Genomic DNA, 274232 nt, shown 5'->3' with positions numbered 1-274232 from the left:
ATCCATTTCTCTTCTGTCACTGTTGCATTGTTTGTTTCCAGAGCCTTGGTCTATGTAGAAATGGGAGAGATGATGCAAGCTTGAGGGAATACCTTAAATCTCTCTGGTGAGAATCTCTCCCTGCCTTAATCTCCCATCTCTGACCATGTGAGCTGTGTACATTAGTAATGCCCAGGGACTTGTACAGAGAGGGTGTGCATTTGCTGCATAGGAAGTTTCAGCTACCCTCAAAAGCTAGAAGGTTCTTGATATTTTTGGACACAAACTGAACATACAATCAGCATTTATGGAGCTGTGTGTTAAAAAACATTCATCTTGAATCTTTCAGAAAAATTAGTACCAAGTTATCCCTGGTGACATGAAAAGCATGTTGATGTTTTTGGGACCAAAAACCCAACGTCGGTTCGGAGCATCTTTATGGTCACTTGTCAAAGGGAAATCATACATGGATTGACTGAACCTTCCTTGGTTACTTCAGGTGAGTGATATCAAAACATTACATTGATTTTAAAAAAAGCTGCTTTGTGTACCTAATTATGAATTTCAAAGGAATAGTTCCAACCTAGAATGGGAAATATGTATCGCAGGAAGGAATTTAATGTTGAAAATCTAATGGTCAGAACATATAGTGGTCAGCTCTGCCAAGTGAACGTTACTGTACTTGGAGCTAAAAGAGTGTTTTGAGATGGCATTTGATGAACTCTCAGGCTGTCACTAGTCAGTATATCCTGTCAAATGGTTATATTTCTTATGCTACTCCACTTTTAGTCTATAAATTGACAAAAAGGTAATTAATGAGTAATCTATGCACTGCTTAACATACAGTCTTAAAATACAGCCCGTGCCTTTAGATGGGGTAATATTTGGGATGTAACGTCACGTTAGTTGATCAAATACGGTAAAAAGATTGTCCCACTTTTTTCCCCCATTTCTGTTACACACAACCATGCACCACATATAGTTTACCAGAAGGTGGCACCGTTTATCATCAGTAAGAATATATTATTAGCTAAAACGTATAAAATTAAAACTACAATCAGCTAAAACTGGATTTCAGGACAATGCTTCAGAGCGGTTCCTTACCTGATTGTTTTTTTCCACTTCCAATAGAGAAAATAGACAGACCTGATTTGCCATGATGAATGGCAATTATCAGGGGTGACACATTAGCAATGACCGGAATCTACATTTTGATGTGACATAACACTGAAAAAATTGCCGTAGGCTCATCTGGGAGTAGGCTGTGAGACAGAAAGTGAATTAGAATGCCCTTTAGTATTGTATGGGCTATAATCGTATGACAGAATTTACACTGCCTACTGAGTATATCTGTATGAGAGTTTCACATACGCTATCCATCCTGCCTGACGGTTCCTTGAATGATTTAAGACTGATATTAGTAGTACTGGTGGACCTTTTGACAGCATTTAAAAGACAACTGCACAACTTTTGTGCAAGGAACGGAAATCAGTCCTCTTCAGCTCGAACAGTTGATGAGCTCCACACACTGATTCACAACAGGTTACACACACACACACACACACACACACAGAGTTATGGAATCACAACTAAACAAATGCCTTAATGCAACACAATTACACTTCTTGCTTGGTCGTCTTTTTATATTAAGGCGTCAGATCGGGCCGTTGCGTATTTGATTCAGCACAGTGATTCACCACAATAGGTACACAGAATGTTTTTATTTGTAAAATGTTCATATGCTGATGAGGTTCCATGCGGAAATGTCAGTGCTAAGTGCCGATAGCCACATCCCCTAAACATGACTCGGCTGTGCAACCTGCTTTCGTGACTTTCAGATGTGTCCGAATCCACAGCGGATCGGAAAAATTGAAGTTCACTGGGCGAAAGGTGAAATTATAGTGTGCGCATCTTCTCCCAGATCAAATATTTTTAGTACAAATTTGTCCCCTGTTGTAACATAGTTTACTATACACTTACTCTTGAGAACTGTTCATCACTGTTCTCTATTTTTCTCAAGCTGATGTGTATTTGCAAATATGATGATGTCACTAAGTCGACACTTTTTCCTCAAGCGATAGTCATGGCGGAGCAACAATTCCTCAAGTTTCTGTGGTGAGTACACGACTTGATCCTTACGCAAAATGTTTCTCAGTTGACCAGGCATTCCTCATGGAACGAATGGATTTGTTTAAGTATGGGATCAGTTTAGGTAGTAGCGAAAGTAATTCAGGTCTACAAAATGCAAACCGTTTTACGATATTGTAGATTAAGGTACGCGTTTTCTGAAATTTACAGGGTTCAGGTAGTACCAAAAATTTGAGGGTGTTAACTAATTATACCTACCAGCCTTTGTAAACATGGCTAAGACATTTCAGAACGTTTCACTTCTACATTACACAGCGCGTCACACTAGTGCATACAGCCACACTGAGCAACTGTAGTGGAAGTCAAGGTCTGGTCATTTTAAAACGAAGCAGCTCTTTGTTTCTATAATACCTCATCAATACCGTAAATGATCAAGCATATGATTGTATTAATGGGTAACCATGGAATACTATCGACGAGACAGAATAGTTTCAGAAGTGTCGAGTTAAATAAAGGCTACAATGGCGATACCTCAAGTGTGCACTAATCAGGTAAAACAAACTGAAGAAACTGTTTAAATTAATGTGTGCTACCGTGTTTAAGGTAGAGGTGTCATCAACGTTTCTTTGAAGTTTACCGTCAAAAGCAAATGAGAAGCATTTTGTTTTTAGACCGTTGGAGTGGGAGAGAAGGATGCGTTCATTACATATATGGCAGGGGTGAGTCAGAACTATTCTGAAGCTCCAATTGTTATGATTTTTTTCCTCGATGAAGTGAAACAAATGCCTGATATTCACTTGTCAGCTTTATTTCAAAGACTAAGAATGTCCTTTGTCTCTGTCTAAAGTAGCCGTTTCCACAATTTGGGTTAGCCTACAAGTGCTGTAAAAAGCAGACATGTTACGTCTCTTTAGGAGAGAAAGTCATATCCGTATAACGCCAACATCCTTGAGGCAAGTCTGTGCCGAACGGACACGCAGCTTAATCTATAATTTGATGACCCTAAACAAAGATGGTAAAATGCATGGTCTGGTGTATGTGCGTGGGGTCAGAGAAAGAGAGTGAGAGAGAGAGAGAGAGAGAGAGAGAGAGAGAGAAGTATGGTGTGTGGATGGGTATAGGATGCAGACAGGTAAGTACATATGACATTACTGGTAAACTCTTGCATTAGTTAGTTAATATCGGAGATTTTGACAGCTGCAAGTGAGAACAGCTTTTATCCCGATCTAGGCAAGAAGTGCCTGTACCAAAGTAAGTATGGTATAAACATATTGTGTTGCTTTTGTTGATATTTATAAATTTATTTGTCAGTCATTTGAAATGCTTGTTTTCATTTGTTGAATGATTTTGATTTGGGTATTTATATTGAATTCTGGCACAGACAAAATTGTTTCATATGCCTGATAGCAGTTCTTTATTGGCAGGCAGTTCGTGATGTTTTCAGGATTTGTTGTTCGGATGAATGCTTTTACACAATGTGTAACGGACAGGGTTTTTTCATGTCTGCTGCATTTGCCCTTACGTCTTCAACAAGAGCATTCAGTTACTGTTCTTTTGTACAGAGTGCTTGTTGACAGTGATGTCATCACTGTTAACCAAATTAAGGTTTGTAGTTAGCATACCTTGATTTGGTGTGCTTATTCCTTTTGTAGTTAAAAAAAAGTGCACAAAAAATGTGAGGCCAATTATTCAAGTAAACATTTTGAACAAGATAAAATTGCTTGGCTTCCTAGTTATGTTTATAGGTTTAGTCATGTGTTGAAATGCTCTGTATTGGTAAGTGAATGTGTTTATGAGAGCAGACAGGTGGTAATGTTTATTTCAAAATCTTTCCCTGTTTAATCATGTGTTGTCAGTGAAAGTATTCTGTTGTTTCATTTCATTTCTTAGGTGTTTGCATAAGCTTTTTTAAAAATTTGAATCTGAGTTTGGATTGAAGCCTATGGAGTTTCCAGAGGCAGAACATTTTCATGAAATGTAGTTGACAATCAATGCAAAACTCTTTCAGTTTTCCCCTGTGGCTTTCTTAGAGCTGGAGGTGTTTGCTATAAACAGTACAAATTCGAGAAAACATTAGTGGATTTTGTGTTTGGCCTTTTGAGTCCTGTTCATGTAGACTGATTTTTATACACAGTTTGTTCATGTAGTTTGATACACATAGACAGCTTGTCCTGTCCAATAAGTTGCTGAGCGGGTCTGGAATCTGGAAACAGAAGCTTATTATGAGTTAGACTGAACCTGTGAAATTGGTGTTTAGTGCTAGGGTGCCCTTATTGATAAAGCTTTGTGAATTGGAACATTTTGTCCAGTCTGAACGCACTGTATTTAAGACCATCAGTCTGTTTCATGAGAAAAGCCTAATGGATTTCTATGTACTTCATATCAGTTATGGAGGACCTTAAGAAAAAGCAGTCTGCAATTTTTGAGGTCTTCTTACTTTTCTCCTGGCTCCCTCAGTCAGATCCACAATATAAACAAGACTATGTTGTGTCGGCCATTTATTTTAGACTTGCCGCTGGCTTAAATATTTATTTTGCAGCACGAGTTGAGGGAAAAGAAACACTGCACTTGTGCATTTAGATCTGTCTTGTAGTCGTTCAGTTTGTTTGTCTAGAATGTTCTTTCTAAGTTCAGATTGGCATACAAACATACTTGGCACACAGGGTGCTAAGCTGACTGATGTTACTGAGATGAAAAATGCTTGTTTGCTGTCATGTGTTTTGTGTCCTGATTCACTTATTCATATGATGTGACAATGTTCAGTGGCCAATTCAGTCCAAGTTATATGCTTTCTGAAGACAGGTAGTCATAGGCCATCTTAAGTATAATACTGCTTATAATTTTGTAATATGTTTTTTGCTCTTTGAATGTTGAGGGCTTTTGTTTGTCAGTGAAATAGAATGATTTGATTGTTTTATAGTATATAAATCAAATGAAGAGAGGACTTCAGCTGAATTTTCTTAATGAACTGTATTTGTTTTAATGATGCAATTTATCACTTGACAGTATCAAGGTTTTTTTTTTTTTTTGGATATGTGTAATTTTTGACTTCGTATTAGACACTGTTTATCAAGAAGTTTCATAGAAATTTATCATCACTTGTTTTTAAATCATACATGAATCATCATTAATCATAATTTAATGGTTTGTTGAGCCATGCCTTTTTATACTTAAAAGACTTCTACCTTTTCCTTTGCCAAAAGTGCTGTAACCTTATGAAACTGTGTCACCGTGTTCTTTTTATCTGCCTCTTGTTGTTGACAGTAGTTTGGGCTGGTGGTGAAAATGAAAAGATTAGTCCTTTACCAAAAGACCTTTGAATAATTCAGAGTTAATGTGGATGTGGTGTCTGAGAAGCGATTGTGACTTTGATGGAAGTATAGAAAGATAACCAGTGCAATTTCTTCTCCTTCTTTTTTTTTTTTTTTTTTTTTGCAGCTGGTAAGCGCTCAGACCGGCCTAACAAGTTCTCGTCTTTAGAACTGTGCCGCTCCAACTGTGTGTAGAGTGTAATTTTTATAAGACTATTGAGTATTTAAGACAACTTATTCCTCATGGATAGCTTTTCATGGTACCGAATCTACTGAATATTCACTGCAACCAAAAAGATTAAGTAGCTAATGCATTTTATGTAAGTAGTTGCGATACTTTTGACATCCATTGCAACAGTGTTTGCATAACCAGCCTTAGACATGGTGCTGTTCTCTGGCACATTTTGTGTATGTGTGTGGTCAAGCTCATGACTTGCAGATCAGTTGATTTGGGCAAAACATGGTGATCTTTCTTTCTTTCTTTCTTTCTTTCTTTCTTTCTTTCTTTCTTTCTTTCTGTCTGTCTGTCTTTGCAAAATGATATAGAACAAAGCAAAAGCAAATGAATACCTGTCAGGTATAATCAGTTACAAAGTTCATACCCTCTTTTAAATATTTGTATTCATTTAGAAATATGGAAAATGCATGGAGCCTGGAGTAAAATGCAGTCAGAGAACTGAAGCAAAGAGGCCTCTCTACAGCAGCTATGCTATGCCAACCATCTTATCTTTTTATCAATTTCTCTCATCTAAAATGTTCTCTAAATGGCAAGTGCTTGATGACTGAGTACTTTCCCACTGCATGCTTTCATGCCAATGCCCTTGTGATATGATGTTAAACAGCATTCACACGTCGGTAAAGAAGAAGTAAAGTCTCTTAAAACTTTTAGCTATAGATTGGCAAGTCTACAGTCATCTTGAGTTATGCGTTCTGCAACAGTGAGACAAATCAACAATATTTCTGAATGCAGTCAGTGTCCCTGGTAAACAGCATTAGATCTTTTTTTTCTATGGTCTCAGTTTATATCATTGGTCCAGCAGACATGTATGTGTTCTGAAGTGAGAATGAATTGGAGTTGATCTCATTCAGTTTTCATATAGACTCTAGAAACATAGATGTTTTTAGAGTGGCATCATTTTGAAAATGTTATAGCTCTCAGGAGAATTTCTCATTCATTTCTGAGAAAGGCTGACATTTGCGCTGTACTTTACATTGCAGTATGCCTGTCAGTGAATATTTTATTTGGTTGTGAGGGCCAGTTTTTCCACTGCCATTATGTGCTGCTTGAATTTTTAAAGGAAAGGTCTAATGTCCTGTTTATGCGCAACTGTAACACTCAGCCAGTCATCCATTTGACCCCTTAACGTTTTGCAAAGACCTACATCATTAGTGATGGAGCTTTTTTTTCTCTCAGAGCGATAGGTTTCGAGGTCAAAAAAGCTAAGCTAGCTGCTTTTTGCACATTTGTATCATTTTAATCATCTGTCTTATGGACACTGACAGAACAAATCGTTAACCACACGAGAAGACTCAGCAAAAGATTTCAGTAGGAGTTTTTTTCCCCCCTTTATCAGCACTCCATCATCTGTATTGTGAAAACAGTGTTTCTGTTTGCCGTAGGGTAGTATAGGTATCAGTGGACTCTGTGTGTCTCTGAGCGAGACTGGACTCAAATTTAACAGCCTTCATATATATCTCTCCTCAGAAGAGACAGGAGAGAGAGTTCACGAAGGGTTCAGCCTCATGTTAATGAACTTGAGCATTCTGAGAGCAGGGAAAGACAGGCTTGGCTCTCTGCCAAAGACCTTACTGCACTACCTGAGCTCTTAGCACAAAACCTCATCTGTTATAACCACCTCACTCTACTGCCGAATGATTCGCTGCAAACCATTCTGTTTAAATTCTTGCAAACACCTGGTCTGCTGCGTTACCTTATTCATTCTTTACAGTTCGAATAGCATTCACTTTTTGTTTCTACATAACCAGAATCTGCCATTCAAAGATGCTGACAGATAAGGTTCCTGGCAATACTGATTATGTAGAAAATATTTGTGCATTGTGTATGTGAAATATGTTGGGACCTTCACCATATATGCATGCATTTGTCTCATTCCTTCACCACCCAATATTTAATACCCATATGGAGGAGGTGTGACATCCATTTTATGGCTCTTCAGCTGTCAAGTGCAAAGGTGATGACTACATTTTGGCTGGCTCGAGGAATTCCACCTTTGTGCCATTTCTTGGGACATTATGCCATCAGAAGTTTCTTGATGTAAAATTTGGGGTAAATGATGTGAAGTAGATGTGAAGGATCAGGAACCATGTTTCTGGACCTAAGAGTCTTGAGAAGGTGACTGAAACCTCTTAGCAGGTGTCAGATTCCTTCTCCTTTAAGTCTGTGCTTTTGTGAAGACTCTGCTCTTTCTTCCAACTTAATAGAGGAAAGAAATAAGAAAAGTGCCTTCACAAAATCAACTGTGAAATGTAGGTTATATCTAAGTCCTGAATTTATTATCAAACGTAGGTCCGTGTCTGAAAACTCGTTAAAACAACATGCATCTGGAGTAACTGCTGGTGTTTCTTATCTTCCTGTTAGATTATTGTAGATTTTTTAGATTCTTTGCCCAATGGAGCACTTTCAAGGGGCCTGGAAGACCCTCAACAATGGGTTTGGATTAAAAGACTCTGTGTTTGACAACTCCTGCATGTCCCCCACCATCATCAAAGGGTTTCCATACCAGAGGCGCGCTTCGGATGATGGCAAAATCCCAGACTCTTCCAAAACTAGCAGCACAATCCGAGTTTACCTACCCAACAAACAACGCACAGTTGTAAGTCCCTAAATGACCTGTTACGCCTTTTGAGAGCGTTTCTCATGAGTATTTGGAATGCTGGAGCATATGAATCGCAATAAAATTAGTTTTTGTCAATGCTTTGTGTGTTCTAATACTTTAATATGTGTGCTGCAGTTTCCACAATGGTGCTGATATAAAAGGGAATGATTGTGATTGAGATAGTGAAAGAACTGTTTCGGCAGGTGAATGTGCGACCAGGCCTCACCCTGCACAACTGCCTCATTAAAGCACTCAAGGTTCGAGGACTTCAGCCAGAATGCTGTGCTGTCTTCAGGCTAAACCCAGATCAGAGGAGGTGAGTTTTTTTTTTTTGTTTGTTTTGTTTTGTTTTGGGTTTTTTTTGCATGTAATGGTAAGTTCCAAATACATAGCAAAGTTTGCATATGCAATACACGGTCGTGGTATGACAGTAATGTGACAGACTTGCTTTCTTACAGTGTAGATTATACAGTGTAGATTAGAAATCATTAAATGTATTCCTAATACGTTGAAAAACTGAGCTGATAACTTTAAAGCCATCATAGATGACCTATAAATTCTGAATGAAGTTGCTAAAGAAGTTATTGTTATAAAACATACGCTTGAGCGCTAATCAAATAAGAAATGAACAATGCTTTGTTCCTGCTGCAGTAGAAAGTCCCGTGTGGACTGGAACACAGACTCAACCTCACTGATAGGGGAGGAGCTGCTTGTGGAAGTTTTAGACCATGTTCCCCTGACCACCCACAATTTTGTAAGTTCTCCACTCAGTGATAAGTTGTTTCATTAACAGTCTGACAAACTTTAGCTTTTCTTCCATGATTCTCAGACTTAAACTTTTTGTGGTAAAGCATTAACTATAAAAAAAAATGAAGTCCTTGTTGAATACATTGTCATTTGAAATGCATTCACTGACTCCTAACAGGTTAGAAAAACCTTTCTGAAGTTGGCATTCTGTGATATATGTCAGAAGTTTCTTTTAAATGGCTTCCGATGTCAGACGTGTGGCTACAAATTCCATGAGCATTGTAGCACCAAAGTCCCCACCATGTGTGTGGACTGGAGCAACATTCGACAGCTCTTGTAAGTCCTACAAATTCATTCTGCATTACAAAACTTAAATGTAGACATCATTTACATAGCAAACTGACCAACTGACATTTTCTAACACTCAATGAGCGAGAACAACACTGGGTCATGACAGTGTTATTTTTGGGTGACACCTTTATCTTATATTTAATTATCATTTAACACTTCAGCTACACTGCAGTAACCAGGACAAAGCAAATAAACAGAGGGTATATTTTCTTAGAGTTGCCTCATAATGCAACTTCCTTAAAATTTCCTTTTATGTGTAATAACTTGTGAGTGATGTTTTTTGTACTCAAGCAAACTTACACAGTTTGCTTTGACTGGAGGATGTTGCTAAGATATAATTAGGGCTCTAATCCTGTTCCTACCTATTCCCACATCACTGGTTTGACGATGCCAAAAGTGCACAGGGAGAGTTTTGCATACAGGTCTTATTGAGCCCTTTATAGCCTATGCTTTGTAGATAACCATCAATGAAAATGAGCTCAGGCATTGTACAATGGCCCATTCTTCTCAAGCGTGTGTCAGTTACTTTTATTCCACGTTGCACAGGACATGTTGTCTAAATCTGTGAACTATATGTGATGTTTCATATGCCAGTTTAGTCAGAGACTCCAAGCATTGACAACATGTTTTGCTGGAAAATGCTAGAAGCTTTTGTTATAACAGGCGGCATAAGAATAATCCTCTATGTGTGTAACATACTGACGTGTGTGTGTGTGTGTGTGTCTGTCTTTTCCAGGCTGTTCCCCAGTCCTGGTGAAAGTGGCTCTCTCTCTCTCCCTCCACTCACGTCACGGCGGATGCGAGATTCTCTGTCCAAATTCCCTGCTAGGTGACTCACTGCACTGCTCCGTTTACAGTGGCTGCTACTCTGTTTTCACCTGTCATCATTAGCCGAGTACTTTCCACTTTGCACATGGAAATCCTCTTGAAAATGGATATCCTCTTGGTACACAGGTTCTTGTACAGTGAAGCAGGTTGCATCTATCACTTAAGATGATGTTGATATGTTAAGATACACTTTCATCCCTGAAATGTTTTAAATTAGCATTGCTTGCTTGATGTCACTTGTGTAGTATTAGATGGGCAGTTTTAGAGAGCATTTTCCACAAGATGGTGGAAGAGTAGTCGAAGTGCATATAATAAAAATGTCCTGCTCCTGTTGGTACACACACACACACACACACACACACACAAAAAGTTGCTTGGTCACCATGAAATGGCTTTTCAAGAGTAAAAGCATGGTGGGGTGAGTAACCACAAAATTCTTTTTACTTCCTCTTTTTGGGGCTTTTCATGTGTCTGATCAGCAGTTGTCCGTGGCAACAGTGTGACCATGACGACGGTGTAGTCAGTCATAAGGGTGTCCTCGAGGAATGTTGTGTAGCAGAGAGATGTAGTATTTCTCAGGGCTTGCTCTTCTGAAATGGCAGTGGCTTGTCAAAAGTTAAAAGTCATTGGGTGGGTTGCCTAACATAACACGACCTGACCATTGCAGTTGTACATCCAGTCTTGCATATTAAAACCACGAATCTATTGCTTGTCATTATTGACAGTCTGGTATGTGGTAATGTGTTTCATAAAGTTTGAGGTTAGGTTTACGATACCACTGAGGTAGTATAGTATTGAAACATTAAAATGCTTTCTCATCTTTGCTCAGTTTTGCATTTTACTTCCCCAGTGCTCATCACAGACACTCCACACCTCATGTCTTCAACTACATTGCACCACTCCCACCCTCAGAGGGCGCACTCTCTCAGCGTCAACGCTCAACATCCACTCCCAATGTTCACATGGTCAGTACCGCTGGACCCGTGGACAGCAGTACAATTGAGGTAATACACCTACCCCAGCTCCGTCACCCTGCCAGGGAGCTGACTTAGCTGAAAATAGCCACTAGCATGAAAGAAATACGATATTTACTCTGCTCAGATAATCAAGAGTGGCATTCCGCTCTGCCCTGTATCCTCTTCATTGCTGTGTGTATGATATCTTTGTTTGTTGTAGGGTTTTTTTTTTCCCACCCTTTCTGTGTTGTTATCTCTTTGGGCTGATTTCTTTTCATGATTGGTTTATATTGTCATCTTACACTACTTAATTTTTAGACTCCTTAGATCTTTCCTTAACTGTGTTTAATGGCTTTGATCAGTGCCGTCATTATGCACGCTTCCAGAAAGAAATTGTGGCTATGTACCTGGATACCAGATGCTTTTTTTTGTTTTTCTGTAGTGAGGTCACATACAGGCCCAGTTGTGTAGCTCTGTGCTGAATACCGTAATCTGGTCTACCTTTGTAACTTTGCCAGCGAGTGGACAAAACCTGTATGATGTTCTTTATAATAGCATTGGTTTTTTTTTTGGGTTTTTTTTTATATGCAGTCTTGCTTTTGAGACATTGCCTTCCATTGTACATATTACTCTTAAAGCTTTAAATTTCTTGTTTAGGTCTCTAATGACTGAAAGATTGTTTGTGTGTGTCTGCTTTTTTCAACAGGAAGCTTTAAGAAGTCACGAATCTGGTGAGAAATTCTTTTACAATCATGTATTACCATTTTTTTTACAGTAACTTACCATCTCTGAGCATTGAAGTAGAAAATACGCCATCCTATCATCTCTCTTCATCTCCCTCCTTCTTTTTCTCCCCCCACACAGGGAGCCCTCCGAACGTAAGCCCTACTGGATGGTCCCAGTCTAAAACTCCAGCTCCGGTCCACAGGGAGAAAGCCCCTTCATCAAGTTCTCAGGATAAAAACAGAATAGTGAGTCTCACCATTGGATATATTCATTTTAGTTGAAGCAAAGTTTATAAAGTCTCCAACCTCATGCCCCCCCCCCCACCCAGTATAAACCCAATTTCTTATCTCATATAATGTACAGAAATCTGTTTCTTGTAGATTTGTAAACAGAAGTGATCTGATCTGATGTAAATGGTCTTTGATTAGCTTTTAACGAGTTAAATGTGCTTTTAACCACATTTCAGCCCACATCAGTTCCCTTCTGTTGTGTACATCCATGCTACATCAGTACTACAAAGCTTTTTTTTGTAGTACGTAGATTTAAATATGTTTTAATGACCTGTTGACCAGTTCATAATGACCTGCTCTTTCCAGCGCCCAAGAGAAAAGAGAGATTCCAGTTACTACTGGGAGATTGAAGCCAGTGAAGTGGTTCTCCAGTCCAGGATTGGCTCGGGTTCTTTTGGGACGGTTTACAAAGGGAAGTGGCATGGTATGTAGGAGAAGAGCTGCCTGTGTTTTTCAGTCAGTGACCTGAGAGATGTGTCACCTCTGCACTGTGCAGGGGAAATTTGTGAATACGAACCTCTCATCATCACATGATTGTTTTAGTCAGTACCTCTTTTTTTAACATCACATTTAAGTGACGTAAGTGTCTTGATTTGTGATTGTGATACTGTCTTAGGTGACGTGGCGGTGAAGATTTTGAAGGTTACAAATCCTACACCAGAGCAGTTTCAGGCCTTTCGCAATGAAGTAGCAGTTCTCAGGTAACTGATTAAAGAGAACAATAATGATGTTCAGGGAAGCAGCAATAAACAAGAAACAAGCTCACAGACTCAGAAGTTAGATTTTTGTAATTCGTATACTTAAATACATAGTTTAAGCCCCTTGTCAATCCATATTCCACCTTTTCATATAGTTACACTATTTAAACATTTTTCTTGGCCTGTCTCTCTTTCTCGGTACCACAGGAAGACGAGACATGTCAACATCCTGTTGTTTATGGGCTATATGACGAAGGATAACTTGGCGATCGTGACTCAATGGTGTGAAGGAAGCAGCCTGTACAAGCACTTACATGTGCAGGAGACCAACCTGCAGATGTTCCAGTTGATTGACATCGCCAGGCAAACAGCTCAGGGCATGGAGTGAGTCCATGTGAAGGGAGGGCTTAATGTGTATGAGCTGGTAACCTTTGCACATTAGATATCAATCTAAATCCCTGATAGGACAGTTTCCAGAATTTCTCAGTGAGTAAATGAATGCCATGTTCAGCGTGGCGATGAGATCAAAATAACATGACAGCACTATTGAAGATCACATCACAATGCGCTCACAATGCGCTCTGTGCCACGTATCTGTGCCTCTCACATGAAAGATTCCAGGATAGAGGGCATGTTATTTTCTCCGAAACAAACTGAAATAAGGAGGACAAACGACATAGGCTAACAAGAAAAAGATGGTATTGTTCGCAAGAATAAAGATGGACAGTAAATCGCTTAGTATAGGCATGGGATAGATTGTATAGTCTTCTACAGGTCTTCAGTCTTCTTCAAATAAAATGTTTAGTTTGAACAGTTCCTCTACAACATTGCTTAAGTTGTATTTCAATTAGTCTCCACAGCGTTGCTTCAAACCTCTTCCAATGAATGTAGGGCAAAATGAGGGAGGTTTTTAATCATCCAGGGGTAAAACTGAAATATGTTAAATGCATTTTAAACCCCAGCTGGTAAGAGGCTGTATTTCGTGTTGAATAATGCAGGTCAGAATTGGGGATTATGAGAATGTTCAGACAATCTTCTGTCTTCTCGGTGCTCCAGTTTTAGGCACGACGTGTTTACAACAACGGATCACATAGTGTGTTGTTTATCTTCTCATCTGGTCCGTTCAAGTATTTATAGACATGTTCTGGAGTTTTTGGGACAACAGACCACGAAGGGACAAAAATAAGGGTATTTATTGTAAACAGAGTGGTTTTGTTGGTTAAGTGTTAGAAGTGAATGACAAGGGTGAGAAGCCAGATTTATGGACAAACTGTGAGAAGACTGATTAGTAGAGTGATTCTGAGTAATCTAATGTTTCTCTGTTTGTTTCCTTTCTCCTTCTTCCAGTTATCTGCACGCAAAGAATATCATCCACCGGGATATGAAGTCAAACAGTGTCCTTTTTTTCAGAAAAAGTTGATCTTTTTTTGACTTGAATATGGGATTTATTTAATCGTCTTTTGTCCTGGTTACATCACACTCTGTTGAATAGAATTTAGGCTTAAATTAGTGGTGGTAAAGATTTTGTTGAAGAAATTGTAGTCCTAAATTAGTGGCTAGAAATGTTTGCTGTGGTAATTACAGGAGTTAATGTAATTATGGATCAAAGTCTAGCAAATTTTACTTCATCTTCTCCTTCTCCTTGTTATTTAGAGATTTACGTGGTTATTTGGAGATTTTCTATAGCTACTGGTTAGAACAGAGTCATCATTACTTTCGTTTTTCTAGTCCACTGTTTCTAATCCTGGTCTTAAAGGACACCATAACCTGCACTAAGTTTCAAGAGCTGGATTAGTTGAATCACATGTTCTAGTGCAGGGTAAGGGGCATCTGAGGACCGCAGTGAGAAACACTCTCCCAGTAGTGCTCCTGTGCTTGTAGTGCTAAGCCAGGAGGATTAGAACAAAGTCATTTTTAAGTTTCCCACCAGCCTTACGTGACATTCTCACATTTTCTGCTGGGATGGTTGGATTGTTTTCGGAACATACAGAAATATATAGCTGACAAAGGGCTGTGCGGCTCTCCAAAAACAGCCTTGATGTTCTCTCATGACTTCTAGACAGTTATGAATTACTATGTGCAATTTAAATTGCCCTGTTTCTGTCCATCATTGACTGTGATACTCTCATCTGTTTAAGACAGCCACTCCACTAGTTCTCAATGCATCAGTGTGGATCTGTGTTTAAACTACATGTCCATGCTGGGTAGTCCATTAAATTTGCATTGAAAATTACAGTAAAAAATTTGCTTTGCCTTTTCACTTTTCCTTTTTTAGACAGTTATAAATGTGGTTTGAATATCATCGTGTCACCGGTGGCTCTATTCATTAGTCTCTTTCTATAGTTTGTGATTAGGAGCCGTCAGCGCTTCCCAGGTATAGATAACATGTGTAGTATATTAAGCTCTGCCAGTCTTTGTTTGCCTTAACTCATGTGTAGACATCTTCCTACATGAGGGTTTGACGGTGAAGATTGGAGACTTTGGTTTGGCTACAGTGAAGTCTCGTTGGAGTGGCTCTCACCAGGTGGAGCAGCCCTCTGGGTCCATTTTGTGGATGGTAAGTCTGAGAAATGGTTTCAGCAAGAGAAAAAAAAAACAAGTCTGCTTTAAGATAAGCTTAGACATAAATACTATGTCTCTTTATTTTTATTAAGTAGTTTGATGTGTAAAATATATTTTAGTACATGTATAGTGGAAAGTCAATCTTCATAAATGTTTTTGGCAGCAAACTAATGACACCAATAGACTCTTATACATAGATATGTATGTTATGTATATAATATGGTATATATGTATATCTAAGTCTGTGTATGTATATTGAGTACATGTATGCCTTCCTCTATGTTTTCCCCGCCTGCAGGCTCCCGAGGTTATCCGAATGCAAGACAACAATCCATACAGTTTCCAGTCAGATGTGTACTCTTATGGCATTGTCCTTTATGAGCTAATGACCGGAGAACTGCCTTACTCCATGGTTGCCAATAGAGATCAGGTTGGTTTGAAAACTATATGCCTGTAACAGAGCTGCTTGTTGTCTAATTTGGTGCTTTTTGTTGTTCTGCCAAACCAATCCCATCCCAGATCATAGGAAATGTTCTTGAACTACAAATCATTTTGAATATTTCTTTTGTTGCTGTTGTTGTTTTCTTGTTTCCTTTTTTCATATACTTTCAGTAATGAACATGGCTGCTCTATTCTAAAATATGTACAGTTTTGCCTCAAAGTGACTATATTTAGCAATAATTAGGATGTACTGTACTCCTCAAGATTAAGATAGATACAGTGTTAAAACCAGCATTCAGTGGAAGACCAAAACATAAATCTTCAGGATTCAGAGAAAATTACAACATGAACAAAATGGTCGCTCTGATTGCTATTTGTAATATGTTTTTTTTTTTTTTTTTTTATCAAACAAAGACTCAGAGGTATGTGAGCCTTGACACAGGCTTTTGTTTACCGCGTACTCTGGTTGTTGCTTTTGATGCCCATGCCAGTGGTGTACGGTAGACTAAAAGGTTCGTTGCTCGTTCTCGCTCGCTCTCTTTCTCTTTCTGGAAGAGTAATCTAGCTGGCACTGTGCCCATGCTGGTGTGGCTAGGCGGTTACCCTGGAGCTTGGCTTCTAAATTTAGGCCTCCGAGGCTGAAGACTCGTTTTGTAACCACAGGAGAGGGTTCTGTGGGCTGCAACCCTATGTGTTTGTTTGCTGCTGAGAGACTCGGGTGCACATTCCTTTTCGGAGTATACAACTTTATGGCCAAGTTTTTCACGAGTCCCAGCCAAGGAATAAAGCCAGCATTTGGAAAGAGTGTTGATTTCTCTCTTACCTAACCAGTGACAGACAATACCGACTGGTCAATTATAGTATCACTCTTCTAGTAGCTCTTATGTGTATTGTTTAATTGTTACTTGAATCAGTGGTACAGACTTTATCTATGAAGGGTTGGACAATTCTGCTACATTCCAACTGGCTGTTCTTGTTAAAATATGTCAGTATTAACGTGGACCTATATACTACAAACTGCAGTTAGTAAAATGTCTTTGTTTGTGCAAATGTCCTGTAAAATAAGTGCATTCAGCCACTTATTTCTAGTAGGATGTACTGGAGTGAATCAACGAGAATGTCCTCTACTTGACTACAAATATATATCCACAAAAATGTTTTTCTACGCACTCGATGATGGTTTCATGTCATTTTGCATTTAAAAACATGCATTAACATTACTTTCATTCCACTGATATCCATGATTTGATAGAATCTTGGCGTCTATGCCTGGAAACTCATTGGAATTTGCATTCAAGACATACTACAAGCACAAGACAATACTGGTACTGAAATCACAGACAATCAGCACTTTCCTCTGACTTTTCACTTCTTTTTTTTTTTTAGTCATTGACAATTAGTCATGTGATTTAAACATCAGCGTGTCACTGATAGTTCCCTCTGTCACTCTTCTCATAGATCATCTTCATGGTAGGTAGAGGATACCTTTCTCCAGATCTCAGCAAACTGTACAAGAGCTGTCCCAAAGCCATGAAAAGACTTGTTGCCGATTGCATCAAGAAGTCCAAGGACGACAGGCCGCTGTTTCCACAGGTAAACATTCTAATCTTCTCTGCCGTATGGCTTCTGGTCACTGAAGTCATAGCCTTCTATGTAAGAACAATGGCCTGTTCTTGCTGTAAGAGCTTGCCGAACTTTGATAAAGAAAAAAAAAAAAAACGATTCCTATCAGTGTTTTTATGCTTTCAAGAGTTCTGTTCTCAGATTGCCAAACTGTGAAGTGTACTCTACTGGTTCAGTGCTTTGGAATGCCAACAATTAGTTAAAGCTAAAACTGGCTGGGCACTAGGCCGGCTTCTTGGATTTGTATCACCTGGGACTTAAAACCCTTCTAGGAGCATATTTTCCAAATAGTTTGCATGAATCAGAAATGACTAATAGTCACCTGAGATGGTTGTGTATTATTGTAACTCACTGGGGTTTTTTTTGTTTTTTTTTCAAATACTGCGCGTTTTGGTCGACAGATTCTCTCCTCCATAGAGCTCCTTCAACACTCCCTGCCCAAAATCAACCGCAGTGCCTCTGAACCTTCGCTTCACAGAGTCACTCACACTGAGGATATCAATATCTGCGCCCTCACCTCCACCAGACTGCCTGTGTTTTAGTAGCTCTGGCTGTAATGAGTGCCCAAAGGTCTCAGGATGATCACAAATTTTAGCTTGAGCTTAATCTGAATATCATAATTGTCTGAAGGCAGTAATGGAGACCTACGTACCAGGACCCATCAAAATTCTGAATGTGTGTTTCTAAGCCCATTCTGTCTTTAATTTTTAAATTTTTTTTGTATTAATTTTGAAAATTTCATGGGTATGAAGAAGCAGCAACACTGAGAACAGGATGGTTGACAGTCTGTCCTCCACACTGACTGGTGTAAGGACCTGTCATGATTAGTCTCTTCAAATAGTTTGAATGCTTAACATGTAGGCCTGCTACAGGGGATTTTTATTACTTCATTGGAAAGTCCAGAAATGTTAGAACTGTGAGGATTTGTTGAATTTGTGCAAGTGAAGCAGGTAGTATATTTAGTAACCCCCTGAGGGTGAAGCTGTAAGGTAGACTAGACTGGAGAATAAATGTCCAAGCCAGGGAACAGACAACCTCCTGGGTCAGAATGAGGCAGGTCAGCATGGATTCATTTCTTTACAAATGGAAGGCCAATCTGGAAGAATGAAGCAGAATGCAGTAAAACAATATCAGTATCAAAAACTTCAATGTTTTGTTTTTTTTTTCCAATTGTTGAAGACTTCTCAGTTTGCTTTTCTGTTTTTAATAAAATGTCATTGAAAAAATATCAAGTCTCTCTCTGAGAGTTTAGGAAATGTAGCAAGTTGTATATTTGCCTTAAGTGCCAACGTACAAGATGGCCATTTTTATTTTAAAGGTGTAGATGTACAGTTCTAATTGAAGAAATGCGTTTCTTAATGCACATCTCTTTGAGCAAGGTAAAAATTCTCCCTCTTCAGCACATGGTATTTGTTCATGGTTTCGCTTTATAGGACCACATTATAATGATTTATCTGTTTAAAGCTGTACCTATTATATCGAGAGTAGAGAATTTACATGGAGGGTTTTTTTTGACCTTGGGCGACATGGTTAGGGATTTTTATCTTTTTTTTTTTTTTGCTTAATTTTCGCTCATCATCAAGGAATAACAAGTGTAAACTTGAGAGATTGTTTATTCATTGTATTTTAATAAATTTAAGTTAAATGCACAAATTTAATCACTTGAAATTCATTTGATACTTACGTGTTCTCTCATTTTTGTAGGCGTTTTGTTTTTCAAATATGCAAAACAACCATTGTGCTGACACTGTAAGCTGGTATAAGGTTTATATGGTTTATATATATTTTAGTTCATGAAATGTCCCTGTTTTTTGCTTTCAGCTACATTTTAGCTCTTTACCACTTGCCTCTTCTGAAGAGGCAGTTGACAAACTGCTGAAGCCCTAGCTTACACTCTAACAATGGTTATGCACATTATGTCCATTCTAACCATAACACTTTCGGACATTTTTAGATCCTTCCGTCCAAGTTAATATTCAAATTTTGGTTTATTTGGATAGAACGCTTGAAAAACATTGGTGAGTATGTTTCCCTGGAATCTGTGCAGTGTGAATGATGTTGCCTGATGTCCCAAATGTGTGCCCTCCCCCATGTTTGTGTGTAAAATCATAAATCAGTTTTAAGTGATAAAACTTACGTTTATCACAACATTTACAAGCAAATGTTATCACTCAAACACCAAACTCATTACTATTTTATTACAGTCGTCCAGTGTCACTCGACAACAAGGTTCATTTAACAGAGTTATAATATGACCCATATTCTGTCCTCCATAGCAACAAGTACCTTAATAGTCTTATGTGAAAATGAGATGGGATAATAAAGTTGACTACTATCCTATTGGTTGCTTAGAATAACAGACTTGTATTCTAAACACTTTTTTTTTTTATACTAACCAGTTCATATACAAGGAATGAATAGTTACAACAAAAATGTAACTTTCCTGCCCCCCCCCCCCTTAATGCTGTAATGTTGCACGTTTCATGGAAATTGTAGATAAATTTGTGACTGTTAAACTGCTCTAAGTGCAACGTTTACAGTTGTTGTTTTTTTTTAAATATACATTTTTTTTCTTATTTTCACATCTCGTATGAGTGCATTCAGAGTGTCAGAGCGTTTATCAGTCTCTTGCTCTCTCCATGATGCATGTCTTATCAATATTTAAAAAATCTGGCAAAATTATCTAATAAGCATCAGTAAAATATAGCAGCCTTCACAAACAGAACTGTTAGAGGTATGTCTCATACCTTTGTATTCTTCTATACATAGGATTACTATCAATCTTTCCACAAAAAATGTACCACACATTAAAAAATATCTTTTAAAAAGCCTTCAGCAACCACCATGAAAAGCTTACCAAGGGGTACACTTTTATTGCCCGGTTTATGAAATGTATGCAGTTACTAAAGATATGACATGGTTGTTTTCGCAGTCTGGACAGGTGTGTGTGTGTGTGTGTGTGTGTGTGTGAGGGAGAGAGAGACAGAAACGGCATGGTGAGAGATCAGGGCAGTGCAGGGCTGCTCTCGTCTCCGGCCCCTGATAGCTGCATGAACAGTTCCCCCAGTTCACTGACTTCGTCGTCGTGATGAGGCACCCCGCGATGCTCTCGCTCCTCGATGAAATCCCACAGCCGCACGGAGTTCAAGTACTAAAAAGCCAAAGGAAATACCACTGTTATTCCCCCAGAAAACAATTCAAGAACGCTGATTTAAGTAAACTGGTCAATCCCATCCATGATTAGGCTTAAGAACAGAACGGTAACTCCTAACTGACCCTAATGGACATGTACTACAGCCCCTTTTCACTATTTCATTGTCTAATAATATCTCAGTTTAAGTCTCTTTAGGAACCATGAAAGTTCTGACCAACCCTCTGTGCTGCATACTGAAGTTTTAGAAGGACACTTCTCAAATCAGAAAAGCGATGGAAAGATGAAGGGTGTTGACATTACCCGAACGCTCCCCTCCGAGCTGAGCTGCTTGCGGGGCTTGTCTGGTTCCGCCCGGCTCCCGTCTGGGTAGGCATGCATGTAGAAGCACTTTCCTCCAAACGGGCATGTTCCCCTGCCCTGGTCAAAGTACTTACAAGGCTTCTTACTGCAAAAAGAAAGAGTAAAAGAAAACACGTCAAAAGGACTGGAAAACAGATTCAGATGATTAGAAGAGAATTGAAAATCGTGAAAATCATTTAAAATGATATTTCTTATTAGACCCTACGTGAGAGGTACATGGAAGTCTTTTTTGGAACCCTGGATCTGTAGTTTGGAGTTTCCATAAATGTTTATAGGACACTTTGTGGCTTGGCAACATGCACATTGTTTGGATCTGGATAACGTGCAAGGGGAAATGCTTACATTTTAGGGCACAAGAAGTTCAAGATGGATATTTGTTATTTGAAAACATTTAAGCAACAGCCTACTGTAAGTGATAATCGGAGTGATATCCCTAAACAACGTCTACTGACATTAAAAAATCGGTCTCTCTGGCAGAGAAGCAGGAAACTAGAACGTCATGGAAGCTCTTAGTAGGTCAGCTGGATCAATAATAGTCTTTTGGAGGTGGTGCGGCATGGAGGCTGAGTTTTTACTCTTATAAAGAGGGTCTGTGCTGTTGACCTTTGGGTTTCTATTTTTGTGACGTCCCACTGTGTAGCCCTGATCTGCACACCCTTTACAAACTCCAAACGACACAATGGTTGAAAATGAATTTATAAACCAAGGTTAAAGAGTGTGAGGGGGGGGGGGCTTTTGAACATGACTGAAGCATCTGAAAAGAAATGTGTTATCATATCTCTGTGTTAATCCCTGGATCATAATAACTGGTTATATATTGTAACTCATTCTAAATGTGTATAAATCTTAAGGTTAACAAAACTCTGAGGCAGATATTTGAGGGAGTGACGTCTGCTTTTGAGGACTTCTCACGTGGTAACCAGTCATGCTCTGACCTGACTCCAGACTTGAACTCCTCGATGAGACGATTCTTCTCTTCCTGGTCCTCCACCCAGTACACACTGGGGATGACAAACTCAGATACCACTCTGCATTCAGGACAAGACCTATACAAAACACAGGCCAGGGGTTAATAGGACACAAAGTATTTAAAGGAGCTCAGGCATGTCCTTTGAAGCTGTACACAGTGCATTTTATAAAAATATTAACACTTTTCTATGGTGAGATGAAACATTTCTGAAAATAGCTTAAAAGCACTATATTTAAGACACATTGTGTGTTCTTGTCTTTGGCAAGCATTCTGATTGTATAGCGTATTTAAAGGGAGTGTGATGGTACTCCTGTGGTTACTCTGAATGATTTGGATTGTTTCATTACTTATAAGGGCTCTCCCTTTATGTTGTAATGTTCCAAACAGAGAAACAATAACTTAATGAAACTGTGTATTGTGCTGCCCCCTGGTGGTAACTACAGTTTACTGCAAAACTTCAGTAAACTACCAACAGAAATATTTCCTCACTATGCAAGTCAGGTCCTCAAACATAATCGCATACGATCAAACTCCATTTAAACCAGGCTCATTGTCTTCACCAAAGCAGAACATGCCACTCACTTGATAATCTTGTTCTCAAACTGTTTGGCACAACGCCACTGGCGGATGCAGCTGAGGCAGTACGTGTGGCAGCAGCTGGACAGGATGCCGAAACGTCGCTCTGAGGGCACAGCTTTCTCATACACCACCTCCATACAGATACTACAAACCTTGTCCTGACTGTGCTGCGCTGCAAAGGCCTTTTCCATGTCCATCTCAAAAGCCATCATGCATTTCTGTGCAAGCGAACAGACAAACAAACAAACAAACAAGACGTAGCATTAGAGCTGCCAATTTGTTTTACAACACCCAGAACATCTTGTTCCATACAGAACTGACAAGGAGTAGGACAAATTGTTAAACAAGACAGATACTCCTACTATAAAACACTGAGCCAAGACAGATAGCAGATCATAATTACAGCTCTCAGAGAGAGGAGCAAAACCAGTTGCCCAGGTACCTTTTCATGTGCGCGCCTCTGCTCTGGGTCATGCGGATGTAAGACCTGCAGTCGGCAGATGTCACACGTGTCGCCGTGGAGATAGGGGCAGGTACTGCCGTAATGGCACTGGCCTGCGGCGGCGTAAGGGCAGAGCTGGGGCTGAGACACATCGGGAAAAGAGCTGGCCGAGGCGGAACATTCCAGACCGGCGCGAATGGCGTCCAGGTAAGTGTGAGGCTTCGCATGGAGACCATCATCCCTGTAATCCCAACCGTCTACTCCCTCTGTGCTCTCTCCTCTGTAAGGCATGCCTCTGCTTTCACAGCTTAGAGCTGTAAAACAACAGCATGGACACAGGGGGAGAGCATTAAGATGTACAGCAATTTCAGTTACATTTTTAGTGTGTACTTGAAGACAGCATGTGTCATTTCTGAAGCACTGCATTCAGTGCTGACTGATTTAGAAACAAAGTCTTAACACACACATACAGTCACATATACATATATGATGGTGTAGACACATTTTTGTCTTTTTCACCATCTTAAGCACATTCATCCCCAGTATTTAGGCCCACCTCTGTCTCTTAGCACCAGGGGTTTCTTGCCGTGTCTGCCTGTGCCTACAGGTGGTCCAGGCCCTGGGATAGGGGCTGCGGCACTACTGCCTCTGTTTGTGTGGTCAGCCGGTGGGCCCCCTCCACGGCCACCAGGTTTGATGTGGTCATATCTATTTTTTTTTTTAAAGACAAAAAAAAAGCTTTCCTAAATATGCAGACAACAATATACATCCTCATACATGGTGTTCACAAATTGCTGCCTGTCTTCAGCTGATCAGCAAGGATTTAGCCATCAGCTTAAACAATTATGGTGCTATGAAAACATAATGGCAAAACTTTGGAAACATGGACCAAGAACGTCCATGGCGGCGTTTATAGTGAGGGTTTCCATTCCTATACTTACCTACACCTTTCTCCGTATGCACACACGCCCCTTTGGTAGAATTTACATATAGTTGAAGGTTTGCTGGTTGCCAAATCATGGGAAAACATACATCTGCTCCCTTCTCGACAGACGCCATGAAGAAAATACCTGTATCGAAACCAAACGATACATGTTCAAACATTTGTATTGACAGCTTGTATAAAAATCAGTAAGGGTACTACAGCCAATCATTATGATAGTCAGATACCTGCGAAACACAAAACTGCGAACAGGTTAATGCACATCACATCAACTGCACCCAGGCGACATCCTATATGGTTCTGGTCACTACAATTACAATCGTGCGATGTGCGCAACTCCGCCATTGTATAAACAGACAGCATGGGAGTGTTGCTAACTGACACATGCAAACGTCAACTGCCCGACTAGCACTGGGTTGGCTAACTACATCTAAGACTGCACCATTTTGATTCACGTCAAAGTCATGATGGCTTAAAGCCTGATCTATAAGAACTTTCACACAGCACACTGCAGCACTCACTCCATTCGTGTCACACTTATTGAGTTAGTCGTTTTACCTGCAGGTGACTTGCTTAGTGCTCATTTTCACTCCATTCGCGCAATTCTTAATAGTGTTCCTGTTTTTATGTCTGGGTGCAACATTAAACTACCTCCCACTAACTTGCGGCTTCGGTAATCTAATGGTTCCGCACAATCAACCTGGTCTCACTTGCTCCACACCCTTGCTCTATATGTTTTACAAAATCATCAGCTAGTATGATAAACGAGTCCATTAATATTATTCCAGCATTAATATACCGCAATACGTTGGTACATCTGTAGAGCACTGTGTCATATCACAATTTGCTATTTGAAAATATTTTACTGAACGGGAAATAGCCCCGCCCCCTCTACCGACTGCTCACCTGTGCTTTCAAATGGATAGAACTGTGATCAGGTATAGCCATTGTCTAAGGGAAATATATTGTTTTTCTGAAGATAACAACGTGTCGGGGTCATTTTATGGAGAGGCATATGGTAACAAAGATACCAAGAGAAAAACGTGTCCCATTTGTTCCGGGCCCTTAAAGTTCAGTTTACTTGACGCACCTCGTATTGTCCCTTGTCCATTTTCTAATGGACATAGAGTTCCGTGTGCATTTATTATAGGTTCGGTACATGGCCCATTATTTCTGGGGTAAGTGAAATTTCTAACGCGTGGTATCAAAGAATTGTTTGATCGTTTTTAATTGTTGTGTTCGGTTCATAAAGGATCTCGATTACTTTTTTATTAAGGATAGGTTACGTTTGAAATGATCCGACGTTGTTTTTATTTTTCCCTAGAGAATGGAGCGACACAGAACTGCATGTTGGAATTTCAAATTCAGAAGGTAGGCCTGTCCTTGTTAACAGCATGTCACTCTTGGTCGTTCCGCAGGGGAGCTAGACACTTAAACTGAAACGCTGAAACTCCGTGCATCATTACATTTCCTTACATGTACGTTATCATCCCATTTCCCATCTGTACATTCTGCACAATTCGTATGGGGAATCACAGAGTCTAAATGATCTTTTATGTAGGCCTGGTCTATAACTATACACTGTCGGGGATAAGGACAGAGGAGCAAGGGTGGGAGCAGTGTATTTGCATACGGTTGGTGCCACCTTGCAGAGAGGACTTAACAGAAGTATGGGATAAAGAGCTTCAGCAGTTTTCGTCGCTTCCAATGTGGGACCCTGACCGGTACATAAATAATATTGTGTGCATCTCAAACAACAAGAGACAGTGTTTTATTTTGTGTCTAGTATTGCATAACAACATACAGACATATTATTTGGAATCTAATGCTTCAACACAAATAATCACGATCTTATGTTGTATGTGCAGGTTTAATGAGGAGAGGGAGTTTGGCTCGTGTTGCTACGGCTTTGCCTTGACATTCATAAACCATATGCGATCACTGGAACAGAAGGCCTCACTAAGCAGAGATGATTTCACAAGGATGTATGTTTTACCACATATGAAGACCGCTTCAAAGTACCTCAGAGTCTACCAAAACATTTTACAACACGGGTTTCACATCGCTGGCACATAAAATTTTCTTTTTCAAAGTTCTCTGAAGGCCAATTTAACTTCAGAAAAATATTAAGACATAGTAAGAGTGGGGTTTTTTTGTCGAGAAAATACCTGAGTATCCAAACAGCTGTTGACACTCCTTCTTGTTGTCACACAGTTAGTACTTTTATTACTGGTTTATAAAAATTCCTTACAGATACTTTGATGGGTGAAGTGTGTTCATGTATACATTCATTATGTTTCAGCAGTGTTAAAACAATGTGATGATTTTATTGATGGTAGATAAGACAAGTGCATACTTAGTCCCTTGGCCTAGGCTGAAATAAAGGACAGTTTCCTCATGCATAACAACAGGTGTGTGGGTGTTGACCTTGTCTATAGTAACACGTGAATGTGATACAGTTGCACTGTGCTCCTTTTCAAAAGGCACAGAATTGCGTTTCAAACTCCTGTCACACAAGCCTGTTACCATATGTCTTCTCCCATGTCACTGCACTCACAGGTTTTAAGTTAAGGCTCATTTGGGATCTAATGAGGATGCTCTCTGGGGTTACAGATGTTTTATCAAGTAACTGAAAATGAACAGGATTTTCCATCTTGGAAATTCATTCCTTAAGAAAGATGGGCATTTACAGAGTGTAGTGTCAAAGAAAAAAAATGTTATTTATGAAATGGGATGAAGTGCTGATACATGAAAATGCAAGTGTAAACAGCCAAATGTATTTTACATGAGAGCCATGGCCATAATATGACTGAATCCTACATAAGTACATTACCAGAGTGAATGACAGTAGAATAAAGCAATCCACTCTACTTTTGTTGATCGTGTCTACGATGAAGACTCTTACTTATTACACTGTACATTTCAATTTTCATAATCAATTTTGATTTTCTTCCAGGAAAAAAAAAGTTTATCAAGCTTCTGAGGACAAATAAAATTAACCCAGTTTCTTAACCCAAGACAGCATGATTTTACTTGCACATGGGCATTAATAAATAGAAGCGGGGTGCAAACAGACACTACTGTTCCCCAGGTATAGGGTTGGGTGCAACCTGAGAGGCCAATGGTTACAAATAACCAGTTAACGTCACACTGCTGAAATGTTACTGTTACCCTCCATTGGTGTGTGAGCCAGTATGAAGCAGCAGGTCAGCAGAGGAAGAGGTAGCCTTTTTATCCATGTGCGGTTTCGATGGATAAAAGTGTGGTAAAATTCAGCCACTGTAAGAAGGACATCTTTTGTTTTTTTGTGCCTGAACAATGCCCTGAATGTGGTGTAAGCTTCAGTGGCAGACGGCTTGAGGAAGCTCCCGTCAGCATCCCCAATCCGTTCTCCAATGGGCACAAGTCACCATGTGCCTTTCTGGTGGCTCCTACAGAAGAAAACATCTTAAGGTGAGACTGTTTATATCAAACAAGCCACCCGGCTTTAGTAACTTACCACACCAGTCTAGGGGAGAAGGGTTACATCTGAGACTTTTTATTGACATGGTTCATATTGATCAACTTGTTACTTTTGGCAGAGAATTCGACGGTGGTGTTGATCTACACACTGGAATTACCAACACAAACGGTATGAATACCATCTCAACCTGCTTCCCAATATTTGAAATGAGGAAATGGAGAAACATCTGATAGTAAGGTCAAATAGTTTGATTTTCTAGGGAATTTAAGTTATGAGGCAGATCGGATACAACTGTTCACAACTGTCTTGGTTCATCACATCCAGGGGTTGTCTATAATTATACAAAAACTGGTGTACGAAAAGACCATCAGGGCTGGGAACATTGCATCAGCATACCTTTGGTTCAACCAGACATGTTTAACCTCATCAACCAGTGGGATCAATATCTAGAAAAATTCTCCTCTGCCCAAATGTGGGACCCACTCTGGCAAAGGTACATCTTTTTATGTGAGACAGAACTTCTGGTATTTGGACATGTCTGAAAACTTCCATAATTTTGTCTCTTCACTGAAAGCTTACATGCTTGGTTTGCTTTCTGCCTGTCCTGGAAGTCACTTTGGATAAAAGTGTCTGCTAAATGAATAAATGTACATATAAATGAAAGGGGGGGGGGGGGGGGGGGGGGGGGGACTTTGTTAAGTCCCAGAAACTTTGATTTCATGTTATCTTTCATGCTTAACCTAAACATGATAAATTGTTCTTGGTCTTCTCTTTCAGTTTTAATGAAGAGACTCATAACTGCTACAGCTACACTCTAATGTTCATAAACTGTGTTTTGGCCACGCAGTCCAAACGGGCCCTAAGCAAGGACGAGTTTACGCAGACTTTCGTACTGCCGAGGGTAAAACGGGCGTCTAAATACAGCATGCTTTGTCGGGAGATTTCCCAGAATCACTTCTACACCGTGGACAGTCCTCAGAGTGACACACGGGAGAGTCACAGTGAGGAGGATGAGGTCAGGACTGTGGCTGAAAGCTGAGGCACAGTGAGGAAGATGAGGTCAGGACTGTGGCTGAAACTGGAGGCTCATGGTAACAATGTTATACAGCACAGGAATTCTCCAGATCATAACCTTCCACTGCTGGTTGGCCTTTAAACACTGAAGTTCCAGTAGTTACCGAATACAGGGTTTAACTTACAGCAAAATGATTTTTACATACAGTTCATTATCTTAATTTATGTTGTATTTAAAAATGCTCCTGCATATTTTAATACAAATTATCCCCATAAGCTCCATCGATAACGTTTTAACCCAGATCGCTAACATACTTGTAGACTTGTTGTGCTGATAATATATTGTCATCAAATAACGTGCATACCATGTTGTTTGAAATGCTTATTCTCTATGCGTAAACTCAGTTTAATGTTGTGCTAAATTTTCTTCGAAATAAAACCTCAGTCAATTAAGTGGATCTTCTGCCAGTTTATACTTTGAACAGAGCTGAGAAATAGTCTGGGCCATGTCAGTTTATGGTGTTTGTGCGAGACCACAGGAGTCAGGCTCTCAAAAGGATTGTTTTTCCCCCTCACACAAAGAGACAGACAATACACACAGATCAGTGTTTTCACAGTGACACAACTGCATGGGGCCCCACTGATCTGCTTTAACTGAGTGTCACTGCATCTAATGATCATTGACTATAATTTCACTCACCGTATACCCTCCAAGTCATCCGAATGCATTTTTTTTTTCTTTTATTAAACTTGAAAAAAAAAGCAATTTACAAGAGTTACTTGAAAATTCAAAAAATGTTACTTTGGGAAATGCAAATATTTCCTTAGATTTCATCCTGTTCAGAACGCTCCCTTGAGGATATCCATCTGCTCATGATAAGTTCCTGAAACAACACCCAAAAAACCCCAAAACAAAACAGACAAACAAGCGTAAGTAATATAGAGCGAGGACGGTATTACACAATTCACTCTATGCAATAAGTCAGGACATGTTCAGACATGTCCAAGTCCAACCTGAACTTTGATCCTCTTCAGGCACTCAGGAGAGGACATGGCCTCTGTGGTCATATCTGATGGCACAATCACATAACACAGCATCAGCTCCTGTTTAGGGGAAAAAAAAATAAACAAGAAAATTCTGCATACATCAAAAACTTACGTTACATTCTAAACACGCCAAATGACTGCATTTCTGTTCTTAATAAATCTTCAGTTGCTAAAATCAGTGGGACTGTCTTAGGTAGATCTGTACAAAAATGTATTCTCATAACACAGTAATAGTGTTCTATGACAAGGATGACTCCGTGACTGCAAGGAGCCATGCCAGTAAAAGGGTGAGTGAAGAATCTGATCCATGGTGATGCAGGAGTCATACCTTTGACACATTACCAGTGATTCTGCAAAGTGCAGCGAGCGATCGCCAGCTAAAAGGCCGCAGCAGAGCTCCACGCAAAGAGTCATCCACACGCTCCACCACCACTGAATAACTGTGTGAGAGAGGAGAAGCCCACATGAGCCTCGTTAGCAGGTACAGCATGTTTCAGCTTTAATGGTATTAACAACAACTGAATTGAAAGTGTGCATTATAAAAAAAACAAAACAAAACAAAAAATCTAACAACAAACCTTGCGTGATAAAATGGTGGTCCCTTGCGGTACAGAACTGGAGGAAAAATTCAGATCATTAAAGGAAATCTCAAGTCTTCTGTAAACAAATCACCAGACTGTAATTTCAAACGGCCCACAGCACGAGAGTCATGTGTCAGACAAAAGGATGCCAACAGGCAAAGATTTCAATCACGTTCTCTTGGAGGGTAAACGCCAAGAGTCAGTTTCATTGCCTTGATGAAGCCAACGGATAAACAAGCACGGAGATTAAGGAAAGCAATGCTTAGTCTGTCTGAATTATTCACTTGCCACCCTCGTGTGTTACTTACACCTCTTGGAAAATCTCTCTCATTGATTAAACTCTGGTAAGACATCAAGAAACTGAGACACCCATTGCCCAGACAAGGTCATAAACTCTCTTTGTGAGAGCCATAAGAAGCACAACTTTGTCCCGTGTACTTCAAGGATAGCCGTGAAAACAATGAACCACAAATGAAACACGAATCTACAATATTTTGGCCGTGTCGGACAGAGCCAAATTGGAAAATGTTTAACTTTGATAAGTATGTGTAATGGTAACAGTTGAGGGGGAAAAAAACCAATAACAAACAATATGTTCAAAGATCCTCACTGAAGTCAGTCCCATATTTTATTCCAGACTTTGGCACCCATCCTTTACTGCGGAAGTAGTGGTACACCACGTAGGTACTCTCAAAGTTAGCCTGCACTGAGCAAAAAAGTTTCCACACTTCAGAAATAAACAACGGCTCCTGAGGGAGAAAACAAAAACGCCAACAACATTAATCAACAAAAAATGAAACACTTTCTAAATAAATGAATCAATTTGATTCTAATTTACATTATATGCTGTGATAAGACAGAGTCTTACCCCACTGTGGTGAATTGACAAGCATCCTAGAGCATACACCAAGAAGAAAGCCTGCAATATACAAAAAAAAAGCAGTTAGGTTGATTAAGAGGACATGAGAATGTAATCCTCTGAGATTATATGTTATGATCCACATTCCCTTGGTTCTCTAGAGATCTCAAACAGAGTTTGTTTCAGGTTTTCTATGAGTCACGTTGCATCAAGTTCAAAATGCCAAGGGCTGTCAAAGGAAAAGAAAACCCATTCACTTTTAATTTATAACAAGAGTCTTTCACAGGGAGATCCAGAAGTACTGTGAGGATGCTGAACATGAGGCAAAAACCCCCCCAAAAAAACAAAACAAAAAAACAACCGCCCATCCATCTGAAAAGCAATGTCTAACCCCTTAATTATCCCCTTGGGCAAGTGTTCTTGAAAGTTAACAGGTTTTAATCATATTCATGAGCAGGAAAATAAATGTCAGCATGTTTGTCCTAAAGGGAGGTCTGTCTTTGTGAAAACTCGTGAGGAGAGAAGGCACAAAAGGACTGCATCTCACCACTCTCACAGCCCTAACCACTGTTATTACTGGCTCAGCGCACACTGCTAGGCCTCACTCAATCCAGCTGTGACAACAAATACTTAATTGAAATATTTTATTTTTCTAACAACTCCAACTACACAATGAAAATGAAGGACCATAGGCCAGTACCGGGGCTTAGGATGACCATTATGAACTGCACAGTTTGGAGCTGAACTGGGGATGAAGCAGAGTCATGCTGAGTTCATGTCTGACTCTGAAAGACACCTGAGTGACAATATTTTTTAGGGGTTTTTTTTTTTGGCCAATTTCTGCACACACTTAGAATCTCACTGGACCAGCTGAACAGCCTGAGCACCAAAAGGACTTGCCAATTTTGTCAGCGAATTACTAACATGCATGACATCTTCATTATCTTACCAAATAGTGATGGAACCTAGAACTGAGACTGAAAGACAGTGTTTCAGAGAAAGCAGAAAACTTACTTCTTCTAAACTCAGCTGTAGGTATTCCAGCATTCTAAAGGGGTTGATTCTGCAAACCAGGTGTCCCATTCTGTCAGTCTTAAACATGAAAGTGAATAGCGGTTATTTTTTTTTAATCGACCGACAACAACTTACACTAAGTGATCTGTAATTTGTAACTATAAAACATTAAGAACTGGACAAACTTTAGAAGGATTAAACTTGATCTTGGGATAAACTTCATTGTGAATGGAAATTCTCCATTTAAAATGCAGTTTTGTCCAAGACAATGCTTCATCGCTCTCCAGGAAATTAACCAAAATTATCCTGGAAGCCTATTTCAACAACTTTGAATCAGAAAGTCACCAGCAACTGTCACAAATTCCACCATGCAATATGTGGCTATGCATATGGTACTGACCATTCTCTCATATAAAGCAGTAAATATACACACACCCACACGTACACACACACACACACGTACACGTACACACACACACACACACACACACACACACACAGGGAGGGAGGGAGGGATCCAAACTCTGCCAACAGTCTGTTCTTGCTGAAGAGGATTACATTTCTTTAGTTTTGAACAATGCGCATTGTTCTCTCTATATTTACATTAGTGAAGTTGTTCTGTTCTGACTCTCCATTGTCCTCCTCGCCATACTCCTCAACCAGGACGTACTCATGACCCACTGATTGGTCACGTTCCTCTGGTCCAGTCTTTTTTGGCATGACAGTTATCATTTGAGATTCATCAAGTCGACAACCACAGTGAAGTATCCAATCATCGTGCCTTTTGCATTTAACCTTGCCCAGGGCACTCTCATCCACCTTCTCAGGTTCCTGGGGATAAAGCTCAGCTAGAGGATCATAGCGTGGATCTCCCTGTCGCCGAACTTCTTCAGCCTTAACGCAGTCAATGTCCAGTCCCCCATCACTGCCATCTCGGTCTCCATACTCATCATCCATAGACTGGTCGAGGCATAAGCCATCCGACGCTGAGCCCCGAGGTGATCTCAACCTTTGTTTTTGGTGAGAGTTGACTTGGTCTTCGTCATGTTCCTCCTCGTCCTCCATAGCGGTGTCAAAATCCAGTTCGACTGGATGAGTGAGGTTCTGAAGCGCATGATCCACCGCCTCCTTCTCCAGTCCCTGGGCTAGGAGCGCAGAGCGGGCCCAGCTCACGTGCTCCTGATACCTTTCAAATAGAAAATTACAGACAAGGTGTACTTGATAATAAAAGCAAACACATTAATGAGTCACAATGATTGGAAAGACAATCAGCTACTACAAGGGTTAACAAGGCTTTCTGTCAAGGCAGTAGCTACAAATCTAAAAGTAACTGAAAGTGGTTGTATCACACGTTTGGAATCAGTTGAGTTATATGGGGACAATGCCTCTGGTCTTTCTCAGTAGGTTTAAATAAATTGTAAAGAAAATTTTAAAACGACACTGCTGATTTACCATAATGAGAGTGTGAATGCCACAACTTACTTTGACAATGGAATCACAGGTAAGTACTGCCCACCAATTTCTGCAAAAAGGCACAGAGGACATATAAAATGGGTAATACTGCAACTATTCTATGTTAACTGTGAACCAAGCATCTGTAAGATGATTGGCAGTGCAGGCAACATTACAATTTTATGAATGTTCTGAGTGTCAAAAACACATGGCGTACTTTCCCATCTCTCAGAGATACTGTGGTTTGGTCTGCTTCTTGATAAAACTCCTTTGCCAAAGTATCCCTGCAGGACTCAAGAACACGTTTTCATTAGGAATAATACAGTGCATTTCAATGCAAAGTTGATAGGGGGAAAAACAGGATACCATCTCACCTTTCCATATAGAGCTTGTATGTCGTAGGGGTCTCTGACTATAACATATTGGTTAACAAGCTCTGCTTTGAAAACAGGTCTGCCCTGATGCAAAGAGGTCTGCTCTTTTAGGAATGGAACAGGAAGCGGTGCCTCATATGATTCATAAATTTTTGCCCGACGTTTAGGAGCCTGAAACACGGCCTCAGCCATAGCCAATGGCTGAGCGAATGCTAAAATATGAGTTCAACAAAATGCACCCGTTTGAGCTTTGAAGGTAAGCATAACTGCTCAATTATAGATGCAAAGTACATCAAGCCGACATTACACTTGTAAGTAAGCTTGTCAGCACATTTATGTGCAAATTCTGACACAAAAGTCTTGGTAAGTGAAGGTAGCGATTGAGTCGTACTTTCACGAACATTTCAAGACAATACTTTAACTAAAACATTAAACTATCAGTGATCTACATACAACGGAGTCTTCAAGCGGGGACACCCATGCCGTGTTCAGTGCTGATGATGGAGTAACACTGAATACAACACGTGTATATACTCAGACTTGCGTATGTGGTTCCTGGCATGTGTTAGCGAGCATCGACAGTAAAATGATTTTGCCTCCGTGACATGAAAGGATTGACAATAAAAAACGTTTCTTGTTTTGTTCAGTAAGAACAACAAATGACAAATGGATATATAAATGGAGAAGTTATTTGAGGTAGGAGATTTAGAAAAAAAAAAAAAAAAGCTACATTTCTGGGGAAAAAATCTGAATACGTCAAATAACAACCTAGTTGCAAAATATCTGATTGAAGTTTTAACTTTTTGGCAACAATTTTATTTATTTATTTATTTATTTAAATATATTTTTGAAAGGGTATCGTGCATTTCTGTTTTTAGGAGTTCGTTGTGACCAGTAGAGGGTAGTATTGAACAGTGTTCACAACAAGCTGTTCAAATCTTAAAAACCTTTCTACCCACTCTCTTGCATTCAGGGGCACCTATCGATAGGTAGATCTACTATACAGACATCCGAAGCAGCATATATTTTTACTGATATCTATCTATCTATCTATCTATCTATCTATCTATCTATCTATCTATCTATCTATCTATCTATCTATCTATCTATCTATCTATCAGTACATACGTACACGTGTAAATATACACTATTTCATATGTACCCACACACACACACACACACACACACAAAGACACACACAAAGACGCACACATTTATGTATGTATATGTAGCTGATACTGTATACATATCATTTTTTTTGTTTTGTTTTATTTATATATATACACACACATTTTAGTTATATTTTTATCATTTAAGGTGAGTCTCGCACCACACTATTTGTAGGAGGTCGGTTAAAGTTTACAAAACCCCCAGTCTGGTGATGTCTGTCTGTTCAATGACCTGATACTTCATTGGTTGTATTTGAAAGGAGTTCTTATTAGGATTCAAAGACTGGATTCGACTCGTAAGTGAAAACTTTACTGAGAATGTTATGTGGGCGGAGAGCTCACTGGCTAGGATTGTTAGACGGGCTTACACAACAAGTATTCAAGTTGATGGTTTACTCAACACTTTCTGAGAAAACGTGTCTGTCTCTTTGTGAGAAACCTCGTGGGCCACTCCCTCTGCAATATTTATTTATTTAATTTGTGTGAGGAGGGAACATGCAAAATTACCCTCCTAGCCCATGAGTGAACTCCTCTTGCTGAATGTTTCACGTTAATCCCTTCTCTGTTTGAGGGCAGCACACACTGTTCTGTGAAGAGATCGTAATGACTGCATATAACTGGAAGTCTGAACACAAAGGTCTCAGTTGTGTAGAAGGATATCTTGTATAAGGATAGCAGTCGTCTAATTTTAAGGACCATTGACCACAAATCGAAGACACGTTCAGTTTGTACTTGCCAGTTAATAAGTTTCACAAATTCTTTGAAACATTTTAACTATATTTTCATGTGTTTATTCTTGTTGGTTCATTGTGTGCAGAGACGAATGAATTTAAACTTATGTTCCATGAAGCCAATAGCCCCACACATTCAATCTTAAGCACTATAACTCGTAACAGTAAAGTGTCTACAAAACCACCGGTAGGCCTACGTCCGCTATTATCGAAATGTGATATACAGAAATGTAAAAGGCAAAGTAACAAGACTTACTAATCCTTGTGTGCTGAAATTTGTGAGGTTTTCATTGGAATAAATATTATTGTAATGTGCCTTGTTTCTGTCATAAATCGTTATTCATTTGCGCCCAACCCTCAAAAAAATCCTTGTAAAAACATTTAGCAAAGACAGTGTAACAACACAAATGGGAGGAAAACAAACATCATACGATGTTTAGAAGGGCATCTTCACAGCAGGTGTGTCACATCAAATGCTAGTCCCACACAGTACCCACATTCCTATGCAGTCTTTAAACACAGAAAACAGATTCTTTAAAAACTCTTTTTGAGAGTACAAGAACACTCAAAAAAAAAATACAATTCCCTTAACCAATGCTATCTTTGGCTGTATTCCTTCAAGGGAGTTTAAAAGCAGGAAAATGGGTGTTTTTTTTTTTTTAAATTATTTGGCAAGGTCTATGAAGAGTCTTGGCAAGAGTAAGTCATCAGAGACTTGGTAGTAACAAAGTAAGGATATGCTGACACAGCATAAAACACATTTAATCATAATCATCAAAATAGGCAGGAGGGCCTTTTTTTCCAGAGTATCCACCTGCCAACTCTTTAGCATTGCTTTTTTGGTGTCAATCCAGTCTATTTTTTTTTTTATTCCACCACTGGAGACTAGGCTGGGCTCTTACTCTTGCCCACAAGGTTTGAAAGTTGATGAAATGCTTCCATTTACACAACTGAATGTAATACCCAGAGCAAAGACTCAAAAAGTAAAGCGTACATTAACGATCTGATCGTTAACAGAAAAAACAAGGATGTAGGGACTTTTTGTAGTAGTGTAATAATTCTAATAATTTCATAATCATTTTCTAACATATTACCATCATGATTATTTGTTCAGGGTCACGAAGAATCAACAGAGGGAATGTTTCCAAAATGTCATGCCACCCATGAAGTAATTGTTTAAAAAAAGGGCACCAAAAAAAAAGAACATCGGTATCGAGAATGGCGAATGATCATGTGATCATGTGGGCAAGAATAGTTTGTAATCTTAAAGGACACAAAAAAGGCATATCGCTTTATCCAATAACTCATCCTCCCCCCCCGCCCATGTTTCATCATGAGACTGTGTGAAATCCTGTTCAGTTGAAATGCCAAATATCATCCAGTGTCCGTTTTGCAGCTGTAAATCGTATTTTCGACCATAAGATATTTATTTGCTGTTTAGCTCAGTGGAGTTTGGATTTTGCAATCACAGCAGGGTGTGTTTGGAGAGACACGTTATAAAGGGTATGATGTAATGACTGTGAAATAGCTTTGCGTGTGATAGGATTGCATGATCCTTACCAGCACTGTTTTCAGGAGGAAGCCATTAAAAAAAAAAAAAAAAAAGATAAATTCTACTCACGCACAAGAAAAAGGTATCTAATTTCAAAACCCATGTGACTTGGACACTTTCATGAGTGAATGATGCAGCATGTTCTTGATATGATTTTTACTGAAGTTAAAAGGTGTCATTACTGGACACATGATGTGAATTTGATATACTGACGATATTACAGTATGGTGAGTTTAACATTAGATGTAAAACATTTAAGACACACACATTTTTTGAAAATATTTATTTACAAGTTAAAACATCATTTCCTTCTAAACAAGGGTGGTCCTTTGAAAAATACCATTTAAATTCGCTGTCTGTTTCTATCTAGAGCCGCAAAAAAAAAGGAAAAAAAAAAGGAAAAAAAAAAAAAGGAAAAGCAAATTTAAGATTAGTGGTTAAAGCTGATGTATAATTTAAAATATGACATGTAGGGCTCATCTAAAAAGCGTCTTTGAGGAGGCAAACTTCTATTTACATACAAAGCCAAAAAAAGTGATTTAAGTAAGGCACTGTCATGAAAATTACATTATGTTTGCTTATTCATTTTAGCAGAATGTAAGACTTTCAGAATGTGGACTGGGAAAAAGACAAGTTAATGTTCAACAGCTGCATGTGCGCATTAAGCTGTATTTGTGGACAGTTTCATTATATGCAGTAAAAATGTATTCACAGTGGTGCTGTTCCCCTTTCAGCAGGATCCTGAAAAAAAGCCAACTCAGTCTTAGAAATAGACAAGGGAAACAGTTGTAATAGTCTAACAGGTAACTCTCTCCTTTTTTTCATCTGAGTGGTTTTCATTCACTTGATGATGAGAAAAGAACACAGTTACAGCAGTAACTAGAAACATAATCACTACTGTTTGGGTTCACAATCTTAAACTACAATTCAGTACAAGTCTCTCATAATCTCTTGCAGTAAAGGATGTAGGCACATGTCAATCTCTGTTTGTTTCAGCAGCTGGATGCTTTGTACGTGGTCGGAAACAAGTTGCCGTAGATCCGTCATCTTCTGCAGGACTTTGGCAAACAGCTGTGGGGAATCTGGGTGGTTCATCTTTAACTGCAGTTCCAATGAACGGAGAAGAGTCTCTTGAATGTCCTCAACAGGCTTCACATTCAGTAGACCTGGGCGATCTGCAGGAACCAAGGTAACAGAACCAATCAACTCAACAGACTTCACTAATGTTTTGGCTAGATATGTAATACAACAGAGGGAGTGTAATTCAGTTTGGACAGTCATTAATCATGACACTGGCTTCTTTTAATCAAATGAAACACACTTGTGTAGATACTCATCAACCACAAATATGTGATTTTTATAGATATGAATACACCCCAGAGTTAAAACTTTGAGACACAAATGCTTCATCCAGTCATCTGTACTTGTGGATGCTGAGGCAAACTGCTTGATTTTTCTTCCAATTTTTTTCGTCTTTTCACAATTAAGCTTTCCAGTGTGGTTAATTGTTCACATCTTTGTGTAAATGGAACATTGAATCATCGAAGTTCAAGGTCAGGACGTTATTAAATAGTCACAAAACTCTGACCAATAAATCTCTCTCTGTGATAACTGTATTCGAGCTCCTGGATGAGTCTAAGTAACATTGTGGTATGTAAGAGAACACCATAATGATAAAGACAGATCAATGTTCAGAATCCCCTAAACAAACCAGATTACGCTGGTTAAATACAATGCCAAACTCCATGTGAGTTCATATCACCTGAGTGTGATATGAGCTATAAGCTTATGACTCATATGCTTGTGGTTGGCTAAAAAGTACTTGAATTAGATGTCATCTATGTTTTGACCCTGCTTGCCTTAAAGGCTGAATAAAAATGAGATATGCTCTTTTGGCTGATATGGCTTAGGTCTATGAGGATAGCTGTCGTAATACTCAGTGACAGGAAAGACGACATTTTTGATAGCTACACCTCATAGTCAAGTGATGAGTGAATTGAAGCCTTATACAGGGCACTCATAAAAATGTATGAAACTTATTATGGGTTGGAACGGTAATTACACATGTTATATGGTCTATACAACAATCAAATAAATTTTCAGTTCTAATAAAAGCAATGAACGATTTTTTGCTAATAGCCAGTCACTTATAGTATTCTTTTGGTTGTAACCATGCAAATATTACAATTTGTTCTAGTAGAGGATTTACTAAGAACACCAATGCTGCTAACTAATTTATTTTTGTAGAAAAACTCAACGGCTTCCTAATTGTGAGCAATCTGCAAAGGATGTAATCAGCAATAGTCATAAACTATCTCAAATTTTCTTACAAATTTGAAGTCTCAAACAAATTGCAGTACTTGACTTTCCCTCTGAATGGTATCATTGCATGTGACATTTTGAATTAGATCAGGGTAGGCTCTACAGAACACAGATTCTGCATGGATTCTCTCATAATTTGTCTTATTGCTCTAAAAATATTGGGCCGAGTGGGCATAGGCTGTATGCCATTTGTAGAGGGATGAGGGAGGATGCTATCCCCCTTGATAGCAAAATGGCCAAAATGCGTCCCCCTTGTTAACCTGCCATCTCCTACATACTCTACAGAGTAGTGTCAGTGACCATTGGGCCATCTGCCCTGTTAAAAAATAACAAATTGCCTGCTGGGCATAGGCCTATTTATAGTTAAACATGCAAATTCATCTCTTTGCCTGACACCTACTACCTTTTCACACCTTCCACCTCTTGTCTGTGGTTGCCACCCACAACAGCCTACACTCCCACTGGAAAGTCCGAAAGCACATACTGGTTCAGAAGCCACAGAAAATCCACACCCCAAGTAGGTTGCCAACTTACGGGCAGCAAACCACCAACAAAACTAGCAAATCCAGCGCGTATTGTACTAACTATTTTTAACAGGTGGACACTGAGACTAACAATGGGTGGAGACTAACAAAGGGTATGCTGTCTATATTTGAACTGAGAAATAAATTATTGTGGGAACAGTGCATTCTCAATCATGAAATTACTCAATTTCACATATCTCCAGTGTATGTCAATCAAATGAGATCATCTATCAAGAGCTGTTTGTTTAACTTCCTTGTCACCAGCACAAAGCCATAAAAAGAAAGATTCAGGTAATCAAATGGATGATGTAATTTTGAATAGTGAGGCAGTCTATGACAATGTGACTATATATGGTCATTGTGTGTGTCACGTGAAAAGACACCATTACCAACCTCCACTGAGAATAATAACGGACAGGAAGAGTGCCATGTCGCTGTCATCCAACTCCAACAAGTTGAACTTGATGGAGAACTCAAACTTGGGCTCCATCATCTCGCCAAAAGGCTTTCGAAAGCTCTTGAGGAACTCGCGTGTCATGAAGATCTGGCCGTATGAGATGAGCGTGCCATCTTTGTTCATAAGCGCCGCCATCATAATGAACAGCACCTCGATCATGGCATACTTCAACAGCGTCACTTGGTCGTTCAGGTCTAAGTTCACAAAGCCCGGGATGCTTTTGGCAAACTCTGTGACCTCACTGACAGCCTCTGCAGAGCGGAACTGGCAGCTGTGTAAGAAACGCAGTTCGGCCTCGTCAGGTGGCGGGTGTAAAGCACCCATCACTGGCCTGTGCTCCTGCGTCGGGATCTGCCGACAGTTGACGAACTGTTCCCCTTCCATCAAAGACCTCATGTCGTGTATGACGAAAGGCTGCGGAAAAGCAAACAAACAGGTCACTCCAGTAACTCCTTTTTTCTCATTGGAAAAAGGTTTGTTACCCCTGAGTAATGTATAGTTTTAGAAAATGATGACACTCTCTGTAAATTATTGTACAAGTTGTTTCATTTAAATTTGATCAAGCTACCTCAGTTGATGATTTGGTACAGTCGAAGACACTGCATTTCTACAGATGTACTTAGTTGACATAATTACTGGCAAGTCCCTTTGTTTCCTCTCAAGTAAATCTATTACGTTAATGACCTCAAAAACGAGGTTCAGTGGTATTTTTAGAATTGTGTCTCATAGATGACCTCGAAAAGGAAGCGGCAGGGCCTTACAGCTCCTGATATTATCAATAAAGGTTGTGATATGAAAGACTTTCTAGAACGCCAAAATAATCTTCAGAGCGTTTTTTAGTGGGCAAAAACATTTCATCTTGACATAATCAGTGATTTGGTCATTCACCTTCAAGAAGTCTTACAGCTGCAGTGGGATACGCATACAACACAGTTTGGTAAACTGGTGAAAACAGAGCTGAAGCAGATGAGAACCAGAATATTCTGGGGGAGGATTTGTTTGATCAAAATGAAGCTTTGCATTCCAGTGGAGACATAAAATTTGTTAGTGTGTACTCTGACATAAAACAGAAAACATGTTCACTGACAGTCTTAAGTCCCAAGGTGATCAACATCAATCTTGTTTGTGTCAACTGTGCTTAAGATCCTGCATGTCAGACAGTAAATAAATGAATAAATGCTCTGTTGTTTGTTTGTTGTTCTGTTCGGCAAAGGTTGAATGAATTTATCTTGGAACATTAATCAATTCAAATCAAATAAAGTGATGAATATAGTTTCACTCAACTCGACAAAGATTGGTCCAACTGTAAAATTAGAATTCTGCTCCCTGCAACTTCACAAATATTTCTGCATGCTGGACACAACCAGATGTTCAGTATCATTTAGTTCATATCTTTGGCTGTGTTAGTCAAAACAAGTCGAAAAAAGGGATGTTTAGCAGCCTTGGTCATATCTTTTGCCAGAAGGGCACAATATTTTATCCATTATTGGCTGGATGTTAAAACACACAGTTTGCTACTGAGAAAGTTCAGCATCCATCATTACAGATGGTTACAGTGAGCCCAGGCCATGCAAAGTGTAATTGCTGGTATGTTGCTAATAGCCAGTCGTTGTACTGTTATGACTTTAACCCCTCAAAAATTATAACAAGGTTTATCGTACTAACAGCTGTCAACCCACAGGAAAATCGTTTCTTCTTTTCCAGCCATATAAATTCTGAGCATTAGAGCGCATGGTTAAATGAATTTTCGGGTAATATTTTGTCACGTTAAACGCTACTGGATACCTGTCTCTGAGTACAAACTGACAGGAATAAAACGAAATAGAAAATCTTTTTCATGAAACTGTCACCTTGTGTCAACAATCAAGAAATGGTTGCTTGATACAAACACAACCCCATAAAAGTCCATAAAAGGTAATCAAATGATAAGGTAAGGATGACTAGTAACATAGTCTTTGATAATGTGACAGCCAAGAACCCAAAACGAGAAACCCAGTTTACTACATAAACACATTTATAAACGTACATGTTGGTCAGACTGAGCTATCTGTAGAATTCGATAGTTTGTAAGCTAACACATTGTGTGTTTCCTCTAATGGATCCATTAAAAATAACATTATGGCTCATGCAAAGCACATAGGTACATGGCTTATACATGCATAAATCATTCAGAGCATACTGGTAGCAAAGGCTCTGACACCAATACATTGGTCAAAGCCAAACATGTAGTCAAAATATCTGTGAAAATGACATATTGTTGGGCTCAAATACGTCACATTGTATACGTATTTCTGGCAGGTGTTGGAAACCTGAATTTCTACCTTCTATGCATGCTTCTATGCACCTGCATTCTACGAATTTTCAGCCTCTATGCATGCTAAAAACCTGCTGTTCCACAGTGTTTTCAATTCAGCGTTTTCTATTTCAAGACTTGCAGTGCACAAGATACTACTATCCGCATGGTGTATCTTTCCCACGACCCTTGAAAACTGTCACAAACTGCATTTTACACTAAATAACAGCAAATTCGCTTTCAAGATTTTTTTTTCTGCCCAAGGAATATTATATGAACAATGCACAGAACAAAACACACTTACACCACCTATTCATGAATACCTATTCATCTGTCAAATTGAAGCTATTGACATTATCACCTTCCCTTTTCAAAGCTAATGCTATGGCAAGCTTGCATTTCAGATAAATGAAAAGTTTTAGATGATACAGCATAGAACCATGCTCAGAGAGGTGTAGATCCTGAATCAAAAATGTTGTAGCAAATGCTTTTGCATAGCATAGATTTCAATACAATGCTGATGATGCCACAAACCCTCAATTTCCTGTCTGTGAGACAGGGGTTTAAATGTTGGTACAAAAATAAAGTAGGTCTGCAGTAGATAATTATATTCTGTGAGGTTTGACCAGGTAAATGCCTTCACTGAGGAGTACATCATTCAGTATTTCTCCCTCAAGAACTGACTGCATTGGCTTAAGCGGAGTTCTTCGTTTAATATTTCGACAAACAGCAGCAACAACAACAACAACAACGACAACAGCAAAAAACATTTTATCCAGGGGTTATAACATTTGCTCCTGTGATTAATGTTAGAAACTGTTTTAGTATTTCTGCTTACTGCATTGTCGCTGTTTTTCCCTGAGAGGATGGCCCTGGCCTTGGCTTTGGTCAGAGGGAAAGACTTGAGATAGGACTCGTACAGATGCTTGGCCAGCGCCCTTAAGTCGGCCGACTCTGGGTGCATGTGGTCCATGTCAGAGGAGAACTCAGCCAATAGCTTCTCCTTCTCTGCCTGAGGCATGCGGCCAAAGCGAATGGCTGGGAAAAAGCAAACAGACAAACATGAGAAACCCCCAAACCCTGACTCCAGGCATATCAACAGCAATGAAAAAAAAAAAAAAAAAGGTTAGCTTTTGCTCAGTGGGGAAGAGTGTGTGGGTTGTAAAACTAAACCGCCTAACACACAGTCTGTTGGCATATGGTTAGGCTTAAGAACATTTCAGAACATTTATAAATGGTAACATTTATAAATGACCAAACCTGTTGCAAAACTGTGATTTATGTAGAGCTTTCTGAAAGCATAAGCACAAAAAACCCTACAGAAAACAGAATGAATGAGCTCTGATTCATTCTGTACTTAAACACATAAAGTTCTTCAATGGTTTATTCAGATGTCCTTGACCTTCATAGAAGATATTAAGGCCGATATAGTGGATTATATTATGTTATCACACAGTGTCACAAGAGGACTCATTCACTTGTTAACATGTTAAGATTGTTCAACCAGTAAAACGAACAGAGCATTACAAGCTGTGTCGTCACACAGTTACGAAACTCACAAATTATGGTGAATGTGGGCCCGCTGATGTGTTCAGAGGGAATAAAAAATAGGTCATCTTTGGTCATTAAAACCACAAAGCCCATGGGCACACAGAGTTGACTGTGTCAACCTGCAATCATTAATGAAACACTGGCAGAAATCAATGACACTACAAAGTGGAGTAGTAGTAGTAGTAGTAGTAGTAGTAGTAGTTATAGTAGTAGTAAGAGGGTCTTCTTGTTGTTTCTTTTTTTTGTTTTTGTTTTTTGTGTTGATAAAGGGAAGATATAATTACAGTTGGAACATCAGAAAGCTTAATTACTCTGCTTCTTTTAAATGCTTACCTCAGATGAACAACGTATGGATTTTTCCATATGAAATTAGTTAGGCGAGGGAGTTTTCTTAAATGTGGAAATTGGATAAGTAAAAAACTCCACTCCGTCTTAAACTGGTGAGTCTGATCAACATGTCCAATGGGAGCAAGTTAGCGTCATCCCACACATATGCCCAAACATGTTTTAAAACCGTGATTAATGTAGACTGCACTTAACCATCACACCTTTTGTAAACCTGCACATGCCTGTCAACTCTATTCTACTGTATATCTTTGGCCTGGAGCCAGGAACTGTGACACAGCAGTTTTGCTGGTGGTTTAGTCCGTGCCTTCATGAATCATTGATAAAAGAGAAAGCCATCTAAACTCAGATGAGATTTCGCAAACCACTACAATGTGCATGAATAGAGAGAGAGAGAGAGAGAGAGAGAGAGAGAGAGGGAGGGAGGGAGGGAGATAGAGAGAGAGAGGGAGAGGGAGAGGGAGAGAGTTAGAGAGAGAACAAGCAGAGGGGAGCAGGGAAAACAAAGCAAACCAATAGGAACCTGAGCAGCAGATAACGATAAACTTGACTGACCCTGCGGTGGTGAGAACAACGCCTGCACCCTGCAGTACAGCGCTCAGAGGCTTTTTTAAAGTGGTGAAATCTAAGAGCCTCAACAGGTGCATTCGGTTGAAGCTTAAAGACAAAATTACTATACCGTTTTTCTATCAAACCAGTGCTCAGTTTTCCCACACTTCTTTTCAGCAAGTTTCCAATATCCAACATAGCGAGAAGGTAAAAATGTTTTAGATTTTATTTAATCCTTTTTTTACTGAAAATTTGAATAAACTACTAATACTATGTCGTGGATTATTTGAAAACTAACAGTAGCATAAAAATACAACTTTTCCAACAAACCATATAAACTCTTCCGGGATGTTTGAAATAAGAACTCAATGGGTTTTTTTTTTTTTTTTGCAACAAAACTTTAAAACTACTCTACACATTGAGGTTTTGATTCGATAGGAAGTACCACGAACAGGATGTCTGAATCCGGCCTTGAGGCAGACCTGTGAAGGAAGGTGTCAGGGTGCGAATGGAGTGTTTCTCAGCTCTCTGGTGAGACACACATGCACACACACACACACACACACACACACACACACACACATACTCGAGTGCTATGCACGTTTTGAAAGTGCAGTGCCACATATGGTGCAGCATGAGACCACAGAAAGGAAACAACAAAGCAAAATGGGCCGACTCAACTACGTTTCAAAGGTGGAGAGCTACCAAGGGTGTCTGTCTTGAGCGGTTCATACAGAAAGCACTTCTCTGAAACCTTGGGCCCTTCTCAGGAACGGAAGGCTTTAATTTGAGAAACGTGGGGTGTATGGGGACAATGGCAACCGAGTCTCACCGTTGTGCGACATGCCAACCATAAGGCATTTTTGGAAGCGGCAGTATTGGCACTTGTTGCGGCTCTTCTTGTGAATGCGGCAGTGCAAGTCACAGTGGTCATACACCAACTTCAAACGTATGGTTCGGCGGAAGAATCCCTGCGGTCAAAAGGATAAAAAGTCACCACTACATCCTCGTTTATTAAGCTGGTGCAATATTGAAATACATTTATGATTTGATTGCATCTGAAGACAAGATAACAGGACATGTCATAAAGTATCTCAGATTGTATACAGAAAATGATACATACATGTGTTAAGATAATCTGATTTGTTTAGGTAAAGTAAACTTTGTTCTCGTGTACTAGCAATAGCATTTCTTTACATGTTGTGTATGTAGGTAATTTTCTTTGAAGGCTGGTATATTTCGACTCATATTTGTATGTGTCCTAACTGCTAAAGATCACAGTGAGACGTGCCTCATATCTGCGTGCACTTCCAGTTGTTGTGTATATAAACTGCACAGTTTCTTTCTCAACTTTGATTGCAACGCTTTAAAAGTCGACCAGAGAGTCATTATTCACTTACTGATAACTTCGAGTATCTTTTTCAGAGGTCACAGCTTTATCTCTGTAATGCACCATTAGAACATAACTGTCTTGTCTAAACTGAACTTTGGGTAAAGCAGGGGGCTTAATATTCCCACTGTTAACACAGAGTGCTGTTAAATACATACCTAAGACAAGTCCTATGAAGGAGCACTACTTTTAAACATGTCAACAGAGCCCAAAAACAATCCAGTAACCAAGTCTAAAATACGCAATCTAATCTTTACAACTTTTAACTAGAAACTTACCTGGACTTAATTATTTGTACAAATGCATATCTGCAAGCACTACTGATCAGCCATAGTTTGACCCTATAGCACAGGATACCCACAGGATGTACCATACCCACAGGAGATAAAGACAGTCTTAACTAATATCTCATTTGATCTTATGATTAGGAAATATTGCGATTTAGTACTTCCAATAAGGAACAGATTAAACTTAGGTCACAGGAACGATTGTTGCATTGTATTTTTGGTCGCCGTCATAATTTCATAGGGTCATAAAGCCTTTAAAGCTGAATGTTCTAGAATGATGGAATGTGTTTCCTGACTAAAATGTCCATATAAAACAATGAAGAATTTTCCCCCCTGTATTTTCCGGGTCTCCTCAGGATTCTAATTTTAATTTGTTGTAATAGATTAGGCTATTCATAGAAATAGGAAGTTGGGGCGACGGAGGCTCCACCCAAAATCTGTTTTGTATCTCAAAACAATAAAATGTATTAACCTTGCTGGCTGACCTCAATACTGGAGGCATTCTTTGTGTTGCTAATAGATGCAAGCCAGGAACAATGTATACCCCAATATAAACTCTTACAGGTACCATAGTCAGTGTTTGTTGGGATGAGGTACAGCATGAATGAATTAAGAAATAAGTTTATCATTGTGCTTTTTTTTTTTTTTTTCCAAGCTGTCTTTTCAAAAACGCCTACGCAGATGTAGATGTACCATGTCTGAGTGGGATGGAAATACACCTGAGATGTCTGGGTCGCCCACACAAATGATTATTTTTATTCAAACACCTCTTCATCATCTTCTGCCCGTACACATTTCTGCCCAGAGAGTGGAAACTTGCCGCGAGTTTGTGGTTAACGTGACAGACATTGAGGGTGAAGGAACATCAGACATGGACAGTCAACTTTTGACCTTATCTACATATCTGTTAGTAAATTCAAACCACAGCTGAGTTTATCAGGCTGACGGGAAAAAAAAGTCTTTGAAGGTTTGGCAAGAAATGTGGCATGTTTTTAATGGTTCAGCATCGAACGATACGCCACAACAAAAGCTCTAAATGAGACTGAAGCAAATTATCAAGACTTCACATCACGATTCACTGGTTTCTGCTATATGCGGTTGATGAGTAGGGGTTTTGACTTTTGGAATGAAATTACCTTTATATTCTCTGCTGATATGCAATTAGTTCAGATACTTATCTATTTTAGCTGCGCTTCGACTAAAATCAGTATTTGTTGTTTGTTCCATTGATTTAGATCAGCATCTTTTCATTTAGTGAATTACTAATTTCAGATCTTCATGAAATCAGAAACGTGCAGGATAGATATAGAGAGCATGACTGTGCTTGATAGTGAAATGGGCATATGCTTTAAATGTTCCTTACCTTGCAGCCTTCACAAGCATGAACACCATAATGAAAGCCAGAGGCCTTGTCCCCACATACACGACACTCAATATTTAACACAGAGGTGGATGCGTCCTCATGCAGTTTGGAATACTGCAGGCTGCCCTCTGCATACTGGGGAGGAGATTCTGGTTCAAGTTTTATTGAACCTGAATAAAACAGAGAGAATGACTTAGGGATCCTGACAGTGAAGGAAAGAGCACCAGTTACCACCGCCACCCCCCCCCCCCCATTTTATTTATTTTTTTAGATTCTACATGTCTCGTGTTAATGGTGTCACAAACGGGGTGATACATTTTCAGGCAAACACGGCAGAAACAAACACATTTTCATTTCTGCCTGTGAACTACCATTTTTAGAAGAAAGGTGAACAGACAGGGCATACTTTGGCTTTCTTGTGCTCTGTAGCTGTACATGTGTGACAGATCCATGTCCGTCAGTTCACCCTGGGGTGGGCTTGGGTCATAATCTTGGCCAGAGATGCTTGTGTAGTCCAGGGTGGTGAACGGTTTCATGTCCAGCGAGTGCGAGCTGTCATCGAGTTCCGTCAGTTCCAACGCACTCAGGCCGAATCCCATGGGCCAGGAAAACGTCTGTGTGTCCACCATATCTGCCAAGAAGACACCCAGTCTTAGAAAAGGGCTGAAGGCATCATTGTGTTGTAATCTTAATGATGGGTCTGGACTGACTGTAACTTGACCTCACGATGAATTCTTACACTGTTGTGTTTTCAGATCTCCTGTTATGTTAGTCATTTCATGCTTGATTTTTTTTTTTTTTTTTAAATTGCTCATCGCCGTCCGCATGAGTAAAAGGAAAATTAGCTACAGAGTCGCACAGTCACAGTGTAACAGAAACTTGTTTGTAATTATTGACAAGAACGTCATGCCACTTGTCCAAACAACCAAACACAAATAACTAAACTAAGGCTCTTCCATTTAGCCTAATGAAACAAGCGTTAAGCTAAGAACAATAGCAAGGATGCTAACAATCAATCAAACACCTTACTAACTACATTAAACAAAGTACAATCACAAACAATCACAGTGTCAATTGTAACAGAGAATCGCAGGCTACAGAGTGCTACAAAACCTTAGATTTGTAGAACAGATGACTATTCTCACTGCAGATTACCTCAGTTGTCATAAACGTCTGGACAGGAGCCAGTTTCATGGCACAAGAAAATTCAGAGTTACTGACACTAATCCAGTGGCTCAAAGACAAGTGTTGACTTCCTATTTCATAGTGTGATTACCCAATGAAAATACAACAAGGCACAAGAGTGGGTCTGGGCCTCACAGACAGTCCAAAAGGTCAGAAAGTCTCAAATTAGAATCTACTCTTATGCAAGGACTTAGGGGCAGCACTTTGCAGTAAATCATTTGCGTGGAGTAGCCTATCGTGAAACTGTTAACACATTCTCTTTCGGTCTATGTAAGTTTATGTACAGTGCGTTATGAAGAGATTATTAACTGAATGAAGAATTAAGTTTCAGTGTTGCAAGCTGATTTTTTTTTTTTTAAGATCACGTAAAAAAGACATTTGTGTTCCACTCATGGTCAGTCTGCCAAAATGTGAACTTTACCTAGCTCAAATAAGTATAGATTCCACTCTAATCCACAGACATTTTGAGCAAGAGTGCATAATTAAACAGACGTCTGTATGGGCTAACCCAGTCAAGGACAAAAATGTGTGCCTACAGTTGTGCTGATGCCTTTTAGTCATAAACAAATACAGTGAAAAGAAGGACACTTTAAATATAGTCTACAACTCCACAGTGCAACTGAAACAGAGATCAGATTTTGGTTGATGATAAACTGAGCTGTAACTTGTTTGACCAATCAAAGAACTAACAAATTCTGATTGCTCTGGGCCTGTCTCTATTGATCCTTGGCACTGAGTAGGGTTTTATATAATCAAGGCCACATGGGTAAAGTTGCCCTTCATGATCTTCCATCAAGAATTGTGTATTTTTCACCATTAATGTGATGATAAACTCTTCCTAGAAACAATTCCAAATTTTACAATGTATTATTAATAATTCTTATATAGGAGATTGTACTGTATATACATGTATATTGTTGTATACATTCTTAATAAACAGTTTTGTGTGATGCTGTGATTGTCTTCTTGAGGCAAATACCTGTGGTATGTCACCCAATACTGATATGGGTTTACAAATCTACACAAAGGGGGTGAACACAGATTATGTAAAAGAGCACAGGTGCGGAAGTAAATCCAAATGGTGCATCCAAAATATTCCAAAAATAGCTGAATAGTTGAAATGGTTCCCAATGGCTTTCCTAAAATACCAATACGTTGCAAACATCCTCTGTTCAATGACTTATTTTTTCCCTTTTTACCTGAATGGAATGTGAGCAAATGAATGGAATCTACTTAAAATTGCAGACATGGCCAACTGTTTAAGGGCAGGGGGCAGTGGAGGCAATATTGTATTGAGATTTCTGGAAGCCATGGGCAGTGGCCTATTCATAGAAAAGACACAAATTTCCGTCTCGTGGATGTCCCTTTTGCAATGTGGTAAACATCTTGCAGGATGACTTTTGCTCTGGTTGGCAAGGGATATTTGTAGCTAGTGGACTAAAACTTGATGGTTAGTAAGACTACCTCCCTAAACTCCTCAGCTTTCTTTAGTGGTTGAATTCCAGTCCCATGACCTTTTGTCTCAAACCACAGGCCTATGCTGAAAAACACGGTCGGATATTTAAGGTATTGGTCCTTTAAAGCATGGTTACTATGTAAAACTTGGACCCGTTGATTGAAATGATGTGTTCGAATTAATTTGACTAGACCTCATTAGAATCTTTTCTCAAATGAAACCTTTAGTGCAGTAAAATCTTTTTGGCTTCAGGCTCTAATCTCTTCTAAACCATAGCTGAATGACACAACTGAATCATGCCTCTTCTCCTGTGTTTCTTATAACACGCTATCATCTCAGTCTTTTGTACAGTTGTGTGATTTGTACAATGGGGGAAAAAGCAGTCAAGTAGCATCTTTTCCCCGGAGAGAGGCTATTGTCCCCTTTTGTTATGATTTGTAGTCTTTAAGGATACGATATTAAAAAACAGTACCAGTTTTTGCTCAGTAAATCATCAAATTTTCAATTAGCAGTCATATAAAGGCCAGATTCTAATAACTACTATACATTCATAAAATACTGTAAAAAATACTCTTTCTTCAAACTCTTGTTTCAAAAACAGTTCTTTGTCCAACTGTTCGACAATTCCTCTGTCGACAGACAAGACTTGCTGATATTGCACTAAACACGTTCGAATCCCTAAAGGTACATGAGGATATGTTAAGGAATGTCCAAATATACCAAAACCATTTCACATTTTACTGCAGCACAATGCGTCTCTGACAATATGACGTACAAAGTCATCACGGCAAAACATGACAAATGATCGAAGTGAATGCGTTGGATATTAACAAAAGACAACAAAAAAACCCATGTGTACCAACCATTATTATACGGTTTTAACATTGTGTTCCTCTGTCATGCCTCAGCTTGTTTTTAACTTGGAAACAAGGACTGGTTACTGTAGCTGTCCTACAATATTCTAAAAGGTTACATTTTAAATGAAAATTGAGTATGTTATGTCTTCCTTTTCTACACTGCTTTCACTTTTTAATCATAGAGACGGACCATCACCCTTTTTCCAGATGTCAAAACTTTGGTCTACATTTGTTGAGATCATCACTCATAACGTTGTATGTCATAATCTCCAGGATATTTGATAAAGTAGGAAATCCTGTGGAGTCTTGTTTTCATTTGGTCTTTTGTTTAGTTTTAGTGTGGCGTTTACAGCACATTAGTGAGATTATTGTTTTTCGTTTCACTGGTGTAAGCCTCGTTCCTGTTCATGTGAGAGACAAAAGAGAGAGCATGTGATGTGAAATTCTTTCCACAGGGACAGTCTTGCAATAAGAACACAATGTTTTCCATTAATATTTCCTAATAGAACCAAACAAATGCCAAAGGCACAAGATATCAAATGTCAGAAAGCTCTCTGACAGAAAAAAAGTAAAGATAAATCTATAATGAAACCTCAAATGATGCCCTCCCCCTCAAAATTTGTTGACATATTATGGAGAAATGAGAAAAAGGTCCTCCCCAATTATTCTTTTACGGTAATATTGTGAACTCTGTTCACAATAATGCCGACCTTATTAAAAAGTGTTACTGTAATCTACAGCCAAAGTTGTGACAAACCGCTTTTCAAGTGGTAACAAGTACGACAATGAAATGCCCAACAACGAAAACACAGCTATAAACCTGTATCAACTTACCAGCCTATTTATATTCTGCAGTGTCCATCATAGGGTTGTATTAGAACATTTGAGAGAGTGCTAATGCTGTACACTGGAAATATGGAGCACCCATCTCTTGATCAACGTCTCTGAGTTCAGAGAACACGAGACAAACCTGTCTGACTACATTCAGTAGCGCCATAATGTTCATCACAGATTGACAGTCTGACAAGACCACAAGAAGTCAAAACCTTTTCCTTAAAGAATTCTATCTAAAACAAAATTCCTTTTTTTTTTTTGTGGTGTCTACAACAACAACTACTCCAGTCAGGGTTTTGTTTTTTTTTTTGAAAGTGAAACAAATACTTTCAATCTTCATCTGCTTCTGTTACAGGGCATGCTTCTGTTACAGGTCATACTTTTCAATAAAATATTTGTTCCTAAACATGTGATTTGTAGTATAAATCTCCAAACTGTGTTGCATATAGACTCATTCGTTTAAATCAGACAGAATATTAAACTCCAGGTGTAAGGCATAATGGCAGAATATAAAAGAGAGGAAGACACTGCCAGCCAACGTGATCCATCACTGAGAGCCTTTGTAAAACTCTTGACAAAATACAACAAAACAGGTGAAAGACAGCAGTCAGCCAACCTGGCTCAGACATGGCATGTTCTCGGAAGACTGTAAAGAAGAACTCTCTAGAGTATCTGAAGTACGATCTTGCTAACGCTCAAAAAAATCATATAATCTTATGTCTGGACACATTTTTTTCTTCCATCTGAATTTTTTTTTTTTTTTACCCTCAAGGTAAACTGCCACTTAAAGGAAAAGATATAGATTGGGACAATCACCTGACGCAATACTTTCACCATTAGAAACAAGGAGGGGGAGCTCCCCGTGGTGACCTCAAAGCGCTGTCTGAGAGCACACTGTGTGGAGAGAGCTGTGTGACTTCCTGAACTCAGCAGCATTGTGATTGCCAGAAAACAGCACTCTCTGCCTGTGCCAATGTCAGCCGTGCACCCTCTTGCTCTGAGTCGGAGCCAGACAGTAAAACCGTCTCAGCGCCCACTCGACTAGTACTGAGTTTGCTAAGCACGGCTCTCTCTCAATACTGAAAAGCCTCACGTTCTGGGGGTTTCTGACCACATTTCAGGGTAGGTTGACATGGATCGTTCTACCAAGCCACAAACCGGAGTGAACTCTGATTTGTTTTAATTTTTTTTTTTTTTTTTTTTTACTGGGAAATGCTGAGGGAACATATTCCCTCCCTCAAGAAAAAAAAATCATTTTGCTAAGGATGCTCCCTCAGTAAAATGTAGCCTATACATCATCTAATGCCAAAATATATTGGGTTGACTCGGATCATAAATGCCATTTTTGACTGAAATTAGACAAAACCATAGTTGAAAAAAAAAAAATAACAAAGAATGAAGACACTGTTCATGACAAATGACACTGTTCATTTAGTGGGCACCAGTAACTAGGACATAACATCAATTCAGGTCACGTGACGATTTAAGAAACTTCAAAACACTATAATGTAGACTCATTTACACTTATTTAGACTTCTGTCGGTTGGAAAACTACCTCTGTGAACAGCCTGCTGGGAGCATCAGTGGTAATGGGATTTCACAGGGGTAATAACCGTATTCATTGGGTTAGGCTGGATTGAACTTTTAACAAGAGGAAGATGGCAAGTGTGCAGTTTTTGGTAAAGGTTATTAATAATTTAAAAAAAAAAGGAACAGGGAGACTTGCTTTTTTTTTCTTAGTATGGACACTGCATGGCCTCAGCAAAAGTGCAGACAGCTAACTATCATGTGGTCCTTCTGCGAGGTGTTAGACTAGCCAGATGATTTCCTGTTGCTTCACTCTCACTCGAAGGCATACTGGTTCCACTTCTCTTCAGAGAAAACTGACTGATAACTGCACTTCTTCCTCAGATTCATTTAATAGCATTTGCCTGTGTTAAAATTAGGCTCCTCTACAGCGCAACTTAAATATTCATTTTGAGTTCCTGTTATTTGCACTTTGACTACTAGAGTTACTGTCAGTGTTGACTGACCATAGTAAACTGCCCTCTTGACCCGCACACATGTAAATGTATTTTTTGTACTATTGTGAGATAAACCAAATTGGATCTAACTGTTTACATGTCCTAAAAGGCTGAAATTTGAATTTGCTCTTACACAAGTACTTTTCTTTTGCCCTTATATGGCTTTCAACAATCACTTTTCTCTCTAGGACTAAAAACTCTAAGTGTTCTCTTAGAGCAGCAAAATGCATCCAAACATAGAATTAAGAGCTAGAACACAATCCCAAACATGAACGCAGTCTCACATATTTATCAATGCCCATACGCATTTTTTTTGTATTCAAGACCCTCTTGATTTCGCACCTTAGGCCCTAACCACTTATCTTTTTATCTGAAGTTAAGAGTGAAACATCATGTACTTTAATATGGGCGGATGTTGCGGCTAATTTTTTTTGTACCAATATACTCCTGAGGGACGTTTTAAGACAGATTGGACCCACGACAAATAACATGCTTCTGGCAAGTGTCACGCATTCTAAGGTCTTTATTGTGCGGCTCCTTGGGAATTTGAGCTTGTACCATATCTAAGGACATGAACTTTTCCCCAATTTCTTTTAATAGGAATGAGTTAACAGTTGATGAATCCCGCGAGGCTTTGTTGCGCTTCCTCGACGGATAAGGTAGGGTGTTTCAGGCTGCGAAACCCTCCGCAGTTCAGCGTGCCAGAGGATGGGGGCCTTCCCCTATTCCTTGACATGAACAGGAAAAAGGTGGGAGTCACAACACGCTAAAAACATGTTGATGTTGTCATACCGCTAGCAGCTACCCTTTCCATAAAAAAGTTATTCCTTAATTAAACCGACTAAGTGCTTGTCTTAGCCATTCTAAGTAAAAATGTTCTGATTACATTTGACATCTGGGGTGTGTTTAAAGAACTAAATCCTCCCTCTAATTCTTCATTAATATTTACTGACTGATAAGTACAGCATATCAAGCTAAGCCCCCAACGCGGTAGTTGTGCACGACAACACTTACGGTACAAATTCAAGAGGTACTTCATTTAAATATGTCGTGGATATTTAAACGAAGTACCTGTACCTGGTAGACTGTTTTCGGAAATCTCATTTGAAACTAAAAATGTGTGTCCTATGTGTAAGATATCTATGAGAAAATGAGAAAGACTAATTACTCACTTCATGACCATATATGCCCGCTGTGTGTGAAACAGTCTCTTGTGTGCTGCTGTATTTAGGCCTGAATAACCACATGAAGTACATAGACCAATGTGATAGTTTCACCAGTTTAACTCAGAGAGAACTTCATCTTCTTTTAAACCTAAGAGCTGACTTCTACTTTAAGAGTTGTAGCTGAAATATTTAGTGACATTTAAGACAGATTTGATGGGAAAGTATTTTGATGAGAAATGAAGAAAAATGTATTTACACGCTACATACCATTGTCCCCATGATCACAACTGCCACTGTTGGGCTCCTCATTCTGCTGTGTTAATGTTGCGTGAGCTATCATTCCGTAGTACCATAAACATTTTTACAAAAGTTTTTCCATGTGTTACTAGTTATTGACTTTAACACTAATTTTTGTTTTGAGGACATGAATCTCATTGGCTGTGATGGCTATGTTAGCGAATTGTCTGAAAATGACACACTTGACTGTCAACTGTCGGATTAAGGCATTTGTTTACGAGGCACATTTCATTCTGTGGGACAGGCTGCCGTCTATAACCACTCTACATACACTGCTTACTTACGAGGGAGTCAATGAGACAAAGAGAACAGGCCTACGTTTATCATTTCTTTTTGGTTTGACAGAAAAACACGCCAGAATAATATTGTTTGACACTAGTTGTTTTCAGCAACTACATTTCTTTTTCACTCTAAACAAATATGGCAAAACATAACAAGATCTTGCATTAAGAATAGTTCAGGCCAAAAAACAAAAAATGCAAAGTAAAGAGAACTCCCACTCTCTGTCACATACACACACATACACAAACACACACACTCACAAAGGCAGTAAGACAGTAGAAATGTATAGTATATATGAGTGCGTGTGTGTGTGTATAGACACAAACACACACACGCATGCACACACACACACACACACACACAAACAAACAAAGGGAAGAAGATGCCACAAAGGGAATAAGACTGTACTAATCTGAAAGACAAAACAAGTTTACACAAACCAGACAGAACAGCAAAGCAAATTCTCTAAAGGGCACACGTAAAACAAACCAAAACTTGTGAATCAAAGTATAGACTTAAACAAAACTCTATATGTACTCACGTGGAGGGACACATTTCTACATACATAAAATGTAGCCAAACTGCAGAATTATAAAGACAAACTAGACAAACACGACTCACACTATGGGCCCACGTAAGCAAACACATGTTAGTCTCTACTTTACCCCCCCTCAACACATACACAACTGCATGTGCTCTTACTTTATATGTGCCGTTGGCGTTTCACAGCATTTGTGTGCTCACGTTCATACATTAACTCTCCACAAATATTCCCTTTTCAATCTGAAGCAATGGTGAGAGGCCTTAATACTTTTCAAAGCAAGGGGTCAGTGGGTTGAATGAATCAGTAAGACGGGTTTGCAAGAACTCCCAGTTGGAAAATTTGACAGACCGTGTAGCTGTACAACGAGAAATATAAACGGGGCTTTGCTCACATCCCCGCACCTTTATTACAACAGAGCAAAGTCTATTGTGCTGAAGCAATTATATAACAGGGCAGACTATCTGATCCAACTTGAAACACTCTGATTTGACTTGCACTCACAGGCCAACAACATTAGTGTCATGACTGACAAGGTTTAATAAGGAGTTGAGTTTTGACGTTATATTCTAATGACCTGTTATTGCATTTAAAATGAAATGATCAGGGTCTTAAGTTGATTTCAAGATTTCAGATCATTTTGATGTCACTGTAATATAATATTAAAGATTACCGAGCTAAGCTACCAATTTCAGCCCAATCAGAAATAATGCGTCTTCTCTCTTTTTATGTTTGCCAGCTTGGCATTTCGTGTGACAACACAAGTAAGACTTGGAAAATCACAGCAATGAGTCTCATTTCAAAAAATCTGATTTTGACCTCTGATCTATCGAGAAAACTCAGTTCAACCCACACATAAACTGAACTACTTCTACGATAGCTCATTTCACAATCCACGCAAAACAGAAGACATGTCAGCTAAAAGACACTTAGTAATGTCCCTACATAACCTGAACATATTAATCAGCTCGGCTGATATGTGAGCTATGTCAATATAGAGTGACTTTGCCCTTACACATATAATACTAGTACAACCCTATTATATCACACACCAGAGTTGATAGGAGAACACAAAAGGAGGAAAAAAAATTAAGAGATATCAGAGATTTCATTTTTTCTCTGGGCCAGATAATATATGGTTATATTGTGGAACTACACAGTTATTACAACTGGAAAGTCATTAACTGCATCAATTTAACAAAGGTGTTATATGCCTGAAACGTCATGGAGAACTTCATGCATGTGATTTGATGCAGCCACAGTTGGGCAAGAGGCTGTTGTAATGATAAAGGAAAACTGCATTCATAACAAATACATACAGCACCCTCGTACAATAGCTTCTGAACAAATGGACATCTAAGTCGTGAGACGTTTTCTTTAGTATGATGAGCTGTTTTCATTGACCACTGCAATAGAGCGAAGGCAGTTTATATCAATTTAAATGAAAATAACAACCTATAATAGTCATTTAGAAGTTCAAAACCACATCAAGTTTAAAATCACGTTAATGTGTAACACTGCGAGGTTAAGATAACTTCACAGATTTGTTTATGACTGTACAAATTACGGATATACTTATGACATGTCTCACTTGTAGCAAAGAAAACCTTTGAAAGAGGCTTAGAAGAGACAATGGTTTGTCACCTAAGGTTTGCCGGTTTAACGCGTTCACTGATTTAGAACAGCAAGCATTTAATGCAAAAAACACATATGAATGAAATGTTATACAGAATTCCAACGAGGCAGTCTATGCACATTAATTGTTTTCTGGATGTTTTTATTTCAACATCGGAACCTAATCGCATGCAAAATGATGCCTCAGAATTCAAAGACAGAAACGTCAGATTGCGTTTCATATTTCCCTCAAATGTGAAATCGTTAAAAGTATGACAACAATTAGCGATGCGATGGTATTTTAGACTCTAGGTTACAATCCTGAAAGTTATTACATTTGCTTAATTTTAAACAGATTACAACAGAAAATCAAACTTTCAACGAGTCGCCAGTGTAATACGCCTTATCTGTATATACTTGTCAGCTCTTCGTAGACTCGCCAAAAAAGAAAAAAAAAAAAGTGGTCCACCGTAGGTTGTAAGGATTTAATGGTGTACAATTGTACTGGCTATGCTACACGAAAACTTTCACAAATTAGATTCAAGGGGCACTTACCTGTCGTAATATGTGGATTTTGATCCTTGAAATTGCTGCAGAGCATGTAGTCTGCGCTTAAAGTGATAAAGACGTGAATTTGAACTGCGAGGACTGATTTCAAGCTCTAAACCAGTTGTCGTCTTGTGTAGAGGTGTCTACTCTCATGCATCACATAACATACAAATTTATCTCCTCGACTCACAAGAGTAGAACCTAGAGATTAACTGACCTGTATTGGTCTGTAGAGCGTGGTCAGTTGCGTAGACGCTTCCTTTTCCGAAGCAAACTCTGAAGTTTTCCTCTATCCCCTCCTCTCCTTCCCTTAAATAGGCCTATAACTTAGAGATCAGGCAATCTATTAATCGTTATCGATTACGCAGCACCTTAGTAGTGATTCCGGTTGTCCGTGTGACATGCAGTACACGAAGTGGCAATCAATTCCAAAGCCAAGTTGAGATGCTCAACTCAAGGCGTAATTCGCGTTCGCGTAGTTCTCCTCCCATTGGAACACCTTTGGGCATCACATGGATCAATGCGGAAGTCTATTATAGGTTACTCCAAAACTTTAATTGTACAAATGGCACAGTGTAACGGACGCTTTTGGCGGTCATAACATTTTAATTAGACGTAAAGAATTTTTTCCTAACACATATCTCATCAACGATTGTGGTAGGTTGTGGTACGTTACTACCCTATCACTGTGAATGATCTGATAAATTACGTTCAGAGGATATTAAACTTTGGAGACTATCCAGCGCAAAAGAGTAGGAACACTGGTAAGTGCATTAGTTATAACAGTCTGTAAATCGAATAATTCCCCAAACATGCTTCGTCTTTCACACTTTATTATTCTCCCCCATGTCTATATACAAACCTCAGAAACATTCAATTTACACGATACCAAAAAGTGTAGATGTAACTATTTTTAAACACTGGTTTGAATTTGAAATCGACTCTACTGTAAAGGAAACCTTGGAATAGAAAAGCCATAGGCACTTTTTATCACCCAGGTCTATCCACCGCTATTTCAGAGTTCACGTAGTTTAGTCTTCTTGGGTGTCAAGGCCCTGCGCCTTCAGGATGTTTTTTTCCTCGATTGTAAGCTAAACAAAGGCGTTAAGTTGAAAGAGGGGAAGGGAAAGACTGTAGTCCTACCCTTCTGTTGTCTTATTGAATGAAAGTAGCCTACTTTATAGACAAGGATATGATATCGAAGAAACACATTCCCCTGAGAATCGAGCCATAAGGACCTTAGTTAATATAATGTTTATGATTTTAATCCACCTACAAGATTTCACATCATGTGATGAACTTGGCGTGGGAGTAACATGCAAACCAACCACCGAAGAGAATAGTCACTTGATCGGAGGCATGGAGGCGTTTGAGAACATTATAAAAATGAATAATTCTAGATACATTGCATGCATGAAAACGAATAACTTTCAAGATAATTGCTGTTTTTTTGTGACGATGCTTCACTACGACAATGTAAGTAATAGTGAGAGAGAACAATTAGGAGAACTGTCATACTGAAATACGGCTACTTATTTTGTCACCGGCCAACTCTAATTGAACAAAGCATGCCAACAGTCGTTTCCTCGCTTTTTTGATCCTATCTAGTACATCAAGAACATTTGTGCCATTTCTGTCTTATTTATACCTTGTACTGCACATTTGCATATTGCCTCAGTGTTTCTCATGCTCTTGAGATGTCAGTTGATGTCAGGCAGACCTATAGCCCTGTTGTGGTATCTTTGATGTGCCGTTACACATATAGTTAAAAAACACTAGCCACAAACTTTGAGGACTTTTCTCACACTCAAAATGATTATGATTAAAAATCGTTGGAGAAAATATTTTTTGATTACAGAAAATGAAATGGCTTATGCTCCATGTTTACACTTGAGAATAATGTCCCGTAAGTAACATAATTTAGGTTAGGACTTGCATGGACGGGATGTAAACCAAAACAAACAGACTTCTGTGCCGTACTGATGTGTGGGCCTGGCTGAAGTAGTCAGCTTGAGTCAGTTCCCATAACGAATCCCTTGTGTCCTCTCAAATCCCCCTATTTCAGTTTTAACAACTGATCTCGGGGTTGCTTTTCCTCCAAAGCAAAACTAATAAATATCACATTTGTGTCATTAACGATTATATATCTTTGTTTCGATATAGTGGAAGACAGAGCAAACACAAGGTACGGAATCAGCCTCGGACACATTGTTTGATTTTAAACAAAGTTCACACTGATACCTTATCTGATCCCCTTCCCTGTGATTCACCATAGAAGAGGCTGCTAGAGGAGAGAGTGTGGTGACAATTCTGCTTGTGATTGGTGTTTCTTTCTTTCTTTCTTTCTTTCTATTTTTTCCCCCTTTTTTGTGGGTTTTGTGGATTTAGTACGAAATCAAATAGTGCCACCTGCTGGCAAGAAGTGTTTGCCTTACCCACCTGGAATAACAGAAATACGTGCTGATGTTGCACAATACAATGGCTGAGTGCCAAAAGTGCACTGAAGTATAGCATAGTTTCGGTTATATAAATAACAAAGCACCAAGCTTAGGCCGCTGTTCTGTATCTGTCAGATCAGATACCACTCCTTTAAACGTGTTTCTTCACATATGTTAAATGTGAATACATGTATATCGTAATGTGGGGTTACAAATACATGTATAGCTGCATTTACTGTTAATGAGTCCACCGGCTGACTAAACAACAGCAACAACAACATATAACAACATATACATTGCTGGCAAATTAGTGGAATGACGCGCCACATATTTATTGACACAAGTACAGAAAAAACAACTGTCACTGGATCATGCAAAGCAGTACTGTGTACAGAGAAAACACAACATGAACAATATGGAGCCAGAGATAAAACGAAAATATAAATTATACTCCTGAGATGTTTCACATACAGTACAATACAATATGTAAGGATACTACTATAAACATGGCACTCATGGATAACATGACATACTGATAAGTGCTGCGGAACCCAAGCCACATTATGGGATATGAGGCATTCTGATGAAATGCCATAACTGCATTCAAATTGACCAGTCCAAGCATTGAGTACTGCAGAATTCTTAGGAAGAAAAGTGCTTGAATTAAGGTCACATAGAGGTATTGTTGAACTGATGTCTCATCGGCTAATAATAACAACAGACTAACATCTACTTCTGATATACATATGGTGCATGAGATCAAACAAGGGAAACCAACCACGGATAATTGTCTTTTTGAGGGGGAAAAACACACTGTCACGATAAGGCTACAACACCAAGGGGAGAACGGACAGCTCAGCTCACATCACCTGTCTGATTCCAGCGGCTGAAGCTGGCCGTCCTGTCAGAACCATGCATTAGAATCTGAACAATGCCCTCCTTTCAACATAGCGTTTCAGACCAGTGCAAACCACATACGCAGACACCGACACCTCGTCAGGACAGTCACTGCACATCACACTCCATTTGCTTATTGACATTCAGACATAAAGAGCAGAGTAGGGAGGATGGTATAATGTATACAGCTGCAGAGGGTTAACCTCAGATAGAGATACACTGATTTCAGTAAAGTCATCGACGGCCACCCTTTTGGCCCATAGACCAGCCACTAGTCAGAGAACAGGCTAGCGAAAGACTTCCTCAAGTTTCGAATAGTTTCTGCCTTGGCCTCGTCCTCGTTGCTAGAGCGGAATGTCTCACCAAAGGCATTGAAGGCATTGGTCAGGGACTGGGATTTACTGTAAAACAATCACATGAGAGAAAATAAGAGGCTTATTCATTGCAACTTGATCATTTTTATTGATGGCCAGTCAAATCTTTTTTAGACACTGCCAACTGTAGTATTTCTTGAAAAAAATCAATAACATCATTACCAGAAACATCAAAAAATATCAATATCATAACCTTAATAAGCCAAAGTATGAGAAAAGCGCTTACTTTAGAAGTGGATGGGTTGACTTCTGTTGAGGTGGAGGCTGTTCTTCAGGGGGAGGTTGGGCAGGAGCAGGGGCAGGAGCAGGGGCAGGAGCAGGGGCAGGAGCAGGAGCTGGGGCAGGAGCAGGGGCTTTAGTGGGAGCTGGGGCTGGAGAAGGGGCTGAAGGTGCTGCTTCTGCAGGGGCTGTGGTCTGAGCTGGAACCTCAGTTTGCGGTGGGGCATCTTTGAGTATGGGCTTAGGCTGCAGAGGAGGCTTAGCAGGGGACTGGGGCTGTGCTGAGCCTGAATCAGCCTGTGCTTGACCCTGCACTGGGGCCTGACCTGTGGCCTCAGGCTGGACCTTCGGATGCATCTTAGCCAGAGGAGGGGTCTGGGGCTTTGGTTGGAGCTGCGGTTTGGAGTTTCGGCGAACTGGAGGCACAGGTTTAGGGGGAAGTGGCTTGGCAGGTTGCGGTTTTGGGGGCAGTTCCATTGGTTTTCCTGGTGTAGGCACAGCTGTCGCCTGAACCTGGGGCTTGGGTTGCTGTGTGGTGGGAGCAGGAGCTGCCTTAGGCACAGGGGAGGGAGCTGCCTTGGGCACCGGTTCCGGGGCAGGTGCACTGGGGGCTGGTTCTGAAGGAGGTTCTGGAGTCTTATTTTGCGATTCTTGGGGTTGCACTGGGGCCCCTAGGTTTAGTACAAAAGAAACTCATCACATTACAACATTTTCACATTGCAAGGATAAAACTGATAAAAAACAAGCAACATTTTAAATCCAGCACCAGTTCAAATGTTTTATTTTCTCAGGTAACAGACAAACAAGCTTCCCCCCAAGTCTAACCAAAGTAACCATGGGTATCAGATTGAAGGTCAGAGCTTTGAGGTAAAGACACAACAATCATGTTCACAGTAGGAAGCTGGTCAAGATGTGAGAAACTTCCTGGGATATCCAGGAGAGGGAGCACAAGAATGAAGGGGGAGAGAAGTGAATAATGCTTAGTAGTTCATAAGAAACAAAATCAAGAATACATCACTTACACATACTGGAGTATATGTATGAAGGTTTTGCTGGGAAACACACATGCACACACAAGAAAATTATGATTTTGATTTAGTTTACTTAAGAACATAAAGTTCCCAATAACTGATATGGGCGTGGGACCCAGTATGATTGTAATCATGATGAGAAATACTGATATGCATTGTTACAACAGCAGTCATATAAACAGATTGCAAACTGTTCTATAGCTTTCAAAAAACAAAGAGGAAAGAGCGTATGTGAGTTATTAACATTTCATTGTGAGTGATCAAATATTTTGGTTGTTTTGTGTGTGATATTACTGTTGTGTGATACGTATTGTGCTATTGCACTATCCATGATCATTCAGTTACTTTTAACGTTTTTCATATGCCATGGCTGCAAACTGATTACAGATCATATTCAATATCTGTTATCAAAATGGTGAAATCTTTCATATCAAACTTTGGCCCATTCCAATATATACAACCACCACACAATGCATGTTGGAGCAAAGGTATTAAAACTGAAAGGGGGTGGGAGTGTGACTCAGTAACACAGAACATATAAGTCTTGCAAAGGGGAGTTTTATTACTTTGGACATGGGGGGGGGGGGTAAATTAGATATACCAGGAGAGAACTTGAAGTATATCCCAAAACATTTTTGTTCAGTGCAAGTACTGGATTTAAAGAAGCATGAGCATGAACAAAGCCTTAATCACAGAGAAATGAGCCACGGACCATAAACAGTGTTTTTTCTGTAATTTTGTGAGAAGCTGAGGGACAGGTTTAAAAGCCATTTGGGCTGTCTTGACAGGTTCTATTGTTGGTAAAGACTTTGCTCATGTCAAGAAAGATTCAAGGTGAGGAAGAGAAAAGTGGGTTCATGTATCTCCTCTCCAAGTTCTCATCATTAATATGATTCCATAATTAATTGAACCTGGGGTGCTTGTCTTCATACTCTCCAAAAATGTTGATCATAGAACACATTGACATAACTGGTTTGTCAAAATCCACAAAATCAAAAAAGTTCTCTTGTAAAAATTCTCTATTCTTTGGTGAGATATCATGCAAGCTATCTTCACATGTAAATATATTTACTATCATTTAACATGCATCATGAGAACAAAACCACAAATCACAGGCCAAATATCTGTAGAGATATGAGCATTTCTACTGTTTTTCACTACTGATTTCTCTGTAAATCATCAAGACATACACAATTATAACATACTCGAAGACATCTCTGTTTTGTAACAAATGAAGCATCTAAAAATACACTGTTGAGATAATACAACTCGATCACAATTGATCCCTGTACTCTTTGTCAGTCAGTTTTCTTGTGTGTTTTGAACCAGGACACGCTTATCAATCAGAAAATGTAACAACAAAACATGTTCTATGAGCTACTATTGCATCGTGTAATGTCACTAACAAGTTTAGTTTTACCATATTACTTTCATGTATTATCATTATTTGCATATAAGAGTATTTATAAATCTTTGTAAGGAAAAACTATGTTGATTTTAAATCCTCTGGAAATACAGATAAATTCTATTGCATTTCTTCATTATTGTGATAATAGGCATAGAATGCAGCTGTCAAACAGCCACTGCAGAATGTAACAAATAGCTGTTTTTATATGATGCAATTAGAGAAGTGTCCAAGTTCCTCTCATAAGGATCACAATGTGTGCCTGCCTCACTCTCTCAAGTTATAGTATAAAATTAACTATGCAATAAAATCTGTGGAAAAGATTACTTAGAAAGGTTAAGAAGATTGGTAAGAAAGGTTAAAAAAATGGGTAAATTTTTGAACGATAAAGGGCCAGCTGAAATCAATTTTCCATTTAAACAATTTTATAACAAAACTTAAGCCTGTTGAAGTGATGAAATCAGATAACTCACTAGTATTTTCAGATTAATCTACATTTAGAACTAACTGTTGCTGCATTGGGCCCCTGTATTCTACACAAATGCAATGGGTGACATCTCCTTCTCTGATGATTGTTTGATAGATAAGGACAAAATTAATTAAATTTAATTTTGTGCTGTATCGTTTCTTACGCTGTAAGGCAATGGCTAATTGTGGTTTTAAAATTTAGAAAGGTGAGAAAAACACAAGGCTAAAAATATGGAACTTATGCAGTAAATTCTTTGATCTGCATTGGCTAGTTTTGAGCTTCCAATGTGCATCACAATAAAGCATCTTAATAAAATATTCATCTCTATAAAACTTTATCATTTTCTTGGACTATTTGGAATTTTGAAGTTTTGGATCAACTACACAAGTTATGGTTGTATTTCAGGACTTTGAAGTACAACTTTAAAGTATACTTCAGAAGTTTTAGGTTTCTAAAATACCGAAAGTTGGTAATATCAAAATAAAATAATAATAATAAAAATAATTTAAATTAATTCAAAAATTAAAAAAAAAAAATCATAACTGACCAAAACAAACAAACAAACAAAAAGACAAATAAAAATATGCTTGAGAAAGAGACTAAGAAAAATTTTTAAGAAAATGAGGGGCAATGTTCAGACAACAATTTTCATCTCAATTCTAAAAACCAGAAGAACTTTGTGTAAACAGCATCTTAATCCCCTAGAGTCTAGAGTTTGCGTGCTCATCAGTAGTGCAAACTAACTTCACCCTTCTGCAAACAAACATAACTGGGTTACAACCACCTTCAAAAATATTAATGCTTCTGAAAGCAAACTAACAGCACTAACAATGCAGAAAAAACAACATCTCAGTACATTGAACTGACACCGAGTATACATTCCACGTATGTCTTACATGTAAACACTTCAAATACAGTCTTGTCAAATACAATTCTTTGCCTGTCTGTATTACTCATGCAAAAATATCCATATAGAGATCTCCATATAAAAAATATGACACATACGTGTGCACACGCCCACACTTACATCCAAACAAAAGCAAACAAACAATTAAGCAGGGTGCTATTAAACCATAATTTGCCAAACAGAAATCAAACTAGGCATTATTTAAAATGGAGAACCGGAACAAAAGAACACAAACAAGTCTAAAATTCTTCACACTTCAGATTAACCACAAAGGACACAGTAGCACTGAACTTGGCATAGGCACACTTTGTTTTTTCTTTGCTTTTTTTGTTACACTGACAGCATTAGCCCTGAAAATCACAAGATGTGCAAAGAAACCAAGGCAATCATAACCACAAACACAGCAAGAAACAAGTGAACAATACAGTAGGATACTGCATAGTAAAAAACAAACACAGTCAAGGCCAACCTCCAAAAGACAGCTGAGCAGCACAAGCTAGATCTCTCACCACCTTATTCTGAAGTGCCATGCATGACAGACAACTCAGCTTTCTGTATATCAGAATCATTTTTTTTCCAGCCTTGCTGTGGATGATTCACTTTGCCTGGACTTGCTTGGGTCCTACAGCAATACCATTGCAGTCGAGAATGTACTGTAAACAACCTTGTGGGGGAGGACGCTGGCCTGGGATCTTGTTGGGGTCAGTTGGGCCCTCCTTTGCTGTGGTGCTCTGTTTCAAAAAAAAAAAGAAAAGAAAGTTGACACAATTTACGCTAATATCAGGAATATCAGGAGCTAGTTTAATTGTGGGGCTAAAGTTGAAAATTCAATGATCACACATAAAAATGGGCTTCCTCAAAATCTGTTCTAGGTGATCGGAGTTCTGCTGGTTTTCATTGCAATCAACACACTGTGGTCTAAGGTTGATGAATGCACAGACTTATTCCCAGTTGACAATCAGTCTCTAATTTTGAGTTTCCAGTAAAAATCAGCAGGGGTCCAGGACCAGATCTGAGGTTGCACATGATGTTACATATATAGAGTTAAAATAGTTTTAGACTCAGCTGCCTGCAGTAAAGACCAATGCATGGACCAAAGAAAGGTCAGATAAGTTCAGAACTAAACAGATCAGTGCCTGTCATCCCTTAATATAAATCCTTGGAAAGGATTGACCAGGATTTAGTGTAATGGCTTTTGCATACCACTAAGAACCAGTGTTCAGTTTTGAGCTTACTAGAATATGCATAGATGTTCTACAGCAGGTGGCGCTTAAGCCAAACACATTTTAGGAATACATCCATCAGCAATCCTGAATGCAGCTGTTTAATACAGAGATCCAAAGCATCCAGTCAATTGATATCTCTCTTTATGCCTAGAATTAGGGCTGTATTACAGAAACCCAATACTAAGAATTGTTGTTTTTAATAAATTCTAAGTGACACGTTCTAATGTACCTGTGGTGGCTGGACAGTGGTAGGTGGTCTTTGAGGGGAACGAGCAGGTGCCTGAGACACAGCCTGATTCATTTTGGCCAAAACTATTTCAGCAATGAGCTGTCTGTCCTCAGCCTGGTGTTCTCCAATCAGCTGCATGGATGAACCCACCACCTGGGGGAATGAGCAATAGGACATTGTTGACACTCATACATTACAAGCTGGATTAAAATTCATTGCAATATAAAGGGAAAAACAGGAAAAATAAGTTGTGCTCATTGCTACTACTTGCACCTATTTCAATGAAATTTTCCATGAAAATAACTCATGAACATTTAACAAATGAATGGCAAATAGCTTGCAGAAACAGTTTTTAACTTCACAAACAATATGGATATGGCTCCAAATTGGTGATCAAGTGTGATTCAGTAACATTCAGAATGCAACTTTGATATTTCGCGTTTCTCAGTCATACTGTTTTATAATGAAGCACATAAACTTCAGCAATATTGCACCATTGGTTGTCCTCCATTCATATATGCTCTCATCCATGCATGACCTATGCATTTATCCTGACCCTGTTAAGACTGGAATCAGAGTATGACCTATTTTGTAGGGGAGAGGATCAAACCCTATGGCTTGTGTATGCAGGGTATTAAAAGAAACACTGGACTGCATTTTTTCAGAGAGCAAGTGAAAGAGGACAACAAACATGAAGTAATTTTTTACGCACCAAAAGCTTTCACTGTCAGTCAACTATATTTACTGGTATAAAGAGTTCAGGTCCTCAGCTAAGCTATCTGACTTAATATACAACATTACAGACAAAGAAAATGGTGAAATTTTGTGAAAATTGTGAACTATCACTTGGATGCTCTGTCTTTTTTGACCGTGTACAAAGCTCTCTGCTACAAATTACTGGTGCAGAAACTGGTTCTTAGCTTCCCATGGACAGCTTGTTGTCTGCAGTTCTTTTAATCCCTCATCATACCAATTCTGCCTGGACAAAATTACAACCCTTACTCCATCTAGCTCCATTTTCTAAGCGACTCTGCTGCAGCTGGCTCTGAAGTTTTGGGCACTCTAAATATACTGTCCAGCGGTTTCTACACATGAAATGTCCCACACAAAAGGAGTAAGAAAGTAGAATCATGACAACCTGATATCAAGTGCCATTGTCTATATTAATCAGATTAATCTACTACAGGAATTGAATGTACTACACAATTATGAGCAAAAAAATGGACTGACCCTCTGACCCCCTGATATCTATATATAACCACAACTACTGAGCTAAATCAAGTACAACAACGACGTCTTTGAAGAATCATTTTAATAAAAGGAAACACACAAAGACCGATGCTTCCTTTAGAGTAATGAACCAAAACAGTTTTGCAGTACATGTCCTGGAGTTTTCTTTCAGTCCGTGGCTGCATTGCTGCCTGTGTGTAGTACAAACATGAGGGAACAAGGTTTCCATGGCAACCTGTGCTAGTCATATCATTTCATGGCAGGCTGTCATGAGGAAGCAATATTTCCATGGCAACATGCTTTTAGGAGGGAATACGCAAATTTTCCCTATGTTAATCCATCAACAGACAAATAGAGTGAATTTGATGTGGAGTGGTCATGTGCAAAGAACATTACCACAAATCTATAAGATACACAGTTGGCAATCTGTCTGTCTGACTTTAGATGCTTACAGGGTTTTAATGCCTCCTCATAGTGGCATCTCAAGGGATAGAGAAGGATAGGAAAAATCATGGCCACATCCTTCAGCGTATTGGGAAATGAAGCATCACATGTGTGAAATCCTCTCACTGTCCGACTTCTACTACAGTTTCCTGTATGGCTTATACTCTTGTGGAGGTCTAAGTTATAGCTTTCCAAAGACCTACTACTTAAATAATCTCCATGGGGATAAAATCATTAGAATAACAACAAATCCATAATCTCACTGAAATGTGTTTTTTTTCTTCAGCATCATTACAAATTCATTGAGGCCATTGTTCTGTCTTTGTGGAAAGCAGCAATAAGGACATGAAGCTATCAAGTGCAGGGTCCATTTTAGAAGGGAAAGCTCAGAGCCTTGAGAGTGGAGTCAAAGTATGAGGAAGACATGTGGCTTAAATTTGAATCACTGTCCTTATGTATGTAAATCAAATTTGTCTATCTTTGGGAAACAAGCAAAGAGATTCCCAAAGTACAAAAACAGATAGTACTTTTCCCAACTTGAAACATTGGACAGGAGATAATGTACAGACATGTGAGACTGGGAGTTAAGTTGTATCAAATATCAGTCAGGATTTTTCCCTATATGATACATGGATTGCATATGGTCACATGGCCTGCAAAAAATTCGCAAATTTGCACAAATATGAAAACGCACATTTCTTTTGCTAACAGCACTCAGAACTAAGGAAACTGTATTTTTTTAGGAGATTGTATAATTTAGGACATAGAAGACCAATGCACACACTAACAAGTCAAATAAATTAAATATATACAGTAGAAAAGTCCTGAATATGTATTTGATCAACCAGTGGTTTCCATTTCCATGACAACATGTTTTTAATCTTCGAGTACCCAGAGTACCTTACATTTATTGTGGCATTTGAAAAGAGTCAGATTTCCCAAATATGATCAAATGCCTTAGTAATAAGGTTTTCTGTTTTTGGAAAACATAAAAAAAACACACCCCTCTTCAGTCTGCACATTTGGAACAGCACCTCATGCTTAATCATCGTGGTCAACACCCTTAATTTTGCCATGTTCCCAGTATGCATGATCTCAGTCTTTTCAAATGCTCATGCTAATCTGAGACATTCTGTTTGTTGAGGAATGAAACATTGCCTCATTAAAACTTTAAGAATAACAACCAAGACAACTGAGATTAGCCTATGTTACACCGATGAGAAAATTAGATAGAGAGAGAGAATGTGAGAATAGAAAACAGACCTGTTTGTAGATAAAGATATCTACATATCTTTTTCCCTTTCATTTTTATTTATGCCTACCTTGGTCCATCCCATGTACTTCATTTAGACCAACTGAAAGATAACTTAAATTACCTATTTGATAAATATATTTATTCAAACAAAGTAAACTAGACTTCAAAGAGATAACTTTGAATGAAAGAATGAAAAAAAAAAAAAAATTGTATGGATGGCCACCTGTTTGCTTGTGCCTCAGCCCCAAACAAGCAATCCAGATTCTTATTCAGATCATACAAGTATTGAAGTACTTCTGAATATTTCATTTGCTTCTATGGTGATTTAAATTCAGCCCAGAACAGTCCTGCAGCAGTGTGGTTGTCCAAGAAGAGGGCTACTTACTTTGTAAATGAGAGAATTGCTAGAAATGCCTTTTAATACTAAAAATTGTCAGTCAAACACACACCACACACACACACACACACACACACACACATACGTATGTGTGTATTTATGTGTGTGTGTATATATATATATATATATATATGCTGACTGATAAATTGTATTTTCGTTGTCATCGCGATATGAACATGCGCGGTGAAAAAAATTGCAAAAGACTGCCTGAAAGGCGATTAATAAGAAAAATCATTTTGCACCATGCATTCACATTTGGCATGCGAACATTTGGAGCCCTGGATACATGGGCCATGCATACACTCCATGTGGCTAATCAGATGAATCCCCAGCTTGCTGTCAGCTACCCGCACATTAACTGGTGTCAATTTGGTGGCGACTGCGAGGTTAAGTAGTACGATGGCTGAGGAAGGAGAGAAAAGCGAAGAAAAGGTGGCTAAGGAAGACCTTGTGGTGAAATAGAACAGCACTTCTGCTATTTGGAATCATTTTGGTTTCAGGAGATACTACATGTTACACACACAGGTAGTGTGTAAAACATGCCGAACAATTTGTTCAATAAAGGCATGTTTGAAATTAGGAGTATTAGGGTCACACTGAGGGGGAAAAAATTCTGAGATTTCCAGAATAAGTTCGTAATATTCGTTCGTAATTGAGAATAAAGTCATAATATTACGAGAATAAAGTCGTAATTAAATGAGAATAAAGTCATAATATTTTAAGAAAAAGTCGTAATATTATGAGAATAAAGTTGTAATTTTACAAGAAAAAACATATTACTAGAATAAAAACGTAAAATTTCTAGAAAAAAAGCATAAGTTTTAAGAAAATATATTACCACCAGCAACCAACAAAACGCGCGAGAGGACAGTCAATGGCAATCTTTTCAAAGTCCTGATACTCATGATAGTGTGGTTCTGACATGCCAAAAGATTAAGTATTTTGTTATTTGTGAAACTTATACTAAAATATTACTTCACAAGATGCCCCACGTTCCTCATTTTAAGGCAGGCAACAGACTGTTCTTCTGATATTTCCCCTCTAAGACAAGAGGAAGCCTAAAATTATGACTTTTTTCATAATTTTCTTCCCTCAGTGTGGCCCTAATACTCCATCATACAAAATAATTTATTTAATTTCTTTATTTAGTGGGCATAGGCTATTCCGTGTTTGGGGTCTATGTTAGCAGCGTACCTATTAAAGCAGGAAGACATAGGAACTGTATAGCTAATATGCACACTTCAGTATCTGTTTATTCATTGCCAGTTATATTGTCATTGCAGTACTGAACAATGTTATCGCACATCGCTGGATGTTTATTTGCTTTAATTTCTAACTTTACCAGCGTTTATTGAACGCTCAGTGATAATAAGAGACCTGCGTTTATTTCACCTAAAGCCCTCAGACTTCTGCAAGTTATTGGTAGCTGAACTGACCAGGAAAATTCACCACCTTTTTTCCCCAAGTAGCCTACTTAACAAACATTATACAGCGCTCTTCGGTAGCACCTGAAACAGGAATCACTAATAAAGTAAGTTCAACATTGTCCTTGCAACCTATAATGGGAGAGCACAGTCTAAATACACTGTAAACCAAAACATTCAAATAACTTAATTCTATTAAACTGTGTAAACTTGAAATGTCCTTAAAAATTCTACTGACTTAAAAATGTTGAGGTGTTATAACACATGATCCAGTTTTGAGTTATGTAAACTAAAAACTTTAATTAATTTCAAATCACTTTTGGTTTATGTAATATGAAGTGCAAATTACTGAGTCACTATAACTTAAAATTGTGGAATTCCATTGTCGACATCAGCGCTGCAGTGCATTATGGGGCACCTCCGCTTGCACTGGACCTAGCGAACTTTCTACAGCAATTAAGAAGAGTTTTTAAAAAAGAAGGTAGTCACTACAGTCGTCGTTACAACTACTTTGCATTTGGTGCGGTGCTTTGCTGACAAGGCAATGGTGCGATGTTACCATCTGTGAGATAATGACTGAACGCCTCGAAGTCAAAATGTCACCTAAATATTAAGATGTTGTTCCGTGACGATCTTAAACCAGCATTGAAAAACAAGTACGTTCTTGTAGGATTCTAGGTGTACAGTTTGAAGCACCTTTATATCTTAAAAATATTTATAAAGTAACTTTGTAATGTAATGCGTCCAAGAGGAAAATTTAGGTTTGGTTAACTCAAAAAGTTCAATTAACAAGAATCTATGAGTCACACGAAAATACTTTTAAGTTGTATCTAACATGATAAGTTTAAGTTGTCCTAGCATGAAGAATTAGTTTATTATACCAAAACTCATAATGAGGTGCAATTTAGTACTTAGCACTTAGCACTTAGCACTCTCAACTTATATTTGTTTACTAACTTTTTAGGGTAATGAGTTACCCCAAAATTTTCAAGTTGATTGAACTTATTTGGGTTTACAGTGTAGCAGTATCACAGTGAATTCAGGCTAACATGATCCGAAAGAAAGTTTGTTTTAATCGTTTATGTTTAATCTAATTCGTGAACAGATGAACACGCATAAAGCAAACTGAATTTACTAAAACAACCTAACATTGTTTCTTTTTTTTTTTTTTAACCCATGTGCATTCCTTTTCATAGCCTGGAGAAACAAGGGCTACCTTTTCAAAATCAGTCTTGTTTAGTTTTTAGCCACAAAAATAAATATGACTACTGTAAACATTTTAATCCACTGCTCTTTCGTTTTATAGTCACGAAAAATAAACACCGGCACAATTTTCCTCTGCGTTTATTTGAGGCAGATGTTTATTTCACTGAAAGGGTTGCGTGATTAAGCCTGTGCTTATTTTAGACTCGGCTATTGTTTGAAGTTTTTCGGTGTATACCATCTCAGCTTTGGTCTGACATCCCTCTCACTCACAGCATTGAACGTAAAGCTTCAGTTCACCTTGGCCATTAAAGGGAAGGCAAAATGCCGAACACATGGTGACGGAACCATTTAAATGAAGTAGTTACAGGGGAGAGATGGTCAAGACGAACTGCTTGTAACAGAACGATAGATTCCTTGAAAATGAATGCCTATAATTAAACCGAAAGACACGTGTTACAGCGCTATGCCGTTCATCTCAGCCCAGAATGGAGAAATATGTGGCTGAGTCCTTCCAGAGTCATGCTCAACCCAGCCCCCCGTAGGCCGACTAATCGAATATTCGCTGCTGATTACTACCAAAGCTTCGGAGCCCAAAAATGGTGTTCAGGACAGCCCTAACATATACATTTCTGATTGTTAGAGCTAAGGAACTAATGATAAAGGTAATTAAAGAATCTAGATACTCAAAGAACGCAGTTGTAAACATGCCCACTTTGTAGTACCAGATCATTGGTTTCATCAACCAGCGTTTTAAACCATTTCTTTGAATTACAGTCTCATTTTCTAGGCCTACTGATTGGGATTCATCTCACCTCGGTAATGTAGTCTTTCCCATCCTTGCCGTTAATGGCTTTAACTGCACAGATATCAAGACCACCAAAGATTTCAGAGCAGGTGTCTACCCATAATTTATACCTGTGGGAGGAAAGAGAAAAGGAGATTTTTATTCTAAAATGCAACTAAAAAGAGATTCACCCCAACAAAACAATGAACAACTACTAAGTAACTTTCTGGAGAAAACTTTGTGAGACAGGGTCAAAGATGTGTCGATAGCACTGAGATGTTCCACCTGAGCAGATTGTATTACTAATTGGTCTGATCCTTCACTGGATAATAAGTTGTACAGAAATCTGGGCTGCTAGACAATAATTACTGCCTGTGGATTCCAGACAGCTTGGTATTTTTGCCTCTTGGCAATAGATGTAAGACCGGGATATTTCCTTAATTATGCAACTCTGCTGCTGTCTGAGACCCCTCTCACCATTCGTGGAGGAAGTGGGAATGATCTGTTGAGGGAGGAATTTTCAGTCATACAGAAGAACAAAAAGTGAACATGACTGAGGTTTTGAAAATGTGCCGCGTGAATAGCAGAGTTGCTGGACTCACCTACGCAGTGTGTTTATTTTTTCCACTCACACAAAGCTAACTGCTCGGAAGATACTCACTTGTCTGTCATTGCCACTTGCTCCAGCATGGCAGAGCCTGTGTTTGTCTTCCAGTTCCCAGAAATGGACGTCCTCCTGAAGGTTTCACACAAACAATTCAGAAAACCTACTAACTGTTACCACCTTTATTAAGGTATAATATATAACAGATTATATTGTAACAATTGTATATTGCCAGTAGTAAACTATATGCAGTATAGTGGGATACAGTAAAGCAGTTAGTTTTATTGAGTTGAAGAGCAGTACTTTTTATCGAGCAGAATAGTACTATCATTACAATAGTACAATAGCAAAACTCATATTGGGCTATTATGCCATAAAATATTAAGAGCTGGTGTTGTTTTGGGTGATTTATTGTGGTTAAGTAAAATTTGGGATGGGAAATCTCAAAATCTTAAAAAATAAAGAAAAATTGTAAAAGTGGTTCAAATATACAGTGATATGTAACATGATTCTTTTGGAATACCAAGTTACCCAGTAACTGCTACATTTTCTATGGCATAGTACTTAAACGCTGTGAGCATGAAACTGAATAAAAAATTATATGACCAAAATACCCGAAATTTCACTATGGTACTTCAGACATGGTACTAGACAGTCTACCAGACAATCTTGGCCAGAAAAAAAAACAAAAAAACAAAACAACAACAAAAAAATGTCAGATGATTGACCATCAAGTCAGTTTGTTATGCTATAAGAGATCTTAAGGCACATGTAAACACATATACTTACATGTATGCTTTGTAATCACTACCAATTTTTTGGACTCTGATATCATACTTGGCATCAATAAAGGGTTCTGTGGTGGTGTAAGTCTGGGTGATAGCAACAACACTGGCGATGTCTTGAAAATCACTGTGATTCTCAACTTTCACCTGTAAGCAAAGGAAAAGCATCAGTAATGACAAAACAGGGTCACATAACTGAAGCGTAACTGTTTTGCTGAAGAAACTCCATGTGAAATCTTTATAAATTTATATTCATTTCCCCTACAGTGTTACATTGTGGGTGAAATTAACAGAACAAAGCCTTGGCAGTTAATATAAATAGTTAGTGGACAGTTCAGGTTGTGAATTTCAGTTATAAATTCTCCAGTCTTAATGATTTCAACATGTTGTCAAAAGTTTTCATAACCTCCTGTTGACATTTATGTCTTACCTTTCCCATACCAGAATGGGCATGTCCAATTTTAACAACCACTGGGAATGTGGGCATGGAAATCTGAAAGTCAGATTTAAGGCACAGTTATTCATCATTCACCATGTCTTTCACAAAACTAACAAACTAACAAACAATGAAGGGAAACAACCATTGTAATTTGTATGTTTATCTTATGTGTTTGTGCAGTTCCAAACCTATTAACATGATAGAACATGCTTACTGACTCACTGATTACCAAACACTTGCTCATGTTGTAGTTTTGAGACCTTCTTAATAAACATGCTGTCAGCCTGTGGTCATGTGATTACACAAGTCTTTCAGAAAGACAAATTAGGAAGTAAACACCAGTTTGAACTCTGTGAGATTGAAGGTGTCTCAGTTTTACTGGAAAGTGACACATAAACTGGAAATATCTTACTTCTTAAATGTTCACTTAATTTTTCACCAGTTAAAGCTTTCCGTGAGATTTTAGTCAACTGGCATAAAAAAGAAGGTACAAAGGACATTTTGATTAACACCCTTGACCCACACCCTCTCTGCCTTTAACCAACTCATGTACTTATGTTTGTTTTTGTGTTATATATTGACATTCTAGGACTGAACCAGGATCTAGATAAAAAGACACAGATATCTGCATATCTACATATTGTTTAATTCAAAACAACATTCTTCTTATCCTTTGCTTTTCTGAAACATTGCCAGACACCCTTTTGCAGAGATATAACATGGAGTAGACATAATCCAGCCAATCATGCCAAGAAGCTCATACCAGGATGTAACCACATAATGCCATAATGCTTAGTTTTCTGTCACACACACTCACACACGCATACGCACACCCACACAGTAAATATGTTCTTTTACAGAGGTTTGGATTTCTCCTCTGCTCTGACAGTTATATTACAGCCTTCACTCAACATGATAAAATGTGAAATGTAAGGACCAAAACTAGACTGCTGAAAAATGGTATATTAACCTAACCACAAGAGGTTGCTATTAAATCCATCTTCAGAGGGAGACAACTGGCACACTTGTGCCAATTAACAACATAATTTACAGCTTTATAAAAGACTGGGGCCCTTTGGTCTAGAATTCAGATTGGTGGCCAAATGTGTGATTTAGTACGTATTCTGAGCGTTGAACGGTGTGTGTAAAGCTAAGAACAAACATTTTGAACAGGTGTGTAGCTTGCAGCTGTTTGTTTTCACATCCTGTGTGGCTAAGAGGAAAAAGGATATGGGTTGCATCGAACATGGCAATTGAAGAAGTAAAAGAATGATGCACAGGAAGAGAGAAGATGCTAGTCACGATTTTTTAACTGAATGGTCCACTTTAAGATGTAAAGATGGTAAAAAGCGCTTCAGCCAGGGTAACTAGTAAGTGTACTCTAAAAGGATGCAGAGGCATTTGCATTCAAACAATGCATTTCAGGAAAAATGTTTGACTTATGTAACAGTAGCTGAATGCTGAGCATTCCAATTTCCAAACTAAGCAAAGCTCAAGGAGGCAGTTAAAAAGTAATTTACATGATTGGAGATTTAAATGGCAGCATCTGTCTCCTTTCTGTATTGAATGACATTTTTCTTGATCCAATGTGTAAGTAATGGCAGTATGGAACTGTACATAAATCTCTCATTACACATGAATTCTCCACAGGGGGTTGTTCTTTCTGTTTTAGGGGCGGTCCCTCCCACGGTCAAAGATGAGCTCTACATAAGAGGTTCCCTCTCTTTCACCCTCTCAGGCTTCAGAGAGAGCGTGAAAGAGAGAGAGAGGGAGAAAGAGAGAGACAGTTAGAGAGAGAGAAACAGAGAGAGAGTGAGTGAGACAGAGAGAGAGAGAGAGAAAGTGAGAGACAGAGAGAGAGAGGGCAAAAGAGGCTTTGCATAAGACCCAGACAGTGAGGTAACGGGTGTCAGAGTGTCTTTTTTTATTATCATTTATTTATTTTTCTCTTGCTGTCAGTATTTTTTTTTTTTTTTTTTCGTGCCTGGCCATCTTTTCACCCACTAGTCGCACCGCCGCACTACTTTTCAACAAGACACTAACAAGAAGTGAAGGACAGACTTGTGACCATGGGCGTCCTGCTGCCAGGCTGTGTGGAGCTGGGGCTAGTGCTGCTCCTTGCCCTGGGGATGGAGGCTCCCGCTGAGGGCTGCAGCTGCATGCCTGCACACCCCCAGCAGCACTTCTGCAACTCCGAGATAGGTATGTGACTTCGTGAACTTTCACGTTCATTATAAGATTTTCATTTGTGTTAACTTTACATGCTTTATGGATGAAAAAATGGTTTTGGGGGGGGGGGCATAACTTAAATCAGGTTCAACTTGTTCTTATGATTCCATGGTGTTAACACATCTTTAAGTAAGTAAGTAAGTGCTAGAAATATTCAAACTGGTAAACTCTGGATTTGTACAGTTTTGTGCCAGTACAAGAGTAGAGGCTTTTAACAGTTAGAGTCACAGAGAGTGAATATTTTAGTGAATAGGTCATACAGCATGTCTGAAATGACACGAACATTTTGAAAAGATAACTAGCTGTGTATTATTAAGTTCACATTAGCACCAAAGACTCCCAAATAAGGTTGTAGAAAAATGTATACATTTCTGTTCACTCTGGACAGAGCTAACAGTATGGAGATTTGTATGCATACAATTGTATAAGTGTGGGAGTGAGGGAAAGGAATCTTGTTCTGCAGTTTATTCTTTTAGTGACTGATAAAATCCTCTCACTATCCCCATAGCACACTGTTGTTGTGTGACCTTATGCCTGCACCCCAGTATGGGGTCTATCACACATATTACACAGATTCATTACACTAATGGGCACTACATCATATTGGACTGAATGATCTTTGGTACTGACACAATCCAAAGACAAAATTATATGGGTGAAGAGATGAGGCTAAGATAATGTTTTACACTGTATAGGAAATCTAGGTCAAAAAAAAAAAAAAAGTTACCATCGTTCATTTTAGTGAGCACTCAAAATATTATGCTTTGATACTAGTTTTTTTGTTTGTTTGTTTTTTGCTTTAAAGAACGTAATATTTTCCACATCTCATTTAATCTGCAAAAAAAAAAAAAAAAAAAAGAAAAAGATTTTGGCTTAAACTGATTTCCTGTAGAAATGCTATAGAGTGAGATCATTTAAAAGCACTTCCCCCCCCCTACCTTTTCCCACCATAGTGCAACTAAGTAAATCTTTGGGAATAAAACATTGCCTTGGTTTCTCTGTTCAGATCAAAACATCTTTGAAAACAATGAAAAACTTTCCTGCCTGGACCCTTTCTTGTCCTCTCTGTCTCTCTTTCTGCCAAGATAAACAGTTCAGTTTGACTCGGGGTCCGCAGAAACATATTGAACAGCTCTGTGATCCATCACATGGAGCAGGGTGCTGTGTGCATATTAAAGTAACAGACAAGAGTATCTGATTCACATACTTTGCTTTAAAAAGAAAAGGAAACATTCTCACGAGGATGGTTTGTGCATTATCCATTGACATTATTAACTGATAAGTGATAGATTTGCACAGAAAACAAAAGTCTCTCTCATCACATTACTGAGTGTGTAGCCAGGTATTACTCATCTGCCATATAAATGTTGTTTATAGCTCAGTAAAACTACCACGTAGCACTATACTTGCCACATCTGTTCTCTTTTCTTGTATATTTTCATCCAATGCAAGGGGACTTGGATTTTTTTTCAACGGTTTTATTTTCTCACTTGTCACAACAATACAGTCATAACTTTTGTCTACGCATTTTTCATTTGGCTGTTTTTTTTTCTGTTTTGTTTTGTTTTTAACAAGACTCAAGCAGAATGCTTTTATAGTGCTGTTAAGTCATAAAACTCACCTCAGTAGATAACAAGGCCAACAGCATATTCAGTACGCAAGAATTAAATATGATAGACGGTGTACACTCTTAAACTAATGCTAAAACTTCTGTTTTCTGTACTTTAGAGAGTATATTCAGTATATCCAATACCACTGATAGGGGGGTTTTCAGCTGTTTTTACATTAATAAAAGCACCAGCATAATGACAAAAACTTTAAACAAACAAAAAGTCTAAATTTAACTCCTGACAATGGCTTGCCAATTAAGAAGTGGTTTGGGAGATTAAGTTGTAATTTGGGTCAATGTTTTTGGGACAGTTTTATAAAGTGTGTCATACATATTAGACATAATTATAGACACATAATCAGCACATATAAGCCTCTCCGTGGGCCTATTATTCTCTTTACATGTACTGCCAAGTCCTCTTAGCATTTCAAGAGGGCAAAGCTTACACATTTCTTTAACTATTAGGCCCAAAACACAAATGCCCAAGTGCTGGAGAAAGTCCAGCCTGCCTAACCTAGCTACGTACTGCACAAGCTTAAAAAGTAACATCAAATTAATATGCTATGTCAAGACAGAGTTAGTGTACTAACTTATGGCTTTTAAAGACACAGACAAGATAACTTTGGTAACCTGAAACATGAATATGCAGTGGAAGAAGTTCAAAATCCTTTTTGAACACAAAAATTCCTGATATAGATTTAATAATAATAAGCCAGCACCTTTTTTAGATCTTTATATTTGATTGCTTGAAACTATGAGACATAGACAAACTGTGTCTCTTACTGGAATTCCTGAACCTTCGGAGGAGACTGGTTGTCTCTTCTGCTCTGACCAAATATCACAGCATGAAATTAAGGAATGATCTCCAAACAGAGACATACAGTCTGTTTACAGTATTTATGTAATATGTTAAATACCATCCTACAGTGTGCTAGACTCTATGCCAGACTCTTGGGACATCTGAATTTGAAGCAGAAAGAAGGAAACATACTGCTGATCCACGTCTTTCTGACTGCAGCACCAAACAGAAAATCTTACATTTTACAAGCACAAATGGGAAGCTTCTTGTCTTAATCCAGGTCTCCATTTTCAAATTAATATACTACTATCTGAACTGAGCTCTATGTAAATGGTGCACTCTTTAGTGCACTGAAGAAGAAATGTGCTGTGCACCAAAGGCACATTTGCTGTAATCTAATAAAGATTTTGTTTTGGAAGAGAGTATCCTGTGACATTAGCTCAAAAAACTCATTAAATGAAACCGCAGTGTGGGCCCTCAGAAGCTTGTCAACACCCAAAATGAATACGTCAGTAACAGATGGCTCTGCTACACACTATAAACTTAAGGCTTTACTTTGTCTTGGTTATTGTCAAGACTGACTGGAACTGAGTGTTCAGCTATTACTGCTTTATAGGCAGACAAGATGTCCACTAACTTTGGATTAACAAGCACTCTACTAACGTCCACACAGTTTCTATCCTTGTGTTATCTGACAATACAAATTGTCAGATTATGACAGCTGTGACAATATTCATTGTTTAAACTGCGGACTAATTAAGATGTGGAATGTACTAGAACTTATTAGCTATTCATAAAGCCTTGGCTAAATTAGACTGTTCAGAAGGTAAAAGAAATTGCAAATATTTGCTACACATCAAAAACTTAAGTCTCTTTACTTCATACTTTCCCTAGATGTTAATTTCAAAATAACATTGTCTAAAAAGTTTGTCTTTGGCTAAGAAACTCAAAAGTGGTCTTTTTAATTAGCAATGTTCTGCTTTTTCTCTCATACATGATTTTGATAATGTCTCAGACAGAATTTCTTCCTTCTCTTGATGAAGGTGTGAGCATCAGGCCAAAGGAGTCAGGGTTCCATAAACTGGGGATATGCCACGGTGTTCACAGAGGGTAGACTGTCTAGCTGGATTAGCATTCCAATCTCCCCTGCTCAACAATGAAGCATGGAATGACAGATATGTGCTTGTAATTGTAGACAGATTCCCTCAGCATTCACTGAACTTTAACAACAGCCAAAAGGTCTCTAAACAACCTCCCCAGTGTAACCATATTCAACAAACACTGTCAGCATCATGACTTTCTGTTCTGTTTTATGGCTTTTTTTTTCTCTGTAGAAATTTAATTTATTCACCAGTGGGCTGACCACTCTTTAGTGTCTTGACAGAGAATAGGGTGAGGTATTTGCAATGCAAAACATGCACTGAATGATATCCTAGAAAAAGGCACATCTTTGCTCTTAATTTGACTTTAAATGTGATTGTGTCTTATGGAAAACATGTCACAATCAAAAGGCTTTTTCTCCCTCTCTTCAAAATGTGTTCCCCACTAAATATGGCTGAGGGAATACGGTAGAGAGTATTTATATGACCTGCAGCAGCTCATGCATATTAAACATGCCCAGGCACCATGCCTGACAGAGTCTGTTTGTGTGTGAGTGTGTGTGTGTGTTTGTGTTTGTTTGTGTGGCTATATGCGAACGCTCGGGGACCAAAACGCCATTCTTATTGGTGTAGTCACAACATCATAATTTTTAAAAATAAAACCACTTGACAGCGATGTTGGAAGAATACTAAAGACAAATGTTTAAAGCTCCTAGAGGAGAAAATGTACTGATAATAAGATGCAGATAAGTCTACAGTAAAATCTTTGTAGGTAGAAAAGCTTGTGAATTCTTATCTATTTCAATTACATGTGAAAGCTATTTATGTTTCGTTATGATAGAAGATGGTTGGTCAAGAGGGGTGAATTGTTTCAAATGCGTCGAATAATTCCTTTAGTGAAAACTGATTTTTTTTTTTTTTTTTAATTAGTGATCAGGGCAAAGGTTACTGGGGAGAAGATCATATCTCCAAGCAACAACTCTTCACCCTACACAAAGATAATCCAATACGAAATCAAACTAATCAAGGTAAGCTGATTTAACAGGTCAGTCTACATAGCGTGTTTGAGAATTCCCCCTAATTTCATCAAGAAACATGATTCAATATTTTGCTTCCCCTTGTCTTTATGTATTGGATTTTAGGTTAAGATGGACTGTTTTACAAGAGTGATTAACTTATGACAGAGAATGCCTTAGGCGGTATTCGATGACACATTGAAGTCCATAAGTACCGTTTCTAAGTCTACATAGAACACAGAGTGTTCTCTGTGCTACAGATTGACTCTTGATGAACACATTGTCATAAAATCTAATATTAGAGAACTGTATGAGCCAAAAATGGAAAATTGAATTACAAGGCAGAAACTCTGACTGCACTGCTCATTGTGTCAAGAACATTTCACCAGTTTGGACTGATAAGACATAGCACAGCTTTGAGAGCCAGGCTTAGACTTTAGGGCCAAATTATGATGCAAAATGTATAGCTCAACAGCCAAGTAGTTTTTCTTCATGACTAAAAGTCCGAATTATATCCTCCCTAATGAAACCAGTTTGCTCAAACAATCAGATTGTGTGTCCAGGAAGCTGGAAAAATGATTTCATAATTAGATTTCATTAGGGGTTATCCGTTTTTGATTGAGAAAGGTTGTGGCTGTACAATGTTCATGAAAATGATACTGTACTAGCCACAAGTCTCTTACTGTCCACATCATGCTGTCTTTAAAACACAAGAGACATGTGGCACATGTACCACTTATAAAACTTAATGTTGGTTTAAATGTTTTCTTTCACATTCAATACACAGATGTTCAAAGGCTTTGACAAGGTGAAGGATATTCAGTATGTCTACACATCAGTCTATTCCTCCTTGTGTGGGGTCAAGCTGGATGCCACTAATAAGGTCCAATATCTGCTATCAGGTACATTATGGTCTGAAGAAACTGGTTTTAAGGGCTCTGAACATAAGCGGCCATTTTACCAACAGTTTAACTTGGCATAAGTACAGACATTTCAAATTTTGCCAGCCTGTGATGTAAAAAGATGTTGGCATTATACCAGGCTTTATGTACGTCAGCAGAAACTCCCAGTACACTCTTATCAGCACTCACATATCAAACACAGAGACTGATTCATCTACTCTTTTTCCCATATAAGAACATGTTAATGCCCTGACTAAGTTTTACATTGAATTTGCTTTGGTTAGCAAGTACATAAAGTCATACTGAGCTGGCCTACGTATTGATGTACCTATTCTAATTTGTTCTAGAAATCAATTGTAATAATTATATCTGATGATAATTGTTACTGCTTTTTAAAATTAAGTAAAATCTTTGCATGAGTTCTACTTGTCTTTTGTTCAAGGTAATATGTGGAGTGATGGGAAGGTGTCTATTGGACTGTGTGATTTCATTGAGCCCTGGGACAACCTGTCCCTGTCACAGAAGAAAAACCTCAATTACAGATACCAGATGGGCTGTGACTGTAGAGTAAGCCTTTAAGCTTCATCTTTAAACTTTACACTAGGATGTCAATTTTGGCCATTTTGCTTTACTACATCATAACGAAGAAAACATTTACCCTGCTATGCAAATGTGAGCATCAAAACTGATTCAAATACATGCCGTGCCAGCCTCATATTATTTATGTTCATGTAATCGAAAGCTAAATAACTGAAAAAAAACCCCAAAAAATCATCTGAGTTCAACAGCATAACTTCAGTTTATCTCGTTGTTGGTTTAAAACCGTAATGCACACTGACTGGTCCCTGTTCCCTCAGATCGCTACATGTTATTCAGTTCCCTGCTCCACCACGACTGATAACGAGTGCCTCTGGACCGACTGGCTGATAGACAACAGCCTGAGTGGGGAACAGGCACGCCAGTACGCATGCATCAAGCGCACTGATGGCTCCTGCAGCTGGTACCGTGGAGGTCCAGCTCCAGACAAGGACTTCATGGACATGTCTGATCCCTGAGGACTGTTGACTGGAGAACGCCTGAAGTGCAGTGAAAGACAGTTCAGGCCATGCTACCAGACTCTGTTTGCCCTGTTTTGAACTTGCGGCTCAATGTGTGTCCTTGACTATGGGTGATCGTATGATTGATGCGAAAAGTGGTAGGTGGACATTGCTTAGCATAGTTCACCCCAAGGCAAATTGTTTAGGAATGGCTTGAGTTTCATATTGTTGCTCTTTTATATATATGAATATTATGATTTTGAAACAAAGTAGTACATCAGGGCATAAGAATTCTTTATCTACTTTTGAAATATACCCTGTAAAACTTTACAATGTAGTTTCTAGCTATTGTTATTGTTGTTTTGGCTATTGTCAAAAGCGTAATATCTTTTGGTTACAGATATTCCAATTGCTTTATGAAAGGGCCTACACACTGACAAAATAATTTGGAATTAAAAGAGATATTGTGGAAATTAGTTTCAAAGCAAAATAAACATATATTCTGTACATCTGAATCTTATAAGTGAACCTAGAAATGAAACAGGTTTTTTTCATTTTTTTAAAAATAAAAAACAAGTCTTAGTGTTCTATAAATATGTATGCATACTTATAAATATGTAAAGTCATTTGTCATTTTGCTTTCATTTCTGTTTTTGATTGAGAATGTATATACTTGTATTGCTATTAACATTTCAAAAGTTGACATTAGTTTAGAGGTACCCACAGTGTGTACTTGATGGCTCCCTGATTACTGGATTTTCGTGGCATTGCCATGTGGCCATGTTCTATCGTGATATGTTTTTTTTTCCTTGTGCCAAAAATCTAATACTTCATTTTGCTTTAACATAAGAGCCAGTAGAATGTTTCTGAGTATTGTGTAGCAAATTATTTTATACAAGACAAAATATTTGTATTGTATTTATGTTTATTTTGCTTTTAGTATACGGTTTTCTATTTTACTGTACCAAAAATATTATGTATATATATATATATATATATAAATATATATAAAATGATTAAAGCATCTATGCCTCATAACTGCCATGCTTACCAGTCTGTCGTATTGATATAATTTAAGATTCAGTGAATCCAGCAGTTTAGTAGGACAGGTCTGAGGTCACATGGCCTCTCTGTTTTAAAAGATAAAGATTTCACTGAAAATGACTGATTAGCTTTCACATTGAAGTTTGACGATGGACTTTCTGATATTAGCAGCATGATTTAATCCAATCTAGAACTTGTATCTCATTGTAGAAACTGGAAAATGTATTTAAATCACAAAAATTAAACATAACAACATTCAGTGTTGTTTGTGAATGCAATGAGTGATTGGTTTGAATAAATATTGCATGACCAGCCCAAATGTTATCAAACACCAAAAAGAGCATATTATCTCAGCTGCCAATCACTGAGAGAGTCCTCTGAGGTACAAATGCGTGAAAATCTTAATTTTTCTGCGTAGATCTCACAGCAATCCATTTCAACCATTTTTCATCTTTTGAAAGAAAGAGGTGAGAGTCTGCACATTGATCAAATAGAGTGGAATTGCAAGAGGTGTCAAGTGTGTGCTGGAACTGAGACTTGGGACAAATCCTTCCAACTGTCAGCATAGCAAATTCTGAAATATTGCTAAATTGAGGCAGGGCAGAAGAACACATAAAGCCCCGTGTCCTACTAGAAAAAGTCAAAAATTACATAAACGTTTTATTTTATAACTTAAAAGGTTTAATTATTCGATCAGGTACTAAACTTAACGCTGTGAAAGGTTTCAAACCAGATGAATTTGTTGCCGTTATTTGTTGCCGTTATACCATGATCAATGACTTAACCATTTTCCTGCGCTGTCTATTTTTTGTATCAACAGTCAAGAGATGGACCTGATTCTTCCAAAACAAGAGGCCATAATCACATAAAACAACAGTACATGTTAGGCATAAGCTTGGACAACACTAGCTTTAACTGCACATCAGTAATAAGCACCATGAGGAAAGGATAGCTTTTTCAAGCTGTTGTCAGACCCAAGGAACATATAGTAGTCATGCAGTGAAGTGAGTGAAATAAATGAATCTGAATTCTTACCATGTCCTTGTAGTTTGGGTAGAACGTCTGCTGGATGAGAGGGAATTTTTCAGGCCCCAGTTTCTTATAGGCATTTATTAGCTGAGCAAACTGTAGAGAAAATCAAATCATATGAGATCATTACTGGCATACTGCTACACCCCCCCCCCTCCCCCACCTGTAACCAGTTCCAAAATATGATAAGGTGTTATATGAAACAAATTTAGTGGTACTGCCTGCTAACATCACTAATGTACACCACAAGTGTATAAATATAATCTGTGCTGAACTCCTTTATCTTGTACCACAAAAGTATAATTGTTAGTGAAGAGCAGACTAGGCAAACATGGCAATAGAACAAACTTAGGTTAAATGTGATTTACTTTTGGGAAATCATTATTATCTGGCTGGAAAGAAACACCAGTTTCCGATGAAGATGTTAAGGTTAGTGACAGGGTGTGGTCTGTTGGCATGGTAGCTCAAGAATATTTTTCTTTTTTCTATTCAACAAACTAACGAAGATGGTACCATGTTATCTGTAACTACACACAGCCTTTCAGCCTGGCCACGCATGGGTTTTGCTATGAACCTAACTGTTATCATTGAGTGCTATGCAATCTGGGTAGTCTCACCGCCCATGGTTTGTCACAGAGATTGTAGATGGACTCCAGAGAGTTGACACTGGGGATTCCTGCATACTGAAGACCTATGATCATATTGCGGAAATCCTCATTCTGCGCCATGCTGAAGGCATGCTGTCGAATCAGGACGAAGTCAGGCTTGAATGACCTGTGCAAGGATACATACGTTTAGTTATTCATGTGTACTTCACTTGTATCTAATTGCATATCTATATATGTAAAATTAAGGACTCTAGGCATGTTTTATATCCCCTGGGTGTTTTATATCCCTGGGTGTAACTTAAGAAACCACATACAATGTATTTCCATGCATCACATAGAGGGTGGAAAAGACATGTTCAAAACATTTTCGTGTAAGTAGCTAGAGAGAATCCTAAAGTGGAGAGAGAGTGAGAGAGGAAGAGAGAGAAGGAGAGAGAGAGTGAGAGAGAGAGAGAGCAAGCGAAGGCTTCTCAGGTCACTGAAAGAGTGATGGTGATACGAGGCGGCTCCTGTTGGTTCTTCTTTTGTCTGAGTGTATGTGTGCAAGTGTAAACACTGGCACAGTTTGATTAACACCAAGTCTGTGTGTGCACAGAATATAAATGACGTTTAATAAGAAGCTAAAGTAAGGGGAACATTGTTTATGAAAAGCTATGTGTTTTTTTGTATCTGTGCAATGCTTTTATCACTGTTCTATAATTCAGATTTGGTTTAAAGGATCTCTTATGTATAAAAGTATCATGTAGTTTTATAAATGTAAGATGAGGCTTTTCGTCTGTGATGCTAATTGCCTTTTACAGTATAGAAGGGAAGTCTTTTCTAGTACTTGTTACCAGGATACGTGACCCCTGAATGAACTAAGGTTTCTATTCATAAGGCTGATCGGAGCATTTAGATTCCGCACGGATACCATATAACAGCAAAGGTATGAGTGCGTGTGTGCACACACACACACACACACACACACACACACACACACACACACACACACACACACACACACACACATTATCATGTCTGAACAGGTGATAAAAAATGCCATGCTTACATACTTTTAATATTACATCAAACCCAAATGCCAACCTCTGTCTATGTAAAAAAGATAATTTTAGGGTATCTTCAGGGAACAAATTTAGTTAAAGGGTACCTCTCAGATTCACACAGTGTCTGAATTCCATTATTTAACAACCACAAAGCCTTTCCAGCACAATGGTTTTGTTCTGGCTTCCTAGTTATGGTTTTATGGGACTGGATTTTTCCACTGATTTCACAGGAGATCTAAAGCACCTTTTGTGAAAGAAAAAATTTCCGAATGAAAGCCAATTCTGTTACGTAATAACACACACAGACACCCAAAAGAAAAATCAACTACCACCTGAGACTAGCTATGGCTTATGCTTTTGAGTCTCTACATGAGTTTATGTATTAATAACATGTATCTGTAATTTTATTCCCTGTGGAAGAAACAGATTCTCACTTCGCCTGCCTCGGTTTGTAAAATCTAACCTTAGCTGTATAATATATCCAGCACTAGATGAATTGTAAAAGATTATGTGTTGTAATGCAGACAGATAATAGCAGGTTGTTCAAACTAATAATGGCCTTTTTCTAACAGTTTAAATTCTAATTGAATTTATATTTTAAGACGAGCACTTTGTATCCAGCCTATAGTTTATTGTGTTGAGAACAAATCTTCTTTTTAAGGGATGACCTCAGAAAACAAGTGGGAAGGTGCTGGTGGTGATCCTCTGCAATACCATGGAAGCTTCTGGAAACTTAGGTTCTGATTATTGTTTCACTTACCGCACTACTTTAGTTCCATTTCTGATCACTTGCATGTCCACATTGCAGGTTCCATTAACATGTGCAACAAGGTTGACCTCTGAGAATTCAGCCTGTAATCAAATCAGCCAATTAGATCAAATCATGGAGAGAACCAGTGGTGAAAATTAGTGTTAATTCAACTGTATTCATTTGTATTTTATATGACAAACTACTTCAAACTTATAGACAGACTCCCAAATGATTCAAAAGTACAAGGAACAAGAGGACAACACTACAAACCAACATAAACAAATTGAAATGTAATCTAGCTGAGCTGGAGTCTACTGTTTTTCATCTTAGAAGGAAATTACTGTGTGTAGTGTCACCATGTGGAGGGTATTTTATGGCATATATAAATCAAATAGAGATGTCAGTCATAACATAAATCAGGGGGTGTCCAAACAAACTCAGTATATGAAATTCAGTGCTCAACAAAGTACAAACAAGAGAAATTTGTTGTTGATTTTAGGTTTTGGCACATGTTGCCATACAATGCAGAGGTGTTCTTACAGTCCCTCTCCTCTGGTGCTTACGTCATCTGAACTACACCAGCTAATGCATTAACTAGCTAACATGGCTAGACTAATTAGCCAGAGCATTACGCTAACTCTGACGACAACTGATCTACAATTACAATTTACAATTTGGTATTTGGCAGACGCTTTTAGCCAAAGCGACTTGCAATAAGTTGATTTGCTAACAACTCATCAGAAAAAGCTATGTATATCATCAGATGCAACCACTCCTTCTAAAACCATTCTGATCCGGAACAACCTCATTTCCTTGGTCTGACCACTCTTGATAAATGGTCACATTTGTGGGGTTGTGACAGTAAAGCTCATGTTGAAGCCGGCTGCGTAAAGGGCAAAACTGAAGTCATATCAGCTATCATTACTCATTAAAGGCTGCCTGAAGGGAAAAAAAAATAAAAGAATGTACACGCTATCAAAGAGAAATGGTACTCCCAACAGTGCAGACCTTTCATTGAAAAACAAGTAATCTCTCTGTTGCTGGGTTTCAAGGGATAACAAAACTTCATTTCAGTAACAAATATTTGTTCTATAATTGATTAATGGGTAAATTTCACCTCAGACAACAAAGAATAGATTATTTTTACATAACTTCCTGATTAATATTTTGACATTTAAAACTTTATTTAAATATTTCAGGAAGCACCTTACATAGAATCAATAATCCCTTATGGCAGTGTTTCTAAAACTATGGGCCGCAGACAGCGCCAAGGAAACTGCCAGGTCCCCGCCCCCTTGACTGAGCTTCCTGCTTTGAAAATAGTAACATTTTATTCAAGATTCTAGAATGTTAAGGGTTCCCACCACGAGAACTTGCTTAACGTTCTAGAATCTTGAATAAAATGTTACTACTTTCACCTGACGAGTGACAGAAGCACCAAGCATAATTTGACTGGTGCAGAAGCAGGGCTCTGCGGACCGGCAGTTTCCTCGTCCCATAATTTGAGATACGCTGTCTTATAGAATCCTAATGATTTTAAAATGGACTACAACGAATATGGCAAAGGTCAATGCAATATAAAAACAGATGTGAAACAACACAGACTGAAAAAAAGCAATAACTGTAAACTGTGTTTATTTTTTAAGAATACTGAAGCGCTGTTAGGTAATAATTAGATTAGAGTAGCATATGTAGGCTTTATATTACAAAGGAAAAATAGCTGTCAGTGTTTTTTTTTTTTATCACTCCCAAGTCCAATTAGTCAGAGTAATTTAGACTGTCTACAGACACTGTAATGACTGTGAATCCCACACAGAAGTGTCATTAAGAGTGTCATTGACTGAACGTTACACCCCTAAAACGTGTTTTTTTTTTGACAACATTTTACGGTAGAACTTCACAGACGTGTGCTTTTATTGCCACTAGCTCTATAACATGTTATTCTTTTGAGGAAATAAAAACCGTTTAAATATCTGGTTTTCCAGTAAAAATGTTGCAAAACATGGGTGACTGAACCAATTTGTCATTTATGATTAAGGTCTATGCAATAATGACAAAATCTTTGCAACAGTTTTCCTCAGTGTTCAACAGTATGACTGTACTTTTTAGTGTTGAATGGACTGTACTCATAATCCCCTGTTATTTTCCATCCTACACAGTAACTCTTGTGACTAAAACACAGACATGCAATTTGAGGCAAATTTCAGGAGAATACAGAAATCAATTCCATTTGACATCACTCTGTGGGTTTTAGATAATTATTATGTTGGCCTAAAGCAGCCTATGCCCAATCATTGTGGGGTAGCCATCCATGAAGGCAAAACATCCACGGTTTTGAGCAGCTGTGATGGTAAATTTTATGGTCATAATGAATAATTTGGTACATTTTTTTTTCACCGACTTGTTCCTTATTTGCACAGACCATTCTTTCTCTCGTGGTCATCGGTCATAATGTAGCTGATCCTTTCCTTTTCGTACATATTTTCTTTGTGTGCTGCATCACACGTGAATGTCTCTTACGTGATGTAATACTGCTGCATAGAAATGCTGACAGATGAGTCGGAACACTGGTCAAATGTTGATGCAGTGAATGAAGAGTGGGCAGAGCGTCTCAGACACAGTGGGGCGCCTGAAGAGTGGGTGTGCTGTAATGAGAGACAAAGCAACGCTCCCAGGGATGGAAGGGTCACACCAGAGGGGCGGGGGATGGGAAGGGAGGGCTTTAGGTGGGGGGAAGGGGAGGGGATGGGGGAGGGGGAGGGGGGCAGGTGGTCTCTACAAAAACACCACACAGCCCATCTGAAGCTGCGTTCCATGCTGGGCCAAACATGTGATGCTTTGTAAGCACATTAAACCGATGAAATCTGTTTCTACTTCAGGCAGAGCTGGGAAGAGACAGCGTAAGGGTGACTGTCAAACTCGGAAGGGGAAAACAACCATGTAGACATAATTTTGGGTTCAGTTCCCAAGCTACTGCGTTTAGAGAATGATGAATCATCTCTCTCTGGATCCTTTTGGATAATCTTTCCTCTCTGTTCCATTCAACTGTACACTGCATACTGCACACAGAATACATTTGAAAGATATGTGGATATGTCTCAAGTTTGGTAATTAAAATGACTGCGACTTAAGAGAATGCAGGAAACTTTGGTCACTGTTACTTGGTCTCAAGGGTATTTTTGTTTTTTTTTTCCAAGACTTGCTCCCCTGATTCATCACCTCCCCCAGGCCAATGCTTCCAACTTTATCCCCCTGAGAAGTTTATTACATGTAGCTGTCTTCAGCTGGCGGGGACAGTTCACTTAAGTTCACTATATTATTGCACTAGAGGGGACAGATCTGCAAACCAATTCTCTTTTGGTTATTTTGGCATCTCCGATATTTTCCAACTGTGCCCATTTAGAAGTCTAAAACACACACTGAAGATACTTCAATCTAATTTCCATTCTATAACAGAATATACATCATGAAATGCTGACATTTGGTAGACTATCTTGTAAATGCCATGTGTAATGCATAGCTTGTCTTTAACATATTTCCCTGTGACCTTGAATAATATCTGAACTAAGATGAAATGTGAAAACAATAAGAATAGTAATAAGAGCTTCCCCTAACTCAGGCCTGGTCTCAGTGAGAAGGGTGCAGTCAAAGGCCAAAATGTCAGTTGTTAACTGTAGAAAATACCATTTTTGAAAGAATTAGTAGTGAAATGGCTGCTTAGTCAGTAAACAAATGAATTCTAAACAACCCAAGCCATTACAATACGAGCATTCCATCAAATTAGCATTTTGAAAAATAATATTTTTAAGACACTAATAGCACTGCTCTTATGTGGATGTCATTGCACAGGTTGGGGGTGTACAGTTTGATACAAAAACGTTTCAGCATCAGTGGATACTGCTGGAATGAGGATCAGAATAAGACGGGGCTGTGACATCGTTCTCCGAGATCTGAATGTTTTTATGGCATCTAATGTGCATGTGCACCTCAGTTTCAAATCAGCAGGTTCAATTAGGCATATACGCAAACAGCTGATGCATTTTGGCGTGAGATTTGCATTCTTCCTCTTCTTCACCTTCCTCATATTTATGTGACCTGACTAGCTAGACCTGAAAAATTGGGAATCTCTGACTATTTACTCACAGAAAACCAATCTAGTCTGATATATTTAGCTTGAAGTAGCAAGTGAGCTGTCTGCCCCCTACAGGCAGTACAAAGGCAGTATACAGCAAACCCAACAACCTTTGACACATGAAATTAAAACAGAACAAAACTAAACCAAATGAGGCAAATGTGGGCTAACCCTTTGAGGACCAACTATTTAAATGGTCCAAACACTGTTGTTAAGTGACTAGTGGAATCTCATGGCAGAGGCACAGCATACAGCCATGGAAAAAATCACTATTTTCACAGTTTTAATGAAGCAGGCAATATCACATAAATGGTTGGTTTATAATAAATTAGTGAATTACAGGCGTGCAGATGGTATAAATTTAACCTGGACGTTAGGGATGCCCAGTGGGGGAGCTTGAAGACACATGGCACTTTCATGATATTTTGCTAAAATGTTTAACCCATCTAATTCTCAGCCATACTCATCACGCAAGAGCATAGGCCTACAATGAGGAGAGGACATCATCATATAATCTCTCTGTGCCGAGACACTGGAGAGAAAACAGACTGAAGAAAATAGATTGAACTTCGAGGTAACACAGTACATGTAACATCCCATGATAGCATTTTTTCTTTTGATCGTACAAGCATTCAGTGGCTATCTGTCAATTTGTCCTGATACATATGTTACAACTGTCTAAATGGCACTATTAATGATACTGTTTATGATAAGTGGGGTCACTGTGTGGATATTTTGTTTTCAAAATAGCACACCACAAGTTTTAATGACGCCTCCTACCTAGAGTGAACACACGAAATAGCGCACATCAAATTAAGAAGAAGAAGAAGTGCTTTATTTGTCATGCACACACTGTGCAGTGAAATGGAGCCTCTGCATTTCACCCAATCATAACACCAGTGAGCACACACACACACACACACAATGAGCTAGAACTAAAAATGGACCCTCTGCATTTAACCCATCCTAACACCGGTGAGCACACACAGACACATTATGAGCACACACACACACACTATGAGCTAGGCGCAGTGGGCAGCTGCTGCCCGGGGACCAACTCCAGGTCTTTTTGCCAGTGCCTTGGTCAAAGTCACTGACAGGAGTACTAATCCTAGCATACATGTCTTTTTGGTGGGAGGAAACCAGAGCACCTAGAGGAAACCCACACAAACACTGGAGAACATGCAAACTCCACACAGAGAGGACCTGGGACAGCTGGGATTCAAACCCAGGGCCTTCTTGCTGTGAGGCAACAGTGCTAACCACTGAACACCATGAAGCCCCACATCATGTTTTCTGACTGTAGCTTTGATAGAATGACTTCATTCAACATATTTCAGGTACATTTCTATTCATTCTGGTTTTTAAGAATCTCTGAATTGAGCCCTGAGTTCTCTGACAATTTGAGTTAAGCCACATACAATAAGACGGTACACAGAACAAAATCTTTGTTCCCTTTTAAATGAAAAAAAAAAAGTTTTCAGAGAATTATTTTACCTGCTCGACTTTGATGTCATAATCTCCTTGGAGCTTCTTTCCACGGAACACTTTGGCCCTAAACAACAGAGAAAAGAGACAGATTCACTTAAAAAAAAGAAAGAAAAAGGTGTATTTTAGTGTCAGTTAAAAAGCTCCATATTAACTTTACCAGAATGTGTGACTGAGCTAATAAACTGAGTGACTGAGTATTCACAGGCCAACGTTTCCTTCTTTTTCTTGGACACAAACCACAGAACACAGGACAGTCTTTCCAGTGAAAGCAAACTCAGTGGCAGAGTAGGAAACACCAGATTGACTTCATCAGTGTTGCACTGTGTTTTGGCAGTGGCTAATGAACTGTTTCGAGTTTTCTGATGACTGGGGTTCAAAGCTCCGCAGGACTGCAACCAAAGCTCTCTTAGTCTGCCCTTCATTGAAAACTGAAGCCCAATTCTCCAATTTGAGAATATCTGTTCTGGCTCTTCTTCGTGCTATTATTACACCAGATCACAGATACCATTTTTGTGCATATATTTAGCATTCAAAAGTCAGAAAAAATGAAAGGTTCTATATTGTGGGTATCTATGGTAAATCTCTATAGTAAGTCTCACAGTGGATTCAGGGCTTGGGTATCTGCTGAAATGTACATTCTCTGGAGAGTAATGTTACATCACGGAGCAGATAGAAATGATCAGCTTATTTTAGATGCAGGGCATAACGTTGTTATGTTATGCCTGTGCTATGCTGCCATCTAATGGAAATATTTTGGCATAATTTCTACAGTAACATTTCCAAAAAAAAATTCCATTTATTCATAGTATAACTGGGCAAATTCCAGCATTCAGCTGTTGAAATATTCATTGCTTAGAACCTTGAAATGGTAATTTAGCCTAAGAGATCAAATATTGAAAGCTGTTCTGAGAATCACAGACGTCCAACTACAGGTCTAAAGCGGTGAGATTTGTCGACATAACTTGGCACCAGCGACACACTTGTGGATTGTAAAAGTGTGTAATGATACTCGATCGAGTCTACAAGATATCACTATAATCCGAAACTTAAATAATTGACTACATTTATACTGCTCTTTTGTGAGATCAAAACACTTCACATGCACGAGAGACGACCTCATTCTATACTCCTGGGTAAAACAGCCAAGGATAATGTAACAGTACAGTGCATGTCTTGGTATATTCTCCACGGGGATGTTATTAGTATGAAGAATGTAGTTTGAAGTTCATTAATGATGTCTCATACATATCACATATATCATTATATATACTGGTGATCAGAATAAGCAAAATTATTCATGAGAGTCTCTTTGTAGGGATAGAAATCTTCACACCATCTTGTCTGTCCCACAACAAAAGAGAAATGAATGCCGCCTTCTGCTCTCAACAACTCCTCTTATCTGTGTAGGCAGATATTCACTATCTGTCTGCCGACCAATCAGATCTTGCACAGCCCTGGTGAGCTGCCAGCAGTGAGGTGTATCGTAGCATAGCATCTGCCAAACAGTCAGCTATAAAACATTGTAACACATGGCATGATATACCACAGAGATGACCTCATTAACGTATAGGATGGCAATTTGAGGCTAACATTTGAGCCATTACATAACAGAGGCATTTGGTTCATCAGGATTCAGCCAGCTGTAGAGGAGGAGGCTACATTAGCAAGCCCGCGCTAAGTAAAACCCACACACAACAAGTACACACAGAGCAAACACACACACACACACACACACACACACACACACACAGTGCAGCCTAACAAGGGCCTCTGTCCAATATCATTGGAAAGTCTCATTAAGGCCTGTGCTGACAAGCCCAGTCAGGTTTTGAGTTCAGTTCAGCACGGCTAGGCCACTGCAGCCTTCAGCACTCAGCCTCCTGACTCTTTGTTGGTTCAACCTTTTAGACACACATGCCCATTATAGTAGTATGTCAGGAACCTACCAGATTCTCAATCAAACACTTGAATTTTTAATTTTGTTTTGTATTGTCCATCCAGTAAATAAATAAATAAATAAATAAATAATATAATGATGTCAAGTGCCCTCAGACTTAGATAGATGAACCAAACTGTAATATGTATGTTGATGGCTCTTTACGCAAACAACAAATTTGAGACATGACTTCACAATGAAACTCTAGCTTTGAATGTTCAGCAATTAACTGCAATTAACTGATAATAGTTTTCTATGGTGGTCAGATGGCACTAGCGCTTTTAAGAGACAAGGACAATGAAGCTCCGCAGATATTGCTTATATGAAAAGCTAATCTTTTCCATTCCATTACCATCTGGTAACGTTCTAGCAGTTGCTGCGAGTGTCATATCTGCAATGATGTCATTATTAGCTAAAATGGATAGGACTAGATTTAGCAAGTGTGTAGGGCAATCAGTCACTGCCTTGTGCAGATGACAAAGTACTTTATACGTATGCATACCTTTACTTGCCAGGATACAGGATACTGGAAATATAATTGTCAGCCATACGTTGTTCTGTCACTCATGTTATGGTCTAATGGTTTACGGTTGCACTCTTTGCATAAGAGTTCAACTGTAGTGGGATAAAACCCAATGTGTGACCTCTAACACAGTGCTGCGGTGACCAGCTGAATTATACTGTGCGGTTGATGTGGTTGCTCCATTATGTATGGTTTTTCAAATGGTATTATGTGATGTTGACTCACATGCTATTTATTTGTAATCTTTCAATCCTTCACGTTCTTTTTACTTGTGATTGCTGATATTGATCAAAAACTGAGTAAGGCCACGTTTCTGCAAATTACTTCAGATGAGTGCAGACAAAATTTTGTCTTCATTTAGCCAGCGATAAAAAGGAAGTTGGTTTCTAAAAGTAATTAATTACCTTATGCTGCCTATCTTACATTCAGTATAATTATCGGCTGAAAGGGAACAATCTAGCACCAACAAAGAACCTCTATCCGCACTTTTTGAACACAGTGATCCTGTCAGCATGAACAAAATGTGAAATGTATGGAGTAAGTTAAGTATATATACTCTGTGTAATCTCTGTTTGTTTATTTAGCCTAACTAAAGGGAAATCTGCTCTGGTTTTACATGAAGTGCTTTGCAACATAATTTATGCTCATCGTTTTGACACTGTCTTGCAGCTTTTTCCTTGCATGTGGCTGTATTAAAGTTCCTTAATGCGCCATAAAGCCACAAGGACAGCTAAAACAAATCACATATCTTTGCAGAGAAGAGGCTAGAAGTCATGCTAAACATTTGCTTCAGATTAATAGATGTTGAATATTAACAGTGTGTGTAATACATCTCTGGTTTGTGGAATTTATGTGGTACTGAACCATAACTTACAGGCTCACCTCAGCCAGAAAGTGTAGCCAGTTTCAGACAAAAAATTTCAGGCTGGATAGCTGGACCATTCAGCAAACCTACTCTTGAAGTTTTAATATTTCTGTATGTTTGTACTTGTGGCACGCCATGAATGAAGCTACTGCCCTTTCATAGCTTGCACAGTTTTTTTTTCCCCCCAGAAGTTTTTCCAGAGGAAAAGTTTTTCCTTCTTAAGAAAGGTGAAGCAGAGAATGAAGAGGCAAAAGACAGACATGCTGTTCCTTTTTCAAAGAAAAAAAAAAGCCAATCAAAAACAGAGTGTGCAAAAGTGGAGAAGGCCACAGACAGTGATTGAAAGAAAATGCAAGAGAGTGACCCCGAGACTGAGCAATAGAGTGACTGCAGAAGAGAGCCTTAGACAAGTAGAAAAGGAGTAACACCAGAGATTCAGAAAGTTAGACAGAGGGTGTGATCTTGGGTCTTAAACAGGGAGAAATCCATAGGAAATCCAAAAGGCACGGAGAATGAGCAAGAGAGAACAAGAAGACATATCAGTGTCTACCTGTCATGACAGAAGTTCTACACCTCGGTATGTCATTGTCGGTTTACACCAAGATGCTCACAATGCATTGAAACATAGGGTTGTGTCTCACTCTACCTTTGTGGCACCAGGAAGATAATGCAATCAGCTTAACATACTTAATATGTAGATTTCAAAGAAATTCATTTTCATTGGCCAAGCCAAAATAAGGATTGTTCTCGTCTTGGCCCCCTGGTGAGGTGGAGCCTATACCCTGTTCTCTTTTAGAAACATATTTTAAAATTCTAGGTTTGTTGCTGTCTGTAAGTATTTAAAGGAAATGGGCTTCATGTTCAAAATCTTAACCTCCAAGTGATGTGGCAAATATGTCCCTGTCTCATGCAGGATATCAGATCTTTCGATGGTAGACATGTGATCAGTGCCTGATTTAGAAGCGTAATGTGTTGTCTTTGCCTTAGGGAACGTGAATAAATTCTATTTTTTTTTTCTTTTCTCAGCTCCCTCCCTCCATATGGTAGGAGTGAAAGTCACAATTCCACTCATTCATTTGGCTGTCCTTTGCTAGTGAGACTCAGATGAAAGGTGATTTTTAATAAGCATCTTTTCTTTGATCCCATCCCCCCACATACACACAAACACAAACATTTGGGAGATATATCCACAGTCGTTTCTTTGCTACAAATGGCAAAAGGGAAAAGTCTCTGTTATGTTGATGCTGTTCCGTCTATGCAGTGAAAGACACACCAAGAAAATCAGATGCAGACAGAGGAGTGCTATACTATATTACTATATATAGATTACATCATTTTGTTGGTTCCATGTTGCGGTCTTGATTCTTTTATGACATGCTTTCATAGACAGTACAGGTTTTTTGGGGGGTTTTTTTGAAGGGGACTTTGAACAAAAAAAGACATTAGACATGTTAAATGCTAACTGTTTATCTATCCTATCGACGTCTACTCATCACATCCAGAGTAACCGGTTCAGGTGACAGTGTCATATTGATTAGCACTGTCCTGATATTTCATGTACCCCCACTGACTGCCGCTAAAGCTTCTTTGGCCACTAATCATTCTCTCTTCCTTCAATCAAAGGATGCAACAGAAGAGCAAAATTGCACAGACCTGCTGATGGACAGGCTAATAAGAGCTCAAAAATAGTGAGGCCAATCAGAAGAAGGGGGAAAATCAATGTCTCTGCCCGTATGGCTCTGTAGATATTCACCTACGGGCAACAAGCTACAATGCTACATTCACACTGATCAGTTAGCATCTTCTCAGCTGTAGTTCCATTAGCTTTGTTAGAGACAGATTCACTAGATATAGTTGTTTTCAGCATTAACACATTATGGTTGTACCTCGCAGACCTATACTGAATGAGTAGTCAGTGATGACAAGTGCAATATCTAATATGCATATATGAGAGAGAGAGAGAGAGAGAGAAGGGCGAAGGGATGGAAACATGTGCTATATCATAATTTCTTTTTTTCTTTTTTATCAAAGCTCCTCTGCTGATAGTTGTCTGACACAGCCTTTTAAAGGTCTAAGTGTGGAACATACGAGAAGGGAAGAGTTGGCCGATGCTGAATCCAATTATCTGTCTCTCTCTCTCTTGCTCTGAGGCACCTGATGCATGCTCAATGGCTGTTGAGCACACAGGCAGTCGTGACTGGAGTGCAAATTAACACAAAATGTCATAGCAAGAGCATGAACAGCAAAAAGCGGAGCTATGTGTGCCCATCCACAAAATTATCAAACAGCCATACTTCACAAAAGAACCCCGAGGGTCTCATCTAATCTCAAATGCATTTTCAGAGTTGGACTGCGTAGTTCTAAGACAGAAATGTTCAAAGTGTTGGGGGTGTGCCTACTTGGAGAGGAGCCCCAACATTTCTGGGGGGTCGTGAGGCCTGATAAAAACCTGGTAAAGCTGTAATAAACTACAACTATAGGTGACACAATTTCAAATAATACATTGGTTTATTGTTCTTAAATGCAAAATCCAAGAACCTCACAAGGTTTTCTTCTTCACATTGCACATCAAGCCTCAGAATTTTCTCTCTGAGCGAGACAGGAGCACTGGCAACATCACAGGATATTATTTTATAACCTCTTGCTCCAGACATGTAGAGACTTCCTTGGGGGGCACTGACCTGAGAGAACCATCATCTTGCCATGGAAGTCCTTAGATTCATGGCTCTCGCAGCCACACTGAAAGCCTGATTATGCCCATCTGTAGAGGGATGAAGCTATTTATCCATCTAGAGAATTGCTCCAGATTGCACTACTGAGTTATGGTGGAATCTTCAGGGCTTGTTTTGATGAATATATATAATACAGTGGGGATTGTTGCAGATTTTTACAAAAACTAAAAAAAAAAAAAAGCAAAAAGGCTTTTTCATTTTATTGATTTATTTTTGGAATATGCATTTCTTCCAAAAGTGCAAAGTGAGGCAACATTCATGATGCACTGAGATGCTATCTTTATCTGCTACCACCCCCCCCCCACCCCCCCTGCATCATTCTCAGTATAAGTATTCACACAGAGCAGATCTGACAGGGTAAACTTGTTTTAGCATTTCCCCCTCAGCAAGACTGCAACAGATGTTAAGGGTTCATCACTGCACAAGAGATGACCGTGAATCTTGTGCTGTTATTCCTAAACCTAATAATAAACGTGTCCAGAACCCGACAGCACTACACCAGTTTGTTTTGAATTTCATGTCTGACATGACAGCTTCATTCTCTGTCTGCACTGTTTGTTAATACTGAGAGTTTGCAGGAGCTAAAATATTGACCTCAAATCCATAAAATGTGAACCAGTGTTGGCCTTTAAGCCCTCAGCATTTAGGAAGTACAACAATATACATTTTACAATAAAGCTACATCATTGTCAATAAAATAATAGCCCTTATCATATAAATGATAACATTAAATTCTTTTGTCCATATAATAAATAAAGCATTTTAGGGTCCCTGTCAGTTTAGGGCCATTTAACTAACAGTGAAGCAGAAATGAGGATGTAAGTACAATCTTGACTTCCTTTTAATTCAGGACTGAATGTGAATGTCTCAGAGATGCCATGTCTCACCACTGTCCAAGGCCTTCATTTCAGAGCCCCACATATTTACACACCGCGCATGTCGAGGACCGCAAGACCTTTTTTGTTCAACCAGTAATGACAAAATCCCTTCCTTTGAATGACATGCACATCTTTTGAAGGTTGGAGTCAAGGTTGGAATGTCTTTGAATGACTCTATCAACACATACAGTATCAGTGTGGAAAACTGGACTGACTCTTTTAGTTTGACATTGTCATTTTCTTTTTTTATTGTAGTTCAATCTCTCCGACAATCCACAGAGTGCAACGCATGGAGTTAGAAGGCTGAAAAGTATGTAAAGAATTACATCTGTTCACAACTAGAGAACAGAATCTGCAAATTCAAATCGTCACCTGTAGATATATATTCTGAGTTTTCTGATTTGTAAATAATTGCAGCATGTTCTACAAATGAAAACAAGGAACTGTAAATGGGTAGCTAAGCATTTAAATACTTAGCTTAGATTTAAATATTTATATACAATTTATTCTTTTTTTCACTTGAATATGTTCAACAGGTTAGTTTTAATTATATTGTTTAGCAAACTTGCATCATGATACTGGATTCAGGGCAACCCAAGCCACTCCAAGCCAAGCATCACCAAGCACAGCCATACACACTTATATACCCTAGCACTACAAGTAAAACAGGGTTTTACAGATGCATTCATCTGAACATCTGAACTTTTAAACTGAATTCCACAACTACAACTGTGTTGTATGGGTGAGAATCATGTACTGAAAAGAATTTCCACAGTCCCCAAAATGAATACTCTCTTCAGTTCAAGACACTGCAACATTGTCAGTCAATCTGTTTACATAAAACAAACAAACAAAAAAACAACAAGAAAAAACACAACACCATCCGTAGTGTCACCATCATGAGTTTCAGCTATGCTAACCCCTAGTGTTGGTTTATTCTGAGTGGAGTAAAGATGTGTGGAAAAAGCAAAGGGAAATCTGCAGAAGATGTTCACCTGTGTCAAGTTTTTTTTTTTTTTTTTTTTTTGCAAGGCAGCTGCGAAGAAAAACGGTGCGGCAGTTCTCTCAGACAGCTGAATCTGTGTATCGATGAAACTCTATTACTGTTGCTGGAGAGAACTCATTTCTCTCCCACTGAGAAAGGCATTTTTCAGAGGAAATGACATGGCACTAAGTACTTTGTACCAGAGAGAGATGTGTGAAGTCAAAGTTACCTTATTTATTGTTTTCAGCAGAGATTTTAATCGAAGAATTTAATATACTTTTCTATCCATTCATACATATGCTCTTTTTTTTATCTGTAAACACTGAAAAGTCAGTTGCATTGCTTTTACCTGGCTGTGAAACAAAAAAGAACCATTTGGTGCCTCTGGCTAAAGGAAAATTAATGATGTGTGGATATGGGTTTTTTTTAGGCTTATTGTAGTTTTAGTGGCAAAGATACTACCCTCATAGAGGCACTATCTGAAAGAGCGGGGAGTGACTGAGTTTTTTTGTCCTTTTCAGTGAATTGAGTCGCCTGAGGACTGAGCCGCTTATCCAGAGAATGGGCTCATTTTCACATCATTTCTCACAGTGTTTGAACTATTAAGCTGCGTATGGGTAAAAATCTTAATTTTCTCAACTCAAAGTATTTTTCACACCACAATAGAGAACACTGTGAAAAAAATGAGTAATGAGGGCTGTTTATAGTGGCCATTATTATCTATAACTGTCAAATTATGAATGTTTATTGACAATTTATAGCTACAAAATACATCACAAGTTCACTCTGTGAATGGACACAAACAGAGGCCGCTGTATGAAGTGGTGGGAAAGATGTCAACAGGTAGTTGATGATATCAATAAAACATTTTTAAATGGCAATTATATATAACATGACCATTTTTCATGTAAAATGATCAGAAGGATGTCTAGCTAATCAGATTTTTCCATACTCCACCAGACCTGTTGTTGGTGTCAGGGTTTGCAAAGATTTACAGTTTCACATATGACCTGTCAAGTCATTCAAATAATAGTTTGATTTCAGCAAAATAATCTTTTGAAATAAAAGGCAATCGGTCATTCTAATATTTGTCATAGCGGTTTTGTTATTCATCCCACTGATTTTATCTTTAGCAAGTTTAATTAAAGCCGAACTCTCTGATGAGCGCCGTGAATCCTGCCTTTGACATATGCCAGAGGGCACTTTGTCGTTTCAGGTTGACTTCACTTACAAGGACAGGCACATGGACTGCCAGAGTGAAAATTCAATTCCTCTGTGATGTTCATAAGAGTTTACCAGAGAGGATATACAGGTAGTGCTTAACTGAATCACCACACAGTGCATCTGCATCCTGTCTCCTCATCACAATGACCTTTCAGTTGAATGCTACCATGTACGAGAGTTTTTTCTCGAACAAATGCAGCGTGAAAATTCACAGGGCAATTTGTCTAAGGAAGAATTCTTCATTTACTCGATCTCACATACTTTAACACTGAGCCTGCATTTGAAAAGGATAAGCTTTAATCAAGATTTGTTGTTTTCAGTTGCCTGACTGCTGCTTTGCATATAAAATTTTATTATTTATTATCCTCCCTCTTCAGAATGTAAACCCACAGCAATTTTGTCTCAGAATAACATCGGATAACTATTTTGTTTCCATTCAGTTTTCCTTTTATTAGCATAAATACACAGCATCCCTCCATGTACAGACCATATGTAGTAGTACTAACACTGACCCTTCTCAGAACAGACTGCTGATTCATTTGACTGGTTAAGTGATAAACTGAATCCAGCTTGGGCCAATAAGGTTGTGGGTTTCTCAAAATGTAAATACATACTACAGAATTACATGCTGGAAGACACCAAGAACTGGCAGCTGTTTTGCTGCATATAAAGAATATTCACAAAAATGCTATTTAAATGCCTTTTCCATCCAGTACAGTTCTGAAATAGCTATAAGTAAACTCAAGATGGTTGCACGTATCCAAAAACACACAACATGGTTTTTCCTGTAAGAGTGGTCAGAAAGAATAACTTAATTGGTTACAACAAGGACATTGGAATGAAAAGGCAACTTCTGACCGCTATGAGTTGTTTGTTGTCTGCCCTTGTCCTTAACTGAAGCCCAGAACTGCATGAGAGAGGTGAAGGCTGTTTGTGAGCGTTGGCAAAAGGAGGCTGTGACCTATTTAAGGGAGCTGGTCCTGTGGAGATATCCACACAGTGTGGCAGCGTGGGCTGCCGGGAGCTGCTTAAAGGCCCATCCCTTATAATCCTATGCTAATATACGACACAACACAAACCATGTCTGCACTGATCAAAGCATGAACCCAGAAACTTCAGCAGTGGTGGTCACCAAGCAGCAGATAAACCGCTGCAAGTATCTAAATATACTACAGAAGAAGTAGAAGCATCAAGGAGTTTTCTTCTATTTTTATTTATTTATTTTTTTTGAGATGCTGTCTAACGTCCAGCTATGTTGTCTGACAAAGGTAATGATATGTTCATTCTCTTCAATTTATTCTCAGTACATTCTATGATATATATGGTACATAAATCACTTTCATAAAACTTTTTTTTTTCTAAGACTAATTCTTCCTAAAACTTTTCTCAGCTGAGCTGCGTTTAATGGTTGTTCCTGACTCATGAGACAAGACAAGCAGCATCTCTGTTAAATGATACAAGTGGTTCTCTTTAATTTGCTCTGGGTAAAAAAATGCTTTGGGCCTTTGTTTTCCTCATCAGGTTTATCAGCCTGGAGCAGACAGTGTTGGTCAACATGTTTTCTTTTTTATTATTCCTTTCAAATGCACCACTCAGGAACAACAGCGCATAACCATTCATCCTCTTCACTACAAAGTGCCAGATATAGTGCTGTTGGGATGCATTCACAAAATGTTCAGATGTTCAATGTTCAATAGATTTTCTTCTTGTCTAACTTTTGTTGCAACTGCTGCATTCAGGTGATAAAGCAGTGGTTACTCTCTAAGGTCATTAAAGAGAAAGGAGTCAAGAAAAGATCTGGTATTTGTTTAACAAATCTCAAAGCCACTGGTCAGGAAAATAGAGTCTAAATTCAGTTTGTAGTGTTGTGACTACTTTTTTTTTCTGCAGCAGTCAACCTGCAAGGAAACACATACGCTGCTGTAGAAGTGGTCCTCTGACACAAAATTGAACCCCCCCACCGGGGTTTCACGCTCTGTGCTTGACATTAAGCCTAGCTGTTGTATGTAGCAGCAGGAGGGAGCTCCGTGACGGAGACCAATCCAGAACCCTCATTAATTATACATCATTGATGAAATTTATATTCTGGCCTCATGCTGAGAGGTTTGCACTCCTTCATGTTATTTAATTTAAAACACTCTAAAGATTTGCTTAGAGGTAAAACATACTAAACTTGCTCTTTTCCCTGTTTCCAGTTGTTAAACAGACTGTGCTTTTGCCTTTACGATGCAAGAACTGTCTTGCCTGGTAATGGTTTTGTTATTGCTCGTAAACAAATCCCACAAGACCACTGTAGTGAGGCACACAGATTAAGAAACACTTTGTGTATTTTTATACAACTTAAAAGGAATTACATCACAACTGATGAAAGCATACAAACAGGTCTAATAGTGGTTGTAAATGCTTAATCCACTATTGTCGGTTTGACCACCAACATGTAATTTATGCTATCCATACATAATTTATCATGTCGGTAATCAAGTTTTGGAACAGCTGTAGAGCTAAACTTTGAAGTGTGTAATTTTATGATTCAAATCCATATTTTTGCTGCCCCCCCAAATGAAACCCCCCAAACCGCTAAACGCCTCATAACAACATTCAAGATCTGCAACATCATATATACAAAAAAGAACCAGCTAACCAATTTACCAACCAACCAACCAAACAAAAAAAGAACATGAAAGAGAACTTGTGCTGTTTCATTTGAAAACAACATACTTTTTTTTTAAAGTAGTTTAATGAGCTCCCTCTTGCTGTGCCATGGCTAGGTTCTCCCATTCTCCCTGGTCTTGTTTTCTATAAGTATTTAATTCTAATCTGTCTAAACAGGGGGCCCTTATGAGGTTCCTCTGCAAGATGGCAATGGTCTGAATCCTGGCATCCAATCACTTTAATTAGTTTTCTCTCTTTTCCAGTTCAGCCAAATAGGAAGCGTGAACGCACATGCTAATTTGCACAGATCCAATTGAGCCGGGATTAGCGATGCATTTTCTGCTAAAGTACTGTATATCAATTTGGCAAAACACATCCCTGGTTCAGTTGTGAAAGTGTAGGCATGTGACCGGATTATGATGAGAATTTTGAACAAGTGAGCAAATTTTCTGGTTAATTTTGCTATTGGTGTTAGACCATGTAGTGTTTTAATTGATCAGAGAACAGTTTTATCAGCTAAATCAAGTGAACACGAGCAAATGCAGCATGCAGCCAATCTAACTTTACATGATCTTTTCTGGTTGATAACAGTATGTGTAAGTGCAAAGAAAAGAAAAAGCAAACATACCATTGAGTAAACACTTGTGAGGGTCTCTATTATGTGCTACGTTACCATATATGAGAGTGCCATGGAAACGCTCACACTATTCTCACATGATAATGATGCGTGGTTTATAAATATGAAAACAGGAAGGTCTCGGGTTCATCTCCTGACACGATGAGAAAATGAATGATGTATAGGAAGCTTGATGGTTAGAATTCCTTACACTGCCCATGTGCCCTTGAGCAAGGCACTTAAGACCACATCACTGGGAGAGCAGTGGGGCTAACTCTATGCCTGAATGACTGACATAGAGTAACATTCCGCCACAAATACACAGTATATGCAGAGTTATCAGAGAGAGAGAGAGAGAGAGAGAGAGAGAGAGAGAGAGAGAGAGAGAGAGAGAGAAGAGCAACAAACAGAACAACTAAGATTGTATGAGAGCAATTATAATCCCATTAAACCAATGCCTTTGCTCTTGTTTTAAGATTCATATCAGATAATGATATTTATTGAATATAATGTGCTCTGTTCCACTGTTTGTGAATGGACAACATAAAAGTGACGATCTTGTATGTCACCCCGTGTTTGATATGCGGATGAGACATAGTGAGGACAAACATTACTCAGTGTAATTATAAAAACCTGACAGTGCATAAGGATAAGCTGCGGGATACTAGCCTCGCGGATAAACAGACAAAGACTTTGACGGAGAGTTCGAAAACCTCATTACTCATTCAACGCTGCTCCATTCACTTGAACTGATTAGAGAGCTGCATTATCGTCGCTAATCTGAATTTGCCAGTGCAATAACTGTCTGTAAAGAGGAAGGAGGATGTTTTTGTCATGACTATAGCAGCAGTGTAAAAAAAAAAAAAAAGTATATTTATATAATTTTTTTTGTGCCATCTCGTTCCCTTCTCCTCTAAACAAGTTAGCAAGGTGGCAATTCATAGTGTTTATGAAACACAAGACAGCAATAAAGATGATAATTTCATGACAGATATTACAGTTGTAATAGGCAGGCAGTGAGTGTGATAAGCTGTAATGTATGTTCACTTGGCATATTAAGACAGACCAGTGTGAAAATGTCAGCCAAGCTGTTGGGTAATGAAAGAAATACTGTGCAAGATTTGCAGAGTTAGAAAAAGAAGACTAAGCATTTGTGGGAGCATCTGTTACGCACAGTTTAAAGAACCCACCACATAAAGGAACTGTAGAGTCCAATGATCATTATAGACCATTTTTATTGTTAGATATTATATGCACAATAATGTGAGCCACAGTTATGTCTAAATTCAGCCAGGAAAGTTAACACATATGTTATGACATCATAATTATTCCAGGGGTGCAATACGAAGAGTAAATTAACGCATAGTCCTATTGTGATCTCTGCTTATGAGGTAATAGGATCTGACTGATGCGCTTATTGTAAGTCGCTTTGGCTCAAAGCGTCTGCCAAATACCAGATTGTAAATTGTAATAATTCTGATAAGAGTTGAAACCAGGGAAATATAAGTAATGTAGAAGAAGATGAACACTGAAATGTCATCACTCTGTTGTCGATGAAATTTGTTGCGCAGTAACTGCAACAACCTCAGACAACCAGACTGCTAGGTTCACAGCAATTAAAAATGCATGCCTTATGAATGATTTCTTTCTGGAGTGTTCACATTCTATCCTATCAATACCGCTAAAATAGGTAAAAGAAAGCAGCATCGCCAACAAAATATTTTCAACGCTGCCCCACTCTCTACTTGCTACTGAGCCAGTCAGTGCCTCCATCTGTTCACTGTTTCTCTCTCACTCTGTCACTCTCTCTCTCTTTCTCTCTCTCCCTCTCCCTCTTTCTTTCATGTATCACACCAGAGTGCATCCTCTAGTGTCTACACAGAATGACATTTGCTAAGAGTGGGAAGCACGTGTCCCATATCATCACTCTGGCCATCAGCATGGCCGCCGTTCTCCAGGGCCACAGTGGCACATCACACCAGCCTGTCCCCCAGGACATTGTCCCCTCTTTTCAGTTCGGATCAGCGTCTGATCTGTGTTCACCACCGTGCACTAGCATTAAATGTGAAAGCAAAGGCTGGAACCTTCCTGTACAAATTGAATTATTCATCTAACCGAATCTTAGGGTCAAAGCCAAATTTCCTAATTGTGTTTGTTTCAATGGCCAGGCTAGGCTTTTAATGTTAAAATTAGATCTGCCGGCATCATTATAGAGGATGTAATCCTTTCGTTGAGGCTTATTTCCATAGGATAATCTGAGAGCTGTCACCTCGTTTTGTCTACCTACTTTATATTCTTTATGAGCCGACTCCATTTGAGCGTTATTTCTAGACCATTGTTTTTCCACTTTATAGGACTGTTGACATAAAATGAGGGTAAGGGACCAGAAGCTCACATAGCAAGCTTCTAAAATAATATGAGGACATACATCTTTTATGATGCGTTTTGATAGTTTTCACCATATCAACAGCTTTGATGTCAGGAGACTAAGGGCACTTTGAGCAAAGTCAATAAGCCGCTTAAATCATAAACAGCTTCAGGCATCCCTGGAGATATACACAGACATGGTGTTCCATTAAACGACAAACTCTCAGGAAAGAGGAACACATTTAGAGTTTCACCATCTCACGTGGCGGTAAAAATTGGAGCTTCTCTCGACCTAGTGTGGAATTTCTGTTCACGATGTGCTGCACAGCTGGGGGTTCGTATTTGAACCTCCCTGTCAGAAATCATTTTCTGGCTCAGCTTAGGAGGTATAGAGTGTGAGTTGGAAGATTGATTGGTTACTTCAAGACAACAGTCCCTTTGACTGTAGCTACACAGATACGCCTACACTGTCTTATCTACTGCAAGCAGTCAGTCCATTGAAGGAGGTCTCAACACTTCAGTGTTAATCTTTACACTCCGCCTGCAATTATCAGTTCGGAGGATTTTAATTGAAATGCAGCCCTCATGGAGGCGTTCGCTTTACGCTATAGATTTGGTTCAATAACTCTTCATTAGTTAAACAAACTTTATCACAAAGATGAAACGTGGATAGAGCAATTCAAACATTAAAGCATTGTCTTTTGCCTTGAATACTGGTGTGGATTATTAGAATTGAACAGAAAAACTTTTCAAGAGCAGCTACTCAAAGCCAAAAAAGTTACAAAACTGCTATGCATGTATGACAGGTGCTACACAGGATGAACAGTGCAGTATAAGGACCAACTACTAAACCTAAAAGGCATCATGTATATTACATTTTTTCTGTTGTTTTATTGTTTTAAATGGATCATTTTTAAAGACATACTAAAATGTAACTCATACTGCCATGCTGTGTTTTGTCATATGCAGGAGATGTCTCGTTAGTGCCCCACAGTTGGCATTCAGCTGGTTAGCCAGCTACTGCAAAGTATCAGCCTGTATTGATTAAAAGCAGCCCTTATCCAGCAGAAAAACAAGAGACCAGCTCTCTGCGTCAGACTTCAGGGTTAGATGAGGCTGAGGAACCATTGCTCTTGGGTGACTAGAAAGACTTGTATGACCTTAATCTGAGCTTGGTGAGCAGAGGATGTTGACATGGAGTAGTGACGTAGTAAGTAGAAAGTTTAGTTTTTCACTCGTGAAACAGCATACTATTATATCTTGATGTAATTGCAGTAGGTAACTGGCAGCATAATTAATCAAAAGATAATCACAGTTTTATGGTTCACCAGTTGAGCTAACTCATAGACATATTAAATAAAAAAACAGTAAAGTGCATATGCTAACAATCAAAATGAGTTCATACAGTTCATACAGCTCAGAATCAATACCAGTTATCTCATTTAATAATTTAGCTCATATTGCACTGGTAGAAATGAGCCTCTGGTAACAGTATGTTTACTGTGCAGGTAAAAGAGGAATTAGCTGGTTTTATGTAATGGAATGACATTGGCCTCTTTGACACTGTCCCCTAATAATGTAATATATTGCCTGGTAAAAGTCTGCTTTTGCAAATTTCATACATCATTTGGACTTATTGGTATAATAATTGAACTGGCACAGAAGGACTGATTAATACATCATTGGAAAATTATACAAAATATTTCACAGTCCTTTGCATAGGACCACTCATTTAATGCTGAACTGAAACACCAACCTTGACCAGGTTCCAATACAATTTCTGATTAATGATAAAAAACAATTCTGCTTTCTAATACCATGAATGGAGCCTTGATATTCTAACACATCCCAGTTTCAACGATTTGGATTATAACATCTTACAAAGACTTGTCATAATGTTCAGATGTCAGGCAAACTACTCAGACTGGAGCGTTGTATCCGGCCATTAAGAGTATAATTTTTTAAATAATTACGATGATCCCCATATTAGGAATATAATAAACACCATTTGATGGACTTTAAATGTCCTGCACTGGTTAACCCTTTCAGTGAAGTAGCAACATAAAAGGACATTAATGTAAAGTGATGAAAAGGGAAATGAAAAGACCTCCATAAATAAGTCCATTCACAAAAATCAATTTATCACAGTAAGGCCATGGATGCAATCGATACCATTTCCTTGGCCTGTGAAAGAGACGGTTATTTAACAGGAATACTGTGTAAATGTTGGTTAGCTATGGCAACACTAAAAACAAAGAAATGAAAAGGCAAATAGTCATAATGAATAGTAAAAGAACATGAGCTAAAAGAGCAGTTTGCTCTCAATGTGCTTATTGTTTAGAGGGCCAATTAATCATGTTACACCTTCTGTGTTGTACCTGGTGTGAAACAGCTTTGATTAACCTTATTGACTCTGCTTCTCTGAAACCACGAGCCTGAGTGTTTGAATGAGTTTATCAAATATATCAATGTATACAGAGGTGCCTTTCAGAGTTCATTACCATTTTTGGCTATTAATGCCATTTTTAGAGGGGGTGAGCTACATCATCAGTAGTGTTCATTTGATAAAGACATAATTAAAGAAAATTAAGCCTGATATAGGTTTAATATTTTCTCTCCATCAGAAGCATTAACGCTTTTTGTTGTTTCCTGCACAACCCCACTGCTGCTCTCTAACAGTGAATTTCTCACTGAAAGCATTCCCGTGGCAGGAATAGAACAGAGCCTATGGTCACAGCGAGAGAAGGAGGGGGAGGGGAGAGAGATATGAGAAGCAAGGTGATCATTAGCCCTGTTCCCTGTGGGGAGGAGCTAAAATGAAGCCAAAGGCTTGTTGTGTGGGAAGTACTGTGAGTGAATACTGGACGCCAAGACAGATTCATGGCTGCCGGTATGACACTAGGTGCACGGCACATGTAATTTAAGGACAAATTTGTGGAAAAAAAGGGACCCTATGAAGTATTTAATTAAGGGGGGGGGGAACTCAATTAATTTTAATCACGAGTCATTTTTTTTATGTCGTTCATTATTTGGATGGAGCCTTGGATAAATCAATTTGATATTGATCAACCGACTGCTAAGAAGTTTCAGTGTATGCTTTGAACTAAACTCTGATTATGAGCCTTTTTATGTAATCAGCAGTAAGACAACACAGCTGTATCATCTGCAGAGATGATACAGATAAAGATATCAACATGCATATTGTTTTCTTGGTTCAGTGTCATAAGTGAATGACTCAGAGGTTTAGACTTTCAGAGAAATTATATTACACCGTTGCAGCTATATTGAACGGTTTCTATTTATACCATTAGTAATAGAACTTAAACCACATTTTTTAGGTGTGCCAGAAGCTGTAATGCAGTGCTAACAGGCCTCATTAGTGGGAGGCGTGAAATCAGAGACGCAAGGTCAAGCAAATCCTCTGAAACGACTTGATCTTTTACTTTTACCCCTTGCCGGCAAGGCCCAAGCTTTTTATTCTGCCAAACAGAAACCATCGGGCTGCCTGCTTTTATAATGACTGTGCACCAGTTAATAAAGTCTGTATTTTTATCCACATTTTACCTCAGACGCAACTGCAGTGGCTGTTCGTGTGAAGTGGGGAGGAGTTCCATTTATTAAGGCATCAGAATAAGCATAATGCTCCAAACCCAAATGATTCCTCACACAAAAACCCAATTGGGGAGAAGAGTACATGCTATTTTTTTTTTCAGATGTATTTCACAAATAAAAGTGTAATGAATAGTGTTATATAGAGTCTGCAAAATCTTTGTGTTCTCTTCACAGGGGTGAGCGAAATAACGGAAATGCCAAAAAAAAAATTTAGAGTTCTAGTGCTTAATAAGAAACTAGACCATCTCTTGTTTTTACAACAGCTTTAATCCTTCTTGGAATGAACTTATATAGGTTTTAAAGTGTCTCTGGTGGGAAACTGCTGCACTCTTCCAAGAAGGAAAGCCTCCAGTGCGTTGAGAGATGAAGGAAGTTGAAATTCACTCTGTATCCTGTTCCACAGAACTTCCCATTAACTTTCAATTCTTGTTAGATCTGGTGACTAGGAAGGCAATGGAGGGTATTTGAATTGATCATGTATCCGTGAAACCTCTCTGGATTCCGTTTCTCAGTGTGTAAGGGAGCATTATCATCATGGAATATGGGAAGATATTGTGGAGTACGTGCTTGCACCACAGGCTGCACTTGACTTGCTAAAGCGGCTTCAGATCTCTTGGTGATATTCTAAAAACCTAAGATATGACTGTTTGGACCATACTACTTTTTCTCACATCTCAGGAGTCTAGGAATTGACCTCATTACACAAAACAGTGTGTTTTTCATGTCGGGTCTAAATGGCAGCCTTTCCATAAAAAGCAGTCATGCAAAGCGTACAATGTACAGCTTTTGTTAAGGATGGGTCCCAGAGGGAAACATTCAAATCTGTGCTCATTTTTAAGGCTGACACTTTGTCTATATGTGTGTGTGTGTGTGTGTTTGAGTGTCTATACCTTTACTGTCCATATGTCCTTGGTGGTGAGCTTAAAGCTGTGGCTTTTATTGGTTGTCCTTGTTTGGGGCATATATTGTCATTATTTTCAATGCCGTTCTCCTTATCATATTAAATTATTTTGCAGTTTTTGTGACAGGCACATGTGTAATTCAGGCACTCACCATTTGGTCTCTAGTTAGACTTGTAATTTTGGTTCAGCACCTCACATATTGAAGTGCTGATTGTCACAAATTGAAGTGTTGATTAATTAGCATTCAAATGAATATGACTCACCTGTGTGGCTGCTTTTGTTATCGTGATTCAGTTACTTTAAAATTCAAGTCCTTTGGAAATGCTACATGAAAGCAATAAGATATTATTGCTTATATTAATTTCCATATCTACAAATGCACACGCACACACACACACACCCACACACACATGAGAGAGAGACAGAGAGAGAGAGAGATTTTATATTTGTTGTACAATATGAAACTTTTTAAAGACCATCCTGACAGAATCCAAACTGATGAACAATACATGTTAATATTTGATCTGATTCTGATTTTTTTTTAAACAACATTTGTTATCTTTAGTTACGAAAGTCCTGTGGCTTAGCCTCGTATGCAAGGGTAAGGGAAATAGGGTTGCCATGTTGCACTGCCCAAACAACGTCTTCCTCAAGAGCTTAACCACAGCAGTCAGAAGAGCAGGAAAATCAGGATCTGCAGACCACATCTACTAAACCAGTGTTCTCAGACCATATGTACTAAACCAGTGTTCTCAGACCATATGTACAAAACCAGTGCTCTCAGACCATATCTACTAAACCAGTGCTCTCAGACCATATGTACTAAACCAATGTTCTCAGACCACATCTACTAAACCAGTGCTCTCAGACCATATGTACTAAACCAGTGTTCTCAGACCATATGTACTAAACCAGTGTTCTCAGACCATATGTACTAAACCAATGTTCTCAGACCATATGTACTAAACCAGTGCTCTCAGACCATATGTACTAAACCAATGTTCTCAGACCACATCTACTAAACCAGTGCTCTCAGACCATATGTACTAAACCAGTGTTCTCAGACCACATCTACTAAACCAATGTTCTCAGACCATATGTACTAAACCAATGTTCTCAGACCATATGTACTAAACCAGTGTTCTCAGACCATATGTACTAAACCAATGTTCTCAGACCATATGTACTAAACCAGTGTTCTCAGACCATATGTACTAAACCAATGTTCTCAGACCATATGTACTAAACCTGTGTTCTCAGACCATATGTACTAAACCAATGTTCTCAGACCGTATGTACTAAACCAATGTTCTCAGGTTCCTCAACTGGGACTTGAAACCAGCAGTTACCTACTGCCTGGTGTGAAATCCTGTAATACTGGACCATGCAATTTGCTCGCTGTTATTGTTTATTTTCTTATGGCTCGATATTTCAAGAGGCTCGCGGTGATTAGTTTTGCATTATTTTTCGTTGCTTTAGGAAATTGGCAAGATGAAAAGAGATGTGTGTAGGTGGCCAACGATTCATTTTCTTCTGCTCTCTCTCGCTCAAACAAAGTTATCCATTAAGCTTAAGCTAGAAGCTGTTTATGGCAGGTCGTTCATCAGCAGTGGCAGAGTCATTGCATCAGTGGGCATTGATGCAAGGCCTGTCCTCTGAAACTGCTGAGATCTGGACAGCAAGGAGACTATGAGAAAGCATCATACACGTCGTAAGTGATAGGAGAATTAATCCTTCATTAGATCCTTCAAACTTAATCATGTACAAGTCTTCACAGTTTTTTTTTTTTTTTTTTTAAGGCAGAGACAGATTTGTCTGTTGCTTGCTCATGCAAAGAGAAGAAACTATAAAGAATATTAAATCTTCATCCATTCATGGAAAATTTATGCTCTTCGTAGTTTACATGCTGCGTGCACTGTTGAGCAGTGAAAGAACAGGCAATGCACTGTGGGTAATGCACTGAAGATGCATATAAAAGTAATAGGAATGACAGTGTGGCCTAGTGTTGCACTGGGATGACAACATGACAGACAACATGATATTGTCACTGAGTTGAGGAAAAGTGTACATGACTCACAGTTTGATTGTGTTTGCTGCTGCTAAGATGTAGCCTGATATACAGCCTTTGGCTTTGGGTTTCCCTATCTGCCAATGAAGCAGATATCAGATGCCTGTTTCATATCTGATATTATTTAGCTGTCAAATAATGCCAATTAACCTCTTTTTGGAAGAATCTGCAACATGACATTGCAGTGTCTCTTTTTGACATTAATCATTTTAAAAGTCTAGCTTTTTTTGGTAGACTATCACAGCGCAGCAGGATTGATGCTGCTACTGAATAGCAGGTTTAATGCTGCATACAAAATCTTGTATTAGACATGGCCTGCTCTGTTATTTGTCAAATAACTAAATGTTTTGTTTCAGTTTTCCTGTATCCTTAGAATTACCGCATATAATTGTCTGTACACATAAAAAAAATACATTGGGAATTATGTAGTCTGTTAGAACAATGCAACAATCTATATCTGTGTATCTAAATGGGCTATACAAGTAGATGTCATGTCTTGATGAGGTCTCAGCTGTTTTGCCCTCCAGCAGAGTTTAAAATCTTAGATTTAAATTCAGACGGAAGCATGTCAGAGAGAGTGAGTGCTTTATCCATGTCATGGTGGAAAAACAGACTAACTGCTGAAAAGATTTTTCATTTTTGTAATCCTCCTAACGTGAATAAAATGTAGACAGATTTAAGCTGTTTGTTTGTTTGTTTTATTTCACCTTGGCAAAACTGGCTTTAATTATGCCCCAAAGACAAAGTTACACCCAAGTCTGACATTGAAAAACACTCCCAAGAGCAATATGAGACTGCAGTGTCACATTACTGTAATGGTTTTACGGCTCTAGCCCGAAACACAACTCACAGGATATTAAGCATAAATCTAATACATGAGGTTAATAAATTAGGTTAATTATTTGAGATGTCAAGGTAATGTTGTCAAATAATGTCAACGGGATATGACAAAATTCATCTCCTTTATCCTCAGCATTCTCCAATTCATTAAAACTGTCTACACAAAGCCAGAATTTCCATTCTTCTACCAACCTTCAATTACCTAGATTGTTTGTACACATTATTGACGAGCCAATTCTGTTGCCAGATTCTATATCCTGTGCTGTAATTGACCAGAGTAATGAAAAACCTCAGATTAGGTAAGATTTACCCAAAGCTCCAATATGATTTGAATGCTCATAGATCATATACAATTACAGCATTGCTTCTTTCAGTCAGATCATTTAAATTTTTCTAAGAACTCGGTGCTACAATTCTTCTCTAAGTCATTTCAAGAAAAAAAAAAAAAGGCACATTTTTGCTGCAATTCTTGACCAACCAGAGCTGCTGTTTACTTTACTGACCATAGAGTCTTGTTGATTGCTAAACTGGGGATTGGGGCATATGGTGACTGAGTTTGTGTTCTTTTGAAGAGGGATGCAGGTCAGATATGATTGAATTACAGAGAATAACGGCAGCGATGAGGGATATATATTCCACCTCCCCATCTGCACTCAGCCTGAATGGCAAGTCAGTGTGATAAGGATACACGTAAACAGACGACATGAGAAGGACAGTCTATCCACGCATCTATTCATGGACGAAACCTGCTCTCACACATACGCACACACAGCAACACAGCCCTGCACAAAAATGTTAAAACGTAGAACAAACTGGAGATATACACTGTTCAACATGCCCTTTAGACCACAGAAGAAAAAAGATTTGCACTATCACACGCCCTCACACATAGTGCAGATGCAACCCTGGAGGTAAATGTGGTGAATCATTGCGTTCCTTTTCATTACTTCATCACATGACTTTCTCGTTGTGCTCTTCCGCCTGTGAATCTGCATCAGGGAGTTAGTCAAGGGCAAAGGGAGAGAGCTGGAAAAATAAAATCTCATCCCTAAAAGCACCGCACTGAACACCTTTAAGATACGCACCAAGATTTCAGTCTCCTTCAACCGGCTTAAGTTACATAACACAGATATTCGGCATAAGTGTAGCTTTCTTTGGCTTCTCTTTAGCTCATTCTAGCAGTTATATAAATGCTTAGGAGTCTTGGCTTGTGGAGTCCAGAATAAGTCACCTCAGTCTAAGATGGAAAAGGACACACACACACAAAAAAAAAACCTCAGCAAATAAGAGGAAGCGTTGCTTTGATGAGCAAGCAGGCTTTTGTTAAACAATGCTGATGATACTTTTTGCAAAGAGCAGGACACGGCACATTACGCGACAAATGTGTTTCTCAGACGGTTATGTAAGCCTCTGTTAGTGGCCCTCACACACACAGGGTGATTCACAAGAAGGGAACTGAAAATATCGTGATAAATCAGCTGCAGTAATCAGATACCGACAGCCATTTAAGTCGTCAGATGGTGCTTCAGGATCCTCAGTTTAAATATTCTGAGCTCTGTGAGGCAGTAACGTAAAATGCCCAGATAGAAAATATGCTGATGGGCCCTGAGGACTTGAGAGTTTACACTCTAAGCTATGTCAGAGAATAAAATAAGGCGGGAGTGATCAGACTCCCTCTGCTCATCATTACCCAGAATTCAGTATTCTGGATTTATACCACACAGCCAAGCTTTGTACCATTACCTCACCAGTGTGCTATCAGTGGTCCTGCCGATCCAATGTGCTGATAAGGAGTTCTTCCCCTGAGAGTATGCGTCGCAAGGCGCATCTATGTAATACTTCAACGTGCATGAGGAAACCAAATTTAAATATTTATTTTAAAGATGCCCAAAGTATGAAAAAATGTGTTGCTAAATACTGGAACTTTTTTTTTTTTGCATTATGTGCACCCTTTAGCCAAGTCTCAGAGATAAGAAACACATTTAGTCCCAGATTAAACTGAACTAGTTTTAATCCTTGGCTAGGAATATGAATAAGAATATGAAAAATGATGCCAGTGCCTAGATTTTGAAATTAACCAATGCGTTGACCATATCCATTTGTTTAACTTATCTTCTCTAATGCTCTGCCCTATGTCCTTTAAAAAAAAAAAAAACGAGATTCATGTAAAAAGGCAGTTGGCTCCATTTGCTTAGAATGCAGCCTGTCTACCTCAAAGTACTGTTATAAAATATTCATGATTGTGTGCTTCCTACGGAGATGTGTAATTTCTCTAATACAACCTGTCTAGAGATGGTGTAATGTAAAGCTTGTTGAATAATTATCTCATTCAGTGCTTTCTGCTTAATGACCTGAGCTCATTATTGTTAAGCCAGGGATTTGAACCAATCGTTTCAATTCGTCAGGTGACCCTGGATGGAGGCATATTTTCTCAAATGGAAAAGGCTGGCATGGTATCACAGCATAGCAACTAGGGTTACAAGTGAAGGAATTTTCCCAATCATCCATTCTCATTAGACCAGCCATACTCTTTCAGAACCCAGGGACTGCTAACCCAGTTTGTTATTTGACACTATGAGAGATGATAGCAAACGTGACAAAATGCCAATCCCAAGACAGCATCTGATCTCAGAGAATGCACTCTTCAACCCCTCACCACTGCAGTGACAGCATGATCACATCACGTGGTGAATGTTCATTCAGTGGGGATAGAATCTCCAGCTCATGCGTGGATTCCACAGACAAACGTTTCAGAAGCCATTTTCAAGCAAAAGACAATTTAAAAGCAGAGAGTGTGATGTGGAAAGTTGGCTCAATGCTATTTAGTCTTTATATGCACCTACAACAAACTGATTTGCAAGCATGCTTCATTCACCACTCTTGTAAAATCCAGTCAAACAATGCTTCAACGGCATCAAGAAAAATGATTTTGGGTTGCTGTCCAAGGTACCAAACCTTAGTACTGTTTACAACTGGAAAAGAGAACCCCTCATCTCCATACATTCACAAAACGCATGGCTCTTTACTACATAAGCAAAGACACAAACAAACAAACAAACAAAATGAAGTCCAAAAGCAGAGAACAGTTCCACATGCATGTGAATCAGAGGTGCAGAAATTCAAACTCTCTACGGACTCACCATTCATGTTGAGGCTCATCAATAACCAGGAGGATCTTGAACTTCTTTTGAACAGGTACGGGGGTCTGTTCCACGAGGCCAGCTGAGGCAGCTGTTTGCTTCACCACGTTGGTGATGGAGCTAAAGAAGCCAGTTCCACTGGATTGGGCTGGCTGGGGTCTGCGCTCGGGCGCTGGAGAGGCAGAGGGGGACTTGGCCGGTCCCGAGGCTGGACCCTGAGGACCGGCCGTGGCCGCTGTGGGAGGCGGAGGTGGAGGGGGGTCCGGCCTCTGGAGGTCTGTCATGTAGCCATTGGGTAGGTTGGCAATGAAGCTGCTGTCGGACAGGCGTCGGCGGAGGAAGTTCATGGCTTTGATTGGTGTGAGTGAAGCTCAGTGAAGATATATACCGTCAGCTCAGCCGCTGGCCAATAGTTGGAGGCTACAAGAAGGCTGGGTGTTCTGCTGAGGGACTGATCCGGTCTCTGTTAAACAGCTTTCCAAAAACACTGGATTTGAGCGTACCTTACGGTTCCTTGTCAGGCTTCACCTTTGCTTCCACAGGGTTGTGAGTGTGTGTGCGTGCGTGTACGGGGCTGCTCCTGTTCGGTGTGTCGTGAGCACTTTCTCCTTCCTGCTTTTCCTGTCCGCCTGCACTCCAACAGCCTGAATGCCTGCTGGAGATGCTTTGCTCTCTGCCTGTGTCTTCTCTCTCCCTCACTCACACGCTCTGTCTCTCCCCCTCCCCCTCTCCACTCACTCTCTGCCTACATCACAAGCTACGTGGCTCTGTCGTACTGCAGACGGCAAAGGGGTTTCCAATGAATACGCATATACTAAGGGAGACCTCCTCCTCTACAGTGGTATCCCTCCTTCTCTCCCCCTTTTCCCTCCCTTCCTTTATTTTCTCAGGGTGACCTCCACACTGTCCTGACTATGCTGAGATTGGCAGATGGACAGCAGGAAAATTAAAGGGCCTGCAGTTGAGAGACAGACGTCAGCAAAGCACTCAGGGGGACTGCTAAAGCTCCTCCTCCTCACGGTGGTCCAGTAGTTACAAATGTGAAAAGACAATTGCAGCAGCATTAGAAATAACTCAGTGAATGAATGCAATGAAACCTTCAGTGCATTTTGTAATACCGCCAGGAGTAATTAGGATGATGAGGAGACAGTCAATATTTTGACTGACCTTGTCAAAGGTGACTGCAAACTGGGAAGCTTTCTCCTACAGCATGTTTTTCATTCTGTCAGCAAAATACCGACAAAATACAAAAATATTGCCTTGGGGAATGATATTATTTAAGTTCTGTAGACATTTTCAATTTCACTTTATTCTGTAGAGCCCTTAATTAAACTCTCTCTCAAAAAACAACCCAAGCATAACAGAAGTGAGGGCTTTTTTTAGGAGCTCAGTGTGTGAATGGGTAGAAAAAAACACTGTCAAATTCAATGAAATGCATACATTTAGTGGACACTTATTGGGTACATCCAGCTCATGCTAGGTGGACCTCGCTTCACCTCCAGAGCAGTCACTCGGGGCCTGAATTCTACAAGGTGTCATAAATAGTCCAGAGGGATGTTGGTCCATGCTGACTTGATAGCAGCGCAGTTACTACAGATTGCCTGGTAGTACATTCATGCTGTGAACAGACCATTCTATATCTTTCAGTGATGCTCTTTTGAGTTAAAGTCTGGGAATTGCACAGGCCACTCTAGGTACGGGAATTCACTTTCATATTCTTGGAATCATTCTAAGACGATACATGTTTTGCGACATGGCACATTATAATGCTGTCAGTATTTATGTGATCATGGGCACACTGCATTCAGGAAAGGAAGCACATGGTTTGCAGCTGTGTTCAAACATCACTCAGTCACTATCTAGGGGCCTAATGTGTACCAGGAAACTTCCCCCAATCATTATACCATTGCCTCTAATCTGCAGGATGGGTCCATGGACTCATGTTCATCAATATGACACCACAGGAATCCAGACTGTTGGACCAGGTGATGTGCTTTTTGTCTTCAGATGTATGGTGTTAGTAATTATGTGCCTCCTGTGGTTACTTCTTCTTGTTTTCCGCTGACCGGAATGGAAACCAGTGTGGCTACAACCCATCTGCGACAATGACTGATGAGTTGTGCATTCAGAGGTCTGATTGTTTTACACCTGCGTTACTTGTCTTTTCGCGATCAATATGTTTGCCTGCATGATTCTTGACATTCTGCTTTGACCTCTCCAAACAACACGCTGTTTCACTCAAGGGACTGTTACAGAGTGGGATTTTGTTTGGTGCAACATTCATGTTAAACCCTAGATACTGCAGTGTAAAAACAGCCAGAAGCATAGCCATTTTTGAGATAATGGAACCAGCATGCCTAACACTGACAATTTGTAGTCAAACAATACTGTATCCCTCATTTACAGTCTACTTAATGTAGCAAGCCACACCCATGTGACACACTGTCCTAAGGAGAAATCCATTTCCATGAGCTGGGTGGTGTACCTAATACATTAGCCACTTGGTGTAAATACCTAACAGTTCCATTTCAGAGCAAAACTAAACCATTCTGGATGAAATCCAACATTAAAAAATTCCCTTCAGTGGTTGAGAGCGGTGATGTAGCACTGACTAAACTTCAAGGCAACATTTACTGTGAACTGTAAATTTGTCCAGCAAAATTGTAAAAGCGAAACTGTCTGGCCAATATAATTACACACCCCTATTGGAAGAGAGTCCCTTGTAATATATCATTTCAAGCCTCAATATTTTATATTGGACTTAGAATGAAATAAGTCTCTCCTTGCCAGCCGCAAGCCATAATTCTCCTTAACTAAAGTACAACAGGGAGAGGCTGTTTAAGATTGTGCTCCTTCAGCACTGTTTTAGAATAGCCAATAGATAGGGCAAGATTTTGAGGAAGAATGTTTTTCCTCCAAAGTTGCCCGTTGCCTGAGGTACATGGATCATGACTGCAGTGATAGTCAAACAGGAAAGCAGTGTAACTGTACAGAGACAATACGCCAACCTAGCACTGCCTCACCTGAAAATGTTGAAGAGCCATATTCTGCCCTGCCGATATATATATTTATTAGAGGTTTTACATCTAATTTTAGATGGAGTAATTTTATTTTCTTCTGAATAAAAAGGTATGCATAAGGTATTGCATAAACACGTGTTTGCACTGAGCCCACTTATGATTCAATTCTCCTATCTAAATTAGCTTAGGAAAAAGAACATATTAGTAGTCTTTGCATTTTAGGAATTGGCATAATACGCACTTCTACTTATTTCTCAGTGAATAAAATTTTAAGTGACTTCGAGACACATGAATTGCTCGAGTTGAATGCACGTTAGCATGCTAAACCATGGGAATTACCTGAAATGCTCGAATTTTACTTTCAGGGTTGACCTAGCTGCTCATTTGAAGTTATGTTTCAACATTGTGATGACTAAAGCTAACATACTGATGAGTTCGAAGTACATCAACAGAACAAATATTTTCCCAAAAACCAAAGTAATAATATTTTTATCTTAAACTCAAAGTTAAGTCCGTTGTGATGAAAATGCATGCATTCTCTCTGTAACAAATTAGCCAATGAGAGAGGCCTCATGTTGGAGACATAGGGCTGGCACTGTACACTGTTGGAGGTGAAAGACGTGCTGCTGACTGGGTCAGAACGAGCTGAAAAATACAATCATAATATGGCTGTATCAGCAGAGGTAAGGAAGAGTGAGAACAGTCAAGCTGAAGCCTCGTCGTGAGTCACAGCTGCGACAGTGCTGACACGCTAAGCCCATCCTGCCCTAAATGTTTCATGGCTTGACAAAAATAGCGTGACAGCATGCCCCGTTGTGCCAAGACGACAAAAGACGCGTCAGCGATGTCTGAACAAACCTGATGCTCTTAGCAGCTAAGAAAGATATGACTGATCATACAGAAAACCCACTCTAAAAGGAATCAGTTTATACAGTGTTTTCCTAAAAATGTGTCTACCACAATCTAGAATACCTTTATTATGAATTTATAAGATTTGCTCCTCATTTTAAATGGTGATTAACAAAACCTGAACCTAGTTACAATTCAGTGGTATGTATCTGTCTTGACTGAGTGTTTTGAAGTTAAACAGGAGTCTCAGGTGCTTTAGAAATCAGCAGGGGTCAGGAATGATTGAAGGGTGCAGTCATGCACAGATGTGACAGAGAAGACGTTTTATTAAAGAAAATTCATAACCACCTATAAATGCCGGTTTTGAACCCGACATAGATCAAAGCCAAAGAGGAACACTATAGTCCTGTCGATGCAATATTTTAAACTATCTGAATCATTGATATTTAATGGAATAGATCAAGCAATGTGACATCTCCGTGTTCCTGCCAGTTTCAAATAGCATAGTAAGTGCATCTACCTTGCTCTGAAATATATCTAATCGAAAAAGCCTGAAACGACGTGTACTTTGTAGCACGCAAGGCAACATTAAGAATGACTGGAGTGAAATGATCCAGTTACAGTGGATGCCTTAAACATTATTCTGAATAAACAGCAGCTGGATCACCATGGCAACATCTTCGAAAGAGCAGGAGGCCAGCTTTGGCGTTATGTTGCTTATGAAGAACTTGTATCCGTGGCTTCCCCTAAGCCTCAACAACTGCCGAGCTCCTCTGCTTTTCCCATCTGTCCCGGCTAAGTGGTATTTCACCATAAATTTGATTTTGGTAACACCTCTTAGTGTAATTAATCTCTCTCTCTCTCTCAAATGAGAGAAGCGAGCAGCGGTTTACAGAAACGAGCAGCGGTTCTGTAAATAGGCTATCTAATGCTTCTAAAATTTCGACTGGAGTGCCCGAAGTGTGCCAAGCTATTCCCTTTATCGGTTGTGCTGGATAATTAGAAAATCGAATTTCCCCTATGTCATCACAGCCACTTTTTGATCAGAAGGAAATTGTATTCTATAGCATTTCACTGAATATGCAACAGAAATATAGAATTGTGCATGTGTTTAACTGAACTATATGTGAGGTTTTGGTGCCCCCAAGTGATAGCTCCTTGGAATTGTTTCTTAATATAAATCCATCATAGATTATTAATTCGATAATCAAAGAATTGATTGTTACTCGGTTTTTGGAATCCGTTGGTTTATTTAAATTGCTAGCTGTGACTGAAGAACAAAGTCGTTGAGGTGCTTTATCCGTTCAATGTGCGGTTATACGTCAGCTAGCACGGCGTTCACAATTGCAGAACGTCGCCGTTCAGGGAAATGGGACAAATATCTTACGAGTATGAAATTGTCCTGACATAAAGCATAATGCATATGATCAATCTCTATTCGGGAAAAGTATGAACACCTGGCGCTCTTTCAGTTGACTGGTGGTTGTTGACAGTGATGCACGTGAACCCCTCAGAGTATTTCTGTATTTGCATCCTACGTTTGGTGTTAATTTAAAAGGATACTGATGTAACACTGCCAAATGGTGGCACCATAGAGTTGTATCATAGGATAGACTTTTGTGTATAAGGTAGTCAACAGTTTTGCACTTGTAGTGTTTCCGCCAATGCGCTAGATGGCATCTCAGATACTGAGGACAAATATTGACTTACTGTGTTTCGTGTGTGTTGGGGGTGAGGATGCCAACTAGCTGTGGCTGCTAACCATTCACATACAACACGGGTAGAAGTACACCACTGATTTATTTTTCAAATAGGTGTCTAGCAAGTTCATGTTAAGAAGCATATAGTCGTTCAAAATAATTTTACGTTAATAATAAGCTGTTAATGCAATGACCGGCGAAATACTGAAGACACTTTAGCTCATGGCTGTTGACTTTACCCCAGATCATAAGTAGTGTCGCCCTATCATATAGGTCAGTAAAACCACGCCGACTTGACTGTTTATCGGATGGGTATGGCGTAAAGGTTGGTTTCTAGCAGAGTATTACATGAGTAGTTTAGTTGGAAAATTGTGTTTTGCGCTATTTTAGCCATGACACTGCCGGCTTTACAAAACACAAGTGTGTTTTATCGGCGAATTCTGTCACAGTTTCCCCAAGACATTAGCTTGGCTTTTGCATATGGATCTGGTGTATTTAAGCAATCTGGAACGACCCAAGGTCAGATGGGGGTAAGATAAATATGCCGTTTCTGTTGTAATATTCACTACGTTTGTAATATTCCTACATAAGTATCTTCCAAATAAACAAAGTGATAACGGATTGAGTATATGCGGTGGAGACAAAAAAACAGCATTGTTACCTGCAAGTAACAAGTACCTCTTCGCTGTCACAACTTTTGTGTATAGTCCCTTTACTGTGTCCGTTATATTATGTTCATCAGATTTTATTCTTCTGATTTGTTCTTTTTCTGTCCCAGAAAAACATGGTGGACTTTGTGTTTGCTGTAGATGACCCGGTCACTTGGCACACAATGAACTTGATAGAAAACAGGAAACATTACTCTTTCCTTAAATACCTGGGGCCCAAGCAGATCAGCAACATTCAGAATGAGCATGGTGCTGGAGTGTACTTCAATACCTTAATACCAGCTGATGGAAGGGTAAAACAATTTCTGTGTGTTTAGCTGGAAAGACATGCAGATCAAATCATGGTTCTTGCATTGATGATACAGCGTAATGTAACAGTTTTAGTTTGCCCTCAGATTACATCTCTATTTCTCTGTTTTCTCATGTGTACTTAAAGAGTGCTGGCACAGCACAAATGAATGTAAAAAAGTGCTGTAAAATGAGGACCAATAGATTGGCTCGTGCTGTTACGATAGACTTTCTTTAGATTTACGGTCACATGGAACATAAGCACGCTTGCACTCTGCCATTGTTGGATAGCAGTGTGGAGTACAAATGCTCTTTGTATAGTGCACAACACAAGGTCAACTTAAGTTTACCTTATTCTTCCTAAGCCGTGTAATCATTCTTTTGTTTACAGTTGATCAAATATGGTGTCATAAGCACAGATACCTTGGTTGATGACTTACTTCACTGGAAGACCTTGTACATTGCTGGCAGATTGCACAAACCAGTAAGTTTTATATCCTGTTGACATGCTATGTTCTATGTGCCAAACCTTTGATGCAAGTTGGTAAAGTTAACAACTATGGATATAGTATTGAAACTGCATTCTGACATACGTGTGCACCATATAAAATAAGTTATACAATGCAAATGCAAATGAGGACAGGTATACAGAATGATAGTTTCAGACAAGATACTGCTGACTTCAAGGTTAAAAAGACTCTCACAAAAACAATACAGTCTGATCACTTTGGATTGGGCATGGATCTGGAACTCATTACAAGGTATATTATGGTTTTAAAGTCATGTGTAAATGACTAAAATATGCTGTCGTACTGTCCTGATATAAATATATTTTACTGTTTTGGGAGTTTCATCCTAATTAATTTACACTACTCTATATTTACTTTAATTAGTTCATAAATGCAACACAATAAAATCATTACGCTTTAAGCATGATCAGAGCACATTGTCCTCCAAATTCACAACTTTTAAGTGTATATCCATTATCGTGATCTAGGGTATCATTTATAAAACTTGTGACAGTTCAGAAAAATACCTAGACTTTGAATCCTGCAGATCCTGCTGATATTTATAAAAGTTGATATTGAAATTAAGCTTATACTTATGTGAACTATAGACCACATGCATGCACTTCTCCTTGTGGTTGAAACTGAGAAAGTCACACAGTAAAGTGTTACACCCAGACTAAGGAATGACTTGTGGCAACATCTTGGCCAATTAATTTGTGATTAATTATCAGTGAATACAAAAATGAATTTGGCAACGGAGTAACTTACTATTATTATTTTTTAAAAGCAGTGATAATCACACCATGGTTAGACATTAAATTAAATTATGCTTCTCGGTGAAAGTTATTACACAGAGTATGTACTCTTAGGGGAAGATACATGCATTTGCATGGTGAGTGCATGATGAATGAACATGGTATATTTTACACTACTGGAAGATACGAGCCTAGGGTCATGGAGTGTACTTACTTACTCATGCATGCTTACTTCTGGCCTATTGACCTTATGAGTAAGAAAAAACTTTGTCGAGGCTGACCTGGACACAGGGAACTTTCAAACGAGATAGTGAACTTCTCAGGAATACCCTCACTCTTCTCCATTGCACTTGTCATTTCAGTCTGAGTTCTTCAATCATATGCGCTTGACTGGAACATAACTGTGGCCACACTGCTGTGTCCACACTTGACTGTGACATCAGCCATACCTCACATCTTATTGTGACGACGCATAATCAGTGAGTGATGTGTTTCCATTAGGTGCGCATCCTCCTGCAGAGTGATAACGGGAAACTGAGGGCTGCTTTAGTCGGGAACCTGAAGAGCGCAGTCACAGCGTCGTTCCTCATGCTTCCAGAGAGCTTCTCTGAGGAGGATCTCTTCCTCCAAATCGCAGGGCTCTCCTACTCTGGTGAATAGGCAATAGGCCTCCATAGGGGTTTACTTTTTGTTGTTCTGACCAGGCTAACTACTCACTGCTTAGTCTTCTCTCAACATGTAAATCAAATTTTTCTTGGCGACCAGATAATATAGACTACATGGTGCTGACAACATTTTTCCCCTCACAGTTGACATCACATTCAGTAGTAACTGAAACATATTACAAAACTAACATTATAGAGGGAAGATGACCTATGGGGAGAAAAAAAGAAATCAGTATAGCAGAAATCTTGGCAATTGCTAATATTCTGGAAGGCTTTACACCTGTTATGGTAACTGTTATGGATAGGAATTCTTTGATAATGTTTGCCACATCCTGAAGTGTTAGAAACCATAAAATAGTAAACCACACATGTCCCTTTGTAATGACTAGGTGAAGATTTCTCAAGCTGAATCAAAAACATGGTTCTCAGAAGCTCATTATTTGGGTGCTAGTTGGATGAGTCAAGCGTCAAGTGAGTGCAGAGTGCCACTGTTCAGTTGTCTAACACGTGTCACTCTTGCCCCAAGGGGATTTTAGGATGGTGATTGGTGAGGACAAATCCAAGGTTTCCAACATAGTCAAGGACAACCTGCAGCACTTCCGTTCATTATACAACAGTATTCTCCAAGAGTGCCCACAGGTGGTATACAAGCCACAACAAGGAAAGTTAGAGGTGAGGCACACACACTTCATAGTCCAGCAAACCCTTACTATTTCATAGCTGTGCACTGGCTGTTCCTTACGCTAGATTTTTATGTCTTCCATTTCACATGTTTGCAGAATCACTTTTAAGTAGCACTTGTTACGACTTAGAGTATTTTTGTTGCTTTTTTCAGTAAAACAGCATTGGACTCCTGTAATGTAAAGGTTAATTGTCCTTTAACACTGTGGAGGCAGTATAATTACTGGATCTGTTTAAACAAGCTTAAAATGTTATGACACAAAGAGTATGGCAGTATAAATCGATGAAGAAAAGAAGGTGTCGACTCACTTTCTCCACGGCAAGTATTTGGCAGGGGTGTGGTTGTCCGGGCTTACAGCTCATTTGAGGGTTTTTGCTGCCGGCAACACTGCTACTAGGTTTTAAGTCTTCATGTCTCGGAAAATTCTTCCCACTTTTATCACACCCTGACAATGTCCGATGAAATGAAAGAAAAAAAACCTTTTACAGTAAAGACCTGTTTCTGCAGTTAAACATCTCCTCAATCATTGTTTATCTATCTAAATATTTATAACAGTTGTCTACATTAACAGAAGGTCCTGTAGCTGATTACCACCTCAAGTGTATTTTTAACCTTGAGCAGAGGAACCTTCTTCTCACCCTTTTGAAAAACTCCAGACACCACTTTCGTTTTCAGAATATTTAATTTCTTTCTGCTGCGGTCTTAATGATTGTAATGCATCCTGCACTGAAATACACATCCATTTTTTTTTTTTAAATTCTTGTGTGAACTGAACTGTGCTCTTGCCTGGAGTAGGACGAATCCATTTCACACAGGAAGTGTGCATGTGCTCTGGTTTCAGGTTGACAAAAGCCCAGAGGGTCAGTTTACTCAGCTGATGGCTCTACCCAGAACTCTACAGCAGCAGATCACACGGCTGGTGGATCCCCCCGGAAAGAACCGGGATGTGGAGGAGATATTACTGCAGGTTGCCCAGGACCCTGACTGTGGCTCAGTCGTACAGCAAGGTAGCACAGTGCTCCAACTCCAAGATTATGATACATCATTTCACATTCAAGCCCAATTTCTAGCACCTGTTGTGGATAAAACTGTAGTGAGTTTTTTGAGGCGCACACTGAAAAAGACAGACATTTAGATAACATTAAAACAATAATGGGAAGACAAACTTAACTGGACTGTTAAATGTTCTACATAGATCTGAAAATATAATGAGATGGAAAATAAACGTTTACTTGTTTTTTTTTTACCGAACTGGGCAAACCTGATTATCTGGACATGGAAAATCAAGTTTCTCTAGAAACCTCACCCAGATTGTTATGATTATGATAACTGCCACTTACCTGGAAGTATGTTTTGAGAAAGTGCAGAGTTGACTGCATTTCAGTCACAGTGACTGATTTATTAATACCCCTTATTAATACTCCTTAATACTTATCAGTAATCCTGTTACTAATACAACAGTCAACCCTGTTAATCCCAAATATTTTACTGAAATTAATTTTATTTTATGAGATATTCACTTCAGTTATTATATTTCAAAAACCACTGTCAATAAATTCATAAACCCCTGTAATGTTCTGGAAGAGAGAAAAATATCCAACCTGTGTTGTTTCTTTGTTTTCAGTGTTGCTAAGATAAAAAAAATCATGTGTTTGCTGTCACTTCACAGGTATTTCAGCAATAGTGAAAAGCTCTAGCATATCACAGAGCGCTAAGGGGATTGTCACTGCTGGTAAGGCATTGTGTCTTGTTAATATATTCCTCAGATTCCAAAGTTCAGTACTGTTTCTTTCATTCCCTTTTTAAATTTGTGATCTGAAAATATTATAAACCTGTCCAGTAGCTCACAGTGTAATTGTTTCCATAGGAATGGTGAAAACTGTCTCCTATAGTACAAAGAAGCTTCTGAAAATGTGGAGAGGCTGGAGAAGAAAGCCGTCCTGATCTGTTTTCTTTGTCTGCTTTGATTAACTCTGCTTTTTGAACAAACATTTTCCTTGTTGGTACACAATGTCTTCCCTGGTCTTTCTCAATGTTTGTTTGAAACATGCACCTCTACACTCAAACCACGTGAGGTGCCCACTCTCAAGCTAACCGAAAGCACACCAGTGTTACCATATTACCAGTAGAGTTACTGCTGGAAATAGGGTACATATTCCACCTCTGTTTGTGGTAATGACTAAAATATTTTAAGTGTTGATCTTAAAAAGTTAGAAATGTTCATTCCACATGTCAAATCCAAAGCTTGAGCCTCACAAAATGGCAAACTGGTCACATCTCCTCCACACTAAAGGGTTTGTGTGATAAGAGTTGTGTTGTGCATCTGATATTGTGTGAAAATACTATGTATTTATTAAACTGCTAATTTTATGAGATATTTGTGGACTTCTGGGTGTTTCTTTCTGTCATTAATAGTCTGCCCTGCTGTTTTACTGGTGGTTGTTCATTGCACCGTTATGATGCAGAATCAGCAAACTACACAACTTTGATAATTGATTCCAGCAATGGAATTTTTTGTGATACATCTCTCTACCATGGCTTAGATATGTTCATGGTTCTGTATGGCATATAATCACCTAGTGAGCTATTGTGCAGGACTGGGATAGTATGCATGTTTGATAACCGTCGTGCAAGTAACGTACTGTGAGAAACGAAGGCACTTTCTTCGAAAACAGTTCGTCGACGGCTTAACATTTTAATCAGCTATTCGTCAAACTAATCATTTACTTTAACACTCCAATAAAGAACTCAGTTGAATCAAAATCCCCGGGTTATATCGGCATTTCCAGGAATGCCTCCTTGCAGCCCCGATTTTTGAGTGTTTCTTCAACGATACAAGCGTAATTAAGCAAGAGTTGTACTCTGTACCATGACTTCTTTGGCGTCTGTCGTCATTTTCTTCACCCACAACAGAGCAAACCGTGTCACCTTACAGACATAAAACAGCTTCCTATTATACTATTTAAAAGGAAATACTCACTTAAAAAAATCAACTCTCCGGGAATCTGAAACATTGAAATCGTCATGATAACTCAAACTATCGTTACAACGAATGGCACCCTTACTTCAGATCAGTGGGTCTAGCAGGCCGTTGCTTGGTTAGCTCAAACCTTGGTGTCGTTACTCTGTAACTGTAAGGATACTAATGTTAAATCAGCAGTCTTCGCCATTTGAATGCATTGAATCCTACTTGATTTAAGACAAAATACGATAGTGGATTTTTTTTTTATATTACCTGTCCTTAGTGGCTCACTTTATCTAAGAAACGGACACACACACACACACACACACAAACGAACTGCAAATACAAAACTGTTCAGCAAAACTGTCGAACGGATTAACATAATTTCTGTAGAGGTTCAAATTCATATTTCAAATGCAAGGAAACCGTCGATTGTTACGAAGTACAGCATCTGTATTTGGAGACCCGCCTCCTGGCTATCCAACTAACAAAACGTGCTATTATTTTTAAAGACATTCAAAACCCGTTCATAGTACGTAAAAACTTCACAGTACCTCATGAAGGTACACCTGTCAGGATATGATGTAATTTTCAGATTTACATAATTTATGCTGATCTCATTTTGTTGCCCTTAACCAATGAGAATTCTCCACTCTCATCACCTGCTAGGAAGAGAATTCCATCATTCCAAACATTCTTCCTCTAAGCTTGCTTAGTTGCCTGCTACTACGTCCGAAGTACGCCGTGGAAGTCTGTGCATTGTCCTTACTTCTGGACTCCGCGAGTGGCTTATATTGTTCTGTGGAAGGTTTTTTGGCTTGTTCTCCACAGGTTTCGTTTAAAGTAGAATCCCGAAGATTCCAAAGTGGCGCTACAACGTGGTATGTTACTTAGTTAGATCATCTTTAAATTTAAATTTCCCTTATGTTCGTCCTCAGTCTGCGCCAGTCTGTCATGACTGAACATTTGCAACTGAGACGTCGTTATCAAATCAAGGGAAAAAAAGATTTAAATTAATGTATTATAATAGTATAAACACACCGAAATATAGTGGATACGTACAGCGGCTCAGGAAAAACATCTATCACTAAAACACTTGCTGTATGGGGGCTGTTGAATTTTATTGAATTTGAAACGGCAAAGACAGTGTTGCAACGCCTTTTGTGTAAATATCTATTACTCTTTTGGAGTTACGAGAGAGAGGGAAAAAACAATTCACAACTAATTTGGAAACATTGCCTACTTCCTCGTGCAGCCAATAAAGCGTATTACACACGTCTCGAAGTTGGCTTCTCTCGTTTTCACAAAACACAGTCATAGCAATGCATGCTTTTTGTGATAAACATTTTCTCACGTTTTTCGTAAATGTTTAGAATTCATTTAACTTTGGACAGTGTTCTCACAGCTGCCAGCAAGTTTGCTCAGTCGCTGTAAAATAAGTTTTCTTGGAGAAACGTTGGAATGGTATTTCTGGAATGTTAAGTGTGGGAGGTGGAACCCAAGACAAGTAGCGCTCAAATCGTCAAATCTTCGTAGTTCATTCATCGATTTTTACGAGGAGGCTTCGTAGAGAGGAATTATTTGCAACGCTGAACAATTTTCTATAATAATTTGGCATGTCGTGAGATTCAATTGAGTGCCGAATTAGACAGCCTCGATTTAGCCTGAGTAGGGTAGTCTATCAGTCGAGCGACACCGAAACCGTATTAAACTTATATGAAAGCTCAAGGTGATGAATGTCAGCGATTCTTAAGTTGTAATTTTTCATCAGGGCTTTGCCAAGAATGGAAACGCCTTTGGATGTATTGTCAAGAGCAGCATCTTTAGTGCACGCGGATGATGAGAAACGTAAGTCTGAACTCGGTTTACTATTATCACTGTGCTTTTTCTTCAAAATGCATCCTATGTATGTGTTTTTATGTATGTATTTTCATGTTGAAATTGAGAATGAAGGTCGTCTCAGTCTACTGAAAGATATGGGATGAGAAGTGAATAGTGCTTTGACTTTCAGAGTCACTGTCAAATTCCAAAGGCAGCAAATGAAATCCACTACAGGGTGCAAAAAATGGATTTACACAGATGACCTCCCACTTGAATGCTTTTCATAGAATTTTTGTCAGCCCTGTTGAGTGTACTGTACCCATCAGTGAGATGTTATTCTTGTGAAACATGCTTTTAGTGCTTTAGACCCATGCAGGCTAACATCATGTGCCTGGAACCTCTGTGGCTCATTCCAGTGCTGACTGTAACAGAAAGCACTGTGGAAGGGTTCCAGGAACCACCACCTGGCCTGGATGCTAATTCTGACTGAAACACTCAGACTTCCACATCAGCCTGAACAGTATTCATATCTGCTCTGTCCTCATGACCATACCGCAATTCCACTCAAATTCCTTCCTAGATTAAGCAGAAACAAATCCCACACAGCAGGCGTTTAGCTTGACTGAAATTAAGTGTACAAAGTCTCTAGGTTGAATAACTACAACATTCAAAGGTTTCTTTCAATTGATTATATATCAGCAGGTGCGGGTAAGTAACAAGATTGTACTTACCTGTTTATTTGTAAGGGGCACTGGACACTTTTTTTTTTAAAAAATAACTTAATATGTTTACTCGTTGATTGGGCTGTCTCCCCAAGCAAAGTAAAACTTGGGTTAAAAGCAGCTTTGAACTTCTTTAAAAAAAATTTGAAAATTGAAAATTTGAAACTTTGAAGCATTTCAACATGGTTTTTGTGATCCTTTCAAAAATATGAGCAAAACATGTTGAAGTTTTCAGATTCATTGCTGCTTTGGCTGTTTAAATGGTTTCTTGCTGAAATGGTATGGAAGCACTGTTGCATGCTCCTCAAACCCCCCCCCCCCTCCCCTCCCCACCCCCCCCCGCTGTGTTTTTGTTTTGCACTGGGCTGATGTCACATTTGTTGTGGTCTTGCATGCTCCTTTGTCCTCACACAATACAGTGACCTGTTTTCACAATAGTGTGCTAGCTTCACAAACCCTGAAAGCTCCTCCTGCTTGTTTGCATTTATGACAAACCTTTGGAATGCTCTCACTTGCTGGAACACTTCAAGGAGAGGCCCTGACTCACTGTTATGCACTTTTGGCTCTGACCCATGGATTTAAAAGTTGATGGCAGTAGAACAAAACTACTCAGAAATACAGCTTGGAACACACCATTACAGACAAGGAGTGGTTCTAACACTGCGTGAAAAGTGGTGTATTCGGAAATATCTGGACAAAGTAAACTTCCGCTAAACCTGCTGTTTTCCGGAGGTATTCGGATGCCTGCAGAACTTTGTCATGCGGACCTGAAAACTCCCACAAATATCCGAATACAGCTGTTAGACGGCAGTTTTCAGGCATCCGCGTGACCACAGTCATTAGCTGATGGCTTGGCCTTTCAAATGCTAATAACAGTCAGTGGTCTAGGGGGGACTGGGTATAGAAGCCTGCCCCCCTTCCTCGCTGTAACTTTCTATCAGTTAGCCTATATGTAATATTTAGCCGATATTTTGATAACCACACAAACTTCTTAGGTGTTGCATGGTGTATGATACAGCAGTGGTAGGCCCATGTGGCCTTTAATGTCATTGCTCTGTCGTGCAGCTAAATTACAATCGACACTTCAAATGGAGCATACAAAAACACACTGAAAACATAATTTAAAAAAAGTCTAAATGAGAGGTTCATTAATTACATATTTGATGGTTATGCAACTGTCCTTTACTTGGGGTCAAAGGTACAGGGTGACCAGATGCAAACAGACCAAATGGGGGACAAGTAGTAAGTTTGTGTGGGACAATGTGGGACATGTTACTAATGCTGAGAGATGATGTAAAACTTAGATGTAATGTCAGTCTAACTGTATAAGAAACACTTGTATACACTTGTATTGATAGACATCCAACATGCATTGGCCATTACAGGCCCATCAAAGGCAACTGTACTTAAGCAAAGCAGCAGGCATCATACAGCTCAAGTCTTTCAAGTTAAACCCCTGACCAAATTCAACTATAAGAATAAATAACGCTCAAAATAAAATATTACATAAAATAAAACAATTTCAATGCAAATCTTTATATCAAGCCAAAATCTCTATTGGATGAGAAGCATGGTCAGAAGGGATAAAAGAACTTTTTGACCATGACGTCGGCTGACAGCGTTTATCTTCATATCTGTAAAGTTTCACTAAGTTTGGTTTCTGTGACGTAGAAAAGAAATTCGTTGGCCCCACAGCTGCACAGTTTGATTGACGGTCGCCACAGACTCTTGATGACCGCCCTCAACGCTCTCCTCTCAGCCATTTGGTGAAAGCAAGGCTTTTAAAAAAACTCACCTATGTTGCATTTTCACTGCTTTTGACATAGCGCTATTAAATAGATTAGAAACTATGCTCATGTGCGGGCGGGTAAAATAATGGATCCATATATTTTTTTATTTCTGACAGTTAAAAACCAAACGACCAGCGAAAATGCGGGACATTATCTCAGTATGAGGGATGCGGGACAAAGGATACAGGACTTTAAAAAAAAAAAAAAAGTTTACAGGGCATAGGAGTTTTTGTTGTTGATTCTCGCTTGTTTGTTCGGAATGTTTCTCCTCAATACGAGGACGCGCCCCGTTTTCAAACCACCCACTTAGAATCTAAGGTTGAGTCCTGTCCATTCAGTTTTCTGTGCGTGCATGGCGCAGGGTGACAGGAACCAATAGCATTGTGTGCAACTGCAGCGCGAAATTTGCTTTGGGGAAGGGGTTACCTGTAGTAAGGTAAGGAGAAGCGAGTCACTGAAGGATTACAGAAGTTTTACTCCGTATTCTGTCGATAGTGTGCATTTTGGAGATGGCTTGCAAAAGAACACTTAAGTTTTCGAACGAACAGCGGAGTGGAGAGGCTACTCGTGCGCCGGGAATATCCAATTTTTCCAACGGCGAGTCCGAACGAAAACAAACAACTGGTGTCCCCGTTAAATGCATTTTTAAGAAGATGTCTGAACAGCAGTAAACGTTCATGGAGAATGTTATTCAGCGGTTGGACAGGATGGAGTCCCATCAAAGAGGCGCAAGAGGAGTATGCCCGAGAAAAGAAGACGAGCGGGAAATAACTCTGTTTCCGTAAGTTTATTTCTGTAGCCTTCTGGCTTTCGTCTTTGACTGCCGCGCATTCTGATACGTTCACATTTCTTTATCTGCTTTATCCCTTAATGTGTTTGAATTTAACTCTTGTATTAATTTTGCTTCTACAGGAAGCTGTACGGATAATGCATAATGCTGAAAACAACACGCACAGATATGATCCACGGACAAGGTAGGACAGCGTGTTTTGTTGGTAGACTATATCGTCGCGATTGTTTCATAGCAGTGCTTGGAATTCTAAACGAACTTTTAATCAATCTTCCTTTCTTCTCCGCTTTTTTTTCTCTCTAGCATCCTGAAAGACCGATTGAGACTATTCGAAAGAGTTACCGGGTGAATCCAGAGAACAAAGAGGGGGGCAGGATCGCCACTCGAACGAGGCAAAGGAGGAGAAGAGTAAGTCAAAACATCATTTCCCTAGTAATTCTTAGACTTTTTCTCCATTTGCTATTTTCAGTGATCTAATTTCTCTTTTCACTGTGTTTTGCATCTGCTCAAGGCCAGAGCTAGTGTTCTTTAAACTGAGGAGGAGGCTGCCATATGGAGGACCGCATCAGTAGATATAATTTCTGAAGGGGACGCCGCCATCTTGGATGGAAGGCCAGCGTGGGTCCTCCCGCCTAGCACAGAGTTGTCTGCACTGTGTGGGGTGCTACAGAATAGAGACCACGGAAGCTGGGTTGTTCTTGGGAATGCTCATCATTTAGAGTTTCATTTATGCTCCCAAAAGCATTTGTATTATATACTATGATATTACAGTATATTCCGTTCTAATGTATTCTATTCTGTTATATATTGTACATTGAGATATATATATATATATATATATATATATATATATATATATATATATATATATAAAATTGTCAATTTATATGCCTTATATTATACTATATTTGCGTTATTTATAATAAAATTTGTGTAATTCATTTTTGTTTGCCAGACTATCTATACAATTTACCTATGAACATAAAACAACACCACCACCAATAATAATAATATTATTAATAATAATAATTATTATTATATAAACCATATGAATTCATGTTTGGGGACCCACAATGGACCAATGGGGAAGGGTTTTAGAGGAGGGGCAAGACATTGCTCCACCAATCCAAAGAAAGACTTTTGACCAATTGCAGGATACCTGGTGGTCCAAGGTGTGAAGTGCAAATGTTCCCTTCCAAGCACCCCAAGGGATTATTCACCATGGCAACTAAGGGCTCTAGGCAGACCCCAAAACACGGTACATATTCAGGAGTATTCCATGCCGCGTAACAGAGCTGCAAACTGCCGGATACAGCCGATAATCTGTGGAGTATCCGGGAATATACAGATGTATTCCAGGCCGAATACACCTCTTTTCACGCAGTGTAATTGGTTGCCTTTTGTTTTGACTTGAGTCAGGTGATGACTTGGGTATAGTTGTAAAACTGCTAAACTGTTCTGTGCTCTCCACCCTTGGCAAGGAACAAAGGCAGAATAGCCCAAATTAGATTAGACTCTCTAACACCATTAGATGCAAAGAACATGGATCCATCATATTAACCACTTTAAAATCTGTTTTGGTGTCTCCAAAACAAAGGAATGGGCCCTTTTGGCAGTATGAAGTCTTCCTCAAACATTAAGCAGCCATATGCAATCAGCAGCTTTCTCTGCCACTCCTGTCATTACGATGTTTTACAAGGCAGCAGAAGTTGTCTTTTCAATCAGACTGAAATACCAAACCTCTTTTACTGAATTAGTCTGAATTTGGATAAATTTGATGAGTGGTTACAAGAGTCATTTGCACAACTGTTGTTTGTTAGGCTGATTTGGTTGGGTACATTTGAGTGGAAAATCTGGCTTGAAAGACCCATTGTGTTTTTTTTTATTGATCCCAAGCCAAAGATTGATCTCAGTGCGTAGTCTTTGCTTATACTGACACATGGGGGGGGGGGGCAGGCTCATATTTCATTCTGAATAAATGAGGGCTTTTTGCCAAGAGGTTGTTGGCTAAGCAGTTTCTCCAGAGTAGTAAGAAAACCGTGTCTTTATCTTATATGTTTGTTTTGGCCAGACCGCTGCTGCTACCTGCACCTGTTCCCCAGACCCAAACAGGAAGTTGACCTTTGGTTTTGCGAAAAAAAAAATTCCCCCCTCTCCATGAAAGATTGATGCGTTGTCATTGTTATTGACTCTGTAGAGTGTCCAAACACACAGAGTGTTCCCGGTGTTGTGGGAGTGTCTTTGTCAATAACTGTCGGCTAGCTCTTTGTCTGCGCTGTAAAGATCTGGTTTCTGTAAGGTTGGCTCACTCCGGTGGTATGACGTACCTTTTGTGCAGCACTCGTGTAATGTCATGCCTCTTCCTCCTTCCTGAATTCTCATGGAGCTGACTGTTTAAGTTTCCCCTCGAGGAGTTATGAACACCCAGATGGATAAAATGTGTCATGCATTTGACTGCCTGCAGTTGTTTTTATTTACCCTGTCAATAATTGCTGAATAGATGCTGGGTTCATAATTCATGTCTGTGTGTTATCTTTTAGAAGCCCTAATTATGTCGCAAGACTTGTGCTTTATTAGTTTTCTTCTGAGCTATAGTAAATGGTAGTAAAAATTGGTTTGTGCCTGACTCAGAATGGTGTTTACTTCTTTGCTGTAAATAAGGTGTGAGTCAGAGTAGCTGTGTATAAGCATCCAGTATAAGGAATCTTTGGGCTGGAATACTACTCTTCATTGATTTGTACTCCACCCTTGTTTTTAGGGTTCAGAGTTGCCACGCACTTAGTGTCATTTTGGTGCTCCCTTTCTATATGTGTGTGTGTGTGTGTGTGTGTGTATATAAGTGTGTGTGTGTATATATATATATATATATATATATATATATATATATATATATATATATATATACTTTTTTTTTAGAATCTTTTTATGTGATGGAAGGCTCTTTTAAAATGACCCCCAGACTGGGGATCATTTAAAATGCATTGTTAATATTATTGTTATTAGGATTACTTTTAATTTAATTTTAAATACTTTATTAATCCCTGATGTAAATTAGGACTCTGCAGTTTAATCCATCCTTAAGTGGTGACCACACGCACAAGGAGCAGTGAGGAATCAGTACACATACTAGGAGTAGCAAGCACACACCTGTGGGCAGTCACTTCAGGGGGAGCAGTTGGTTATGTGTCTTGCTCAGCCGTGCATGTTGAGGGAGGGGAAAGCGCTGTTCTTACACTCCTCCTGTCCACATTTTTTCCTGCCGGTCCAGGGGATCGAACCGGTGACCTTTAGGTCCCAAGTCCACTTCAGGCCACAACTGCCCCCAACCATTCCACACTATATGTCTATGAGTGAAATGATATGTCTGAGGAGGTAGGTAGTAGCCCCCTGTTTATTTTTGATAGACTGGACTGTTGATCTATATGTGAGAAGCTGTCCATTGATGTGTTTGGAAATGCAAAGGAACGTCTCCTCTTTTGTTCCTTGCTTTCCTTTTCAGTTTCTTTGTGTGTGCTCCCAGGTCTCAACCCTTGTGTGTTTGTGTGCATACACAATATTGAATGAAGAGCACTTCATTCAACATTGTGTGCTCCCTTAGCCATTGTGTTTGCTTATTAGTGCATCTTGGGTATTGCTGCAGGTCAGCCGTTTCTCTTAAAACCGCTCTAAATACATTAAAAACATTTCAGGTAAAGTCACTATGATTTTGTCAGTTTGTAATACAATATTGCTGCAGTATTGTTAGAAGACACTTTTCAACTAACTGCTCGTTTACCCTCTCGTGAGACTGTTCTAATGACTGGGTCATTGAATATGTGTAAGTTTCTTAATATAAAACAATAATTCCCGTATTCTAAAACAATGCCATGACGTCACTCAGAAGACCCAGAAAGACGACATTCAGAAATGACCTTGAGGTCAGCAGCCGTTAAGTGAGAGTGTTTTTTAACAACAGTGTGGCCGCTCAGACTGAGCAGCTGAACGCTCTGACTGACCTGGTGTCACAGTGGCAAGGCTGCCAGAGCCATAGGTCACCATGGGAACACAGACACTGATGACCCTAAGGTCCAAGGGCCAAAGGCCATGGGTGAGAGGTTATTGAAGTTGGAAGCATAGCACGCACGGTGAATTTAACGGTTGGCTTCAGACTGAGGTTAAATGTTTGTGTTTCAAGTCTGTAGTTTGAAATAGTATTCACATGTTGTCTATAACATCATTAGTTTACTCATGGGGAAAAAAAATCTGCGTGAAACGAGCCAAGAACATAAAAGTTGTAGCTTATGCTGAAGCCACATATGACTTATAGTACAGCTATTGGTGTTAGAGTGTGGCTAATGATGAGTTTCACATGCTTTACTTGAGAGAACTGGAAATGGTTATGCGGTCAACTTTTGCCCCGCATTACACACTAATGTAGAGAAACCATGTAGCATTCATAGTCTCTGTAGTCTCCATAGCACTCATAGAGAAATATGTAGCACTCGTAGTCTCTGTAGTTTTTTACTTGCCTTCTGACCATGCAAACCAGAGTATAGTATCTAGTGATGATGCCCAAGGTGGAAAAAAAAAAAAATTAAGCACACTGAAATATAAGAGCGGCAGGGTACCTTTCTTTTTAGTGAGTATAGCTAGAGATGCTTTTGTGAGTTATTCCAGAATGTTCATTCCATGAGCCACAACACAGTACTCAGAGGAATGTTCTATAGTGTGGTGCATGAGACCTGATGGTGTTTCATGGTGGATGTCTCTCATTCCTCCTGAATTTGATAAGTCTGATTGTAGAAGAACTTGAAGGCGGTGCTAACTAATGGAGATATGAAGTGCTACTGGTGGTTTGTTCAACGTAGTCATGAATAATGTAATGTTTTACTAACTCTGTGGAGAACTGTACTTCCATTTGAAGGAGCAGAGGGCTTTACGGGTTATGGCTGGTCATCACAGGCAAAGGCACAGGTGTTGTAATTGTTTCGGACCATCACATTTAACCTTTTCCATTCGTTGGTATTTTCTTTGAACTCTTTTTTTTTTTCTTCACCATCTGTTGAATACATCATGAACAGAGGGTAATGATAGATGACTTTGTAGATAGTGTTTACTTTTCATTTCAAATAATGCCCTTAAGGAAAGCTTCAAACCATGTTTAGACTTGACCTGGCCCTTTTTGTCAGCAGAAAGTGTGTTGGTTGATAATTGGTTGTTAAAAATGATTTTGGTGCATCTTAATCACTGTTAAACCACAGAACCTTAGGGAAAGTATTTTTTTCTAAATAGCCAAGTGTTGTTTTTCCCTAAGTTCTTCACCAAAACAGCTAATGTTATAGATTCATAAATGTTCTAAACTTAAAATACGTTGCAATGAAAAATGTTAAAAAAAAAAAAAACTCTTTTCTCCTGGACCAGGTAAAGTGTCAGTTTAAATGTAAACGTTCAAGTATTCTACTTATCAAAAAAAAGATTTAAAAAAAAACTACTGCAAAACCAAGATGACAGGAATATTTTGGAGTAAGCATGTGCATATGCTGCTCCCTGAGCTGTAGTCATGCCAAAGACTGATTTAAGGCCATGCAGATAACAACCTACAGCATTTCTAGAATCTGATTTCACACTTAAGCATGCCTCTTTTGACTAGCAACAAGATTAATAGCAGGGGTGTAACATTGATGATGACACATTTTAGAGTGTTAGGAACAAGAACATCAAGAATTAGGCTATTTAAGATAATATTATTGCTGCATTGTTCTTTAAAATGCTGCGCTCGGGTGAAATGAATGTTTGTTTTCTCGGTTGTCTTGGCGAAGAAATGAAATTCTCTACACATTTTGCTTGACTGAAATCTTTTATCTCTCAAACAGACTCTTCTCAAGATGTTTATGAGAAGACAAGTATTTGAGGGAACTTTATTGTGTATTGTCATCATCGTCATGCATACTGTCTAAGAAGGTGTCTTCCACCACCTTTTACAAAAAGCTTTTAATAATTGTTCTCGGTAGCAAAAGCTCTTAGTTCATGTGTCACACACACAATGAGCGATGGCTAACTCTCCTCACGGAGCTTCTGCTCATGCTCTGGAATGCAGTTGATTATTTAGGGTGAAGTTTTAGAGTGGGGGAAACAAATTTCACTCCAAAGATCTCTAGCTTCTGGCGCCTGAAGCTGGTAAACATTAGAGGCGAAAAAATTATGTTTTTATCTGTTGTCAACAACCGTAAATAACTGGGTTCGAGGGCGTTATGAGGTGTCTGTTCTGACTAAAGTCCAGCTTGATAGCATTGGTTCAGGGTGAAGTTATGGGAGCTGATCTCAGGTATTAAGAGGTGTGGTCTTTTCAGGCTCATGTTTAGAATGTAAGAGTTATGGTTTGCTCTCTCTGTCTCTGATCGCTCTCCTTCTGACAAACTTCACTACAACCAAGCCCTTACAAGCAGACACATGGGCACAAACACCTTGCTGTCTTTTGCTTTCCCTCCTTTTTCATGCACCACCATTTTTGTCATTTGTGTTGGAAGCGGTTGTGTTGTTTGGTGCCTAGAGTATTGATTAGACATGGCGATCAAAATGTGGCCATGCAGTCTGCCTAAAGACCGGTATCAGGATATCGCAGCATGAAAGGCACCGTTGTGGCTTCCCAGATAAATCACACCATCTCTGAGGGATCCAAGTGGAGATGTTCTCTCAGCCAGATTCACAATCTGCCTCTTTGTGGTTTAGATCAATTTTGTTCAAAACCAGCTTCAAGGTTAAAAAAAAAAAAATCTAAAGATTTGGATCTTGATATGACCAGCTTTTATACAGTATTATGATCTAGTTCATATACAGTGCCCCTCAGGATATTACAGTATTATGTATATACTTGTTTACTGCATGTAGATGAGTCAAGAGACATGGGTTAGTTTTTTTGCATTGTTGTTTGACACAACCTAAATATTCGCCATAAGCGCAGTGATTTTCCTCCTGATGTCTTGTAATCGTCTATCTGCCTCCAGGGCACTTGTACCGGAATGACAACCCACAGAGCAGGAGAGATGTGGAACAAGCAGTTCTGCCTCGGTGTTGTTAGTAGCAACCGAAGGCTCAGACAGACAGTTTTATGACTTTATGAAATACTTATTTGGCACTTAAGTGGATCTCTAGCAGCCAAGAACAATTTCCAACTTGATTGCATTTGTGAAGAGACAATAGTGTGTGTATATAAACATATGTAATATGTTTATACAGGTACAAATCAGCAACTGTTTGGTTCTGCACTTCATTATTTAATTAAAGCTGTTATGTGTTGTGTAAGTGAATGAATAACACAAAGTGATACGATATTTCAGGAATTTGCAAAGTAGTGTACTAAATATTAGTACATTTAGTGTGTTAAATATTACATTTTTTAAAGTTGGTGGAAGTTATATATATTCTTCTTTCTTGAAGTCCTGTATGTGACTCATTCATCCACTGGCATGTAGTAGACAGGCTCTGTTGCTGTCTAGTATATCTGAAAAGGAAAGTTGGAGGTCACAGAGGCCAAGCTGCAGCTGTCTGACTGCGTCTTGGAGACCAGGAGCAGTGCAGCTGATGAAGCAGGAGAAATGCAGCCTCCGGACGCAAGAGGTTTACTCAGAGGTTACGAGTGAGATTGTGGAAAAAAAAAAGAAAAAAAGAGGAGGATACAGTGATATGGGTATGTCATCGACATTTGTCACTGTGCCGAGAACCTTTCAGTTTGATTATAATCTCAGGGATAATGTTTCTCCAGGTTCCTCTTGAAGACATCTAATTCTGTTATAAAGATGATTTTATTGTTATTACATTACTGAGCTCACAGTCTGAATGTCTTATGTCAGTGTGTGACATTATCCATGCTAATATTTGTTTTATATCAGAGTAAGGCTGTTTTATAAGCCTCATATCTCATGTAATATGTAGAACCTCAGGGATACTTTGGTGTTCCTGTCTAAACACGTGTCCCACCGGCCCTGACACGATCGTGTTTCTACCCTGCCCTGAGGTGGATGTCTCCTCTGAATCTGCTTTCTGTCTTCTGCTGTTCTCTAGCAGCCCACCCCAGAAGCAGGAAGTATCTGCTTACCTTTCCCAAACAACGAGAACAATGTGTTACCATCTAGAAGCAGGAGTCTGTAATGTGTTTATACCTATGTAAGCAGTGATCTGTCATGCCTAGCACCTTTCGTAATAAACCCTATTGCCTGATGTCTCATGTCAGTGGTTGCGTAAGATTTCAACTCAAGTAACAGCAGAGAGATACATCTATGTTGTAAATAGTAGCTGAGATCTATTCAGAACATCGAGGGATAAATGAACTGACACCCCCCCCGGACTTTTATTTTTCTTAAGTGTTGATATAATGGTACAGGTTCATGAGTTGTGTGTATCTTTTTTTTCTTGTCTGTCTGTCCAACCTGCCAGCTCTCGAAACACTCCAAGAAAAATGAGTGGCTTAGAATAGTTTCTAAACTGGACATGGATTAAGATAGTTCAGTTACAAGAATGTTAAACTGAATTTATTATATCAGATTGAGTGTAGTATGTGTTTCTGTAGGATTTAGGTGTTTAAATCTGGACATCAGTATGGACTACTCTGGGTTAATGAAAATACTGAATAGATCTTTGTCCAGTTGTGTTTTGTTAATATGTGACTTTGGTTCTGAGTTTGCATGACAACCAGACAAGAAATGAACATTTCTCACTGAAGTGTAGATTTGCTTGGGCCAGATGTGGCTGAACCTTTATTTAGTTCTTCATGGTTGTATACTGCTATTTGCACAGTTGTGGAGAAAGGCTATATGTTCAATGTGGTTTTGGGATCTATAAGTTGCTCTTCAATCTAATTTTACTACACTATCTGACCTTTTGATTATGGAAAATCACTGAGGAGTTGTATAAGCGTTAATCATCTTAGTTTGCTGTTACTCAACTTAGACTTGGCTGTTCTATGAACAAAGCCGTCATTTCAACACCTTAATTCAGCCTCTCCATGGGATTTGAGTGTTAATATTGGAACAAGTGTATTTCCAGAGAAAATGCTTAACAGTAAGTCCCTATAATTGCTGTTGTGTTTCTGTAACTTAACCCAGAGGCAAAAAAGTACAAATTCTTGGGATAATGGTGAGTGTTCTGTTCTGTCATGCTACTTGTGCAAATTTTCAGTATTTTGCAGTTTGTCCTATTGTGGATGAAGTCTGTTCAGAAGGGCATTTTTCCATCAAAAGTCTTGGTTCTGTAGCTATAAGATTCAAATGAAGGGGGATATATAATAACTTTAAACCTGTTCACATCACGTTGGCTATATACAGGGGAACCAGATTACCTCTTACTGTCCTGTTTATTTTGGATCATGCGGATGCTCAAACTGCTCACTGTGCTCAGCAGAGTCCCTTTTCAAATTATACAGTGTTCGTGCGTTGTTATCTCACGAAAAACTACCCACAATTGAAGACAATGGATTAGGCAGCTCTTTGAATGGAGCACTGTTCAGTCTTGGCGTGGCCATTCTGCAGAGTGTGTGAAATATGAGACAATGGTTTTCAAAACCTGGTGAGAACCATTTTCCATAGTATTGGGCATGAGTGGGAGGGAGAGAAGAGTGTGCAAGTGTTAGAGAGGCCTTTGAGGGTGGGGTGGGGTGGGGTGGGGGGGAAGCCAAAGTCTTCTATGTGAATAGACCCCTCTAATCCCTCCTTTTCCATTGAGAGCCAAGTTAGAGAGGGAGCTGTAATCCCGGTGATGAGAGAGGTCAATTGAAAAGCATGGCATTGGTTTGAATAATCCCCTCGGTGCTCCTTTGGTTTCATCTATGGGCCACATTTGGTTTAAAATACAGAAGGCTGTTAAAGGTTAACCGGGTGTAAAGTTTCAGAGTTTACCACTGCAGGAATCTTCTGCTGAGAAAATGTTCCCACTTCCTGGTTCACATTCATATTTTTGGGTCACTGAACATTAAAACTTTCAAATTTTATTAAAAATGTCAGATACATCTTTTTGTAAGAATTTGGCAAGTGGAATCGGAAGCTCTTTCCCCGTAAACACTCTTTTCAAGTTGCTGAAGATTTATAGAAACCTATGGAAAATCAGACATCAGAGCAAGGTCTGTGCACCACAGTGTAGCACATGTGCCACGCAGGTCGGTTCATGTTTTAAAAAAGAGACAAACAAATGAAATGGGCTCCTCTTTGAGAGCTAATGTTTCTTATTGGATTTTTTTTCCCTCTGTTCCTTCCCAGTGAGTTATAAACTGTGACAGACTAGACTGAAGATTCAGATGCCTGGTCCTACACTAAACTAAGAATTTGTGTGTGCTCTTTTTAGATTTTCACATAAAACACCTTATTGCACTTAATATAGCACTATGACTTAAATGTACTGTCCTTAACAGTTTACTCACCCCATGTCATTTGCAGGTCTACAGATGGGTTCAAAAGCATTTTTAGGGGTGCAAATCTCCACTACACACTCTTGACTACAGCTAAAGATGTGTTGTGGATGTAGATAAGCGTTAATCACTATGAAAGCTCTCAGATTTTAGATGTAGAAATAACTTGCCCTCCAGTGGCAACATACTGAATAATACTGAATTTGAAAACTTTAAAATCATTAAGCTGTAGAGCCACTCTGCTGTGCACAGTGACTGTAACTGTAAGTCATTACTCACCCATTTCACTCTGTGTGTTGATATTTTAACTGAGGAAGTTGTCTTTCTGGGTTTACTTTATATATATATATATATATATATATATATATATATATTTTTTTTTTTTTTTTTTCTCATTTTTTTTATTCAGTTATTGAAACCCTAGAAAGTCTCTACTCATCTTATCACTTGCAGATACTTTCTTATTTAAGGTAGTTTGTTCAGTTTCTTACTTAAATAACTGATTTCCACTTGTATATAAGAGCAGTGCAGTGTGATAATGAGAGATGGCTTGTATATTAGAGCAGTGCAGTGTTATGAGAGATGGCTTGTACATAATAGCAGTGCAGTGTTATAATGAGAGATGGCTTGTGTATAAGAGCGGTGCAGTGTTATAATGAGAGATGGCTTGTGTATAAGAGCGGTGCAGTGTGGTAATGAGAGATGGCTTGTATATAAGAGCAGTGCAGTGTGGTAATGAGAGATGGCTTGTATATAAGAGCAGTGCAGTGTGGTAATGAGAGATGGCTTGTATATAAGAACAGTGCAGTGTTATAATGAGAGATGGCTTGTATGTAAGAGCGGTGCAGTGTTATAATGAGAGATGGCTTGTATATAAGAGCAGTGCAGTGTGATAGCTTGCACATAAGAGCAGTGCAGTGTGATAATGAGAGATGGCTTGTATATAAGAGCAGTGCAGTGTTATAATGAGAGATGGCTTGTATATAAGAGCGGTGCAGTGTGATAGCTTGTACATAAGAGCAGTGCAGTGTGATAATGAGAGATGGCTTGTATATAAGAGCGGTGCAGTGTGATAGCTTGTATATAATAGCAGTGCAGTGTGATAATGAGAGATGGCTTGTATATAAGAGCGGTGCAGTGTGATAGCTTGTACATAAGAGCAGTGCAGTGTGATAATGAGAGATGGCTTGTATATAAGAGCGGTGCAGTGTGATAGCTTGTACATAAGAGCAGTGCAGTGTGGTAATGAGAGATGGCTTGTATATAAGAGCGGTGCAGTGTTATAATGAGAGATGGCTTGTATATAAGAGCAGTGCAGTGTGATAATGAGAGATGGCTTGTATATAAGAGCAGTGCAGTGTAATAGCTTGTACATAAGAGCAGTGCAGTGTGATAATGAGAGATGGCTTGTATATAAGAGCGGTGCAGTGTGATAGCTTGTACATAAGAGCAGTGCAGTGTGGTAATGAGAGATGGCTTGTATATAAGAGCGGTGCAGTGTTATAATGAGAGATGGCTTGTATATAAGAGCAGTGCAGTGTGATAATGAGAGATGGCTTGTATATAAGAGCAGTGCAGTGTGATAGCTTGTATATAAGAGCAGTGCAGTGTTATAATGAGAGATGGCTTGTATATAATAGCAGTGCAGTGCAGTGTGAGCAAAGTAAGAATTTCATTGTACAGTGCAACTGCCTGTTTTGCTGTGCACATGACAATAAAAATCTTGAATCTAATGAGAGATGGCTTGTATATAAGAGCGGTGCAGTGTTATAATGAGAGATGGCTTGTATATAAGAGCAGTGCAGTGTGATAATGAGAGATGGCTTGTATATAATAGCAGTGCAGTGTGATAATGAGAGATGGCTTGTATATAAGAGCAGTGCAGTGTGATAATGAGAGATAGCTTGCTAAGTAACGACAGAGGTGATTCTGGTACTTGTGGTGTTTAGTATAAATGTAAGACAAAAGTGAAGAGAACAGTCATATATAAACTAGGCTTGTGTCAGATACACTTAAATTATTAAATGAAAAAACTCATTGCAGTTGAACATTCAGTGTGAACACTGGTCAAAAAAAAGAAGACTTTGGGGTGGTGGGAGAGAATCACTAACATATTTAACATCATTTCATAGTGGGCTCAGACAGAACAACTTTGACAGTGTTTCACTGAAATTTTAGTTCCCTTTGATTAATTACTGACTGTAACTGGGATGGGAAATGAGGTTTTCACCCTATGTGGAAATGATTTTTTTTAATTGACGGCCTTTTAATGTGTATTCACTCAATCCTTCTTTACCAAATAAAGTTTAGCGATATTGTCTTCATCCAGTTGTGACAATCTGTAACAGTGATATTGTCAGATTAATTTAAATTAAAGTGCCAAATCAGAGACTTGCAGTTAATCTGAAAGCTGAATCAAAATAGTTTCTGAAAAGCATTATATTTATGATAATATAGTAATTGGAAAGCATTTTCTTTAATGTACTGACTTGTACCCGGGTAATTTCTATCCGGTTATTGTGCTTTTAGGGAGAACGTGAACAGAAAAGACCTTGATGACTCTTAACTGCATTGTTGCACGTTTTCCAGTTCCTTTTAAAAGGGAGCAGGAATGTGTTTTTACTGTTGACCATCAATAATGTAAAGTTGTTTTCCTCATATCTAATGGGTGCTCATTATGCTCTGTATTTTCCACTTAATGTAGTGTAACAGGCATTAGTACTCCTCCACAGTGCCTCATGATTCTAATATTTTATACTGATCTGGGGTATTGTTGTTTTAACAGTTGCTGGAAATTTAAACACTAGAGGGCAGTATAGTATAATTTTAAATTGCTACATTTTATGTTGTATAGCTCTTGAGGTTGTTTAAAGCAGAAAAAAAATTATAACGAATTTAACTGAATTAGTGTAGCTGAGACATTATAAACGATAAACCAGTTTGAAAATGTACACTATACACTATTTGTGCTGTGAGCCATTCTGTGTGAAAGGGGAACAACATTTGGATATAATTGGATTTCCTTCAGTTTTTCTCCACACAGAAAGCTCCATAGGAGAAAAGTATTGAGCTGTAGCCCATATCTCTTGTCCAAGGCATGAAAAAATAAAGACAAAACGTGTCTAAAGTTGAAAAAGTTTGGCCTTCTCTGGGGCACAGCATAACTCTGACTTTAGAACGGACAGCTCTGACTTCTGGACAAACATGGTTTTGATGTCATTGGAAACCTCACTGTGTTCATCACAACATGAAGACAGATTCAGTATCACAGATAAACACACACGTTAATTATATGATTATGAAAAACACAGAACGTCATAATGAATAAACACCTTAATCTTGAACTAAACTTTAAATGTTGATTATGTCGTTTTCTATCTGACTCTTATGTCAGGTTTTTTCCAGCCCTAGTTTTGCACGTTTATTCATGTTTGTAAAAGTACGACTGTTACATAAACTTATGTCACCTACCAGGGATACGTATCCTGTACTGCTCCAAAAGATTCCGGATTCAAATAGTCAGTTTAAAATGTGCATGAGCAGACCGTGAACATTTAAGTGCATGGCTATAGGTCTGGAATAAAATCGTTAAGGAATTCTGCTTTTTAGGACTCTTGCTCGCCACTGACCTATGGGATGGGGTATGTATTCTTACAGCGCAGAGTGCACGAAACAAACTCTGTTTATGTTGAGTTTGCAAATAATTGTTTTAGAACTAAGAGTTTAATCCATCCAAAGATAGTTAGTTGTTAGTTGCACCTAGGCAGTGTTTCCTGTCTCACAGTTTTGAAAGCCCCTCCTTGTTTCCCCGCACCCCCCCTCCCCGTGCTTTCCCTTGACTCGCTCCGAGGCTCATGCGTTTGGGAGGCTGATCTTGTTCAGGAAAAATCTCTGACATTTGAGGCGCTCTAGGGATTTAACGAGCATGCCCAGTGGCCGAAGCCCCACATAGAGGAAACGGGTGTACATTCGAGCAATACCAAGCATAGCCTGCGTGTCAGTGCAGTCGACTTACAGCGGGCTGTGAGGAGAACTGGCGCGACTCTTTTAGCCCAAATAAAAGCGATCTTAAAACTATTAAAGTGGTTACACATTTTTTCTGATTTCTTTTTGTGAAGTGTTCGGACTCTCGCTTTTTACTGAAGTTCTCAGCCCTAGACGGGTTGGAATAAATTTTGCTCTGTTAAAAAAAGTTAAAGGCTGGGCCTTTAGCTTTGGAGGGCGACTTAGCGAAAAACTGACCGCCCGTACAATTACTTTTTCGCTTCGTGTGAAGGCAAAAAAGCTGGTCTTTTTGCTAAGCAGATAAATGCTTCTTACGAAGATGGACCTGTTGAACTACCAGTACTTGGACAAAATGAACAACAACATTGGCATACTGTGTTATGAAGGTAACGAGTTTCACTCATTTTCATCGCTTACTTAAAATTATTCCTATTGCATTTGTGTATTTACATGGACGACCAGCTCGATGAAATTGGACGATTTAAATTTGTTACCAGTCCAACGTTAGCATCACACTCTTTGTTTGATTTGAAGTAAGATAAATATAATGTTGATGTTGATGAAAGTTTCGGAATGTTGACATGTTGGTCGTTTAAAATATTTGAGAACACGTCTCATGTTGAACCGTAATTCTAGATGAATTTCGAAGGTGTCGGCATTCGTACTGGGAGTTTTTATTAGATTTTGTTTCGGCAGTTTTCTATTATTCATTCGTTCTGTTTGTTCTTTACTGAACTCAAAGTCTTGCGTAATACGACTGTAATACTACAACATACAGTAACACACTAGCAAAACTGAAACTGAACTTTAATAATAATAATTTGTTTGACGTTATTCTGATGAACGAGTCTCACGGACAACTCTGAATTATACCTTGAATTTGTACCTTTATGATTACTACCAAATGTTACGACTTTTATTGTACTTTAAGAGTGATTATAAATGAACTAAGTTATGAGAGAATATTTTAGACAGTTCCTTTCCTTGGCATTGATTGTGAATGATAGCGTCACTTTATGTCGGGGGGAAACCCACGTTCATTCTTGTTTCATTTTAGGAAAAGTGTAATCTTATACAGTAACTTGGTGTCCTGTTATATGGTTTACATTTTCAAATGTTTTTGATCAGGGTAATATCTCCAATGGTCTGTAGAGTACCATTTGATCCAAGAGAGTGTCTTGCTACTTACGTCCAAACTGGTTTTAAATGATTTGCATAACTGGGAAACTCCCCCTCTCTGGGTGGTTCAACTCTTGCGTTTTAGAAACATTTTACTCAATCTTCTTTATTACCACCCCTCCCCCATATATCTATATATATATTTTTTACGTGAGTAATAATGTAATTTAACAATAATGTAACAACTGCAGAAACTAATTTAGTTAGTAATAATTTTTTACTTCCATGCAGACCTCAAGCTTTGGGAATATTTGCACTTACCAATTGTTAGTGCTTTTTGTTATGAATGTTGGCATGCTGCCAGTATGTGCAGGCGGGCTGTGTTTCTGAATGCACTGAGAGAGCGAGCGAGCATGTTATCTCCTGAAAAATGTCTGAGACTTAGAGTGTCTGGACATAACGGGGGTCTAACTCTGTACCAGGCTGTACCAGCCTCCTGCTGTCAGCCATCACTTGTCAGGGGGAGCAGAAATGCGATACAGGTCTCTTTGAGCACATGTGGCTCACCCTGGTCCGAAAAATGAAAAGCTTTTTTGGCATCTCTAGTTGTAAAGAGAAATGTCTCCACCAGTGAACTTTCTCAGACTGATGCACAGTTTCTATATTGCTGGCACCAGCAGAAGTTTCTTCATTAAATAGATACTTTTTTTTTTTTTTTTTAGAATGGTTTATCGTACTCTCATTAAAACAATGGGTTGCTGTAAGCCTTGTCTTCAGTAGATAGAGGCCTATTCTGTCTCGTTAGAGAAAGCCCTTAGTAAGCACATTGAGAGATTGTAGGATGGGGCTGTGCTCTAGGCAGACACTCACACTCCCAGCACAGCCCTTTGAACACTGTGCCCACAAAGGCTTAGTTAGCTCAACTGCTGATAAGAATAATTTTTGTTCTCTTTAAAGAAATGACATGATTTTAATTACACATTCTCTGGAATAATTGTTTTTTTTTTGGCTTGTTTTTTATTTTATTTGTCTGTTTTGGCTGCACACAGCTGCTTGGGGTGTGTTTGGTACTCGGATGAGCAATGGAAACCTTTCATAAATTAAATCTTTAAAGTGCGTAATCTAACAGCACATGTTTTGTTGGTGTGAATCAAGTCATTTGCCCAGAGGTAAGGGACCAAAGACGGAGCGACTATGACTCTGAAAGGATGTTGCTGTATAAGAACTCATCTCATGTTTGTAATAACTGATGGACTGTGTGTCTGACTTTATGCTGGGAATATACCACAGAGTTAAAAAATTTACTCAGGAGGTATGGATTGTACAGTATTCCTTATATCTTCTTAAGTGAGCATGAAATGTTGTTTGAGCGACTGCAAAAAAAAAGAAAAAGAAAAAAAAAAAACAAGTGTTTGTCCTCCTTTGCAGATGACTCATCCTTATTTCCAGATAAGCCTCCAAAGATAACCAGGGCAATTGGTGGAAAAAATCCAGTCTGAAACATGTGGCCAGATGGCTGACATAGCTAGTATGGCTCTGTCCACGACATATTCTGAGGGTCTGTGACTGCTGGTCAGAGTCTTGCTACTGGGCTGCTCTGAGGGGGATCTCGGGCAAAGCCAGTGTTGACTTTGCCCCATTGGAATGCTCCGCTCTCGGGCCCTCGCAGTCATGTGACCCGGTGACAGTGGATGGAAATACACAATCATGGCCATTTTTTGCTGCCTGTTGCATGTCAAGTATTTCTGCTATTTTTAAATGCGCCCCAAAGAATCACTAAGCACATGCACATTCTATCACAGCTTCTGTTAAGCAGAGGGCAAGTGCATCATCTCTTAAAAATAAACCTGTGAGCGCTGGGTCGTAGTGTTTGTTTGTTTGTTCTGTCATTTTGACTTCCTGGTTCATAAACTAGAACACCTTCATTTTCTGCCGGTTGTAAGATGAAAACTGATTTTTCTTTTCTCTTGCCTTTTTAACATCCAAACTATGCTCTCTGAAGTACAAACATGGCCTGTCAAAGGTCACACTTACCTTGACAGTCGCCTATCTTTAGGTTAAATTGTTATTTGTGTTGAACTGAATTTCAAAGAACAAGGTGACTAAAGTTTGATTTATTAAAGTCATAGATGCCTAATTAACGTGAAAAGCTAAATAATTGAAATGAAAAATGTAAAAGATTTGAGAGTTCCTCATTTCTCTGAACTGGATGGGCCTGCCATGCTTTGGACTAGTAGGATAGCTTTGGTAACACAATGTGCTTCCAACTGTGCGCTACCACACGCTTTGTTTAGCTTGCCCCTTCATTCAAGCTGGAGCTCAACCAGGTGCACTAGTTTTAGGCTACAGCAGAAATGAACCATTGGGTGAGTAACCAGGCCCAAAGACTGCCATGACTGCTCAATAAATTTGGTAGCATGGATGCAAGCAGAGCTTAAATGAAAGCAAGCTCAGCCTGCCAGGAAGCTAATGCTGACTGTTGCTTTTCTTGCTGAACACGGACCCCCCCACCCCCCCACAAAAAAAAGGCATCCGACAATGGAAAGTTTGGAAAAAAAAAAAAAAAAGCCCCCAAAGGCTATTTGTTTATTCCGTCTTGAGTCTGAAACAGTTCCATCACAGATATGTATGAGAGAGCAAGCAACCTTTGATGTGTTGATGTGTGATTCTTATGAATGGTTGGCGTGTTGTATGCCTGTGAGCGAAGATAACATTTCAGACACACAGTAAGGGAATGGAGATCATTCTCTTCATTTATCTTTCTCAGCAGAGCCAAGCTCCTAGCGACCCACCCACCCATTTCTTTTTTTTTTTTTTTTTTTTTAGATAAAAGTGTCTCTGCTCGCTCAGTTTGAGTTGCTAAGATTGACTGCCAAAAATATCATTTGAACAGAGGGACCTTGCTCATTTTCTGCTTTTTAAAGCTGTGACTGGAGGAGTAAGGGGGGGCTAGAGGGGTGGTGGTGGTGTGTGTGTGTGTGTGTGTGTGTGTGTGTGTGTGGGGGGGGGGGGGGGGGGGGGGGGGGGGGGGGGGGGCTGTAATACTATCTTATCCTTAGTTCACGTTTGAAGTCCCAGGAAGAAGTTGCCTTTGATCATTTGTACTTAATGACTGCCTCTCAACAGATCAAACATAGAACGCATCTTTCCTGACACACCGATAGTGATCTTTATGGCCTAGGCTCTTCCTAGTACAGGTTACTGTACCGAGAAGTTTCTCAGGGAAGAAAAAGATGAAAAAGAAAAAAACCAACTTGTTTGGTGGTGTTTGACACCCTTCACCATCCCCCAATGCACACAGTGCTCCTGGTGTACTTAGGTGTGAATTGAGGAAGGTGTCAAAAATGGGCTGAGTTTCAAGTTGGTTTTTTTTTTTTTTTTTTTTGCACATAGTCTGTACCCAAAGACATGGAAATGTGTTAACTTCCTGAGTTGGGACTTAACCAAGTGCTTAATTCTTAATCCTGAACTGACATCCTTTGAGAGTAACTTGCTTTGTGTTCAGTGACCCAAGAGGGTATGCATGGAGAAGTTTATGCAATGCAGATGTCTGCCTTTCATTTTTTTAGTCTCCTCGGTCACTGTTTCTTTTTAGTTGTGTATAGATTGTAAAATTGAAGGGACACACATTAAAAAAAAGTGAATGAATGTTTCAGTAACGCTAATACAATAGCCATTCTACTCAGTTTTTCTGTCTGAGCTCTGAATTATACACTATAGTAGATGGATAATTCGCAGACAACGCCCACAACAGCTTTTAACTCCGCCCCTCACCCCACCCCACCCCACCCCCACTGAAGCACTTCTCTGGAGACAAACACTGATAAGCTATCATGTGTCAGAGTCTATGTGTGGACGGTTAAATGTGCCGCTTTAGTAGAGACTACAGTCTTCTCTTTATTACCGACTCCGGCTCCTGCCAAAAACAATGATGTCATCCCGGTTGCCATGGAGCGCGGACAGACGAGCTAAAACATGCCACTCAGGAAAATAGGCCGCTTGTTTGGGAGGCACCTCACAATGTGCCTTGTCTGTGACTATTGCCGCACACTTTTATGCTCTGTTGACTTGTTCACTTTTACAACTTATTCAGGTTCAACTGAAATCGTAGCATTTGATCTCACAATGTATTGAGATCATTTCATCTAAATGTTTGGTCAAACTAAATAAGACTGATAACCTCTTCACCTAGTGTCTCTCTGCAGTTGTGACAGTATTACTAACGTTACCTCAGTTCTGGAGAGTTATGTTTGGATTTTGCTCAGTAAGTGCTTCCTATGAAAACTCAGTTTAAGGTTTAGCTAAACCTCATCCAAAGTGGAAAGTCCCCATTGCTGCAGACTGCCAGGTGTAATTTTCCTGCTTCACTCCTACACAGAGGTCTTGGTAAATAGTCACATTCTCTGCTCAAACAGGGCCCTAAAAACATTTTATGTGAAAAAGCACCCTCTCATTTCAGCTCATATTGACTTGTACTATTTTAGGTATTTTGTGTATTTAGATAATATTTTGTTTGTTGTTTTGTGTTATTGAATATCATATGTGGTATTTTTAGAACGTGTGTTTTCATGTTTGACTGACATTTTAACTGATGGCACTGGAGTATTTTACTCATTCACATTCTCGTAGTGACTCCCAGTAGCTTTGGGTCATGTGCACACGCATTAATGAAGCGGTGTCGTGATTTTATTGTCTCTCTGTTCTCAGGTGAGGCCGCCCTGAGAGGTGAACCCCGAATGCAGTCCATGTCTCTACCCTCTGCTGTCAACAATCACAGGACTGGCCCACCTCCCATCAGCCCAAGCAAGAGAAAGCACAGCGGGGACCAAGCTGACGCCGACGACAACGACTACAGCAATGAGCACAGCGCAAAGATTAGTCGGCTCTTCGCCGCCACACAGTTGTAAGTATAACCAAATGGATGGCGCGTATGGTTCTGTTTTGTTTTTGATATGGTCACAGATATCAACAAGCTTGCCCCCCCCCCCCCTTTTTTTTTTTTGGTTTTGGTTTTTGCGATTTCAAATGTTCAAATACGCCAACAGTCCTCATCAGCAGACCTGCGTGCATTGCAACCCAGTGTGGCGTAGGGGTTCTTTTTTTAGAGCGTGATTTTTTTTTTTTTTTTCCATGCAAGATTGCTGTCTAGCTTAGAAAATAAGGGCCCTGCAGGTAGTGCTCCATCAGCAGCCAGTAGCCTGTGAAAGGCTTCGGAATGCAGCGAAGGGTTGGCATGACGCTGAGGCCTGGGGATTCCACACATTCCAGCGTCGAGTCCAGAGCACATGGCCTCTTTGTGGAGCTTGGTCATCCCCTGATGGCGGTGCCGTGGAGGGCCCCACGCATGCCTCGCATTCCTGCCCGGCCTGGAGGAGCATAGGCCCAGTCATGGGACCCAAGACATGGCTGTTTAGTGCTGAATAACACACCGCGGTGAGAGGCGGAGCGGGCGAAAACTTAGTTCACGGCCTGGGAACGCGTGTAACAAATCACGACCCGAGTGTGAGAGAGGGAACAACGAACAACGGGGGAGCACAGAGAGCTCTTTACTCCGGGCTGTCGGACAGCGTGGATTCTCAGCGCGTCTAGCATTTTCCCCCGCGCTCGGGATGTTGTTGGATGGTCAAATGGCTCAAATTTTTTTTCCTTGTTTGATAGATTCTGATTTTTTTTTTTTAAAAAAGAAGTTGACTGTCTCCAGCGTGGCTGGGCCGTGGGACAAAAGGGAGATTTCATAACCACTGCCTCACTTCTCGGCAACCCCGTCAGCAGCCCCAAGGCCCATCCTTGTTATTAGAGTCGCTGTTAACGTCAGGCCCTCTCTCTTTCTCTCTCTCTCTCTCTCTTTCTCTCTCTCTCTCTCTCTCTCACTCTCTCTCTTTCTCGTGTCCTTTCCACTGCGGTTTCCCTCCCAGCCTACACGGTCATGGCACGTTCAAACTATCCTCATTTATGCAGATTTAACGCCCCTGGGAACGCAGTGTCATGAAATTTGTGGTTTTGGGTCTGTATTAATTCATAGAAAATGTAACATTGCCGCTGTTGATTTCTGTGCTGAGTGGGTATTAAACGGTGGGATATTGTGCAGTTGGCAGTGCCCTCCCTTGTGTGATAGCAAATGTTCTGCACCGAAACCGCAGATGTCGGCATGGAATCCACTGCATGAATAAATGTTCTCTTCAAGTATTCTGAGGCAAGCTATAGACTTAACTTGCACAGAACCTATTGTGAATTCTAAACCCAACAATATTTATAAGTGTTAAAATTGTGTTCTCACAGTGTTCACTGCTGCTTTTCCCATCTTGCACTTTTGGGACACATTTACTCTAGTTTAACTTAGGAAAAAAAAAAAAGTAAGTCGACTATATCTTTTTTTCTTTTTTTACTCTCAGCTTTTTATAATCAAACCAATTTTGACTATAACTGTTTTGTGCACAGTCCAAAAAGAAATGAAGATTTGTTTACTTTGGCAAAGTTAATGGGTCTTTATCATTGTATAATTTCGCAAGGGTTTTTCATCAGCACGATTGACGCAATGTTTTTGGAGAGCCATTGTAGAGGCAGTTAGGGAGTGCAGCTCTCACTGGATTGATTGTTTTTGTGAGGAGGGAGGTAGCTGACACCTGACACCACAGGCTGAGGCAAGAGTGTAGCCCGCTCAGGTTTCTATTATGGTGCTCTACTTATGAAGGGCAAGCCCCACAGCTGAGGGCAAAAGAGGTGGGGGTTGGGTAGACTCTCTCTCTCTCTCTCTCTCTCTCTCTCTCTCTCCCTCCCTCTCTCTCCCTCTTCCCCCCAACTACCGTCTTTTGTCCAGAACGTGCACACTTGCACAGGCCACAACTTTGTACATAAAGTCACTTTAAGTTCATGGTTTTATGGACCATGTAAGGACTCTTTCTAAAAGGGCAGTTTCAACTGCTTTTACTTCATTCTCATCCACGTTTCATTAACATAATCCTTTTAGCATTACATTATAACTGTCTTGGCTTGTCAAGTCATTTCTGTCTTTTTACACTAGAATTAGGCCAGACTACACTTGTTATGTAATCACATTTAAGAGACAATCACATTAAGAAGATAATTGCTTGTTAATTGCTATTCAAATCCACAGCCAAAAAAAAAAGAAAAAGAAAAAAGGGGGGAAAAAAAGAGCAGTGGAGGACAGCGAATCCCTGTTTTGGTGTAGGCCTAATGAAAGTTGTGGCTTAGTGAGACGTGTGGTTATGGAGTGGGCTACATGTCAGGCAGGGGCCATTTTCTCATTTTCACTGGCAGGCTGAAAACAAAGGCTCCCTTATCCTGTGAGCCCACTGTGTTCTGCCGGAGCCTGCTCTGGCTTGGCCCTCTTGAGACGCCCCCGCTTCCCTAAAAAAGTCCTGCAGCTTCAGGCCGGACTCCTTCAGGAGGCCTGTGCAGCAGTAAGAGCCCATCCTGTCCGTACAAGTCGACCGTAAAAAAAAAAAAAACACTTAAGTGATGTGATTTTGGTCAGGCATGTTGTAGGGCACTCTGATTGCTTGGAGGGCAGCCAGGACTCATTTGAATAGGTAACTTTGTTGGTGCCTAAGCAGATTAATGTTAGTCAAGCCTATATCTAGACAAAAGTATTTGTAATAGTGTTTTGAGTTTGCAGTATTTTGAATAGTTTGAATTGTAATGCTGACTTGCATACCCCCCCAAACTATGTTAAATACACATTTGGTTCCATGTCTGTTCAGAATTAAGGAGATCTCTCTCATGGAGTCTTCATGTCTCCAACACTGTATTGAAGGGACTTTGCAACACACAGGGGAAACTTTATGTCATAAAAGGTTTTCTTTGAGCTGGGAAAATGCTGCGGCAGCCCTGCATTGCCCGCTGGGAACTTCAAGAGAGCGTCTTTCTCATGGCTCCACAGCCAGCCAAAGAGAAAGTGGAGAAAAAGGCAATGCCAAAGTGGTCAGGACTGATGAAATCATCGTTTGCTGCTGTTTTGTGCATATTGCTCGCGCAAGGAACAAATGACTACCACACATGGTACAACTGATATGAAATTTTTGGGATAAATGGGAAGCTAACTCCAAAAGAATCAGTTCACAAATTCCAATCACCTCAAATATTGAATGAACAGTACAAGAATGTTTTTCCGTCAGGGTTCATTCCAGCGGTGCAGATTTCAACCTTGGCATGGAGCAGTGATTGACTTGAATTTAAGAACCAGAATACAGTCACTGCAACAATATTATGTACACTAGGGATGCCTGCAACTGTATTTTTGTCATCAGTCTTTGACAGTACCTTGAATGTGAAGAATCTTGTGACGAAGTCTGTTGCTTTGTCAATGAGAATAGTGTAAGTATTAGTTCCAAATGTTGTCAAAAACCCCAAACCTTTTGTATACTCAGATAACAGTAATACAAATCTTGCCACGAAAACTTATTGCCATTGCGCACATACTTTATGGTGCACCTTCAGTATGTAAGGGAGATAAAACTGTACGTGATTAATTTGCTCTGAAAAGAGAAGATGAATCAGTGTACACGCTTAGTTGTAGCAACTTTTATCTATATCACAATTCCAGCACTTTTCAGCTAATTGATCAGAGAAAGTACTTTGAAAACAAACAAAAAAACATATTTTTGAAATGCTTTGAAATTTGTAATTTCGGGGACCTGGGCGTGAGACACCTCTGTCCATTGGTGAGTGGTTTGTGAGGGATGGGCTGTGTTTGTATCCTGTGGTCCTGCCTTCCACGGCTTGATCTCTCCCAGATGTTTCCTGTATCTCTCAGGGCGAGGTTCCAGCGACTTAGAGGAGAAATAAAAATCCTGCCTGCCAAGATTTGTAGTGAGTTTTTTTTTTTTTTCGTGGAGCCGCTGTGGAACATAACTGTGAGAAAATGTCCCCCTCTTTTTATTGGCCAACTTAAGTGACTGAGAGAAAGGGTCTGTTGGAGCATGCACAATAAAACCCAGAGCGCCGCCTGTACCTTTGCCCCCCCCCCCCAGTGTCAAACATCAGCGTAACCATATAAGACTCCTGAGACCCTGTTACGAAGCAGCAACTTATTTTCTGGACTTGTCTTTGGACTTTCTCCTCAAACTTAAGTTAAATTTCAGATAACGTGACACGAGGATATTAACATTAAAGCAGCGCTTGAAGACCGCGGCGTTTAACCGTTTGCATAAAATTATAAAATAATACGTCTTGTATAATGTGGGTTGATTTGAGTCTTAAATTAATGGATCCCTCTGAATAACTGTTTTAAGATGCCACAGCTTATACCACTAATTTTATACTGCACGTAACCCAAGGTCTTGTAAAAAAAGTAAATGTTGGTGCTGGGTATTACGCCAAGTCACAGGCCAGTGCACTTGATGTACATGGCTTCACCATTGGCACATGGCTTCCCCATTGGCAGAAGCCACTAAAGTGAAACAGGGTTGTTGAGCCAATATCCTGTTTGTGGAATAATCATCACCTTTGAAAGAAGTTAATTGCTAAGAGCTACAAAATACAGACCTTTTACTGTGATCCTGACTGTTTCAAGCTTCTTGTGTTTTAATGGTCTGTTTTCACCAGTCTGCTTACCAGATTGCAGAGGTTTTGTTGTGGGTGGGCGCTGGATTATCTTCTCGCTTTGTTTCAGTGATAAAATTTAGCTAGCACAGCCTCCTTTGCCCCATGATTGTCCCTTAGTTAAACGAGTGGAAGCCTCCTCTTCATTAAGAATATAACAAGTACCCTTTCCTTTCATTTTCTTTAATAATGTCAGAGAGTTCTTCTCGCAATGCCCCCCTGTGCTCGTCAGAAAGCTTTTAGAGAAACTAAATATGACCTAGGATTTATCCAGAGCAAACATGTTGGAACTGCTCTCTGGAGCTTATTAAGGCAGCATTAGCCCACATGAGAGAGGAAAATGAAAGAATTGTGGCATTGTTTAAAAGGGCTCCATTGTTTTTCTTAATGTATTCAGCTAATTTTCGAACCTTTGTTCAAGGGTCTCTGTTTTCAGTAATGTCTTCCCTAAGCACTTCTTGTAGAGTTTTTTTCAACTATCTACTTTTCTTTTTCTTTTTTTTTTACCGGGATGGATATCAGTGATAAGCATCAAAACTGAAATCCGCATACTCTCATTGTATTACAGCATTTCTTCTTTAAAGTTATTATTAAATGAGATGGATGAGGGGAAATGGGCACAAAGACATTCTGACAGGTTTGGTTCTTTTGTTGCTTTTCTTTTACCAAAGACCAAAGACGGTGTAGATGTGTACGGTGTGAGATCCGTAACTCTAAGGCCGTTTAAAGATGATACAATCTGAAATAAGGAAGAAAACGCTGCTTGTAATCGTCGTCTTTTACTGTAAGTCTTCAGACTTCAGCATGTCTATTACTTCTCTAGCTCTCCATTGGTTGCTGTGGGAAAGACATTTCTGGTGGACGTAATGGTGCACTGCAGATGCTTTTCTTGCCAGAGCCGTTGCCAAGTAACAGACTATTTCAAGGATCACAGCACACAGGGCTCAACGTAACAAATATGCGCTCGCTCTCTCGTCTTAAAGTAGTTCTCTGTATACATAACTGAAAACGGCACTCTCCAAAAGGTACTGCAGAAGTCTACCGGTCCTATGTCACAATTTGTCTGGTACTTAAACATTTGCATACAAAACAAAACAAAAACAGGGATTTAAAGAAGTGACGTGTCCCTCCATTCACATCCGATTTAAAAGACCCATCCTTGAAAGGCATACAAAGCTCATTGTAAACTAATCAGAGTCTGTATTTGTCTGCCCTGCCCCCCAACCCCCCCCCCCCCCCCACCCCCCCCCCTCCCCTTTCCTCTCTCTTGTTCCGTTGTTCTGTCCTACCACGCATCAAGTGAAGGGTATTGAGTTTTCCCCCTATCAAGCGTAGATGAAACCTTTTGAGCACAGAGCCCCACCGTGGGCCTCCACACAGTTGGCAACAGGAGACTGCTCCTTCAGGAAGGGCGGAATGCACAGCGGAACAGCACTCGCTCTTGGGCCTTTTGCTGCATGTGTCTATTCTTTTAGAAATGCAAGGCAGGAAATGGGATTTTTGACAGGGGACTGTGGCTTTTGGAGCAGTCAAAAGAGTGAATCGTTCAAATCTTTCTCTCACTGGTTCCGTGTCATTTAGCTGCGTTTCACGTCAAAACGGTGAAATCTTCAAATGTTTCTCAACTTTGACAGTGGTCGTGTTCCTGTGGTATACATGAGAGAAACTTGTGGGGAAAGCTTGACAGTTGTAGTTATGGGAATGCTATGTGTAGTGGATTGTTTCCACAGCTTTCTAGTGATGGAGGGGTGTCCTCAATAAAAAAAAAAAGGGGGGGGGGGGGAATATTCAGAGCGCTGAATGATCTTATCAAGCTGCTCTGGTTTGGCTGTTTGGTACTTGGCACATGCCACATCGCCTTTGGATGTAGTATTAATAGCTTTGTCTGTTCCTGCTGTATAAGACATGGATCCAACACAATCCTTCCCTTGTCTCTCCCCACAGAGGCAAGCCTGCCAACGGTGACTACCGAAAGGACCCCCGGGATCGCAGCCGTAGCCCCATTGAGCGAGCCGTCGCCCCTACCATGAGCAACCCTGGGGTCCACCTCTACGCCCGCCTGCCCAGCCTGGCCATGGACCAGCCTCTTGCACTGACCAAAAACAGCATTGACGCTACCCGCACGGTCACCATTTCACCAACTGTCAGCCCCGTCGAGCGCCAACAGGTAATTACGCAGCTAAGTACACACACAACCTAAATTACACAAATGGACAAAACATAACTCTATGGAGAAATAAACGCTAGAAAAGAACAATGGTGCAAATCACAGAGTATTTTCAGACAAAACTGTGATCCACTTTTTTTTTTACTATTTTCTTAACAGTAGGGCTCTTAGCAAATTTTGGTACAAATTGCAGTTGCTTCTTATTTCTGAAGAAGCTGTAAATCTGACCCTAGATGATACTGATAATTTCTCTGTGTCTGCATTTCTAACCTCAGGAGATAATAACACCATAATCATATTCTCTGAAAGCTTGTATGTCACTTTTTTTTTTATGCTAGTTAGTTTCAGCCTCTCTGCTGTGTTTGCGTGTGCAGAATCGTCCCTCTGTGATCACGTGTGTCTCAGCAAACAACCGTAACTGCAACTTGACCCACTGCACTGTGTCTCACAACGGCTGCTCCCCAAACCTGCCTCCAAACTACAGGAGACCTTCCAACAGTAAGCAACACAACCCACACCATTAAAAAAATCCTCACACAGGGGCCCTTCCGTGCAGCAACGCCACAGCATAAGCAGTATGATCATTTTTAGCTTAAAAAAAGGCTGCACTATAGAGTGGTACCCAACCCGTTCTTAAGCCGGTTTGACGAGACAACTCTCTTTTAATGGTGTCAGATAGTGACTGCATATACTAGTCAGGAGCTTCTGAGATGAGGGGAATGTTACAGTGTATGGGTTTGATTTACTTTTTGCTGCCGTTACGGTAAAGTAAACGTTCATGAGCGGAGTGTGTGTGTGTGTGTGTGTGTGTGTGTGTGGAGGGGAGGGGGGGAGGGGGGTCATGGGAAAAGACTTTGCTGCAGGGATCTCAATTCTCAGTAGTAGTTATTTTGCACTGACACAGGGGATATTGCTTTAATATGTTCCAGAATGCCTTATGTAACATTTGGATTGGGGTGCGGGGGGAGAGAAAGAGCTCTCTGATTTTCTTTCATGGACTTTACTGTCTTCTCAGTGATCTCTGAATGTACATTTTTACTCTTGACACGACACACTGCTATTTCATGTGAGGATGTTTAAACGAACTGGGTTTTTTCTTTTTTTTTGTGTGATTACTTCAGCTAACACGGTCTGCGACCCTGTGATTGAGGAGCACTTCCGACGCAGCCTTGGAAAGAACTACAAAGAGCCAGAGCCAGTGACAAATTCAGTGTCTATCACCGGCTCTGTGGACGACCACTTCGCCAAGGCCCTGGGGGACACCTGGCTGCAGATCAAAGCCAAAGGCAGCTCGACCGGAAGCCCTGACTCCTCCCCCACCAGTCACATGGTCAACCACAATCACTCCCCCTCGGTCATGTCTTGAGAAGAGGACCAGCTTCCCCTCAACAAACCCCCACTTTCTCTCTCTCTCTCTCTCTCTCTCGCTCTCTCCCCTTCTCTCTCTCTCTCTCTCTCTTTCTCTCTCACACACACAACTCCCCATGCATGTTTGAGCTTGGAAAAAGTGCTAGTCTATAGCCATGTATATATTGATGGAGGGAAAAGGAGGTGCTTTGTTTTTATTGTTTTTGTGTCGTTGTTTTTATTTTCTTTCTTGTCATTTTTTTGTAAGTATGTTTGCATACTTAGGCTTGGCATTTGGTTTAATGAATGCCCACCAATTCTAGGTAGAATTAACGAGCAGGAACCATTTTGTTTCTTCTAAGAAATGAATCAACCGTCATCTTAACCACCTGCCTCAGTTACCAAAGAAACCTCTGATGCAAACCTATTGCCCATTCAAAAATAAGCCATTCTTTCATTAGACATAGCTTATTTTTCCTCTCTGGTTGTCTTACACCACAGTCTTTCTACTCTGCTCTCTCTCCCTCCCCCACCCTTTTACCCTGTTTTTGTATGTGTATACTTGAGATGGAAGGCTTTTGTCTGATTTGCACTATTGAGGGTTGAGGTCTGTATGTCATGGTGTTGGATACACATGCTTTTTGGTGTTTTTTTTTTTGTTTTTGTTTTGTTTTTTTTTTCCAATTTTGTTACGAAACGATTAGAGGACAGATGCAGACAACCATGGATAGGTGATGCTGCAACTTTGGCATCGTTATGGCGAGAAATGGTTTTGCGGGGAGGGAGAATATTTCACTCTGCCAGTCATCTCTTTGCTTCAGACAATTCTTTCTGTAGTTGGTGCTGACAACTGGATTGCATCATATTTAAACATGGGCATTTTTGTAATATTTTTGTAATTGATTTCTTTTCCCCTAAGCACTGTGGTTTTGGTAGAGTAGATAAGGCTTGAAGGGTAAATTAGTGCTTACACAAGTGCATGTTTTAAATAGCTGGTTATCTATTATTGTTTAGACATTTCAACTTAAATACTATTAGCCTTTCTTCAGATTTTAGTTTATTTTTGTCAGTAACAGTCCTAGATATACTTACTGCTGGTACAGTTGTACTCAATATTATTATTTTTTATTCAATATTCATTGTGGTAGCAGCCAGCAACAGAGGACAGCCTCCGGACAGGCCTTCTATTTTTAACAGTTGGGTTTGTGATTATTAATCCGTGGTACAGGACGCTATAGCATTTTGCATGACTGAATAAGACTTTTAGCAGCTATGGACAGTTCAACCATATGTGTTGACAATCTGCTGAACATTTTGAGAGCTAAGTTCTTTTTGTTTGTTTTTCTTTTCTTTCCTTTTTCTTTCCTTTGCTTCATCTACTTTGCTTAAACTCATAGCTTCTTAGCTGTAGCAATGGATACTTACTTTTTTTTTCTTTTTTTTTTAACCATCAAACCTGTACCAAGGTGAAATACATTCCTCCTATAGAGAACTCAGTACAGGTCACACGCTCACTCTCGTTCTCAGAATATCCGCTGATGAGAACTGTAGATGACGGAGGAGGTTGCAGGTTGAGGCAGTGCGTTAAAAGGAGGCATTGCTCTTCTTAAGCTTGTCCTTACATTCCATCATCCCTGTTCAGCTATTACATACATACATACATACATACATACATACATACATACAGTTTGGAAGAAGAAGAAGAAGAAAAAAAAAAAACTAAAGAATTTGCTGCAAGACAGCTACCATTTGCAACAGTTACCTTAAGAGAGATCGCAAAACTGTTTTTGTTTTGGGAAAAAAAAAAAGAAACTCCACTGAAACATATTTCACATTGTACTTACTATGTATGTATTGGATACACAGATGTTATATATCGCATTAGGCCATTGTCTGTTTCCTCTTTCAATGTGCATGAATACAGAGGGAAAGGATGTGTAGTGTCTTGAGGTCATCATATACACATTTCACTACCAATTTACTAGGTAGCAAACACACTTTCTGCTTTTGACACATAGTACCCTACACACTGTAGGTTAATCACTTAATGGAAAAAAAAGAAAAAAAAAACTTTTTATATAGGTAACTATAAGACCATCATTACGCTGTGCGTAACGAATGTACAGAGAAAAAAAATCGTAGGTATTTTTTGAGGAACAATTAATTTGTTAATGATGTGTAGCTATTTAATTTTTTTCCCTGTCCTTTATTGTAATCATGCATTTTTTTGGAGAAAAAAAGTTGATCTTTTTTTTTTTTGTTTGTAGAATTGTCTGTAAAAGGTTAAAGTGCAGGAACACAGTTATTCGTTGAAAACACTGCGTTAGCGTAATAGCCACTTGTGTATTATTACTGAAGGCTACTGAGCAGTCTCAAAAAACAAACACAGAAACGCCAATGGGGCAGCTTCACGCCCATTAGTCTCTTTAGACAACTGAACAAAAGTGTTCATCTTCAAGGCTACTTGTCTGAGATGAGCAGCTCCACTCCAGTCTGACAGGTTTGGATAGAATGCCAATATCTTTAGTTCAAAATGGTAAATCTTGTGGAAGCAGATGTTTGGTTCCAACAATCACTAAAAATAAACACTGCAAATTCCTACACTTGGACATAGCACCTCTAGTGTTCTTCCAAGTACCCCTGAACGGTTTGTAAATCTGTATTATACCTTCATTTTGTGGCCTTTTTTTTTCTCCTTGGAATAAAAAGATTTTGGCAGGCCACTGTTTTGTACTTAAAGTAGCCACAATGAACAATAAAGTGCTCTTAAACCACAAAACCATGTCTCAAGACTCATTGTTCAAAACGTAGGAAGGAAGGAAGGAGATGGAGGTAAACAGAGAAGATAAACCACCCACATGACGAAGACGTGGTCGTATTTCAGACAGCACTGTTTTCTCTGCAGAGTGACTAACCTCGTGGTCAACAGAATGCTCCTCTCTGTTTGAGTGCATTATGAACTTGGAGGTCATTAAACACTATTTTGAGTGACAGCTGATATTGACACTGAATGCCTACGGCTAATCTAAGTAGTGCAGAGACTTCTAAGCACACAACTATTTCCTCTGGTAGAGAAATTTAGACTAACCCAGTTATTCATTTAGAAAGGCATGATAAGGAAGAAATTGGAAGCTGTAGAGTTGTCAAGTTTATTGATGATGCATACTGAGCTGGAACTCATTTGTTTTTTCAGTAGAGTCCCCAAATGATGAAAATCACAACCACCGAACACAGGGAGTGTATTGAGCTTTATTATACGACAGCAAAGGTGTAAACATACAGAATAACCAGGCATCTTCAGAGTTTGATTAAAAGTAGTTATTTTCAATTTGGTCAAAGTTGAAAAAAAAAAAGAGCACATAAATGAAGACTTAAAACACAAAATATTCACATTAACAAGATAATCATTCTCAGATCTGTATTCACTTTGGTTACTGATAAGACAAAAATAATAAAGTCAGTTGTTGTGGATATAATAGCTCTTTTTAAAAAAAATCCAATAAAACAGTCACTTTACTCTTAAACACAGTCATTAATATTTATGTTTTTGGGCCGTGCTGTAACACTCTTTCCAGAACCTAACATGTATCATGACCTGTCAATACACCAGTATGCATTTCAGGGTATGAGCTGCACACAGACACAGGAGACATCAAAACTGCACGACTGAATGCTCTGCGTGTGATGTCACAATGCAGGTCATGGTATATTAGTAATATTCAAGTACGTTAGTAATAATCAAGTAATATTGAGAGACACCAGAATTTTGACAGGTATAATGTTTTATAACATGGCCACTGATGTAAAAAACTGCATGTCATATTAAGCATTACCAAATATTTTTCAAGTCTGAATCACCAAATTTGATATTGGCTGCTTTCCTTTTAGTGACCCCCCCCCCCCCAAAAAAAACCCAAACACACACTCCCTCCTTCCGGCCCCTGGTGACTGACACATTCAGATACTTTCATCATCACTCATGTCCCAGATCTGCAAAAAAATAGAAACAGAAGAAAAATAACTAACAATGAATCATTTACATCACTTAAAAACTTTCTTCACATTCGCATCTGTAACACACACACTCAGAAGTAGCACCAACATTGCTCCTCAGAATCAACTGAGACAAAGAATTTTTCTATTTCTCCCTCTGTTCCTGATTCTTTGCTCATGTATCCTTCAGTCTGTAAAATGTGTCCTCCATCAGGCATTCCCAGTTCAAATCTGACCTGTGCCACACTGCCACTGTCTGTGGCTGGGTGTCAAAGAGGACATAATTACCCACACTCCCTTGGGTGAGTGAGCCAGTCAGGGTCTGCTTTCCTTTTGCTCTGTGATGGTCGCTGACAAGCAAATACCTATGTGGCTGACAGTAGAGTTCAGCAAATAGCAAACTCCTCAGTTACTCAGAAAATCAGCAACTGGCTTCACTGGTATTGGCAGAAATGTGTGCCAAGCACAGTTTAACTGAGACAACGATGTGTCAAGGGAGACTGATAAAATCAGGAGTTATCAGGCATGCTAACTATTCCAAACTGAGGACTTCAACACTTTAACACAGAGTGTGAATGACAAAGTAGGTGAAGGTGGCAAAGCTATATTGTGGGCTGGTTTATCAAACTTTGAGACTGAAATGCTTTCTAAATGTTCTTTTTCTAGGGTTACCCCAGCAAACCAGCCTTACAAGAACACAAAATAACAGAATCAATCACTGTCAAGTCACAAATGGACAATGCACAAAATCCATGGTGATGCTTTGTGTGCGTGTGTGTGTGTGTGTGTGTGTGTTCATACAAGAGCAAGGACATAGTAACTGCATGGTACACGTTTTCAAAAACAAAAGCAGTGCTGAACTCCCTATTTGTGTGTGGTAGTTTGGAGAAGGTAGGTGAATGATTGATGTGTATATGCCTGGCTTTGTAGATAAAGAGCTAAATCTCTTTCTTCTACAGCACACCTGGCCGTCAACAGCTCCTCTCTGCCATTAACATGCTAATAAAAGCCTGACAAAAAAAACCCCAAAACGTCACGGGTAGAGAACGGCTTGCCCACTTTGAAGTGTGTGCCAGGGAAAGGAACAGCCTCTGAACGGAGAGGGGGTGGGGGGGTGGGGAGAAGTCACCCTGAACCTGAAAAGGGGACGGAAGAGAGAAAGAAAGGACAGGTTTGTTTCAGAGTTCGCAGGGTGTCACTCAAGGACTTGGTGCATGTGTGGAGTCCACCTTCTCAAGGAAGTGACAGAATCCTGTGACTGCACTCAAACAGCAGTGCTTTCACACACACACACACACACACACACACACACACACACACTTCACTTTTCAGACAGAGCCAGAGCCGCCTCCACAGCACTGTGTCAAAAACACCATGGCCACTCTGACGTTCACACATACCACACATTCCCACTTCCCTCAGACGCACTGGGCATTGCTCAGGATGGAGAGAGGAATGGCATTTGCACACACACGCACACAAATCACACTGATATCACAGGTCTGTGACTTGGCAGATTGCAAAGTTCAGGGAATTTTTTCAGAGAGGTTTCTGGGACAGATGTGCTCCCAGGCACGTCACATTCCTCTCATTGCACTTGTGAAGGCTTTTGACTTCAGTAAAAAGACACTTGCTACGTTGACTCATTATGACATGGTGCATCGAGTTTCATGACACAACAGCGCAGTGATTCCTATGATCTATTATGACATTGATGTCCAAATGAACTGGAAATACAGAATAAATAAGACTAAACATAAAAAAACCTGAAACTCAATCACTAGCCTCACATAAATTGTGTATTGTAAGCACCATAAATGACGCTGTGAACTGATGCATCTCCAGTCATTTTAACTAACTGGTTATACACAAACAGATACACACAATGTCCTGAGAGGACACAGTGTTGTGTTAGGGACCAAGCCATGAGCCATACCATCCTGTGTCCGAGAGAGAAGTTTCACTCTACTCTGTGGTTTGGCTTCATGGCTCTTTCCTTGTATTTTGAAGGAGGAGGCAGACTATAATTATATATATCATTATTTTAATTACAGTCTAGTGCTTGGGCCTTTAAACTATTTCAGTACTGCAAACACAAAGACCTCTTAAGGGCTTGTAAGTAATTGGATGTGATAAATCTCCACAAGCTTCAGCACCGTCCTCTTCTTATTTCACCTCTGGGCCCTATTTGTAATCATTTAATCATTTAATGTGGCCAACTGAATTACTGCAGCTACATCTGTAATCTTATGTCTATTTTTTGTCTATTTGATTTTTTTTTTTTAACTATAACAGAGCACGCTACAAAACAGAGTATACAGCCAAACAATATGGATAAAATGGCCTGTTTGTTCCATGTGTTAAATTATACAGTAAGCAAGAGGGCCGAAGCCAAATATAGTCTGCCTGCCTACATAAAACAGTAAGTGAATGAGTGGTAGAGACCGGATGTGTTATTGTAATGTTTTACTGAGAACACCTTCTATTGAGTCTAAAAAAACAAACAAAAAGTAACAACTACAAAAACACAGGATTACATAACTGAAAACATGAGACCAAAAAAAAAAAATCGTCTTACGGGAACATTAACGTGAGGAGTTTCGTGCAAACAATGGCTTCAATATTACTCTCCATCATCCAAGCGAAAATCTAGCTAACTGGATGGTAACAAATGACTATTCAGTCATTTGTTGGATGTTTTTCCTTTGGCTTAATGACAGAAATTTCTGTGTCATTTACTTTTAATAGACTCTTTTTAAGCTTTCATAAGCCTTGCCATAAAGTTGTTTTCTATGATTTAGGTTCACCAAAGTGGCTTCACGGAGCAGATGCACAACATACAAACATGCTTATAGCATTTCAACACTTTTCAGCCATGTGCAGGGGACACTGAAACCCCTCCAATGTTCTGGAATATTCTAATACTGTTGTTACGTGAAACCAACAGAGAGCGCTTTTTCAGTTTTCAGCGTTGAACAAATTTGTCCCTGACAGCACGATAATGTTTATTATGTTAACGGCGAGAAACTCAGGGAAATGTCTTCCTGTTTTCTTCCAAATGCATACTGTGATGTCTCTTCTTGAACGTGAGCAGTAACAACAGATGCTTTTTTTTTTTTTTTTGGTTGAGACCCCTCACCCCCCCCCCCAAAAAAACAAGGCAACAAAGTAATTCCTGTGCAGCAAGCATGAGGAGCAGTACGGATGTGTTCTCTAGCATTGCCTTTCATTGTTCTTCTCTCTCGCTGACCGTACATCAAAAGGACAGAGCAAGGAAATGCATTTCGATGGATGAGCCTGAGGCTTCTGGCTCCTCTTTGGACAGGATCTGTGAATACAGTCCTTGCTTGTGTGTGATCTTCCACAGAAAAAATGAGCGAGAAAAGAAAGCAGAACTTGCATAACCTGAACAGATTCTACTGTCGCCAAAACTCACTGAGCTGTCCAGTGGCTGCTTTGAAATTTGAAAAGACCGGCGAGTCCTTACTGTAAGAAAGTTATAATGTAAGAGTTTAAGTTTGGGGCAGTTGTCTCACTACATTTGCTGATTTTTTTTCTCCCCCCCCAACTGCCAAAGTTTGACTGACAGTGACGACAACAGGCCACTGATGGATAGATGATTTTCAACATTTTGCAAATGTTTAGGGCTAATCAGCCAAGCACAATAGAGCAAGCAAAGCCGACTATTAAACCTAAAAAGCTGACATCATGCATGGGCTTAGCGCTCTGAACCATCCCTCAAACTATTTATACATATATATATAAATAAAATCCCAGTCATTACTTAATGATTTCAGTGTCACTATTTTTATGGAGGTGGAGATTAACTCCTGTTCTCACAGATGAGCCACAGAAGATGAGAAAAGCCCAAAACAGAAAGCAACTTAACAGCCTGCTGAAGACCAACTACATCACATCTCTGCTACAGGCCAAAGGAATCCCTCGAGTTATCAGTCCTTATTTGACTCCCTCACCTGGTTCAACTGACAAGATAACGGTCTCCTTTTTCTCGACCTACATGAAAAGAGAGGGCAACATTTATCCATAATTCAAGCTTTTTTCAGTCACTTTGAGTCATCTCACTAGATTTCTTGCCGAGCGTGGGATTTTGACTCAAACAAAAACGTCATGCTTTTTAATTCCCGGATTTCTTAGAGCAATTCGCTTCTTTTTCTCTTGCATCACCTGTTGCGATTAGGAACAGGACAGCCAAACTGATAAAGCGGGGTCCTAACAGTGTGCTGCGGATGCTGAAAGAAAGGCAGTGTGTGAATTAGTCTACATTACCACCAACTGGAGGCCTTCAAAAAACCCAAAACAAAACATCTGTTTTACATATTGCAAATCAAAAGCACTGGACAATTAGATCCTTTGGCTTTTATCACTCAGCCTCACAGCAGTGAAATTGGAGGCAGTTAGTGATCCAGAGACCACACAGGGTGCGATTATACCCAGTTTGCTTAGAAATCCTCAAAATAAGGGCCACAACAAGGGCTAAGGTTGATTTAACGAAATTCAGTGAGCGCTTCCTGCCGCTGATCAGTAAAATGGATTTTAATGACATGGCCGCAGATATCCCTAATAGTAATGGTGGTTGTGGACAGATATTTAGACACATAAAAGGGAAGGGGGAAAATATCCACTTCCGTGAATATTTAAGAGCTGATCATAATCAAGCCATGGGTGCCCACAAACCCAGCAAAAACACCAGGCAGAGAGTCAATCAGAGCAGCCTGATGTATCATGCTGAACGGACCAAGCGGAGCTGTGATTAGACTAAAACCAAAAAAAAAAAGAAAAAAAAAAAAGACGCCTCACTGACAGACTTTACACCAGCTGATTGCTCATTAAAGAGTAGTTTATGGAATAGCTGTATACTTTTTCAAGAGCAGCACTCCAGTTGTAGAATGGGAAAATATCAAGAGACTGGTTAAACAAAAAAAAATAAACAAATAAAAGCAAAACACAAAAAAGCCACACCACTTTAAATAAAGTTTCTTCCCCAGTCGTTGATTAGCTCCAACGACGAAAAACAAAGGCTCATACCTGTATCCAGTCAGGTTCAAAACTGGGTCAAACAAGCTTCAAGGGTATTTTTAAATGGAAAACTGTGCGAATTCATGTCAGTATTAAAGGTATAGGCCTACAATTTGCCAGTCACCCTCTGAGGCAGGCGGTTGCGTGGGGGCGCTGATTTATGGGTCTAACATGCTACTTCACGGGATCGTCTTTACCCATGGCACCTCTCCAGTCAATGTCACCGAGTTCACTGGGCTGGAACAGAGATGCCTTTTGGCACATTGCTTCACTTGCCTAATTTGTAAACAGCCCTCTATGCAAATGCGTCTATAGTTAATCCAGAAGTGTGTGTATGTGTGGGTTTGTTGTCGTGTGTGTCAGAGAGAGAGCATGAGTGTCTGTGTGCGTGTGTGTGTGTGAGAGACAACAAAAATAAAGGTAAGTCGAGCATAGAAGTAGCCATGCAGGTTGGGCATTTCTCTTCTTTTCATGTTCCAGAGAGCTATTCCTAAACTACAAAACTTGTCATGCCCCAATGCTCCAGCACCCTCAATACACACAAGACAGATGACGGTGAATTATGAAGGTTACCTTTTTTGGCAGGCTGATACAACACAACAAAGCTCTGGTTTTCTCTTGCGGCATCTCACCGTTTCAACATGCTCAATTATGGAGACGCGTATCAATTTACAGTGCCGTATTTACAGCTCAGTGGAAGGGCAGAAATACTGACTTGTTGCTTTGACCACAAGTTTTATTTGTCGGTTCCTATGGAGTGCCTTATGGTGTCAGCATGTCGTGTCAGGTATGTTTGCTGTGAGGGTAGGTCTACAGCTGGCTGGGATTCAGGCTGCGTTAAGGAGGCTTTGTGAAATTAAAGGGATGAGGCTGTCATAACTTTTGAACTGCATCACCTTTTGTGTCAAATGGGAAGGGCTCAAACGTATTCACCAAATACGACGCGCCGATTCACTGGTTTTAACTGAACTGTCATTACGAGATCTGTTTTACTTTTAAAGTCATTCCAAACAATTAGCAGGCCATTAACTTCTTTTACCGTTTCAAAGTTTTCACTGACCTTGCAAATCTGACACTGACAGCGATGATTAACCAAATGACTCAAACTGGCATGTGAGCATTTGTGTGAATTTATACATAATACGTTATGTTACCAACATCTGTGACACTACACAGCACAGCACAACAATTATCAGCTGTTTCATATTGCTCTCGTTTCCAAAGAGGACCAAAGTCTGCAGAACACCAACACATATAACCTTGACAAGCTGTTTACTCCAATTATCACTTGGCAGGAAGATATCATTATACGCAGATAAGACATCGCTGCTGTACAAACCAGTGCGCTGTGCACCAGTGTTCTTTTCCCTTTGACAGAAACCCATTCAAACAATGACGTCTGCTCCAGGCACCAGAGGTCATGTTCTGATTTATGACGTTAGCTGGTTTGACAGTAGTAGCCATATTAGTTCATGTACCACAAAACACACAGTGGGCTTTACTCTAACCCCAACCCCTGTAATGGACAAACAGGGCTTCATCCAGTCCATTGGGATCCAGGATGTACTGGCTTGCACGGGCTCTCCGTGTTCTCGGCCGGTGCCTCAGGAGGGAACGGGCTGAGCCGGGTCGGGAACGGGTCACTCTTTCTGAGAAGTCGTCGACAAAGAGGAGGATAAATGGTTTGAATAGGCAGGGGGATCTGCTGACATACGAGAGAAGCCAGCATACACCGCAAACAAATCCAAAAACATAAAAGGTGCTGCCCGTTAGAACCGTGTTTTGGAAGATCTCAAAGTCCGTGGAGCTTTACTGTTTATTCTTCAACAACTGACTGCTCAGTGCCTGACACACCACTTTCAGTGGTGGCAATTTGGCTTATTTAGTCATATGTTTGCCTCTGGAATTCAACAAGACATATCCCTATAGCCTTGATTTCTGTTGTGAGAAAATCATAAGTGAACCATGCATTTCCTAACAGTTTAGAGTGGGACAACTGATAGTACGTTGGTCAACGCAAGACATCAAAGGAACTCAGCCATGAAATGGTGGCATCACAAGAATTGAAAAACAGTCAAATGTTTTTTTCTGTCTTGCAAGTCTTGGTGTACTAACATTTAAAATCTTAACTTGGCACAGACATGAGACAATATGACATTTATCTATTGGCCTCTGGCTTCAGCCTTGATGAGCCCAATTTAAAAGGCTACAAAAACACTAATAACCTACAGACGGCTCCACCCTTTTAAAGCCTTCGTCTTTTCATCCCAGAGCAGTCAGGGCAATCAGACTGAAGCAACCAGGGTTCAGACGGTGGTACCAGTACAAGCCAGTGTGGAGGGAGAAGTTGTGTAGAAAACCAGAAAACACTGGTTTTCCCCCCTTTTCTCCACAGGCCCTGATCTGCTAACATCTCTCCACTTCCCAGCACCTCCCAGCTGTCAGCAGCTGATCGCTCCCCAGACTTTCTCATTTCACATCTACTCACTCCCCTGGGAGCATGACTCACACCCTGGCTTTAACACAGCAACACACAGCAAAACAGAGTGACTCCAAACACACACATGCACACACACACACACACACACACACACACACACGCACACGCACACACACACACGCACACACGCACTCATAAACACATGGCAGCTTCACAGATATAAATTGAAACATACTCAGAAAAAAAAACCCCAAAAACATAAAAACACACAGCAATTTCACACGTAGAGACCAACATGTAGGTTGACACACAAAGATATCTTGAGTTTGTGCCACACATGCTTTATGCCTTGCTCACTGCAAACTGAGCAAGGCGGTACCATACCACACACACACACACACACACACCCCAACAAAAATAAACAACAATTTTTTTCCTAGCAGCAAAATGAGAATAAGCAAGACAAAATTTTCAGTCTCAGTAAGTTTTCTGTAAATGCCAGTTAAAAAAACCACGCACACACACACACACACACACACACACAGAAAGAGGGTGGGAGAGAGACAGTTCTGAGTGCATTGCATTGTATCTGTTCTTAACCACTTTTTCTGTGCACTCTCCACGTTAACCAGATTCACAATACGAGCAGCTAGCAAAACAGAGAGAGGCGCTCTGTAGGGTGTGGCGGCCTGGCGCGAGGCAGCTGTGGTTTGTTTTTGCTGCGGATGGAGGGTCTGCTTGACTTGACTTGACTCTGACTGACTCCCTCTGTGACACATTTCCTGTCCCACATATCAAGGAAAACACTCCCAAAACCCAGCTCAGTTTTGTGCCTTTCACAGGAGGGGGAGGCCGCTTCCCATTGGTGGAAAACGAGACAGATTGGAAGAAAAGCAAAATTAATTAAAACCTGTTTGATGTCACATTGTAAAAAAAAAAAAAACAACAAAAAAACCAAAATAAGTTGTGGCGCAACACGTCAAAAGATTATAATTTATCCCTTTCGGCAAGAGCAGATTCTTACAATTTCCAAGAAATGTCGCAAAACACTGCAATAGTATTTTGTAATATTATAATTGACAGTTTGTCATTGGGTCTCGGCTACACATCTCAGCATATCATAACAGCAATACAGCCTCTTACTTCTAGAATCTTCTGCACAGGCAAAACAGCTAAACCATGTAAGCAAGAGGTTTTTTTGGGGGGTTTTTTTCTCCCTGATTCTTGGGGCTACCTTTTTTCATTTCGTTGTTTCACTGTGGACTCATTCTTCAGGAGTGACTGCTAACTGACGTGAATGTTTGAATAAGCACAGTCGGGCTGAAAGGAGAATTTACTGAGATGTCAGCTTGCCAAGCTATGCTCTCACGTTCTTGCCTGAAGCCCAGACAGAGAGAGAGAGCACAGGTGTCTTCTTTGTCAAACTGAGGCCATTGCAACCCCCCATTCCCCACGCCCCCACCCCCGTCCCTGCCTGTAGGGTCAGAGGAGGGGGGGGGGGGGCTGTGAAGATAAATTACAAAGAAGTGAGGAGTACTCTGATCTGATACACGGGCACCTACAACACTGCCATACTCATCTCCAAAAGCCCTCTTCACACACAGAATCTTATTTCAGCTAAAGGTGATACAAGTTGCTTCTTATCATTGACACATGTAAAACCACCGTATTTTCCATCCCACAGTAACCGAGTAAGGACCAGAAGCACTGGGCTAACATCACCTGACTGCTATGAACAAAGTACAAATACAAGGCTCGAAAAGTCAACACATTTTTATCAAAACTGCATGTGCTCGATGTTGCGTCAGAGTATTGAATATTGTTTTTCCGACTTTGTTTCTCTAACCTCGTTGAGTGAAGCGTTTCCGAGTACATTATATTTCCTATAGGCACAGGTCCGGTCATGTACATACATGATCAAGACCAACCTACTACATTTTGTCAGGTGCGGTATGAAAAGCTTCACCTGAGTTTTATGGAAGCTTATGAAAAATCAAGCTCATGTTTCCAGTGTAATACGGGCATCCTGCCAACTGATATGTGGCTAGATTCTAAGTGTTAATCAAATGGGAAAAATAAAAAAAACAGAAAACCCTACTAAGGGCATATGCCTGTCCAAACCTGCCCATTTTAATTACATGTGTGACTCGCATGCAGCTGACATGTGGCTGGATTGGAAATCAAAGATCCAACGCGTGTGTGTGTGTGTGTGTGCACTCCGCTCAGACCATGGCTTTGGGAAAAACACTCATTACAAAAAACAGCAAATGGAAAAAAAAAAAAAAAAAACTTTTAATGAAGAAGACTGGAAGCAATCCAAAAACTGAGCCAAATCACTTGAAAGCAGAGAGCAGCTTTGGAAAAGCTTATCTTGGATCAAACACAAGCCCTTGTTCAGAGGAGGCTGTCCTAAACATAGGCTGTGAGGTGTTCTCGCCGCTAAGATCATCACACACAATATTTAGACAACCGTTGTGACCCCAGTACCTGCTCAGTCACGGGTTTAAGAACAATATTTTACTCTACAGAAAACTCATTTTCAGGCTTTTGAATTGTTGAATATTTACTAGACAAGTGACTACATTACAGTCCCATGTAACTAAAGATCCTCAAACTTAATATACTTACGAAACCATTGTTCCTGGAAAGTATAGATTTTACAGAATATAAAGATTCTAAATGCTTGGAGGTTTTAAATATGCAAATGTCAGTTTTAATGTTAAGAGTAAATAGTGAATACATATTCATATGAAGATAAAATAACCCAACTGTTGAGGCTGTCTTGATTTAGTGTTGCTCCTTTTTTTAGAGTGTTTTAGCACTTCTATGACTTCTAGCACTTTCCATCACAACCGAACTGCAGAACTATAAAACAAACGGGTGCTCTAAATGTTTACATCTTACTCTCGCAATCTCTTCTCTTCTTTTCAACATAAAAAGCTATATAGAGATTCACTGCACACCATAGCTATCTATTTCTCCAATATTTCATTCACTCCGCACATTTCAAAATTACAGTTTGCCTTGGGCTCTTTAAAGGGGCGAACGTACAATAGAACAGAAAGGCGTCAGTTACATTTACATGTAATACTAATATACTTTGAGCCAAATACACTTTGAGCATTAATACTAACATTCTTTGAGTCTGTTGAGCTGAAACTGAAGAAAACACATTTACAGGGTGAAAAACATCAATGGCATACAGCACGGATCACTTCAAAGCTCATTCTGGGCTTGTGAAGCATTCACCCAAACCAAACCTACAACAGACACTCTGGAGCCTCTTACTTCAAAAAAAGAAAAAAAAAAAAAAAAAAAAAGAAAGAAAAAGAAAAAGAAAGAAAAAGGGGGTCGAAGCTGGAGTTGGAACACGTGATGCTATAAGACACACCTCAGAGATTGGAAAATCCAAACACAGGGACGATCCTATCTTTCTGTCCCATGTGTTGGGTGCACAATCAGCGGGAGATAAAGACCGGTACGCCTCTCCCTGGAGGGCTCGGCGTGAGATTATTTTGGAAGCGGCTCTCCATGCCAGGATCAGTCGAACCCCAGCTGGGCCAACAACCACTGATAAAACAAAGCGCACACACACACACACACACATCACGGCAGACCTCCAGAGCCAACCTCTGTCTCTCTCCACACACACACACACACACACACACACGTACACATATACACGAACACCCCTTCTGGTGAACCAGATACCATCTCTATCACACATATTGAAACCAAGCCCAGATCCTATCATTGGCCTTCTAGCTTTGTTCACACTGTGATTAACTACAACAGTAGCTCTTCCAGCTCAAAAAGCTGACTTACTGAAGTAAAAACCTTCGCAGGACATAGTATTCATGTAAGTGGGTAGGATTTCTGGAAGTTTGTGTGGCTGTGCCCATACAGGGCACCGTAAAGAGCATGCACAGAACAAGTGCTCATATGATCATGCATTTAATGGCCCATAAAAAGCCATTAATGTGTTTGGAAGATTATTTCTGAAACAAAAGTTAAGCCTATCCAGCAGTGCAAGCAGAAAAGCTATACGATATTATTTGGCTCTGAACGCAGATCTTTAGGAGAATACTCTCCATGACTGATCTAAATTAAAACCAGAATTCCAAGCCAGTAAAAAGTAAGCGTGTGTGTGAAGTTGGTAAAAAGAGAGCTTTTAAATGGCCTGTCTGTATGAACGTGGCTTAATCAAAGCCAACCACATAGCGACGGAAATCTCAATGACATGCGCTGTACAGCTAAGGTCGTATGTGACAAATCAAAAACTACACACATTACATATCCTCTAATCCCCCTCTGTGGATGAATGACTTCCAGTCGAGCAGCTGTAATGTGATATGCCGTCTATAAGGTCCTCGGTGGGGCGGAAGTAGACGTAAATCTTTCACATTGCCGTGTATAGTGTCGTCGTCGCTGCTCTAACAAAAGCAACAGCCTCTCTGATATGTCTGGGCCGTAACCTGAGCTGGCTTACTGGGACAGGCTCAGGCCAAAAGGCTCTCTCTGTACACATCTAATGCGCCAGCCCAGAATCCATGTTGGTAAGATGAGGAAAAGCTCACCACAAATCTGAACCCATGTGAGTTACATGTGAGGGCTCTCCTTGAGGTCGCTGCGTTTCAGAATACACCCACTGTTTGACCTCCCACAACGGTTTAAAAAAAAAAGGATTTGGCAAACTTGACATCTCTGGAAACAGTTAAAATGTTATACGCCCTAACGTCACAGCTGCATTTATGGACACCCTATCTGTCTGTCTACAGGTTAAAGCACAAAAACACTCTAACAAGCTTTTCTGAAATGTCTACTGCTATAGTGTTGAATATCACTTCAGGTAGTCGGCTCTAATAATAGTATTTTTTGGAAAAGGCACAGGACAACTGGAATTACCATTCCTCTGGTGATCATCTTACTAGTTAGTTCTGATCTGAGACCAGTGTCAGTATAACTTGGTGAGAAATAATGAAATGAAAGGCGAAGAGAATGAGACATCAGATGAAGGTTTGACTTTTGCTCTTGTCTTTGGACTGAGAGGAAATGGTATTGTCAAATGTTATGTGAATTCAGTCACGTGCTTAAAAAAAAGAAGAATTTTAAACTGTCTGCAAACAGCATTTGGCTCAGAAAAAGAAAAAAAAAAATCAGGTGTTGAATACGTGGGAGTAATACACGGCTACCAAGAAAGGCAAAAGTCGGAAAGTAAAAACACACATAAGAACTACAGCACTCTTAATCCTGATTAAAATTTTACCAAGTAAAACGAACAATAAATCAGCCAAACAGCACTAAAACCTCCTTGGGCCGTTTGAGTGGAAACTCATCATTAAACACTAGGCATGTATTCACCGTCTCTCTCTCTCCTTGGGACAAACTCCAAATATCAGCGCGAATGACAGAACTGAATCAGAGTCAGCTGTGCAGTGTTTAGTCACTGAGGCCAAAGTAAGAGGAGCAAACTGGGACGATAAGTCAAACTGATGTGCCTTCCACGAGAAGTCCGAGGACTGTCAGTTAAATCTGAACTATTGTGCAATCAGCCTTTTTTTGAAAACTTTTTTCATTTATTTATTTTTTTGATTAAGGCACCTGCCCTGGCCTCTGAAACGACCTCCTCTTCTCATGTTCGATCTTTTCAGCATGTAACTTTCAGAGGGCTCCTGTGAATATCGCAAATGTCACGAAACAGCATTTAGTCCGAGAAACAGAAAGTATATCAAAAACCACCTCTGACTTCTTGCGCATAAAATTGAAATGAATTATCCATTTGAATAACTCAGTGTCACAGGAAACCATATTATACACTCAGACAAATGTTGACATGTATTTTGAAGCTATAAACATCACATGACAGTGTATGACACCGTACTACTCATGGGAGAATTCAGTTGTTGTCACATATGGGCCACAATAAATACATAATTAAGTCATACACTCCCAGGAAAAGCTAAAATTACACCACTTCTCTGAATAAGCCAGTGTTTTGGGAAACGGTGATCACGTGAAGTTTTGTGCGTGACTAAAAGAACTGTATAATTTTGCAGGAGACAAACAATGGCATCTTTATGAGTGTCATGGAGGGGTATAACAGGGAAGTGAATGTGAATGAGGCCCTAAGGACAGAGCTCCATTGTTTCGGCTGTTAAAAGGACTCTTCTGGAGCCATACACCCACAGACTTCACAACAGATAACACCATCATTTAGCAAACTAACGGAAGAGTGACAGAGCACGGGTGGCGGGAACAGGAAAAAAAAAAAAAAAAAAAAGTCAACGTGGATGACAACTCGAGAGGCTGGATGTGCATCTTTTTTTTTTTTTTTTTAATTCCATCAACACAGACATGTATATTTCAATGTCAGCAGACTAAAAAGCAATGCTGAATGCTTAATAACCAAAGGGCTTATTTTGTTTGTTTTTGTTTTGTGTTTGTGTATTTATCTGAACTTTACAAAAACCACACAGCATATTCAAAATGGCCTTTATGAGGAGGAATAATACTAGAAAGAGGAGGACCCAAGCACAAAGTATTGACACAAACAACAAAACCCAACCTACGCTCACAGAAACAATTCCAAAAGTGCTGGAATTGGGAGAACAGCAAAAAAAGGGATTTTTGTTGTTAGCTTTTTTTTGTTTGCTTGTTTTATTCTGGTAACCAATCAGAGAAAAGCAATTGTTTTTTTTGTTTTTTTTGCACTTTGTTGTTTCCTTGCCTATCTACAGGCCATTGAGCGGTCTTAATTGAATAGCCAACACAACAGCTGTTACTGAATCTAAGCACAGGGTAAGCTTTTCATATCTCACAGAGGTAACGGCACCCAGAACTGCGTTAAAAGACCTATGAAAAGCTAGGCTACACACTGAGCCAGAGAGGCAGAGAGAGAAAAAGAAAGAGCGAGAGAGAAAGAAAGAGCGAGAGAGAGAGAGGGCCATTGAGAATCTGGAAACGCAGTCTCGCATCTCAGCCCTCAGCCATATTTCACATGGCCCTGCCTGACAGGCGGACCACACAGACCAGAGATGAGAAATCCACGTGTGGGCCTCAGTCGCTTCCTATGGAGCGGGCTGAGAGATGGTTTCCTCCGCGCGTCCACAAGGATGTAGTCAATCAGTCCAATGGGGCTGTGTACACAACATTCCACCGGTGGCCCTAGCAGCGCGGCTGTAAATATATACTGCAAACACTCCTGCTCCGCCACTTCCGCATTCGACACAAGAGCTTCTCTGTGTGAGACGAACGTTTATAAATATTATGGCGAATGCTAGTTACAACCCCAGAAAGCAATACTCAGGACTCCATAAATGACCTGCGGTGAAGGGGAAAAAAAGGGAGTGGAGTTTGATGTGAGGAGATACGTTATGCCACAAAAAAAAACTCTCCATCTCTAATACACTTCTGTGATGCGTTTTGGGACTGTGCGTTTATGCATGTGTGTAGGCATAAATTTCAGGTTAGATTTTGACCTAAAATAACAAAATTAAAGGTTATGTTTTATCTCATAGATCCTTAATGGAAAATTGTCGACTGTCACTGATCACTGACTGTTGGTGATGTGCTATTCTGGCCATATCACATAAAGACTAGTTATTTGTGTGAGATACTAGTGCTAAAACTTTAAAAAAAAAAAAGAGAGGGGAAAAAAAAAGACACTGTTGCTGATGCTAAGATGACATTAAAAGGCTATAACCATCAGAGCTTTGGAATAATTAATAAAGGAACAGAAAATGAGAAAAACAAAGATGTATTTTTTGGAAAGTGGTGGAATAGCGTACAGCCACAATGGCCACAGATGGAAATGTGCCCATTCAATTATGTCATTTACTTTCACATCACATTTGTCCTCTTAGAGGCACAGAACACAGTTCAAATGACATCTTATGTTTCATTCACTGGGCGTGCTGTAGAACAGAGTAGCTTTAACATCCTGTTCAGACACTCATTTCCTGCCTGTGTGTGTGTGTGTGTGTGTGTGTAAGCTTACTTCCTGAGGCTAAGAACCAGACCGGACAGTCAGTGGTGGTCTGTTATGACAAGACAGACTTACTACAACACACAGCAACTGATCTGTGATCAGCTTCTTTCTTTGTTTAAACTTAAACCATTATGAGCGAGGCATCACAACTGACCACAGATCAGCAGCTAAGGGCGGAACAGTGTATGAATACAATGCAGTTTCCCCTTTGCCACCTCCATCTGAACAGAACAATGGTTCAGGGGCTGGCCACAGGAAGACTCCCATTCTGTGTGAGGTGTGTCTATCCGCCAGGTGGGAGAACACCGTGTGTCCTGTCAAATTACCAGCTGTCTGATGCAACAGCAAAACAAACAAAAAGAAAAGTTACGGAGGGGAAATTTGGACAGCTACTTAAAACTTCAACATAAATGTGTGTGAATGTGAATGTATGTATGTGTGTGTGTGTGTCTGGGTCCGTTCTTTTATCCATCACAGTTGATGTTTGACACAGTTCCCTCTAAGCTGTAAGTAAAAAACATGATCTGTATCCTTGATGCCTCTATTATTCTGCACTACATTATTTTCAACTTCCTTTCAAAGTTATGATACAAAACCCTAGCTATCATCATTTAACCCCTCTCCCCCAACACACACACACACACACACACACCCCTTAATTAGCATTTCTACCATACGTAGTGTTACAGCACCCATTAAGTTCATTTATGCGTTGGGGCTCTGTAACTGTACTTATTAACTATCCATTCCAGGAACACTAATGTAAAAAGCAAGAAACATTCCTATTTCAGGTCTCCTAAGATTACAATTGAAAAATGACATACAAAAATAGATCAACATAATAAAACAAACCATTTTCCTATCTGTTAGCAGAGATCCTGTATTTCTGCTCAGAGCTGCAAACATAATGAATTCATTAGCATGAACAACGTAGTCTTTTTTTATGCTATACTTGCTACAACTCATCTTTTCTTTTTCATCATCCAAAAAAAGACTATAGGTGAAAGGAACACACAGTTCTGTTAAATTAAACCACGCTTACATCCAGTCAGAACACACAGCTCTGTCAAACTAAACCACGTTTGAATTCAGTCAGAATGCACAGTTCTGTCAAACTAAACCACGTTTGAATTCAGTCAGAATGCACAGTTCTGTCACGCTAAACCATGTTTGAATTCAGTCAGAATGCACAGTTCTGTCACGCTAAACCATGTTTGAATTCAGTCAGAATGCACAGTTCTGTCAAACTAAAGCACATTTGAATTCAGTCAGAATGCACAGTTCTGTCACGCTAAACCACGTTTGAATTCAGTCAGAATGCACAGTTCTGTCACGCTAAACCACGTTTGAATTTAGTAAGAATGCACAGCTCTGTCAAACTAAACCATGTTTGAATTTAGTCAGAACACACAGTTCTGTCACACTAAACCATGTTTGAATTCAGTCAAAACGCATGTTCTGTCACGCTAAACCACGTTTGAATTCAGTCAGAATGCACAGTTCTGTCAAACTAAACCACGTATGAATTTAGTCAGAATGCACAGTTCGGTCACACTAAACCATGTTTGAATTCAGTCAAAACGCATGTTCTGTCACGCTAAACCACGTTTGAATTCAGAAACAACTGATTCATATCCATACCCACTGCTCAAGATAGCTATAGTTAGGAATAGCTAGAGAAGGGCTTGCTCCAGTACATTTAAGGACACAGGGGGTGTAATTAAGTCAGGCATTTACCTATGGGATACACTGAAATCTGATATTGGTGTTTGGAACCTCAATGGAGTCACTCACACTACACACAGAAACGTAACAATGTACACAAAGCATTTCAATGTGTATACCACGCTCCCCCAGAAACTCAATTCCCACGCTTCTCCCTTCTTTGTGACCACTAAAGACTTATCAAATTTCACACATGTCTAAAACTATACACATGGCACTGAGGGAAGTTAAAACCTTGTTAAAACATTTACTGTAGGTTTTCTATCTGTACTTTAGACAATTCATCTTCTGGATGGCATAGCAGGATTCTGACAAAACCAATTCAACATGAGTTCCAACACTGTATTAAGATTTTGCTTTTCCACCTGTCACAAAAGAGGACAAAACTGACCAATTCCCAAATAATTAAAAAAAAAAAACTTCCATTGGTCTTCCATTGTCATGGACTGAAACAGAGAACAGCCTTTACGGAAAATAGACCAATGCTGGCAACAAAAGCCTGTATAGTTTTTGTTAACTTCTTGACAACATTTCCATCATTCTCAAAGACAATTATTTATATGTATATATATATATATATATATATATATATATATATATATATATATATATATATATATATATTATTCATATATATTTATATTTATATTCATGGGAAAACACATAGCTCCAGACTAAGAATATAATCAGCTTGGCTGTGCAGTTACACATTATACGAGCTGAAAGGTTTCAGACAATGAGCTTGGCTACATGCATCCACACACTTCCTCTCATTTTGGGTTGGACTAACTGGATGAAGCTAAACCACTGTGGGGGAGAGGGAAGTGCTGACGTGAGTCTTTCCCACAGTTACAGAAACTCTCTCAGGCCCTTACTGTCACTGCACAGTCCCCATGAACAAACACATGAATCAAAGTACGTTAAAACAACAACAAAAAAAAAAAAAATGGAAAAAAAAGAAAGATTCTGATACTTATGTGGCAGCTTGGATAAAGGCCATGAATGAATGGTAAGAGAAGACAGGAACAGAATTTCCAAGTTCCCTGACTTGTGAAAAAAGGACGGAGAACTATGTGAATGTGAACGTAAAATACCATGCCGTAGATTGCTGACGTTTTTGGCCTCATACCTCCGGACTATTTGTACGTTCCATTCTATCACCGTGTGTTCCACTGTGACTCTCAAGGGTCAGGTCTCAAGGTCTCCCTTCTGTGATGGGAATCTCAATATTCAAAAATGCTCAGACGCGTTCCTGCTAAACTGCCATTTTCGTCTCGTTAACATGCTCTGTTATGGCTGTAAATTAAGACTGTAGGACAGATCATATTCAGTGTTTCCATAACTTCTGTACATACCACATACATATACACAAACAATAGAATAAGCGCTACCATGTGAATGTGATGTGAATAACACTACAGGTGAGTAGTTGATCCTCTATTCTGCAGTGATACTACACTGGTGTATCAAAACATTTCTTTCTGAGATGCAGAGCAGAGAGCAATAAAGCAAAAGACTTAACGTATTCTTACACGTTGCAGGCATCTGTGGAATTTACTACGCCAGCTCTAGGGATGTGCTGTGTACGTCACATATCTGACTGCTTACTCTACCATTTGTCTCTGTGACTCACCCAGATAAAATGGTTCAGCTGAGTTATTATTGCGCTAAATGGGAAAGGTCACATTTCTATAACAAACTCCAGATCTAAAGGGTTCTGGTGTCAGCTGCTATGAATCATCACTTACACAAATCCAAACAAACAACTGGAAGAGAGACCTACAGTCCTGGTCGGTAAAAAAAAAAAAAAAAAAAAAAAGGACACCAGACAAAGAATTATATGACGCTCCGACTAAGTGTACAGAGGTGACGCTCACTTTCGACAGTGATGTCATTTTGATCCTCTCATGTTTTTCCCATGAGTGCCAGGGCAAGAGAGCAGCATATCACGCTAAGAGCTGCCTCAGTGAAGTAAACACTCCTCCAGCCCTTAACCACATCTTACCTTCGTCAGCCAAACGTTCACTTGTGTGTGTTTGAACATTACAAAATATATACATATATATACGGTGACACAGAAAAACCTGGTGCATGACAAAGATGTTTTCACACACATTGTATTTGATTTTACCTGACATTCATGGCATCTCAAGTATTGACTTACCTGAGTGTAGTGAGGTAGTGCTTTGCTTTGGCGTATGTGCTGAGTGTTTTCATAAACTCTATATTTGGCTTGTTGATAAATAGATAAGATATGCTGGAGGCTCTTACCTCTGCAGCCTGTGTTTCCTGATGCAGCAGGGTCAAACCGGTCAAGTCCTCCAGGAACGAATGAGATGAGTTAAAAACTTTAGACAGGAACTGGAAGCCTTCACGTTCATAATGCTCAAGTACCTGTATTTAAACACAGAGCAAAAAAAAATCCCCCTGTTACATTATCAGGCACCTCACAGAATCAAGCTATGACCAGGACTTTGCTCTAAACCTAGAGTGACACTTGTGAAATTGACTTAGAACAGAGCAGCACACGGTGACCGAATTAGCCCCCTGATACACTAGCCTAGACTCTCATAACTTGGCAGTCTGAATTCCAAACCCAGTAGATCACCAACAAAGACACACAACACACACACACACACACACACACACACAGATGTCAGGTGCGGATGTGTGAACATAACCTAATTCCTTATGGGGCATGCAGTTAAAGTATCTTATATCCACATTATATGAAATAAACTGAAACAATTTGATTATCATACAACACTACACGCCTCAACTGCTAATACCTTCAAGTAGAGCTATGAAAACCTGCCTTGGGTGTATTCAATCGATATGGCTGCTGGTTGTGTTTATTATATACAGTGTTTCATCATAGCTTAGGTGATAACCAAAGGTGAAGGAAGGGATAACGTTACACTGTCTGTTCTAACAAAAGGCACAGACGAAATGGTTCAGATCTCTGGCACCAGGTTTAGCGTAGCAGGCTCTCAGCCTGCGAGTCTGTCAGTGGCCTCTCATACCCACAGCCCTTCACTGATACACTGCTTCCTTTCAAGCCCATTCACTGCCCATCCTCTGAGCAGATAGGGTTTCACGCGCGCCCTCATGAATGCGCGCTTGTGTATGCCGAGAAAAAGTGGAGTCTGCTTTTAAGAGATCCAGACAAAGCTGAAGAGAATGGGCGCTGATGTTCCGTTTCGCCTCTTTGGTTTTCGACCGCTGTTTATCTCTTATCTTAGCCTTGGTATAGCTCTGTTACACAAAGCTATGCTGGGCTTAGGTCAATTTCATATTTGAAGTGTTTCAGAGACTGGTAAAGCCCTAATACTTCTGACAACAGAGAAACACAGTCACCTTCCTTTCCTTCACTAGGAGGCCTTGAATACAGGGCTTCGAAATAAATTCTAATAAGCAGACAGGGGAAGGAATCCACTAAAGATCCATAGAACTGAGCTGACAATTAAGACACTCTCTGTCTATATGTCAGCTTTGTTTCCAAAGGTTTACTTTAGTGTCCAGAGCCCATTTCATGTTTAAAATGGCCTGAGTGCTGACATGGATGTGTCAGATGAACAGACAGTGAATTCAGAATAGACAGCAGCGGCTCATTATCAGGCTACTTAGCAGAGTCAGTATATACAGTGAGTGGTTTGACACAAAAGGAAGGAGACACAGCCAAAGGTACTACCTCGTCTTTCTTTTTTTTTTTCCCCCAACCGACTCTTTACCTTTTTCCGAATGTTAACATACTGATTAAGACACTGTCCGTGTTGTATTTATAACGGAGCTTCAAATAAAGTAGTTCTCTCACTTAGCAACGCGGAAACAGTGGTGTGTGCAACTTTACAGGATTTCATTAAGTTTTCCAGAAGCGGATCCCTCGATTCCGCTCTTTTTGACTGATGCCGCCCATTAAACCATGGCAACAGCGTGACGCAGGGGCGGGGTGGGGGGTTGAGGACGGTGGAGGGGTCGCACATCTGTTTTACATACAGTATGCCCCTTGCAGTTAGATGTGGTCCTCCTTCAACTTCTAGCAACTTCCCTTCCATAATTGTTTGGAAAGATGAGGGAGGGTTTTTGTGTGTGTGTGTGTGTGTGTGTGTGTGTGTGTGTACACATAAAATAAAAGACTTCACAACGTTAACTTTTTCTTCTTTGAAGATTCTGTTTCTGTTAAACATTCATCCAAACTTCCATCACATAAAATAGATTGACAGCTGTTTCTGAATGTTCATATTATTACAGGTATTGAATGTTCTTTAAACAAATCTCAACAAACATAACATCTTCTGCGAGTCTAAGTTTATGCAGGCTTCTAATCTTGAAATACTTAATTTGTTAAACAAAAGTCTGTTTTAAAACACGCTCAGTACTCATCAGAGACTTTCTGGCTGCTAACTGAAGCACGTGGACTGCAGTGATTTATATAGCAGAATTGTTGTTTCAGACCGTCTTCGTTGAGGTAGGGGAAAAAAATAAAAGAGAAAGCCCCTAAATTTACAAGCCCTTGTCTGCCTACAGCTGAATTGTTTTGTTTCCATGGTATCCTGGTCACACACAGCTGACACTGAGTGCAACACTACTATTACACATTGGAGAGACAGAAGCCAGATTCAAGACTCTCGGCCAATCCAAATGCTTTCATTAATGCTATTGGCTGCGTTGGCTCCTGCACTGCAAGAGGCAAATGATTCAATCCATCATATATCGATTTGTGCCTCACTTACACAGCTCTATTTTGTAACCCAAAAGCCCAAAATGGTATCGAAATAATGACTTTTCGCAAACAGTTACATCAATATGTAGGTATAACTGAACCCAGAAACGGTTAAAAAAAACCTTGTGAATGTAGACAATGAAAACATCACTTAACTTCAGCACTCATCTACTTAAATGACTTTAATACAACTTGTGATTTAGACACTCAGATGCAAAGGATGTTGATTATTTAAGAAGTGTATTCTTTGTAGCTACTTGAAAGGTGAGGGTCAAAAAGGCACCTTAAAAGCTGGCCTAACACATGACTCACCTTTCTCCATGGCATTCGGACATGAAAGTCCAGGGTCTGAGGCATTTTATGACCTTTTTATGACTGTGAAGCAGCTCAGAAAGAGGAGATTGGGGGAAGGACAGAAAGTGGGGGAAGAGAGAGAGAGAGAGAGACAGATGTAGACTTTTCCTCCTCATCTCATTGAGCCCTGCAGCAGAGTGAAGCAGGACTAATGTAACATGACTAATGTAAATGTGAGTGCTGGTGAAACCAACCTACTAACCTACACTGAGAGAGTAGTGTGTCTATAGTGCCAGTATTCCGTGTGTATGGGGGTGGTACAAAAAAAAACAAAAAAAAAACCTACATTTGGATTAGTGCTGTATTTATACAAGAGCAAAAAAAACCTAGAGAAGTGTGATTGTTTCTGTGTGTGTGTGTGTGTGCGGGGGAGAGAAGGAGAGAGAGAGCGAGACCGCATCCACACATGTAGAAGAGATTGAGGGAGCTTTGCCCTGATTTATGGGACGTGAACCAGTCAACACCAGTGTGTCCCCGGGGAAAAAACACTTCAATTCAGGCCTAATTACTCACATACGACAGTGACATCAACAAGCAACTGGCCCCTAACTGAAACCATATGGCCCCTCTAACTCAGATGTATAATTTAACCTGCAATTCCCCTTCTATTTAGATGGTGCAGTTGTGACTCTCAGACATCCGAAATATTCCCAGGCAAAATGTCAACAGTGTCTAACAGAGTGAATGAGGGAGAGCACATTTCTGTTGAGTGTATGATTGGAATTACACATGAACCGCTGCCATACTATTCAAAGGCAGACATTTCTGATTATGCACCAGTAGTCTGTTAATCCTTTTTCATCTAAAGGTTTATCCACTCAAATCGTTTATCTCTGTTTAACATCACAAAGTCTCGGTTCAGCTGAAACGGTTGTGCTTTAGCAAAAACATACCTGAATACACTTTTGGGATGAAAAACCTTGTAGTTGGAATACAGTGCGGTGTAGTAACTTTCAATGCTGGTCATTTTTTAGTTCCATGACTAACGTGGGTTATAAAAAGATATAAGAGTCTACAAAGCCAAGCGTTTACAGTTAGGGTAGAACTTACTATTGGTGAGCAGGCAGTGCATTTGTCGAATGCCAGACTTGCTGGAAGAACATTGTCAAATCTTGACAGGAATCCTCGGATCTGTAAAGTTAAACAGAGCCATTAATTTCAGGTCTTCCCAGTGGGAAATATAACCTCAACTGTAATATTTTTTTTTGACCACAGTGCCACCTGGAGGACGAAGGCTGTCAGCGTTCTTCCTTGAGCTTGAAATCTTCCATCCAGCAAAACTTTACACTATCACTGTTAAACACATTTTTAATCTGAACATTACAATTCTGATTGAATACAGCTATGTAAATAAAAAGGCAACGTGTAGCTCAATAAACAGATCGAAAACAACAACCACAACGGCAAGAACAAAGAAAAAAGCCAGAGAAGGTATAAGCCACCACAGCTTAGACTGGCTCTCCTATAGAAACACAGAGCAGGCCATAAAAGAAAGTAACACACACAGGCTCTGTAGATTTCTCATCACACCGGTCATAAAGTCATGGCAGCGCGCTTTCCTATGACGCAAATACGGCAGGCAAAATTACAAAGAGCGTTGCCTTCAATTACACCGTTGTACTGTGGTCTCCCTGGTGGCTGTCACTCCGTAAAACTCCGAGAAGGCTCTGCCTTGTTCTTCGGTACTTACTGTTGGTGGTTCAACTTAATTGAAAAGCAAATGAAAGACAGGCCCCAGCAGGGAGATAAGGGAGAGAGTGGAGAAAAAAAAATACCTGCAGTAAGACTGAGAGGAATTAAGTGGCTGTTGATGCGTTACACATCATCAGAGGAGCTACGAGAATAAAATATAGTTTAGGCAAAAATTCCTGTTACAGAGGAGATAAAAGTAAATAAGTAAATAAATATATAAAATGCTGTTGATGGTCTGCTGAAAAACATGATTTTATTTCCCCTGTCAACAGAACAAGCATATACTCCAGTGCTTCGATCATTCATGTTAATAACTGCGTGTTCCACTAGCCAAAACATCCAAAAGATCAAAATCGAGAGGAAAGCATTCACAATATCACAAAAGTTTTGCAACATGAATACTCCAACATGACACAAAACAAGAAATGAACATATTAAAACTGTTTTCATGCTATAAAACACATCTTGGATTATTTTGGTGAATCATACATACATACACACACACACACACACATATACATACATACACAATATATATATGTGTGTGTGTGTGTGTGTGTGTGTGTGTGTCTGTGTGTGTGTGTGTGTGTGTGTGTGTATACATACACATACATATACATACACACTATTTTTCTTTTTCAGAAAATAACCACTGCATTCCTCATTATTACATGATGTGCATTGGTACAAATTTAAACTGCTTAACATTTTATGAGTGTGTCTCAGAAGCGATCCTGTGGGATTTCCATTATGTGTTCATTAGATTAGGGAGCTCAACTTGACCACTAAGTGCATTCCAGCTTCAGTGAATAACACAGCAGCAAAGGATGACGTTGCTCTGAAGAAACCGGGCCTCACTGCTTTCATCTGCCGTCATTTTTCATTTGTCATTTGCACAGTCATTGTTCGATTTACCTTCTAATTATTCTGAAATTTCTCTTTTCTGAAGATAGATGTGTGCCCCAGTAATGCGTATCACTCTGTGAAAAGTGTCCTACAGCTTCTCTGCTTGGTCTCTCGAGGAAAACTGTGTCATTGTGTTCAAATTAAGCGAAAAGGTCACTTCAGACGGACTGTCAAAGTGGGGAAACTGCAGTCGTGGATCCGAGCCATTTTCCTACACACGCTGCTGAGTCATAAAGCTGTTCAGTGGCAACCTAAAGACAACAGGGGGCAGTGTGGATTTGCGACTGAGATGAGGCCCCACCCTTACGGACTCATAAGACAAGCAGAAGGATGTGCAGACCCTGACATCCATTCTCAGATAGTGTACCATCCTGTCAACACAAATCTGCTGTGACGCTAATACTGCGCGATGCGACTCCGAGCAGCAGAACACGATAATCTGGTGTGGGGGGGGGGGGGGAATATGCAAAGTTAAAGAATATAAAGATGGCGTTATGCCTCCCATCCCCTTCCGCTAATAGCTCACGTGGCTTTCGTGCACAGGGCACAGCCCCTGCTCACGCAATTTTCCAATTAATCGGGTTATGCGCGAAGGCTCACGTTTTGCAGTTAGAGGTCGTCTTGGGCAGATGACATTATTTGTAAGCCGGGGAGTAGTGCCGCTGGTAATGCTGTATAGTTAATAACCCAGATCGGTACAGTTTGATATCCCCGTGCTCGTCATTAACCCCCCGCGCTGTGCCGAGCCTTAGCTAAGTAGTTTGCTGTGCTGGGACTCCGTAGGAAAGACGTCCTGGAGCGTGATTTTCTACATTCACTTGACAGTCAGAGATGTGGGAAAGCATATACTAGTGCGTTGTGATGCTTCAGTAAAAATGTGTGCAACTCTATCTGATTCACATACGGGGTATAAAAACGTTAGGTGATGAGACCAAGAATAACATTCTGGTAGCAATGCTTATGTTACAGATATTTCTCAACTAAAGATAATACTCCAAGGAAAATCTGAGAGATTAACACAAATACCAGCATCATGAAGTGGCTGGTTACAAAAAAAATAACTGAAAAGATGAACTCCCATCAATTCTATAGCTGAGACTATTTTTTTCCTCCTACATGTGAGTAACAGTGTGTTCAGTGTGATGATAGAAAATGGGTCAAAGTGATTTGGGTATAAAAATGAGTACTCAGAATGTACAGAAGTACAGAAACCAGAATGATCCATTTCATTGCCAACGGCCCTTTAAATAACAAACTCAAGATTCTGTCGCACCCTACGGCAGTTGCCACGGCACCACGGTTAAGCATCACCTCTTCATAAGTGCACATCTGTGCAAGTCCTTGAGTCACTAATGGCCTGTGAGCATGCCCATCACTGCCAAAGAACAAGCATAATGTTCAGAAACAGAGCAAAAAACAGTTTACTCCAGCAGATAAAAAGTATTATGTTAAAATACAAATCTGCCTCTATCAGATTCGGTCTAGGCAGACAGCAGAAGAGTAAGCAGGCTGTTCTGCGTCTTGGAGGGCGGAAACATCCCTTAGTGGGTCTGGAAAACTCCATCTGTCTTACTCTCTCACCCAGTGGAGCTAAGAACTAGTTAAGTATCCCCTCGTATCCTGCCAATGACGCCAAAACAAACAAAACTAGGACAACAGCCCTCAGCGAGACGAGAGTTTCAGGGAACGCTATTCACTGCAGATTAGCACGCCGATTCACCCCCTTTCCCTGCTTTATTTGTAAGGCAAAAGCTAGCCGTCTCTCCAGACACTCATTCAGAAAACACAGCAGAGTACATCTGTAGAGAGCTATTCAAGGTCACCTTTGACTCATGCGTGACCACTGTGTGTATATTTTCATGTGTGTTTTATGACACTTGTGGACATAAAGGCCAGGATTCTGTTATGCAACTGCTTATTTTAATGGTTGTGAGAGAACACAACAGCATCTTTTCTAGGTTACATACAACGTTACCAAGGAGCATCTCTAAAAATCTTTTTTTTTTTTTTTAATGCTGTTTTTTCCTAACGCATCCACATCATGGCGCTCAAGCACTCAGTGCCTGACGCATGATTCAGCGTCACGTGCCTGCTCCTCCCCAGTGTGTGTGCACGGTTATTAAGCCAAATAAAAAGCTTTTCCTAAGAGCCTCCACTCATAGCCATCTTCATCCTATCCCAATACACAGGCACTTCCAGCTACAATCGCCATGATTGCTGCTTCCGCAGCTAATTGGCCCAAATTGATGTGAGGCATAGAAATGAGTTGTTCCACACGTATAGAAAAAAAAAAAAAATCATTCTCCCTCCTTCTCTCAAGCTGTTCTAATGACACGGCCGCCATGTTCCGCACAACCAATAGAGGAAATTTTGAACTGATTATGTAAGCTGGCTGCTGAAGTGGATGAACAACACAGGAAGTGTCCTAAGGGCAAGTCTTGAGTCAGGCTAGCAATGGTTGACATGCAGGACAGACAGCTGGACTTGGTCCCTTTGGGAATGCGGTGCATTTTTCTATGAAAACCACACTCACAACAAAGGGGGAAATCAAGGGAAAGGTAAGGTTCTAATCAGTCATGGCTTTGAATAAGTACCAGGAGGTGGAGTTTGGGGAAGGCTCCGAAAAACTGACCTGATGAGGTACGAGGCCAAGTGAGGTTGGAGGCTCATTCATCCTATCATCACTGCTGCTGGCCACCGCGTAACCCCTGATAGAGAAAAAGACAGAGGGAGAGAGGTACATACAGAAAGACAAATAGAGGGAGAGAGATGAAGAGAGAAGTTCAGAAATTATCAGTGTTTAGGAGTACTACAAATAATTACAGAGACTGTCTCTTACAGTCTCTACCATCCACAAAATGTAGGCAGATGATGATTTAATAAGGCCAAAGGGCTCAGATCAAAAGCTTTGCAAAAAAATAACATTTCCCAAACAAATGATAACTACGTCGAACTTTTATAGCAGTTGGATTCAGGCCCAACATCTGTTCTACAATCTTTTGCCTTAAAAATGAGCCAAAAAGGCAAAAATCCTCAAATAAGATACCTGGAAAATGTACCAAAAATTCTTTTTTAGCCTTCTGTCACCCAAGTCTTTGAGTAAATTCAGCTATGTGCCCAAGAAAGCACCATTTCTCTTCACTTTTAGTCTGAGAGAGTGAGAGGCACAATTCCAGGGTGCCATGACATATAACAATTTACTTCAAAATTACATGGCTGAATCATCAGAGCGCTGATACACCAGTCTATACCTGGAAATCCAAGAGATCCAAAAGGTAAAACTTTTCTGGCAGTATGAAATTTCCTGCAATTGTGCATTACTGTTCATCCGATGTTTCTTGTTGTTCTCTTTCCTAAGCTTTTTATCCAGGTCTTGCAGAGGTTTCCTTCATAACAGCTTAATGCATCTCAAGAGCCTCATAGTAGGACACCAGAGCTATGTAGGGCAGTGGAAGGCCATTTAGTTTAAACCTTTTCAACTTTCAATGGCAGTAAACACAAGGAAGAATCCCGTATTCTCTTATTTACAGTGGGAATTATTAAAGAAGAGGCATAAACACTGGCTTTCTTCTAATTGGTCTTTTGTTTTTCTGTGTTTGGAAATATTATCAAGATTTTTAAACTGTATTTTTTTTTTTTTTTTGACACTCAAAACACTCTTCCATATACAGAAGGGTTTTGTTATTTTGGGGTAGACTGCTTCTATTTTCTATTGTTTTTCTGTTTTAAATGGAAAGCTAATTCTGAGATTTTCGATTCCCAGTGTGCTTACTTTTCAGCTGGGCCTGGTGCTAAATTCTGAAATTCAACATGTGAAATATATAGTAACCGCTAACCAATTTCAGAACTAATCCACACAGTGTGCAGACTATTTAAAGTGCCAACCGTGATGGTTTGAAAAAGAACACCTGCCTTACAAACAGAAAAGAACAAAATGACTCTCTCAGTACGTCCAGTGCTAAAAATTAGTTGAAAAAAAAAAAACTGCACTTGAGATCAATCTGTCAGGCTGCTCATGTAGCATGTGGGCAGAAAGTGAATTTGACTTGTGTTTTGATTTTTTTTTTTTTTTTTTTACTGCCAGCTCCAAGTATTAATAAGAACAAACTTTGAAAACTGTTTGAACTCCGTGTGGGGTAATATGTAAATTAAAGAGTTGGCTTGAGATAGGGAAAGTTGTTTCCTTGAAATACACTATCACAGATCTGATATACCTATTGTAGGAACACAGGTAACTGTAAAATGGAAGACCACTTGAGTGAGCAGCGGACAGATGCCATGGGGTCATCCTTCCATCCTACAACCTGTTCCCCACAAGCCTGATGAGAGTATGTGTGGCGCATGCTAAAGGAAAGCTCCGAGTGTGCGTGCCTCTTTCCCCACAGTGAAACGTCTTGATGGCTCTGTTACAGTACAGAGTACATTCTCCTAGTTAAAGTCCACTCAAATCCCTTAGTCTCCAGTAAATTCACAGCCATTTTCTATTACACCTCTGGTATCTACGCTGAGGTGCAACCGAAACTGTTCTGAGCGGCAGTGGTGGTTTGACACCCTTTTAAAACACTGTATCTCGGTGCCTCTCTTATTGTGGCGGTTACCTGTATTTTGAATTACACCCGAGAATAAAAATGTGAAAAAGGAGACAGCAGGATTTACCCCTCTGGGTGCTGCAGTATGGACACCATCAGCTCCACTGCCAATGCTCCAGCTATCATGGCAAGACCAGGACGGCTGACAGTGCACTGCTGGTCTAATGTCCTGTCCCTTGTAGACTAGGAAGGGGATGACAAAAAGGGTGAGTGCCAGTCAAACAGCTAACAGGTAACGGCTAACTTTCACTTGATATATTTATACTGTTGAATAAAACAAGAAAAGAAACAGCAGTATTGCAGAATGTGGAGAGCCAAAATGAAACATAACAGCATATTTCAGCATATTTCCACAGTGGTTTACACAGTCTGAATCTCTTATCACTTTCATTTCAGTGTAGTATTATGAAATAAAACTGAGACTGAGCTTTGCAATGACATTTGAGAAGTGAACTAGTACTGAATCTCCTTACAGGAGTAAAAGGTCATATGAGAACTGGAAACACATTAAAAATCAATGAGGTCTTTTGAGAGACACTCTAATCACAAGAGCCCGACATACTTGAGATCTCGTGTGAAATGGCAATGAAAGGTTTACACAAACACACACACACACACACACACACACACACACACACACACTCACACACCAGACACTGATACTGTATTTCACATTTTGGAACACATTCAATTTCTAATTGTTCATATTTAGATTTCAGTCTTTTCTTTAAATTGTATATCTTTTTGTGTTTCATTTTATTTGCATAAAAACAACATACAAAATATAAATACAAAAACAAAACATAATTGTGTGTACAGATGAGAAACTCACGTCTCCCGGTGCAACCACATCATTGCAGAAGTAGCAGCCCAGACGGTGTCCGGGTATGTTGGAAAACAGAGAGGCCCCTGTAAATGGATTTCAATGGATTGCACAGAAATAACACAATGGCTGTTATTATCTCTGAAATCAAAGTGAAGTAGTGCAAGCAGTCATTGTGTAAATCCTTTTCTCTTTGACAGATTGCCAGATAACATTCAGTGTGACCTTGGTGTTTTGACACAATCTGTAAAATGACAAGTGCTTCTTAAAAGGAGTTTTTTTTTTTGAAGACCTTGGGCAAACAGAAAACACATCAAAGTGAACCACCTGTACACACTGTCAAGTTGTGCATACCGGGAACTGTAGTGACTCCTGGTGTGGAGGAAGAGGAGGAATCGGATGTGGAGGGAGCTGATGAAGGGCTGGAGTCTTCAGATTCGGACGTTGTTTTGGGTTTCTTCAGGCCATGCCTCATCACAACAAATGTGTCAAAACCCAGGGCGGCGTTGACTATGAGCTGAAGATGGAGAAATGCAGGACAGAATGCTTTTTACTAGCAGCATAAAATGGTAAACAAAATACAACTCAAAATTTGAATCAAACTGCATGATGAAAATCACAGATAAACTGAACAACAAAAGTGGTCTTTTTCCGCTTTGGACATCTTGTGTGGATAATTTACAACTAAAAAGAGCTCAGAAACATTAAGTCACAAATACAAATTGCAGGTTGGTAAAGCAGTCTGTTACGCAAACCAGATCCTAATTTAAAAAAGATTTATTTTCAAACAGTAAGCCATTAACTTCTTTTTAAATAAGCTAATAACCAAACATGTGCAGTATTTTCAGAAGATTCTATGACAGCTATTTTTTTTTCCCCCCACAGCTGACCTCATGCTGTGTGCTGTCATATTCTTATGCTCTAACAGTAAAGGCTCATTATAGCCAACATCATATGACAATTCCTCACTGACCTTTCACAGAGTTTTCACATATCCATATTTCATCTGTTCTACCTATTTCATTATATTATTATTATCCGTCAACATTCGACAATCCTTACCTTAATTTTTTAAGTTCTACACACACACACACACACACACACACACACACACACACACACACACAAAAGATTCTAAGATGCACAGTAAAACTCTGAGGTGTACACCGTGTCTGACATTTCAAATCTGAGCAAATTAGTAAAAGGGAAACTCAAAAATTACCCAATGGTAGCAATTTCAACTTGCTATCAAATTGCGTAAGCTAGCAATTTCACAAGTACTGCATTTAGGACACATGCTCTACAGAAGGGACCAACACACATAACTGTCTGTCACAGAAAACTGAACTATTCTGGTGTCGCTGTTGCATCTGCATTGCTAAACTGGTTCTCAGTGAAGGTAGACAATAAAGGAAACAGATAAATTGCACAGAATCGAGTGCAGTACTTTTCTTTGGCTGGCAGCAATGACAGTGGGTAGCCAGCGGCTCTCACGAGTGTCCATCAGTAGGAAGACGACATCGTGGGCAGAGATGAGCTGTTCTAGCTGCTCCACGTCTCGTCGCGCCTGCTCCATCGTCACCTCAGAGAAGTTGACAGGGTGACCCGGCATTGGAATACTCATATTGTAGCCCTCTGCATTCTGTTGGAAGGCAAAACATTCAAAAGAATAACTGAACAAAGTGTGTCCTGCCCTAAACACATACTCTGAATGTGTTTCTCTACAGTTTTCTAGGAAAATTTCAATGGTTGTGCTCTGTAGGTTCCTCAGATTGGCCCACTTTCAAATGTCATTGTGCTAAAAATACAACACATTATTTCACATTGACTTTTCCACATTGTAAGCCTGCTTACAAGTTTTCTAGAGTTATCTAAGGGAATTGGCTGGTAGTCAAAAAAATCCTATCCACAGGAAATAAGGTTGAAAGATTAAGTCCGACGGTCATTAAGAATCGCAATTCTGATGAACTAACTAACTGGTCTGCAATAGCAAACTAGTAAATGAAACTGACCAAAAAAAGACAGGGCTCAGTTCAAACTCAGGGAACACCAATAACATTTCAAAGACTAAAGGTAGCTAAGGAAGCTGTGGTGGCCGTGTTTCACTCATGAGCTAATGAAAGAACATTTTCATATTCGTATCTTCACTTTCTTGCAATTCCTTTTTGTTTGTTTGTTGAGGTGACCTTGCATGAGCTTGAAATGTCAAATTAAGAAAATGCTCACATCATAATAAAACTGTTATAAATGACCCACGTGAACAAGATGAATGCCACCTTTTTGTAAATGAGCGTGCGTTAATGAGAAGCATAATGAGAGCACAATTTATTCCCCAAAAATCCTATATAATGCTAAGCATCCAACCCCATCTTTCTGGAAGTATCATTCATAAAATGGCACCCCAGAGCAAAAAGAGGAACTTTTTATGAGTTCAGAGACTGAAGTCCTGCCTTCCGTATTGTACAGTAAAGGAATTTTTTTTTACATTTTTTAAAAGCATCAGCAGTGGAATTAAGGGACAAGTTAAAGCAGAGGAATGGGGGGAAAATGACTAGTATTGTTGACGTAGTGTCACCGAATTAAAGAAGAAATGAACTGATATGAGATGAGAGACTGAATTAAAAAAAAAAAAAAAAAAAAGAAAGACAGAAAAAAGAAAGGAATGGGAAAAAAATGCTCAACATAGCAAGGTGATTCCTGACTGGAACGGGAGGGAGACTAGTGAGGGAGACTAGCGAGGGCATGAGCAGGAAAATACATGTCATGATAGACGATGTTGAACGGTCACCGTGGGAAGCTAGTGTTGTAGGATTGGATGACAGCCTTAACAGCCAATTTAAGGTTAATGGTATTGATATGTTAAAGAAAATTTTGAAATATCTTACAATTCGAATAGCAGACTGACCTCTGACAACAGTCAAGGTGGCAGACAAATTTACATTGACTTGCTAGACCAAAAATGAGTACTATTCTATTCTCTTTAGTCCCTTTCCTGAGGTCCACTGACTGGGAAAAGGGACTGTGAAAGTCTTTTTCTCTGTGTGAGTTAGGAAACCAGTGACTAGAGTAATAAGTACTCAGGGTGGCTTGGGCATTAGGGCTGCTTAATTGGTTCCTCATACTGGGCTCTACAAAGGTGGAGTGTCTAGAACTCATTAACTCAACAGGAGGTGAGGATCGATGGAGAACGAAGAAATGAATTAATAATGACCGCCAGAATACCAGGAAGTTGATTTCATCGCCTCGGCCAGGCAACCAGCTGTCCGTCAAGATGCGGCGGAGAGTTTAGATAGGTGACAGTCTGGAGTCTGGAGCTGCCTCCCTTGTGCGAACCCTTGCATACACCCACATAACCACACGTGTGCGTCAAGAACAAACACATACACCACAAACACACACACATAAAATTGAGGGCAGCTTGCCCATCAGATGGCATGGTTTGAATGCAACCTGGACTAAGCATGGCTGTACTCATTGACTTGTCACTGAGGGAGAGGCCTGGATTTCCATTAGCACTCTGCATGCCTTTATTTTCTCCTCAGGGACAATTCTATTGCTTTAGTGAACTGTACGCTTTTTTTTTAAGTCCTACATGAATGGAAAGTAGACCCTGATGATAAATTATATCTATTAAGTCATACCATTTATTATTGTATATATTAAAGCACTGACTATTTTTTGATGTTCTAAAAGTCTTGTCGGGGGGACAAAAATGATGGTATTCATTCAAATTACAAATCAGCTGAATTAGGGAAAGGGCTCATATATTTTTGCTCTGAAATTTCTTCGGCTCATTTTTGAAGTATGAAAATTGCACTTGGACGAGAAGATAATTTTGTAATTTATCTTGTCTATGTGATTTTAAGACATATTAAAATTGAGTTATATGATCAAATAATTAATGCAGAAATACCGAGAAAACAAAATCACGCTGATTAAAAATCCCATCCTTAAAAACAGATCAACAAAGACCAGGCAAAATCACAGCTGGTGTTTCATTTAGTGTGGAGTACAGGTAGGCTATTTTTTTTTACTAATCTTTGTCCAAACTCATATTTTTTTTTAGAAGTCCTGAACTGCAAAGCAAAGCCTTGTATGGCCACACTTTACCAGGTCTTTGGAGTGATGAATCTTATGAGGGAAAGAGGCGGCTGGAGAGGAATAATGACAGAATGGATCCACAGATGGAAAATAAAAAACAGAGAGAAAAGAGCAAGGACTGACATTTTGAAGGAGGTCTAACACACAAACAACTGCACAACACGCTCCTACACAAACACCTGTGTGCTCAGTGGTGTTAAGACACTGAGTCACACACACACACACACACACACACACACACAGGTCAGAACTGCTGCTTCTGCTCTTGTAGCTTTGACGTACCACGAGTACACTGGTATCAACTATACACAGTGTTAGCATTCATTGAAATCTTATTCCTTAGCAACATATCATAGCTGTGGAAATTGTCCAAAATAAATAAAAAAAAAAAACTTTAATACCTCTAAGATCTTTCAGAAGGAAAGACGGGAGGAAAAAATTGTTGGCTGATCTCACAAAATAAAGAGGCATTCTGACTGACCTTTTTATAGTTTTAAAAATAATATTTCCATTGAAAACAAAAAGCTTCATTTGAATTTTAAGAAAAGATCTACTCCGATTTCAACATTTTACATCTATTTTAACTCACTGATACCAATATACTGTGGATACCACAAAAGGCAGACAGAAGGTGTACTCAACCCATATACAGTGAAGCTACTCCGATTTAAAAATTCAGTTTCATCAGCTCCACCGTGGTACACACGGCTACAGCACATGCCTTGTGGGATTTGCTGGTTGAAACCCAGCTGTGTTGCCACGTGCCACATACTCTTGGGCATTGGTATCGACCGGATCTCTTTTCCATTCAGCCATTGTCCCTGACAGTTTGGCACCTACGCGGTCCTACACAATTGTATATGACAATATTAAACTACTCATAGTGTTGAAAAATTCAGAGATTACCTTCACGTGTGTCAGAGGAAGCATGTGCTAGCTTCACACACCTCAGCTGAGGCAACAGCTGTGTGACTGTGTGAGCTATATGGTTACAGGTAACTGAACACTCCAGACTGGGAATTCAAAGGAGGGGGGGGGGGGGATTTGATTTAACCCATTCTGTATCTTTGGATACAGTCCTGTGTCATACAAAAAGAAAACATGACAGAAACTGGCATGTAACAATTCAGAAAAAAACTACTCCTGCACAAACCAATAAGGGCATGTCAAGTTAGAATGCAATAATGCACTGCAGCATAAAGGCAAAGTGTGTTCTCAGAGAAGGTCTTTTTCAAATTCTCTACACTGCAATGACATAGCAGTCCATGCCACTGTGAAACTCATTGACAGATGCATGAGTAACTTGGTTCCACAAAATGGAGATCCCTGAGTGAAACTTAGACCAAACAAGCCATATTTATTTGACATAATGCACATTGGTCATGAGGGAAGTGAGGAGTGGCAGGTGGCTTTACAAAGCTGATAGGAATATAATGCTATGATTATCACTGACAGTAATGACATGTCTGATGGATATTACAGAGAATATGAACAAATCATAGCCAAGTTATTTTGTGCTGAAGACACTATACACAAGGCCAGCTCTTAAAAAACTCCATATTTCACCACGTGTGACACACACAGTTTCCAAGGGAAATATTCTAAAAATTTTACAAGCCGACTATCAGTCTTCAGCTTGTGTAAACAAGCCCTTAAGAGGTTTCCACCTGTGTTAAAACTATAATGATCAGAGAATATAAAATGGCAGTTTCAGTAAGTTCACTGGGAGTGTATTTCAAAGCAAAGAGTAAAAATGAGGGACACGTCCCTTTAAAGAGAACTTTGGAGAAAATGTTAGGGGGCAGATCAATGAAGAAGAGTGTGCTGGAAGCAGACTGGTCAGAAAAGCCACAAAGAAATCAATGGAAACGTTAAAAAAGCAACAAGCTTTTACGACCAGGATCAAAGTGTAAATAACATTTCAAGCACCCCATCACTCTGTCTAGTAGGGCAAGGCAACACAAAAGAATACATTGATGTTTCAGAAAACAGGAACACTTTTGATATTCTCTAACCATTTAGTGGTGTGATCTTCCAAGGCTGAACTGAATAATATTTTCAGTGTTGCATTTGATATTATCCTTAAAACCTACAGACAGATTGTGGCATGAGGTTAGGTTAGGTTAGGTTAGGAGAATCTTCCTGGCGGCAGAGACAGTGTTCTTCACAGGGCAGAAGGTAAGGTAACTGCTGGCCACCACTGACTGAAACTGGGGCACAAGTTCGTCACTCAGTCAGACATGCCCTGGAGTGGGGGAAGGATGAGGAGGCAGTATATGCCTTTGAGTGACCGAGAGAGTTCTGCCCAAAAAAACTCTGACATGAAAAACATGCCATGCCCCAGAGATTGCTTTCCATCAGCGCTCCCAAAGGAATCAGACAGCGCTGACATGTTTTGTTTTGTTTTTAAAAGGAGAATGGTCCAATACTGACAAGCATGTACAGCCATTAACTCAACTTGACATTTAAACTGAAATGTAGCATTCCTCCACAAAACAATTTAAGCTGCAAATCGTGGAGAAACACTACAAAAAAAACCCCATACACTGCTTCATAATAACACTCTTCAAAAATATTAAGAAATGTGCTGTCAGTTATATGCTGTATTACGAATCATTATAATTAAAATGCATTTAAATAAAGCTTTAATGATGTTCCCAGTCTTCTAATGACGGCATTCTGTGTCCAAAATTAAATTATGAGATTATGTTCCTGTGCTCCATGTTCCACAAACCGTACAGCCAACAGAGAGAACAGAAACAGCCAAGTCCCCTTTTCTGTGCCCAGCTCAGACAAGCTGTTTATACAATCAGGCCTTGCTTCAAACAACACTGAGTATACCAGCATTTTTTAGCCAACCCTCAAGACCTACAACACTCTGACATGTTTTTGAGGACATACACTGATCTGTTTGAAAAATAACAAACAATAAATCAACTCCTCCTTTCTATTTTTTTTTCTGATCCATCATATTTTCACATGAAAATGTGTTTTACAATAACTCTGTGAATTGATTTCTTGGATGCAGATGAAGCATAACTCTCCAACTAATAAATTTTATGTTGTCGAAACCTTTCATATTAAAATGTTGATAGAGGACGAGTTATGGCTTGTAATTGCTCTAAGCAAAATACTAATGTATTCCTGTTCACAGGACACCTGTATCTAAAATGAAAGTGAGCGACAGGCAGAGAATTTTTTTCTGCCAGCAATTACTGATTGCATTGATAATTGGATGTGAAGATGATTAAATCTGCAGTCTGCTTCCAATACCTGGCAGGACCCAAACTGAGGGGAAAATGGCTCTATTTATGAAACCGGTCAATTAAGGAACTTGGGCAAACACACAAGATCATTTTAATGATGCTACAAAATGTGTCGAATTAAAATATGAAAAAGAGAGAGATAGAGAGAGAGACAGTGCACGGATCATTGATTATCCATACATTGCACTACCCTGGTAATAAATTTTAGACTCAGGGTATTCAGTTATGCCAACTGCACTTAGGTATAATAATCAATCCACATCCAGAGTGGAAGCTTAAAAATAAGACTGTGTTAATCAGAGTATCCAAAAAGGGCCTCACCACACCAGGGAAGATTTTCCTCAGTCTGTCCACTGCAGCTATGGCCTTGGATTTCCCCCCACTGAGACAGTCCTCAAACTCATACAGAGGTTGTCGCACAGGGTTGGAGTAGGAGATCTTTGCATTGTCCACAAAGGTGATGTGTCTAACTCCCCAGCCCTTAAAACAGGTTTAAAAGAATGCTTACCAGATCTAAGCACAAGTGGAAATAACAGGCTATTACATTTTCATTACATGACTGAATATTTGCATTCCATCCATCCATCCATCCATCCAGAAGATCTCTAATAATCATAATGCACATAAGCACTTGTTAGCAGACATGAAGCCATAACTGGCTATTCCAGAAAAGACCATCCATATAGAAGAACATAACATTGTAACTGCTACCACGGTTTTCAGAAACACTGACCCCAGTAAAGCAGAAGATGATAACACATTTGTATTTATTATTACTCCTAACTGTCTTTTCACTGGTATTTCTAAGGAGATACGACATAAGATTCTCACCATAAGTGTTCTTGCTACATTGCAGCCCAGAGTACCTGCTCCAAGTAACAAACACTTAGTGGAAACAACTTTGTCCAGATCCAATGAAGGGACCAGTCTCCATCGCATCAGCTTCAGGTTTAAATCAACAGATGACTCTGCGAGCCTGACGAAAACAAACATGTCAACAAAACACACGCACACAAAAACCCATATCTGCATACAGCCTTTGTGATACAACAATTCAGAGCTTTTCATTTCTGCTACATATGCCAGTGTGTGTAAAGCTAAAGTATTACACAACAGCTGATCTCTGTGCTGTATGGAAAGTTAATCTGGGTTAGATGACAGGTGTTAAAGACGTGCCTTTTGGGGTCCATGCATTCACTCAGGTTCACACTTCTCGGTCCCATCGCCCCCTTTGGATTCTTTTCCCATCCCACGCTTTTAGGACATCCTATAAAAACCACATATTTCAAATTCATTTGAACAACGGGATAAAAGAAATGTCACTGTTTGCTTTTAGAAAACAAACCTATCCATCATGTTTTCAATATGAAATGTATGCATTATGAGATAGGAGAAGCCACTGGAACTGTCAACAAAAAGGTGTGTTACTGGAGATGTTTGTTACATTAGTTACCTAAAATGGCTAAATGGTCTGCATATGTGAGCATTTGAATGTAAACTGCAAGACTATAAGCTATAGCTGATTAACAGTTTTCTAGGAATTGAGAGAAGGCACAATGCATATTGGCTCTCATGGTCCATCATTCCTAACACAGGCACCCATACAGATAAAACTATTCCAAGGAACGAGGTAGTGGAGCCCACATTAACAGTCAAATGGAATTCATCCTGCTCCCCCACAGATTAAAGAGGAGCGTTTGTATGGCTCTTCCTGGTCTTTCTATCTAGGCAGAAAAACTACCTGCAGAGACGGACAGGTCAGGTATCTTGACCTGAAAGATGATGCTGTGCTGTATAGAGCGGGTCCCTTGGAGCGTTCTGTCCCGGAAGCATAAAACTTCCACTGTGTCTAGTTGCGACCCCCTGACATAAAAACAACACAACACGCAGCAGAGACAAACCACAGTTAGAAAAATGTTCCTACCAAGACACTTTATGAGAACAAGAACAACTTTTAAAGACTGTACAGGTTCAAGTGTGTAAGACAACCTTCTTTAGCAGTATATTAACATATGCAGTTTGGGTCGACAATGTTAATGTATGGAGTTATGAAAGAGCACAGGGATGTCTTACTGCTGTATCTCTTACTTAGCAGTCACCAATTCTTGTACGAGTACAGTTTAAGTCTAATCTTAAACAATCAGTTCCACCAGGAAAAGAAAAAAAATCCAATGAATCCTGGTTTACTCCTGATTACTCTGATAATTTTATCGTGGATGGGAAGCTAGAGTTAACTGTTAACTGTGCCCTGCTAAGCATCCATGCGAAATTGACTCCATTCAATCAAATGAATTTGTTTAGCCATTTAGTAAGCAGGTGAATTAGCTACTGAGAGGAAATTCAAATAGGCGAATTAGTCAGTACACGTCAAGTCGCGATGAACAACATTTTGACCTAATTCGTAAGAATTTTACTTCCAAACTAAACTTTCAATGTGAAAGCACATAAATCCATGGAGAGTAATGGCAAGAGTAAAATCAAAAGGAATGCACAGAGGATTTGTAGATATAAACTAAGGCAGATGTGATATGACGTGTAGTTTTGCGAGTTCACCATTTGTTGGCAATGAGGATAAGCAGGTTTCTCAAAGGCCAGCCAGGGTGTTGAGGTAGGGTGCAAGGGTCATACACACCCAAAGTCACCTTTAGAAGTGAAATGAAAAGAGTTTGGCTGAGTGCAAAATGATTTAGGCTTCAACAGAATCATAAGAAAGCTTTGGCCATAATGAATCAACACATCATAATTCTTCACGTTAATTATTTACAACATTGCACTGGGTGTAATGCTGGCAGAATCATTTAGATAGATTTGGAATTTCCTTAGATGTTGACAAGTCCATAACTCTCTTTTCTATTTCCTTCATATTCACAGTACATCAATAAAGCCATTTTTAATCTCCAGCGCAAATATTTACTTAACATTGTGTTGGAAAGAGGCTTGCCGGATTGGGAAAGATTGTTGATTGACCTCATTTATGTACAAACATTGTCTCAAAGCACTAAACTGGGATTCATCTAAAGCAAACACCTACATTTCACATGAATGAATGATTCCCTTTTAAAGCCTTAGCTAAATGTCCATTTCAGTAGCAATGTACCCAGGAGTAGTCACTGGATGCTTTTTCAATTACACACTAGATAAGAATTTGTACATCATATTTTAGCCAAAATAAGACTTTTTGCATGCAGGTCAGGAGCGTTAATGGCTTTTATTTTGCATCACACCTTCTTTAGATCCTTAAAGAATGTATCCCAGTCTCTCAATGAAGCCACTTCCACATGCTGGTCTGAGTACTTCAACAGAAAGTACGGTGCAGCTGTGGTCCTGCTGGCTGAGCAAAGACCATCATAAGCCTCTTGTAGAGCAGATATCTGCAAAATGAATCATGAAATGAGTCAGCCTAAAAAAAAAAAAACACTCGAAGGAGAGCACCGCCAAAAAACAAATACAATTTTATTTTCATCGTATTAATCATAAATCAATTCGCATATACAAAGAGAAGTTTAGAGCTTTAGCTTATTGCTGACAATTCGACTCCTTCAAAAGAAAATCAAGAAGAAAAGCCAAACAGGAAGTGAGTGGAAGAGCAAATTTGAATTCATTTGAATTAAATGTCAGCTTTTTGTACAGGGTTCCACTGGTTTCTCTCTGCTGTTTGATTTGTTTTGTTTACACAGATACTATTTCCTTCACAGACATGATGCACTAGCTTGACAGTGTTGTAACTCATCTTGGACATGCAATGAGAAAGCAGAACGACTGTGTACTCCGACCACGTGAGAAATACAAAAATTGTTTACTGAACAAATCTCAGCTCAGTCCTCAGTTAAATATTATCCAATAAAATATTGTACTTCCGTTGGAGCATTAAGGGCTCAAGTGAAGCAAAACATTGTGTTGAGACCATATGAGCAAACAAGAAAAAAAAAAAAAAAAACCCAGAGGCCTTTGAATCCTGGTCTTTAAAATGTGAACAAGATAATTTCTCATATCAGATGTCTCAGTCATTACTCTGGAGGGCCACTTCAGTTTCAGGAGCTTTATGACACAGTGGTATGATTCACGGCCTTTATGACACGTGGGAGTTGAAAAACACCACAGCAGTTGGAAAAAATCCTTTTTACCAAAAAAAGAAAAAAAAATTTAAAAGAAAGAAATAAAACCAATTCTCACCTGTTTAGGAGAGAATTTCTGCCCCAGTGAGACTGGCTCTTGGAGAATTTGAATTCCCTCAGAGAAGCATAAGGCCGGGAAACAGAACCAGTAATAGAAGTGGTATTTCTTCAGATCCTGAATGAGTGGAAGAAGGTAATCATGGCAACTGGAATGAGTGACAGCTGCTCAGTGGGATTTTTTTTTTTTCTCAAAAAGATGATTATACCTACCGCAAATGTCAACAAAATAAATCTGCTGAGGACGGAAGGATTCTCAAGCGCAGCTCCCGACTGTATTGCATTCCAAATCTGTAAAAGAATATAAATAACCTACTCAGGACAAACTACACAGCAACACTGTTTGTGCCGGTTCCCTAACTCTACCTAAGAAGAAAATATCTTGTTTATCAACACCTAATGCTTATGAAGACCCCAGCCAACAAAATGCTTAAAAATATTCACTGCCTTCACGTCATCAAAGAAGCATATATCATGCAAATAGTTTTGTTTGTTAACTCTGAACAAAGTAAACATGTAAATGTCATAGCCATGCAAATACATTTAAAAAAAAAAACCCTACGAGAAAAGTACCAGTTTCAAAAATAAGAGAGTAACTGATGATTACTTCTGTGTTTGTAAGGAAACAGAGTGGCACAATGTAGACTATCATCTAAGACTGAGGAGGGGGGGGGGGGCTTTTTAAGTTCATTGAAAAATCCAAATTTCTCATTAAAAGCATAACAATGAAAAGGTTCACCACCCTAGCTTTTCTATCAGTCACTTATGGTGCTCCAAAAGCTCATGGAACATTAGGAAGCAAATGCTGCCACTAACATCAATAAATATGCTTTTCTTCATCATATCAATCATAATCTTCAACCTCATTAGCCACTTTGTCCAGCAGAGCTTTCTTGTCAGTAGATTTGAAGGCTTCTAATGTGTTAGTATTATACAGCGTTCCTATGGCTGGACAGCAGCGGGCTGGAGTGGGTCCATCACTAAATGTGGGGGGAAAAAAAAAGAAATGTGATTTATTTGCAAATTAACAAGTGATATTGTCACTTAAGAGAATCTCTTAACCTTCACTAGAAGCCACGAATACAAAGTTACAGCAAAGCACTGGAGTCAAATCTTGTGAACATTTTCCTAAATTTCAATTAACTAAATTTCAACAATGTTCTGCTGAATTCAAGAACAACAACTGTCCCCATTTCTCACATGCCTGTAGGTGTGTCCAATACTTACGCATCAAATGCACTGAACTCCAAGGTCAGACGAGTAGGCAAACCAACAGGATCACCTGAGCAAAATACATACCAGACTTAAACCAGACTTTAATCAACAAAGACCACACTTAAAGTTCAAGCCATGGCCTCTGACACTGTGATATTCATACATGTTTAGTATGGATTACTCCATGCATGTTTCTTAAAACACGAGACTTTTATTGTCCTAGAGCAAATAGAAATAGCATGTCAGGTAGAGTGTACAGTTTTACCAGCTAACAGCCAGGGGGAAAAAGAACCCTCCCTCTTGAGTGTGTGTGCGCATTTTTTTTTTCAGGGAGACAAGACAGTAGTAAGTACCTAGTGTCACAACACACACAAATTATCATAATGCATTGTTCTTACTCACCATTATAGTAATAACCTTTGATGTTTTTGGGGCTTTCATCCAAACGATACTCATTAAGCTTCTTCTGTGTGAGCTGATGCCAAAATCCAGCTTCGAGGGCACTGCAGAAAGGTGCAAATTGCAGTTTCTGTGTAGCTGATCCACACTCTGCTGAGTTTCCTGCCATTCTGCCTTACAGTTCAGCTCTCTTGGAAAAAGAAGAATGTATAAAAGACACCGCTTATAAGACAAAAGGAAGCAACTCAAACTTTGACCACATGACAATTCTCACTGGCAGAAACAGTGGAACAACAAAGTTACATCACACCACACAGACCATTCTTTGGTACGATGAAAAGACATTCACGACTTCTGTTTACCAAACACTAAAAGACACAACTGGTGTTACAGGCACACAAGTAAATTGTACTGTGTAATCAAAACACACCTAACAATACCACAAGTGTACCAATATCTTCACAATATTTACTTGCAAAGAGAGGTCCAGCAACCATTGTGTTTCTTAAGGCTGATGTGCCTTTACAAATCCAAGTATCTGAGCAAAGATGTTCTGATCTTTCACACTTATGCCTGTCAAATAATCTCCACTGAAATTCAGCAAACGAATTCTTAGCACTTTTGATAATGATTGAAGGCACAGACTAACTTAGATTTGACTTAAGTGTTCAATGTGACTGTTGTAATCTTTTGACATGTAACGTTATATTACTGCATTTTACTGGATTAACGTGTTGCTTTTCAGTTGGTTAGTGTACACAAGCAGTAAACATATGTCTTTAACAACACTTACTACAACAATAGCATTTACTGGGACTATTATCCAAAGGGAAACATTTAATCAATTTAGTTAGTTTAATTTAGTAACTGCTGGCTGAGGCTTACTTGCCCAAGTAGCTTCCTTTGTAGCTTTATGCTGTTTGGGTACACCTTGTCAACTTGTTTTTTGTATGCAATGCAGGTGATATGACAGGATAGCCATAGCTTAATTTTTCAAAATATGCAACTTACTACATAATGTGTAGTGCAAAATCTGTGGAACTATAAAGAGAAAACAGCCAGGCGATTCAAAATCCAAACATCACTTACCAGAAAATCTGACTTCCTATTTCAAGGCATGTGACCAGAAACGTGCAACGTCAGACGCACACACGGATCTGTTAACATAGTGGCTAGGCAATCTGGCTAACCATGTAGTGTTTCAAAGTGACTTTGGCAGCATTATATCTTTTATCAAGCATAAATCAAGAATTTCAGAAATTACCACCAAATAATGCGGATGGTACGCTGCTATGTCGAATTCCCCCAAATATAATTAAGAAGGATGACGCCAACAGATTAACTCTGATACCTAACTTGAGTAGCTATGCTAGCCAGCTCGTTAATATTATGAAGCATATTCGTGCAATAGCATGAACTTGAATCAGCAAAGCACCTCAAAGCAAAGACTGTGTAAACATGTGTGGGAACCTTACAAAACTCTTCTATGTGGAAGTATAACGTCTTGTTGCAAATGCCGAGGACACTGAATAAATGAAAACATCATCTTCAGTCACTGAATATGTTGTACTTGTCCTAATTCTCGGTACTGGCTTTATTTAGCTACTTATGGCGCTGTCAAATAAATGGCCTGATTTAAGCTGTGATTTAAAATACTTACTAGGCGTTGTCTCATCATGGGGCCAGGGTCATAGAGTAAAAGACGAAGAACCAAAACATGAATAAGAAAACGCAGACAATGACACAAGAGAAAACGGACAAAAACCTGTATGTACCACTTCTTTTCATTTTGATGTTGCTCCCCTTAAAATATATTTACGCGCTAGGCTACACATCACACAGAGAATTCATCCATGTCAATCCAGGTGTTTCGCACACGTTGCGTTGGTGTAACTTAACGAGGACGTCATACCCAAATGGATATGAAATTAAAGAAGCGAAGTCTGTATCTGATTACAGGGTTCTACTAATTAGGTAGTTACTAAATAGTTGGCTTGTCAATGGGTGCAGCATTCCAACACTAACCAGAACTCCTGCTTTGCTGATTGTCATCATCTGTGAAAGGGGCAGGTTACTAATGGCTGCGCAATGCATCTCTTTTGAAATGGGTGCGCTTGCCAAACTGGAATGATGTAAAGGACGGATGAAGATGTGAATATTTCATAGACGTTGTGAAAAAAAAAAAAAAATATATATATATATATATATATATATATATAAGGTCATTTATAATACATAATCTGAAATGAGCCCAGTGTATTATAGCCGTGTATTATGTTTTCTTTGTTTTGTACTCCCATTTCATGAGGTATGAGGTTAGGAAATACGACGCTGGTCCTGTTTTGTGAAAAAGAACGCTCTTCTAGTGTCCTCTTGGTGTTCTCATTTGTTCACAGTGCTAAGTGATAGATTGTGTTATAAAAAAAAAAGTGACACAACAACAATTACATTGACATTAGAGGCAAGCAAACAATATTGAGTTGAGTTAATATGAGTTTGTATTCATAGCATCAGATTTTCAGCTTTCATTTGTGTTGGACCAAATTTGGGAAAACTGATTTTTTTTCCATCCAGTTCTTTGCTCTTTCTCGAACTGAACTGACTTGGGATAGTTATTTAGATAGGACATATTATATCTTACATAAATGATCTTTCTTTAAAACACTAAAAATCTATAAATTACAGTTATCACAAAACAACATGCTTTTATTCACTATCAGTTTAATCTCTTCCACTTTAATCAGATGAGCTTTCTTGACATCAGAGGGGGTTTTCTACCTTCATTTTCTAATGTACTAGGCTAGTGCACATTATCACTCAGTTGTTCTTCAACAAAATGCTGACAGTGAAACACATCTTTTAGATAAAACTTTAATTATTAGTAATAGTTATTTACCAAGATTATTATTATTATTTTGTCACACATAGTTTTGCCCTTTTCACTGTTGCATTTTCAACACCTACTGCCAAACATCCAGACTTTAGAAGACAATGAAGTATGGAAATTATGTTTGCTAGTTTTTCTGATTTAGTGAAATAATATCTCAACTACAGTACTCTGTATGTACATTTCTGCATTGTAATATCTTAATATCTGTTTACTACAGCCTTTAATGACATTAATGACTAACACCATGGTTGTTACAATGCTATCAGAAATTAAATCAAATCTTAATAATATTCAAAAGTTGTGTTTTAGAGGCCCATTTACTGTTAAGAAGGGTAGGCAAACCAAAACCACCTGTTATGTAGGCTTTTGCTATATGAAAACACGTCTGATTCAGCTGTCCGGAAAGCCTGTAAATTAGTTTCATGTTTCTTAGATTAGGGCTAGGACAAGATCCCCCCAGGAGAAGAGCTGTCTACCCCGTGGTGCTGTGACTCAGAGTGAGCAAATCTGAGAACATAACAAGTTTTTATTTTTGGTTAAGCTGCAGGTTGTCCTTGAAGTACAAGGTGAATTTAATCTCATTCACCTGAGATTTAGGCCATTTCCAGACCTAATCAAATTTTGGAAAACATTTATAGGCCTGTGGTTAAAAAGACAGTGTTTTCTTTCATGGATAAAAACATATATAATAAAATATATAGACACAAAATTAATGATGCTATGTGAGTGGACACTCAAAGTTTACCAGAGGGTCAGACAGTAGAAAAGTTACAGTTAAACCAGTACAAAACACTGCAATTTAAATTAAATAAATATGAGAATATAAAAAAAAGGTCACGAAGAGTCATTTAATCTGATGCAGATTATAGATGTATCAATTGAAAAGACAAAAAAGCCTTACAAGTACTGAAAAGCTGAAAGCTCTTTCCAGAAAAACAAAAATATGCACAATAGTTGTCACAAGGAATGTCAAAACAGGAACTATATCAACACAGAATCATGGCCACAAGAAACTCTAGAGCACAGATACATAATGCACATAAGAAAAGATAAATTGATCATGGTTCATGTTTAAAGCCTAAGACTGAGAGCATTCATTGGTTCATATGAAAATAATTCTTGAAAACTCTCTTGAAATTTTCATTGCACAAGGGATAGATGAAAGGATTCAGAGTGGAATTGACATAGCCCAGCCATATTGTAAACATATGAAGGTCATGATGAACACAGTCATTACAGAAAGCCATGACCATGAAGGTTATGAAATATGGGATCCAGCACACCAAGAATCCTGCAATAATAAAGCCTAGTTGCCGAGCGGCTTTGCGCTCTTTGTGAATGCGCAGGTTTTGGACACACTGCTTAGACTGAGCGCAGAATTTCTGCCACGTTTGTTTAAGAGTGAGTGCATTGGTGGTATCCAGTTTGGGGTTTGTTCCCTCAGCCCATGGTGATGCAAGCGATCGTCGGAAATCGTCATTACTGAGTACGGTGGTGTATTTGTGAACGTTGGTGGCAGGCACTATTTCACAAACATGAGCAACAGAGTTTGGCACCATCACGTTACAGTCACTCAATGATACAAACATTTTGAGCTCAGTGTTTTCATCTGATTGCAAGAAACTGAGGGGTAAAGTTGACTCCTTCAAAGGTGTTCCCATAACAGAACCATCTCCTTGGCTTGTGGGAGAACGCTCCTCTGACTCTCCTGTAGGTTTTTTCATACGCTTTGAAACGTTGAAAAATGAGTCTTGGTGGACACAACTCTTTGTCATCCTCTCAGACCATAGCTCAGTGTTGTCCTCTTCATTTTTATCCTTTGAACTGTATGGCTGTTCCAAAGTGTACTGATCCAGTATAGTTTTGTTTTGTGAATATGTTTGTAATACTAAATTGTCTTTATACGGTGGATTGTCAGAGGGTCTCCTCAGTTGTATTTTATCTGGAACGGTTCCATTTTTGTCTATGGAAACCACCGGGCTAGTGAGGCTCTCCCACTGTCTGTAATGCTCTCGCACAGAAATGAAAATCCGTGAGTAGTACCATAGCATCAGTAGGGAGGGTATATAGAAGTTAAGGACAGCTGTAAGAACCTTGAACCATGTAACAAAACGAAAGTCAGTGTCACATTTGTTTTCCATCTCTGGTTTCTTGTCAACATGAAAGAATGTCCGCCATCCCAGAATGGGAATGATCCAAGTCATGGATAAAAGCCATGCACCAGCTATCATCAGAGTAGCTCTTCCACGTGTCCGGTATTTCAGATAATTCAGAGGCTGGCATACAGAGCGATACCTGTCCAAGCACAGAATGAACAAACTAAAGATGGAAGCTGTGCTAGCCACATAATCCATAACAAGCCAGAACTGGCACAAAACACGGCCTAATTTCCACTCTTCTTGAAGCAAATAGATTAGATTTAAGGGCATTACAGTGGCTCCAACAATGAGGTCTGCCAAAGAAAGGCTGACAATATAGAGGTTTCCTACTGAATGCAATATCTTCTCCCGTTTCACAGCATAAAGGACCAGGATATTCATGATTACTGTGAGCAAGGACAGTGTTCCAAGAAGCATTCCCAGTATGGCATTGTTCATTTGATACTGGAAGGAAACAGAGATATTCAAATGTGCTATTCCACTAGAGCCATACTGGTCATGCAGAGACTCGTTCAACGGACCATCTATTGAATATGACACAGTTGTGGTCTCCATTGGATTAGTCCAAAGCGATATCATAAGATGTCATAAGCAGAGAAAATAGAAAAAAAATCCCAGTAGGTTTCATAGCCTCCCATAAGAAAATTCCTGAAAAGAAATAGAGAAATGGAATCTGTTAGATAACATGAGTGGGGCTGATTAAACTGCATACTTGCATGTGTTCTTGTGTTAATATATTTGTACAGAAACATGTTGAAATCCCTGGTCAAAGTGTAGTTTCAATAAACCTCACAGTAAATAGAAGCTTGCCTGACTTTGATAAAGTATAAAATTAGATAAATTTCTTTGTATATTTTCATTTTTTAATAAAAAAATCAGAATAATAAAAAAATGAAATGGCACATGAAATACTATGACATCTTAGTTTTTAACACATCCTTTGACACATATCCGTTGACTACAGTTTCAGAATGTTTCATGTGGCCAGATAAGAGTTTCTATTATTGATTTTGGAATTAAATGATATGCTTCCTTATGGAGCTCAAGGCTCAGAAATGTTCCTAGTTTTTTAATGCAGGCAATCCATGTTTGAGATCTCCTTTCTGATTTTAAATTAACGCTCAAGCCAGGGATTGTGACAGCCATTTCAAAACCACCTTTCTTTCATGTCAGTAATTCATGGCTGATTTTCAGTTGGATCTTCATCTTGCTGAAACATCCAGTCTCTTCTGGGCTTCAATTTCTTGACCAAGTGTGGTACATTAAGCTCTAGGGTGTTTATATATATATATATATATATATATATATATATATGTACACACACACACACACACACATATATATATATATATATAGATAGATAGATAGATAGATAGATAGATAGATAGATAGATAGATAGATAGATAGATATACACACAATTGAATCCATTCTTTTCTCCAAAAGCACAATATTTCCTGTACTCTTGCCTGACACAAAGTCTCAAAACATAAGAGATCTATCTCTGTGTTCTTAAATGTTGTCATGCTGTTCTTTTCTTCAAATACCTGTTTTTCTCTAAATATATATGCTGTAGTTGTGAGTGAGTAATTCAGTTTTTCTTTTATTGGTTTTCAGAAAGCTTCAAGTTAATCAAGGTTTTCTTTTACATATTGCCTTTTAGATAAAGACTACCATTAAAATGTGATAGAGAAGGCTTTCTTCTGACAACTCTGCCATGCAAATCATCGATTATGCATGAATTCATCCATATTACATTGAAATATGCACTCAGTATTTCTGAAAACTTGACATGTTATCATGGAATAGCAAAGACTAATGAACAAAGACTAATGAAAAACAGACTCTAAACATAAAAGTAATAAAGACACAGTAATTACTTATTTTTCATCAGTATTCTTAAATTTCCAAAACACTTCTCCTGAGAATGCATGCAACCCTTGCATGTCAAAACATGGCAATCTTAACTGTTCGTGAAGGTAAGAACAACAATGGTTTATCTATTTATTCTTTTTCTCCTATGAGTAAGAACTGGGCTTGAATGCTAATCAGTGGATACTCAGAATGGAGTTATCAATAAATCTTGAAAGTATTAATTAAAATACTAAATTTAAAATGTCAAATACTGCTGTACAAGTCAAATATCAGCCAAGGGTGGATATTGCTCATAGCTTGACAAAACTGTGATGAAATTTTAATTAGAGATTAAAGATTTGAGATCACTATTTTACAAAAAATGTATAATTCAAATATTTGTTTGCATTTACATTAAAGTTATATTTATTCATCTGGCAGATGCCTTTCCCCAAAGCAATTTACATAATATTTACACATAACACATGCATAGCTAAGCTCACGTGAGACACCGACAGACAATCCTGATAAGTAAGTACTGTAGTTGTAAGTGCAATCATGCGGCTGTGTTTATGTGAAACAAAAAGAAATAACAGCTACTGAGTTGATTAGCACTCAAATGAATTAAATGATCTTGTTTGCTTGGTTCTGCTATCTGCTGAACTTTTTTTAATTAAGATATTACTTACTAAAAATACAAGTCTACCTATCTGACAATAAACGATACTCAGTCAAAGTATCTTTGACAGCTGTTACAGCTGCAGGTCTATAAGGAAGAGTCTCTATATTTTCAACATTGGACCATTTGCTTCACAGAAAAATCCAGGCTCTGTGAAGTTGCTAGGGTAATGTTAACGGATAACAATCTTAAAATCATAACATAAATTAGAAACTGAATGTAGGTCAGCACTCTGAATAGACTTCTCAAGGATAATGACCTCTCTGCTCCTTTGCCTTGTATGCGATAGCATTTATTGTGTACTTTTGATTGCCGTAATTCTGAATTTTAATTTCAGTTCAGGAGGACAGACAGTCTCTCAAGGATTTTTTTCTACTTGGCTCCATTAATTTTCCATACATTCTGATAAGTGCCCCAGTTGCCTGATGATGACAAACATCCCCGTAATGCAACGTCACCATGCCTTATAGTTGAACTGTGGATTACTGGATATCAAAACGGGTGTCTCAGTGTAACTGGTTTCTTTAGAGAACTGATTCTCTAGATATGGATTCTTAAGAGTTTTTTCCCATGTCTTGACTATTTCTGGTATTGCTCAGTTGCAGTCTGGCAGGACTGTAATCTGTGTGTCATTGTTGATGGATAGTCATACAGCATCTACTGAAATAATTCATCTGCTTTGAAAGAATGAACAAAAAAACAGATATAAAAAAAGAAAATAACTGAAGTGCTATGCCCTAGTCTCCCCCAAATTTTGGAAATATTTCATTCTTGTTTTCTGTCATCTGGGGAGCTGTGTGCCTTTTGTCTCAAGATGAGGACTATAGAGTTAGCAGAGTATTTTATAAAATGCTAAAGGGAAAAGTTGACCATTACTCCATATTATATTTCAAGAACTTTCAATCTTTTTGTGCAATTAACCATTTCTTGGTTGATTTCCAGACATGCTTGGTATCATTGTTTTGCTGAAAGATCCATTTGCAGGAGAGCTTTAGTTTCATACCAGAGGAAACTTTGGCCAAGTTGCACATGTTAGAGTTCCTGGTTTCTTTGACCTTCATCAGAGCCCCTGGACCATCACTAGATGAAAAATAATCCCCTAATCTCATGGATTCAACATAATGCGTAACAGTAGGTTCATCCAGTCAGTAGTTGATTTAGCTAACAAGCTAAATCTCCACCTCATCCATTAGATCACACTGTCCAGTTTAAGTTCCAACACTGTTAAACTTCTTATTTTGCTTTTTTTTCTGACAACCTTTACAAACCATGGTTATAGTATTTGATGGGAGATTTGAAGGCATTGTGTCCCTGAGAGCCAACCAAGATATGTTTAGTAGATTTTATAAATCATAGCTCTCGAGTTGGTCTTTGTGACTCAGATTGTATGCCTCATGGTATGCGCTGAGAAGATGTGCTTGCTTCTTACAAATTAACCTTATGGAGCATAGTCATTGAACTGATGTCCCTCAAGGATAAGGTATAGCAGATTTTCTACACTAAGACCAATCAGCTGTCCTAATTGTTTAGCTAATCACCAAAAATAGTAAAAACAGGACTGACTATGGATATGAGAACCAGAGTTGAGTACGATCTCATGGAAGAATATAGTGTTTTTGCTTTTTGTTTACTTACATCCTTAAAAGAGTTATTTTCCTTTCTCCATGGGAACAGATGACAAACTGATTTTATTCTACTTCGATAGTGATAACTCTTAATGTTTAGTGCAATATATTCAGGGCATGGGAAGGTCAAATATCCTACTTTCACAAAGACAACTCAGTGATAAAAGCTAAAAAGCTGGCCTACTGTGAGTTAATTAGTTCTAGGCTGCGATAGGGGTGTGTATTAGGCCTGGCCAGAAAGCGCAGCTGTGTTTTCCCCCTGAGAATTGGTGGCTGTAGTTATCATGGCAACTTGCCAGAATGCCAGGTGACATATGACATATGACGGTGTTTGAATGTGGCCACCAAGAGTGCTTCACAGAAAAAAGAGACTGACATCCTGGTCTATGAGGGAACCTAAATTGTTTATGGGGACATAATTACATAAACCTCAGACAGCTTACTGATTTCAAACTGCATTTGATGACAGCAATATTTGTATATTTCACACTGCCCGCCCAAATTATATTGGCAGACTGCACCACCTTTGGCACCATCAAACCTCATGCCTTTACTGCTGTATTGGGGAAGGACAGTACCCTAAGTTCAGGCCGGATATTTAGAAACCAGTGCGTTACTGGCAGTTGATATGTATTACATTTTAAAACCGTTAATAGGCATATAATTGTGATTCCTAACATTCTGGGAGAAATTTTCAGCTCCTGTATTAGAAGCCACCAAAGCGTCTTCAAAATGAATAGATGTAAATGTAATATCTCTTTAAAAATGATAAAAATAGTAGAGGTATGCAGTTAAATATATAAAATATCATTTATTTATTTGTTAGCATTGAGTATAGGTTGATCCATGCATTGTTCCTTTATATAGTCTGTGCTCATGTTCATTACAGGTTTATGTTACTTTTTAAATGCTCTTTTCATTCATTCATTCATTCATTCATTCATCTGATAACCAGTTTTATTTAAAGCAGCCTACAGACACACTACAAGTCTTGTTACTGCACTGAGTGTACTTCAAGGATGATTTTCAAACATGTAGGGTACTTTGAAAGGAGATCTCCATGCAGTTCAACAAGTGTTACCCTTCTGAAAAGAAACATCTTTGCAAATTCAGCCTTGAATCAGAATTGTCTGAGATTTTAAACCAGCTCTACTGAATAGGTAAGAACGGCTTTAGAGATAGAGAAATAACCTACCTCCACAAGCTTAATTACTCTCAAATTTGGGCACCGACATCGACTGTACAAGAGACATTAGCACTAAACAACTCATAGCCGAGAATGGAAAATATGTTCGCGATTGTCCTCGACAGTTCGTTTCATGTTTGCTTAGTTAGCTGTCAAAATGTATCGCAGCCTACACGTGGTTGCAAAAATACAACAGAAGTCGAGTCCCAAAATGATGCTTATTTCTGCTGCTAAATGAGAGCATTCTGTTTCCACCTGTGGATTGGAATGGAAGAAATACTGCGCATCATCTCACTCTTGAGAACCCACTAACCCACTAACTTTGCTATGACACTTGTTTGCTCTATCTGTGGTGTTCAGATTTCCATGATGCTTGCAAGTAAGAATTTTCATCTTTATCTGTATTCATTACAACTACATTAAATAATAATAATAAAAGAACATTCCCAAGCCATTTCATTCTCATAACGAACACAAACTAGATTTCCCACAGCTTCGTGTCACGTTTAACCACTTTAACGAGTAACCATCTTTCCATTTACCACTAAAGAAATAATTTTAATCACTTGACAAAGACAGAGTAAATGATAAAAAAAACCCTTACCGAAAGACTTGTGTGAGTAAAAATTTCCCAACATCCGTGTCATGTAAGATTGCCTCGAGTAGGATCAGCGCACTAATATTTAAGAAACGTGGGACATTCGAGGGGATACAGTGATATGCTCTTCGCCCACACGCGCACAAATCCACTCAAAACATCTAGAGGTAACTCCCTCACTTGAGAGCTCCTGCGAAGTGTTTAGTAAGATCACCGTCACTCATGACAAACATTAGAATACGTCATCTATGTCAATATATAAGTTTCAATAAATATCACAATAAGTGAAAAACGAAGTAGGGTTTGATTTTCATGCTGTTCAGATGCTCTGAAACATTTCAGTTCAGTAAGTATGGTAAACCGGTGACGCCACATATATGGCATATTAATCAGATAAACAAAATAAACCGTATATAAAATCAACGTGTGCGTGTGTGTATGTGTGTGTCTTTTGATTAAATTACTGGCATCACATCAGAAAGGCTTCAGAAGAAAATCTTATGGCTAAACTTTACCATACCGACAGGCATACACGCATGTACACTAAGTCTTTAATCCGTTATGTATAACCTGTGTATCTCAGGCTGAATGCAGTAAGTCAAAAGATCAGAGAACTTAATTCCATGATGCCAAATCATGAAAAAGAACTGAACAACCCAAACAAATGGTCACTTCTACTTATTCCCTCCCTTGCTCAGTTAATAATCTACCAATGAGAGACAGCGTGTTCAGCACAGCAGCAACAGCCCTAGTGAATAAGATGCAACTCTTGAATTTAAATGCCTTATTTGTTTTACGGGCTGATTTCCAAGCTGGAATACTTGAAGTGCCACACCAACTTGACTAAGATTTTCTGCATACAGTTATTGACTGAGGAAACTTGCAAGATACTTCAGACAAGGACTGATGAAGTATTTGCGACTGACCAATTACTTAGCCCTTATGACAATATATTGTTTTTCTAGAGAAGTGTGTTGGTTGTCCTTTAAGTGTAACCCTTTTAAGTATAAATGAACACTAGCAAAAAACATGAATGTAAATTGTTGTGTGAATATAAAGCTATGTTATAGAGATTGGGTTAATGCAGAGCCTTACTAATGGCCATGTTCAGTGGCGTAACAACAACATGCTTATTTCCATTCAAATGATCATTGCGCCCAAGAGACCATATCCACATATGTAACACAGTTGTCCCAAGTGCCACAGTTTTTTTTTCCCCCTCTTTGTGCACAGGCGAAAACAATCTGATTTGATGTCATTGTGATCAACATGATCTAGAAACAAAGGCAGTGCAGGAGCTCTAGCCTGGAGCGGCTAGTTAAAGTGCTGTCTAAGAGCGCAGAGGTGCGTCATTCATCTTGGATTTATGGTTCAAATCCTGGCCGTGCCAGGACTGTTGACTGTGCAATGGAATGGGTAGCAATGCACCGGTTCCTTTGGCTAGATAGATCTCTGGTTAGTCTCACAAGGTCATCCTCCCTCTTGCTCAGAAGTGGTCAAGCAAACCAGTTGGGAATAGAGTTAGAGACAAACGTTGCTCTCGAGCACACGTTGATATAACCCAGCTCATGAAAAATGAGCAATAACATTTTGCACATAATGGGGGACACATTTGCCAGCCTCACTGATTACAGTAGAGGAAGGGGGTTTCAGAAACTGGGGGTATAGTTAGGCATCGCAAAATTTGGAGAAAATGAATGAATTGCTAATTTCCCTGTAGCATGTTACATCAGATAGTCCACAATGGGGCAAGTGCAGTGGTAATCAAACATACATATCTGCATTCCTGTCGTTTTCTATCTTTCAGTTTTATTACACAGCACACTGACCAGTGTCACATGAACACTGCACATGTATGTTTTTTATGACTGGTGCATGTGCTATGCGTGTACCAGTCCTGACTGATGACAATAGCTTCAGTCAGTCATTGACAAAATGCATAAAAAGTGTAGTCTACAAAAATCACTGTCAGCCCAACTAACATCACTCAAACCAGCATCATTGTAGTGCAGTGCCACAGCGTTTCAACATTGTTTCCTCAGTAAGCTGAAGGGTTTATTCCTGGTAAGGGCCCCAATGAGATTACACGGACAACCGGACTCTCTTCAGTACGAGCGTACGTTTCTGGTTTACTTTTTAACATTTTCAAATCCCACGGTTTGTTTCTAAAACCATTACTGATTTTATTGCAGAAACTCTCTCCGCAAGTCTCACTTCATAAACAAGGAGAAGCATCAGGCTGATGGACATGCCAGGAACACAGAGTGTGACTTTAACAGAAAAATTGGTTGTCAGGAACTGATGTGGTAAAAATAGACATAGATAGATGGATAGATAGATAGATACTTTTACTTTGGTGGGTATATCATGTCTGGCATGGCAAAATTCTAAAATTGGTTGTACAAAGTGAAGCTTTACTTTCACACCCGATTTAGACTTTCAACAATTCACTTGTCCACACAAGCTTTGATAGAGTTATGTTCTCTAGAGGACTGTCATGTCACACTTGAGCTGTTATTTTTACCAAGGCTACAAATTGACCCAAATTTTAATACTGGGATACATATACATTTGCATGTTTGTTCAATAAGTGTACTTGAAAGAGTGTGTCCTTTTTCAATACCATTCATTTAATACTTTAGTCTGTTCAAAAAATAAAATGGAAATTTGGAAATTTGTACCTATTATTATTTTTTAATGACAAATCAAGTCAAGCTGTATTTGCCTTCTGGGTATGAATGTTTTAGGATTACGTAGACTTACAAAACCCAGGGTTAGATAATCTGGTAAGAAGAATGTGAATTGATCTAGTGGGTCAGAGAAGTAAATCACTTTTCAGTTACTAGAATTTGTGGTTCACTATTGTTTTCTGAGGCACCTGATGTTCCTTTCAATTTGACCATGGAATATTAAGCCTAAAACTAGCTCTGGTCTCTCAGATCAATTGAGCAAATGGCCTTTATTTGACATTAATGACTGCTGTCTTCTAGTAATCAACAGATTTTGTTTTAGCCAGCTAGGTGTTCCAGTACATGCCAACCTTGACATCTAGAACAGAACAAAATGTATGCATTGATTTGGGGCCCTCTTACAGCTCATTTTGTTTCAAGTTGGTACCTTCATAAGAGATCTTAGTTGCCTCTTGAATATAATCAGCGAGCACAAACAAAGAGAGAGGACACCTCTTTACTTTGTTTCAAAATAACTTCAAAAGATCAGATTGTAACGTTCTGTGTTTATTGTGTCCAGTTCTCAAACACTACTTTCCTCTTTTATCAAGAGTTTGTTGAGGGTTAGATGTGACCTTTTTCTCTCACAAAGGGGAGGGTTAACAGAAAACCTCTTCAGAGTGCAACATTTATAAACAAATATCTCAAATACCTGAAAAAAAAAATGTTATTCTTACTGTGAACTCAAGACTTTGGAGGTGGTGGAACTTCCTTCAAGTCGGATAGTTGAGTGACCTTTTAACTTTATGACTGATTACCTTCACTTCATGGTCTCCAAACATGTTTTTTCTTCTCATTTCTTTGTCTATGGAACCTCTCATTTCTCTTTTTTCCCATCCAATGTAACCTTTGATCATGAAATAATGAGAAGGATGTCCACATTCATTTTTCACTGATAGAAATGATAGTCACACAGCAACCTGAAAGCCAACACAGCATATAAATTCGGGTTGTTTTTTGTCAGTTTCTGAAGGTGATTTTGCACTGTGTGTGTGCTCCATGCACCGTCTTGCTGACCTTGGCAGTGAAAGTGAAGACTTTCCCAAAACTCATGTACTATGAAATGAAGAAATATAGTAAATAAAAGTGCTTTCTTTTAAACACCCTTCCTCTTTTCCCTCTAATACAGAGCAGTGTTTCTATCTTTGAGTGAAACATAAGTGAGTTGGCCTTTTGCTTTAATTTCTTAAATCCTTGAGGGGTGAAATAAAATATAAGGAAAATGCAATATAATCTGAGATTTTCACAATTTAGAAAACATTATATTGAGCAAATAAGTGACACAAATCATCTTGAGATCACAACAAGGTTATAATTTGGTAGTCTGTTTGATGCAGTGATATAGTTTTGAATTTAGACTGTACTGCAACAAATCAGTGGAACTCTGAGCCTTAGTCTAAGATTTAGAGACAATGACTCAGTGACTTTTTGAGGCAGATCAGTATGTGAGGTAATGTAATGTTTAGAGGCAGTGACTCAGTGACTTTTTGAGGCAGATCAGTATGTGTGGTAATGTAATGTTTAGAGGCAGTGACTCAGTGACTTTTTGAGGCAGATCAGTATGTGTGGTAATGTAATGTTTAGAGGCAGTGACTCAGTGACTTTTTGAGGCAGATCAGTATGTGTGGTATTGTAATGTTTAGAGGCAGTGACTCAGTGACTTTTAGAGGCAGATCAGTACGTGAGGTAATGTCAGGTTTAGAGGCAGTGACTCAGTGACTTTTTGAGGCAGATCGGTATGTGAGGTAATGTAATGTTTAGAGACAGTGACTCAGTGACTTTTTGAGGCAGATCAGTATGTGTGGTAATGTAATGTTTAGAGGCAGTGACTCAGTGACTTTTTGAGGCAGATCAGTATGTGTGGTAATGTAATGTTTAGAGGCAGTGACTCAGTGACTTTTTGAGGCAGATCAGTATGTGTGGTATTGTAATGTTTAGAGGCAGTGACTCAGTGACTTTTAGAGGCAGATCAGTATGTGAGGTAATGTAATGTTTAGAGGCAGTGACTCAGTGACTTTTTGAGGCAGATCAGTATGTGTGGTAATGTAATGTTTAGAGGCAGTGACTCAGTGACTTTTTGAGGCAGATCAGTATGTGTGGTATTGTAATGTTTAGAGGCAGTGACTCAGTGACTTTTAGAGGCAGATCAGTACGTGAGGTAATGTCAGGTTTAGAGGCAGTGACTCAGTGACTTTTTGAGGCAGATCGGTATGTGAGGTAATGTAATGTTTAGAGACAGTGACTCAGTGACTTTTTGAGGCAGATCAGTATGTGAGGTAATGTAATGTTTAGAGACAGTGACTCAGTGAATTTTTGAGACAGATCAGTATGTGAGGTAATATAATGTTTAGAGAGGGTGACCTAGTGACTTTTTGAGGCAGATCAGTATGTGAGGTAATGCCAGGTTTCGAGACAGTGACTCAAAGGCCTTTTGAGGCAGATCAGTTTCATGTATGTGTTATTGTTACGACCCCGTCTAGGGTGGGGTGGACATAAATGAGTGGGAGAAATCTCCTTCTCCTGCCACCCGAGTGAACCCAAAAAACCCCACCAATACTGAAACCGATATAAAATAGTCAGCTTTTGTTTTATTACTATATATATAACTATTTACAAGCACAAAAGACTTCGGGGGTGAGCCAGGCCAAAACAATAAACAAAACACATCTAACGAATAGGAAAAAGGGAATAACCTATAAAAGAATACCAAAATAAAGACAAACTCAACTTTCCTCCCTAACTAACATAAACAGGAGAAAATACGTTTAAACGGAAATGGCACTCACCCCCTGCGTGTGCTGACTATAAAAAAGCAAACACAAAAGAAACCAACACGAAAATGCACTATTTACACCTATTTACAAATTTCACTGGATGTGGACTCACGAGTCCACATCATTGTTACCAGAGTTTCAAAAACTAGAGACGCGGCAGCAGGAGTTTAGCAGGAGGTTCCGCGCCCAGATGTGTCCTGCACAGCCATCATCTTTTAAACTTCCCTCGGATGTTCCTCAGCCAATCGTGACCCGCCAGCAAACCTGAAAAGAAAAATGGGGCGGGGAGCGAGAGGGAGAGATAGAGACAGAGGGAACACCCGAGCGGTAACAAAAAATACGTCCAAGGACGTAACAGTTATGAAAAGGTGTTTGAAAAACCACTCCTCAAATAATGTGCTTACTATAAATTACAACACTGTAGATGCATTAATCAAAAACCTTTGTTATCCTCTGCTAACATCTGACTGTTGTGAGTGAAAGCATACACTTTGAAATGATATCCAATGTAGAGGACTATCCAATGTAACACAGAGTCCTTGTCTTATTCACGCTACATCCTTGTGTCATGTTTCTTGAGAAATCACTACAGCATCACAGTCATGTTCTGAAAGTCTTCATATCTTCTTTGTCATGGTGTTAACCTTGAGGTTTGGGTATAGAGCTCTCATTAATGGATGTTTAGAGAGAAGACACAACCTCACGCAGCTCCTCAGGGCCTTGGTATGATCTTGTGAGCCATATAAATCCTTACCTTAATGTTTGTCCCATAATGTGTGTCATTCCTTCTGGGAACAAAAACTTGTAGGTGAGTTGTGACTTGTTCATTTGTTCACTGGTTCAGTCCCTTGTACGGATTTGTAATAAACTCTGGTTGACCTGGTTTTTGGTCCGCCTGATTTCCTCTGTCTGACTTCAGTGGGTTCAAGTGGTTCTACAAAGTCACTCCATACTTCAGTAAGTTTTATTTTATATTTCACATAATACAGCCCTTATACCAGTTTTTAAAATCCAGACAGGAAAAAGCCCTGTGCTGTTAATATGTTGCACATTTAATTTGTGTTCTAACGACCAGTTCTACTGTTGGAGGCTGGCCTACCTCAGCTGAAAAGAGAAACAAACATTTCAACAATAAGGACAATCATGACACCTGCTGGTTACTCTGTGCATGTTAAGACCTGTAACATACATGAAAGTATAATGAAACCAAATGTATGCTACTGTGTTTTTTCAAGTTCTGCCGACTAAACTACTGGATTGTAAGTGTGCTTCAAATATATGTATGAAATATAATTTTTTGATCACAAATAGATTTGTGTAAATGTTTATGTGCAGTTTTTGTTCTTCCAGGCAATCTTTATTGTACAAGCTGTCTGTCAGTCATTTGAACCAAATTTGCTTTGTCTTGTCATTTTTCTAAGAACAGTGTGTCCCTTTAATAATGCCTTCAATGACAGGAAAATAATAGATATAGATATGGTAAACCAACAGAGAAAAAATGGAATGGAAACAACAATTTAGCATAAATTATGTAAATGAATTCAGTTTTGGAATTGTTGAATTATTTTTCATTTTCTATTATGTTTCAGTTCCATTAAGTGACCACACAGAATGCCTTGTTGGATTCCTTGTTGTTACTATTGCAATTTTTTCTTACAATGGACAGCACATATTAGGCTGGTTTCTAAACTAATGTGTTAAATTGACCTGATTGAGAAGTGAATGTTTTGAACACATGTCAAATCAAGTGAGCTTGCACTATACTGCAACTGGACTTGAAAGATTTGAATTTGAGACATTGTACAGTTGTACCACGAGCTGTAATACCGTCAAAGTCGCCGAAAACTCTCCCTCACAATAAATTATTATTGATTATGTTGGTGATAAAGTGAATGTTTTACATTTGACTAACAAGCATTCCTGTGAGCAGTTGAAACTGCTGTCATTCATGCTTCATCCTGATACATTAACTTTCTCTCTCTATATGGAATTATTCCTCCTCACGATCCCTCTCTATCTCTCTCCCTCTCTCTCTCTGTCTCTCACGCACGCACGCGCACACACGCACACACGCACACACGCACACACACACATTTACACACACACTCCCTGTTTGCTTTCTCTGTTTCCATTCCAGTGCCTCTCTATCTCTGTGCCCCCCTCTCCTTTTCTGCAGACCAGGCCCCCCTCACTCACCATCTCCCACTCTTTGTCTCCCTCTCCCTCTCTCTCTCTCTCTCTCTCTCTCTCTCCCTGCCTTTTACTCACTCTCTCTTCCTCTCTGGCATTTGGCAGTCACACAGGCCAGCATGTGAGAAAAATGTGATGTTACATAATCTCCTTTCTCCCAATAGGCACACACTCCTCTCGTCACCATGACCCGCTGTCCTTCTTCTTTTAGTTTCCCTTCTCTCCTCTGTTCATTCCTTTTTCCTTCAGCAGGGCCCCTCAGACTTCACAGACCCTACCTTTTGACTCCAGCACTTCTGCGGTACTGAAATTGTATGCTTACAGAAAAAGGATATGTTAGAAGCCCTAGACTGTTCTCCCTTCTTTTCTTTGATGGGGTATAAAAATGGCATTGTTGGCATGGAAAGCTTGAAAAGCCAAGAAAGAAAGAAAGAAAGAAAGAAAGAAAGAAAGAAAGAAAGAAAAATGGATCATTGGAATTTTAACTTCACCTCTATTTGAACTTAATCAAGAGCCAAACCCCCCCAGAAGTTCTCTTGTTCTTATACATTTTCAATTTCTACAATGGTATTTCTTTTTGTATTATATATTTCTGAAGACTTTCAGTTGAGCAGTGAGGAATGAGTGTACAGATACACACATGCTTAAGCACACACACACACACACACACACCCACCCACAGACACAGACACAGACACACACACACACACACACACACAATACTGTGTAATTGTACTAATTTTGAGTGCATGCGGTAGGCATGATGCTGGTTTATCAGCATTATATTGATTCCAGTGTTGAAATCTACCCACAGGTAATGAACAATGAGACATAGGCAACCTCAGAGACCTTATCAAACGATGAAAGAGATTTCTGAACCGACCTGACTAAATGTGAAAAATCAACTGGAAAATACACTCTCATGAAAAAAAACAAAAAAACCCCCCCAAAAACCACATACTCTTTTTGTACGCTGATAGAAATATCCTTGACTTACAATATTCATTGCGTGAATGAGAAAATCCATTTTTTTCAGGGGAGAAGAAAGTCCATCACCACCATGACCATACTGCTCAATTTGCTCTGCCGAGCATGAATATTGATTAGTGAGTTCATCCAGTGTATGAGGAGTACATCTTGGGCTTTAATTCAACCCTTGAGACATTCAAGACATCACATAGTTAAATTTGTCAAAAATCATATATGTAAGTTACTGAGATTCAAACTTATTTTCTTTTTCTTTTTCTTTTTTTTTTCTTTTTTTTTTTTAGAAAAAGCAAAATTAGCATGCCGACAGTGGATTGACATTCAAAGTCATACAGCCATTCTAAGAGAAAAACAAAGGAGGAAGACCAGGAGGACCATACTTGCCACCAATCCATTAAAGTCTTAAATTAAGTCCTGGACTGAACAAAGACCCTTATTAATCTGGAAAGTCTTTGAAAAAAAAAAGAAACTCTGATGAGATTTGACAAGAAGAGCATGTTCATTTAATAGGAGCAAACTGTGTTTAAGGTATCCAAAATACATTATTTGGAATGCTAATTTGTCTCTCCTCTAAAGTCAGCATTGTGACTAACTAAAGGAACCAAGGGAAGTTTTGATTGACCTGTTCCCTGGATTTGCCTGAAATGGACAGAGGCAGTGAACTGTCTCTAATGAAGAATAATGCACTGCGCTGGAGCTCTCAGACTGACAAAGCCCGACTCAACTAAAGAGACACGTACAATACCGCCGCTGGCTATACCCAGACCACCATTAAAGGCCCTGTCTTTATCCCAGACCCCACACAGCCGTCAAAGAAACAGACACAAACACTGAAACAAGCCATACAAAGCCCCTCACATCCCTGCCAAGCTAACAGAGCTAACACGCAAACACACTCATGCATACGCACGCACACACACACACACACACACACACACACACACACACACACACACACACACCTCGAACACTACCCTGAGATTGTTCTGTAGTTTTAGACGGCACCACAGCTGAAGACATAAAACTGCAACACAACAGAGAACAACTGAGTGGCATGAGCTGATACTATGTATACAGCTATAAATATGATGATACTTGGGCTAGAAGTCGTTCCACTCCAAAGATGTAATGTGAACAATTTTCAAAGAATCTAATTAGGAGACATTACACTAGAGAAATTAAAATCTTGAGTTTAATTTGTTTCTGCATAGCCCATATGTTCTTCTCCAAATGTTGTGTTTTGTAATTATCATTATTTATTGTTCTTAAAATAACTACTGGGATTTTTTGAGTATCAGGAAAAAAGTCAAAATGAAAACCAATGCCGATTAAATTCTCAACCTGAACTTTTTCTGAAACTTTGATTAAACCATCGATCAGAGGTGACCAGAAAAAGCATTTTGAAAACGTAAAACCGATATGGAAATTTAACCCTTAGATAAAAAGCTGAGACAAGTTTACAATAGGTTACAATAACAGTTTGCATTTAATTAACAAAATTACCATACAGTCTGGCAAGTTGATTGGCTTATATTCAACAACAACAACAACATGCAAAAGCTGAATTTTTAATTTTTTTCTGTCTGGAGCCAGACAGCAGATAGTCCAGCAGAGCTGTGACTCTGATTTGACTTCTGAGTGGTGCCTTCCATCTCCTCTTTCTTTCTTCTGGGGGGAAGTGTCACATAAGAGTTGTCAGAGGCATGAGGTCACGTCACACACTGAGAGCCATCCCAGCGACCCAGTCTCTCTGCCTATCGCCAGACTGATGTGATTACTGAAGCCCCCTAACTAAGAGTTGAGGGGATGCTCCAAAGCAGAAGACCTTAATCAACCTCTAACTCAGATGTTAGAAATAGTGCCACTACCTTCCCTGACAGAAGGACTTCTGTATCACAGCAGGATATGAAATATCTCTCTCTCTCTCTCTCTCGCTCTCTCTCTCTCTCTCTCGCTCTCTCTCTCTCTCTCTCTCTCTATATATATATGTATGTGTGTGTGTGTGTGTGTGTGTGTGTGTGTATTTTTTTTTTTCATATCTATTCCTAGCTTGTACAGTTTCCTATTGCTCTGTTGAAGCAACCAGCGAAAATCAGATAGTAATCATATTAACAGCATACTGTATTAGCCATGACTGGAGGAATAATAGGGATCCTCTTTTGTCTTCAGAGGGACTGCTGTTATCACCTGATTATATGATTGTGTTTTATTAAAGGCCTTTAGCTGTTTCATTTAATCTGACTGGTTCATGTGGTATTTCAGGCCTGCCTGCCTTTTGTAAGCCATAATTAAGGCTAGTAACTGCAAAGAAACTGTACAAAACAATGACTGAGGAAGCATTTCAGATTTCACTGAAGCCTGCTGGTGTTTTTCTACGAGGATATATGTATCTGATTCATCTTAAACGTAAAAGTATGGGTAAAGGTATTTGGATGTCGTACATGAGTTAAGGATACGACCATTAAAAGGATAACTACAGTAAAAGTGCAGGTCACTCATTTAAAAACAACTTGAGTCAAAGTCTTAAAGTGTCAGGATTTTAATGTACTCCAGTTTTCAAAACTATAGGATGAAGAAAAGTTCTGCAATAATAAAACATGACCAAAATTTGATGGTGCATTCTTGAAGACATTTCCGCATGGTAGGCACTTCGTCCTGTACATATATACTTATCAATTGTTTTATGCACCAACAAACATGAACATTTCTTAAAGCCATGGATGGTATTCTGTGCTGGTGCTATTGGTGGCCAAGTCGCTTTTTCTTACCATCTTCCGTGCTATTTCGATGTTGCAACGCTTTCACATTCATCAGCCGACGCACTTACACTAACACTGCCGATTCCAAACTAGGCCCACCAGTCTGCGTGGTCTTACACCTGTTTGTGTACTCTCACATCAGTTATTTCAATGCTTAAAATAACTTGTGGTGACTTCTACACATGTAAAAACAATGGTTTCTGACTGACCGTGGAAGTTGCCCGTATTGTTGCTACTCAGAGCACAAATCCACCAGTCTGAGGTACCTCTACTTCGTTATTTACCACCCCTGATCTTAAAATCCATATCAGTATCCAAAATCAATATCATATGTTTCATGACTTTCTTCAGTCAGCCATGGTCAGTTCCACCAATGATGCCTGGACAGACATTACAGCTCAACTGTCTATTATTACTACATACTACATAGCTAAGCTAGTCTGAGCTCCTGTATAGCTCCTGTATACTTTGCAAAAACAATCAGTAATTAGGCATTCTCTATCTGTCTGTCTGTCTCTCTCTCTCTCTCTCTCTCTCTCTCTCTCACACACACACACCCACACACACACACACACACACACACACACACACACACCATAGTCCAGTTGAAATTACATTTAATTTTGACATAGACTGCACTATTACATTAATGCAGTTTTGTTTTTTAATTTATTTTTATGATTATCTTTTTTTTTCTTAAAGTGCAGAAGTATCACAGGGCTTTGATACTATCTGCTGTAGTGTGTAGAGTATAGGGTTAAATGATCCCGTCTTCTCTGGGGTATAGGCTAAATGATACTGTGATGCTGCCTTCTCTAGTCTATGGGGTATAAGATATTTCGGTTGCATTTGGTCGAGGACAGGATTACTTCTGGGTTTTTTAAAAAGGTTGCCATGTCAGCTGAACTTATGCTTGACAAACGGAGCAAATTATGTTTGTAATGGGTCTGACAGAGTGCCAGAAACACACATCCACAGGCATATCCACGACCATGCAGCATTAAGATAATGAGCTATCAGTGGCAGGGAAAGAAATCCTCCCCCATACACGTAAACATGCTCCTCAGAGCTTTGTATATGCACATGAATGAGAGTGAAGAAACAATCAAAAAATGCTCAGTGTTAATTAGCCTATATGTCTCAGCCAAAAACAAGCAAAATGTATTATTATTATTATTATTATTATTATTATTATTATTATTATTATCATTATTATTGTTGTTGTTGTTGTTGTTATCATCATTGTTGTTGTTTCTCTTTCTTCCCTCATAATTTCTGATAGTCAATAAACCTTTTTTTGGTCATTATTTTGGCATTATTATATTATATTATATTATGTTATGAATGTGAGAGCATCCAAAATAAAAAAATGTGAAAAAAGGTGAATCCAGAATAAGAATAAGTATGTTTACCATGCTCTTTGAGAAAAGGGTTATGTGAGGAATTAGCATCAACATTAGAAAAACCTTCACCAAGCTTGTCATGGGGGATATGTGTAATCATCTAACCACACACACACACACACACACACACACACACACACACACTTCATTTCCTCTTGTTCTTGATGAACAAACACAGAGCGATGACAGTCTTTGTCACGCATGCCCCCTCTCTGTAAGCCAGATTCTGTTTCTGTCTGTCTCAGACACATATAGACCAACACTCCCCCACCATCTTCACACACAGATAAATATGCCATTTCTCTGTGTCTCTTGCTCACACACACACACACACACACACACACACACACACACAAAAGCAAACACAAACATACATCAAATCTCCTTGCTGTGTGTGTGACCTTCGATGCCTTTTGTCAGACATAACAGTTTATATAGCCCTGGCGGTCTGTGTTGTGAGGATGGTCCTCTGACAGAAGTCGGCTTATCTGTGCAATTCCAAGAGCTGTCCGTCATGTGGCAGTGTTCCGCTGTTCTAGAACGATGACACAGCCCGGACGCTCGCAGCCATGCAAATCCACATGCAATCCACAACCCCTCCACGCTGTCTGCGCTTTATCGCACACTGCACCTTGAGGGAGAGAGTCAGCTGGCTCCCTCCGAGAGAATGCTCCAAATCCCCTCTTTGATTTTCCATTTGGAAAAACCTAAGGCCCCTACAATTGAGAACAAGGAGAAAATAGCTGTTCTATGGCCAGTGTTCAAAAAGAAAGACTCGAGGTACGTTTGACATAGGTAAATGCACAAATGTACAAAAACTAGGCAGAATTTAAAGCTGGAAGTGATCTAAAAAAATAGCTGTTTGTTGAGAAGGTAAATTAAGGGAAAATTAATTTATTTTATAGGCTTCTTAGTCTAATCAAGATATCCAGACGCATTACCATGGCACCCTTCAGGATAAACCACTTGTAAATAAATAGGTCTAAATGAGTCCATTAATATCCATTTCAGCGTCAGAGCTTGAGTAATTTCTCCCAATCAGTTTGAAGTCCATCCATCTAATTGGCCCAGTTTTCCATGATTTATGTTGACAAGTAAGACGTAAAGGTTTAAGAGACATTCATCTTCTCTCAGTAGCCAGGGAAAGGCCAAAGGAAGAAAGAAAGAAAGAAAGAAAGAAAGAAAGAAAGAAAGAAAGAAAGAAAGAAAGAAAGAAAGAAAGAAAGAGAGGTATAGCTCACTGCTGATGAGAGCCCTCTCTGTTTTTTTTTTCCATCCTTCCTCTCGAGTCAATGAACCCCTTCACAGCCTACAGATTCATCTTTGTCCTGGAGGGTTTCTTCATTTTTACTTATATACTTGCTGTCTCAAGATACTGAGGGCAGGAGAAAAAAAGAATTTGTTTGATAATATTAAACATCTTGCATTCTTATTTTTTTTTCTCCTTTGAATGTGCCTAAAACTGTGATTATAATTTAAAAAAAAAACAACATTTTGACAGACTAACACCTAAAAAAGCTGTCATCAAACAGCTAAAAAAGCTGTCATCAAAAACGCAAAAGCCATATGGACAATTAATGACAAAATGACAGAGATCTGCCCATAGGTAACCATTTCTAAAAAACGGTTTGTTACAGTGGGTAAGTATTTGTATGATGTGGACTGTGAATGTATCCCCAAGCTTACAGGCGGCACCATAGGGAATACTACACAGAGGCAAAGTGAAAGCTGCAGATTCCTTAAGTCACTATAATATGTAAAGTATAACTCTTACAAAATATATAGTATTATAAAATTCACTACATTTGCTAAGATAGCAGTCTGCAAATGTTAAATAAATGCCATACTGTGGTCTGATTGGATAACAAGGTCCCTGATTCACTGGGATTAATCTTTGTTTAACCATTTCCTGCAGTGCAAATAATTCATTCTATGACCATGTCTGGAGGATTTATGCAAAGAAGTCATAGGTAAGTGTCCTGTACTTGTATTTCAAATCTATTTTTGATTTGAAATCTATATAATTTATATTTGAGTCTATTATGTATTTATAAGTATCCTGTATCGAGAGACATTTTGCTACAATGCAGGGCTGAGACAAAGAGTAGCTTGACAAATTAGCTTAAAGATGAGCCTGACAGGGGGAAATACAATGTTTATGATAAGGGTAATGTTTCACTTCATTAGAAAAATGACAAGTAGTCATGTGGAATAAAGATCCTCTCAATATACGACGTACAAAATGGAATAATGAACCAGAATGAAAGAGTTATCAGAGTAAGTACCTGACTAGTGACTTCCTTGTTTTTAATAATAATAATAATAATAATAATAATAATAATAATAATAATAATTTTTGTTGTTGATGACGATGTTGATATTTTTACTATTATTAGTTTTTTCTAAAGCTGGAACAACTTGAAGACACAAAAAGAGGTTCAGTGTCTCCTAGTTTGGTCTATGAAAACTTTTAATATATCTCTGACATGTATATTGCACTGTGAAGAAAGTACAAACTATATCCCTCTATGGTGACATTTTTCCATCAGATGGCTTCATTTATAAATGGAGAGCAGCTGCTACAAGAATCTACACCCGCCTCTCTCTCTCTCTCTCTCTCTCTCTCTCTCTCTCTGTCTGTCTCTTTCACTCTCTCTCTCTCTGTCTGTCTCTTTCACTCTCTCTCTCTCCCTCCCTCTCTCTCTCTCTCTCTGCTCAGGACTAGTGAGAATGAGTAAGAATCAAGTTTGAATTCAAATGGTCCCGTTGCAGAGAAACTGCATGCATCAATAACTTTTATACAATAACAAATATCAAAATTAACTCTAAAGACTCACATGAATTGTTCTGTGACACTGTGTAATCTTAGCCATACATGGAATGATAATGCACATCTTAGGATACATGCTTCTGATGAGAATTATCAGATGATCTACAACACACTATTAACACACAAGCATGCTCACATGCACACACACGCACACACACACGCACGTACACTCACAAGTAATCGGATAATTTTCATTCTCTTCTGATTCTCATCAGAAACACACATGCGTTGTAAAATACACATATACTCTAAGACCTCAGACAAATAAAAATCTGTACTAAGCTGTACTGGGATCTGGGATTTAAAAATACAAAAAGTAATAAAATGACCAATATTATGTGCAAAACGTACCTATACCACTGTTTGGCTGAGAGAGTGGGTCATATCTAGTCTGGAAAGGACACTATTTAAGATGTAACAATATGTTCATTGAATGTAGTCTTCAATCACAGCTCAGAAAGCATGAAATGACAACCACTACCAAGAAGAACCCTATGTGAAAAAAAATGTGAAAGGTTTCTGACTGGCCACAGGGTGCCATTTTTAAGACCAACCCCCCCCCCCCCCCCCCCCCCCCCCCCCACTGCTTGACATTTATGTCTCTGTGGCACAATATGAACAAAAGGCCTTATAATCAAAGTATAATGTAGCCATAATGTGTTCTATCCATCTTGCTGACAGCAGAGGCCTACACACAGCTCCTCTCTGCAGCAGGGAAATGAAAACGTATCCCATGAACCCATTTATACTGTCAGAATCTTACCCTTCTGTTTTCAGGAAACTCTTATTGAACTGTCTTAGTGACAGTCATCACAAACATATTAATGGTTGTACCTCAAATTCCAGAAATTCCATAGACAAAAATACAAACTGACCAGCAACGTTCTTAAATCTTCCTCACAGCTAAAAGATCATTTTGGTAAAACATAACTTAAATTCTTTCATAAAGATTATATAAACTCACTCCAGACCTAAAGTTCAGTGGCACATGACAAGTAGGTTGCTATGATGTTATTGTCAAGGTATTCCATGGCAACAGCTAACTGATAAACATGATATTACAAAAATAACAACATGACACTAAAAATGGATTTACATGCTATGTAACATATGACAACCACTAAACTGACATCACCATACACACAACATGTTTATATTATGACCTTAAAAAGTAACACGACATGTGATGTCTATAGGGACTTATTAAGACATCTCTTTTAAGATAGATTATGATAATGCCAGCATAAACATACACTACATGCCAGTCATATGTTCTTTTTGGGTTCAGCTAGAATGTTTAAATGTAGCATACCACACTTTCTTTGATCTGTAAATGCAGCATTTTTATAACAGAGCAAAAAAACACCAGTCTATACTGCATTATCTTGGCATATCATAGTGCTCAGACACTATCAGTCTACTGATGATCTCTAAATGAAAGGTCGTGTATGGATCGGTAAAATAATAGATTGTGTGGATAGCTAAAGGGAGGTTAACAGATCTACGCGCTAGGTTCTCTGGCACTCTGTGTCAGCCCGCATCATCATCCTCTTGCTGTATGGCATCCGCCAAAGCGATACGAGGGGAAGTTTGAAAAGGTCAGGGCTAATAACGGCATCACTTCAAGTTAATTGCTAACAGATTTGCATGATGAACATTGTAAAACTAATTACATGTCTAATGTCTGCACTCAGACAGCCGAGCAATCAGGGAACTGTATTTCCCTACTCCTAGTATTGAAAGAAATGGCTTCAAAATTTTGAAAAAAAACAAAAAACAAAAAAAAACCCTGAACATGCACTTCTGTGACTCTAAACTTCAGAAGGGTGGTATCTATGGCAGGACTGCCTTTTGGAAACCTTTTGTAACCATGGTGGAAACCCCACAGCTTGGTGAAATGAATGCAAAATCCCAAACCCATGTGCAGTGGAAAAATTTAATTTGGTCTGCTAAGACATCTGTTGTTTTTTTTTTTCATACATTCTTTCCTACACGCATGTGTTTGGTGAAAGCTGAAGTAGGCAAAACCACCTACTTCAGTAGAGACTTGGTAAAACCACCTAAACTCAATGAGTCGAGAAGGAGGAAACCAGTCAGAACAGAGACTCAGGCTACGTCTACACGGGTAGATCTGAAAATGCAGAATTATTTCTCCATCCAGCCCCTCCATCCACGCAAAAATGGCATTTTCCACCATTACTTTTCGAAAACTCTCTGAGGTGCATAAATTTGAAAACGGCGGGTTTGCATTGTAATGTGGACAGGTAAAATGGAGAGTTGCAGAAACAATGACATACGTCGATGACGTGCAGTCAATGATGCTCTGTAAGCGTTTCAACATTTTGGTGTGGACGTAGAACATTTGAAAACGATAGAGTGCACAAGGAGCGTTTTTACATAAAATCTGCATTTTCAGATTTATGGCTCAGTGTGGACGTAGCCTCAGCTGAGCAGTTTATCAGAGGCGTGTAGAAGGGATCAAATGAATTAATTTATTACAGGTGAGTAGATGAGATCAAACTAATCAGTTTATTACAGGTGTGCAGATGGGATCAAATTAATTAGCACCCAGAGTCAGTTCTCATTTGCAGTTTGGACAGGACAGGCAAAGCATGCTAATTTATACCTAGAAAGAATTAGATAAATAACATAAAACAAACATCATGATCAATCTGAATACCTGTACCAAAGCCCTGAATAGTGGTACCAGGCACTGTCTTCTCTGTAAAACATTCACCCCTGAGAGCTCCATGCTCTAATACCATAATAAATGAGACATGAGGACTTCCAGAACATAACCCTGACCTTTTACTGACCTCTGAATAAGCATTGCATAAGGTTGTAGTAGAGTAAAACTAGGTCTAGGTCTTTTATAATATAATATAATATAATATAATATAATATAATATAATATAATATAATATAATATAAATGTCATGAACAGCATTGTATCATGAACAGCATGATGTGAAATGACTTCCATAATCTTCCCAGTCACCATATCTAAACATGGAAGCTGTCTGGGAAGTTACGATTTAAGAGTGTAGAGTAGATTTCAAACCCCTTCGGCCATATTCATGAGAATGTTCTGAAGGCAAGGGATAGCCCAGCCCCTTGTGAATGACCAGATATTAATATTTTAAGTGATGTTTGCCTTATTTTTTTACATTCCTTAGACTTGGACACCTCTAGAATAGTTTCCTGGATCTTATGTGAGGGTAACATTGTGACAGAAGTCATATATACTTATTCCGTTAAAGTAAAAACATATTTTTAGAGTTAGATTGAGTCCACTAAATGATCTGTGTGCGTCTCCTTGACTGTTCAATACACAGTTTTATTTTTCGTCTGGCTAGATGCATCTTGCCTCTATGACACAAATGGTCATTTGTGTGAAGATTATATCTCACTGTAAACCCACATTTGCTGATGAATGCTTGTCCATCTCATTGAAAGTCTATAACTAGGTATGGACAGTCAGCCATGCTAGGGGCCCTCCACACAGTGGCACAGGGAATAATTAAGGCAGCCCAACTGTCTCAGCGCTCAGAGGACTTGTTATAAAATAATAAATGGCCTGTTAGTCTTTATAAATGAGCTGATTGTGGTAAATCTTGAGGGGCTTTGAATGGTAATGAGCCCTCTCTAGCAGAGGGGAATAGTAAGGCATAATTGTATGCCATAGGCCGTAATCAAACTCCCTCTGAATCACCATGATCTAAAATTCACCATAGCATCCTGATCTCACTAGACTACAAATACTGGTTTAGCCTTTGGCTGATATCCTGACGACATGCTGTTTTCGAGGAGTCACCTGTTTATGCAAAGGCAGATCCGCTGACACTCTGGGGTGGTCCTGAGAGACTGTATGCCTAAGGAATGCGTAATCCATGGTTTACTCATCCTAAAATAGAAATACACAGTGTCAAAACCAATAAATATAAAAAAAGACAACCTCCAAAACTTCTCTGTTACTTTCAGCTCTGAGTTGTAGGGAAAAATGTTAATTGAGGTTGTGTCTTGAGGTGTGACTTGAAATGTCATTCCGAAATGCATGCATTAGCATATAGTGGCAAATGTCTTTTAAACTTTTATTAAATATCATTCTTACTAACTTACTAACTTAGTGGTACTTCCTCACACATATAGTTATTTTAATGAGTGAAAAACACACGGTGTTGTATTACGTACCCAATAGCTACACATCAGTAAAAATTAAGACACCCCTCTGGAAAATGACTGTCAGGTAAAGTCAAAGTAATCCATGAGAAAACTACCCAAATGAAAGTTTCAAAGTATCTGATGTTACATGTACTTAAGAGTCAAAAGTATAAGTACATGACATAAATAATGAAAAAGCAATAGGAGCTTTCCTTGTTGCTTTATATTTTTCATATATAGTCAAAATAAGATTTTTAGTCTCTCACAAAATGTAAAAAAAAAAAAGAAGAAGAAGAAGAAGAAGAAAGAAAGAAAGAAAGAAAAAAAAGTCATTGTCATTATGCTCATCCCAGGTTAGATACTGGTGATTATTTTTAATTTTCTTTTTTTTATTACTTTACTTTTGTTGTTACACAAATGCCTATGGGTCCTGTTCAAGTATGGGCAAAATAACTACAACTTTGCCAAATACAATAGCTACTGTGATCTACAGAAGATAGCAATACTGAACAGGGCTAAAATGAGACTAGGCCATACTTCTTCCATCCATGCAGCATGAGCTAGTCATAACCATGACAACCTCAAATAGCTTAGCCTGGAACATTCATCAAGTGAAGTGCTCCAAGTATTTTCATATTTGTTGCTTTCTGTTGATTTAATATTGCAGTAAGTAACAAAGATGCCTGGGCAAATGTATCAGACTATAAGTCCTTACTTGAGTGAATTCTTGAGGGAAGTAGAAATATTCCCAAAATGTACTTCAGTACAATGACAAAATATACCTCCTTTGTTGATATGCAGCACTGAAATCACTTTGAGTTATGCTTATGAGGACACTGTGTTGAGTGGTTAGTTGTTTTGCAGGATGTAGGTAGAGCTTCAAATTATCATGCACTGTCAGGGGTCGATAGGCCCTCATGCTAAATATACTCTGAGATGCTCAGTTCTGCTGTATTCAGCCTCATGTCATTGAACTCTTCAAACCCATTTCATTTGCTCTGTGAAGTGATAAAGTGTGCGTCTAATGTATTTCTGCTCCTTTGCACAGTGCTGAATCCATAGCAGCTTTTGACAGGTGTTTCACACAAAGCAGTTGACATAATTATTACCATTTCTTAAAGCACTCTGTTTTTGTTGTTTTTTTTACCCTGACACGGGAGATGAAGAGCAGAGACAGCTGTGATCTGTTGTGTCATTTCAATGGAAGAATCCATAAGACATGCCGAATGCATCTACTACAACAACATGTATTAATGTGAGCAACATGATCATGGTCAACAACTGGACTTCTGACACATATAGGTAGATAGATAGATAGATAGAGAATACTAAATATTATTACGTCATTCTGTTGTATGCTTATTATATTAATGTAGTGCAGCCACAAATGCACATCTCTGACATCATGAAGACAAATGTATGTATGCCATTAAAAGAAATAGGTCACTGTACAGAGGCTTCAGTGAAATACTTTGATGATCATGCCCAGAGGTGGTTTATGCCCAATTCAACTGTTTGTTTCTAGAGTGTTTGCGCACTGAAACATAAACTCTAAATTCAATTAAACAGAATCAAAATGAAATCTAACCTCAATTAAGTCTGATGTAATGACTTGTAAAGCCAAATTAAACACACAGAGAGAAATCTATCAGCAGGACATTATAATTTCATAACTGCTCCCCCACTGTTTTCTATTGGAAATTAATGATCTAGTATTCAGTCAGAATATGTTTGGCCATGGGTAAAACGATACACTGAACTTGGATGAAAAAGAGACAACATTTGGAAACTATTGTCTACATTTAAAAAGTCATTCTCTGAGGATATTATATCAGCGTTTATATATACAAAAGCTCGGCAAAGTTTTTTTTCCAGAGGCGAACATATTACACATAAGTAATGCGGTTAGAAGCAGAACAAATATCTTTCAAGTGGCAAAAACAGATTAAGAATTATTCCATCGCATCACAAACTGAAGTGACAGTATAATATTTACTTTAACTACTTTGTTTGAAATGAAAATGGCGAAGGACAAAGGAACCCTCCTCCCCATCACACACACACACATGCACACACACGCACACACACACACACACACACACACACGCACACTCACCAGATTTCTTTAAATAAGGATATAATCTGACCAGCCCAACCAACCAAAACGTTTAACTAGTTGTTGACTCTCACACTGTCGCCTCATTGTACAGCACTTCCTCTCTCTGTTTTGCTACCAGCTGAGTGCTATTACATTTTCTTACAGTACTTTAAGACTGCTGCCCCCTGATCTGTCCTCAACACAGTTCTGTGAGGTCAAGTGGAATGGATGTGACCTCTCTCGGGTCTTTTAATCTGAGTACACACCATTGCAAATTGGTGAATGAACGCGGGTATCTGAGTGTTTCACAGAAATGTCAAAATACAGCATGTAATGATGTGCTGAGGAGTAATGGTGAATAAAATGCACTTCGTGTTTTGAAAAGGTCATCGATGGAGCTCACATTCTCTAATCTCTCTGAGGAGAACAAACTTCAAGTCAGTCGAAGCTGTCATGCAATTCACTTCTCAGATTAGTGTAACAATTATAATATTTAAGGTTATGCACAGTTTGTCATTGCTTGAGTTTTGATTTAAGTAATTGTTATTTTTCAGACAGGTTTCAGCAAGACAAAAATGTTAATATATTTCTTATTTATTTAATTTTAATTTCAGACAGGGCTGCATTGCTTCACGTCAATATTTTCATCAGTGTAACTGCTCATACAATGTTCAGACAGTATAATGACAATAATGCCCTTATGTATCTCACTAGTCGCTGATAAATAGAATGACCCCAACCCCCACACTAGATTAAAGAGAAAAGCTACACTGGGAGCAATAGACTTAAATGAAAAGCATCTCTATTGGTCTCTGTGGAACCTCTGTATCCTTAGCATCTGCATAGCACCTGCTAAATGCCTCTTTTACATGCCGGGTAAAAGTGAAACCAGCCAAGGCCTTTGGGTGTTTGCCGGGCTATTTTATTAACAACTCTTCATTAACAGAAATTGTAAGACTGTTAAATCGTACTTTTGCTAGTAATGATGCCCATCCCATGTGCTTTCATTCCTCATGTGACAGTGTTCTTAGATGACAACATTTCAGCGTAAATGATGGACATTTATTCTGTTGCAGGATATGTACAGCAGAGTCTCTGACAGAGATAAGTATCTGAATGACATTGCTGTGTGAAACATAAATAGTCTGTCTCTCATTCATGCTGTCACATGTTAGTAGTACCTTTCAGTAGTGGGACATTCTATTGTCTCAGAGCATCTGTTATGCATTCACAATACATTTCAGGACATTTCATTTTTCTTTTTTATTAGCCATTTTCTCACCGACTAATTTATTTCAGAAATTCACCTCCACACCCATTAACACAAAATTTGTTTCAGGTAAAAGCAGGCCTCGTAGCCTCTCCTGCTCTAGGTAGTCGAGTCATCAATTCATTTCCGCCCCAACGCTCTTTACTGTTTTTATTTAATTCTGGTTGACTCTGTAGCCTTGCTGCTTTGGAGTAGAGGCAGTAGTGCCAGCAGTCCTGTGCAGACATACTCACCAATCAGTGCATCTTTCTCTGAGCCTCTCTGACAGCTGGGGATGGTAAGGATCTCAGCCCTTTGCTCTGTGTGACTCACCCCAGCATCTCCACCACTCTCTTCACTTCTTACCCATCACTGCCCCACTTGCCCCAAAGCCAATTCCCTACTACCTCTTTTTGGGACTGTTAAGCATTGCTGTGTCTGGGTAATTATACTCAGTCTGAGCCTAAAATGTGTGGAGCTACACATTAGTGAAATGATTTAGGAGAAAAGTCACGCACAGCAAGTGCTATAAAAACTGAGTCCTGCAGGCTAATGACTGTGACATCATTATGTGAGACACAAGAGCTTAACAGCATTTAAGCGCATGTAAATCCGACCCATGTATATTCACACACATTTAAGGAAACGAAGGCATGAACATTAACGTGGACCAAACCAAACTGGTTTTTCTTCAATGTGGACCTTGAGCTTCTTTTTGGTCAGACGTTTGTGCTTTTCAAACCAACCGAGATTCATTGGTTAGAACTCTCAAACAAAAGCCACAAAAGCAATAGCTTCCTGTCTGGGACTTTCTGGTGTCAACCCAAGGCATTTTGGCAGGAGATGAGCTTTCTCTGCGGGAATTCTCCACCTGATACGCCATGCTCATCTGCCTCACAATGCACTGAGGGAAAGGATTGCTTCTGGCACCTGAGGATTGAGCTGCACACGCTTGGCATCCAGACTGCCTACTGAACCCATCTTTCTTTCTCTCTCTCTCTCTCTCTCTCTCTCTCTCTCGCATTTAAACACAGGCTACAACATAGCAAACATGAGACTCTCATTTATTTCAGTTCTTGGGAACACACTCTGTAACCGAGTAATTGTTTGGACACTGTGTGCTTCAGTTTATGTATAGATGATTTTCACCATAAAAACAATGGCTTAGAAGTTCACTTGAATAAGGTCATTATTGTATTGTTTTGTTTTTGTTTTACACAGAGCTTAGAAATTCATTTGTAAATATATATGTATATTTACCTGCTTGATATGAGAAATAGACAGACCACATGATATATGCAACCTTAATCTTCACAAATTACTTTTAGTTATGCAGGGACAGCTCCTGCAAAATTCACTTCATTCACATGCAGGTTGTAATAAAATGAATAAGATTAAATTATATCATAAATAGAAATGCAACACTGTATAAGCTGCCCACTAATATTTCATTCATAATGGCTTTTCATACGTTATTTTGTTTAATGTATGTGTCTTTCTGTATTCCTCCGTTATGTGGTACTTATATCCAGAATGTTGTTCTGGTATTGTAGAAAAAAAGATACATTAAAGTATAGTAGTTGTGCCCCCATTTGCCTATATTCTATTAGTTTGAATCAATAGTTACAAACATTACTTTTCCAATTCTGTTTATGCCACGCCCTGGCAAACCTGCAGTTGCTTTTTACGTTGTTAAAATGTTTAAAAAATTACCTCCTCATTATCGATGCTGCTGCAGACCAATGTTCAGATGATGGAAAACTGGAAATCTTACTACATGCACTGGGCACAGATGGACAAAGATTATTTTACACCTTACAAAATGTAGAGAGTACTTGGCTCGGCAGAGACATGAAAGCATAAACCATTATTTGTCAGTTCTGCATTGTATATCTTGGTTGTATGGAGGAGCAAATGCTGAGCAACTTGTTGGTATAGACTTTTGCTAGAGCCGAACCTTAACACAAGAATGGACCAACTCTATGGCTGTGCAGATTCCGATACCTTACTGGATACTGCATCTGTTTGTGTTGTACAGAGTCAACCTACATATCAACCAAAGAAAAAAATGAGACTTGCTCCTACCTCATATGCCATGCCACTCCTGCAACAGCTGTGGATACATGAATCACTTTGCAAACAAGCCGTCATGCTCAGCTGCAAAAGCCACCCACAACCCCTGTGGTAAGATGAGACATTTTTCCGAAGTTTGCTGTTATACACAAAAACAGTTACAGGAAGTCTGAGTGCCTGAATTTGTGGTCCTGTGTGTGCATGAGGCAGCCATTGCCAGTGATAAGATCCTCTGCAATGTACTGATTTCTGTAAATCATGGCCAGAGCAATTCCATTAAGCTTACCATTGATACCAATTCATTCATCTCAATGCTGCCAGAGAACATCTACTATAAATGTTGCAAGCAAATTTCAGAACCAAAAGCAAAACTGGTCACTTACAATAAGAAGTCTATTTCAGTGCCTGGGTGCCCTAGACCTCATGTTACTTGTGATGGAGTTACTACACTGGCTACATTTTACGTTTGGGGACTCTCTATGGAGCTAAAGACCTTACTGGAGAATGACATCATTGAGCGCATCGATGTGTCTCCTTCCCTAATTGTTACACACAATTGTTACTGGCTTCAGCATATCGCCAGGTTCCCCTGCACCCTGACAGCCAATGCCTAACTGCCTTCGTAACCCATGAAGGACTGTTCTGCTGTAACATGGTTGCATATGCTCTTGTCTCAGCTGTACCTACTTTCCAGAAGATGAAGGCGACCATACTGCAAAGCTTGAGTGGTGTCAAACCATACCTTGATGACCTGGTGATAGATAGCAACACCCAGAGCCATGATGTAGACCAAAAAGCTCTGCTAAACCATCTTAAGGATGCTGGACTGAAACTGAATTTGTAGAAATCTAAATTCAACTAAACCACACTGAAGTTCTCAGAGCACCAGGTCTCCAAAAATGGGCTGTCACCAGATAAGTATCACATAGTATCTGCAGAGACTAAACAGAGACTCTGTGAGTGATACTGGTGACCTCAAATGAATAACTGTGTAGAAAGAGCAATGGGGTCCTGTATTACTTCTCAGCTTAATGACAAAACTGCAAAACTTTCTCCAGCACTACTCATACCTGTCAGATTCCCTGACAGAACTTGGGAAAAAGTTGCCATAGACATTTTGGGGTCATTTGAGGCAGCTACTTGTGACTACTGCTATGGCATAACTCTAGTGGACTACTATAGCAAGTGGACATAGGTGGCTTTTGTGCTTCAAGTCAAGACTGGTGTGGTGAACAATTTCCTCATGACAGTCTTCAACAGGGAAGGGAATCCTTCCTGCCTTGTCTCTGACAGGCCACAGTTTACCTCCTCAGCTTTCAAAGACTTCCTGAAAGAACACATCTGATGGAGCATCTATTACACATGGCCTAACAGAGCTGTGGCCAAAGATTCTTAGCAGCCATTTTTTTCATGAGGACGCTACGGAAACCTACAGTCACAGCATTCCTACTAAGTTGCTGTGTGACTCCGCATGTTACTACAGGTGCTATTCCTTTTGAACTACTAAGATGTGCACAAAGTTGAATGTGCTGCCTGTCATCTGCGAGATAGAAACACACAGCCAGGTGAAAGGTATAGTTTCATGTTACCATCTCAAAAGTAAGACACACACAGATGAAAAGAAGGGTCAAAGGCATCCAAGTTCAAAGAGAACGATATGGTGCATGTCAGGAAACCGGCACGGGTCCAAAATGGTTCTTCCAGATATACAGAGCCACTCTTGGTAAAGAAAAGACTTACCACTTCTCCCTGATGAAACGTTTCATATCTCACTGGCATCCCAAGTGAGGCACAGACAAGCCCAAATGACACTGTACGGGAGAACACAAACATACTTAAACCCCTTACACTAGAGGAGGTGCGTGAGAGCCCAAGGAGAAGTTTGAGAGCCTCTAAGCAATGTCCTTGGCTGAGAGACTTGGTTGAAACTGAAAGTAACATGACAAGAGTAAACAAGCATGTAGAGAATACTGTTGATGGTTCATGAATATCTACTTACATAAGTAATTGTGCACCGATTGCATGTGGAAGCATTATTATAATTCAGTGACCACTACTGTGTTTTTTTTTTAATAGATATTTTATGAGGGCATCATATAGTATTTATAAAACTGTGACAAAGAAACTGGCCCAATTTTCATTTTTACAAACAGAAACAACAACAAAGAACCAAAAGAAAATAGTAATACCCCCATCCCACTCAACCCTACCCCAGCTGGCCCACTTTAAGATTTTTATGTAAAATAACAGAAAATGCACATCCTAAATAAATGGTCAGTGTCAGCTGGTAACTGGTCAAAATATGAGAGTACGGGTTGCAATGTAGAATTTTTCTTTTTTTTTTAAGCAGATCCTGTCACTGCAAATGATTTTTTTTCCTAATTTGAGGAACGACATTAAATCAATCAGCCAAGAATGGTCAGTTTGTTTGGAAGTTTGTGAGATTTTCAGTTTAAAAGAATGCATCTGCAAGCAATCATATAAACTAGACAAAACATTTAGCTTTTTGTTAGGCAAACCAAGGCTGTCCAAATGTATCTATTAGTGGGCAGGTTTTATGTTGCTTAAGGGTCTCTGACTTGATTTCAAAGTTTATTTATTTATTTATTTATTTATTCAAAATTCTGTCATAATTTAACAAAACACAATCCTATGAGTAATATCAGCGGGGGCAGAAGCACATCGATTACAAGTTTTATTCTCATCAAACACATCCTCAGTTTAGCTCTACACAAAATAGTTTTGGCAGCACTTTGAAATGTATAAGATTAAGATGGGCACAAGAGCATGAGAAGTTAACCTAAAATTTAGCCATTTCCCCTTAGAAATCTAGAAATACCAATCCTTTTTCAATGTCCAAGTAATCTCTGACTTTAGTGAGTGGAGACAGTTCAGAGATCAAGATGCAGCTGTACAGTTTGGATGACAGCCAGAACAATCTTTGTCATCTTTGCATGACATCATTCGATCTTGGGGGGGGGGGGGGGGTAGTTGGACAGTGGTTCCTAACTGTGGAGCTGGAGGTAGCAGGCAAAGGTCTCCTTGAAAAATAAATCTCTAAAGTACAGGTAAATTTTTTACCCAGTGAGTATAAGCAGAATCAAATTAATGATTATCACTTGTAGGTCTGGAGGGAGTCAGATTAGGAACTTTGAAATGTTTGCAGAATATTGCCCACATTTTCAATGTAGACAGAACAACTATGTTTCATGTTGAATTAGCTTAGTTGATATGACTAAGGGCAAGAAAGTCAAAGCTAGAAATACATATGTGTGATGAAAGAGACACTCAAAATTGCCTCTGTTCAATTCGGGGTTGTGTTTCCAAGCTAAAATATTTTGTAGGTTGGCCGCTCAGTAATGGAATTTAAAGTTAGGGAGGCCTTGACCACCATTGCATCTTGCTTCAGGAAGAACTGATTTTTTTAATCCTTGCAGTTTTACCAGACAATATAAATGAAAATATCATTTTGTCAAGCAATGTGAAAAAGGATTTATTCCAGAAAAGAGGGAGACACTGAAAAAGAACAGAAATCTTAATAATAAAACATTTATCATTATCAACTAAGCTCTACTAGCTAAAGATAAAGGTAGCTGGGACAATCTCTGCAGGTCCAGTTTAATCTGATTAATTAGTTTGTCAAAATTACTTTTATGAAGAGATTGAAGTGAACAGGCAATATTTATCCCCAGGTAACGAAAGCCCAAGGGTGACAGGCGAAAAGGTAACTGTTCCTCCGTGACGTGCTTACCTGAAGAGTTGATTGGGAAACATTCACCTATGCTAAAATTGATTTCATAGCCTGATAATGAGCCAAAGTTCATTCTTTAATGTTGCTGATGGAACACAAAGACTCCGTCATATATAGTAACAGATTATTAGCGTATAGAGAGACAGGATTCTCTGTGCCTACTCTATACACATGCTGAGGTTTTCAAGGCTATAGATAGGAGTTCAATGACCAAGACAACTGGAAGAGAAGACCTCCTTGGTGTGTTCCATGGGATAGTGGGAAGTGTCTTTGGTGTTGGTTGGTCGTGTGGACACTACCATGAGGAGAAGTGTGGAGTAGATGAATGCAAGAGATGAAGTTCTTGGAAAATCAAAATTTTTCACTTACTTTGAATAAATTAAAACTTATTAAAGGCCTTCTCATCACCCAAGGAAATTACAGACTCAAGGTTAAAAAACATTGAATGTGTCAGAATGTTACCGAGTAAATACCATATATTTGGAATATATGCCTACTTCTAGTGAAGCTTGTTCAGTGCTCAGATATTACGGAGGGCATGCGTATTTCAAGCCGCCTTGCCAGCACCTAAGATAAAGCTTTGACATCAGTGTTTAAAAGGGAAACGGGTCCATACTGTCACGCCAGTGGAGTGGTGCAGGACCCAAGAGCAAGGACACAATGATGAAGGTGACAAAACGGAGGACTTTACTAACAAACAGAAGATCAAAATACAAGTACAAACTGAAACAAAACCGATAACAAAAAGGTGCAGCGTAACAGTGTGCTAAATACACAAACAACGATAGACCAAGTACAAGGCAAACACTAGGACTTAAATAGAAGGAGAACTAAACAGGGCAAAACAGGATTGGTTGAAATTAACAAGGTTAATAATGAGACAAACAGGAACAGGTAAGGGGTGGAGACAGACACAGAACAAGAGCACAAAGACATATCAAACTAAAAGTCCAAAATGAGGTGCAGGCTGTGACACATACAAGCCAGATTCTGCAGGGTTCTTATCCTTCTTTAGATGAACAGAGATGAAGGCTTGAGTTAATGTTTGGGGGGGGGGGGGGGGGGTTCCACTGGATAAGGAATCATTTAACATATCTAATAGAGGGGTAAGCTGTTTTGTCAAAGAAGCCATCCTGCCCTGGTGGTTTGCCATTTTTCATTAAATTAACATTTGTACAAACTTTCTTCACAGTTACTGATCCTTCAAAATTTGTGTACATTTACCATCTATTGTTGGAATTATGATGTTATTAAAGAAATTATTCATAGACAAAGAGTCTTTTGAGGGCTTAGATGTGTCAGGTTTAGAGTAATATAGTTCAAAGCAACTTTTATTCAGAGGGACAAATTATGAGTTCATTTGCTTGATTATAATCTTATGTGATGCATTGTGATACTAACAGATGTTTAAACTAAGGCTGAAGAAAGCAGCTTGTTCATACAAGGTTACTTCTGACCTAAGTATGTGGTCAATATTTCTGTGGTTTTGATACCATTCTGTCTTTGGCATGATCAGAAGCCATGTGACTTTCCTCTGGGTACAAACTATCATTCATTCTTATCTTTGTGGAAAGCATCAGAGACCTGAACTGCCCTCCAGACACTGATGCTAGTCCTGAGCAGACAGTGCTTGACAAATCCCAATTAACATCAAGACTCTGGCAACTATCCGCCATAATGAGGCCATTCTGTAGCAACTGCTTACAACTCCATAAATGCTGCATCATCCAAGCTGAAATTTAAATTTAAAATGAGCCACAATTAGCATAGGATCCTCCCAAAAGGCTTTGCATGTTTGAAATATTCTTGGCCCCTTTATATAAAATAGTTGTGTACAGGGTTCTCTGATTACATTGCTATGTAGATGAATGCAATTGCTGGGATGATTTATGTATTTACCTCACACACTGCATACAGCGTGCATCACAGCTTCCAGACTTTGGGTGCATTTCCCCCAAAATAAGTACATAATTATACGGGACTGAAAGAAGTCCTCCATACAAAGATTTTGCAGAGTTAAGGTGGAAAATTGGAAGATGCTAAACTCTAAAACCACAGGGATTCTTTCACAGACGGATGAATTATCTACTATTCTTGTACTCTTTCCAAAGGGCGAGTAACAAAATAAAACATCACACAGTGTATTAAAATTATTAATGAATAATATAATTAAATTCTTAATGCCAAGTAATCGTTAAAATAATGAGTAAAAACAAAGAAAGTGAATGGGCCATATTTACCCCCAGGTAACGAAAGCCCAGTGGTGACAGGTGAAAAGGTAACTGGTAATAAATAAAAACATATTCTTAAGCAAATACCTTTGCAGTGACAGAATTTGTTCTGGCATGATGAAAAGAAAATGGTAAAACATGTCTGTCTAACACAATAAGAATGTGATTTTTCCTGATTGTATCTCAAACATTTTCCAAATGAGAGCATGTGTTAAGGGATTGCATGTGCCATTAGTTACAAGAATGTCTTTGATTGAATTTTAGAGCCATATTAAAAGACCCCTCAGTTATTGGCTGTAAGAAAACCCAGACCAAATCACCAAAGGGAAATCATTAGTAAACATTAAAATCCTACCACATCACATACTGAGCCCTTGGCACTGTTTAAAAGAAGACAATAGTGTGCTAGTTTGGGAAGTGTACATGTATTATTTGTTAAAACAAACTGCTGGCTTAATTTAATTACTTTATGTTAATAGAAATGGGAAGAGTCTAAATGAAGTCCCATTTGGCCCAAATTATAAATTTGAAACAGATCATTCGTGATTTCTAATATGTCACACATGACTGAACTCATATTTAGGTACTGAGATCAATAATAGCTAAAGATGAATCTGTTATTATTATGCGATAAATCATAGAGGGAGGCTGTAACCCTCATCTGTTAACCCTTATTCGACAAGGTGAGTTTCTTTTCACAAGCAGCTGTGTGTGTGTGTGTGTGTGTGTGAGTGTGTGTGTGTGTGTGTGTGTGTGTGTGTGTGTGGGTGGGTGGGTTGGTGGGTGAGGGGGTGGTTTTGTGGAAGCTACAACCAGAAATTGAGGTTAAGTGTTTTGCTCAAAGGCACAATTGCAATATCCTACACCTGGGCCTTGAACCAACTTCCTATTTGTCACAAGGGACATTTATCTGAACACTTCACTCCACACTGCAACAACCATGTTACTGAGAGATTACCATAGGTACAGAGTTACCATACCACTGAAACACCATGATTAATTTGTGTCATTTTGTTTAAAACGAGGCATGGAAAACACAATAAAAATGTTTTGTTGACTGATTTTGAGGTGAGAATGGTATGATACATTAGAATTCTACGTTCACTGCAATTTAACCCATTTGTTTAAGCTTCACGTCAGTCAGGGGAACCATTTTGGCAGGAATCCTCATTGACTGAATCAGTATCAACCCTTCAGTAAGCCTCCAAATATATGGCTGTCTTCAGAAAATCATGCCCTCACATCAATGAAAAACAGTCTCATGTTCCTTCGAGGGTTTATGTTCGCATCATCTTTGGCATTCCTCTCGCTCTTTCTCTGTCTCTGTCTCTCTTTCTCTCTCTCTCTCTCCTCTCCTCTCTCTCCACCAAGATATCAGCATCTGTTCCAGGCAAAACAAATATTTATTCTCCTCTATTTGCTACAGATAATTGAATTGATTGAGAGAGTATGTATCCTTGTACAATAACAGAGCTCCGCTTTGACTTGGCAGTGCCACATTGCTTAAGGTCTGAGCCTAGGAGCAGGCAGTCAGGCATGCATATATGTGAATTACCAGTTTTCATACTAATGAAGATCCGACATCTTAGTGCTACAGACTTCTATCTAGCTTTGACTTACCTTGAAAGAATTGGTCCAAATGCAGGCTGTATATATAGAAATGCTTCTATGTGTGTGTGTGTTAGGAAGGGAGACAGAGAGAGAGAGAAGGGGCGTGAGGAAACTGGATGATTTAACCCTCAGATGGTTAATGGTTATCACTCTTGTAATGCTGACTGTTTTGAATGACCTTGAAATATATGCCAACACAGTTAGACTGAGCTGTATACTGGGTGTGTTTTATCTCAGTGACACACATGTAGTCTCAAAACAAAGAGAGCTTTTTGATGCTTTCTTGTCTGATTGTAATCAAGACTCCCAATCCAGGGGCTTTCATTGTGTTATTTTCAGCTTGAGAGCACTCTTCAACCACAAGACTATTTTGGCTGGGACTAGGTGTGTGTGTAAACTATATAAGAACCATGTCTGCCTCAGGCATATATTTATTTTGTTGAGGTTTTTTTTTCAGCCGTATAATGGCTAAAATGGTGAAATTATGGATTCTAACAGCTGGTTTAGAATACACCACATCATCAGTGGTATTGGAGTGGCTGGGTGAAAATAGGCTGAGATTGGTGTCTTTGCTCAGAGGATGTGAAGAGCTATGAGATCCAAAGAGCCTCCGGGCAGTGCATCTCAGTGGGTCTAAATGTGGAGGAGAGTGAGTAGGGAGCCAAGAGCTGTACGAGCGACTCTTGAATCCTACCGTATCTGTCCAGTACATACACAGACAAAAAAGTGTTATGTAATGTGTTTCACATTTGAACACATTATGAGCAAAATGAATGGGTCTCTTTTCCTGGAAAACAGTCAATTTGAAATAGTTAAGCCCTTTGAAATGGAATGAGCAAAGCAAAAAGATTGTAGAGAAAGAACAAAAGAACGCTAAAAACCAGAGGGTGAATATGTTGCGACATTTTTCTAAAATTCATGACAAACAATCTTAGCAGTTTACGGAAATGTACAGTTTCAAACAACATATTTCAGAGAGGACAATTACCTCATTTATTCATATAAGTTATATCCAACCTAAGCTAAATGTATTTAGTCAGACAAATTCTTGTTAAAATGCATTTGACGTGCATTTATCGATCCCTCAACAAAACAAAGCAAAAATGAATATGCTTTTTGCATAAAAACATCATGGATCACCAGTTTAAATCCCTTACAGTGCTCTGTCTCACAGCCACGCTGGGAGCATTCTTTAACTTTAAAGAGGGCCATAGCCTAATTCTTCAGGCCCTGAATCCACTGTACTATGAAATGCACTAAATGCTAAACACCAAATGCTATCTTTAGAGCTTCTCAAAGATGTTTGCCCAGAGCACAGTGCATATTATGCTGCAACAGAAAGGATTTGAGGCTTATGGACAGTTAGATGGAAGGATTACATAAGATTTTTTTTTAAATAACCTGTTGTGTTAGAACTTGATATTGTCCCCATACTGGAGAAAATTTGAAGTTAAAGCTGTGAAAGACACTGAAAGGGACTGAAATTCTGAAGTTCTAGACTGAAATCCCAACCATTAATTTTACATGTATATTATACTGTATAATACATATGAGACAGGGGTACAAGCCAGTGTAATTGCTCTTAAAGGTCAGAAATTAATTGGCTACCATCTTTAGTTATAGGAAATTTTAAAGGTTCAGGAATACAGTAAAATGTGAAGTGGTCTAAGTCTGATTGAGAAAATATGCTGAAATGCCAATTATTGCTAGGAGCTTGTTGCTCTCTATGTTTTGGCAGATGATGACAGAGTAGCTCCTCATTTTGTTCCAGATGATAATCTTCAGCTTGTGGTCAGACACCATGTGAATCACTTGCCCAATCAGATTACTCATTCAGACAAGTCTGTGAGCCAATCACATTTTTGAAGAACCATTTAGCCGGTCATCTACACGCAATGTTAATCTAATTCAAAAACATGTTCCAATGCAGATGGATGAAAGTGAAATGCATAACGTCTCTCTTGATTGAACAGTCTACATGGCCCAGCGTGAAGCTGTCTGAGGTGTACTCAGTCCCAGCTCCGCTGTGATTGGCCACTACGTGGGGGTGAAGAGGTGAAAATCACTTCTCATCACTCACTCTCGTCCCATAGCTCTATTGACTAAGGAGCCTGCTCCCTTTATTCTTCCTAGGGCAAAAGAAAGGGGGGGGGGCAGGCCAATGCAGCTCTGCGGGTGGATACTGCTGTGCCCGCTCACATCACAGAGGTAATTATCTACAATCAGAGAGGCTGGAGAAAATCCATAGACCCTTAAACACCTCTTCTAAGAGGAGGTTTTGGGGGGGGGGCCGGGGGGGGGGGGGGGGGGGGCGGTGGTCTTTAGGCCTCTTCATTCAGCCTCACTCCGTGACCCTTAATTGCAGTGCTTTCGCTGACCTTGACCTTCACATTAATGGCAACAATTTATGGGACCTGTGTTGTGGACCACAGCTGGGTTACAGGACTGACAAGAAACGATATCAAAGAAAAAAGAAAGATAAGAATGAAGGAACAAAAAAGATGTCCAGGATATTCTTTATAAGGTTTATCAGCATCAGTTCATTTTCAGGAGCATTACAACGACTTTGCACACTGGTAAAAAAAGAAATGAAATTTTAAATGAGCACGTTTTAAGGTTTAAGGAGTTGGTATGCTCAAACTGTATAATATACATTGATTATTAAATGATTATTTAATAACAAATTAAAATGAAGAGTATCTCTCAAGGCATTATGAAGCAGTGCTCTTGTATTCTACAAACACATTTACAATGCTGCAGTGCTTCTGAATGTGCATAGCTGACTCAGAAATCATGTGAACAAATTAATTCCACACAAGTCCTCCCAGTCTGCATAACAAGCTTGTCAGTTCCATGAAAGCCCCGCTCCAGTGAGGTTAAAAGAATGAGCTCAGTTGTTTGTCTCTTTCTCCACTTGATGCGATGCACAGTTGCAGTGTACGCAATTTACAACTGTCATTGTCAAATTGTGACTTTACTAGACCACAATGACGTGGAGCCAAGTAGTCTGTGGCAAACATCTTTTTTTTCTAATAAGGATATTTTTACATAAAGTAATTGCAGCATACCTTTAGAACATTGCAGTAAGCAGCAGTTCTACAATATCTAAAAAGGATTTTATTCACTGGCAATTTTTTCCCCCTTTTTTTTTCTTTTTTTTTAGAATAGCTAGTCACCAGAGAGTTAACAATTTAAATTAGGGGTAAAGCACTAGGCTAAAGAAAACTTGGCGGATTCACAGAGGATTGTGGGTTGAAAGCACTGGTGCGCTTGCCTGTAGTATTTAATTCTACAATACTGTAGGGAGGGCAAACACGGCTGTCATCGCATACCACTCTGCACCTCCAGGTTATCTCTGCAAAGGAAAAATGGTTCAAAATGAATTTACTGGATTAAAAAAATGGTTCAGTCATAGATAGTGCACTCCTGCTTTCATATGGAAAGCACTGAAACTGGCGCTGGTTACAGGCCTTCCATGTCATGAATCACTGAATACAAAGCTTTTCCTAGTTTTCCCTATTTCACAATGATTATACAGCCAAGAAATAGAAACTCTTTCTGTTTATCTGTATTGACTGAACAGAACAGTGAATCAGCATTACCATTGTTTGTTCCAGATACTACTCACTCTTTAGAGAGCCGTGACTGAGAACATATGAAATATAAATTTTGCTGCCACATGTGCTATTTACCTATGCTAAGGTAAGACAAATATGGCATTCATAAAGTGACAAATGACAAGCCAAACCTGAAAGACATCACTAGGATATATTCTAGTAATGGATAACACAGCCAGCAGAAAAAAAGAGAAATCATGGGTTGTAAATGCTGTGAGGTCCCATAGACAGCAGTCATATTTCACCGTGCAGCTGTGACTGTTTCGTTATGGTCTGATTAATCCCCAGGAAGACTGCTCAGGGTGAGGCAATGAAAGGCTATGGGACTATCACCAAGCCTCCTGACTTCCTGTCCACAAGCACAGGCTGTGATAGTTCTATTTCTATTAAATATTGATCATAGGTAGTGACAAGCAGCCTCAGTCAATGTTTTCTGGGTTCTGGGGGAATTCATGAGACATCATGGCCATAAGTATGGCAGTTGCTCGCAAGAGAAGGTTTGTCTATGACCTGTAAACATGATCCCTATATGATATTATTGGTTGTTGTTCAAACCCCGTGAGCTACCACTTGCATCAACGCAACAAACATGTTTTTCTTTTTTTTTTCACCCACTAGCACTATGCTGACAAACAATACATAAATATTACATAATAAGTACTTTTCATTTGTAATTAATAGATTCACTTTCGACAAAACTGATCAAAACTGATCAGAAAAGTCTTGTCGGGATTTAACATTAATAAATGGCCACCAAACCAATATGAAATTCATCTCTATGCAGAAGAAGATCAGAAGATTCCTAGATACCATTTATGTGTTAAAACAAAATCAGTATTCACAGTACTTCAAAATTCCCTGATGGAAACTATTAACTTGGTGTCAGTAAATTTGTTCTTTTCTTCCTTCTTTTTTAGATCCGTACAGATCTGATCTGTACGGATCTAATATCTCTAATTCCATCGAAGGTGGAATTCCTCTTGCTCAACCTAAGGAGACCCACTGAAACATATACATAAAAAAAAAATATCTGAATTCTTCCAGCCCAGATTTCATGGATCATCTACCATATGTCTCTGTTCTCTGGAGACCTGCTCTCTGTGTGGTGGAAATAAACAGGGGGTGTTCAGCTCCTGATTAGACAACATTATTCTTCGTGCCTGGGAAAAACCACATTTGTCAGTGCCACTGTGCGTTCTTGTGCAGATAATAGCACTCTGTTAGTCTTGGTGGTTTCAGCAGCAGTAAAGCCCTCTGGGAATCAAGTGTTCATGGGAGGGCAAATTTAAAAGTCCTTCTGTCCTGAAGAGTGCTAGTTATTCATTACTGTCATTGTCTGAATCAAATGATCTTTGCTTATGTAACACGTGTCATGTATGGCTTAGGTATTTCTTTTTAAATTCAAACATGGCTGTTGTAAATGTTTTTGTTATTACCATACATCGAAGCACTGTGGACCTTGCTTTATTCTCCCCATCTTGAAAAGTTATAGTCATTTGTTTTGAGTGCTACAGAAAAAACTTTATGCGCTAAATAAATTAGAGTAAACTGAAAGAAAGTTTCTTCTTACTATATTCATATAAAATTAGCAATGGACTCTTTAGTAAAACATAATAATATTAATATTAAAAGAGCTAACGTGGTATAGTGATATTACTGGAACAAGTGAAACTTTGGAGCTCTGAAGTCAGCCCCATAAGTGTTTAAGCACTGCTGTATGTTAAATAAGCTCTTGATGTATGTTATAAAATGTCTGAATCTGATGTCAGGTATCATTGTTCATCATATCTGTCCACATCTCTAAAGTCTGTGTTGTTGGATTGAACAGCTAGTTTTGGGTTAGGTTAGTGAATAGAGTTTAAAAGCAATGGAGGATTCAGTGTTATATTTCTAACAATATTAGAAAGCTCATGTTACTTAACTGTTAATAAACTTACCTTATTTACCCAGAATCCTGGCTAAGTATCACTGATTTTACCATTGGTCACTGAGCTAAACTGAAACTGCACTACTCCTGCGTTTTAGTGATACAGCTTTCATTTAATCACATAACAGAAATGAAGCAGGACATCTCACAGACTTTGTAACAAGCTATTGGTTGTAGTAAGGGATGCCTGCTTTGTACTGAGGCGAGCAGATTTCACGTGGGACTTGCTTACTGCCTAAGATGTCTGAGTCATTTTCATTTCCACATATCAGTGGAGCACACTGTGGTAGAGATGGTGGAAGGGTCACCTCGTTCTGTTGATCTGGATTACTGTATTTCCCAGCACTCCCTGTTTAGCTGCTGTCACTGGGAGTTAAGAAAGAACCTACTTTGGTGGAGCGTGGCAAAGAGATGTTGAGAGATGCCAATCTCCCATTTGTTCTGCTAGATGACCTAATACGTCAGCGCAAATCAAACCCAGCTTAAAAAAGGGGTGGGGGGGAGTGGGAAGCTTATTTTCCAATGATGGTTATAAATGGTCTTGGTTAAGCTATGGATATTCTGAAAAAATAGCCTTTGTCTTTGAGACCTGAAGGGGCTGTCATCCTTTCAAAACTGAGATAAATATCACTATTATCAGACAACCCTCATGAATCTTTTCACATTACGTAAGTGTTGTGGAGAAGAGCTACTCGTAATGAAAGCAAATACATTGTCAAACATCTAATTATAGAGGGACTATGTATTATCTCTAAGGTACATTTGCATTAAATGGTTGTAATTTAGATGTTTACTTGCTCTGCATTATCAGCTTTATGACCATTAGCTTTAAAGCCTCAAGAATTCATAACTTCCATAGTTTAACTCAACTCCTCAGACCTTTTTCAGGCAACCTCATTTGTCCTCATTCCCTTGATTAAAATATCAGATTTATATTTTGAGTTTCCCTCCCAATTTCTTTATTGACCATATTGTAACTATTTAGAGCTGTGTAGTATGATAACGTGTTTATCTCAGACTATGTGGTCTGTGATTGGTGTGTAATCACCATAAATCATTCACAATTTCCATTTAGCAACATGAAAACTCATGAAGAAGAGATATGTTGGAGAAAGTTGTATGAGCTAGCCCATGTTCTCGAATAATTTAAGTAAAACTGTATAAAGTAAGAAAAACAACAACAACAACAGCAACAACAAAAAACAACTGTTGGAATTAGAAACTGTATGAATTAGCGCCTTGTTCTTCTAGGTCTTGCCTTTAGAGCTACTCTTAAACATACCTTTAACAGTTGCCATTTTGAGAGAGCATAGTGTTGTTGTAATGTGGTAGTTTGATGGGTCTGACAAACCCGTTGCTCCTCTTCACTCGTTAAAACTTTTTTCAGGGACTTTGGCTCCACATCCAGCCAGGAAATACACCATACATTGTGAATGTGCTATTGCAATTCTGTTGTATCTTACTTGGCTTTAATTGCACTTTGAAAAGCTGCAACATATTACCTGTGGCAGAAAGAATCTTGTTTGCACTTGAAAAACCGACTTTTGGCTTACAATAAACAAATGTCACTGACCATCTTGAGTAAACACTACATCCAGCTAGTGATATTAATATTATATTCAGTCTATATTTATATTTATATTCAGTCTTTCACTTGGCTGTACACTTGCTTAGATTTGAGACCCCTACCTGAAGTAAATACAATTCAGACCTCAAGAATTACAAAAATAAATACTCACAGAATTCATATTTCAGTGTCTAAATATTCAGTTTATTTGGTTTAGGATGGATTTTGGTTTAGGCGAATTGAGAACACTACAAACATACATTTCAGCTGAAATCCACAGAAAAAAAAAAACAATTTGGTTTTTGTCTCAACACATCAGCCCCTCAAACAACGGAACTGATATGAAATTTAAAAATAAGTAAATTAATATCCCTAGAAGCTTTGCCCCTTCCTTTCTATCTTTTTTAAAATACCTTCAAAGGCTTTAAGTTATTCAAAGTGGGTGGTTTGGGGGGGCAGCTAGGGTTGTTTTTAATTCAGCCTCTTTAATTAACAGTCCAAGCAGCTGCTCTGAAACACTCAAGCATGAGTCACTGTTTTCTGTTATTTTCACTAAACAGAGTGAGTTTAACATAAGAAAGGCAGGGATGGGAAGCCTGTCCATAGCCAGAATGTGGCACACTTATTAGGGTAATCTGCCACTCCTGCACTTCCTGTATCTCAGACTACCCTGATCTCTCTCTGATGTGACTCACAGATGCTGGACTCTTTCATGTTTTACCTCTAAAGCTACCTAAATCTCTCTCTCTCTCTCTCTCTCTCTCTCTCTCTCTCTCTCTCTCTCTCTCTCTCTCTCCCCTCTCTGATCTCTCTCTAAGGCAGGATTGCTAACTTTGGTCAGCTGGCTAGAGTTAGATTTTGAATGTTATAGACTTGTGTCATGAACACATACCTTCAATGCTTGTTAAAAACATTTTTCCTCACCTTTTAATCAGTTTATTGGACTGCAAATTTATTCATAGCACTTTGAACGAGAGCAGTAATTTGTGACTGTGATAGTTGCTTAGCTGACTAAGTCAACTAGCACAGAAGCTAGAGTCATTCAAACTAGCATACAAATTGTACAAAGCCATACAAATAATTTTGGACAGATTATAGCTATTAATGCTTAACATATCCTTGTATCATTGTATCCTTGTAATCCTTAATTCCTTTCTTATGCTTTGTTTGGAATATTAGCTCAACACAACATTAAATATTTGCTCTGACAGAATGGGAGATGTAACTGCGGGTTGCCCTCTTGGTAACACTCACAACTATGGGCAATGCTATGGGAGAATCCATGATGAATTAACCGTTTTTAACTTCACTTAGCTAAGTTTGTGTTTTGCAGGCCAGGAAATGCCAGTGTAGCTTCAAAGTCATCTACTGCTCTTGACCACTGCTGCACAGCACTTTTTAAACACTTATCTATCAACTGAATTATGTCTACTCATACTACACATAAAAAGGCAGTTAGCTCCCATTTTAAGACAGATGCTTCCATGGTAAAGATCGCCCCCAGTTTTAATCCCAATACAACTATTGTGTACTGGTATGTGTCACAGCAGGTGAAAAATAATCCATTAGAAAAGTATTTGAATCACTGGACCCTGTCCAAATTCTCTGCAGGGATCCTTGTCCTCAAGACCTTTGCTCTCAATAAGAAAAGCTAGTGGTAGGGCTGTGAATTTTTGGTATTATTTCAACACATTCAGTATTACTTAAACTTTTTATAACCTCAACAGATAAGGACATGATATAAAGAAGCTGTATCAGGGTACAGGGATGTGGCCCAATCAGTAAAACACTTCTTGCAAGGTTTGCAACAAATCTAAAACTATAATAACTGACTGAATTCAAATTGGGCGGCACGGTGGCGCAGTGGGTAGCGCTGTTGCCTCACAGCAAGAAGGTTTCGGGTTCAGTTCCCGGCCGGGTGCTCAGGGTCCTTTCTGTGTAGAGTTTGCATGTTCTCTCCGGGAGCTCCGGTTTCCTCCCACAGTCCAAAGACATGCAGGTTAGGTGAATTGGAGACACTAAATTGCCCTTAGGTATGAGTGTGTGTGAGTGTGTTTGTCTGTGCGTCTGCCCTGCGATGGACTGGCGACCTGTCCAGGGTGTTTCCCTGCCTTCCGCCCTATGTGCGCTGGGATAGGCTCCAGCAACCCCCCCCCCCCCCCCCCCCCCCCCCCCCCCCCGACCCTAATCAGGATAAGCGGCTTAGATAATGAGTGAGAGAGTGAGTGAATTCAAATTGTTAAGAGAACCACAAGCTCTTTCCCTTGTGTTCTTTGACCTGGGATGTCAGCTTAATGTAAAAACACTATCAATGTACCCCTTGCATAAGTCAGGTGACATACTTTCTAAAAAGTGTGAGATGTTAGACATTATGGAATAAATGTATATTTTAAAACTTATCCAGACACAAAGACTAGTAAAGTTGGCTTTGGAGTTGGCTTTTGCTGGCTTTTGCCAGGCTGTGATTTAAGTCCTCTTGCTTATTTAGAGACAACAAGTTTTGTAACTCTCCTGAGATTTACCGCTGAGGAACCGGTAGAGCGAAGCCTTCATTGCTGACACATCTAGATGATGAGCCTTTTCAGTTTCATGGAACTTTCTGAAAATTTGTTTGGGCATTTCTGCCAGACATGGTAGTTAACATCTCCAGCCATCAAGTGCACTGGAGTGGACCTGTCATTGCACAAGGGTTTGATTCTGTACCCACTTCAGACATAAACAAATGGAGCATATCCATCCAAAAGTACATTCCTATGATATAAATGTCCATTGATCTAAAAAAGGATCCTGTTTTCTAATCCAACCTCATTACCTTGAATCCTTTCTTCTCAAAGACAAATTGGATCTTTGGACTTTTACATCTTCATTAACTACAGATTAACCTTTTCTTCACAGCATTTGATATGGTAGCTTAGGTACCTCTTATACTATTTATTAACTATAGTTGGAATAAATCCACAGGACAGAATAGGCTGCAAAGAGTCTTGCTTCACATCAGATACTTCTCCCTTTCTTTTAATCATTCTGTCATTTCTGATGTGGCTTGTAGTATGCTGAACTAGCATGCACATGATGACATTAATGGCCTACAGTTAACACATTTCTCATTTTTATCATCCTTTAATGTGTCGGTCTGTGGTGTTTATATATTTGTAATCTCAGTCTTATTCTCTTTCTTTGACCGCATATGTCATCCTTATTTTATGTTTTGAAATTCTAGATTATTCTATGTTTGTCCCATATTTCTTCCATGTCTGTTTGTTCCACTTGTGCACCAAATGTGTTGTAATACTACGACTTCAAGAACCCATTCAGATTCATATTATTAATAAGTATAAAAATCCCTTTGCCTATGTAATCTGTTTAAATGGACTAGTGATCTTTTTAATAGTAATATTAATCATGATCATATATTACTAACACATTAACCAACAACAATAATCAATATCCCCATAATATAAATCTTATATTTTTACCGGAATTTCATTGAAAGCAGATAAACCTCCTCAAAGGGTTACACAGGGTGTATGTACAGTCAGAATATTTTGAGAATTATGGGCTTACTTTTTTTTTTTAGCTAAAATAAGTGGAACAAGATATTTTATGACATTGTCACCCATCTCTCCTGTGGAGGTCTGAATGTTGGTTTTGTCTGCACACACGGTGTTGTGCCGTGATCCTTCAGTCTAACCCTCAGTTTTACAGCTGACAGTTCAACTATTCAGCCTTCCAGTGTGTGACTGCATGCAGAGAATAAATGAACCTTATCTCTTGAATGGGTGACTACTGTAGCTGAAACTAAGGGAGCTAATTCTCACGCAGTTTATTTATGTAGTTTGTGCTGACAAATGTGTGTGTGTGTGTGTGTGTGTCTTAACAAGTAAACAATTGATTGTAATTTATTACATCTATATACAACAAGTTATATACAAATATCAGCATGCAGTATTTTTATTATATGTTTAAAATTACATCCAATGTAGAATGTGTTCATCCTTATGGATTTTATCCTAACCATACTGCATAAGTTACATTTCATTTCATTTCTGTAGTGGTCATCTGTCATCTAGCAAACTATCTTTCAGAAACAATCCTGTGGGGAGCATTGCTTTGACTGCTGACATGCTCATAGCCACTTCCTTCTAGAGGCTGCAAAAAGAAGACAAGTGCCTCTGTGGTGTCTGTGTGTAAAATATATAACTGTCTGTCATGCTAGCAGTCTAATTACATTCCATTTATTCTGAATGTCCCCCGCGGCTACGCTTCCACCAGAAACATGGGAGACAATTGCATGTTCAGCTCTGATAGTTCAGGTTTTGGACAAAATGAAGACAGACAGACTCATTCTGTACCCATGATACAATGCTGCTTTCATTTCAGATGTGTTCACTTAATAGGCAGTTACATACAAAAATAAAACAATTTGCACTGTTTCATTTAATTCTTCCAATACTTCTGTGTCAGTTGTTGAATGAAATTAATTAAAATGGTTCCTATGTAAGTGTCTTATTTTGTAGAGAGGTCAGTTCATCGTTAATGAAACAGGAGTGTTACAATGTGTCTTTTATTGGACTTAACATGTTTGCTTTCAGCCCTTATGTGTTTTGTAAGCTAATGTGAACAAAATTCCATTATAACACGAAATGTCCACAATGAATAATTTCATGATGAAATGCTCTATGAACTCATTTGTGTCTATCTGTGTGTGTGTGTGTGGTGTGAAAGGGGTATTGTGAAACTAACTTATATCAAGTTATAACACAAAATTGTGCTATGGTGAGTTTTGGCTCTATACATATATAATAGATTATATGTATATGTCTCCTACATAGAGCCTTACCTTCACCAATGTTACTTTGTTTGACAGTGTGCTACACACTTCTTCAAGCAACAAAAACTGTGACTAGCCTTATGAATGGTATGGCTCTATGGTATGCTTCATGGGTAGTAATGGCACTGTGAAAAGGGAAGTGGCATATCGAAAAGCACCTAGAGAAGAGAATTAGGTAAAAGAATATGTATAAATGTGTTCTTCATTATGCAGGTCTTGAGGGACCAAACATCTTTCAGGGGACACTGATAAGTGTTTAAGTTTTCACACTTTGCACATGTTTGGTAACTTACATGACGATACCTAAATTATGAACAGCTGGAAAGACACTAGCCAGCAGTGTGAATTATTCATAGTCTGATCTATCTGAACTTGAGTTAAGCACAAGTATAATGTAAATCTTAACTGATAAGTAGAAATAGAAAATCTTCTAAAATCTTCTAAAAATCAAGAGCAAAAGCATACATAGCATAAAAATGTACAAGTTATCATTTGTTAGTAAGCTGCTTATCTAAAGGTTTATTTTAGCCTTCATAACCCATTAGCTAAGTACCAAGTACAATGGTGGGAAGCTATTACATTATAACAGGTCTGAAGAGCATCTGCATAGGCCTTGCTGATTTGATTGTTTTTAATCAATCAATCAATCAATCAATCAATCAATCATTCTGAAGCTCACTCATATGAGAGCCAGTTGGTATTGTTTGAGTATTTACTAGAGATCACTAAACTTAAATTAAAAAAGAACTGTTCGTTGTCTGAAACACTGATGCAAATCTTAAGTCATGGTCTATCAAATTGTGCAAATCATCTTTGCTTGCTTGAAGTTTATAAAATAAGATGGATAAAGATTGCTTCACTGGGAGCTGGGGTCGTTGCTTTGGAGTGCAATTAAATCATTCATAACTTTTTTTTCAGTCGCCTTTGTTTTTGAAATTCTACAAATTTGGAGTGTTTTGAAGTATAATTTTACTCAATGTTAGTCCTTCATCACAGTTACGGTCATTTTCTTGGACATGCTGACAACCAATAAAGGCTATATAGATAACTCATCTGAATAAATAAATTGAGAAATGGTTAAAGTATGAGTATAGGTATACTTCATACATAGGTAGATTTACTTCATACTTCATAGTATACATAGGTACACTGTGTATAGGTCTTTCAATTTTGAACTTTACTAAAATGCCAAAATAGCACACAATTAATGGAAGAGACAACAATTATCCAAAGGTTTATGGTTTCTGTGGTAGCTTGCCTTGATAGCTGCAGTCACATGTCTTTGCTAAAGGAGGGTTACCAGTGGGTGATGCTAGCTGTGTTTGTTATTATCTTGTCAGAGTAGGGTATCCTCTTTGTTGTTCTTTCCCTTTGTGCTTGTCTGTATCTGATACAGCTAGATTGCAGCATCCCTTCAGGAGCTGTATGGCTGTGCAGAGGTTTCTTTGCGCCTTGATTGCACTTGATTCTAGTGAAGATCATTTGAAGGGACATTTCAGACGGAGATGTTGTACAGCTGTCGGAGGGTAGAACCTGATTATCTCGTGTAGTTCATGGTTTGAGCTGTAAGCTGTGTGAGTTGCTATCTTTTAAGTCCATTGCCAGTTAGGGGCATGGTGTGTAGTCACTGTTCTGACGCCATTTATCATTTTATCATTTTCAGATTATATAGCTTTGCACTTTATATTACTGCTTTAGGAGGACATTCTGATGGCTTGTACTTTTTGTTTCAAACAAACAAACAAATAAACTGGGGTGTGTTGCTAAGTGCATGATTGTGCAAACTACCAAATGCTTTCTGCCTACGTGGAGGGGTGGGGATACTCATTTGATGCAGTTATGTCTTACTAAAGTAATTCCATTTATTTTTACACGCTTCTTCTAGTATTAAGAGGAAAATATAACCACTAACCATCTTTGATAGTATACTAACTAATTCACTGTTCTTGAAAGCCTGGAAAAGTTAAGTAATTTTACGGCTAGCTACTCCTTAGCTAGTGCTGCTACCATCTGTGACAATATATGATGTATGTGGTAAAACGTGCTAAATACTACTCATCAGAACTGCCCAGTGCCATACTTACGTTTTTCCAATGCCATATGCTTCACAGGCAAGTTATGACAGTATACTTCAGGGTGACAAGACACTGGTGTGATCAGTCTTCTTTTTCAGTGAAAAATAAAGGGACATGAAGTCAAGCTTTCTGCCTCTCTAATCGGTCACAGTCCCGAGTAACAAAAGCTGAGCTCTTTTCAAAAGCTGAGCTCAGTTCAAAGCACTGTAGGTGTCCGCCGGTTGCTTCCTTATATTTGAAAATGACTGAAAATAGGCCCAAGAGTTCCTGTCTGAATGGCCTCTGATCAATGATTTAGAGACTAGCCACCTTGGGCACACTGTAACAAGACTGAACCCTGTTCATAACCATAAACTCACTGCAGAAATTGGACCAAACTGTCACCCACATTCTTGTGGGAGGAGTGAAGAACTCCTCCTTTTCATTTTTCATTAACTCAGATGACTGATCTCATGTTGTGCATTGTAGTTAATGAGTGCGTGCATGCATTAGAGGTGTACAGAGACGTCATTATCTGTACCTGTATCTGTATCTGTGTCTGTTCAGCCAACAAAATGATCTGTATTCGGACAGTAGACCAGAAGTGGGCGTGGTTTGTACCAGAAGTCATGTTAAATCAGGCATATGTTGTATTTTCTAAACTCACATTCATTGGCAATGCAATTTTTGCGTCTTTAAAGCATCAAATTGATTTAATATCGGCATATAATTAATTATGAAATATATTTCCGCATCCTCATACTCTACTTTTCATCTCTAGCTCTCTTTTTTTAATTTTTATTTTTAACTAACTAAATTTTGTTTACTGTCTGAACCCCACCACCACCACTACCCCTCTTTAACACTGAACAATCAGAAACTGAAAAAAATGTTCTGTAAATCGAAAGATGCTGTTTTTCATTGGAAATAGAAATTATTTAAAGTAAAGATATATAGAAAAATATCCTTCAGTTGGAGGGAATAATCTTAAATACCAATGATGCTGCTTTCGTGATTCTTGATGTGTTAACGTTACTGTAGTTCGCTGGGGAAATGTGAATTACTATTTTACAACAGTAATTTGTGCTGACTTGGTGGGGGCGACTACAGAATACAGTGATCACTTTTCAATAATGTGTAGTAAATGAAGCGACTGCCAACTGGGTTTTTTTAAATGGAGGAAATTAACTCATACATCCAAAAACTACAGGCTCTAAGCTTAATTTTGATGGATTGCCGGGGTGATCCAGGTTGCGGGGGTAATCCTGCTGCCACACCAGGTTTTTGTCTCGCTAGCTCGCTGTCTCGCTAGCTCCTGCACCTGACTCGGTGGGGGCGACTACATAACAGGCGATCACTTTTCAATAATGTGTAGTAAATGAAACGACTAGTTAGTGAAATCAAAGTCCTGTGTTGCAAACAGAATGGGTATTTTTATCTTGTGGCCATCCACTGTGATATGAATCGATTTGAGGAAACATAATGGCTGACGCACAGACATGTCAATCATGTTTTCTCCCCCCCTGAATAATAACGAGCAACTTCGGGTAGAAGAAATATCTGTTTCCATCGCATTATTTGTGCTTTCCCGAATAACGTATTAGGATTCGGGTACATCCCTAGCATACATTATTAAGTTTTAACTTAATTATTATTGATATATTTATCTGGGATATGCAGAATGTAGAAACATCACATCATCAGTTAAAGAAGCTGTCATGACTCATTTTTGATTTACAGCTTTTGTTTGAATGTTTCCTTTTTCTTGTGAGACTTTGTTGCGATGTTGACTGACGGTTCTTCAGTGCTGCTGTCAAGGCAGTAATTAAAATAAATTGTGTGAATCTTCCTGTGGCTAGTGGAGAGACAGCCTTTGACAGACAGGGGCAGACAGCCATGACACCACGGACCAAGCCATCAGTGGCCTTTTCTCACACCCAGTGCACTGCCTCCACTGAGTCTCCTTTCAGATGTTGCTATCACCTGAGATTGGCATACTGCCTCCATGCACCACATATCCGATTGGCAGTTCTAATAAATGTGCCGTGCCAGTACCTCCAGCCCTGTGGATTAGCAGTGCAGAGTGTAGCGACCTGACATGCATCTCCCTCAAAGGCCATGATGCTCAGAGTGACTGATGTGTGGAAACATTGATCAGGTCGCTATGTGACTGTTGCTGGGAGTGACTTTGTGGAGTGATAGTATCTTGCCTGGCTGTTTTGTTGATTCTTAAGCATAAATTCAGTCTTTTTTAACCTGATTA

The 274232-nt window shown here is 39.2% G+C and overlaps 12 protein-coding genes across 20 annotated transcripts; 6 read left to right on the top strand and 6 right to left on the bottom strand.

Annotated features, from left to right (window-relative positions):
* Positions 1-8008: 8008 nt before the first annotated feature.
* raf1b (Raf-1 proto-oncogene, serine/threonine kinase b) lies at positions 8009-18028 on the top strand. Of its 3 annotated transcripts, none has more exons than XM_030776359.1 (16): positions 8009-8212; positions 8419-8531; positions 8867-8969; positions 9141-9298; positions 10050-10142; positions 10992-11145; positions 11804-11828; positions 11962-12068; positions 12420-12537; positions 12730-12814; positions 13019-13195; positions 14159-14205; positions 15250-15368; positions 15672-15803; positions 17273-17407; positions 17839-18028. In XM_030776359.1, exons 1-16 carry the CDS (start codon positions 8009-8011, stop codon positions 17977-17979), a joined length of 1911 nt encoding a protein of 636 aa, XP_030632219.1. In that variant the 3' UTR covers positions 17980-18028. The 3 variants fall into 3 exon arrangements, with proteins under 3 accessions (XP_030632219.1, XP_030632218.1, XP_030632220.1); XM_030776358.1 differs by having other exon boundaries at positions 11902-12068; XM_030776360.1 differs by lacking the exon at positions 10050-10142 and having other exon boundaries at positions 11902-12068.
* Positions 18029-19953: 1925 nt separating this feature from the next.
* mkrn2 (makorin, ring finger protein, 2) lies at positions 19954-24496 on the bottom strand. Its single transcript, XM_030777110.1, has 8 exons — positions 24444-24496; positions 23884-24012; positions 23499-23650; positions 22943-23256; positions 22504-22718; positions 21887-21997; positions 20892-21036; positions 19954-20588 (listed from the first exon to the last, which is right to left on the bottom strand). Exons 1-8 carry the CDS (start codon positions 24467-24469, stop codon positions 20442-20444), a joined length of 1239 nt encoding a protein of 412 aa, XP_030632970.1. The 5' UTR covers positions 24470-24496; the 3' UTR covers positions 19954-20441.
* A 307-nt stretch (positions 24497-24803) lies between these two features.
* Positions 24804-25961, top strand: mkrn2os.1 (MKRN2 opposite strand, tandem duplicate 1). Its single transcript, XM_030778256.1, has 4 exons — positions 24804-25063; positions 25210-25256; positions 25447-25609; positions 25754-25961. Exons 1-4 carry the CDS (start codon positions 24804-24806, stop codon positions 25959-25961), a joined length of 678 nt encoding a protein of 225 aa, XP_030634116.1.
* Positions 25962-27135: 1174 nt separating this feature from the next.
* On the top strand, positions 27136-28387 carry mkrn2os.2 (MKRN2 opposite strand, tandem duplicate 2). Its single transcript, XM_030778255.1, has 4 exons — positions 27136-27338; positions 27467-27516; positions 27673-27841; positions 28126-28387. Exons 1-4 carry the CDS (start codon positions 27136-27138, stop codon positions 28385-28387), a joined length of 684 nt encoding a protein of 227 aa, XP_030634115.1.
* Positions 28388-29167: 780 nt separating this feature from the next.
* tsen2 (TSEN2 tRNA splicing endonuclease subunit) lies at positions 29168-33911 on the bottom strand. Its single transcript, XM_030777643.1, has 11 exons — positions 33690-33911; positions 33533-33599; positions 33346-33385; positions 32467-33049; positions 31864-31941; positions 30859-30909; positions 30601-30739; positions 29988-30024; positions 29738-29849; positions 29377-29466; positions 29168-29246 (listed from the first exon to the last, which is right to left on the bottom strand). The coding sequence occupies exons 1-11, from the start codon at positions 33879-33881 to the stop codon at positions 29187-29189; spliced, it is 1449 nt and encodes a 482-aa protein (XP_030633503.1). The 5' UTR covers positions 33882-33911; the 3' UTR covers positions 29168-29186.
* A 3528-nt stretch (positions 33912-37439) lies between these two features.
* pparg (peroxisome proliferator-activated receptor gamma) lies at positions 37440-59227 on the bottom strand. Its single transcript, XM_030777862.1, has 7 exons — positions 59034-59227; positions 48629-48853; positions 48223-48392; positions 46015-46153; positions 43576-43775; positions 40381-40858; positions 37440-38316 (listed from the first exon to the last, which is right to left on the bottom strand). The coding sequence occupies exons 1-7, from the start codon at positions 59077-59079 to the stop codon at positions 38069-38071; spliced, it is 1506 nt and encodes a 501-aa protein (XP_030633722.1). The 5' UTR covers positions 59080-59227; the 3' UTR covers positions 37440-38068.
* Positions 59228-62532: 3305 nt separating this feature from the next.
* syn2b (synapsin IIb) lies at positions 62533-121267 on the bottom strand. 2 transcript variants are annotated; one of them, XM_030777861.1, is made up of 14 exons: positions 120921-121267; positions 95587-95644; positions 89967-90058; positions 88173-88329; positions 87562-87651; positions 76782-76844; positions 76356-76498; positions 75624-75698; positions 74991-75093; positions 68223-68375; positions 67432-67498; positions 63102-63626; positions 62963-63011; positions 62533-62763 (listed from the first exon to the last, which is right to left on the bottom strand). In XM_030777861.1, exons 1-14 carry the CDS (start codon positions 121265-121267, stop codon positions 62634-62636), a joined length of 2052 nt encoding a protein of 683 aa, XP_030633721.1. In that variant the 3' UTR covers positions 62533-62633. The 2 variants fall into 2 exon arrangements, with proteins under 2 accessions (XP_030633721.1, XP_030633720.1); XM_030777860.1 differs by having other exon boundaries at positions 62963-63626.
* Positions 78860-85500, top strand: LOC115814893 (metalloproteinase inhibitor 4-like). Its single transcript, XM_030777863.1, has 5 exons — positions 78860-78992; positions 83458-83555; positions 84331-84445; positions 84888-85012; positions 85303-85500. The coding sequence occupies exons 1-5, from the start codon at positions 78860-78862 to the stop codon at positions 85498-85500; spliced, it is 669 nt and encodes a 222-aa protein (XP_030633723.1).
* A 5415-nt stretch (positions 121268-126682) lies between the features above and the next one.
* Positions 126683-132384, top strand: tamm41 (TAM41 mitochondrial translocator assembly and maintenance homolog). 2 transcript variants are annotated; one of them, XM_030777068.1, is made up of 8 exons: positions 126683-127019; positions 127268-127450; positions 127837-127929; positions 129211-129361; positions 129901-130046; positions 130898-131063; positions 131726-131788; positions 131924-132384. In XM_030777068.1, exons 1-8 carry the CDS (start codon positions 126882-126884, stop codon positions 131998-132000), a joined length of 1017 nt encoding a protein of 338 aa, XP_030632928.1. In that variant the 5' UTR covers positions 126683-126881; the 3' UTR covers positions 132001-132384. The 2 variants fall into 2 exon arrangements, with proteins under 2 accessions (XP_030632928.1, XP_030632929.1); XM_030777069.1 differs by lacking the exon at positions 131726-131788.
* A 2418-nt stretch (positions 132385-134802) lies between these two features.
* vgll4b (vestigial-like family member 4b) lies at positions 134803-166768 on the top strand. Of its 5 annotated transcripts, none has more exons than XM_030777474.1 (5): positions 134803-134866; positions 158348-158527; positions 165133-165368; positions 165743-165866; positions 166490-166768. In XM_030777474.1, exons 1-5 carry the CDS (start codon positions 134803-134805, stop codon positions 166732-166734), a joined length of 849 nt encoding a protein of 282 aa, XP_030633334.1. In that variant the 3' UTR covers positions 166735-166768. The 5 variants fall into 5 exon arrangements, with proteins under 5 accessions (XP_030633334.1, XP_030633335.1, XP_030633333.1 ...); XM_030777475.1 differs by having other exon boundaries at positions 158348-158540; positions 165146-165368; XM_030777473.1 differs by lacking the exon at positions 134803-134866 and adding an exon at positions 152564-152907 and having other exon boundaries at positions 158366-158543; positions 165146-165368.
* Positions 166769-170606: 3838 nt separating this feature from the next.
* On the bottom strand, positions 170607-214306 carry atg7 (ATG7 autophagy related 7 homolog (S. cerevisiae)). Its single transcript, XM_030777485.1, is given in 19 exon segments — positions 170607-170705; positions 190169-190291; positions 194025-194105; positions 198205-198280; positions 200229-200344; positions 200994-201123; positions 201428-201501; positions 202432-202626; positions 208673-208831; positions 209183-209327; positions 209528-209618; positions 210093-210214; positions 210905-210993; positions 211576-211735; positions 212508-212641; positions 212737-212814; positions 213386-213503; positions 213751-213805; positions 214141-214306. Coding segments are annotated over 19 exon segments (2145 nt in total). The 3' UTR covers positions 170607-170672.
* A 3815-nt stretch (positions 214307-218121) lies between these two features.
* On the bottom strand, positions 218122-219741 carry hrh1 (histamine receptor H1). The gene has a single exon (XM_030778253.1). The coding sequence runs from the start codon at positions 219739-219741 to the stop codon at positions 218122-218124; it is 1620 nt and encodes a 539-aa protein (XP_030634113.1).
* Positions 219742-274232: the final 54491 nt, after the last annotated feature.

The sequence above is a fragment of the Chanos chanos genome, chromosome 6, assembly GCF_902362185.1.
Source record: "Chanos chanos chromosome 6, fChaCha1.1, whole genome shotgun sequence".
NCBI lineage: Eukaryota > Metazoa > Chordata > Actinopteri > Gonorynchiformes > Chanidae > Chanos > Chanos chanos.
The sequence above is the reverse complement of the archived record's forward strand: the minus strand, read 5'-3'. Positions and strand labels throughout refer to the sequence as shown.

What these genes read in the sequence shown, in the direction of transcription:
- pparg (XM_030777862.1), bottom strand. Translation starts at nt 59,079, where the DNA reads ATGCTCTGCAGCAATTTCAAGGATCAAAATCCACATATTACGACAG. An exon ending in GGTTGGCATGTCGCACAACG is followed by an intron (nt 43,776 to 46,014) that starts GTGAGACTCGGT and finishes GCTTTTTCCCAG; the next exon opens with CCATTCGCTTTGGCCGCATG. An exon ending in CGTTATTATTCTCAGTGGAG is followed by an intron (nt 38,317 to 40,380) that starts GTTGGTAATGGT and finishes TGGTTCCTGCAG; the next exon opens with ATCGCCCAGGTCTACTGAAT.
- syn2b (XM_030777860.1), bottom strand. Translation starts at nt 121,267, where the DNA reads ATGAACTTCCTCCGCCGACGCCTGTCCGACAGCAGCTTCATTGCCAAC. An exon ending in GATGAGCCTCAACATGAATG is followed by an intron (nt 95,645 to 120,920) that starts GTGAGTCCGTAG and finishes TCTGTTGTTTAG; the next exon opens with GGCCAAAGTGTTCCGTGGAA. An exon ending in CAAGTGGCAATGACAGACAA is followed by an intron (nt 75,094 to 75,623) that starts GTGAGTATCTTC and finishes TTCCTCCCACAG; the next exon opens with GTATAAATTATGGGTAGACA.
- mkrn2os.2 (XM_030778255.1), top strand. Translation starts at nt 27,136, where the DNA reads ATGGATAAAAGTGTGGTAAAATTCAGCCACTGTAAGAAGGACATCTTT. An exon ending in ACAGAAGAAAACATCTTAAG is followed by an intron (nt 27,339 to 27,466) that starts GTGAGACTGTTT and finishes TACTTTTGGCAG; the next exon opens with AGAATTCGACGGTGGTGTTG. An exon ending in TGGAATTACCAACACAAACG is followed by an intron (nt 27,517 to 27,672) that starts GTATGAATACCA and finishes CATCACATCCAG; the next exon opens with GGGTTGTCTATAATTATACA.
- LOC115814893 (XM_030777863.1), top strand. Translation starts at nt 78,860, where the DNA reads ATGGGCGTCCTGCTGCCAGGCTGTGTGGAGCTGGGGCTAGTGCTGCTC. An exon ending in CTTCTGCAACTCCGAGATAG is followed by an intron (nt 78,993 to 83,457) that starts GTATGTGACTTC and finishes TTTTTTAATTAG; the next exon opens with TGATCAGGGCAAAGGTTACT. An exon ending in GGTCCAATATCTGCTATCAG is followed by an intron (nt 84,446 to 84,887) that starts GTACATTATGGT and finishes CTTTTGTTCAAG; the next exon opens with GTAATATGTGGAGTGATGGG.
- mkrn2 (XM_030777110.1), bottom strand. Translation starts at nt 24,469, where the DNA reads ATGAGCACTAAGCAAGTCACCTGCAG. An exon ending in ACTAAGCAAGTCACCTGCAG is followed by an intron (nt 24,013 to 24,443) that starts GTAAAACGACTA and finishes GTTTCGATACAG; the next exon opens with GTATTTTCTTCATGGCGTCT. An exon ending in GAGTTCAAGTCTGGAGTCAG is followed by an intron (nt 21,037 to 21,886) that starts GTCAGAGCATGA and finishes TTCTTTTTGCAG; the next exon opens with TAAGAAGCCTTGTAAGTACT.
- tsen2 (XM_030777643.1), bottom strand. Translation starts at nt 33,881, where the DNA reads ATGGCTGAGGCCGTGTTTCAGGCTCCTAAACGTCGGGCAAAAATTTAT. An exon ending in TATCTCTGAGAGATGGGAAA is followed by an intron (nt 33,386 to 33,532) that starts GTACGCCATGTG and finishes GCCTTTTTGCAG; the next exon opens with AAATTGGTGGGCAGTACTTA. An exon ending in CCACCATTTTATCACGCAAG is followed by an intron (nt 29,850 to 29,987) that starts GTTTGTTGTTAG and finishes TCTCTCACACAG; the next exon opens with TTATTCAGTGGTGGTGGAGC.
- mkrn2os.1 (XM_030778256.1), top strand. Translation starts at nt 24,804, where the DNA reads ATGGATAGAACTGTGATCAGGTATAGCCATTGTCTAAGGGAAATATAT. An exon ending in CATGGCCCATTATTTCTGGG is followed by an intron (nt 25,064 to 25,209) that starts GTAAGTGAAATT and finishes ATTTTTCCCTAG; the next exon opens with AGAATGGAGCGACACAGAAC. An exon ending in TGGAATTTCAAATTCAGAAG is followed by an intron (nt 25,257 to 25,446) that starts GTAGGCCTGTCC and finishes TCTTTTATGTAG; the next exon opens with GCCTGGTCTATAACTATACA.
- raf1b (XM_030776358.1), top strand. Translation starts at nt 8,009, where the DNA reads ATGGAGCACTTTCAAGGGGCCTGGAAGACCCTCAACAATGGGTTTGGA. An exon ending in TGGACAGCAGTACAATTGAG is followed by an intron (nt 11,146 to 11,803) that starts GTAATACACCTA and finishes TTTTTTCAACAG; the next exon opens with GAAGCTTTAAGAAGTCACGA. An exon ending in CTGGGTCCATTTTGTGGATG is followed by an intron (nt 15,369 to 15,671) that starts GTAAGTCTGAGA and finishes CCCCGCCTGCAG; the next exon opens with GCTCCCGAGGTTATCCGAAT.
- hrh1 (XM_030778253.1), bottom strand. Translation starts at nt 219,741, where the DNA reads ATGGAGACCACAACTGTGTCATATTCAATAGATGGTCCGTTGAACGAG.
- vgll4b (XM_030777471.1), top strand. Translation starts at nt 152,826, where the DNA reads ATGCTTCTTACGAAGATGGACCTGTTGAACTACCAGTACTTGGACAAA. An exon ending in GCCCCGTCGAGCGCCAACAG is followed by an intron (nt 165,369 to 165,742) that starts GTAATTACGCAG and finishes TTGCGTGTGCAG; the next exon opens with AATCGTCCCTCTGTGATCAC. An exon ending in CTACAGGAGACCTTCCAACA is followed by an intron (nt 165,867 to 166,489) that starts GTAAGCAACACA and finishes TGATTACTTCAG; the next exon opens with CTAACACGGTCTGCGACCCT.
- tamm41 (XM_030777068.1), top strand. Translation starts at nt 126,882, where the DNA reads ATGACACTGCCGGCTTTACAAAACACAAGTGTGTTTTATCGGCGAATT. An exon ending in CGCAGGGCTCTCCTACTCTG is followed by an intron (nt 129,362 to 129,900) that starts GTGAATAGGCAA and finishes TCTTGCCCCAAG; the next exon opens with GGGATTTTAGGATGGTGATT. An exon ending in CACAACAAGGAAAGTTAGAG is followed by an intron (nt 130,047 to 130,897) that starts GTGAGGCACACA and finishes CTCTGGTTTCAG; the next exon opens with GTTGACAAAAGCCCAGAGGG.